This window comes from Callorhinchus milii, unplaced genomic scaffold, assembly GCF_018977255.1.
Source record: "Callorhinchus milii isolate IMCB2004 unplaced genomic scaffold, IMCB_Cmil_1.0 Scaffold11, whole genome shotgun sequence".
Taxonomy (NCBI): Eukaryota; Metazoa; Chordata; class Chondrichthyes; order Chimaeriformes; family Callorhinchidae; genus Callorhinchus; species Callorhinchus milii.
Window position 1 is genome coordinate 13,051,154 of NW_024704752.1, and position 288,358 is coordinate 13,339,511.

Consider the following 288,358-nt stretch of genomic DNA (forward strand, 5'->3'; position numbering starts at 1 on the left):
AGAGGAGGTTGCTTGCCTGATATTTCAAATGGGCACTCGTGTGTGCGGAAATGCTGGGACTTTGCCCCAAAAATGAAGACAACGTCAAAAGAAAAAGAGAGAGAATTTTGAGAAGTTTGTACATATATTTTATGAAACCACTACGTGAGTTTTATCTCTGCATTTTGAACTGCAGCATAACTCTCCCCTGCTGTGATAATACGCAGGCCAGAAATTCCACCTAGTTAGTCCTTGCCTTTAAACTAATTTTGTCTACAATTTAGGACAACGGTTTTCCATATATAATTGTTTAAAACATCCCCAATTTACTCTTAATTTGAAAGCCCGTGCTCTTCTAAGTAGAACTCTGTACTTACAAGCTATAATTTGCTACTGCTGTTGCTTGTGGCTTCAAGTGTTTTACTGCATAGGACTCTGAGCCCAAGAGAGTTTTCCGAGATAAGACTCAGAACTCTGTAGCATCTGCAGAAGACGGGACACACAAGATAAAACAAAAAATGTCACCAAGACATGTCAGGGTGTTTTTATAACTATCCTCCAACCTCCTCCCACTATAAACGCACCCAAAACATCGAAGTTATTTATTAAATCACCAGCTACCATTGTGCTGGGTTAGTCAGAAGCATCGTCAGGTTGCTCAACAACAGAATGTACAGCTAATGGCATTCAGGCTGCTCATTCCTTCACTGTAACTGGGATTCAAACTGGGTCACAGCGGTTTGAGACAAACACTGGTCTGACTGGTCTGGAGTGCTGTTTGTATGTGATACGATCTTGAAAACTCTCTCTTCACTGCTGAAGGCTTCCATGCTTCAAAAGGCACGTAATCTGAAGTGTTACAGAAACTCAAAAACTTCAATAAAGCGATTGTCATTTAATTTTATACATTTGCAGATCGGATGTACCTTGGGAATAGACATGTTGTGGAAATATGACTTTGATAACGTGATAGGGTGTCATATATTTGCACAGAACATAGCATGGTGAGCCTGGTTAAAGATATCTTAAATTCAGCACTGGAATCTATGCTTCTTCCATCAAATTGTGCAGGTTCAGTGTCTGCTTTATTTTCTCTTCAGATACTGTGTATTTTCGAATTGGGGATCATTGCCATTATTGATCATTATCATAATTTTAATAATTAGTTTTGAACACAGTTTACATCAGAGACAATCTGATTTACAGCTAATCTCAAAGACATTGGACAATACGCACACATAGACACACAAATACTGTATTTATGTACATTGATACAAACATACAAACATGTGCATATATAGAAAATTGCCCAAACACATCCACACACTTGTGCACACATACACAGAGACACACACACATGTTCATACAGATAAGCACACACATGATAAAAAGTTGTAAATTATGGAAATCTGAAATAAAGATAGAATTGAAATTCCAATGAAAGGTTGTGCCTGAAACATTGATCCATGTTCTCTTCGGATATCAATCATTGTACGTATTGCACATTTTCCAAATATTCTGGTTTCTATTACTGTCCAGAAAGCCTGTTGCCAGACTATTTAACATTGGAGGACATCACAACTGAGCCAATATTGTTCTCAGTTTCAAATCAAGGTCAGTAGATAGCAATTAGAGAAACTGTCAGGATTTGTAGCATTCCTACTGCCACTCCTGTTGTGAGATAACAACTTGGATTTATATAGCGCCTTCCACAGCGGACGGTGTCTCAGAGCGCTTCACAGTAACGGATCCCGGGGCCGAGCCAGGGGGAGAGGGAGGAAGGTAACCAAAGGCGCGGTCGAAAAGAAAGGTCTTCAGCCGAGACCTGAAAATAGGAAGAGAGGGCAGAGGCGAAGGGAGTGAGGAAGGGAGCTCCAGAACCTCGGGGCGTAGTGGCTGAAGGCACGGCCGCCAATGGTGGAGCGGAAGATTCGGGAGACGAGGAGGAGACCAGCTAACTCAGCACAAACTCAAGTTTGAACCGGGTACTTTCCTGGCTGGTGGGGCTGAGTATTATTTTACAGCTAATCTCAAAGACAATAGGCAATTTCGTCCATCAAGGCTGGTAGATTTGGCGAGAGATTCCATCTCTCACGTTCAGTCATTGAAATTGACGTGAGAGCCGCCTACTGGACATGGAGAAGATTTTAACCTTACAGACTTGATCGAAATCTACAACTTGCCTCTCTCTCTGTTTGCCAAAATACAAGTAACAAGGTTCAGAAATGGAGGTCACACACTTTCAAGCAGTTTCATATAAAACCAATCGTCATCATTTTGACCAGGCGAAAAAAAAAAACACATTAATGCACAAGCTCACGAAAGCCAATGTCTTGGCGGAAAAGTCACAACAAAACCAATTCCCGGCACAACCCACAGTTTTCAGCAAGATAGTTTTGAAATCATGCAAAAGGCAATTCCTGGCATTAACTAATCTCGAAGCAGATGTCTGGCACCTTGCTCACTTAGAAACTGACATCTAGTCTCATACATCAAAGGCTCAAAGCCATGATTCATATAGAAACACCAGTTTACATCTGACACAGGCCATTCCCTTGCAAATCAAGGTGACTCGCTGTCACCCTGACCATTTCCCCCCCAATGCTCGGGTCCTGACCCGACTGTACAGCGCCTCGGGACGTCCCCCCGACGCGAAAGGCGCTCTCTAAATGGAATCTTGTCGTCGTCGTCGTCACATAACCCAACTCAAAAGTCAACCTTGGAATACAAATCACATCAACAGTAAGAACAACATCACATTTGCAAAGCCCCTTTCAGGTGGGGAGGACTTCCCAAGGTCAAGAGCAATTCTTGAGCCAATTTCCAATCATGAAAAAAAAACAGAAGTGAAAATAAAATGACTGACTGCTTGATGAGTTAATTCTACCTCTGGCTATTATTTCACAGAGTTTCGACTAACATCTTGATTTCAGACGGCTGAGCACTATTCATAAATCAGCCATAGGGGGGACTTTGCGGTCTCACCGTTTGTGAGCTGACATTTCAAAAAAAAACACACATTGGCTCAGAAGGGGCTGTAAAACGATTGCAAAACAGTTTCAGGAAGAGTGAGAGTTAATCAGATGTGTGGGCGTCTTCCCTCAAAAACAAAGCACAGAATGCTAAATAAGGACAATAATAAATAGATTTTATTCTTGCATTGCTGATTGCATTCTGGCTATTATATATCACATCGTATGTGTGTTTGTGTGCATGCGTGTGTGTGTGTGTGTGTGTGTGTGTGTGTATATGTGTGTGTGTGTGTGTGTTTGTGCATAAACCACAGCAGATCTGACAGTGTCTGAAGGAAGTTTAACATTGCAGAATGGGATCGTTCATCATCGGAGTGCAGGAGTCACAGCTCCAAAGGTTAAACTCTTTCAGATGCTGATTAATCAATTTCCATAATAATAATAATATTATTATTAATAATCAATTGCCAGCATTTCCTGTATATATTTCAGCAATTCACGTTTTTATTTGTCACATTTCTGTGTGTGTCTGTGTGTGTGACGTACAGTAGGTGTGTCTGTGTGTGTGTGTACAGTACGTGTGTCTCTGTGTGTGTGTGTACAGTACGTGTGTCTGTGTGTGCACAGTGTGTGTGTGTGTACAGTACGTGTGTCTCTGTCTGTCTGTGTGTGTGTGTGTGCACAGTGTGTGTGTATGTGTATTTATTTACTGGGCAGCAAACGGTTGCGTTCAGTCGTGTAACTGTACCAGATATTTGCAGAGGAACTAAAGCAGAAGCTGAGGATAAGACGGTTAAAATGCTTCAAATGTTAACTGCAAATGCAAATTCTCTCACCTGAACAGCAAACCCAACACTCATTTGGGAGCATCGAGAACCACCAGAGAGGGGGCAGTGTGTGTGTGTGTGTGTGTGTGTGTGTTTAAAGAGAGTTGGTGTGTGTTGTGTGTGTGTTTGGACCAGTGGAGGTGTCAGAGAGGGCGCAGTGCGACTTTACGCAGCGCTGTGTGTTGAGAAACAAGACTTTTGGAGTCAATTTCAGTGTCTGGGAAGTGAGTGAGTGAGTGAGTGAGTGAGTGTTTTCTCTGCCTCCAGACAGGGGTTGTCCTGCCCCCTTCCTTCCCTTACATGGATTGCTGGTGAATGCTATTGGCGAGGCTCAGGCATTTTAATAAGAAACACATGGGAGACCCCCAAAAAAAAATCACCATAAAAGGGACCAAAGAGAAGAGGAAGAACGAGAGAGTGAGTGAGTGTGAGAGAGAGAGAGAGAGAGAGAGTACTGAGAGCACTGAGAGCACAACACTAATTTAATTTGGGAGCGATCGCCAACACGAAAAAACTGCCCTAAAGAAGAAGAAGAAGAAAAAAAAGAAGGAGAAGAAGGAGAAGAGAAGAAGAAGAAGAAGAAGAAGAAGAAGGAGAAGAAGAAGAAGAAAAAGAAGAAGAAGAAGAAGAAGAGAAGAAGAAGAAGAAGAGAGAAGAAGAAGAAGGAGAAGGAGAAGAAGAAGAAGAAGGAGAAGAAGAAGAAGAAGAAGAAGAAGAAGAAGAAGAAGAAGAAGAAGAAGAAGAAGAAGAAGAAGAAGAAAAAACACAGTAAGACTTCTTCAGAGCAACGCAGGGAATTGCATTGCAAAAGGGGATCTCAGAGGGACAGAGATCCCACGATCTGTGGCTTTGGGGTTTGGTTGGAGTTGGGGCTGTGATCCGCTCCGGAGGGTTTCCTGCAAAATCCACTCTGACACATCCCAAAGCATCGCCGATCCTCTGACTCGGAGCCACTCATCACCACTCTCCGCAGATGTGAGATTATTTCTGGGTGTCATTTTCTTCGGCTGCGTTTCTTTTGTGAGAGTGAGTGTGTGTGTGTGAGTGTGAGTGTGAGAGTGTGTGTGTGAGTGTGAGAGTCTGTGTGTGAGTGTGTGTGTGAGAGTGTGTGTGTGAGAGTGTGAATGAGTGTGTGAGTGTGTGTGTGTGAATGAGTGAGTGTGTGAATGAGTGTGTGTGTGAGAGAGTGTGTGTGAGTGTATGTGTGTGAGTGTGAGTGTGTGAGTGTGAGAGTGTGTGTGTGTGAATGAGTGTGTGTGTGAGTGTATGTGTGTGAGTGTGAGTGAGTGAGTATGTGAGTGTGAGTGAGTGAGTGAGTGTGTGAGTGTGAGTGAGTGTGTGAGTGAGTGAGTGTGTGAGTGTGTGTGTGAGTGTGAGTGAGTGTGTGAGTGCTGGAAAACATTTGAGCACCGAGTCTCAGTCACTGACTTGCACACAGTGACTGTGGGATAATAATTGCCAATGAACCTGGAGGTTTTTTTCTTGTGCTTCACTATAGTTGGGCGGGGGTGGGTGTTTATCTTAAATTAAAGTGTTTATTTCCTCTCATTGTGTGTGTGTGTGTGTGTGAGAAAGAAAATATGTGTGTGTGAGAGAGAGTGTGTGTGTCTATGTGTGTGTATATATATATATATAAGGCAATGCATTCCTTGCTCCTTTGACTGGAAAACTTCCAGATTGTATGTTTAGCAACTGTTATCTCACAGACAATTTTTTAAAAAAAAATTAAAAACAACCTAAGTGATAGATAGGCCAAGGTTCATAGTCTACGATACAGTCAAGGCTGAAAAAGGTTAGCAGAGAAATCAGACGTGTCTATAAAAATGCAGAGACATTTGTTAGTTCATCATAGAGAGAAAGACGGGAAATAATAATAATAATAATAATCCTTGCATTTGATATAGCGCTTTTCACGTCTTCTAGACGTCCCAAAGCGCTTCACAGAACACACTGTAAAGTGAATTGACTATATATTTGTGGGCGAACGCGGCAGCCAATTGCGCACAACAACGTCCCACAAACAGTCATATGGATTGAAAATGACCAATTTATTATTGTTTTGTTTTTGGAGGGATTATTATTAAATGGGCGAGAGTTTCACGAACGTAAGGCTCTGGCAAAGAACAAGTGAGTTGAGAGGATCAAGTGAATGGGGGAGTTTAAATTCCAACAGTTAGGATGCAAGGAAAAAAGAGAGAGAGAGGGAGAGAAGAGTGAGCATTTAATGATGCATTTGGGAGGAACAAAGGAACTTAGTTTGGAGGAACAACGATTATTGTGGTACTGTATTAAAAAAAGACCTTGAAGATATTGTGTGGGCAAATGAGAGAGCGAGAGAGGGTACAGTAGAGACGCAAAAGGGAAAGATGTATCAGAGGACAATATTCTTCTACTTCTGTCCCACATTGTAAGAGAGGGGCTGGAAGACTTACCCCCAGTATTTGAGAGGAATGTTCACTTGTACTTAGAGAGAGCTAAAAGTCACCGAAGGAGAAAATAAATGCTGGTCATGAAAGAGGATTACTTTTTGGAGGTCATTTTTTCCAGGAGATTGGAGAATTTCATTTGTTACGAGGGGAGATAATGACGTCTAGAATGTGAATAGATTGCAGTTAAAGAATGGAGTTATCAAGGACAAGAAGCGATAGCTCTGGCTTGAACATAACTGTTTAAATACTGTAATGTGTCAATTTATTCAGAATTGCGTGGTATCAGACATCTGGTCAATGACTTTGGAGATATCCAATCAATGACACATGAGTTATAAGTGCCCAGGGGTAGAGGTTGCAGAGGTAGGTAACAGCTGGCAAGAAAATTACTAGTGGAGTTTACTGATGATCATAGATTAGAGCATATTTTTAAGATGATTGATGATTTGAGTGTTGGCAGCAGTTGCTATCATGTTAGAAATATAGATCTGAAGGTAAAAAGAGCCAGAGTCTGCGGGGTAAGAGGTAACAGGGATTCCCATTTTCGGGGAAAGATGAAAGCTGATGTTACAAGGAGAAGCAGGGATATGCTGGCAACATAAAAGGTGGAGTGCTGTAGCTCAGTGGTTAGAGCACTCGCATTGCAAGTGAGAGACCTGAGTTCAATTCCAGGCAGAGGGCGAAACCTTGGGCAAGTTTCCTTACTCCACACACCTAATAATAATCCCTCCAAAACCAAAACCAATAATAAATTGATCATTTTCAATCCACGACTGTTTGTGGGACATTGCTGTGCGCAATTGGCTGCCGCGTTCGCCCACAAATATATACAGTCAATTCACTTTACATTATATTCTGTGAAGCGCTTTGGGACAACGAGAAGACGTGAAAAAGCGCAATATCAAATGCAAGGATTATTATTATTATATATTATAAGGTGGTGACAGATTCACCCAGGTTTTTTAACATAAACTCTTTACGCAATTATTGCACCAAACAAGCTGTGACTTGTTTGCTGTGGGTGGTTTGTTGGAATATAACATGCAAGATGCAGATATGAGACAGTGAGCCATAGAATCCAGAAGTGAGGAAGGAAACAGATACAGTTTAGGAGGCACAATCATATCTCAATGCTGTATCTGATTTATTTCACTTTCCACATGAAGAAGGGGTTTCATTACAATTATAATGTTGACATCGTGTAAAAAAAAGAAACAGCTGTTATTCCAGTTTTGTTTGTAATGTGTTTGTTGGGATGACGATTTATTTTTACACTTGCTGAATTTTTCTCCCAGTTTCCTGATTTTGTTTTGCTACTTTGCTTTTCCGATTAACTCCCCCCTCCCCTATTCTCCCCCGCCTCCTCTTCCCTGGAGAAACTGACTCATTCTGGCTGCTTGCATATTCCTGGTTGCCCTCAAGCATCTGATCTAAATCGTCATTCTTCATGCGTGAGTCACTACAGTCATTAAGGACAGAACAAAGACACCTCAACAATATCTCATCAATATGCCATCAATATTCCCATCAAATCCACTCCTGCTTCATCCCATATCCACAAACATAAGTTTTCCATCAGCAATCACTGGAGAGGGACAGGGAGTCTAAATCCTGGCTGAATTCTGAAATTAACATAGAACAGGATTCAAACCTAGGAACATGAGGAGATGTTGCTGGTGCGAAACTGGTTATTTTCACATTTTACAAGTTCATTGTTTTTCCTCCAGTACATTTACTGCAGCATTTTTTTTTTTAGTAAATTGCTGACATATTCCGTCTGTTTGTTCTAGTTTTCATGCTAATTTGGTGCATTTTAACAGTTGCTGGCCTACCATTGATGTTTTTAGGTTGTTACATTTTGTTTTCCCCCAAAGTATATTTGTTGCATGTCTGATCTTGCAGGTTTAATGCTGAGTATCTTTGGTGTACCTGTCACAGGTTTGATCATTTTGATCTCTCATTTACTATCTTCTCAGATGGACATGTTACGGCGCTCCTCGGTCTTTGCTGCTGAGGTGATGGAGGTGTTTGAACGTTCTCCCCCTGACAAGGAGCTTGTTTCTCAGGCTAAAGCCCTCTGTCGGGATTACATCCACTCCCGGCTGATCCGAGCAGGCATAGTCTGGAGCAAACCTGAGTGTGCAGCAGCCAGCCCAGCCAGCAAACTCACTGAGGTGTCAGCTGCACTCCTCCGCCTGGGTGAGTCAAACAGCTGCAAGGATACAGAATCATGGAATCCTACAGAACAGAAGGATACAGAGAAGTTAAAAGCGGGGGCGTTAGGAAGAGGGGGAGAGCGAGCAGAGGGTTAGAGAAAAGAAAGTGGGGGGATGGACAGAAACAGAGCGAGTGCAAACAGCGGTGAGAAAGGGGAGAGGAAAAGAGATTGAAAATAATTCAGAGAGAGATAGAGATGCAAATGAACAGAAGAAAAAGCAAATGTGTTTGCTTCGTTCTATTCTTATTGGGCAAGGCAGTGTCCCACAAACCGTCGTGGACTGAGTGACCAAATTCTTCTTCTTATATTGTTATCTGTTTGTTTTTCTCCTGTACTTTTCACGGTATGTCTCTTTTAGATCATCGCTGCTTAATGATGATCACAAATGATTACTTTAAACATATATGATCCAATAATTCCTCCATAATCTTTCCCCCGTCTGAACCTCAGACTGTGAACCCACTCATTTTTGGATTTCCAAAGAATATTCTCTAATAACTGACCTAAATATAACAGTTTCCACACCACAAAGCCCAGAGGCATTGATTGAGGTTTTAGGCTGAATCCAGTTTGTACTTAAATATTGGCAGATTATACAATACAGTTGTATTGTTCATGATTTTGATATGTATAATATGTATTAATTCTACAAAGTTAAGTATAGATGCTGGTTATTTAATATCACCTGGCTTTTGATTTCATGTCTTCATATTGTGAGGACTGCAGAACATTACAGCTGGATTATAAATCAGGGAATCTGTCCAAATGCAGTCTTTTGGGCCAAATCTGGAAATTCTCAGGAATGTGAATGTTTATTTTGCAATACCCAGCCAGCTGCCTTCGTAAGTTGAAATCTCAAGAGAGACAAGAGGAAGAGAGAGAGACAGAGGAAAAGAGAGCAAGTAATTCTACAAGTAGAGTTCACTGCTCTTAAGAGAAAGCCTGTGGAAGTTCTTAAATTATTCATCTTTTATTTGCATATCAATAGATCATAGAATCATAGAATTATACAGCACAGAAAGAGTCCATTCGACCCATCGTGTCTGTGCACGCTCTTTTAAATGAGCGAGAAACTCATTGTTCTTGTTGACTGTTTGAAGTTTCATTGAGATGCCTTGATGACGTGAAAAGGCGCTATATCAAATGCAAGGATTACTATTATTCATAAAGAACAATATAGAAAAGCTGTAGCTCTGATTTCCTTTCTCCCTCCTAAGGTGATGAATTAGAGTACATCAGGCCGAACATGTACAGGAATGTCGCCAAACAGTTGAATATCACCGTCAGTTCCGAAAGCATCGTATCGGATGCATTTCTCGCTGTGGCCACTGAGATCTTCTCTGCAGGTAAAACTCAGGTGAAAGTGTGAGTCACTTGGGAGGGCTCCTGTTTCTTCCCAGTGTTCAGGTAAATTCACTGCATGGATTGAGCCCATAAAACCTTGTGGTTTTATATTGTGTCAAAGAATGCTTGTAATAATAAAACAGGCATTAGTGTTAAATGATGCTATCCACACTCACGCAGGTTTATCATCACTAATACAGGTTTATGCCAAACCTTTAACATTGCTGTTGAGGTGGAGGTAATGTATAGGAAATATTGCATTTGATTTCTTGATAAATGAAACTTGATAGATTGCATACACTCAACTCTGAAGTGTGTACCTGGATTGGTTTATAAACAGTAGAGAACATAATCCACAGTGAGAGGTGCGTACTGTGCGGGTAGAGCTTTGAAAGGTCAATGTGTCGCAAGACTTGCCAGACCTGCAAATGTCTTACTCTCTTTTAAGGATTTATAGTTTAGGAAGGAGACAGGCGTTAGCTGTCAAGATAGCTTCGGCTATGGAGATTCTGTTAAATGGCTATAAACACAAAATGAATTGCAGTGTGAAATATGAACTTTTTCAGAGACTTGTTGTGATGATCAATATTTTACTCAAAAATTGTCACCTTATCAGTCTCAAACCTGGGGTGAAACGCATGCGTAAGCACTCAAACCACATGTTTCTATTCCTGGAAAGGTTTATCTCAGCAAAAAATAAAATACTGGAAAGTGTGTTATAAAACGGGCTTTTTCAGGGAAAAAAAGAAAAAGAACTTACATTTTACAGCAACGTTTCACATTTAAATGTCTAAAAATGCTTCACAGGTAATTACTGTTAGTGACTGTTATTTGCACTAGCAGGGTCCCAGAGATAAGCAGGAGGTGAATGAACAATTAATCCGGAATAAGCATGGATGAGGTGGTTCAACATGTTACCTATTCATGCAGTATCTTGTAGATGAATGAAAACATGTTTTGACTGCGAAATAGCTTCCTGTTGCTTCAGATGATGCTACTGTAAAGAACAAGTTCAGTTTGGCTACATTTCTAGCACCTCACATAAACGGAGGCTAAGGCACTGAATATCTTTGAGTTCAATTTCAGTGTTGTGTTCAGATGCCTTACTCTGTTCTAAAGTTTGATTGTTCGCTGTTCAGATACCTTTCCAGCTCCATAGGATAAAGATTCCTAACAAGTGCAGTTGTCTATAGATGCTGGGCTAACTCTACAGAGACTGATGAAAAAACAAGTTAGTCATCTTCAGCCATTTTTGGATATATTTGTCTCCGTACTGCCGTAGAGAGAATGCTGGGAAAAGCGTGTGCGCCTGTCCTTCAGAAGTGAAACATCATGTGCACAGGGTTAGCATCTTTACGGCGTCTATTTCAGAAACTATACTAACCTCAGTGATGTGAATGAATTGGATCTGAAAATCAGATTAAATTCTAGACTGTTACTGAAATAGCTGTCACTCAAATAATGCCTGTTCATTACCCTCTCATCCGAAAAAATAAGTTAGAAGTGTAGATGAGGTATCTCACAGGAACTGAAGCAAAATGTTTTGAGTGAAAATCCTCCTTATTTGGTGCTTTCAAACCACATCCTGATGTGGTTATTTAATCGAACAGGATAGGAAACTCTTCATCATAACCCCAGCAGCTTCACAAAAGGCCATCAGTGAAAGACAGTTCCTTTGCTGTTCCTCAGATATTTTACCTAAATAGTAATGTAACTTGTTATAATGATTCTCATTAGGGTTTTATAACATAATCCAGCTTTGCTGCAGTGGTGACATTTAAGTCACCAAATAATAATAGTCATCTCTTCCAGTTCTGTTTATTGAAAAGGGAAGTAGAATATATTTTACAGAATGAATCCACAATCGTAAATTAAAAAGTGATATGTCTATATACCGACTAGGTGTATCTCGGTTACTTACTGTTTTTCTATTTTATTCTTTAGGACGACTGGTTAGAGATAGTCTGAAAATATGTTTTAAATACAGCTCCTGCTCCTGTCCCATGATAGCATTCCTCATTTACAATACTATTGAAACACAATTTGATGACATTATGGTTAGCACAAAACAGGCAACAACTGTGACCTGAACGATGCTGATAGGTGCACAGAGATAGCACCGTGACATTCAGTATTAGAGGACAATTCAGTAAAGGAAAAAAACACTTTTTTTTATGACAGCTTAGCATGCTGAAAAACTTTACGTCCCCTTAAAATCTTACTGCTACAGGAAAAATAAACCCAGACTAAACCTTCAACAAACAAAGTTCCCCTGATTCTGTGTTGAGTGCGGTTCTGTGTTTGCTACACAGGTATAACTTGGGGGAAGGTGGTAGCCTTGTATGCTGTTGCCGGTGGACTTGCCATTGACTGTGTGAAACAAGGGCAACCTGCCATGGTGCACACAATAGTTGACTGCCTGGGAGAATTTGTGCGGAAGACACTGGTGACTTGGCTCCGGAGACGGGGAGGATGGGTATGTGGAAGCCTATTTAACTACTTTCAGTATTTAGAAGGGAATTATAAAGTAATAACAATAATCCTTGCATTTGATATGGCATCTTTTACATTGGGAGGACGTCTCAAAGCACTCGACTGCAAAGCGTAATGACTGTATTTTTGAAGGTCCAACAGTCTTTAGAGTTATTATTTTAATTCGACACCTGTAAAAGATATTTAGGAGCCCTCAAATATCTGATTCCCATTGTGCAACATTAACATGTTGCAATTTTCTAACTGGTTTTCACAATAAGGAATTCATTGGGTAAGGATGTCACACTGACCCACGGGCACTTTGCTCCAAAAATAGATTGTGTCAGAGCATAAATTGCTTTATTACAGAATCCATATATTATACCCAATTGGGGTGATGTTAAGAAATCTTTGGTTTATGGCGATGATATTAAATACACCGCATATCCAGACTTTTAGCTGTCCCAAGTTCCATTATATTTTAATAGACCGGGTTGGTCTTCATCTTCCTCAGTCCTATCTCTTGTGAGATTTTTTTTATGACTATAACAACAGCAATTGATAACTTTACATGATATGTGATTACTGCTTTTTGGCAACTTGATATTAGGGAATGGTAAGGCAACAAAAGAACAAAATATGAGAAATTTGCCAACTTCCTTAATAAAATCACACACAAAGACAAGATCTCCCACATATGCGTGGGATATAATTTGCCTTCCCAGAAGAATTGCTTTATGCTCCTCCTGTTCCTCCGGTTCTTCAGCAAACAATCTGCTCTTTTTTTCATCAACACTCACTGAGAGCAGCAAAACAATCTGGAGTTCAGAGGGTTTTTATTTTTTATACAAGTGTGAAGATACTTTAATAAAGGAACATTTTTTTCCATTTTACAACTTAAACTGTCCCCAAAAGAATATGTATCTATGAAATAATTACTGCACTTCGTATTGCAAACATTTGTACAGCTTCAATGCTTACCATAGTTTGTAAGTTTACTTATATTTGTTGCCATTTGTATTTCTTTGTTTGCTTACAAAATACACAATGATTACACTTTACATTATATCTTTCCTGTGAAGAGATTTGGGATGTCCTCCCAACATGAAAGGTGCTCTATGAAATGTAAGGATTTTTTTGATGTGTCACACTTATGCAAATCTATACAATACCAGCTTGTACCTTCTAACTCAGTGGTCAGAGTATAATGAATTGAGCCAACCTCACACAAGTATAAATTTATTGATATGTTCTATGAATCGTGAACCACTGGCCATCTCAATTATGAGTGATTCACTTTTCAGAACACTTTTTTAGTCTAATATTACATTCAGGTGTTGATTAGTTTGTTGAAATTCTGTAGCAATCAGCTATTGGTTCATCCACATTGAAATTTCTATGATTTTAGTTATGTGCGTTCCAGTCCTTCTCAGTTTATTGTGCTTTAGTGTATCATTAATATCAGCTAATTTACATTTCTGATGCAGTTTGTATTTATCATGTGTTGTAGTTCCTCTTGGTCTATTTACCATTTTAAGTTGTGTTAGTTCATTGAAGTGTGTGACAAGTCAGTTATAGTTTGCTGATACTTCAAAGTTTAGAGTCTTTCATTGCTATTTTTGTTATGATTTACATTCAATATTGACTGAGTTTACAATTCATATCAGTGTTTTACCATTTCTGTTACAGTTTGTATTAGTTCATTGATGTGTGAGTTACAGTTTGTACAGTATGTTTTGATCTGCGTCATAGTTTTCTTTAGCTTAGTAATGTGTGCACTGCAGTTTATAAATTTACTGATATATCTTTACATCTGTACTAGCTTGTTGGTGTACATTGTTTAGCTTACAGAAGTGCATTCTATATTTGTTGATGTGCTTTACTGTTTGTATCAGTATATTGACATACAGGTTACAGAGTGTTTCCGATTTAAATGATACACATTTAAAAAAGACAACTCTACAAGAAAGCAGAAACTTGCAGGGTAGAGAATTAACGTTACTTCACAGCTAACGGTATAGAGGGATCAGCTGCTTTAGAAAGCAGAATAAAGAATCAATAAATGTAAAGGAGTTCAGCTGTTTGCTGAGAAACTTGACCTGGAGGCCGACTGTGTAGAAAAATGTGAATGTTTTTAACAATTTTCAACTCTAACCCTAGGCTGACATTACAAAATCCGTGGTGAACAACGATCCTAGCATTCGTGATCACTGGCTCGTCTCTGCCGTCTGCACGTTTGGACACTTTGTGAAAGCGGTCTTCTTCTTTCTGCTGCGAGAACGGTGAATTCAGCTGGAAGCCGTGGCTACCAATCACTGTCCTTTTCTGACTAAAACAGAGGACCCTCAGCACGGTTCAAATATACAGTTCTGAGTCGAAGCACATTTTAAACTCCACAGATTGCAATGAACGGTATCAGTGCTATCAGCTGGAAAAGCAAAACGAACCTGAAAATCCAGTGGACAATGGCAAGCCATTGAAATTGTTCCTGCCTTTTTACTCCAGTAGGTCAAGAATTCTCATTAGAGATGCAAGAGTATGATTGTTGGGACAATACAACAATTATTTTAAGGAGCCTTGTTAACAGTTTCCAGCTTTCAAGCAACAAAATTCTAGGGTGTGCAGAGCAGCCGGTTTGAAAAATCGTGGACGATTGCGCAAAGGGATTTCTGTAATAAAAAATGTTTTTAAAAAAAACTTCTAATTTCTGTCTCCAGATTTAATTGTTTGAACTACCTGCAAGCAAGAGAGTTATCACCCAGGGAATCGCTGGCTGGCAAGAAATCCAGGAAAACACAAAGTATAAAAAATAATAGCCAACAGAACAACAATCTGGAGGCTAAAATAAATTTGGTGAAACCTGCTGTTTTTCAGGAAGGTGACATCATTCTGCTGAAACTTGGATTCAATCATTACTCCCTTCTATTGTTCAGTTGTTGCATTAGCTCAGGTTTTCCAATTCATTCTGTCGCGTTCAGTGAAGAAAATTGTTTTTTTGGTGGGAGTTTGATTATGAGCAATAATTTCATATTTATATAGAGCCATTCACGTTCGGAGGACACCTCAAACCCGTTCACAGAGCCAACTGGTTGTTCAAGCCGGGGCGTTGGGAGTCAAAGCTGGAGAGAGCACTGATCAGAGTGCTGTGAAGTAATTGTTTGGTTCATTAACCCACTTCATTTAAATTGCCTTATATACTATTTTAGTCCCTTTGCGGCCTCCATGGCCACTCACCCTAAACTCTGGCTGAAAGGACCAATATATTTCGTATCAGATAAAATAACCTCCCCTCCTCCCCAATCTGTTCATTACATTGAATATCAGAATCTCACCATACGCAAGAGGCTATTAACAGCACAAAATGGAAATGGCATTTATGAAATGCAGTGAAACAAACCAAGGAATGTACATTAACTGTGTCTGCCTTACCTAAATCCTAGATTTTTGTGTGTATGTTTTTTTTGGGGGGTGGGGAAAGAAAGAGAATTCTTTAGTCTGTTAATGTGCCCTTGCCACAGCATAGCGTCTTTTCGTAGACATGTGTCAATGGTGAAAACGTGGCCCATGGAATACCTAAAAACGTCTTGAGAATTTTATTCATACGTACTTCACAAGTTCCGAATATACCTGCCTCCAGATTTAGTCTATTGTTGTAAAATCTGACTAATGTCACAAATTCTTTCCTCGTATTTTCCTGCCTCAATCTAAATCAGACATTGAGATCAGCAACAGGAAAGAGTCACACATTTAAAAGCAATGTTGTGCTTATTGATGCAAAGTTTTACAAAAGGAATCTAGTTTACTTTTACGTGAAAACCCATTATCTTTTACTTTCATCACTCACAATCCAGGAGATCAGATCGGCGTTAAGTGTCTAATAGTTTGTACAAAGAGTGATGAGTTCACTGATGTTTAAATCAACAAGAAACATATTGCTCCGTCGAAAAACACACCGTCAAGTAACTTCCAGTCCATTATTTGGAGCAACCTGTTTAACCGGCCCATAGGCAATTAAGCTCTTAAAGGTAGTCAACATATCAGATTCCACCCTCACTCCACCCAAGAGCCCATGACAGTCACCAGAAGATCCATCGTACACTAAAGGAGTTTGTGTGCATTTTATGTAAATTCTTCTGCACGCCAATGAAACATGGAAAATACTGGCATTAATATTAAGCACCTTTGTCAATTCTATTGTTAATAATTAGTAATAATTCTCATATTTCCAGCTATATAATTTTTTTATTATAAAATAATAAAATACAACGTGCAATGTGGAAATCCTGCTGAGAGTTCAGACCACAAACATTGAAAATGTCAACTAAAATATGCTGAGCAAACCTACAGTGTGAGGATAAAGACTCCCCAAATGCTAGTATATTCAGTCAATTGAAGCTTGCCTCACGTAAATTTCACCCACGAAATAACAATCAATCCATTTTAGAATATATTCTGTGAAGTGCTTTGAGAGATCTCAATGACATGATAAAGTACTGTATAAAATGCAAGGATTATTATGTTTAAGCAAAAAATGAAATGCCAAAGATATTACCTCTGAATCATTTGCAATTTCTGACCCTGTGCAATGGTAACTCCTACAGATGTAAGACATCTTGAGGAAACTTGAAATTAATATTGTTCAAAGAATCGCCATCGACATTTTCACAACAGCCAGTAACATGGAAACAGCAGCAGCTATGCAAAACATCTGCTGCATAAACAGACTTTGCAGCCATCTTCAACGGCAGGAGCCAAATGGGTCGTCATAGTCTAAACTGACTTGATAGCATATGGGAAAGTCTCGTAAGGAGGTTATCCAATTATCAGTTTGATTGATACCAGTGCGGAGACCAAAGAAAAAGGAAAAAGGGGAAGCTAAGAAAATATCTTTTTAAAAAGGGAGCTTTCCTTGGAGGGTTGGGGGGGAGGGGGGGGGAGAGAAAGAGCGAAAGGCAGAAAAAAATGATCTGAAATTAAAAGGATAACTGGCAGGCACTGACACGAGATGAGCTCATCTTTCTTTTGAAGTGTCTTTTTTTCCACTGAGTTCTTAACTGCTGAAAAACATACAACACGTACTTTGAATTTTCTGGCAGACTTAATGGAAACTTTTAAGTTCTTTAAAAGGGCTCAAGTCCTGTAACAGTTTCATTGGTATCCAGACACCATACAGTCAGTGTAATTTCACTGCCGAAGCAGTTCAATGGAAACTCACCAGGTGCCTAGTTTTAATAAGCAAAGCCACAACATTGTGATATGTTACAACAAAATCTTACAGCAGATTATAAACTTGAAAATTAAGATCTTGGACTGCAAGAAACTGTCTTCATCTGTCTTGAACTGTCAAATGACCAGCTGGCCTCTGCTCAGGGTGGTGTTGTAATAATAATGATAATCCTGCAATTTAATATAGCGCCTTATTATGTCATCAAGATGTCTCAAAGCACTTCACAGGATATACTGCAAAGTGGACTGTGTATTTTGGGGGCGAAAAGTAATCTGCAATAATGAGATGGAGCTAAATCTCTGCAGAACTCACATCCTCAGTTTCAGCTCACGGGGACAGCTTGATAGGAACAACATTTATACGAGGTGTTGCATTACGGCTTAAAATCCACATCTTAAAGAAATGCTGCTGTAGGGTTTGCCAGTGTATGTTAAATTAACATACTGCTTTAGGGACTGCGTGTGTATGTTATGTGAAGGTGCTGTGTCAATGGCTGTTGATCAGTTGCCATAAAAACAGTTTGCTCCAACTTCCCTTCTGCTGTGAGCCTGAATGTCCGTGTAATCTGCAAAGAAAGAAACATATCATATAGAAATAGTCAAGGATGCTGATACATTTTGAAAACATGGGCTAAACTCATAACACTATCCTTGGAATCTATGTGTGTGGACAGAAGTGAATGTCCCACTATGGAATATTACAAAAAAAACATGTCTGGGCAAAAAAAAACCCCAGCAACATTGAAGGAGTGAAGTCATCTCCACATACTACTGAACCGTTTAAGTTGTCGATTGGGAGAAAATTATTGCAAGTTATCTTTCAAGATATTTTATACTCCGTACATCCTAGTATTTCCTTTTCCACACTGTCCTTCCTTGGGATACTCGTGCAACTGGAAAACCTGCAAAGTCTCAAATGGAAGATTTGAGATTTAGGTAGTAAAAGAATAATAATTTCAGCCCTGACATGGCAGGTATTAGACAAGACCTGCCTGGCCTGAGAAAACTTGGCTTCAAAACACAAACCATTTCCAAAACTTCAGAATTACATCAAAAGTAATCTCTGTCAGAATAAAGATAATCTTTTCTAGAGCTAAAGTGCTGCAAAGTAATTTGAGCCATGATCTCAGGAATGGAGCTTCTGTTTGAAGAGTGACACATTTCTTATCTACATGCAGCAATTCAGCATCTCTTACGCATTCAGCCAAGGAACATCTTTACACTGGGCAACCAGCCAACAGTCCACCCAAGTTCATATGGAATGGAGAACTGCATCATATGCTGGCAGCATTCAATATTTATCGCCAGAAAGGCTGGAGCTGTTTATACTCCTCGAAGGTAAGGCATGTTAATAACTCCTTATAAAAGTAGGGTAGATGATGGAAGACCATTTCATACTGAGCGATTTATCCCAACTTCCACACGTCAGAGTAATAGTAACCAACAAACAATTACTTGAATAAATAATTTGAAAACATAACCATTCAAAACAGATAACTACGCCTTGACAGGATATTCAGGTCAATACTTGAATCAGTCAAAATTAAGATACATTCTAAGTAATTACGTACAGCACTAAATAGAACTTTTATCAACATAGCAGTTTGCCATTCAAAACCAATATCACATCTCATGTAAAACTGAAATTACTACTCGCTGAGCATATGTATATTTGCAATCGCTGCAATTGTGCAATATAAGCAGTGTAATGGAGTTTTCCGCCTTTTATCTGTGATAAGATCTCAATCTCAAACACAGTGGGAGGGCCAACACTGTGACTCATTTCAGATGATACACAATTTCTGCAGAAAAGCAGTTACACACAAGACCAGAACAGAACCTTCTCTTTATTCAACCCACCCACCCACAGAAAAACCCTGAACATTTTCCACTTATTGCTCGAAATAAATTTTTTCCATGATTGCATGGATAGACTGAATAACAACTTTAATTTAGTAGCGTGACTTTTACGTAGAATAACATCACGGAGATCTCATCTGACAGTTCAGACAAGGAAGTTGATCTTATTGCAGGAGGGAGGTTCAAAGCACCACTGAAGAGTGATACTGCCACAAGAGTCAAACATAATGTGTTCCACCTGACAGGAAGCTGTATGCTTCATGCAGCCACTTTGGATTCCCTTTCTTATCAATTATGACATCTCGCTAACTTGTCTTCAGCTCATGGTTGAAAATACTATAAACATATGCAAAAAATGATGTTTACCTTTAGGAATGCACTTTCCCCAATTTGGAGAAAATTGGAAAAACTCGAATATGATTGAAAATGAATGGCAAACAATCAACAGATCTTTAAAAATGATAAGCCTTCAGGGAAATGATGTTACAATCCCAGCCTAGTGCACTGCAGACCTTTCAGAGGATAAAAAACGGACTGCATTCCTATCATGCTTCTGTTGAAACCCTTCGAGAAGCCAGAGTACAAAGCTTCAATATCCATCTGTTTAGATCAGACAACACAGAAAAACTGGATGATGCAATTTCTAGAAGTGAAAGGGCAATGTCTGTTCACTCAAAAATAGAGACTTTCCTCCCATCATTCTATGGCTAGAGATTAGTTTAGAGATCAAAAGGATGGTGTGTTATCCCAGGTCTTCTCCCGCTAACCTCACTCCTAAAACAAATCTGTGTAAACGTACTGAGGGAATCAATGTTGCATCCAAACCATTACAGCATCTGTGCAGGCTGTTTGTTTCCAAATGTGTTTGATCAACCAGATTACCTGATTCTGTGGAAAGTAATGAAATATAGACTTCAACCACTGAAAACCATTATATTGGCATCACCAGCCTTCAGCACACCTAAACTGTCCATGTTAAATGAATTATTGATGTCCTGGTGCACTGCCAAAGATCATCTAAAGGCCATTCTGGCAAATTACTTGTACTTTCCCACCTTTAGCGATCATTTTCTCTGCAAAATTACTTGTACTTTCCCACCTTTAGCGATCATTTTCTCTGCAAAATTAAAATCTGCTAACCTATGGGAGAAATGTTTTATACAACTCCAGTTACGCTCTGGGAAGGTATCATGTTCCGTTGGTTGGAGGTGCTAACTGTCGCTCAACTGATGTCTGAAAAGGTGAGTCAGGAAGTAGTAGTTGTATTTGGATATAAAATAGAGAAAAGGTAAGTCATTATTGGCCAATTTTACAATCAGATAACTCTTCTCAAGGGCAGAACTAATGGGGGAAAGAAGTTTAGTACTTCACTAGTACTTACTGCTGACACCATTAATCTCCTTTTTCCCCAAATCTCAGAAGAACATTACATTTTCTTTGAAGGTTACAGTTACCATGAAATGCTTCTCAGCCTGAAGGGCAGACAAGGACTTTCATTAAAAAATAGGTGACCATTGCCCTCTCTCTTCCCTACCCCTCACTCCACCGCTCCCTGCATATCCAAACACAAGCAGAAAGACTAACTTTCTGTCCAAACTGGATTGAAACCAGAATGCCAGAGCTGGAAGAATGGTCAATAACCTAGCAAGTCTCCCATGATACAGATTGTTGATATTACTTGTTTGTATTATTCCATCACTTGGAGTTACCTGCCTTGAAGCTAAGAAAAGTGGGATTAATGTGGTTATAAACAGTGAAGTCACAAATCAAGGGTCAACATCCATTCTTACCTGCTGGACGTGTGGCTCCTTTGCAAAAGACATTCTATTCACAGACTGAGAGGCTAGAGTCAGCTCCCGATCTTTCACCTCTCCCTCTTCAATCTCTACAACACCTGGATACGAAACAGAAGGAAATACCGTACTGTACAGGTAGCAAAATGCATCTAAATATGTTGCATTTGTAAATACATTTCCAAATAATTTTTGTGATGATAGGGGTTACGGACCAGAAGTGAACATGGCTGTATTTCTACAGCGTTAAATCCTAGCCAAGCCACATGTGAAACTTTGTTGAGTCAAGTGAAAGATGGGCTCACAAGATGTTCTCCAGTATGTGATGGGCATCAAACAATCACAATTAAAGACCGTTTCAACTTCTGTTCTGAACCTTGAAAACTACAAATGCTGCAAAATGTAATGTAAACAGCAGCAAGAACGCTTAATAGAATACATTAGGTTTACTGTGGGAATAGTCTTATGCTCCGATGGCAGTGAGTTCAAATGTGAACTTCTAATTTAAGAGGGAAGTAGATAAATACTTAGGTATTAAGGATATCACAGGGTAATGGAGAAGTGGTCTTTAGTTACAAATCAGCCATGATCTAAGAAAATAGCAGTGCAGACTCGACAGGCCGAATGGCTTACTCTTGTTCTTATTTTTCCTAGATTAGTGTACTGATGAAATGCAGACCAGGAAGGTCACAGGTTGAATCAATGGCTTGTGCTGAGGTGGCTGATCTCAATCAAGATATTGATATAGGGACTGAAATTGACCTGTGTTACGGTTGGGAAAGGGGAAAACCTCTTTGAAAGTGGTCGATGGTTATTCAACCAACTCTAATGTAAAGCAGAAACATAGATCACAGTTTGAGTGGCTTGCACATATTCACTGAGACTCACAATGAAGATTGACCTCTTACATAAGGTATCAAAGAACTCATGTTATCTGCAAGCATGAATTACTGACTTCGGTGATAGAGGAGAGAAAAGAATAGTATTTCTCTCCACTTTCTTCGAATGTAATAATAATCCTTGAATTTGATACTGTGTTCTATCATATCAAAACATCGCAAAGTGCTTCACAAGAATTACTGTTACTATTAATTACTGTGTTTGTTTGTCAGCCACCATAATTCATCACCCATCTCCCTTTAAATAGGTAGTCAATGAAGTTTAAAAAACAATGGAACAGTATCCTTTTAATGATTTAGCACCATGCAGACGGTATTTGATTATAGATATGGTTCTCATACTGTCTGACGTGTGTTTTGGGAGAATGTGATGCTGCTTTGAAAGATAACTGCACAAAACTAGAGTGGCTTGAGGCAATGAGGAAGTTGTAGGTGCACAAAATACAATTAGCAAGCTGACTCAGATTGGACAGATAAGGAAGTGGTTGAAAGGAGGATTTTTTGCATGTAGAGGTTAAACTATATAAACAATGAGGGAAACCTGTAAAGTAGGGAAACAAATGTTCTTCCTTATTTTTTTTCACATCATTTTTTTCACAACCCAGTCCAGTTTTCACTAATATCAACACTCAAGCTGTTCCCTGTCAGTGAGTGAAGTGATAGATAAGAAGGAACCCTGAGTGATTTTCCCTTTTTCCTAATCCTGGGATGTTGAAGTTAATTGTAATCTCCCTCACTGTCACCCCAGCTAAGGGCAAATGCCTCACCACAGATCAGGGATGCAAATGGCGATCTGTGGAGCTTGTTTATTATCCTGGCACCATTTTCACATACACTAATAAATAATCCTTGCATTTGATATAGTGTCTTTAAATTTAGGGATGAACATCTCAAAGCGCTTCACTTGATTGCTGTAAAGTGTAGTGATTGTAGGATAACAAACTGTGACAATTGTAAGATTTCAATAAAGAAATTGTACGAAATAAGTTTGGATCAAATGACATTCGTTTCGACATGTCCGAAACAAAGGCATCCCTAGATAGTAAAGCTGGATCTTGTGAATGATCTTAGATAAGGATAAAGAACAGTTGAAAGGCATGTAAGAGCATATCTGTCTGGTTTTCTGTCCTATGTCTAGTCCAAAAATCAAATGGGAGCAGAGAAGGTTTGGATTATAGTCGTTTGATTATAACTTCCAATCTAAGACTTACTTTACTGGGGGCAATGTTAATTGAAAACTTTAATAACTATTGTTCCACATCAAAAAACAAAAGTGTGGGGGAAAAAAAAACAAAGGACCAAAAAAAAACACCGGTGTCTAATTTGGATTTTACAGAGAATATTGCAGATATAAAGTAAATAGAAAGTATGCAACCATTCTGAAAGCTTCCATAGCTTGCTATCACAGTGCAAAGGGAATTCAGCATTCTCGTTGTTGCATGTTGTATAAATATAGACGTAGAGTGGGTACTTTTAACACAAATCCTTATATAAACTGGGGGACTCCACTGCCAGCTGGCTGGCTCACCTAACATGTTGTTACCAACACAATCAATGTACAGTCTGTTACTCTCACAGCCAGCTTGTCATGCCTCAGCATTCAAAAGGTCAAACAAACCACAAGTTAACAATAGTAAATTATATTTTTGGCACTCTCAAAAAAGTGTCTCTGTGGCTATTGTACTTCTTATGACACAGAGTGACAGATTCCAGTGGAGGTGTGATTTCCAGAGAACGTTAGGGGCAACACTTTTGATGGGAACGATATGTAAAGTTGGGCAAAGTATTGGGGGGGGGGGGCTATCAGAACATGAAACTACACAGAGAGAATATTGAAGCTTAGTTACATTTTCAACTCCAGATAAGTGCATCTTTTCTCCCAAAGTGAAACTTAGCAAGTCTGTACACAGTAGATGTTACCACTTGCCGACTGCTCCTCCCTTAACAGATTTAAATTCAACAGATTGCTTCCGGCAGGGGAAACCATGCTAACACACTGACAAAGAGCTGAAAGGCTTCAAGTGCTGCACCACGTGGCTGTTCATCATGTGTTAGCCTAGACAATGAGTCTTTCCAGACTCTACAAATATAGGGATAGTACAGATTTGTGTATACACCCGACACACATACAGTTCACAGGAATCATTACAGGACAATCAGGAGCATGAACCCTGGCTATTGTGAGCGTGAATGGTGTAGAAGACAGACACTGTGTATTATCCTTGGTCACAGACAAGAATGCTGTAGTAATGGTCCGCATTCTGTTGAATCCAACCAGCTTCCAGTCAGCAGGATTCTTTATCCTTGAAGTGCATGGCTGAGAGAGGGAAAACAATCCAGTACAATACAATCCAGCTGGATAACTGACACACGCAGAAACCCATTGCCGTGCTTACGAGTATCCAAAAAAGGCAGTTTCATTTATGCATGTCACCTAAGCATGGGGATTTCCTTTCCTCTGGAATGCAATGCACACTCCCCAGAGAGATCCACCTGCTCACCTAATTCGAGAAAGGCCATTCACCTACAAGGCCATTCACGGCCTTGCTCCCTCCTACCTCTCCAACCTACTATCCCCCTACCTACCTGCCCGTACCCTCCGTTCCTCTGGCTCCGGTCTGCTCCACGTCCCCCGCCCCAACCGCCCTACTATCGGTGGTCGGGCCTTCAGCCTTCAGCCTCTCAGCCCCGAGGCTCTGGAACTCCATCCCCCAGTGCCTTCGCCTTGCTTCCTCCCTTTCCTCCTTCAAGGCCGGTCTCAAAACCTTTCTCTTTGACCGTGCCTTCAGCTCCCCTCTCGACTCTCTTCCTCCTCCTCGCTCCCTCCCTTCCCTCCCCTCACCCTGACCATTTTTTATTTCCCCCCTGCTCGGGTCATGACCCAACTGTGCAGCGCCTTGGGACGTCCTCCTGACGTGAAAGGCGCTCTATAAATGGAATCTTGTTGTTGTTGTTGTTAATCTCAAGTACTGAGATACTGAACATAGATGGTACAATACAATACAAAATTACAGTTGCACAGCGCCTTTCACATCGGAAGGACGTCCCAAGGCACTGGAAAGTCAGGGGGTCGGGATCGGGGGAGGCTCGAGGGTAGGAGGGTAGCCGAAGGCGCAATCAAAGAGGAGGGTTTTGAGACATGCCTTGAAGAAGGTAAGAGAAGGAGCAAAGGGAAAGGAATGTGGGACAGAGTTCCAAAGGGTGGGGGTAGAAAGGCTCAAGGCCCGACTGCTGATGGTGGGGCGGGCTGGGGGGAGACATGGAGCAGGCCAGTCTGCTGAGCGGAGGAAGAGGACTGGTTGATATGGGTTCAGCAGGTCGCAGAGGTAGGAAGGAGCAAGGCCGTGGTACCTGTATTTTGCGCACTGATGAATGCCACCTTATTAGTGCCAGGCTTGATCCTGATAAATCCAGACTCTCTATGCATTGGCTTCTTTGTGTCAGGGTCGAAGGCATTAAATCTGCAAATAAATGCAGAAAGTTAAATGAGAAGTATTAATGAATAATTTATCTAAGTGGTTTGAAAAGAAAGAGCGAAGGAAGCTGGGTTGTGTGAGAGAGCACCTCACTTTGATGCTGGAACTGATTTTAACTAATCCTGAACACACAGCCCCCACCATTCTCTGACACATCACATAATGACTCTGTACTTCTCTACCTGAAACATTAACATTCCTGAACATTAAACCTGCTGTTTGAACAGGTAATGACAAAGGACAGCTGGATAAATATGATGTGTCGTAAATGAAAATGGGTCAGTATTCTGAGATTTAAGCACACCACGAGTAGCAAATATACCCATCAGCTCGAACATATAGGCATTTAAATGTGGTTGCCACATTTTCAAAAGAAAATTAAAAAAATAATAATTTGGTCACTCAATGCGTGACTGTTTGTGGGACACTGCTGTGTGAATTTCGCCCACAAGATATACAGTCAATTCACTTTAAAATATATTCTGTGAAGCACTTTAACAAGTCTTGAAGACGTAATAAAGTGCTATACCAAATGTAGGATTATTATGCTTATTATTATAATAACGTTTTGCAATCCTCCCTTTCACATGTCGCTGCAAATTTAATTGATGTTCTTCAAAAGAGATTTGTTTCCACCCTTTTCCTTGGAAGCCCATCCCTTACTAATTTACGAAAATAGATGAGATGTGATGCGACTGATCAGACTGGACACTCCACATAATGCCCGTTCAGAAGACAGTGCTTGACAGTTAATATGTATTTCTTGGAAACGACCATTATAAATGTGTTCTATGAAAGAAAGTTAACCACTCGAACTTACGAGAAGTTCAGCATGGGCTGCCCAACATATGTGATCTGCACTTTCTCCAAGTACGTGAAAGGTCTGATGCTTGGGAAGGAGCCTTCACCTGGGGATTCAGAAATCCAGGTTCCTAACATCCACCAGAGCGGCTCAATGGCTGGATGTATATGCACACCTGTAGAACAAAAAAGCAATTTGTCAATAAGGCAACACAGTATTAGAAGGTTGACCAGCACGCAACCCAAGAAAATCACAACCACTAATGACATCCATCTCCTTGAACAAACAACTTAAACAATCATCTGTTCTCCTGGCCATGTGTCATCTCCTCAATAGTTTTGAAAGCTTGATAAACATGCCACTAAACAAATATAGCAATTGGGAGGAAAGCCTCAAATGATGATAATTCACAAACCCAGAGTATTATACTCTGTAAAATCTATATGAAATAAGCCACATATTAATATGTAAAACCATTCTTGAAAAACATTTAGCAATAATTTAAGCAAAATAATTTACCACTCACAAAGAAAACATTTGCTGCTAGAAGCCTGGATATAAAGATGACTCAATGGCTGTGGTATCTCTCTGCTGCCTTCTACTGTGAATTCCTATAATTACACTAAAAGCAGGGTCTGATATATTACTCAATTTCCTTCCTTTGCCAAGAACCCCCCCCCACCTCAAAATCAAAGGAGCAAGGGAAACTCTGAAGAAGTCAGCGCTACTAACATGTCAAGAGATGCATTTAAATGCTGAACAAAGAAGTAATGCCTGGAATTTTCCTTCTTGTGGATACAAGCCCACAGCATTGACTCACCCAAGGCAAGGTGACCCAAACTGATAAAAACATGTAGTCACTTAGGAACTTAATCCATGCAGGAACTATGCTTCACAATGATTGCAATTATACCATGGATATGAAAACCATAAGGGAGTCTCTGACCCTTTGCCTGAATTTGGATTGCAAGCTCCTGAAACTGAAATTATTTTGTGACAATCGATCAATTGAGTGCAAAATTGCAGTATACTGTGCCTGTCTAACCCATGCACTCAACCAGTTGGACAATCTCAATTGGCTGCCGCGTTTCACCCACAAAATACAGTCAATTCACTTTACAGTACATCCTGTGAAGCGCTTTGAGACTTCTCGAAGATGTGATAAGGCACTATATCAAATGCAAGGATTATTATTCACCATTGCAAAGAGGTACTCGTTGTATAGAAATCATACATGACAGAGCAAATAGCGGTACAAGGAGCACTATGATATCCTGGACAATCACATCTGATTTACGGCCCCATGCTCATGTCTGGCCCAGTCTCTGTAAAATACTCTGAGGTGCTCCTCCTCTATGTGGCTTAATGCTCCCCACTCCATATATAAATACAAATCATTGCTAATATTCCGCGACTTATAAAATACTCAGTACTAACCAGGAACTGAGTTAAAGATCATATTACAAATGGGAGAACCCCAGTAGATTGCAAATCTAGATATTCAAATGAACTTGTACGTGAATCTGTACGTTTAAAGTACTGTAAAATGTCACCTTCCTGTAACATAAGCAAAAATACTGCAGTTTTACAGTTCAGTTTGGTTAAAAAAAATCTGATTTTACCCTAAAACGCATTTTCCCACGAAACTCAAATCAGTTAAAAACCATACAGTAACACGTTTATCAACAGCAAGAAGATTATCAACAGCAACCCCAACAGCCTAGGATCACAGTCACCTACATGTCTGAGCTGGCTCACTGGCCATGACTTGAGTACTCTGTACTGTTCCTCCTCATTCACCTGACAGGAAGCACTCACCTGCAAAAGAGAGAGGCATCTTTCACCTAAGGAGCCCTGGGAGCTGTAGATCCCCCCCAAGAAAAACCCACCCGCCTCTCGTTACTGGTTATAATAATAATAAGAATCCTTGCCTTTGATGTCACGCCTTATCATGTCATTGAGAATAATAAGAATGTGACTCTTATGCATAAATGGAGAAGTAGTAAGTGCCTCTGACCCAGCTTGTGTGCTCCTGGCGTAGGGTTTCCACAGCTCATGCTGGGCATTGTAGTTCCTCTGCTTTTCTGCAAGTGCCGTACAGCTTCTCAGGCACTGGAAATAATTGACCCAACGCAAACACGTTGAGGAGGATTGGAAGCATGGATCTTTTCTGAAAGCGGGGCATTTTATAAAATGCAGTCACTGGTCTGGACTTTTGTGGACAGGCAGGCACTGGACACGAATAATCTGGTGCGCCACAAATCAGCACCAAATACGTTACTGACAATTTGGAACCTTACCTCTCCCATACTGCTGACTCAATGCTATGGTAATCCTCTGTTAACTCACTCAAGTGACCATTCTTCATCCCCCCTCCCCACTTTCAAATCCCGCCTAAAGACCTTCCTTTTTGATCGTGCTTATCGTCACCTCCCTCCTACCTCGCTCACTGTCTTGGCGTCAGACTCCGCTACTGTCAAGCGCTCCGGGACGCTACCTCGCACGAAGGGCGCTGTGTAAATGCAAGTTGTTGTTGAACAGTGATTTCTCTGCATGCTGCTTGAACTTCAATTTCCCGCCTGAAGTCCAAAACTGCACTTTTCCTCACTTCCAGTGGCCTCTCTGAATGAGATTGTTAAATTATGGGCAGTTTGTGTTGTGGGATTCCAATCCTTAACATTAATTGCGTGACACCATCCTAAATTCACTTCAGACCTTACACTAAACATTATCGTGTGCTTATTCCCCCTCTCCTTATTTCTCCTTAAAGCACCCAGCTCAATTCGTATCTTAATCGTTTAAGTGCAAAACAAAACACGTCTCATAGTCCAGTGTCTTTTTGGGGTCGGGAAGAGGGATTGCACAGAAAATAAATACTGATATAATACCATATGATAGTAAATTAGACTAATTTGGAATGGAAAAGAACATTTACATTTTGCGCCTATACGTATAGGCGTATAAGCAACATGTTAATTTATCAAACAAGCAACTTTACTCTTCCACCAACGTCACCCATACAAAATGAGTACAACTTCCTGTTAATTGGAACAGTGAATTAAATTAAACTTTTACTAACCGTGCTCCTGAGAAAGAAAGCGTTTCACTAAAATGGAATTGGTTTCTTGCAGTCTACAGATCAACTCCTCCAGTCTCTTCACTCGATTTCCGGCACGACTAGTCTGTTTTCTCAGGATCTTGAGCTCTGCGTTCTTTTTCATAACCTGCTCTTTGATGAAGATGCTGTGTGGTGGAGTCAAGCAATATGAATGCAGAGTGTGGATCAGTTTGCACGCACCGGAGGCAGATGGGATAGCGTCATCAGGAAACAGTATAGCGCTGTCTATCAGCAACCTTTCGTCACCAGTCGCCTGGCTGTCTTTAGACCTTAATCTACACACTTGGTCAGCATTTGTACAGTCGACCAGTTCTCCTGCCACTGAGGAACTGCTACCAGCTACCACAGGGCTTTTCTCATGCACGTGGTTGCCATCAATGGATTCAGCATTGAAGTCAGGGAGTCCATCTGTTTCCATCAACCCTTTGCCATTGAATGGGCCGCTGGTCGTGCACCGACTTGACAATGCCCCTTCCTCGTTAATCAAAGCCAAAGGTATTTTGACTGCACCTTGACAGCTCGTGCGTATCCTGTCTACTTTCTTCTGCCGTTCCACGAAGTGGAATATGGAAGGGACGGCACAGGATTTAAGAAGTTGATGTTGGTCCTCCTGGCGCTTTTCAAAGCAATCTTTGGTGAAATGAGCACTGCACAAGAAGGAAAACTTGGTTGGAATCCAGTTCGTCCGCCCAATAGCGCTGATCCATTTTGCTAACCGATTGGCATCCTTCAAAGGAAATCTGGTGAAAGAGAGAAAAAGCCATAGATCAGAATCAACAATCATACGACGATCTGGTTATCCACATCTGACCTGCATTTCATCTGCTGTTTGTGCAAACCATGAATGTAAACAAACTAAAATTATTTAATAAGGGTAAGTGAGTAGGTGGAGCCTAATTAGAGTATAAATACAGTACTAGCATGGACTAGTTGGGCCAAATGGCCTGTTTTCGTGGTATACAGTCTATATAAATTACGCAATAAGGAATTTTCTGAAGTTGTGAATGGGCAGAAGATTTACATTTAACGTAGGGAGCATGTGTGCCAACATCAACCGCACGCACACCTTTCTCTTTTGACACAAAACTCACCAAAACAATCTGGATACACGATCGTACGGTAGAGAAATAAATAGAACAAACATATATTAATCTTCGCATTTGATGGACGCAGTGCATCATGTCGTTGTGACATCTCAAAAGCGCTCCACAGAATTTACTGTAAGGTCCAGTACTGTAAATCCTTACTATGCGCGTTGGTGGGCGATTGGGGCGGTCGTTTGAGCGCAGCAATGTCCCACAGCCACCAAGTGACCACCCAAATATGGGGGGGGAAGGGGGAGGAGAAGTGGGAGGACAGTGCAGGAGATAGAAAGGTCTCGTACAACACATAAGATAGTAACTATGGATGATTGGAGTATAATAATAATAATCCTTGCATTCGATATAGCGCTTTTCACGTCTTCTCGACGTCTCAAAGCCCTTCGCGGAACGCGCCGCAAAGTGAACCTGACCGTACACTCGCGGGCGAAAGGCGCGGCGGCCAACCGCGGGCGGCAGCGTCCCCGCAAACAGCCGTGGATCCAAAAGCGACCGATTTATTATCGTTTGGTGGGGGGGGGGGTGGGTGGGTGGGATTATTATTATTATTATTATTATTATCGGGCGCGTGCGTGGCCAAGGTTTCGCCCCCCGCCCTGGGACCGCAGCCGGGTTCTTCTCGCTTGAGGGCGGGGAGGTGGGGGAGAGGGGGGAGGGGGGAGGGGGGGGAGAGGGGGGAGGGGGGGTTGACCGAAAAAAAAAGGGGCAACAAAATAAAACAGGGGATTGGTTGGTTGGTTGATGGATTGAGTGCTCCTCCTGCCTGTGACACCCACCTGTGGAATGAGATGGACTTGGCGACTTTGCCCTGTCTGTTCGTACAAGAATGAGCCGAACACGATATCACCATCTCCGAGCGGCGCTCACAGGCGCTAACGGCGCGGTTTGTTTTCGAAATAAGAAAAAAGCGAGTCCGTACAGCAAAATGGCGGAGGCCCAGTCACCTTTCCTTCACCCTTTCGGCGCCGAGAGAGGAAGGTGAACTGCCGTACCCCCGGGGGGGGGCAAGGACAATGGCTCCCTCCTCCCCTTGGCTCGCTCGCTCGCTCGGTCAGCTACGGGAGCAGCTGTCAAGCGTAAACTCACACGACCCTCTCGGTGATACGGTTCACAACCCCCATTCGGGCGTTTCGGTTTCTCGCTGACTTTTACGTGACGGACGACAGTGTTGACGTCAACCGAAGAAGTGGTTGTTTTGCCGTACGGCAAGATGGCGCGGACGGAGCTTCCGGCCACCGACTGACCGCCGCCTCGCCAACACAAACAGACGCTACGGCGCAACCAAACCTGACTTGGGGGTCCAGGCCCCGCCCTCTCCCGCGGCGCGACCGCGGCACTGACGTCCTTCCCGATTGGCCGGCGGCTCCCGTCAATCAGCGTTGCCGGGGCGCCCACCCTGTCATCAGGTTAGGGTGCGCGCGCTCAGTGACAGTGCTTTTGCGCCATGGATGCGGGTAAGTGGTCGCGGCCCCGCGCTCCCGTGGCGGTGATTTTTCGGTTTGGTTTCTGAAGCAAAAGGTTGCAATCGGGTCGCCGCTTCCCTGTCAAACCATTCCCTGTCAAACCATTCCCTGTCAAACCATTCCCTGTCAAACCATTCCCTGTCAAACCATTCCCTGTCAAACCATTCCCTGTCAAACCATTCCCTGTCTCAAACCATTCCCTGTCTCAAACCATTCCCTGTCTCAAACCATTCCCTGTCTCAAACCATTCCCTGTCTCAAACCATTCCCTGTCTCAAACCATTCCCTGTCTCAAACCATTCCCTGGCAAACCATTCCCTGTCTCAAACCATTCCCTCTCAAACCATTCCCTGTCTCAAACCATTCCCTCTCAAACCATTCCCTGTCTCAAACCATTCCCTGGCAAACCATTCCCTGTCAAACCATTCCCTGGCAAACCATTCCCTGGCAAACCAGGCCGAGTGTCGGGGGAGGCGGGGACCCGCTGCTCTTGCGGGTCTGGTTCTCCTCTGTTGTTTTCCTGGTGGAGGATGTTCTTTCTCTTTGTGTTATTGTTATTGCCCCTCCCCTGCCCTGCCCCCTGCCCTGCCCCCTGCCCCTACCCCCTGCCCTGCCCCTCCCCTGCCCCAGCCCTGCCCCTACCCCCTGCCCCGCCCCAGCCCTGCCCCTCCCCTGCCCCTACCCCCTGCCCCTCCCCTGCCCCTACCCCCTGCCCTGCCCCAGCTCTGCCCCTACCCCCTGCCCTGCCCCAGCTCTAACCCACCCCCTGCCCCAGCCTCTGTGCCCTACCCCCTGCCCCTACGCCCTACCCTGCCCCCAGCCCCTGCCCCCAGCCCTGCCCTGCCTCTGTGCCCTGCCCCGGCTCCGTCCCAGCTCAGCCCCTGCCATTGTTGCAGGCTCAGCCCCTGCCCTGCCCCCAGCCCCTACCCCCTGCCCCTGCCCCCGCTCAGCCCCTGCCCCCGCTCAGCCCCTGCCCCCGCTCAGCCCCAGCCGTTGCTCCTCCCCCCAGCCCCTGCCCAGCCTTTCAAAAACCTGAACATCGATTCTCTTCTCTGTAACGCCAACTGGGACTAACAGCTGGGGTTTGGAGGAAGGGCTGTCTTCGCCTTCACAGTAGCATTTCTTTTGTCTCCTGGTGTTTTGAGTCCAGTCAAGGAGCACCGATGCAGTCTCACAATCTGTGCACTGCTCACTCCTGAGGCTTTGTGAATTGACATCTTGGCGATCGCATCTTGCTTGTCCTGTCAGGTGTTGTGACGCAGAAGACTGTCCTGCAGTGACACTAATATTTAGAGTGATAAGCAATGTTAACTTTATGGAAAGCTTGTCCCATTCCTGCCCCTTTCCCTGCGATGCTTTTATCTGTTTTGTACTTGGCTCACATTAGAACAGGCGTTTGAGCTGAGATCATTTCTGATTGCTAACTATCCTATAAATCCTTTCCGACTCTCCCATTCTTTCAAAATTGCCTCAGTTGTTTCTTATTGCTGATTGATTTTTTTAAAAAAAAGACATATCAATTTAATCTCTGTGATCATTGTTGTAAATGTGCTGCGTAATTTGCACCTGTTTGCAATATGTTAAATGACCCCTTCATTACAAAAGAGTGACTTCTGAAAGAGGACGATTTATAGCGGCGTTTGTACTTGAGTGATAATCATGAAATGAATTGTGTCTACATCAGGATATCAGTGGTGAAGCTTTATACTCAGCTCTGCTCCTTCTGGAACTCTCACAGGCTGTGTTATTGCCTACAATGCAGAAGATTCAACCTTAGTTATCCATCAATTGCTGGAGTGTGCATTAGTCTATGAGATATCAATGACTTTCTTGTTGGTATCTTAGGACAAATTCTCCAAGGTCTAATTTTTCTTCTGCACTATGCATCTGGTAGGTTCAATTTGCAAGATGTCTTGCCAACTAGTGACTATCCTCCTTGGGTGGGCGGGGGGAAGAAGGGAAGGTTAGTCCCCTTGTAGCTGAGCTGACTCCCAGATGATGTGCTTGGCAATGTAATGTTGGAATCACATCATCGTTGTGGCAGTCTTGGTAGTCCAGTTCCTGAACCAGATAGGTCCGTAATACTCCAGGGCACTGATGATAACAGACCAGCCAACCTGGCTCATCAACAACAACAAAATTACATTTGTAAAGCGTCTTTCTTGGGGGAAGGACGTCCCAAGGCTGAACAGCCAGGGATAAGGACCCAAGGGTGGGGGGGTTAGGATGAGGGAGGGCAGAGAAGTAGGAGGGCGGCTGAAAGCACGTCGATAAGGAGGGTCTTGAATCGTGCCTTGAAGAAGGGAGGGAGGGAAGGTGAATGGATTGTGAGTTCCAAAGGGTGGGGTCAGAGAGGCTGAAAGCCCGGCCGCCGATGGTAGGGCTGTAGAGCAGGAGATAAGGAGCAGGCCGGAGCCCACTGATCAAAGGAAGCAGACAGGTTGATAGGTCAGAGAGGTAGGAGGGGTTAAGGCCATGGAGGATCAACAGAACTTGCAGAGCCAGATTAGTCACTGGGAGCAGGAGTTCTTCCCACTCAGCTCCTTGCTAACCCCACAAGCCACAGCTCTAACAGGTAGAGTGGTCCTAACTGGACAAGTATCAGGAAGCTTGCCCTCGCACCTCCCTACCTATCCGATCTGCTTAGCACCCACTCCAACACTCGCTGCTTCCACTCGGCTGGCTCAGGTCTCATGATTGTCCTTGGTCCCCTCTGCTCCCACCATCGGTGGCCAGGCCATCAGTCACTACGCCATAAAACTCTGGAACTCTCTCCCTCAATCCCTCCACCTTCCCCCCTCCCCACTTTCAAATCCCCCTAAAGATCTTCCTTTTTATTGTTCTTTCAGTCTCCTCCCCATCCCTCCAGCTCTAGCTCGGGGTCAGACTCCGCTACTGTCAAGCACTCTACCCCACATGAACGATGCTATATTAGCTATGTTAATTGGCTGCAGCGTTTGCCCACAAAATACACAGTCACTACACTTTACAGTATATTCTGTAAAGCGCTTTGTGACATCTCGAAAATGTGGTGAGGCGCTGTATCAAGTGCAAGGATTATTATATAAATGTAAGTTTTTGTTGTTAACTGTTTTTGTAATCGGTAGAGAAAGGTTGGCTGTAATCAGTGCTCAGCTCTTAAATGGGTTACTATAATTTCTGCCTTCAATTTATAAACTGACTTAATAATAGTGAGCGCTAATTAGTATGTTTGTTAAACAATCTATCATCAAGGCTGTCTTAATAGAGAAAATAATGGCACATGCAAAACCTATAATCTAACAATGAGTTAGATGTGAAAACTAGCAAACACTGTTGACCTTTTTGGGAACTTGGAATCCTTTAAATCACTTATACTTTATCGCTTCTCTCGTCTTGGCATATTGTACACAGATGAATCAACTATACTGTATTTTGAACTGGCATTGTGCTCTCTTGGACTGATTTTACTTGCCAGCAATTTAGATGGCCTGTTATCAGTGTCACACTCCACAATTCAATCATTGAAATGTTACAGCAAATTTGCCTCCAAATTGTTTTTCCCCCTGATGTTTACATAGAATATACAGCACAGAAACAGACATTCGGCCCAACTGATCTATGCTGGCATTTATGCTCCACATGAGCCTCCTCCTGCCCTTCCTCAACTAAGCCTTCAAGCATAACCTTCTATTCCTTTCTCCCTCATGTACTTATCTAGCTTCCCCTTATGTATGAACTGAAAGTCGACTCTTTTTTAAAAAAAAACACACATCTTGGCTCCATTGTTGGCTTATTAACTGTGTATTTGGAGAGTTTTTAAGTTGCACAGATCGACAAGGACCTGAGTTTGATTCCTTGTCTGCTGATTTTAGCTTACGTCAGCTGAGGCAACCATAGGAATGCTAAAATTGACCTTGGCTTCCCGGTTAAAAATGGGGAAATCAGAAAGCATTCTTGCACCATCCAGGAATCAACGTGTAAATGTTGCTTGAGGACAAGGTGTGGTTTGGTTGCAGTGTCCCCCTATGCACCAATAGTCCCTAGACACTCACTGCCAAAGGTTCTCAATTGAAAAATGGCCACTTAGGCTAGATGTTTCTAGTCGGCAGGCATATTTATAGGTCTTTATCACAGTAAGTTTAGGAAATACTATTTCCCTGTAACATGCAGTAAAATAAAATTGAATGTCACATAGCATAATGGACAAAATGGTACTTGAGTTCCAGTCATATGATTCTCTTGTGAAAGCTTGTATTCTGCATGAAATTCATTGCTGGTAAAGAATAAGGATGCACCAAAATAGATTTATCACCCAACCCCTGTCATCAGAAGCATGAACTCGACCTGTACCTGTTATATACAGGCTGGCTTTTCTTAAGAGTGTAATGCGTTTCTGGATTGATATTCTGCTGATCACCAGGTTAAGCTTTGCTGTTGCTGTTTATAGAATAACACCAATGCCTCAATGTGCTTTTCTAGTAACTTCCTGAAGCTGTCTGTTTTGAAGATATTCCTGTGTTTGCAACTGCTACCAATTTTTATTAACACAAATGAAGATATTACACATAGCATGTGTTGAATGCATCTGATATTCATCTGTATGTTGAATAATGTTTGTTTGGAAAAAGTTACTGTGAGGATCCAGAGCTTGAATTAAACTGGTCATTGCAATATGAGGCTGAGTTGCAGAACTTTATATTTTATATCTTAATTGACTTTATCAAATTACTTATGTAATTCTCCATCTTGTGTACATTCATATTTACTGTTGATGCAGCAAACATGGAGTGGATTGGAAATGGAATTTCTGATCTGCAGCGCTTTGTCGTTTAATGACAATATTGTTATTAAACAGGAAGTAACTGCAATCAAACTAAACAAAATGCAAGCAGTAATTTATTTTGCAGATTGTTTGTATAGGATTTTTGCGAACACACTTATATATTTATATACATTTTGTGCTTCATAATATGCTTTTTTCTTTGCCTTGCCGCGGAGCACAATCTACTGTTATTTTAGTTCACTGATGCAAAAGTGAATTTTAAATGATCTACTTTGCATTTCTGACACACAATATTGTGCTTTTAAGTTGTTTCTAAACCTGCTTTTCTCTTTGCCATTCCCATGGTGCCAATATGCTGTTAATTTATTTATTGTTCAGGGCTACTTTATTAGCTGTACCAACCAATGTTTTTCCTGGTGCTGGTAATTACAGCACTTATCTATTTTCATTCAGGTAAATGAAATATATTTGTACAGTGCCTTTTACGTCGGGAGGACGTCCCAAGGTGCTGAAAACATGATGGTTATAAGGGTTCTAGCTTTGCTCTCTCTCCAACTCCTCTCTAACATGGCTTAGTGCAGTGGATAACTGACATAATACTAAACGGTGTAGGGGTGACCAAAGGAATGGCGTTAGTGTAGAAAGATCTCTTCAACACTACAGAAGGGTGAGCCGAATGGCCTCCAGTCGTTCTATGATTATATTCCGTTGTTGCCACAATGCTATTTAAAAAGTTCCAAATGTATTGGATTCTTGAAAAAAAATCTCCCTTTACACGCCATCCTTGTGTGAAACTGTCTTGAGCTTTGCATCTGCCTTGTTCGTAGCGCCAATGCAGAAGGATTATTGGGAACAGATGTGAGAGTGCATGTGTGTGACTAACAGGAAGCAGACCAGGAATAACATTTTGTTTCAAGCAGCCTATCTACTACTGTAGTGAGAGCTAGATTCCTGGATAAGCAGTGCTGCTTTCATATCATCTAAATTGTTTTTAATAGGCTATATTTTAATAGTGATATAAGGTGATCACGTATATTTCCTGATATACTGCTAACTTGAATTTTACAGCAGTGAGAACAAAGACTTGCACTTTACAGTTTGATATGTTGTAGATTGTCGCTGTGATTAAAAATGATTTAATTACCTTTCCAGCTACTCTAACTTACGACACCTTGAGGTTTGCGGATTTTGAAGACTTTCCAGAAACAGCAGAACCAGTTTGGATTTTGGGAACAGAGTACAGTGCACTCACAGGTACTGAGAGAAAGCGAGAGAGAGGCTGGGGAGCTTTCTCATAGGGACGTAGTGGGAGATGAGGTTATATTGCTAGCATACTAGTATTGGGGGGACCCAGTACATTTACACGCACAGTATTTGGGGACACAGCAGGGAATCACTTCTAAGCTCCCTACTGCCACCTGCCTACAAAATACACTGTCAATTCACTTTACAGTATATTTTGTGAAGTGCTTTGAGATGTCTCGAAGACGTGATAAAGCGCTATATCAAATGTAAGGATTATTATTACTGCAGTCAGTCTTGAGAGACAGTGGCTTTCAGAATTCAATAATCTATTCCATATCCAGCCAAGTCACTTCTTACCCATAATCATTTTTTATTGGTCTGAAACAAATCATGTCACAGCTAGACAGTAGCACCAACTGTGCCAATAATGAGTGATACCATTTTTACACCAAGGTGAATACATGCTCTTTGTTCCTCCAGATAAAGATGAGATCTTTGCAGACGTCACTTCACGACTTTGGTTTACATACAGGAGGAATTTCTCTCCTATTGGTATGTATTTATTGTTCCCTGACTTGAACCTATTTGTGACTGAATTCCACTGTAAGGTTTTTAAATGGGTCTGGATTTCTTTTCTAACTGGTATCTCCAGCTATGTTTAACTGATGTCTATGAAGGATGACGTCTAGAAAATGACTCTTTACTTCAACAAATTATTATGCAAAGTGACCAAACAACATCAAGCCAATAACCTTTCAACAAATTGAAGTTGCTTGGGAGCATAATGGTTCCCCTGGAGCAATTTACAGGCTGAAATCTAATCTAGGGGCTTGAATGTTAATTTGCTCAATATTCTCATTATTTGATGTTCACGTTAAATATTGCAACATCGTTTTTCAGGTTATTTAACACCATAATCCAGGCTGATACTTTTCAGTTTAGTAATGAAGAAGGGCAATTCTGGAGCTACACGAGTATGTAAAACAGTCAGAATGTATACAGAGGAGAGTTGTCAATCTTCGCCAGCTCGACTAATTGGAATAACCTCTTCAGGCCTGATTAAGAAAGCAAGCCCAGCCAGTAAATGAGCAGCGCCATCAGGGCAGGTCATGGCAAAAGGCAAGCAGCAGCCAACCTTGTTCTGGATGGAGAGCAGGGGTGGGTCTGGCGTGTCTCACAAAAGGGAAATAGAGAAGATTGCAAAATTTCACAATGAATGGTGGTAGATGCTTGTTAAATCTGCATGTAAACATACACGTGTAGTAATTGTGTGAGTGTATGTAAGATATTTGTTTCTAAAATTAGTGCATATGGCTAAAATAGTGTCGCCATAGCCACAGTGATGTAGAGAAAGGCAAATGGACTGTTATACTGGCACACCAGCCTGTAAACATTATCTGTATGTTTTAAGACTTGTGTTAGTGATTGCTCTGTATGTCTTGTTTGGACAGGAGGCACGGGACCTACTTCAGACAATGGCTGGGGTTGTATGTTGCGGTGTGGACAGATGATCTTCGCCCAGGCACTTATCTGCAGACATTTGGGCCGTGGTGAGTTTGGAGTGTGGATTCTTTAGATTTGTTCATCCTGTGGGCAGGGAATTAACTGGTGCTTTCTTTAAAGCAAACCATACACACAGTTGTGTGACATTAAGAGGCTGAGTTTCAGCATTTTCTGTCTTTAAGTAAATTAGTTAAACACAGTAGGGGCTCCAGGTGGGAACCTATCCTCCACTCCTGGATCAACAGCACGGAGAGTAAGATCACATTTAAATTTTTTTGTTTACTTTGTTTTGATTGCAACTTTGCTTAATAATAGTCACTATCCTTTACAGTAAATTGTTTGAAGTGCTTTGAGATTTTCGACATCACAAGGCACTTTATCGAATGCAAGCATTATTATTATGATTTCCATTATATTTATTTAGAGTGGAGATGGGTGAATCGGAAACAACAGAGGGACGAATATTACAACATTCTGAATGCATTCCTTGATAAAAAAGACAGTTACTACTCTATTCATCAAATAGGTGAGCTACTCGGCACTTTATTTTATCAAATGGAGGTGCTATCTATAACAGATCACCCTTGAACAGTAACCGGTTCATTCTCCAGTATGTGAATAATCAAGTGAGTGATAAAATATCATGCAGTCTAGAGCTGGGATTGTTTTGTGTGAAGACATGACATGTATAAAGAAACTGTAATAAGTGTGGGAACGTAAAGCAGTGCAGCAGTGGATAGGTGTGGTGGAGATTTGTTCACATAATTAAGGTGTTTATATCTTTTAATGGAAGGCTTTTAGCACAGTGAAGTAAGACCTGGGAAGAAAGATGGGTGGAAATATCATAAGGTAAAAGCACTTCAATGAATTGGGGTAATGCTGCAACTGAGAATCCTTCTCTCGCATCAAAATCGAGTACTGAGTGAATTTAAGTGCCTGTTTTTATATGATGCAATATTACTTCCAGCAGTAATGCGACTTGAAGCCACAAACCAGATTTACATTTGCTGCTTCCAGTCGTTCTCCCCAGGAATTCAGGAGAGCTCTATTTCGTGTTCTTCGGGTTGGTGCGGAAGCATAAGTTCACAGAGACTGAATTGATTTGATGTGAGAGAAGTCGCACTAGAAAGAATCTGTAATTTTAATTTTTTTTTATTTAAGGCTATCTTTATGAAAGCATTTTGTTTGTAATTCTGTTCTCCTTCACTTTATCCCAGCTCAAATGGGAGTGGGAGAAGGCAAGTCAATCGGACAGTGGTATGGGCCAAACACTGTAGCACAAGTACTGAAGTAAGTTTAAATTGAAGGCATTCCATTGAAAGTGATTTGAATTGTTAGTATCCAGAGAGATTACAAACCATGTTGCCATTACCTGGATGTATTCTTTCCATACTGTGTGTTAAGAAATCCTCAATTTTATTTGTAATGAATATACTGAATTTTATATTTTATTGTATATTTGTTTCTTGCATTACAATGTTTTCTCTCTCACACTTTAACCCTATGCTATTCGTCAGCGAGGAAGATTTTTTTTACTTCCTCAGTCAAATAAATAACCTTGATAGTAATTGTCCGTGAGCTATTACTATGTGGGAAAAACACACCTTGCAGTGTGGCACTGCACCATAATATGATGTTGAGCCCAATTGTAGTCCTTCAGCTGTGAACAGCTAACTCAGCACAAACCAGTCAGTGAATATGGAGCGGCTCATTACAGTATCACGCAGTGTATTCATGCATCTTGGGCTTTGTGCAGATCCTTATAGATGAAAAAGCAGGGAATCACTTCTAAACCCCTATTGCAACCTGCCCACAAAATACACTGTCAATTCGCTTTACAGTATATTCTCTTTGCTTTCAGAAAACTGACGTTCTTTGACAACTGGAGCATGCTCGCGGTACATGTGGCAATGGACAACACTGTAATAATTGATGACATTAGTAAGTACCATATTAGCCATAGAGAGCCTCTGTATATTTCAGGATAGCACATATCTGACATTCTGCTCCCCTTCCACCCAGGAGGTTGTCTGCTATATTCCGCTGACCTGTTTTGTAATTAAATTCAGTTGATATGATTAAAGAAATTACAGATCATGAGCCCAGGGGGACTCTGCTCTAGATCTCAGGGCAGACAGATGAAGATTGGAGAATGAAATACAAAAGAGGGAGGGAATTGTACTTTTTTTTAAACAAAAAAGATTAAATAATGTATGGCAATAGTCCTGGTAACCACAAGTTATTACTGTTCAATTCGAATGATAATGCTAATAGCTGCCACTGGTCAGCAAATGTGTGATGTAAATAATATGTTGAATATTTACCATCAATGTGGCTTCCCTGATGCCTTAATGGGTAAAGGCACACTCAGTGAAACATAGATCTTTACAGAACAGAGGTTCACAGGTTCAAATTGAGGTTTGTGCTGTATCAGTTGATTGAAGCCAAGGTAGCACTGGAATGTTTCAGTTGACCTCATTGCATCTGGGAAGGAAAAATCACTTTCTAGCCTTATGTGTGTGAAGCAGCTCGTGAGTGCACACAAGCAGTCTTGGAATGGCTGTTGAGGGAAGTGACCAAACCTGAGTCTCGATAAGCTGTATTACCAGTTTTGTGTTTTCATCTTGTTTTATGCCAGAGATGTTGTGTAAGTCCGAAGCTCCATGTGCTGGAGCAGCAGCAGCAGCGGAAGCCTTCCCCAATATGGATTTCCAGAGACCGTTCAACGGGTACCCATCGGGGGCAAATTCTTCGGATGACATGTTACCATGGAAACCACTGGTGCTACTAATACCCCTAAGGCTGGGGCTCAGCGAGATAAATGAAGCATATATCAAAACATTAAAGGTACAGGGCATTTTTTCTTCCCTTCATTTTCTCCCCTCCTCTTCTAAAGGTATTGGTCATACAGTACTGGGGTATGAGGGTAACATTCCAAGTGTGTAGTCTGCTTTGGGTACCTCGCACAGTTCTCTATTCTTAGTATGTGATGCGAAATGTGGCAGTGGGCTATTCAACTTAAGTTCTTTTTGAAATGGAAAGGTGAAAAGTCTATGTTCTTTGGCATTCAACAAGAGTCTTGCCTTTTTTTATCAGTACTACTTTTCAGCCATTATATATGCTCTGAGCTATTGAAATATCAGCATCATCCTGTGGCAGACGAGCAGTACTGCAGCATCCCAATTCTAAATACAAAAAAAAGCTCAGGTCCCATCTTTGTTATCTGAGAGTGCAACTTTTCATTAGTGACAAGAATTTGTTTCTTTACAGCACTGTTTTATGTTGCCACAATCCCTGGGAGTCATCGGTGGAAAACCCAACAGTGCCCATTACTTCATTGGATACATAGGTCAGTACTCAAGTGAAACATACTCAAGTGAAAATACCACTGGCCCTGAAATTCCCCTGATCTTAGCCAATAAGACTATTTTGCCTTAAATGTTAGGATTGTATAGAATTGTTGACAGTTCTTAAATTCAGGCTGAATTTGAAAGCGAATTATTTTTAAGAACAGCAGAAAAAAAGAGCTTCCTTCCATATGAAGACTGAATTTAAGAATTTTTGCATTTTTGTCTGATTACACGAATTTAAAGCAAAATGGTCCTACTGGCGAGGACTAGGTCAAATTTCAGGGCCCACAGTTCTAAACGTACCCCGCGTGTGCTGAATATCAGCTGTACCCTCGAGGGCACTGATGCTGTGTAAACCGAGCAGATAGGAATTTTAAGTCTTTGGCGGTAAAAAAGTGAAATGAAGATGTGCAATATTATAAGATTATAATCTTGTATTGAAATCCTCACTCATTATACAAAATTGTTAATTCTGGGGGAAGGGAGGGGGAGAAGCTTTAAATGTTGATGGCATGGAACAATTATTGAGCCTGTCTGTGAGGCAGTTGAAGTAGGTTTATCTGCATCCTCCTAATGTAGCAAAAAGATTTAACAAAATGTATTCCTTTTCAGTGAATTGGATGAGATGCTAAATTTTGCAGCAAATGTGTTTATAAAAAGTACTCGTATGAAAGTAACTCTCAGCTTTGCCAAGTGGCCTAATGAGTAAAAGCTTTGTGTTGTACCCAAACCAGAAATATTGCTGGAGAAGTACTTTAGAAGTTTGTGTAATGCTTGATTTTGTGAACCCGTAGCATTTAACAGCAGCCAGGAAAAACAGTCTCTTGCTTCCTTTCCTCCTAGGAGAAGAACTGATCTACCTCGACCCACACACCACACAGCCTGTTGTAGAGCCACTTGAGGACTTCTTGATACAAGATGAGAGTTTCCATTGCCAGCACCCTCCCTGTAGAATGAGGATATCTGATCTGGATCCCTCCATTGCAGTGGTATGTGTACCAGCTTCATGGTGTCGGTCTGATTTGGGCAGTAATTGAGGCCCATAATGACATCTTTAAAGTGCTGCAATTAGCACCAATGTTAATGCAGGAGCTAGGATTCCCTCTTCTGTCTGGACTTGAACTTATCCATAGTACTTCTATCGCTCTCATGCTATTTTTGTTTGGTTTTCTCTTGCGTTTATTGAATCATTATTAGAACTTTAAACAAGTGCCCAATGATGTATGAAAATGTTGCAGTACTGCGCTTGCCTCTGAGTACATGTCGTCTGGCTGCTTCTGTACAATAACTCTTTGGTTTGACCTCTTGCAGGGTTTTTTCTGCAGCACTGAGGAAGATTTTAATGATTGGTGTAATAGAATGCGAAAGGTACGTGTTGGGAATTTGTACCTGTGGGAAGCAACTATGACTATATTTAATGCTCTTGGGTTCTCTGATAGTTGATTATTTACCTCTTCTTTTAAAGTGGGGCTCACTTTAAAAGAAACACATACTGTAAGATTAACAAATGTGCCATTATTGGAATACATACGCAAAAACACTTGGCTCTAACTACAGTATACCTCTACAATGATAATGGTTTCAGAGTGTGAGGGAGCTGTTTATTGCTTTTTCCAGTTATTGAAATCCCAGGATGCTTGATGTATTGTCCCACATAGCACCACATACTTATAGCAACCAATTTTAATGGAAAGAAAAATAATACTATTCCTTTGGGCATGTAAAACTGGACCACCAAAACTAATTGCGCTATGGTTCTTTGGTTTCATCATAATTTTTAACAGTGGTAGAATTGAGAGGTTATTAGCTCCCAATTCTCCCAATCAAGTTTGTTTCTTTTTTTACTTCTCATTTATGTGAGTGGTTACTTTTCTAGTTTCTGCAATTGGCCATGCATTGCACCTTACTTTGGGGATGAACTTATGGATCCTCATCTCTCACTCAGATTTCACAGGATAAAGATGCCCTCCTAATGTTTGAACTGATGGAACATCAGACCTCTCGCTTCCCTGACGTTCATTGTCTCACCCCAGGTAACTACATGCTGTTCAAAAGCAATTTAGCACTCGGATGCTGCCGAGTCTCACCTCTCATGTTCGAATTGTAAAATAACTGATGTTCATTTTTCCTAGACTTTACAGATTCGGAAAGACTGGAACGATTCTTTGACTCTGAAGACGAAGACTTTGAGATCCTCTCATTCTAATAAGAGACATTTTAAGTTCAGATTTTCAAGAGCGAAGTGTTTGGTGATTCTCGTGCTGTTTAGCATTCTTAAGGGATGGCGTTTCAGCACGAAGTTCATAAATTCACATTATTGCCATCAGTCTCAGCAGGCACGACAGTACATTGAAAGCTAAAGATGTTGCTCACACTTTGTTCTGATTCCACTGAAAAAAGGACACTTCTTTCTTCGACCAAGCCTAGATGATCCTCGAAACTCGGCAGTAAACAGTCCGAACTGCTCGTTGCTTTATGAACACATTATATTTATCGTCATCTTTTTGTTTTGAACTTTAACTCTAGTGCCATGTTTTGCGTATTGAAAAGTATGCTGGAGTTTTAATGCACTAGGCCCACTGTTAGTGGGTGCAGAGCAATGGAACAGTAGGCCCATTTGAGCCAACAACAGCATCGGATATAAAAAGGGAAATAGATGAGAATATAGACAAATTCTCCCCTCTGAGCCAAAAAACCTGTTCAACCATCTCTCTCCAGAATGAATGGAATCAACATATTAATCCAGGTTTAATCCTAACTTGTGTGTGGTGTGACAGAATATTGTCAGTACAAGTAAAATTTAGAGTTTTTTCCTTAAAGAGGATATGATGAGACTGCTTTCCAAGTTATTGCAATGAATTTATGCTGTTTAAAGATACTGACACTCGAGGGATTCAGACTTTATTTGGATCCAGAATTTGGATAAGTAAGTCTAAATTCTATGGAAACCAAGGGATGCACTACATACATATCGGACTGTCAGCACTGCTGCAGATAATTCAACATATGGCTACATTGCTAACTCTGGGCGGCATGGGTTACTGAGCGTATGAACCCTGGCCTTACCACTAATAGTTTCACCATGGGTTCCCATAGCCATCAAGGAGAAATGATGCATATGATGATAGGACCAGTCTAATCTTTGTACAGATATCACTACTCTGCTTTAGGAAGGACACTGTCAATGCTTGGGTGGAGAAGGGGGTCAGTGGAGGGACAGAGAAAATCTTCATTCCAATACATTAGATCCATTTTCAAGAAGTTGTCTTCTATAGTTTTTTTCCCCCCTGCCTTAACAACTGACTTGGCAAACAAACTACTCTGCAATAGTTCATAAATCCCTTATCAAAAATGTACATTTTAGGTTAAGTTTCATGCAATTGATCACTTTATGTAAACTCAAACAATATCAGTTGTCGTTCCAACTTGATGTGAATCAGCTTATTTAAATACTTCATATTGATAAATATTTAAGAAAATAACTGTTACGTATTTGACGTTGAGTGTTGAGGGGATAGTGGTTGGTTAGCAGATTGAATTGGATTATGTCCCAATAAATGTCTGGATGGATGGAAAGGTGGTTTAGTACAAGTAATGCTTCAGAGGTCTGGTTACATTCTTGTTGAATTGAAAATGAAATAAAACTTGTATGGTTGTAGAGTCAGCTTTACCAGTTAGTTAATGGCAACCCTTTGTTTAAAATTGCGCCTTTTTATAAAGCAGTTGTTAAATGAGCTGCTGAAATTGTGTGAATAAATATTCAAGGACAAAACTACAAAACAGATTTCATTTTGCTTTTACTAGATGCACAGACTATTCCCAAATAAATCCGTAATTTTTTTTCCCAGATACTGAAGTCTCCTGTTTTTTTCCCCCAATATTTTCTATTTTTATTTAAAATTTCCAGAATTTGCTGTTTTTATATCAGAGACTACATTCATCCAACGCGTTTCCAACTCTTTTTTTCGAATCGAGGCAGATTGCAATTCAATCGATAATGAAATTGATGAGTATCAGTCTTCTAACCTATCAAAAGCAGAGATATAATAGCGTCTGGTTCCTGTGTTCTTTGACTCTTTTGAGAAAAGTTTAACATAGAAGATGGAGCACATTAAATAAGGGACAGTTGACAGGTAGGATAGCCCTAGCTGACAAGCAGCAGACAGTTTACCAAATGATGCTTTCAATAGCACGCTATCCAATGATGGTGGTAAGAGTCTTGATGTTAGCATGTGACTATTTATATCTTTAATGTTTCATGGAGAAATTTACCTAAATTAAAACCAGGATTCCACGTATGCAACCTATTCCAGGCAGAGGGCGAAACCTTGGGCAAGTTTCCTTACTCCACACAGAGCCTAATAATAATCCCTCCAAAAACAAAACAATAATAAATTGGTCATTTTCAATCTACGACTGTTTGTGGGACATTGCTGTGCGCAATTGGCTGCCACATTCGCCCACAAATATACAGTCAATTCACTTTACAGTGTATTCTGTGAAGCACTCTGGGACGTCCTCCCGACGTGAAAAGCGCTATATCAAATGCAAGGATTATTATTATTATATACATGGAAATTACCGACTGGAACAGAATCCACATTCTCTCCTTGCCTAATTCTGGAGAATATTAGGTAGGTTGGCAAAAGCCAAGGGGACCCCAGAGTGTGGGTTGGGGTACTGTTGGAGTTCGACCAGTTAAAATTGGATAGCGTGCCACTGAAAGCATCATCTGGCAAACTGTCTGCTGCTTGTCTAGCTAGGGCTATCCTACCTGTCAACTGTCCCTTATCTAATGTGTTCCATATTCTACGTTAAACTTTTCTCACATGTCACCCCAATCCTCACCAGCCTCCACTTGTTCCATTTCCCAGCAGGTTAGCTTTCTTGTTGCATTACGCTACCAGTTGAGTCCCACAGGCAATCCTGTTGTCATCATTCCTGACAGAAGCAATAAGTCTTCCTCACTGAGCATTAGTTTAAAGTGGAATGTGTTAAGATGTATTCAATTCCTGACCTTGGTAATCTTTTTCCTAGCCAGGTAACAATTACTACTCACAACTCATTTTTGACACTTTTGATTTGTAATTGTAAATACAGAATTTATTTCAGCATTTTATAAAAAATGGTAGTTACTTAACTCAAATAGTTAACACTGAAATACTAACCTACATGTTTGAGTGTTACAATCTCATACAAAATGTAACAGATCCCAGTGACATGAGTACACTGATGACCACAATCTTTGCACCCGAGCACCAAAAATAATTGAAACATGTTAGTAATTAATAGGATCTGCTTATCTGGAAAACAAGAGACATCTTTTACAAATGTTGGACCAATGTTAGAATTCTAATACATTGTTGACTTTGAGAGCTTTCATAGAGATGTTACTCAAGACATTTCATGGCTGTTATTTCTCACACCAGAAAACTTCATGTGAGTATTTAAAAAAAAGTTAAAATAAAAAAAAACAAAAGCAAATGTTCTCTCTCCTGATATTTCATCATTGATCTTATTTCAGATTTCTGACAGTGGATCAGGGCAACCTATTCTGGTTGAATTACCTTTAACATTCAGAGTTGCCAATGTGGCTGAATGTGATCCACCCCTGAAAGCTGCTTCTTAGGTTCAATTTCCAGCTTTCATGGTTTGAATTCTTGGTCGATAAAAATGATTTTTACAACATAAATAATAAATGTCTCCTGTCTTTTGAAAGTAAATTTAGGGAATGGTAAAAGAGTTGAACTAATTTTGTCATGAGATACTTTGCCCTCTGTCAAAGAGAGAACGCTTATCGCCATAGGTCTCTGATTGGATTGTCTCCAACTTGTTCCATCACTTTCTCTGTGTGAGACTTTATCTCTTGATGTAAATCATCAATACATTGGGAAGCATCCATCACCTGATTGCAAAGGGGAAAAGAAATTGTATTAGTGAAAAGGCTCATCTCTATCACTCAGAGAACGGGAAGATGAGTCGGGCTCATTTGGTGATGCCTTTTTCCATACCTTCCAGTTTAAGTTCTCATCTTGCATCAGTTCATTGAATTGTCTCAGCACCTGTTCCTGGAAGTGGCGATTCTCATACCGCTCGTTTCCAAAGTCCCCTCGCTTCATGGCATCTGAAGGGCTCAGCTGAAGGAACAGGATTAAGTCTGGCTTTGGGATACCAACGTCTGGCTGTTTGCACCATGTCAATGTAAATTCCTGTTTTGGGAAGTTCATTGAAAGAAAGGCAATTACATTAAGAACCGATGCATTTAGTTTTAAAAAAATCTCTGCTTGAACTGAGGCAGGTGATGGCCATTTATATTTCTAGGATTTTGGATCAGCCTGAAGGATTCCCTGGCCCCAAACAGGTTAAGGAACTCACCAACCAAACCAAAGGTTTGCTCTTAAAGCTTCCTGTAATGGACCTGCAAATGATGTGGCACACTACTTGCAAATGATGACCTGGTTGGTAACATCACCATTTGGTAGTGCTAAGCCATATAGGAAAGAAAGTCACAAGTTTGTTTCTCCCCTTTGTCATGTGCAGTAGATACAGGATAAGTCCTGCTAGTAGAACTACACCGAAAAAGATAAACAAATTTAAAGGAAGAAATTTGGCAAAACGGGAAATAAAAAGTTCCATACCTTTATTTGAATCAGCCATTCCAGGCATTCAATCAAATTGTGCAACCACTTTCCTTCCCCCTTCTCCACCCCTTTGCTCCAAATGTTTGTACTCACCGGTTTGGCACTTGTGAAAGCGACGCCGGAAAAGGCATACCTGTCCACGATCAGCGTTATACCTTGCTGCAGTTTCTCTTTAATCAGTGGCCTGTAACAGTGACAGGGTTCACATTAACTAAAGAGGCAATAAGGAGTACTAACTGTGCCTTAAAATCCTATTCTCTATTCTCCAATCTCTGTGGTGTTACTCAAACAATTGCCCAATTTAATTTCCTGCTTCAAAATTGATTTAACTTTTTTGCTTCAAGTTTTTGGAATACTTACCGCACAGAATCAAACGTAACAAGATTTAAGAATAAGGTGAATGAACACAGATGAGCTTTTTTCATTGGTACGGATGCCATCGTTACATTTGACAAAGGCTTTCTGTAACTCCAGTTAATCAGCTCTCTTAAGCAGACCACGAAGTAGACCTTCACACTCGCTCGATTGATACAACCTTCCTGGTGATTATAACCACCACCTTTTAAAAATTAATACGATAGTGTCAGCCTTCAATAGCACCGCCTCTTTGCATAAGTGGTATTACTTTATTAGCACAGGTGAAAACTAACTGAATCAAAACTGATTTGTTTTAATAGACAGATTTAAATAACTTAGCTAATAGCTAAGCACAGAATCAAAGTACAACAGTAGATTGATATTAATAGAGCAGCAGCCTGCGTAAGAACCTTAGGAGTGTCTGAATATGATAGAAGAATTAACAGTTCTTGAAAATTTGTGCTCAGCAGTGTTTTTTGGGGGTGGGGGAAGAGAGTGAAGACCACGATTTGGCATAGAGGAGGAATTGTGCTGCAGGCAAAATTGCACCTAATGCACAGTGATCCAAGCCCTTGGCTCTACTTAAAAGTGAAACAAAGAATTAAAATAATAAAATTGAGAATAACAAGGGTAAATCGTGTGTGTCATAGTACTTCATGTACTAGATAGCAATGTGTTCCATGTTCACATCCTATTTACTGCCAACCACAATGATGCCAATTAAAGAACCAATGTACCTGATCCAGAAACATAAACACGACTTACACTCGTTCCCATCTATTTGCTGCAAAAAGCAGATGTACAGTGTGATCCTCTAGGTTGCTCTTCTTCTCTAGGTACGAGTTGATCAGCTGCCCAATTGCAGTGCCTCGGTCTAACAGAGAATGAGAGACGATCACAAATTATAATCACTACTACCCTATTCGAACATCCTCACATGGTGTTATTTTTCAATGTTTCCACTGAATCAATCAACAATAGTGCTGAAACTTGCCTTCAGTTCCTGCTGCAAAGAAGTAAATTCAGCAAAAGTTATGGAATTTTTGATGCTGCATTCAAATTAATAATCCTTACATTTGATATAGCACATTATCGCCTCAAAACATTTCCAAACAATTCACAAAGTATTCTTTTCAGTGTAATGAAGGTATATTTGTAGGCAAACATAATGACTAATTTGCACAGCGTACTGTCCCACAAACAGCCATAAAGTAAATAACCTTCTTTAAAACAATAATCAAAGCGATTGTTGGCTCGGAAACCAGGAGAAAATCCCTTCCCACTTCACATAATGTCATGAGATCCTTAACATTCACCTGAACACGCAGACGGGACCTCAATCTTCTATAATTGCAGCAGTAACTTTTTTCAACTACAATATTATTTTTATATAGCGCCTTTCACGTCGGATGTTCCAAGGCGCTGGACAGTAGGTGTTTTGTACCCAAGCTGGGGATCAGGATTGGAGAAGGTGAAGGGCAGTGGGAGGAGGGTGATTGAAAGCACAGTCAAAGAGGAGGGTCTTGAGATGGGTCTTGAAGAAGGGAGGGGGCGAGGTGGAAGGACTGTGGAATAATAATCCTTGCATTTGATATAGCGCTTTTCACGTCTTCTAGATGTCCCATAGCACTTCACGGAATATACTATAAAGTAAATTGACTGCATATTTGTGGGCGAACGCGGCAGCCAATTGCGCACAGCAATGTCTCACAAACAGTCGTGGATTGAAAATGACCAATTTATTATTGTTTTTGGAGGGATTATTATTAGGCTCTGTGTGGAGTAAGGAAACTTGCCCAAGGTTTCGCCCTCTGCCTGGAATTGAACTTAGGTCTCTCACTTGCAAAGCGAGTGCTCTAACCACTGAGCTACAGGACTCCACAATGGAGTGGAGTTCCAGAGGGTGGGGGCAGAGTGGTTGAAGGCCCACCTACCAATGGTGGGGCGGGCAAGGCTGGGGACGTGAAGCAGGCAACATTGTTGTGGAGGTGGGGGAAGGCAGAGCGGGTCAAGGCACGGATGTGGGGTAGAAAGAATAGTTGAGGGTCAAACAAGATGCCAAGGTTCTGGTCTGGCTTAGTAAGGTGGAGTGTACATCCTTGGATGGTGATGCTGTCAGCACCATCACACAGTAACTTATGGGAGTTTGTGCCAGCAGTCAGCTCCTATAGAGTAGAATTACTCAGAGTAAATGGCTGACATCCTCCTTTGTTGATATCTACATATTTACTTTTCTATTTCGCAAAGAATATTTTTCTTCAGAACATTTGTGCTGCTTGCTGCCAAATGCAGCTGTAAACGCACTGTTTTAGTCAGGCTGTTTCCTGATTTAAAATAAACCTCTCTATATCATTTATTAAGAATTTACATGCATGATCACAAATGTGCAATTTGATGGATGATCTCATTGTGCAATCCTTGCATATCTGTGAACCCATTCATGGAATGGCAAAATAGTGCCAGATATTTTCAAATGTTGCTACCCATCCCTCCAAGCAGGAATGTGCACAGAATATGCAAGGATTGCACAATGAGATCATCCATCAGTGTTCTATTAAGTGGAGTTGATGAGCATTCAGATTAAGGTATAGTTTGTACTTCATACTTTGCAGTTGATTCCAGATTAGAAACAGACATTTTCTGCAAAGGGAATCGTTTGGTCCAGCATGTGGCTGTACTACCTGTTTTCCTAAATCGCCCTTTATTTTCTGGGAACAAGTTGTCCTTGGATGAGCACTGTAATCCATTGAACAATAAATATTGGAAAATTGGGTATGTGTTTTTTCCGTACTCTAAAATGAATGGGAAATGGCTTGGTTCATTGGAATTCAATGAGGGAATAGGATTTAGTTGGGTCCTTTGGAATTAAATTCAATGGAAATGAATGGGAAACAATTGGTACCTATACAGTGGGAGTTAACGGCAAATGTTTTTGTTCATTGGAATTCTATTCATTGGAAGTAAATGAAAAGTTAGAAAAATTAGGTTTGGATGAGGTCCAGCCACCAATGTCGCTTCTATTCTGCCAGTTATACTATAACTCGTTTAGTACTGAATCATGTCAGACGTGCCGAAGTCTTGTCAGAATAAATCCAGCTGGGGATTTTTATGACCGCTTCCTGCATTATTCACTTACTGCTGTTATTGAGCACCAAAGGGCATCGAATTTTCTGCTATCCTTCTATATGACTTGTTTTCAGAATGACGAGCTAATTGAAATACATTCTTACCCACTGTACTAAGAGTTGGTAGCCTTGCAACATAGTCCAGGCTTCCAAGTCAGAGACTAGGAGATGTAGCCGATGAGTCACCATCGTGTATGAAAATTCATGTTATCATGTCTTCCCAAGACACAGTCTGATTGAAGGAGATTTTGAAGTGACCATTCACACAAGAAAATTTTTAAAAATATCAAGTTTGAGCAATGGTTATATTTTTAAATAAATTGGTATATAGAGGAGAAAAGTTATTATTTATTTCTGCTTTTACCTCTGTAATTTTAAAATGTTAATTTTCTTTCAAAACTTCCTATTTATCTGTTTTCTTTTATAAAATGTCTTTTGACTCAATATTTTAAGAGGTCTGTTCAGCTGATAATATTTACAACTTTGCATGCTGTGCTTATTAAATCTATATCTTTTGTGGGGCTGGCTTTTTAAAAGTATTCCTGCACAATATTTGCATTTCGCCCATAAAATACAGTCAATCCACTTTACAATATATTCTGTGAAGCGCTTGAAGACAGCTCAACGATGTGTTATGGTGCTACATCAAATCAAGGATTATTATTACAATATTTGCAGGTCTACGATCACGCACAAAATATTCAGTTTGTGCCTGAAGACTTTCCTCTTCAACTGTGCCTACGGTCACCTCCCCCTGGCTCGGCGTTCTGCTCTGCCACTGTCAAGCCTCTGGGACGCTACCCTGCATAAGGGGACTGTATAAATGTGAGTTATTATAATTAAATGAGTTAGAAAAATCTGTCCAGATCCTACAATTTTCCACAATTTGTTACAAATTGTCAATGATCATCAATATCACTTGACAGGTCACTCAGGTGGCTGGTGTGACATGGATCTGCCGCAGTAGGGGAGGGGGGGGGTCCTTCACAGAGATTAAAATTATGGAGCATTATTGTGGCAGAGTAGGAGTTCTCCTTTCTGTTACTTTCTAAGTGCTGAATTACGCACAAGAAAGTAGCAGAGTTTCAAGCATCCTATATCCTTTATCAGCAAGATGCGTGGAAATCTTTCTGACACAGTAAAATGGCAAAGTATTCGGGCCTTTAGCTATTGCTAAATTATGGGATCGATAAATCGATCAACACAAAAAAACACCCAAAGATTATAAAGATATAAATTTCCACTGGACCCATAATTTGCAGTGATCTGCTTACAGTCATTGTTCTGAATTAAAAATGAACTGAAAAAGCAGTCAGTAGTTTTGATGGTGAATACTAAGCACTCAGAGTGAAGGGCACTAAATAAACACAAGTTGTTGCTGGTCCTGTCCACTTACTAATAAACTCACTGCTATTATTAATAATAATCCTTGCATTTGAAATGGCACGTTTCATATCGGGACAGCATCTCAAGAGGCTTCATTTAATTTACTGTAAAGTATCGTGATTGTGTATTTTGTAGGCAAATGTATCTCCGACAAATGAGTATTTGACTCCTCGTAATGGCACATAATGGAGGGGTGCAGCCGACAAACCAATCTGCTTGAGGAATGAGCACACAGAACTGCAGGCAAGCAATAAAGGTGGTTTGCCAACTGCTGGTGAGATGAATGCGATGGTGAGAGGAAGGAGCTAGAGACGCTCTTAAACTTTTTGGCACGAAAGAAAAATGATCTGAAATGAGAGGTCTTCTCCACAAATGGTTATCTGCGAGTTTGAATAAAGTTAAAAGTTTAGTTTGCAGATCATTATATGCCTTCAATCACAATCACCGAATACCCCGACACTGACTCCAATGCACCTTAAAATCTAATGTATTAAGTGTTTTCAACAACAACTTGGATTTATACAGCACCCTCCACCCCGAATGGCGTCCCAGAGCGCTTTACAGTTTAGGATCCCAGGACCGAGCCGAGGGGAGGGGGGGGGGAAGGTGACCAAAGCCGCGGTCGAAAAGAAAGGTCTTCAGCAGAGACCTGAAAATGGGAAGGGAGGGAGCGAGACGAAGGGAGTGAGGAAGGCAGTTCCAGAGCCTCGGGGCGCAGTGGCTGAAGGCTTATTAAACCCTCTTGTGCAGTTATGAGCTGATCGGCTGTCTTCGTCGGTCTAACGATTGGCAAAAAAACAGGCGCTGTGATGGATAAGTCGATGACTGCAAATTGCTTTGAACCGTCAACGCGCCGCCTCTCTAAACTATGCCAGTTCTTTCCCGCGCGCCAACCGACAAGAGAAAGGCGTCGTCTCCCTCCGGGCGCGCGGGCGGCCTGGCCGGCAATAATTTGCTTAGTGCCGCGGACGCTTGTGGGAGACTGGCGTGAAGGGAGTGGGGGGTGGGGGGGTGGGGAGGGGAAGGTTCTCCCGTGTGGCGAAAAAAGGGGGGTTCATACCAAATGCAAAAGATTATTATTATTATTATCATTATATCATTATTATTATTGTTTCTTCTCGCTCTCATTTGGAAGGAATTACAAGAGGAAGACACGAGAACCGAGTGAGAAAATGTGAGGGTTGAGGCTATCGGGGAAAGATGTCTCTTCCAAGGAGGAGTGGGGGGAGGGGAGTGGGGGGAGGGGGGACCTTCATCTTCCCTCCAGAACTGCGCCCCCTCCCCCACTCCCTCGGCCCCTACTCCGTACCGGGGAACCGCAGGAGCTCAGCCCTGTGGCCTTCCCTCTGCAGCGCGTCCAGCAGCTTCCTGCACTGCGTCGTCTTCCCGGCCCGGTCCACCCCCTCCAGCACGATCAGAGCCCCTCTCCTGCCCGACATGTTCACCCGCGCGGCGAGACGAGAGGCGGCAAAAAGCAGAGCAAAGCGCCACCGGAGGAGGAGAGGAGAAACATGTGTACACACCAAGTCACAGCGCCACCCACCGTCCGGCTGATGCAATCGCCATTTTTTTTTCGAAACCACCGCCTTCTTCTCTGAACTCGAGAGCTTCAGAGTTCGTGTGTGTGTGTGTGTGTGGACACCGTCTGTGGCCATCCCGTCTTTTTTTTTTGCACTCCCCTTTTATGTGCCGACTCAACCCGACTCGCCCCTGTCGGGTTATTGTATTTCTTGCCGTCTCCGGTTTCCGTCCTCGGCATTTTTTGGGGGACGAGGGCTCGGGATCGCACGTCTTTTTTTTTTTCTTTTTTTTTCAATAAAAAAGCCGCCAAAGAGCTTCACGAGAATTTTTTTTTGAGTGCGAATGGTCGGCGATTGCGCACTTTCGGCGCTGGACTCGGCAGCGAATTTGAACCCCCGTGAATAGTCCGCGAACAGCAGCGTTAGTCCAAGATGGCACTCCAATGCAGGGCGGGGGTGGGGGGGCGCGGTGGGCGCGGTGGGTTTGCATTGACGGGAGGAGCTGTCTGTCCTTCGGATGAGAGGTTAAAGCCGAGGTCCCGAGTGCCCCTTCAGATGGATATTAAAAGTCACTTAAAAAAAAAAGATTGGTCTCCACATATAGGGCCCAACATTTGAAGGAAGATTAGAACCTGGGTGGTGGGTAGCAAAACCAACCCCCTCCTAACATTTCTTCCGTCGGTCGTGACGGAACGCAAGTGCCGCTTGGCAGCCCCACTGACCCGAAGCTTGTGTCCGGCGTTACCTACCCCCTCAAGGCGAAGCGAAGCCCTCGCGGGATGGTCTCGTTGTACCGTTGCCGGTCGATGAGGCCGCCGAGGATTTGAATTTGGCGCGTCTTCCAACCGCTCCGCTCCGCGCATGCTCAGTGGCGCGGCGGGGGCTTCAGGATGACAAGATGGCGACCGCGATGTACCTGGAGCACTACCTGGACAGTGAGTGCGCTGCGCGCGCTGCCCGGTCGGCCCGGCCCGGCTCGGCGGGTCCGACAGCTCCCGCCCGCGCGGGGCATAACCAACTCGCTCTCTCCGTTCAGTTTGACTGTCTCTCTTTCTCTCTCTCTCTGGACTTGGGAGCTGCAATTTAATTCCCTCCCCCCCCGCTCGCTCGCTCCGTGAACCGCGCGTTAACTCGTCGGAAACGCGTCAATCGCCAGTTGAGTGGTGTCACGGCGCTGTGTGTGTTGTGTATGTCCGGGGTTGGGGGAGAGGGGGGGGGGTTAGCGGGTGAACGCGGAGGAGTGGGGGGGGAGATCCGGTCAGCGTGTGTCGGCTCAGACCCCCTCTGAGTTACTTCAGGAAGAAACCGAGCGCGTCCCTCCTCCCCCTCTCCCTCTCCCCTCCTCCTCGGAAGTTCACGAGTTGTTTTTTTTCTCTCTCTCTGGAAGGTTCGAGGTTTCCGGCCGCCGCGCGGGGTGGGGGGGGGGGGGGGGCGCTGGTTGCGCACGCGCATGCGCGAGCGGCCGTCGCCGCCGTGCGGCGCGTCAGAAAAAAAACGTCGGTCCCCGCGGAGAGTGCGAAGACCCGGAGCCACACACACACACACACACACACAGGTCCCCCGACGCGGATTGGGATCGGTGTTGTTTTTTTTATAATAATGATAATAATATATTAAAAAAATTAACAGTGAATCCCCAATGGGTTTCGACCCCTTGCGAAGGCACAGTGACGTAACGATGCGGTTGGCGCGGCCGCTTTCGCCGATTGGGTTCAGGCGGAGATTCGGGCAGAGCCGCGGTCCCAATTGAAATCGTCGACGACGACGACGACGACAACTTGGATTTATAACAATAATAATCCTTGCATTTGATATAGCGTTTTTCACGTCGTGGAGGACGTCCCAAAGCGCTTCACAGAACACACTGTAAAGTGAATTGACTGTATATTTGTGGGCGAACGCGGCAGCCAATGGCGCACAGCAATGTCCCACAAACAGTCGTGGATTGAAAATGACCAATTTATTATTGTTTTTGGTTTTGGAGGGATTATTATTAGGCGTGTGGAGTAAGGAAACTTGCCCAAGGTTTCGCCCTCTGCCTGGAATTGAACTCGGGTCTCTCAGTTGCAAAGCGAGTGCTCTAACCACTGAGCTGCAGGACTCCACGAATATATAGCGCCCTCCGCGCCGGACGGCGTCTCAGAGCGCTTTGAATGAAACGCATACGGACGTATAAAAAAAAAGCGTTTGAGCGCTTTGGGACGTCCAGAAGACGTGAAAAGCGCTTTATCAAATGCAAGAATTAATAAAATGACGTGGGGGAACTAACGAGGCAGAGAGCGGGGGAGGCGCGGGAGTGGAAATACAGTGATAAATTTGGCAGAGCAGGTGAACGGCGATCTGGTGGTTTACAGGCAGAGAGGCACTAAATAGGAATCTGACAGATGCGTGTTTGTGTGTGTATGTGTGGGTGTGTATGTGTGTGTGTGGTGGGGTGGGGGAGGGAGGAATGCTTTAGTCTGAAAGGGTGAATTGCAACAGGTATGTGAGTGTGCTGCAGTGCGATCCAAGGACATTTAAACAGCGAGGGAATATACCAGATTCTGTTCATGGCACTCCTTTATCATCAGCAGTAACTGTTTCATGCTAATTTCATGTTGCCTTTGATAGTGTGTCGCTCTCTCCACCCCCCTCCCCCCAAAAAAAAATCTTCTTGGTTTTCAATCCATGTTAATCTTGTTGTTTAAATGTTACTCCCAACATTTCCGCAATAATGATAAAGGCACATGTAATCAGCACACGAGAGCTGCAAAGTGGGAGATTTATTTCAAAATGTGGCCAAGTGTAACTCAAGTGAGTGAGATTCCATATGTCAAATCAGCATTTCCATTGAAAATAACAGATCTTTGAATATGAAATACCGTGTCTCACCTTTCATGTTAGGAAGATGTGAAAAGTGTAGTGAATGTATTTCGTAGGTGAACTTGGCAACCAATTTGGGCACAGCAGCATCCACCAAACAGCCGTTGTTGGTTGTTTTTTCTGGGGATTGTTGGCCAGGACAAAATAGGGAAAAAATGAAATATTAAGCCACTTCTACGCTACTTTGACAGGTATTGAAAACCTTCCTTGTGAGCTCCAACGGATTTTCCATCTGATGCGAGACTTGGACCAAAGAACTGAAGGTGTGTACAGCAGAAATAAGTCCTTAGTATTGCAGAACAGAAATATGTGGCAAACCCTTGAATTTGATAGTTATATGGCCGGTAACCTAGTGTGTTAATGAAAGCATGACGTGTCAGGTGGTTAAAAATTGAGATTAACCCTGTAATTTCCCATGCATTGAGGTTAGCAATTTGGGGAAATCTTGTTAAAAAGTATGTTCTAACTTAGTGTTCTGATTCCTTTGTAATGTATCACACGGTCCCGGCTTTCTGTGGACAAGTTTCCCCCCTTTTTTTGTGCTTATAGAGAATGCCTAATGTTGGTACAATTTGATGGTACCAACAATCTTCAGTATCTCATGCAAATAGTCATTCTTTATTTGAGCCTAGATAGTGTGTGGTAACAGATTATTTGACCGTTCGGGATAGGGTACGAGGAAGTATTCATAATGAGCCGTATCTGCTGATTGTGAGTCTTGTTTGAATACCTTATTCACTGTTTGCAGATAAAAAGGTGGAGATTGACAAATTAGCATCCGAATACGTCTCAAATGTGAAGGACCTGTCTCCAGAACAGCGGGTGGAGCATCTGAAGAAGATTCAGGGTGCTTACAATAAATGCAAAGAATACAGTGATGACAAAGTGCAGCTCGCTATGCAGACGTATGAAATGGTGGGCCATCTGTTTGCTTGTCCCTCACAAAGAGGTTTAGTCCAAATATATGTAACATTAAATATATGGACTTAATGGTTCATTTGAATTTACCTTGGAAATTATTCTCAAGAAACACTTACAATTTCTATTATTAAACATATTACTTCAGCTTGATTATTTTTATTCCTTAAGAAGGAGATAAAGGTTTCATAATAACATAGCTTGAGAACTATGTTGTTATCTTAGAAATTGCTGAAACACTATGAGTGTTGAGAGTGCAACAGTTTTCAGTGGAGTGAGACTGTTGACTTAATATTGGTGTGAAAATTGCTGTGCTTTCAGGTATCTTTTAATTAATGTTTCAATTGAACTGTACATACTCTAGATGCTTCTACATCTTCAGTTTAATTGAGACATTCCTGAAAGATATGTTTCATGCCAAATTCTTTGGACCACCTAATGTATTTCTTTGGATCTTATCACAGTGATGTAGAGCTGAAGGTTTAATAAGCACCTTTAATTTAGTGTCAAATTGTCTCATTGATGGGTTATGTGCGTGGCAGGTGGATAAGCATATCAGGCGACTGGATGCTGACTTAGCAAGGTTTGAAGCTGATCTGAAGGAAAAACTGGAATCCAGTGACTATGACAGCTCAGGAGGGAGGGGCAATAAGAGTAAGTAATTACTATTTGGTCTATTTTTCAACATTTTGCTCCTGAATATCTCCGTGTCTCCCAGTTGAGATTTAAATTTGTCTGAATCTGCTCATCCCAGCTTCATTCCAATTAATACATCAACCCCAGTGGTATTGTTGGAACTGTATTGGAAGTCAAAATCTGGTTGACTGCATCAGTGTGCTGAACACTATGAGTGTTGAGAGTGAAAGCAGTTTTCAGTGAAGTGAGACTGTTGACTTAATATTGGTGTCAAATATGCAATCCACTGAATTCTGTTTTGTAGAAAGTCTTTGAAGCAGGATTTCCTTTTTAGACCCTCATCTAAATTTGTTTGAATGTGGAATGTTTTACCATAAATGGCTTAATTCATAACGATATTTAAAAGGGATTTGTATAAAATATGAAGAAATGAATGAAAGAGGTCAAGTCATGTGTATTCTGTAACCACGCCAAAATCACTCATTTGTTTTACCTTTGAGAAGCCAGAAACCAAAAAGACAAGAGGGGGTCACGAGGTCGTGGAAGGAAAGGATCAGATGATGACACGCCAAAGAAGAAGAAGCAGAAAGCTGGGTAAGAAAGACATTTAACTTCTCAAAGTCAGTTCCAAGGATAAGAACAATACGGCAAAATGTTATGCTTTGTAAAAATGATGGGCTTAGAGCATCTGAAACAAGGGAATATCATACCACGAAAGACAGCTGTTCTAAGTAAAGTTTGCCTTGTGGAGTTCTGCTTGATTTACATTTGGGCCATTGAAAATTATGTCAGATTATACAACATCCTATGAGATGAGTTTTCTTCCATTTCACCCATTGTAAAGATTGAGAGGAAAGTATTTTATATTGAAATTACTTTCTTTTCCTACATTCTTACTTTTAAGCTTTATCCTTGTATGTGTTTTGGGAGAAGCGGAGAGTGGAGTTGACTGTGAGCTGCAAGGTAATTGTGTTTATTTTTAGTAACACTATGCAGTACTTTTCTTAAGCTTGTTGATACAAATTGTGCTTGCATATAAGGGCATATACATTTTACTTCCAGAATAATATAAATTAGCATAATATGAATTTTTTACTCGTATAGAGGCAGTGCCTAGAAAAGCAATGAAAAAGATCCCCAGTGATCCCCACTGACTTCATTGCACTTACGTCATAATCACTTCTTATTAGCAAAAGTTGGAGAATGGTACCATCACTGTGGGAATGTGAATTTCCTCAATAATGGAATAGGCTGTGGGGTTTGAGTTTCGCTTATGCAGATGGACAGTTGTATTTCTAAATTCAGGCTTACTTTCTTTAATGTGATTTTTGTATGATTTTGTTTCTTTTCTTTCTTTAGGTCTGATTATTCTGATTCTGTATTGAAAATGCATCCGTCCGATGTCTTGGACATGCCAGTTGACCCCAATGAACCCACCTACTGTCTGTGTCACCAAGTTTCATATGGGGAAATGATTGGCTGTGACAACCCTGATGTAAGTTCCTGGTAGTTTGGGCAATCTGAATTAAATGAAATGTTTCCACAGTTTGAGTTTATTTTCTTTTACCATTTTACAGAGCTTGGTAGAGTAGATTGAAGCTCTGTACATTCTAGTAGAAGTTTAAATGGAGAGGTATTCATCACTTTGCTGGCATTATTATAGTATGAGAAATCTAATACTTCTTAGTACCCTAATTAGTACCCTAAGGGGTGACCTGATAGAGGTCTTTAAAATGATGAAAGGTTTTGATGGGGTAGACATAGGGAAGATGTTTCCTCTTGTGGGGGAGATCAAAACTAGGGACCATCAATATAAAATGGTCACAAATAGATCAAATAGGGAAGTTAGAAGAAATCTCTTCACACAGAGAGTGGTGGGAATGTGGAACATGCTACCACAAGGAGTTGTTGAGGTAAATAGAATAGATATCTTTAAGGGAAAGCTAGATAGATACATGAGGGAGAAAGGAATAGAAGGTTATGCTTGAAAGCTTAGTTGAGAAAGAGCAGGAGGAGGCTCATGTGGAGCATAAACACCGGCGTAGACCAGTTGGGCCGAATGGCCTTTTTCTGTCTGTATATTCTAATGCATTCTTAGTACACCTCTTTGAGACTCACAAAAGAAGAATGAAATTGGGTGAGGTGCCGTAGGGCAAGCAGAAATCAGGAAACCCTGGTGTACCTGAGTCAAAACACTTACCAGGAGAAAGAAGGGAAGAAACTTGGAGATAAATTGACGGGAAAAGGATAATCATTGCCTTATTGTTATATTAGTTAATTAATCTGCTGCTTTCTTTTCCTTTCTGGTTGTTTACCGACAGTGCCCAATTGAATGGTTTCATTTTGCTTGTGTGGATCTTGCAACAAAACCAAAAGGAAAATGGTAAGTATTAATGGCTATGGTAGGGGCACACTGTAGACTGGTTTGTACATCCATAAATTGGAACATTCAGGGATGTAAATACTTTTTAGTTTCAAGCACAGAAATTAGGTAGGAACTTGTGGATTTATTTTTGTTTACAAGAGACCCTGCTGGTGACAGACCCTGTTGGTGTGGACCGGCTTGAAATGTTACGGTTGACTTGATTCTGATATCACCTTGCAGCCAGATCAACTCCAAAGAGCTGTTTACCTCCTCAATCACCTATCAAGGAAGATAGTCACTAGTTGGACAGTTTTCACTTATGGGACCTGTATTCAATGCAACATTATCAGAGGGAACGATGGTGGAGGAAAGAATGTAATACTATATATGGCATTGCTTGTTTATTTATTTTTCACTTTTGTTTGTACATAGGTTTTGCCCGCGGTGTATCCAGGAAAGGAAAAAGAAGTGAAGCAAACTTTTATTTTTTTCTTACACAATATATTTTATAGTATTTTGTCTCTGTCTTGTTGCAATTTTATTCAGCCTTTCACAATTTGTGTCTCTTTTTTCTCCTTTAACATCCTGTTTGAATGGTGATCATTTAAGGTCTATGACAGTTTACTTGCAGATAACAGGCCAGTGATGGACATTGATGGCTTCAGCCATTAACTAGAATGGAACGCAACGATCCACCTGAGATTTTTAAACCAGGAGTTAAAACTTATTCTGTCTCCAATTTAGCAGGAAATGGGAATGTCTTTAAATGGGGGATTGTCGTGATATGGAAAATGTACACGGTTTCTGCTGAAATTTTAGATTTGGAGGTTGTTGTGGAAAAGTTGAAGCCTTTTGGAAGTAACCATATAAAAACTACAGCAATAATCATCTGTTTTAAGAACTGGTTGATTTCAAACTCGTGGTCACTAAGCCATGGAGATAATAATAATCCTTGCATTTGATATAGAGCCTTACCACGACTTCGAGACGTCTCAATGGGCTTCACAGAATATACTGTATAGTGAATTGATTGCATATTTTGTGGGTGAAACTGACATATATACTGAGATATCAGTATAGTGGAGGTGTGCTAAAATTTAATTTTCTATTGCCAAAAGGACAATATATGGAACTCATTGGCTATTAAAGATGCTGTTTACTGTCGCAAACACTGCCGTCCAAAGTCCTAGCAGCAGATTTCTGTCCCAATTGTAGTTATATAGCGAATGAGTTGGCAGAAATTTGATGTTGTCAGAAACTAAACTGCTTTAGGGGCAAGAAATTGCAGCCTTTCTGAAGTTGCTATTAACAATAATTTTACCATATTTAAATTGAGGTACACTGTATTGTCATATGCAAATTATAGTTTTTTTTCAAAACTACTTGTATTTGATTGTGATAGTGAGGAAATGTTAAAACTTGGACAAAAAACTATGTTTTAAGAAAAAATGTCTATTTGTGTTATTGTGCAATATTTTGACTTATTGATACATTGATATACTTTTATATAGAATTTCCTATAAAATTAAATGTGCTGCAGAGCTGCAGACTCTGGAAATTATCCCACTGAAGTTAAACATTTAAACGCATGGGGCCTACATGCTATGAATGTGAGATTATTTTAAACCACTACTTGTTGGTGTGTACTCTTTATTACCATCTGTGTCTTTGAGAAAGGTCAGCCTTTTCAGTGCTGCAGCAGGATTTCAAGCCAAAATGTGTATAGATATTTTTTTCTTGAAGAATAATGTGAAGAATAAATTCTACCGTGACAAATAAAACCAAGAACTCAAAGTGACTGGAATGACAGTACAGTGACCAGAGCTTCAAGGGTCTAAAAAATGTCTATGTACTTCTCTAGTATTGTGAATTCACAGGAAATTGTTTTTGCAGATGTTACAAAATTTGAAAATGTGTCATTCAATCTATATTCCAGGATGATCCTTCATATGTTCCCTGTTCTCAAAATATGGTCAATAAGTTGCATGGTTAAGTACAGTAGGAGCTTATTTAATGATTACCATTCCCCACTTAAAGAAAGGAAGAATCATTTTTAAAAAGTTAAATCCATCACCCGAGTGAAAATGGGTTACTTGAAGCAGTTGGTTCTTTGAAAGGGTTTTAAAGGCACAAATTCCAAGGGAAAGTTGTAATAGTTTTTTTCATTCTGTGCACTATGTCTGCTCTGCCACAGTCCACCTTGAATAACAAGGAATTGATGATCAAGAACAACACAAACCAAGGTTACGTGCATACCGTACATTTTGGGGATTGGGAACCTTGAAAAATCTTTTAAACTGGAGAGATCGGTCACTGATCCTTTAGTAATAAATAGGTAACACTGCAAAACTAATTTCTGCCATGAATAGTTTATGGGGAAGTCACTTCCTTCTATATCTTTGGACAACTTGGATGTTCCCTTTGTAAATCTGAAAAAATATTGTACATTTTTTCTAAAAAAAATTATAGTAATGTATATCTGTATTTTTGGATGATGTAATAGTAATAGTTATATTGTCAAAATAAAGTATTTTTTGGACAGTATTGCCTTCTGAATAAATGTAATTGTTATTTCCCAGAACTGCAATGGCAAAATCCTCTGCTGAGGGGGATTCCTGTTGAGTGTTGTATCATTCCAACAAGGGACTACATTTTCATTTGATAACTCTCTACTCATATTCCATAGGAGATAAGATTCTCTAACTGTCCGGAGTAGCAATGATAGCCGGCTTGCTTGTCGGATGGCGTTTCTGCATGTGTCGCCCTTTCCCTATGAATAGTTTATGGAGAAGTCGCTTATCAGTGAGGCATCATCCGGTAGTCATTTGTAAAGCAACAGATCACACCGACTAAAAACAAAATGCTGCAGATGCTGGAAATCTGAAACAAAAACAAATCGCTGGGAACGCTCTGCAGGTCAGGTAGCATCTATGGAGAAAGGAAAATGGGTCAACATTTCGGGTCCATGACCCTGTTCCCAGAGATCACGCCAACGTTTGGTTGAGTGCCATTAAAAGGTAACACTACCAGTGGGTAAACGTACACGATTTTCACTTCATTACAAGAAAAGCAAAAGGAATTTTGCCATCCCGGTTAAAAAAAATATATAACCGCCTTAAGAAAGATCCAGTGTTTAAAATTCTGTTAGGAGCTCACTGTTAAGAGCACGAATCCTCCGAAGCACAGAATAGCAGTTTGCGCTATTTCCCCACGGGTTTATATATCAGCCGTATCAATCGAGGGGCCGGGGGGGTGAAGCAAATAATAATGATAATCCTTGCATTTGATACGGCGCCTTATCACGTCTTCCAGACGTCCCAAAGCCCTTCGCGGAGCACCCGGTGCGGTGAATCGACCGCGTGTCGTGAGCGAACCGCGGCGGCCGATCGCGATGGGATTTTTTTTCTTCTTCTGAAGGGAAGCGGCGGTTAATTATTTACGTTTTGTGTTTATTTTTCGGGGGAGGGGGGGGGGGGTGAAAAAATTTGGAATGCCACATTCAAAGATATAAAATGGGTGTAGCTTTTGCATTATTATTTTTTTTTGGTGGGGTGTGTGTGTGTGTGGGGGGGGGAAGCAAGAGATCGAACCGTATATTATTGTTGAGCTGATGAATAACTCCACAGTTTTGGAGGAGGACCTTAAATTGCTGATGATGTGAAGCTCCGCCTGAGCACTGCCTGAGGCTGAGTCGCTTCCCACTAAGCCACTCGGCTGCGGAAGCGTTGCCTGGATCAGGCTTGAGAGTAAGTCCAGCAGCAGCAGCACTTGTGTCCCAGGCTCAGGGAGGGAGGGAGGGAGGGAGAGGCCTCTGCCAACTGCTGAGTGTGCCCTGGGCTACAAGGACACTGCACCCACTCACTCACTGCTCCCACTCACTCACTGCACCCACTCACTCACTCACTGCAGCCACTCACTCACTCACTCACTGCACCCACTCACTGCACCCACTCACTCACTGCAGCCACTCACTCACTCACTCACTCACTCACTCACTGCAGCCACTCACTCACTCACTCACTGCAGCCACTCACTCACTCACTCACTCACTGCACTCACTCACTCACTGCACCCACTCACTCACTCACTCAGTCACTGCAGCCACTCACTCACTCACTGCACTCACTCACTGCAGCCACACACTCACTGCACCCACTCACTCACTGCACTCACTCACTCACTGCAGCCACTCACTCACTCACTCACTGCAGCCACTCACTCACTCACTCACTGCAGCCACTCACTCACTCACTCACTGCAGCCACTCACTCACTCACTCACTGCAGCCACTCACTCACTGCACTCACTCACTCACTCACTGTACTCACCCACTCACTCACTGCAGCCACTCACTCACTGCACTCACTCACTCACTCACTGCACCCACTCACTCACTGCACTCACTGCAGCCACTCACTCACTGCACTCACTCACTCACTCACTGCACTCACTCACTCACTGCACCCACTCACTCACTGCAGCCACTCACTCACTGCACTCACTGCACTCACTGTACTCACTCACTCACTGCACCCACCCACTCACTCACTGTACTCACTCACTCACTGCAGCCACTCACTCACTGCAGTCACTCACTGCACCCACTCACTCACTGCAGCCACTCACTCACTCACTCACTGCACCCACTCACTCACACAGACAGACACAGACAGACAGACAGACAGACAGACCGACAGACCTTGAAGGGATACAACAATGTAGCGGCCCTTTGCTACAGTATTCACCAGTCGGTGGTAACTCACCTTTCTTTTAGTGATTTAATCCTCTGTACGATGGTGAGATCGTAAGAAAAAGAAACAAAACAGAAACAAAGAAAAAACACCCCCTCAAAAGAAAGAGATAGGTTTGTGCACACAAGCGATTGCAAACCTTGGGGGGGAGTGGGGGGGTTATTAAGGTACATGCACGTTTGCTGACCCACCCACCGCACAGGGGGTGAATGAGGTGAGTTTCTGGGTTACTGTTGCTGCTGAGAGCTGATCAGTTGTGAGTGGTATTGTGGTGGTGGTGTTGTTGTTGTTTGCAGAGTCGTGAGAGAAAGTACAAGTAGGAAACGTGTGTGCACTTTTAATCACCAGCTCTGCTGTTTATGTAGAAGGGAATGTCATTTTTGCCTCTTTATACTACTTGCAGGTACAGTGCAGAAGGACATTTATGCCAATCAATCCATACAGAACAAGACGTGAATTGGGAGTGCTCCTGTATGGTACTGTATAGGAGGCTTCACTATACATTTGACTCAACTGCTGTCTGACCTTTAAGTGATTTCTGCTGAAAATGCAAAAAAAAAACAGAGAAAAAAATTCTCTTCCCTCAACACTGACCTTCTTCACCTTCTCGAACACCATTAATAATACTCAGTGTCTTTTATGAGCTTTATTTAAATATAAAATTAGGAACTTCAGTGCTTTTACCAATGGCATATTTGTCCCCAGTCTATGCTGAGTTAGCTGGTCAGTAGTACAGTCTCAATGCTTCTGGGCTTGCTCTTACCTGGTGTTGCTTGTGTACCTGTATGGGTGTCGTATTAAGACAAAATCAGATTTGCTGTGACGTTCCCAGCATTAAATATATGTGTGGTTAATTGTGACATAGGTTCAAGCCTGGCGAAGTACAGGGCGAAACCCTGGGCAAGTTTCCTTACTCCACACCCTAATAATAATCCTTCCAAAAAACAAAACAATAATAAATTGGTCATTTTCAATCCACGACTGTTTGTGGGACGCTGCTGTGCGCAATTGGCTGCCACGTTTCGCCCACAAATATACAGTCAATTCACTTTACAGTGTGTTCTGTGAAGCGCTTTGGGACGTCCTCCCGACGTGAAAAGCGCTATATTAAATGCAAGGATTATTATTATTATTATTCTGTGAACCGCTTTGAGATGTCTAGAAGACGTGAAAAGCGCTATATCAAATGCACAGATTCTTATTATTATAGCGAGCACCTGGGGAACCGTACTCCAGCCTAAGTCACTCACATTAGGATAAATAGGGAGAAAATTGAATGGAGGAACAAAAGAGAAAACAGGTGTGACTGATGCCCTGTAATTTTTGCATTTCAGGTGCCATGGCTTCTCTCTCTTCGTTCCTGTGCAGAGCAACACAGTGTCACAAAACCTTTGTGAAAAGGTGGCTGCTTGTCCAAGCCAGCGGACAAAATGTAGCGTCTTCAGCAAACTTCTGTCAATCAGCAGCACTCGCTGAGCATAGCCTGCAAACTCTTACCTCTCACTCCGAGTGCAGTTGTCATGTTCAGTGGCAACCCAGGACGAGGCATTTCCATTCATCCTCCCGTCACCTTAGCCGTGAAGTAGAGTTTACCGACGTGCGTTATGGAGTCCGGAGGTTAGCGTTTTCAACAGTAACGAAGGAGGACTTAAAGTTTTTGGAAAGCTTGCTCCCTGACCGTGCGGTGACAGACCCTGACCTGCTGGAAGCGAGCAACGTGGACTGGCTGCGGACTGTGCGAGGTAAAGTGGATCTCCTGTATTTGGTCAAAGTGTAAACTATCACAGAGTAGGCTTTGCTGTGCTTTGCTGTGATTTTTTTCCCCTCTCTTCCCCCTCTCCCTCTTGATGAAATTATGGGACAGAGTAAATGCACCACAGTTATCTTGTTATCATTTATCACCCATGAAAGACGGGTTAATATTTCCTTTGTGACCCGTCATCAGAATTGAAATGTTGGGTGGGGGGGAACCCTGTAGAAACAGAGATTTTCCATTCAGATGAAGGCCAATAGATCTATTATGTTGGTGCCGGTGTGCTATGAAACTTAGAATAATAATAATAATAATCCTTGCATTTGATACAGCGCTTTTCACGTCGGGAGGACGTCCCAAAGCGCTTCACAAAACACACTGTAAAGTGAATTGACTGTATATTTGTGGGCGAACGCGGCAGCCAATTGCGCACAGCAATGTCCCACAAACAGTCGTAGATTGAAAATGACCAATTTATTATTGTTTTTGGTTTTTGGAGGGATTATTATTAGGCTCTGTGTGGAGTAAGGAAACTTGCCCAAGGTTTCGCCCTCTGCCTGGAATTGAATAGAAGGATGAATCTTTTTTAAAAAAAGGCTTCAGGAATAAGTTAAGATATACTGCATTAAAAAGGCATTACTTGCTTTCGGCAGGTTGCGAAATGTGGTTTCTTATTCTGATTGTTATCGATTATCAATTGTTAGGATTGAAAATCTGTTTTAAACTGCCTTTCCATTGTATTGAAGGTCGCAGCCAGTTATTACTGAGACCTCGGAATACAGAAGAAGTCTCTCAGATACTCAGGTATTGTAGGCTCAAAGTTTCTTGGATACGATTTATTTTACATGATATCTCTTGTTACTTGCAGATGAGTGTTGGAAGTGCAGTGAATTTCAGACAGTACTGAGCTGTATGTGCTTTTCTTACTCAGTGTATGATTGATGTTGACCAACACCCTGTGATCGACTCTGATGCATGAGGTTGTCGCTAACTTTCACAGTGGGGTTGGCTTTGCCTGTGTGGAATTTTCTCTGACTCTCTACCTCTTTGATTTTTTAGGTACTGTAATGATCGGAACTTGGCGGTGAATCCTCAGGGTGGGAACACGGGGTTGGTGGGAGGCAGTGTGCCTGTGTTTGATGAGATCATCATATCAACAGCACAGATGAACAGCATCATCGATTTCAACCCAAACTCTGGTGCGGACACGTTTCTTTACTTTGGCTTCTAGATTGTAACGGCAATGATAACTTATGAGCCTCTTAGAATTACTTGCCAGTCATTTCTGAAGAGTTACAAAGCTTCTGTCCTATCATGAGAGATTGACCGTCTAGGTCACTAGCAACAATGATTCCCTCTGTCACAAATATTTACTGGCAGTGAATCTCGTACGTAAACATTTCAACATTAAATGTTACTAACTGGGTAATTGTTGATCAATAACTGCATGTGTTTCTGTATAAACACAAATAACAGTGGGGATCAGTAACCCACTTCTATTACTGAACAATGTGATTGCAGCATGGCTTCCTGAATCATTCTACTCTGTATTTTTTTTAGGAGTCCTTATCTGCCAATCAGGTTGTATTTTGGAAAATTTGAACGGTTACCTCGAGGCACAGGATTTTATTATGCCCCTCGACTTGGGGGCAAAGGGAAGTTGTCACATCGGAGGCAACTTGGCAACCAATGCTGGTGGGCTGCGACTTCTGAGATACGGTTCTCTGCGTGGGACAGTCCTAGGACTGGAAGCGGTAAGAAATTATTCGGATACATTGGAAGTAATAACCAGAGCACAAGTCATCTGTGATCCAATATCCTGCTTTCTAATCAGAAACAATATGATACTTGTGCTTTACTTTCATTGCCTCAAGGTCTGACATGATAATCCTGCACATTCCTGTACGGGAACACATTATATTAGAACTGTATTAGATTATTTTACTGTAACTTTCCATATGTCAGTCATTCACAGCCCATAATGGCTGGAGCTGTTTTGCCCGCTGCTTTGACTTGATCTGTTGCCTGTGATACTGTTAGTTATTTTAGATCCTGGTTTACACTGTTCCCTGGCATCTTGCAGGTCCTTGCAGATGGAACTGTTTTGAATTGTCTGGCACCACTGCGCAAGGACAACACAGGCTATGACCTTAAGCAGCTTTTTATCGGAGCTGAAGGAACACTTGGGATCATCACAGCTGTGTCCATTTTGTGTCCGAGGAAACCACGCTCAGTCAATTTAGCTCTTCTAGGTAAAAAAGGGGGAAATATGAAGGTATTTATCAAAAATTGTTTGAGAGGTGAGAATTTTTCCTTTCCTGAAGACATCCTGCTGGCTATTCCAAGGCTACTGGCAGTGCTAGTCTATGGTTCTGTGCTATATCGTCTGTTATTGAAGGAGCAGAGAGAGTAGGATTTTATCAGTCTCTATTCCCACACAGCGGGTGACTGTTTTTGCCTTGGCTCCATGCCCTTTCCTCTGCATCTGATTCATTTTTGTGTCATTCCTACTGTATATACCGTTTTTATACTCTTATAATTCTTATATATTTTATCTGGTGTACTACAATACACAAAATGAATACTATATCCCCACTACGATGTGTGTTACTGGGTCGCTTGTGGAACACATACATATTATAATAATAATTCTTGCATTTGATCATGTCAACGTCTCAAAGCAGTTCACAGAATTATTTTATAAATTGCATTGGGTGGTGAACATGGCAGCTGATTTATCATGGTAATGTAATATGCCTTATTGTATTTTCTGTATAATATATGCATTGTTTTATCCCTGTTTCTCCTAAGGTTGTGACAGGTTTGACCAGATCCTGAGTATATTTAATCAGTGCAAAGGAATGCTAGGAGAAATTCTCTCTGCCTTTGAGTTCCTGGATCAAAGTTGCAGAGAGGTAGTCCAGGAGCACTTGAAATTGGCAAACCCATTGCAAGGTAAAATGGACACAGATGTAAGACCAGTTTACCAAGGTACCTGCTTTGTATGTCACAAAATTTAGGTTTTAAATCTAAAGCCTGTAGTTTGCATGAGGCAAGGAGACTAAGGCAGTACCACCTTCTCGAGACTGGGAATCCAACCTGGGACTTCCAAGGTCAGTTTGGCTTAGTTTCACTGAATGGTGAACTTACCACTGAGAAATGATGGAACATTGATACTGTATTATGCGTAACAGCCACGAGGTGGAACTAGCATTCTCACTTTTAATGGCCAATATTTTTTTACCCAAACTTTGATCCCTTTCTTCTGTCTCTAAATGCAACATCTCATTCGTAAAAATGTCAATAATTCATTACCTCAGTCTGGGTGTTTCCTCCCACCCCACCAACAAAAAAACTTGAAAAAGTGTTCCTCAACACTTTTTCATAAAATCAGGGCATTTTTTGTGATAAAAGACCTACAACTCAATCAGCTGACAGTGCCTGCAATTCTCTCATGTTGTGGAATTAGTAAATTTCTCACCTCAATATCATTTGCTGGTGAATTGATCATAGATCATCACCTCACCTTTTGTGGCCTCTGACACAGTGTATGTGTATTTTGTGTGAGTGACACTAGGACGAGGCTAAATTGCCATACGATGACTTATTTTCACTTTCAAACTATTCCAGAGAAACCATTTTACATCCTAGTAGAAACGTCAGGCTCCAATGCTAATCATGATCAGGAGAAACTGAACCAATTCCTGGAAGAAGTCATGACTTCTGGATTAGTGGCTGATGGGACTGTCGCTACTGAGGAGCGCAAAATAAAGGTAAAGTGGAGATTATATATTATATTTCCTCCCAACATGTCTCAGTTCTGACAAATAGTAGTGGACCTGAACCGTTGACTCACTTTCCTTTCTCCATAGATGCTGCCTGACCTGCTGAGTGTTTCCAGTGACACCTGTTTTTGTTGGAGATTATATATTGTTTGATAATGGTCATCTCAACATTTCCTAAGGCTGAACATGTGTTTGTTTAAAGGCACTCTGGGGCTTACGAGAAGGCATCACTGAAGCACTGAGCCACGATGGCTATATATACAAGTATGATATCTCATTACCATTGGAGAAAATTTATGACATTGTTGTCGACATGAGAGAAAGACTTGGGGATAAGGCAAAGCGTGTGGTTGGCTACGGTCACATTGGTAAGATTCATCACATCGCTGCCGTGTTTCGCCTGCAAAGTATACAGTCAATCCACTTTACAGTATATTCTGTGAAGCACTTTGAGACATCTCGAAGATGTGATAAGGCGCTATATCAAATGCAAGCATTATTATTATCATCAGTGTATTGCTCCTACTTTAGGTATCAAGATGGTAACTTACCATGTAAAGCACTTGTTTTATCGCTTCTCTACCTTTAATCTTGCTCTTGATGGAATATGTTTCCATGGGCATCGGCAGCTCTTCATTACCTTGCGCAAATGCTCATTATTTATCAATGAGCCCAGCCACTGAGAGCTGACCGGTTATTCGACCATTGATGCACACAGTTCATCCTGATCCTTCCCTCATCTGACATCCCCAGTTTGCAGCCAGAGTCCAAGAAATTAGAAACAAGGATCTGAAACCCTTAAGGTTCCACCCCACAACCCCAACGCACATACACACACACACTTCTTCTCTCCGCCCCACCCCCAATTGAGACACAGTTGCCTCTGTACAGACCATGGATTGAACCTATCACTTTTCTGAACTTTCCAGGCCAGCACTGCACCACATGTTGTGCATTTGACACTGAGAATCTACTTTCAATGTATGAGGGCAGGGGACATTGCCATCACTTTTTATTTCTTCTCCTTAGGTGACGGGAACTTGCATTTGAATATTGTGTCTCCAGCACATGACCACCAGCTCCTGGCTGCCATAGAGCCATATGTGTATGAATGGACGGCTAAATATTCTGGGAGCATCAGTGCCGAACATGGCCTGGGCTTTAAGAAGAAGGATTTCATTTATTACAGTAAATCCAAGGAGGCGGTGCAGATCATGCAGCAAATGAAACTGATGCTGGATCCAAAGGGTATTTTAAACCCATATAAAACACTGCCATCACCCAGCCAGAATTCTGCTAGTTCTACACAAGAACACCACTGAGTAAAACCGGGTTGGGGATGATTTAGCAGAGAGTTTGGCCATTATGAAATTGGTTATTTAAGTTCTGATTGTTGTGCTGTTATAGATTCAGGAAGTTATATTTTTACAACAGTAACTTTGGACTAATGCTTTGTGAATGAATATCTGTTTCAGACAAATATATACCAAGTGCTTAACTTTTATTTGTTTGATATCTGCTTGTTTACTTGATATCTTTACGATAAAAGATTGAAATAAAAAATGATCTTGATTCTTAAAATCAGTATCCAGCAGGAAATTGTCAATCCTGGTGCCGTTTTTAGTTCTTCCTAATTCATCCAGTTTTGCAGATGCTAAGTTGTGATTCTTTCCTGCTTGCTGGTAACTTCTAACTACACCTCTGTTGTGTATGTGCTCACTTTCTGAAAGAGCCATTCCGTTTATTCCGACTCCTCATCCCTTGTATGAACAGAAGATATAAATCCTGATAATTCAACTTCTCATTCACTACTGGACCACTTCTCAGCAACTTTGTGGGTAGATCTGGCTTAAAAAGTGTTAAAAAGTTTACAATCCCACTGCTGAAGTCCAAACCCTCTGAAATTCCACTTTATTTTAGCCAGTAGGAGTTTTGTTTTTAAATTTTAAAATCGTGCAGACTTGTCAAAACTTCCTCCAAATTTGGAAGTACAGTACCAGATGTTTAAATCCTGTTTTGCAGTATTTTCTTTAAAATTTCTTAATTTAATATCCTTATTTCCTAAATATTGATCTATCCCCATTTCAAACATGAAACGTTCTTTACAGCCCAGGGCATTGCATTATATACAGGAGCCTGCCTTCAAACAAGATACAATGAAAGCAGCCGTCGGTTAGAAAGAAATGATTGCGACTCCCCGATTGATTATAATAATAATCCTTGCATTTGATATAGCGCCTTATCACGTCGTTGAGATGTCTCAAAGCGCTTTACAGGATACACTGTAAAGTGGTTTGACTGTATTTTATGGGCAAAACGCAACAGGTAATTGCGCACAGCAAGTGTCCCGCAGTCGGTCATGGATTGAGTGACCAAATTATTTTTTGAATGGATAACTGCCCCCAGAAAGCAGCAATAATCTCAATTTTGTGCAAATTGTGGTTTGATTGACACTTGAGCTTTGCGGCTGATGCTGCACTGGGTGCCTTGGAGCTGTCACTCGACACCCGATTAGTCGGGTTTTTGTTTTGTAAAGTACTGTGCACGGACTGTTTCATTACACAGTTTCAAGAGCCCTGAACCTAAATTGGCCGCTCATAAGATTGGGCTACTTCTTTTTTTGCGGTTTAATTTAAACCTGTAAAACCTCCTCCCTCTGCGCCCTTTGAAGCCCTTTTCTTACACGGCTTCAAAAGCCATCCACGCAAATTGGCCACTTATAATATCGTAATAATTATAATTATAATCGATAATAATATCGGCCACTTATAATTAAGCCCACGTTGGCCAATCTGCAACAACACCAAGAACGTTCATTGATATCATTCCTTCTGCAATTTAAAAATTCCTTTGTGTGTTTCTTTTTAAAAAAAAAATAATAATAATAATAATAATAATCGGGTCACTTCGATCCACGACCGTTCGTGGGACCCGGCGCGTGGGCCACCGGCTGCCGCGTTCCTCCCACGAAAGGTGACAGTCCGTTCACCTCACAGCGGAGTGCGCAGAGCTTTCCGGACGTCTCGAAGAACGTGATCATACGGCGCGACTTCAAATGCAAAAGCATCATCATCATTATTATTATTATTATTATTATTATTTATATAACGCTCCTGTCTCAGGGTAGCGTCCCGGGGAGCGCTTGGGGTGATGGGTGGGTGGGGTGTGGTGTATGTGTGTGTGTGTGTGGATGGGGGTTGGTGTATCCTACCCACCCCCCACCCCCCAAAAAAAAAAAATAATAATAATAATCATTGCATTAGGACAAACACAGGAGGGGGGGCGGGACACGTGAATCACACGTGGGGCTATTTATTGGGCTACAAACCCGCGCCGCTCGCGGGCGAGGCCCCGCCCTCTTCCCGCCCCACCCGCCCAGCGCCCAGCTCTCCAACCAAGATGGCGGCGGGCAGGCTGCCGGCCCGGGTCCTGGAGCAGCTCCTCTCCTACCTGGAGCTGCCCGACCTGCTGAGCTGCTCGCTGGTCTGCCGCCACTGGCGCCGCTGCCTGGAGGCCGACGAGAACAGCGAGGTGTGGCGGGGCCTGTGCGGCCGGCTGCTGGCCGACGAGGCCGCCGGCTCCGACGTGCTGTGCAGCCTGGGCAGCTACAAGGCCAAGCTGCGGGCCCTGCGCCACGCCTGGAGCCCCGGCGACTGCTCGCGCAACGTCTACATCAAGAAGAACGGCTTCACGCTGCACCGCAACCCCATCGCCCAGAGCACGGACGGGGCCCGGGCCCACATCGGCTTCTCCGAGGGCCGCCACGCCTGGGAGATCTGGTGGGAGGGCCCCCTGGGCACCGTGGCCGTCATCGGCGTGGCCACCAAGCGCGCCCCCATGCAGTGCCAGGGCTACGTGGCGCTGCTGGGCAGCGACGACCAGAGCTGGGGCTGGAACCTGGTGGACAACTACCTGCTGCACAACGGCGAGCTGAGCGGCAACTTCCCGCAGTGCAACAACGCGCCCAAGTACCAGGTCAGAGGCGATGCGGAGGGATGGCAGAGGGATGGGCACACACAGGAGGTAGATATATGACCGGGGGGGGGGGCCTCCCCTCCCCTCCTCACTCCCTCCACTCCCTCCACCACCACCCCTCCTCAGAGGGGGGAGGGGGTGTGGGTGGGGGGGTAGGGGTGGTGGGGAGGGGAGGGGGGCGGCAACAGGGCAGTGATGGGCACAGAGAGTGTGGGTAGGTAGACAGAGTGGGTGGGTGGGGGGGGGACAGAGAAGAGAGATGGGCACAGAGAGTGTGGGTAGGTAGACAGAGTGGGTGGGTGGGGGGGGGACAGAGAAGAGAGATGGGCACAGAGAGTGTGGGTAGATATACAGAGGGGGGGGGGGGGCAGAGCAGAGAGATGGGCACAGAGAGTGTGGGTAGATATACAGAGGGGGGGGGGATAGAGCAGAGAGATGGGCACAGAGAGTGTGGGTAGATATACAGAGGGGGGGGGGATAGAGCAGAGAGATGGGCACAGAGAGTGTGGGTAGATATACAGAGGGGGGGGACAGAGCAGAGAGATGGGCACAGAGAGTGGGTAGATATACAGAGGGGGGGGGGGATAGAGCAGAGAGATGGGCACAGAGAGTGGGTAGATATACAGAGGGGGGGGGATAGAGCAGAGAGATGGGCACAGAGAGTGGGTAGATATACAGAGGGGAGGGGGACAGAGCAGAGAGATGGGCACAGAGAGTGGGTAGATACAGGAGAGAACAGGGCAGAGATGGGCACAGAGAGTAAATAGATATACGGGGGTGGGGGGGGGACATCAGAGAGATAAGGACAGAGAGAGTGTAGGGTGAACTGCAAGGATGTGGGTAGATATACAGAAGAGAACAGGGCAGAGATGGGGCACATATATACAAGGAGAGGGAGGGGGGGAATAGAGCAGAGAAAGGTACAAGTAGAGCGAAAAGGCTTGTGGAAGAGCTGGGATGAGTGGGCATGGAGTTGGCCGAAGGGGAGGCCACACTGTTGAGTTGGGCAACAGTTGGCTTGATTTTGGGAGAATGTACCTCAGGGGGTAGAGAAAGCAGCTGGCCTGGCGCTGGGGAGACTGCTTCCTGTTGCTAGTGTTGCCTTATGTTAGCAATAAGAGGAGGGAAAGCAAACTGAAAGGAACATACAAATAAAAGACGATAGTTAACCAATTTACAAAGGAAATTTTGCGGAGTCCTTATTTGTGCTCTCAGGAGATTGAGCTGTAAATTTCAACAAGTTCAGATTGTTTGGGTCGAACACCGCGCTCCATGAGGTTAGGATCCACTAAAGTTCTCTCATAGTCTTGAAATTTTCCACATATTTCATCGATTTGTCAGATGTTGTTTCCTTTGAACGGCTCAATGACTGGCATGATCCCAGCAATGAATGTCACTGGGTTTTCGAGCTATTTCGGTCTGATCAGACTTGGGCTGAACTCAGACAGAGTATTCTAGAATATACGATTGCCATCAGCATCTCTATTTAGGCAAGGGAAAATTGACCAGGATTCCTGCTCCTGGCTGTTATTCAGAGGTGTTCATATGTATAATTTGTCTCAGTGCTCCAAGATGCTATCCCACATGATAAATGCACCCTTTCACATGAGATAGCAACAATGTTGTTGTTGGGATCAGGTTAGGCTGTAATTCCCCTGAGGTATGATCTGCTGAAAATCTCCATCAAGGCTCGCACACAGCAACAACCTTCATTTGTATAGTGCCCTTCATGTACGATGATATCTCGGAGTGCTGTGCTCTGACACGCAAACAATAGCCAGAGGCATGGTTAAATTAAAACCACAGAATCTGCTTATCCTGAGACAAATGATTAGTGCCAGGAAACTGGCAGTTTCTAAAGAGATCTAGACAAATTGAATGGTTGGGCTAAGGAATATCAGATGGAATTTAACCTGGATAAGCTAGAGCTCAGGATTATTATTGGTTTATACTGGTGGCGGTGCTAATATAAATGAGGCAGTTATATCAAAAGTAGAAAATTGTTTTTAATCAAATAGTTTTTGAAAACTGTTTTGTCCTAATTCTTTGTTTTTTTTTATTTGTTTTCTTTCAGATTGGGGAAAGAATACGTGTCATTCTTGACATGGAAGACAAGACTTTAGCATTTGAACGAGGCTATGAGTTCCTTGGCATAGCGTTTCGAGGTTTGCCAAAGGCATCCCTATATCCAGCGGTTTCGGCGGTGTATGGCAACACCGAAGTGACGATGGTATATCTGGGGAAACCGCTGGATGGCTGATGATAATGATACTGTGCATGAGCTATTTTATTGCTGGAAACTGAATAAACTGCATAGATGGCATGGACAGTCTGGCCATGTTCTGGGTAGTCACAGCAACAGTGTGCAGTGGCGTAAGGAGCGAGGGCTGATGAACAGAAGAGACGCGGCTGGATCTCCATTGTATATATGTCTGGGTAGTGTGTAGTGGTGACCTATCTGTCTTCTTTGTTCAATTGTAATATGCCTCTATACAATTTCAATATTATTGTGGGCGGGGAGTCTGAATGTGATGTGTGAACAATAATTAAGATTATCGTTATAAACCTTTAATTGTATTTTTTTAAGGAACATTCCTCCCAGAGTTGGGAGGGGTGGAGAAAATCATCTTATCTTAATTGAATGGAACAAAGGTTAGATTTTTTTTAAACGTTCTTGATTATTACTGCCGGATGAACCAGAATCGTATTAAATGTCCTTTTTGGAGGATGGCAGCATCATATCAACATCGATTCCAGAGGTGCCGAGGTTGCTCTGTGCAACTCGAGCTGGAGAGAGGTAGAATTGCTGGCTCTGCACATCAGTAAAGTGCTTCCATGAATGAAAGTAGCACAACCAGCAAGTATGCAGTTGTTAATGTTACTTTTGTCCCTTTGTACGCCGGTGTGTGGACTGGGTTTACTGCTGTCAGTTGGCATAGCTGGTTCTCGACAAACAGCGGTGTAGGTTGCCTTGTTATAGTAAAAATGACTTTCTTCCCCCCTTTTTGGTTGCTGCTGTTTCAGGTCAGTTTTACAAAGGCATGTTGTAAGTTTCTGTTCATTTGTGCCAATATCAGTAGTGTAGTCCTGTCCAATCAAGGGCAGATTAACCGCTGATTGAGTTTTTTTTAACTTGTCCAGTGTCACTCAGATTTCCCAGACCACAAGCTGGTGAAGATTGGGGAAAGATTGGGGATGATCTAAACTTTACCATTAAGTTTGCTTGCAAAAATAGCCAATACATCTGATAACTGTAAAGTGCTTTGAGATATTCCAGATAAAGGCATTATAGTTATGCAAGTTCTTTGGAGTTGCATTGCAAAGTGGACTGATGACCACACATCATTGCAATACCAGAATAGTAAAGTTACTGACAGATTTGAAATGTTTTTGATGTTAGCAATGTCAACCTTTTCCTATTTTTTAAAATGGATAATTGTAAAGAACAGAAAATGCTGCAAATCCACAACAGGTCAATCTGTATTTGAAAGAAGATATTGTAATATTTGTTATTATTTGACATTATCATTTGCTGCTATGTTTGTACAAGACTGGATATTTCTGGATAGTATATTTCTGTGTTTCTTTTGTGAAGGAAACTGAAATATTTTGCAAAATGGTTTGCAGCATTAACACCAGACAAATGTGAACCCAGTATTCTGTTGCCTTGGCTGAAATAAGAGAATATAATGATAATAGTCTGGTTAATATATTAGGTGCATACTTCATCAGAATGGAGCTCTTAATGAAACTTTAAGCAGTTGGTCTCTTTTGGATCCTGATTGACCTGCTGCATATTTCCATTGTTTTATTTTCATTTTGGATTTTCACTGTCTGTTTTTCATATACTTGGATATATTTTGTTTCATTGCTGCATGCAATTCAAACATACATTATAAGTGTAATTATCAATTTCCATTTGCAGCTGCAAGCTCGGATTTTTATTAGTGTATGCTGATTAATGATTGCACCAGCCATATCATCAGGCCCAGGGTAGCTTTATCCAGCTCTGTATGAACTCAGCGGTGTCAAATACAGTAATCGAGATCAATTGTTTAATCTGTTCAGCAAGACTGATATTAATAATAATCCTTGAATTTGATATAGCGCTTTTCACCTCTTCTTGACATCTCAAAGCGCTTTATGTAATATACTGTAAAATGAATTGTATATTTTGTGGGCGAAACGCGACAGCCGATTGCGCACAGCAGTGTCCCACAACCAGTCATGGATTGAAGTAACCAAATTATTATTATTTTTTCTTGAGGGATTATTATCAGGCGTGTGGAGTAAGGAAACTTGCCCAAGGTTTCGCCTTGCTGGGGATCGAACCCAGGTCTATCGTTTGTGATGCGAGTGCTCTAACCACTGAGCCTCGGGATTCCACCAAAATATTGTGTGCCACCAGAATCCAGCATTCAAGTGAAATACTGCCTGTCCTTTCACACAAATGGAGCTTAATGTGAAATGTGTTTCAGAAAGTCCTTATAAGAAGAAATATTCAAAATACTCTTGATTCATCTTAATAGTCTGACCCTAAAGAGGTTTTCCAGAGGCACAAGCTAATTTTGCAAGACTATCTCAGAGCTATGACACAATTAAAGTGAGAGAACAAGCTAATTTTGCAGGACGATCTGATGGTTTGCATAAGAGCTATGACACAATTAAGGCCCGGTACTGGAGTTCTTTTTAAAGCATTTGATTTGATGGTGGAGAAAGGTTTTTCCAGTAACAGCTAAGCTAATGGACACTTTTTAAACTACATTTTCAAACTGAACATGGGAAGGTTATTTATTGACATACTTATGAATGTGAAGCCACGGGTTTTTGAGACTTTCTGTCTGGTACAAAGCCTTAAACCCACGATAAAAAGTTCATTGTTGCCGTAATATTGTTTGAATACTTAGTTATTTTTTTTCTTATGTATGTGTTTGTCTGTATGTGTGTTTGTAACATATATATGTATGTTGAGTGTGTGTATATGTCCATATATACACACATCTGATATGTGGTTTGAACATGATTCTCAGCTATTTGCAGCATTTGTTTGTAAAATATCCGTCATTAATTTATTTAATTGCTGTGAATCATTTTAAACTGAATTGTAGGATTTTTGTATGAAAAAAATATTGTCTTGCAAATAAAATGCATAAAGGCTCTGATTTTAACATGCCTCTTGCTAGGGTACGGAAATCTGGAGCGAAGAGTGGCCGAATCCTGTCGAAATAGGTAGCATTTTCCACCAAAGTTATTAAGGAGGAATGAGTGCTTGTACTACGTAAATTCATAGGTATCCTACACCAAGGCAGGAAGTTCAATAGCAAACACTTAGCTTAAATCAATCTGGTTCCAATTTAAGATTAAATTCAAGGACATTACTTGGATATTGGGATTTTTTTTAAAAAGTATATTTTTTTCTTAAGTTACCCACTTATTTTGCTCTTATTGTAAACCCCTCAAGAGCTCTGAGATACTACGCTGTGTGAGGGGTGCAAAATAAATGCAAGTTGTTGGTATGTTGTATTTTTCTCCCCTTCACACCCTGCACTATATGCCACTTGCAGATAGATGGGCGTCACTGAAACCTTAGCAAAAAAAAATGTCTGAGTAGACTTCTGTCTCAGCTATCCTTTTGGTTTTGTCCCTTCTGTTCTGTGAGAGTTAGGGTCTGGCCTCTGCTCAATACATCTGACAATGCAAATTGAGTGATGATTGAAAGCGCTCGGAATACAGTGCTCACAAAATTTATTTGCAATATCACCCTCTATTGGTAGTTAAACAGTACTGTGCACATCACAAAACTCATAATTTACAGCTTAACTCAATTATAGTAGAATGCTCATTAAAGAAACAAGAAATGTAGGGGTTAATGGATTTAGCTGTGTGGAGAGGCTAAATACATTTGGATTATATAATAAATCATGTTTATCGTGCCTTTCACTTAATAACAAAAGTCTCAAAGTGCTTCACAAAACATAATTGCTTAGAAATTACGTGAATATTATAGACGCAGTCATGCAGCTACCCTGTGCCAACAAAGTTGAATTGAGAACAATGAGTTGAGAAGACAATTTGAGGGTAACGTTTGAGAGGATTAAAGTGTAATGTGATTGAGGTGTTTAAAATTATAAAAGGGATTTTGATGAAGATTAGCAAAAAGATTATTTCAAACAATCAATGTAATCTCTAGACTCATACAGCATCCAATAAACTAAACCTCAGGGTGAACCTTTGAAAAGAGGGAGAAATTTGCTAGGTAGACAGTAGCCTTGTCTGCTGCTATTAGTTTCTAAAGTGTTTAGGGATGTGTGGCATGTTTTGCTCCCCTTATGATGAGTGTTTGCTTTGAGGTAAAAGTGACTTTTAAGTTAAAGCGTAAATAGAATTTGACAACATTAAGACATCTAGATTAAATTGACTGGAAATAGGTGAAGTGGGTTTGAGCTGAAATTAGGAATCCACTAGTTGTGCAAATTGGTGTTAAGGGATGTTTACTGAGCTGCAGTCATATACAGAAATCAATTTTAGGATAAGCAAAAGCAGAAGTTTCATTAAGGCTTCAAGTATTTCCAGATTGGGTATAGTGAATGCCAGGTGCAAAGAAAAGTAAGCCACATTATGTTGTACACAGAGTTACAGGTGTATATTGATACAAAGAGTATATTTGTAGAGATGATTTGCTGTAGTTAAATAAAGAAGTATGTGTATACAGAATACATTAATAATATAGTTATATAAGGCATGACAGTACATGTAACTGATTCAAACAGTTTGGATAGCTTATACAGGGGTTATATTTGTAGCTGATAGTGAAACCTTAGCTGTACACAGATTGAAACTATCAAATAGGCTATATCTGTAATTGTATATAGACACGGTAATGTGTATATAGAAACAGTATATTTAATTGTATCTGTGAAATATATTCCCTGTGTATAGTGAGCAATGCACATAAAACCCTTGATTATGTCTACTTTCTGCACATTTCTTTGATCCTGCAACGAGATGTCAAGAGGATGCACTACTTGTGGGAGTGGTTTACCAGCTCCATCCCACAAGCCACCTAACCTGAAAAGCCACGAGTTATAGAGTCACAAAGCGGATTAGAAGTTCATGGTCAGATCCGTAGTAAACCTCGTAACCATCCCCAGACACAGAGTTTATATCAGACGTGAACAACATAGACAAACCACCTGTGCAATGGTTTCTAGAAGATTTGATATTGCTCTGATGGAACTTTGCTCATCTTTAGCCCAGCAGCCATCTGCACCGTGGTGTAAAGGAGCTGTGTGATTTGTTTAGCAGAATAACTGCTTCATATTGTTCCATGGTATGAAGTCACCTCAGCAAATCTGTGTGGGACCAGAGAAGAAGGTTACATTTAAGGGGTTATACTGTTTCTGTAATTTCTGCCCTCTCCTTCTCAATGATCCCTATATAGCTGGTGAATCACCTGATGGGGAGGTGCACTATATTCCATGTTATAGCAGTTCACTAAACTATGACACAGAAGAATGTTATTTGGCCCATTGTGTCTGTGCTGGTATTAACTCCTCTACTGGAACTAACTACTCTAACCTCATTTCCCTGCCATTTCCCATATCCTCTAATGTAAACATCTGTCCTTGTCATGCTCGCCTCTGACTGAATGCACCAAATTACTCAATGAAACCTCCATTAGAAAAACAGGAAACAGACACCAACGAACATCCGAACGATGTTCAAACTGATTTGATTGAAGAGCGTGTGGATACTTTCTTAAAGACAGCATAAAACAAAGATGATCGAAAGGTCTGGCAGGTCTCAATGACAGACTAATAGAAACAGGAGAGGGCTTTACCTCCAACAAACAATGCATGTACCTTGGGACATCCTCCTGATGTGAAAGGTGCTATGCAAATGTAATTTGTTTTTGTTGTACTTTTGATACAAAATTTTGCAAACTGCAAAAGAGGTTTCTCTTTGAAGTCAGAATCTGATTTGCAAATTAATGGCTTCCTCACAATGCACAACTCTTTGCAATTTTCAATGCTCAATTTGAAACTGTGCTGTTACCTACTGATCTGTAATGCCTCCAATCTATGGCATATTTAACTTTCTTATGAATAATAGAGATCCCTTTTCATGAACAACAACAAATCACATTTATATAATGCCTATCGTATCAGAAGGACGCCCAAGGTGCTGATGTTATTTCCCAAGATGTTGCTCGTGGAAGAAAGACCAAGTTTGAACAGTAGGAATGAGAAATGGAAGATGATGCTGCAGATTTGCTTGATTGCCTTTCAGGTTCATACACTCTACACGTGGAGAGCTTTCGTTTAGGAGACGGAGCAGGTGGAGTCCATGATAGGACATGTTCTGTGTGGTAAGGGGGGTGAGCAAGTCTGATGCTTCATGCTTGTTCCAAGTTTTCCTCTCATGATATCTCTATAAGATAGGAGATTTCATCCCAACAACAATATAACTTGCAATCATATAGTATCCTTCATAAGAGTAGCATCTTGGAGCACTTAACAGTGACGGAACTTGATGCCGAGAGGGGAAATGACTATCGGAACAGTCAAAGAGGGAAACAGGTGAAGGGAATAATGCACAAAATTCCAGAGTTTTGGGATGTGGTGGGTGAAAGCATAGCCATTAAAAGTGGATCAACAGTAGACAACATTAGGTAACAGCCAGAGGTTCCAGTGCAGCAATAGTGCATTGTTTGAGGCTCCAATAAATATTTTCCTCTCTCCTTTGTGCTGCTAATCATGGCACAATTTTCTTCTTCTATAATAAATAATAATAATCCTTGCATTTGATATAGCGCCTTATCGTGTCGTCGAGACAACTCAAAACACCTCACAGGATATACTATGAAGTGGTTTGACTCTATTTTGTGGGTGAAACGCGGCAGCCAGTTGTGCAATGTTCCACACACAGCCATGAAGTGTGTGACCGAGTTTATTTGAGTGATTTGTTGGCTGAGACACCGTGAGAAACTCCCTTCTCTTCAAACAGTGCAGTGAGATCTTTGATGCCCACTGAGCAAGAAGACGGGACCTCAGTTTAATGTTTCTTCCAAAGCCAGCACACCCCCAGCTCTGCAGTAGAGTGTCAGCTTTGACGATGTGATTCCAAGTCCTGACATGGGGCTTAAACCCACTGTGCTAACATCGAGTCAGGCTGACGCTAATTTTACTTGACAGCGATTAAATTAGATGAGCTTTGAGATATTCACCTTTAGGTGGATGCAGGGAACATTTTATAAGTGTTGGTTGAGGATAGAGTTTATAGCCAGCCCTTGCGAATGGGATTCAGTGCCTCAGTATCGCAGCTCCAAGTTATAATAATAATAATCCTTGCGCTTTTCACGTCTTCTCGACGTCTCAAATTAATTAACAAATGCAGTGTTCATGAACTGTCTATAATTTTTGTTTGACAGAATGTATTATTAATAACATATAATACTTTCTTGTACAGTGAGCAGTATTAGCACCTGGGTGCCAACTCAGGACAGTACTAGAGCAGCAGCAGGAAGTGCTCCACATACAAAGACTGAGACAAAAGGGGGCTCTCTTTTGTTGTTAATGTATGTTTATTCCCCTCCATTTTTTTATGCCCTGAGAACCATGCAGAATTCAACTGTTTGGCAGATGATGTTCGTGCAAAGTAGGTGTTAGCTTTGGAGAGGCAGATAATCTCTCCAGAACCTCTGAAAAGCAGTCATATGGGAGCTTGATTCAGAGCTCCTTTTCTCACTTCTGCATAATGTTCCCCATATAGCCCATATAGTCCAGTCAGGATCTTATCTACATAGAAACTGCTGCAAGATATAGGAACACTATAGGTAGAGTGATAGCAACATTTGAAGGCTGCTACCCTGAAGATTCTGTGTGAATAGCCATGGTCAACAAGTAAGAAATATACTTACAGAAGCTTTGTGTTGTAAATTCTAAAATGGAAAAAGACTGTCAAACAGACAAAGATCTATTGCTGGACTGGAAACTCAGATGGCAAGATCAGACTGTGATCTACAGCTCCACTGGAGTCTCAGGCCGTGACTTACTGTTGTACTGAAGCTTCAGGCTGGGATTCACTGCTGCGCTGAAGCCCTTATGCAGTGAGCTATAGTTGCACTGGGCCCTTTGGTTGTTACCCAGTGTTGCACTAGAGCCTCAGATTGTGGCCTATTTCTGTACTGGTGTATAGTCCTACAGGAACCTCTGTTTACTCTGTTTTGCTGTACTAGAGTCTCATCTTCCTGTTTATTGCTGAATGTGAGACACGGTAGTTGCCCATTTTTGCACTGGAGCCTTGTGGCTGTAAAGTACTAACAACGGCTTAACCCTGCAATGATAAACCTTTCCTTTTTTCTGGTTACAGACAGACCATGCAGCGGACAGTCAATGAGACATCAGACAGATAGAGAATTGATGAGTCACTCAACTACCCTCTCAAATAGATGTTTTTTTACTGTGATGCTGAGCCATTCAGGCAGATCTCAGGCCCGGTTTCCATTCTGCACTGAGTTGGCTCATCACAGAATTATACAGCGCAGAAAGAGGCCATTTGGCTCATCGTATCTGTGCTGGCTCTTTTAAAAGAGCTAACCAAATCAATTCCACTCCCCCGCTCTTTCCCTATAGCCCTGCAAACTTGTCCTCCCAAAATAATTATCTACTTCTCGCTTTAAAGGATGTTATTAGATCAGCTTCCATTTCCCTTCAGGCAGCATTGGTGGTGGAGCGCTATAATTGGGTAGAGAAAAAAAAATCACCCAACGCTCCCACTCCTGATGACAATCAGATGACCTCAGTTAAACAGCGGACTTGTATGAAGCCTCCTACAGTGGAAATCTACCCACCCTCGCTGTCTGGCATGAAGCGGTAAGAAGGGTTACTTGGGTAAGATGTTAAAGGGCTTCTGAGCATGTAAAACTTTCCTCCAACTTGAATCAGTGTCTTCAGGAGAACAGGGGGAAAATGATGAACAACTCTGAGGTTGCATAGAAGTGGTGCGTGGGGAGTCCTGGTGGGTTCAAAACATTATAGATTAGCGTTGAACAAAGAATATGTGGCTGGGTGCTTATGGGTGCTTATCTGTTTGATTTCAGAGTTTAAAAAAAGAAAATATTTTACCACTGCCACAAGTCACTTTACAAGATTATTTTAAACTTAGCTTCAATTTTTTTTGTCAGCATCAGTTTAAACATAATTTGCTGCTCAGTTGGTGAAACTGTAGTCTATCTCTGGTGTCCGCCCATCCTGTTCAAGATCTTCTCTATGATAGGCAGCCGCGGTTATACTCAAATGAAAATTTCTGTGAAATGTGAGAAAACACAATGCCTTTCTCAGCTCATTTTGCTTTCTTGCTGATAACTGAACACCTCAAGTGTTAATTCCTGTTGAGCCTCGCTTTGTGTACTTTGCTCCACTTGTTGTCTGTTTTTCACACAGGCCTGTTTCAATTAACTCTTTGATATGGCTGTGGTATGAGCAACTTTTAAACTTTCAACTCATTGAATTCAAACTCGCATTATTCTGAGGAGAAAGGAAGCTTTAAATTTATTTTCTTCCTCTTTTTAGACACGTCTCCTGGCATCTTACGCCCTTGTCCTTCCCCTTTCAGTGTTTTTCTTTAAAACTTCCTTTCTCCTCTCAGACGCCTATTCTGTTGTTCCCATGTCTTTATTATCTTGTTCCATCACCCTTCCTCCAAATGCTTCATTCAGTTTGCAAAAGCCTCTGGTATATTATAGCCAATGGCAGAGAGGAAACTAATCATCAGATCCCAAGAGGATTAGACTAAGAAGGCCCATTGCCTCAGTTGATCTCATTCTGCTAGAATACCTGGTCTTGCTATTACAGTAGGTAAAGAAATACTTATTGATGTCCACACTAAACTTGCTCTTCACAATCTTGGATCTATGCCTTTTGTCTAAAGGCAGATCTAAACATGTTTAATTATTCTCCCTTTATACGATCCTCTCTGAGATATCTATTTTTTAGTCTTTGTCATTCTACATAATGTTTCCAAAGTCCTGTTACCCCCAAGTTTTTTTCTTACAATGAATTTTTTTTCTCTCCATTGCAAATGAGTTGAGTGTAACAATCTCTGATACCAGTAACATCACTCCATCCATGTTACAGAAGATGTCTCACTGAACATGGCACGGATCATTATACAACGCACTGACCAACAACTGAATCATGCGGAAGAATGACGATAATTGTATTTAGAAGTACTGAATTGTATTCAGTACAAGTGTTTCGCTGTATTTAGACATCCAGAGGATCCTGTGTGTGAGTGTGAGCCCCATGATTTTCATGGCAGATAATGATCCTTGCCCATGTTAAATGCCACATCTCCCCTAACATGGATGGAATCAGTGACGAGGAAGTTACTAGTATCAGACATTGACTAGTCTGCCACCGAAAATAAAAAATTCATTGCAAGAAAAAACAAGAGGCATAACAGGACTTTGTGAACACCCTGTGCATTAAAGCGCTCCTACACTACAGTATTTTATCAGCACTCCCAGGTCAGACACAGCAAGGGTTAGACCCAGGGTTAGATTCATTTACATTGCACTTAAAACAGTCTGATGATGAGTATAACATGAGTTAGGTTTAACACTCATCTTTCCCCCTCTCTATCTCACTCTGCACCTCACCATGACCAACCGTACTCTAACTTGCCCGTCAAACACTCTCAGCTGAGAAGAGACTTTAGTACAGTACAATTGAAAAATATTCACGTTGGCTTTTACTGTAATTATTGAAGCTTGTGGTTGTGGAACCAACCAATGTCATTGGTTACACTGAGGTGGGGAGGGGAGCATGAGTGTGTGTGTGTGGGGGGGGGAAATGAACAACACCAAAAGACTCGACCCACCCCTTCCCTCAGTCAATCCTATCATCAGGTTGCAGGATCCGCTTTCAACTCAGCCGAGATCTGACCTCTCTGCCAGAGCAGTCATTTGAGGACTTTGCTGATTACCATCTGCGGTTTTGATGTAAAAGAGCCTGAATTTTGTATTTGCGTTGACTTTTTGCAAACCCATCGCCGGCTGCAGAGTAAAAAACAGAAAATGTGAGTTGTGAGTGTGAGTTCTGCCTTTGCTATGTTTGTTTAAATTGTTATCTTCTCTCTCTCTCTCTATATATATATAAGGAAAATGAATGCAACGTTAAATCTATTTAAGACAAGAGTTTTTTTTTGTTTCACTTTTCCCCCCTCCAACCCCTAATCCTGTTTGGTGCTGCAAAGTTCATCTGTAACCAATTCACATTATTATGATTATGATTATTATTATTATTATTTGTGGAGGGGGGGGAGTTAGGGGAAGTGTTCGTAATTTTGCAAAGTTATTTAATGCCTGAATTTATTTGATTTTTATTTTTTTTATTTTTATTTTTTGGTGGGGGCTGGTTTCACAGCAGAGCAGAGACCGACTCCGCTGGTGTGTGTGACTCCGTTTCCGTTACAAACTTTCTTTTTTCTTTTCTTTTTTTATTAACTGGAGCTGCGCCTTTGGAGGGAGTGATGAGCGAGCAGAGATGTTGGAGCTGAGACTCCAGGCAGAGCTCTGGTCCTGCCCCTCCCTACAAATGACTTGAGAGGCTGGTGGGGGTCCCCTCTGACCATCACCCCGACACACACACACACACGCATCACCCCCCCGCCCCTCACCACCACCCCAAACCCCCGGCTCTTCCTGAGCAACACCGACTCGGCAAGTACCCCCTAAATCATTCATTCCCTTCCCCACAAACCCCCTCCCAACTCAGCCCCTGAAATGACCAGTGTATCCAATTTCAGAGGCTGGTGCCCTGTAATCACTAAACACCCCCCACCACCCCACCCTCCGCACCCCAGCTGTCGGCTTGTGACAGCACAACTGTCTTGTGATTCGGTCTTGAGTTTTTGCCCAAGTTTCTTTGTCATCGATTTGCTTCCTTCCCATTCGAGAGGAGTTCAAAGACATTCCCTGCTGCGCCGCAGTTTCAATGTCGACCTGATGTGGTTTCATGCGAGTGCTGGGCTGTCTGTCTGTCTCTGTCTATCTGTCATATGAGCTCTGGGTTGTTGGTGTGTGGTGGCATTTGGAGATAAAGGTTCAAGGGTCCAGGCATCGCCAGGAACTGTGCTGCTGGGCGATTGATTGATTGAAATGATTGAGATTGATTGATTGGTCACTTCAAGGGTTTCCTGTGAGAAGCTGATGGCGTCCAAGCATCGAAGTCGTCCACTGAAGAGGACACAGATCCCTTGCATATTTGGGCGTCTGCTGGACATCTGACAGGAACAATGGGGTGATGTTGGGGAAGGAATAATCAGGATTTTACTTTATATAAACCTAATAATAATAATTATTATTATATAAACCTCCCCCCCGCCCCCACCCATCTAAACTGTGACCTTCCCTCCCATGTCCCAAGATCGTTACAAGTCTTGAACCATACAACAACAACTTTTATATAGCGTCCTTAATAATAATAATACTTGCATTTGATATAGCGCTTTTCACGTCTTCTCGACGTCTCAAAGTACTTCACAGAATATGCTGTAAAATGAATTGACTGTATACTTGTGGGTGAAACGCGGCAGTCAATTGCGCACAGCAGTGTCCCACAAACAGTCGTGGACTGAAGTGACCAATTTATTATTGTTTTGTTTTTGGAGGGATTATTATTAGGCGTGTGGAGTAAGGAAACTTGCCCAAGGTTTCGCCCTGCCTGGAATTGAAGCCAGGTGTCTCGCTTGCAAGGCGAGTGCCGTAACCACTGAGCTACAGTCGTTCACACGGGGTAGGGTGAAGCTCATGAAGACCACCTGATCTCAACTAGCCTGGTTTTGGAAAACAGTGCCTCTCTGAATGTGGGTGGTGGTGGGTGGGTGAGAGAGAGAGAGAGAGAGAAGCAATCAGACGTCAGTCAATGTCTACCCACCTAAATGCGCTTACCGTAGGCTGGCAATAGAACACCGCCAGCAGAAGTTTGAGAGCTGGAGGAGAATGTATGAGGCACGAAACAAGAGAAAAATAACTTGGGAAGAGGAATTCTGCCCCTGTCCCTCTTTGCTACTTTCTTAATTCTCTCTCCTGAAGGCTGATTCCTGCCGAGCTTCTAGTTGCTAAGGTCCTGCAGTACCTCATTTACACGGTTAATCCACTTTTCAGTATATTCTGTGATGCACTTTGGGACGTCTGGAAGAGGTGGTAAGGCACTATATCAAATGCACTGATTATTATTAATAATTCTTCATGTGTGAGCCTATGTAGTGATCTTGCTTAATAACTATCTAACTACAGGCCAATCAAAGGGAACCTTAATCTTATTAACCCACACATTTCCCAACAGCGCACTCCGGATAATAGTCAGAAGTGGAACCATAGTTGATTTTACTGTCTTTTCCCCCCCGATCCTTACTCCTTATCAGTGATATCTTGATATGATTATTCTCTTTGTTGCCTTGTGAATGCTAGTAATGCCATTGCACTTCTTGTTACCTGTGATGCCGTTCATAAGGGAAATGTGACCCAGGCATAAGAAGTGGATTAGGCATGAATAGTAAAAACGAATGAATGTAATGGAATTTGTATTTTGATGGTTTGCTTATGGTTTGGGAGTAACCGTGTAGAATTTTTTCTCAAGAATTAACATAGGGTGATAGAATCCATAATAGGATGGATTGAACAGAACACATTCTTACAGAAAGGGTGAGGCTCACAGGCTAAATAGCTTTCTTATGTTTTTCTGTTCTATCCTGGTAAACATGATTACAAGCTGTGAAAAACTGTCTCATGTGGGCCTGATATATTTGATTGTGTCTGATGTGCATCAATCTTTCATTTCAGGGACTACTTGTGAGAATGGATGTGATGTTGCCATGTCTCTCTTTGACCTTAACTATGTTGGCGATGTTTGCTGTGAAAAGCAAAGTGGAAGCTAGTACTTTGCGACACCAGAGGATTTGCAATCTAGTAAGTACCGAGAACATAGCAGCATAATAAATGACACATCTCACACTTGGAGAAACTGACCTCTACTACCGGCTAGGCTCTACTCTAATATATTTAGACTACTAATATTTGATAGATAGTATGTAAATGAGATTTACAAAGACTGTACAGTATGAAAACAGAGTCTGGCAAGGACTGGTTGGGCCGAGTGGCACAGTCCTTGCCATGAGTCTTAACCTATTCCTTTCTCCCTCTCCTTTCCTTCTATTCCCCTCTTCATCACAGCATATGCCTAGCTTCCTCTTGAAATGCATCTATACTATCTGAAAAGATGTACGCTGCACATTGGAATGATTCAGAGCGGTACTGAATTATTTCTAAAAGTGTACTTGTAAGACCAAACCACAAAAATATATATGATCACCCTTCACAATGAGCTGCGATAGAAACGACTGGCTGTCCAGCTGAAGGTGTTGAATGCTCCAAACTACAAGAGCTGAGCCGCCCTTTCATGATGTGCATTTGCTGCGTTGATAACTGCTAAAGTAAAAGCCACAGAGCATCCTGTTTTGACACACCCAACAATTTTAGAACCTCCTTGTGGTTTTCTTAGAAACCTTCTCACTATGGAGCCAATGCATTGAACATAGGTGTGCAAACTGACGCTTACACATTATGGTCTTGGTTTATGGGTGTAATATTGTGAAAAGTTATGATGCATCATTGCTTGTAAAGCTTCGAATGTCACAGCTCCTAAGAGATATGAAAATTGACATTTTGTTTAGCCACCATAGATTTTATCTCTATGGTTTTGCTTAGGGTAGGCCCAAACAAGCAGTACTGAATCCGCAGAAAATAATCATTTCAATATCAAAATTATAAGGTGCAATAATGCACTATATCAAAGGATGGATTATTATTATAAAAAGTTTTTATGCCTTTTCTTTATTTTGCCTTCTTTTCCTATGATTTATTTTAAACTCCCTTTTTCTATCAATTCCTCCTGCTTTATTTTCTTCTACTGTCATTTTACTTTATTGTTAAAACCTTCAATGTGACAACACACTATACTAAATCTCTTTATTTTCATATACTCTCTGTGGTTTTACAGAAAAGAAACTGCACTGAGCCCTGGGTGCTGGAACCTAGTTAGGGTTTCTGATTTTGTAGTATGTTTACCTAATGAACCATTAGTGGAACACTAAATAGTTTATGATAATGTTATGACCGCTCATCTATTTGCCTGGATAGATTTCCCTCTTTAGAGATAAAGTAAAACATTGGGATCAAAATATTTCACAATTCAGATATTATACAGTTTATGAAGTTTTCATGTTAACTTTTAATTTTATGAAATAATAATTCTGTTGCAGATTTCTACTACCGCACTCTGTCAGGGAAAGAAGCTGCATTGGGTACCAGTGGATCTGCCTACCAAGACTGAAGAGCTTTATCTTAGCGAAAATTTTGTTCAATCGATTACAAATGAATCACTTCTTTCTTACTCAAGGCTCTCCAAACTGAACCTCAGAAACAATCGGATGGAGCTAATTGAGTCTGGAGCCTTTTCTAACAACAGGAATCTACAAGAATTAAATCTAGAAAACAACCAGATGTATAAGCATTATACAGTGACCCATTTGGCACTGAAAACAATCCCAAATTTAAAGAAACTGGATTTATCAAGGAACAGTCTCAGTGAAGATATGGCATCATTCCTTGTCCACAATCTATCCTCACTGGAATATCTATCGCTGACTGGAAATGCCATTATGCGATTGGAGCCTTCCTCATTTGAAGGGCTAGTCCAGCTTCAAGAATTGAACTTAGAGAAAAATTATATCTATGAAATTGAGAGTGGAACATTTGAAGCTTTGAAGTATTTAAAAAAGTTGAACCTAGCTCAGAATCACATTCCTTGTATTGTGGATTTCAGTTTATCCCAAATTGTAGTATTAAATATCAGCCATAACATCATGGAAATGTTTTTAGCCAGAGAAACAGACGATGAGTTTCAACTGAAAATGTTGGATCTGTCCAGTAACAAATTGTTATTTTTCCCTCTTTTGCCTAAACACAACAAACTGAAGTCCCTTTTACTGGCGGACAATGAAATGAGTTTTTATCGTGATCTGATGAACAACTCTGGTTCCAACAAAGTTGAGTTTATTCAGATTGTTGGCAACGTGTCCAACATCACATCTGTGGACCTTTGGGATGAGGCAATTTCTATAAACAGCTCAGCATTAGATGTTCTAGATATGAGCCGGAATTCATTTCGATACCTCCCTTATGGATTCTTTGAAGGAATGACATCCCTATCAACTCTAAACCTCAATCAGAACTGCTTAAAGAAATTTGCTCTAACTGAGGCTGATCCTCTTAATTTTCTTCAGACAATTGATCTCAGTCAAAATCAACTTACTCACATAGATTTTGGTGAGAATGGGATGGAAAAGCTGAATCTTTTAAACCTGAGTTCGAACAGACTGGAATTAGTGCCTTCACACCTCTTTGCTCAAATGCCGCAGATCACAACAGTGGATCTCAGTCGCAACAACATCTTCATTTGTACAGACCCTGTTGAGAAGGAAACCAGGTTTTTAAACAGGAGCTGTGTTGTGTTGGCATATATAAAATCATTGAGATATCTTTATTTATCTAACTGTGGATTGACGTCTCTACCCGCCCATGTTTTTAATGGGTCACCAATAACCCATCTGGATCTATCATACAACACTGCAATACAATTCCACACAGAGACATTTCAAGATGTTGCCAGATCATTGCAATTCTTATCTTTGAGAAACACTAGTCTTACATCCTGCCAGTTAAACAGTGTCCTCTCCTATTTCAGCAACCTCCAGAACTTGGACTTGTCTGAAAATGCTATAGTAAGTCTTCCACCTATACTGAAAAACCTTGCTCTAAAAATGTTGGATTTACGTAAAAACCAGTTAACCACTCTACCACATGATGTGCTGCAGAGACTCTTGAATAGCCTTCAGATTGTTTTTCTAAGTGGCAACTCATTTGACTGTTGCAAACTGAACTGGTGGAGCTCCTTGATCAACGCAAAGTCATTGATTATTGCAGATGGATCAGCTATCACTTGTAATATTTCCTCAAAACTAGAGAGTGTTGATAGGATTTACCCGATCACTAAAATCAAATGTAAAGTGAATAATGTTGCTTTAAGATATTTCTTAATGTTGTTGGTAATAGGCCTGTGTGTCCTCACCATTTGTGTAATGGGTTTTCTTTACTTGCATTCTAAATCATTGCCCAAATATGTAAAAGCAAAATGCATTACTAGTACACAATATTGATTCTGTACAATGTGTAGAATTGACACTGGGATTTGAATCTCATCTCTGTTTGAAAGCTTGATATAAATATTGCACTCACTACCAATGAAAGTTGAATATACAGTGCTGACCTCATTCAAAAGTATTTATGGTATGAATAACTGTGAAACTATATATTCACGTGTACAACATAGAAAATATATAAAAATGAAATGTATATGGGAGAAAAAATATTTTTAAAAGAAAGTCACATCAGAAACATTAAAACTGTTGAAAAGATACTGGCTAATTTGAAGGATTTGTCTGTACTTTAACTGAACAGGGATGGCTGGTGTGAACATTTCAATATTAGAAGGGAAGGGGCACTGTATTGTGATGTGAAACAGGAACCTTGAATCCCCCGCACTAGTTGACCAATTGCTGATCCTGTTGCACACTGCTGCTAAGTCCAACTACTTCAGTACACATCAAGGATTAAATGTAAGACTTTAATAATAATCCTTGCATTTGATAAAGTGCCTTACCACATCATTGAGAGCTTTCAAAGTGCTTTGCATGATTTACTGCAGAATGTAGTGACTGTGTATTTTTCAGCAGCCAATTTGTGTACAGGAATGTCCTACAAATAGCCATTTTACTGGGCTGTACTGTTCAGTCCCCCACCAGACGGTAAATTTGCCCAGTGGGGGAAATCCACCTACACATTAAATTAATTGACAGTTCACTAAGGATATGATTAAATTAATACCCGTTGTTTTGAAGGAGGGATTAGCTGATCTAGTACTAGATCCTTGTGAGTCCTGATAATAAGATAATGATGTCAATATGTCTGGTGCTGGGCCTTAATGAAGACATTCTGAATAGGCCTTGTGGCTATGATACCAAAGCATTTAGTGGAGATTTTCTGTCCTAATGAACTCAGTGATTTACAGGATGGAACTCTGTCTAAAAGCAGCAAAGGAAGTCTTTTGTTTCCTGTTTTTACTGCACATGTGCAGCCAGCTGTATGAGCAATAGATATAAAAATGAAACGCTTTTAAAAAAAACCATAGTTTGAGTGACAGCAGTTAAAAGAATAAGGATGACGGGAAAGGGAAATTCTCAGTTGCACAACCTTTATGCCAAGAGTATATTTATCCAGTCAAGATTACACAGACTTTTGCACTTCTGTGCTCAACAAAGTGGTTGAAAATTGAACACTTTTCTCATTTTGGACACCCAATGTCAGCATCAAACATTTCCAGCAGAGATATAGTATATACAGTTGCTTGAATCATCCTCAACTCTGCATCTAATGTGCTTTAGCTTCAATGCCTAGAGAACATCTCTCACTGCACCAGTGTGAAATATGTCATGTCCCAAATTAAATAGTTAGCTTGTGCCTTGTCTAATTGGACTGCTTAGTGTCAACTGGATGTTGAATTTCAGTCAGTTTGTTCCTCCTGTGCAACATTACAAATCCTGGAATCATCTTTATTGATCTTCCCTGAAGTTACTTTAGAAATAATTGAGTTTCATGTGCACAGTAATCTAAAAACTTGTGAAACTGGACTGAAGAAAAGCAGGGACAGCAGAGGCTCATGTTGCTCATGTTGTCAGCTGCTTACAAAGCCATAAGCAAAGGGAGAAACACATCAAGTGTTTTTTAAGAGAGGATTCCTGCTGAGAAAAAAACATTTATTTATGAAACATTGGATAAAGGCAAGAATTACAGAATTGTTCACTTGCAAGGCCATTAGGCCGGACAGGAGATACCTGCTAAGAACACACATAGAAGCCTACCTCTGTTGCTGCCTATGAAGCAATGGACAGCGCGTGATCAAGTTAGCTCGTGTTGTGGAACTGAATGTGAACATGAAGGGTGTGTGGGGGCTAATAAGAGAAGTATTTTGATATTTCTAGAGAAGTTATTAGGAACTAATATTGGTTTGGAGAAGTTGTCCACCCAAAGGTTGGGCATGAATGACATCAATGAAAAAAATTATTAGGAGGAATCTTAGATAAGAACATAAGAATTGTTAGATGAAAGAAGACCAAGATCCATCTAGTTTGCCTTCCATTATCCTGGCAAGCACATGTACATGTCATGTCCCAAACTATAAACTGTACCACAAGATATTATTAAGAATATAAGAACTGCCAGACAAAAGATAAACCTTGTCTACAATAAAAGACTATGGATGACTTCAGATTTATATGGATAACTTGGAGCAGTGATTTTGGACTAGATGTAGCCACAATACAACATTGGTCATCCATTCTTCACTGCTTTCTATATTGTTTCAAAATGATCCCTTGGGGATTTGCTACTCTGCTCCAAACCATCACCATCTTCTTATGAATCTCAATCTCCTTCAACGTGCTTCAAGCAACCTCCACATTAAACTTGCCACAAAACCTCAGACACATCTATGTTGGGTCTCCAGCCCTGTTCTTGGCACTCAATGCTCAAGTACATAGTCAATTTCACTACATATTTGATGTACTGTAGTACTAAAACTTCAGAATCAAGCTTAGACTAATGGGTTATGGAATTCCTTTTCAGTGTTAGGCTGCACAATCTGGATTTACTGTATTATATTGATTTGTTGCTAAAAGGTTAACAAGAATTACCTTTGGCCTGGGTCACAATAGTAGCAGGGGGAGGGAGAATTGAAGGTAGCTAATGTTATAGATTTTACTCTGGAGTTCAGTGGACCTCATACTTTTCATAGCCAGAACCATCAGTAAAAGGCTTTAGAAACCCTCATTACCTCTTTCCTCAGAGCTGCTATAACCATGACCAAAATCAAAAGAGGAAGTTTCAAAAGAGTGACATTATCAGGAAAGAAATCGCATCCTCCTCAAAAAAGTGGTGCAGCTTCCTGAACGTTTCTTACAAACCAAAATTTGACAACTAGTTCTTGCACAAGAAAAAAATGCATGAAAATAGGTGACTAAGTGATTTGGTGGGAGTCTTAAGCCGTCTGATGCAAAGCAAGAGCGGTTGTGGTTTCAGTGGACAGGATGGGCCACCTTCAAGAGTATGTACTCCTATTGGACTTACCTCAGACCAGTGCAGTAACCAGACTTCATTTTATACATAGTTCTGGAAAACACAGAAACACATTATGGCTTGGTCTGGATGAGGCCTGAAACCGCCTGAACCAGCAGCTTTTGACTTTTGTTATGTTACTATTTTTAAAAAATCTGATTTCACCAACATTTCTCGCCCAAAACCTTGACTCATCTCCCCTCCGGATATTCGGGAAACATTGAATAGTGGACTTTATCTAACTGTTCATCTGAGTTTAGAAGTTCCTTATTTTGTGTCCTGCTTTGACAAAATTTCTTTGATACGGGATGGTTTCCTGACTAACTATCTAGAAAGTGAACATCTCGAATGCTGAGATCTCAGAGAACATAGGGGTGGTTCTCAATTGTCAGTGAATTTACTAATCTTGGCAGATTAGTACATTTTACTCAGTAGTAAATCTACTGATAATCAGAGAATTCCCCCTTATGCTTACAAACGTAAAACTGTAATTGCCTAATTTGCTATGAGGCCACTGTATCCTTAGGCTGTTGCTCTTAAGTGTGACATTGCTATTGTACTTTCATATACTTCATCTTCTGTTTCTCTTGTTCCCAAAATGTATCTGTTACTTAGTCAATCATGCCTTTTAAGTTATATTTAAAACCTCTAAATAAAAAAAAATGACAAAAAATGGCATCACATTTTCATTGCAAGATCAATGAAATTGTAGTCCAGAAAATTGTCTTCTGAAGATTTGATACTACATCAGGCAGGTAAGAAAATCAACATTTAGATGTGACTGAATTAGCTGCAGAGGTTTCATGATCATTTTGGTGTGGACATTGTTTGGAAGAATCGAGAATTGCTGGTCAGAGCAAGTTGGTGTGATTAAAGAGGTCGGGAAATGGCAGAGAGAGTATCATATCAGCCTTTGATAGTTAGCAAACCGTCAAGGAATAGTGGTGAACCATTACAGAATGAAACAAGGCAGAATTGATGCCTCTGTCTTGCTGAACCTTTTTAAGTGGTTGTATTAGTAAGAGCCTAAAATCACTTTAAATCCCATTTTCACAACGAATGATCTACAGTTTCGACATAAGAGATTAACAGTGATTGTAATTAATTACTCATTTAGATCCTTTTGTGGAGCCATCTGCCTTCACCAGAACCTATCTATCACAGCTGTCTTTTGATAGACGGGATATTGTACTCAATGCTGTATACGTTGTAACCAGAAGCAAGACATTTATGCATTGCATGTTAATCTTTCTTTGTGAAAGTGGATCAGTAAAAACATGTTAGCAGAACCTCAAGTGGACATTTAGTAGTTACTTTGTGGATGTTTCAGTCTCTTTTTGTCTCTCTTTTTTTGTAAGTTTGGTACTGGAACATACTACCTAGTTTCATGCTATAACATATGTCCCCTTGAGGCAAGGAAATGAACATCCAGGACACAAAGAAGAAGGAAAAGGACATGTGGGTTCATTTGCAGGGTAGTTCCATTTCCAGTAGTCAGTTCCTCTTTCTAGCCTCCCTAGGCCTCAGTGATGTTTTAAATGATGAACAGATTGTGATTGGGTTTCAGGGTAATCGGCATATATATATTTTCAATATATAGGTATTTGCAATAAGTATACAGGTATGTGGCCTGTATAATTATTGAGTGAAACGTTTTTCTATTAAGTTGGAGGAAGTCACTGGTAGCTCTGTGAGCAAGTGTTTTATTTTGCTGTGGCACGTCTCTTCTTCCCTTCAGCAACTCCAGTTCCTACTGTAGGGCTGCAACTTGTGTCGAAGTTAGCACCGATCAGCACATAATGGTCATAAAGTCTCCCCTCCCACCGCTTACCATTCTCAGATATGCACTCACCCTTCTTAAACACACTCTCATACATTCCTCAGAAACACACTTTTCAGCATCCAAGGCTGCACTCTCCACCTCTCAAAGCCGTCAGGAACCTCGGGGTTCTGTTCGATCCTGAGCTGTCCTTTCTCCCTCATATCCGCGCCACAACTGGCACCGCCTTCCATCACCTCCGGAATGTCGCCAGACTATGGCACTACCTCACCCCTCGCGCTGCTGAAACTCTGGTCCACGCCTTTGTCACCTCAAGGCTGGACTATGGGAACTCTCTCCTCGCCGGCCTTCCCGGCACCTCCCTCCACAAGCTGCAGGTCATTCTGAACTCTGCAGCTCGTGTACTGTCCCGCACCAGACACCGTGACCACATCACTCCCACCCTCGCTCGCCTCCACTGGCTCCCCATCCCCCAGAGGATCGAATTCAAGATCCTCACCCTCACCTACAAGGCCATTCACGGCCTTGCTCCCCCTACCTCTCCGACCTACTATCCCCTACCTACCTGCCCATACCCTCCATTCCTCTGGCTCCGGTCTGCTCCACATCCCCCGCCCCAACCGCCCTACCATCGGTGGCCTTCAGCCTCTCAGCCCCGAGGTTCTGGAACTCTATCCCCCAGTGCCTTCGCCGCCTCCTCCCTTTCCTCCTTCAAGGCCGGTCTCAAGACCTTTCTCTTTGACCGTGCCTTCAGCTCCCCTCTCGACTCTCTACCCCTTCCTCGCTCCCTCCCTTCCCTCCCCTCACCCTGACCATTTCCCCCCTGCTCGGGTACTGACCCAACTGTACAGCGCCTTGGGACGTCCTCCCGACGTGAAAGGCGCTCAATAAATGAAATCTTGTTGTTGTTGTTGCTGAAACAGGTGAACAATTATCGGGATGTTCCGTGTTACTGTTTGAACCTTAAGCGTTTGCAGTGGTTTCAACAATGTCTCTGGTGTCACAAATGGATTTTGCGATTGGACAACATTCAGTGGCTAGTTTTATAAAACATTCCTTGGAAATATAAATCTCAGCCTGTTCGTAGAATTCTGCCTTGAGACAAAAATTCCTTTTATTTCACAGATTACCAACTGTTAATTTCCTTTAAATCTCTCAAACCTCAAACAAATGAGACATAAAAGAAGATCCCCATTTGTGGAGAGAATACTTTTGAGTTACCAATTGGTCTGTGGTTGCATTCAGTGAGTGGCTTCTTAGAGTGGGTAGGTGGATGGCAGCATATCTGGCCACAATATACCCAGTGGTTAAATAGAGTTACTCCTCAGAATCTAAATTTATCCCTTACTGTCAAATTTTGCGAATACATATTTTTTCATGTGGATTTGTTTCAGATATTTTCTTTGACTTCTACCAAGACAAAGTGGAGAAGGGAGTAATATATGTGGTAAATATGCTGTCAGACATTATTGTAAAACAATAATCGATACATGGCTGGAGTGTGGTCATGCTAGAATCTGACATCCAGTCCATTATATTGACCTCAAGGTGTTGAAGATCTGCATTTTACAGGTGCTAAGTGATTTATCCTGCTTGTGTCTGAACTTATCTCTCCTTTGGTAATATGGTTAACAAAAAAGAAAATATGTCAAGTGATGCTCTTGGTTTTCAGAGAATCAGAACCACAGCCACAGCTCAATTTTACCTGTACTACAAAAGCGACACCACTAGTTACACCTGCCAAAAGGCTGTTCAATTTGATCATACTCAGCATAATTTCTCAAACAAAAATTGTATATATTACAGAAAGCATAGTAGTAAGTCAAGATGCAGCAGGCAATCAGTACTCAGAGGGTTCATGGTGAAATTAGTACTACTATGACTCAATTTAAGCCTTATCAGTGCCTCGCTGTTTTTTTTAGGTCAAAACCAAAACTAAACCAACCTCCCACCAGTGGTGACAGTGGTGGCAACGGAAGAAAAGTTTGCACGTTTCAGTACATGTGTACAAGTGTGAGTGTACAATATATTTCTACAGAACTCTAGGTACGGCTCAGGAGACAATAAATGACTAGACTCACACATGAAATCAGGTCATGGGGCTGATTCCGTGGCGAAAAGAACTATCTGCAGAATATGTTCCCCCCTTCCCCCCAGCCGCTCCTCCCAGGATTTTTTTTTAAAAACATCTTTATATAAAAAAGTAACAAATGCCTATGTTGTGTGTATGTAAATATATTGATTAGATTGAGAATGATGGTTCCATGTGGCCATCCTGTTGGAAATGGCTTACGACCACAGGAGGTAATATATTCACCCATTGATACATGAGCTGGGAGCTGGGAGATTCTGGTTAAGGGTTTGAGAGCAAATAACAAAATAAGGAATGAGAACATAGTAATCCATTTGGCCAATCGAGCCCACTCCTTTACCAAACCTTTTGGACTCTCAAGAACTTTACTGAACTTGTTTCATCTCCCGAAGTGAATCAACACAAGTAAAGAATCTGAGACACAACTTTCTGCAAGTTCTCATTTACCTCTGAAAGTAACCAATGGAAAACAACAACAAAATTACATTTGCATAGCGCCTTTCATGTCGGGAGGACGTCCCAAAGCGCTGGACAGACAGAGTTATGGACCCAAGCTGAGGGTCGGGGTGGGGAAGGATGGAGGGCAGGGGGGGGAAGCAGGGAGATCGAAAGCATGGTCGAAGAGGAGGGTCTTGAGGTGAGTCTTGAAGGTGGCGAGTGAGGGGGTGAGACGTAAGGACTGTGGGATGGAGTTCCAGAGGATGGGTGCAGAGTGGCGGAAGGCCCGCCCGCCGATAGTGGTGCAAACAAGGTGGGGGACGTGAAGCAGACCGGAGCGAGCAGGGTGATAGGGGGTTAGGAGGTCGGAGAGGTAGGGGCAAGCAAGACCGTGGAGGGCTTTGAAGGTGAGGACCAGGATCTTGAACTGTATCGTCTGTGTGATGGGAAGCCAGTGGAGTTGGGCAAGGATGGGGTGATAGGGTCGCGGAGCCTAATGTGGGAGAGCACATGGGCTGCAGAGTTCTGGATGATCTGCAGCCGGTGGAGGGAGGAGTTGGGGAGGCCAACAAGCAGTGAGTTAGCATAGTTGAGCCTCGATGTAATGAAAACTCAAGATATCGGTATAAGACAGTACTTTGAGAGTTAATGAATTCAGGAATTTAGGAGACTGTACCATGTACTGTATTAACTACTCTGTACTTAGAAAGAGAAAATTATTTTTAATTTCTGATCCTGCTGGAGGTTTATTAATTGTGGACTTATTTTCTCCTAGTTTACTCAGTTAAAATTCAAACAACCTAATTCCAAATGCCTGGATCATGTCCCCACTAAAATCAATTTTTTTCAGTGACGACAAGTTCAATTGTGAGACTTTTCGATTTCAGTTCGGTACAATGTCAGAAGTCAGGAATTTGTATCAATCAACTGTTCTGACAATATAAGAACATTTTTTAAAAGTTTAACTTTGGAGAATGAGTTGCAACACATTTGTGAACATCTGCAACATGAGAAAGAAGAAATGAATCGGCATCTCCAGCTAGCGACGGAAATGTTAGCTTCCCCATCTCGTTGTTCCACATTCAAATTAATGCTTCATTTATGGAACAGATAGGGGAGCAGGGCACGTACATTGACATGTGAGTGTGAGTAATAGCCAGCTGCTCTTGATCAACAGGAAAGTCTCAGCAGTCAGTTCAGTCGCCTGTTTACAAATTAGTTTCATGTTTTTATGCAACTTTGCTCAGTGTCAGCAATAAAAATATTTTTAATAAGTCAGCATTATACACAGAGCCATCAGGCAGAAAGACTTTTTGAACTTAGTTGAAATTATTATATGCAAGATTTCAAATTCTCTTGTAATACCGGAGTTCAGAATGTAGTAAAATCTGATAACAATTTTAACTCTTGCTTAAAAATGCAGAGCTACTGTGTTATTAGTCAAATTTGCCATTTAAATTAATGTCTCTCAACCAATTCCTCAAACAAACGAAAGGCAGGGAAACAATTGCTTATAATATATATTAATTGATCTTTTCATACCCACATTGATTTGGCAAAACAAAACTGCAACCCACAATTACAAAAATAGGTTGGTTCCAACTGAGAAGGAGGAAGTTCCCTCTAGCAGTGAAATCAAAACTCAATATACGGCCTGACTTCACTTCATTATTGTTCTCCAGACATTATCGGTGTAGAACTCCTGACCTCAATTAATCTTCCCTTTTTCCGATGTTCTACCTACTTTTAAAAATTGAGCTTAGTATTTGGTCCTGTAGTCAGGGATATTTGTCTTTGCTGTAATTTGTATGGTTCTGGTACAAAACGTTGCTTCCTTTCTTTCTGGAGCTTGAGCTTACTGAGGGCCTCCAGGGGCAAACAGTGGATACTATACAGGTTACCTTATTCACCTTTAGCCTTTGCCAAACCACATGGGACTTTTTGTTTTGAAATACTCTATCTCTATAGGTGCTACATTCAGTAAGCCATTTTGAAAAACAAATTCTACCACTTATGAATAAAGATATCGGAAATACAAGTAACAGACTAATTTCACATGGTAAACTGTGGGCAACTCAAGTCATAAATCAACAAAACAGATATTCCATTGGCTTTATTTATTGACAGACTAATTACATAATTTATGATCAAGGGCCCAACTTTTTATTTAAAGTTGGATTTTAAGAAAATATTAACACTAACCCAATGTTCGTAATGCTGTTTTCTTAGTGCTAACAAAACCAAAGACTTCAATGATCACGTAGCAATAAGTAATTCATGCTTTGAAAACAAGTAACAGCCATTCCAGGTCTAAAATTCTAAATGTCCTTAAATACAGCTGTGTATTGCTTCCAAGCTGCTTGGAAGAGACAGGAATGGTGTTAAATGTTTGTTTCTCAGTCAGTCCAGGAGTCCCATTTGCCAACAGATTATTTTTATTCTGACCTCACAAAAAAAGGACATTCAACAGTTCTGAAAAGGAAAAATCAGAAATCTTCATTTGTCTCCTCATCGTCCCAACCACATGACTCAATTGGTTCAACCTGGGCAAAGTCAACTTCCACGTCATAGACAAAGTCAGGATCATCAGATTTTTTCCGGTTCTTTTCAAAAAGTTCATCCATGATTTTTTTCTTCTGGTCCAATTCTTTATCATCAAGTTTATTAAGGTCTTCCTCTGGATCAATGGTGTTTTCTTTGTGGATTATTTCCAGGCTGCGATCCAGGCTCAATCCAGATAGACTGTTTCTCAGGAGCTGGTATAGCTTTTGCAGCTGCTGCAATGACACTCCACCAAGGAACGGCTTATGCCGAGGGTTATTTTTGAGTTCTTCTGCAGCTCGGCTACAATCTACAAATTCAAAAATATATTAAGTACATAAGGCACTGCTTGAATTCAGTTAACTATATTCTAATGCGTTTTTTTGAGTTGGCTCAAGGTCCCTGACTGAGAGAGGGAAAATTGTTTTCAGATAGGGTTCCTATCCCTCAATTGCTATTCACCGATCTCTATTGGATATATGCAAGTGGCTGTTTGGTATAATAGTTTTCATGTTTAAATAGCCTTCCAATTTAACGAAAACATTCTTTCCCCAAATAATCTGTTACTTTCATATCAATAGTAAAGACTAATAAGAATATAGCATAGCTGATTGAATCTGATTAACAGCTAAAAGGCAGAGTTTAATAATAATAATAATTCTTGCATTTGATATAGCGCTTAACCCTCACTTAGACGCTTTTAGAGATAAAAACAAGTATCCATTGAGTGGAGGAAGGAGGAAAATGGACAGGACACTACGAAGCTGACATTTCATAATAATAATTCTTACATTTGACATGGCATCACATCATTGAAACATCACAAAATGATTTACTGTAGAACATAGTGATTGTAGTTGTAGGAAAACTGAGAAGGCGAGGATGGTTTCGGTGGTGAACACACCAGCTACAGGCTTTCTCCATGGCTAATAGAATAAATACTGCTCAATGTAGAAACAAGTTTACCATTAGCACTGTACCATGATTAAAACCAAACTGCATCTTCCACTTTTTGGCTTTAATTCTCACCTGAAAATTTGGAAAAATTTCTAACTGGCATCGACCTCTGTCGAATTTTCTTAGTCTTTTCATCTTCGTAGATTAAAATGATAGCAGGTGGTTTGAACTTCACTCCACACTTCTTTGGGGTGTAAGTCATCCTGCTTCATCTACAATATTCTTCTGTCTTGCAGGTAATTCACTAGCAGGATTTAACTCAAGTGTCTTACAACACCGAAGAAGAGTAAGGCAGATATCTCGCTCCAGAAATCTTTAAAAATGTTTTCTACATTTTACAGCAAAGAGTAATCCATATGGAATATGCTGTTTGGCCAAAAAAAGAACAAGAAGTGTATTTATACAATGAATAAAATCATGTTAATTTCTCTGGTAAAGCATGTGAGATGCGAAATATTGCCACAGCTAAAACTATTCTTGTATTATTATTACTATTATTATTATTATTATTACCACACCCACTACTGCTGCTCCACAGTCTTGTTATTACTGTACCTCCTATTGCTCTACGGACAGTACCAATATTAAAACACCTACTAACGCAGTAGCCCTCGCAATCGATACAGCGCCTTAACACGTCTTCGAGACGTCTCAAAGCGCTTCACGGGACACACTGCGAAGACTAGCGACTGTGTACTTTGCGGCCGAGACGCGGCAGCCGGTTGCGCCCCCGCCCACCGCGGGGTCGTTCAGCGCGTTGGGGGGTGGGGGAGAGGAGGGAGAGGAGGGAGAGGAGGATGCCCTCCCCGGGGGTCAAAGGCGCTCTGTAAACGTCCGTTTGCTGCAGACGGACGGGTGCAACTGCTGAGCGCAGTTCCGCCCACACGAAATACACAGTCACTACACTTTGCGGTGAAGCCTGTGAAGCGCTTTGGGGCGTCTCGAAGACGTGATAAGGCGCTGTATCAAACGCCAGGCTATTATTATTATTATTATTATTATTGCTCTGGACTCGGTACTGTTCAGCTGCCGGTCTCACCCTCTCCCCGGGCACAGACCCCCTCACCCCACGGCACCCAAGGCCTCTGTCTCCATGGTAACGCCACCGGCCTGCGACCGGCGAACTGCCCGAAAAAAATAACCACCGCCGCCGCCGCCGCCACCAAAAAAAAACCCCAACGCCGCCACAAAACACACGCGTACCGTTCAAGGGAAATATTTACACGTAGCTACAGATTTCTGACCTCTTACCTCTAGATGTTAGCGATTATACGTCTATAAAATGAAACGCAGCGAACGAGTCAGCGGCGGCGGCGGCGTTCAGGCAGTGACCGAGGCAGCCCTGGGTCCTGCTGACGGACAGGGAGAGCGGGAGCGGCCGCTGAGCGCGAGTCAGGGTTTGGAGGGGGTCCGAGGCCCCGGGGCTGTGAGCGGGGGGTGTCCCGGCTCCGGGTTGTACCGGCGGCGGAGTCGGCGATGGGCGCTGCGGCTCAGGGTCTGGTGTCTCTGATTCTGACCGAGTGGCTGTGGGTCGGTGCCGCCGCCGCCGCCGCCGCTCAGGGTAAGACCTTAAAGGGGAAGTGCCCGCCCTGACTGTGCTCAGAGAGCTGCCCACCGAAAGCAGCGCCGACCGCAACTCAGCAGCACCGGACAGTTGGTGCTCTGATGACAACAATTCTCAGATGATTTATTGTTCCCGTTGGGGGAGGATTTTTTTTTTTTTTTTTTTTTTGCGCGCCTCACATCTCCTCGACGTCTCGCGCAGCGCTTCACGGAATAGACCGTAAAGTGAATTGATGACAATTATTGTTGTATGATTTTTTTTTTTCCCCCTTCCCTCCCTCCCCCCCACCCCCTGTGCCGCGGGTTACTGGCCGTACGTAACGGATGAGGTGATCGGCACCGCCCTTCGCTTCCGCTCCTCCTTCCTCAACAACTGCCACGACAACAGCTTTGCACTGACGCGGCGGCGCCCTCCGCGCCGGGCGGCGGCGTCTCGGAGCGCTTCATTAATCCTCCGTCAATCTGCTCGGGAATGGAGTCGGGCAGTGGGGGAGGATGACAGCAGAACTTGGACCTGCCCTTATCTGATGTCTCAGATAACCTCACCTGTTGCAGCCAGTACATCGGCTCCTTGGGTCGTCCTCCCGACGTGAAATAATAATAATGATAATAATCCTTGCATTTGATATAGCGCTTTTCACGTCGTGGAGGACGTCCCAAAGCGCTTCACAGAATGCACTGTAAAGTGAATTGACTGTATATTTGTGGGCGAACGCGGCAGCCAATTGCGCACAGCAGTGTCCCACAAACAGTCATAGATTGAAAATGACCAATTTTATTATTGTTTTTGGTTTTGGAGGATTATTATTAGGCTCTGTGTGGAGTAAGGAAACTTGCCCAAGGTTTCACCCTCTGCCTGGAATTGAACTCAGGTCTCTCACTTGCAAAGCGAGTGCTCTAACCACTGAGCTACAGGACTCCAAAAGGCGCTATACCAGCGTAATTTTCGTGTTGTGTTGTTTCCATGCACATAAGCTTTCACAAATTGAAAACAGATTCCTCTGAAATAACGATGAACTGCTAAAAAGACGTGCGCTATATGGCCTCTTTCCTTAAAGCTGCGACATGTCATTTATTAACCCAGGTTTTAAGGTGTGTTCCTGGACTATTCACCAATTTGTACGTTTCACGGGCCACCTACTGTTCTCTCAGTGAGGATGTCAACTCTTTGTATAATTTCAGGCTCCATGCACACTAGAACTTGCATTTATATAGATCCCTTCGCATAGGCTAATGTCTTGGGAGTGCTGTACAGTAGCAGGGTTGAACGCTGAGCAAGGGAGAATTTGGAGGTAATCATAGTTGCAGCTGAAGAGGTCAGTATTCAGGTGGATTTAAAAATAAATAAAGAGAAGGTTGAAGGCAGGGAGTTCCAGATATTAGGGCTGAATACCTGGCCACTGATGGTGGCATGGGGAATGTGCAGCAGACCTGTATTAGCTGAGCATATGGGGAGTGCATATGAGCAGGACAGAGGTAGGTAGGTGCTAGCTTAATTAATCCTCCATTATCTGCTCGGGAATGGAGTCGGGCAGTGGGGAGGATGACAGGAGAACTTGGACCTGCCCTTATCTGATGTTTCAGGGATATGTATGAGTGTGATCTTGAAGTCGATCCGTTCGGAGATGGAGCCAGTGGAGCCTGGCGAGCATTGGGGTGATGGTCGTGCAACTCTTATTTGGATAATGGTGAGCCGAAGTAAACAGTCTAACGCCAACTGGCTTGTGTTTCTCCAGAGGTTGGTGACGAATGGCCATATGATGACTGGCTGCAATCTGTGAAACTGAACAGGCATTTTGTAAAAGAAGGCTTTCACAGGTAAGAATCCCAAATCATACAGGAAAAAAAGCTTTGAAAGACAAAACAAGGCACAGATTATCTTTTGAAAAGTTGAATGAGCATGTGGTTCATATATTTATTGCTGTGAAGGCCAGGAAACTATGTACAGTATTATTGGTGACTAATTGGCGACTCTCTATTTTGGTAGAGAGATAGTGACTGATGTTGAGTTTGGCGCAAGTGTCAGTTCAGACTGCTGTGTTATGGTGAAGGAGCAGTTGCCCCAGGGACTTTATGTGGATCCATATGAACTGGCATCTCACCAAGAGCATAACAAAACGGAGGTATGAAAACTCTTAACTTTGCTTTCAATATTACTTATGCAGCACAGGAGAAAGCTGTGAGAAATCCAGGTCTGTCCTTGTCCATACATATTTAGGTGATTGTTTGGGTTTAAAGTTCACAGATGTACCCATATCTCAAGAAGACATGAATGCAAAAGACGGGTATATCATGTTGAAAATTGAAGTTAGATATTCTGAAGTCTGGGTAACATTCTGGTAACTGCCCTCACCTACCAAGAAGAAACTCATTGGACTATCTGTCACTGTTGTTGCTGGATATTGATGGTGTCTCTGGTATGGCAGGTGCTGGTCCTGGATGTGATTGATATTGAAGCTCCAGAGTACCTGTCAACTGTGCACTCGATTCTCATTTACCTGAAGCCTCACTCCAGACGCGCTGATTATTTCACTGCCACTGTACCTGTGCACATCCGGTACCATCGACCAACTAGTATGGGAGACACCGTTACCTTGGTAACCCTTGCAGATCCAGAGCTTATGGTTCACTGTGAGAGAAGTATGTAACATTAGAATGGTCATTGTGTTTCTCAACTTTGTATAGCAATCTAGTAAATTGCAGATTTCAAGTGAAAGGACATTATCTAAAAGCTAGCCTATCCTTTCACTAAAGGGATTGTAAAGCATGTGTATGTCCATTTTATTGGGAAACATTCTTGTGACTGCCTTACTCACCAAACAAGAAGAAACTTGTTGAATTATTAGGGAAATCTAAAGAGGTTTGTTTTATATTTTAGTGCAATTCTGAATCGGGAGACAGCTAGAGGTTTCACATTTTATCATGTTAAGGGGTGGTTGGATTTCACCACTTGGAAGTCCAGCTGACATTTACTATAATTCAGCTGGTAGGGCTATTGCTGTAAGATGCTGGATGACTGTGTCCCATTAGTAATACAGTTGGCAAACCCTGTTTTCAGTTCTACCCTTAACCGTAACTTATGAAAGATCCTTTTATTAATTGGCCTCCTTCCAATTGTCAGAAATTATCATATGCACTTAACCGTGGAACTGAAGACTGTGTTGGTACCAGAAGATGGACAGTAGCTACGGGTTTTAGATTGAAGGCCTTTGGGCTGGGAGCCACAGGATCATCTGCTTGAACTATATGACTGCTCTTATAAGATGTTTTCAACCACATTGAGGTTTGTGTGGTTTGATGTTGCAGAATTTTGACCTTTTTATCATTTATTGAAACTTGCGCTGTAGTGTTATACGGTTTGAGTTGTACACTTAATTCGTCTGCATTGTGAAAATTTACTCCAGCATAGATCCACACTCAACCAATGGATGATATGGTTGTATATTTTATGCAAATCATAGAGGTGAGAGATATCAAGATTAAGTATGCTATTTTATACCTTTTATATTTTAAACTCCCTTTAGGACATAGCTAAGGTAGGGAAATCTGACTTTCTTACTTTTACATGTGAAAAGAGTTGAAGTATTTTATCTTTAAATATTCCAGGTAATGTGAATATTTGCAAAGAGATACTTAGAGATTCTGCTAACTAGAAAAAGTCGACACAGAGCTAACTAGTGTTCTTCCTTAGGTTGGTAATGTGTATTTAACCTGTTTTGTCTCTTTTAGGCCTTGTGCACGAAGGAGGATTTAAACTTGCTTTGACCAAAGCTCCCTGCTCAGTAAGCAACCACAGTATCTGTAACTGGATAAATGTTAATTATCAAACTGTAAGTTTGTTACAAATGTTGTCAGTTTTTCACCACTTCCTTTGGAAGCAAATATTGTGTGTAGCACACTTCTATTAATCACGATTGGTGTATTATACTGTGGTGGAATGAGGCGCTAAGCTCCAGCATTATTTGTATTGTCTCGCTCTCCATTTATATTTCACTTGTGGTGAATGCCATGATTTTGGCAGCGATTTTCTGCCGGTCTGTACTATATGCACCATATTCTCTATTTGATATGGATGCAGAAATTCTAATACAATATAATACAAAACAAATTTACATTTGTATAGTGCCTTTGCAGAATTGCCAAATGAAAGCTATATTTTTTAGATAAACCTAAAATGCTTTGCTTAATGTTCTCATCTCCATTATTACAGATTGTAAAATTTTATCTTTTTTTCCAATTTACCAATTTTTCCAATTGATCAAATTTTAACCCCCCATTATGTGCTACACTCTTGCACATAAAAGTCATTGACACCAACATCTTTGTAGCTGGCAAGAAATGCATGTTAATCCTAGTTCAGTTTCAAAGCTTTAATATGTGATTAGTAACTGGATGTGTCATATATTGATGGTCTTGAGAGTGCTTGTGGATTGTGACTGATTTCTGTGTCTTTGCAGGTTACAAGTACACTATCACTACAGGTGCCTGTAGGTCAGACACATCATATTGTGGCAGTTTCCACTGTGACATTACTCACCACTGTGCTGTGTTGCAGTCTGCTTATCAAAACTGTGTGGACATATGGAGAGTTTGAATACTCAATTCAGAGATAATTGGAGGACCCTAAGAGATGAAGTTGCGAAACTGATGATTGCTTGAGTGGAAACCATCTCATCTATTTGCAATGAACAGTCCAGCTTTACAAGTGGCTCTGTTCTCTTTGACAAGCCTGGAGGGACTGCAGTTCATTTTGTACGTTCCTGAAGACTCCTGGTCATATGGTCAGGTCTGCTAGAAATGAGATTTGTCAGAGCAGATGGGATTCACTTCATTATGCCCTCTGATAATAATAACAATAATAATTATCCTTGCATTTGATATAGCGCTTTTCACATCTTTGAGAGATCTCAAAGCTCTTCACAGAATATACTGTAAAGTGAATTGACTGTATATTTGTGGGCAAAACGTGGCAGCTAATTGCGCAGAGCAGTGTCTTACAAACACTATATAAAATAATATATAGATAGCAATCTGTATCAAGTTAGTCCCAAAATAGTAAGAGGCTTATTTTCTGCACATCCGTAGTTGCTTTCAGAGAGTGAAATTGATCGGTTTCCTTCAGCCACTCAGAAGCCACAAGTCAATGAGCATCTCAGAGGATTGTCCACTTTCCTCTTTGGCACAGCACTTTAAAATAGATTTTTGTAAATTGTCCTGGTGTATGAGGGGTATTTATGGGTACAGTATCTCTCAGATTAACATTGCACAGTCATTTCAGTAATGGGGTGATTTGTGGATTGCCAAAGAAGACTTCAAGAACAAGTCAGATCATCCTTGCTGATGTTAAAGATTAAATGCTGATGATTATCATTGACACTGTGCTTCATTTTGCTAAATTATTTTGTTCAAATAGAGTGTTAGCATCATGCAAACTATTTGCTCAGAGTTATTTTTATTATGAACATTAAAACCAAGAACTCAACTTTAATCATTAGGCAATTTTTAACCAAACACAGACCAGATTCACAAACTTTATGGTAATAGCTTTTTCTGCGAATTATGAAATGATTCAATTCAGTTAATCCAGGAGCTATCTGCATCCAAGATGAACAAACTCACACCTCCCTCTACTGGCTGGATTTCATACGTTTTTTCCCCCCCAAAGTCACCAGTGCCCTCTTCTGTCATACTGTCCTGGTTTGGATAAAATTAAACCTTTATTACTATAGGGAATATTGCATCTTCAACATATTACTCTTAGGAGTAAATCTTCCGAATCTTTGGTGAATCACTAGGGTCATCACCTGGGCCAATAGAAAAGTGCGGAAATATTTGCCCCAAATTGCAGGGAAATTTTAATTGCTTTTTTTTTTCCTTTTTTCTCCCAATATTCAAATACACTTCCCTACACATTCTTCCTCTTCCCCCGTAATATCTTTGTTGAAAGAAGAAATAGATTTACATGGATCGTCATGTAAAACTCACATCAACTCTCCTTGGTTTATGAAAGGAGATTGAAATGTCTCTATTTTATTAGCAAGTTAAACCTGTCATCTACAAACTTTAAGCAAAATACACAATAATAATAATGCACAAACTGAGCTCTCATCTCCGATGTGAAATATGCTATGTAAATTGTTATAGAGGAATGTCGAAACAAGATTCATGATTACGAACAGATTACAAACCCATGTAACTATGAAAAGATGATTTGTTTTTCTTACTGATACACGTTTCAAAACAAAAGAGTTACATTTCAAACAAACAAAAATACCAGAAAAAAAAAACACGAGTCGGTCAGCATCCAAACCATCCACATCATTAACATTTCTGGTAGATTCTTAATTTTTATTTTGCATTTTCTGCATTTGGTTATTTTTTATTAGTTTTAACAGCACCAACAACAGTAAGAATTGACAAATGTGCACAAGGTATGGAACTTTATGCTATAAATACTTATGCCCAGCTCCAATGTGTCCCCTCTTACCTCCCCCCTTCTCTCCCTCCCCCATTGGAGGATAGTCAACTCTATGGGGAGTCCATTCCAGAGATTCTTCCCAATATTGCCCCAGAAGAATTGGAAGTTAGCCAACAGCAAAATATCAATTAAGATGGCACTACTGACATCCAGTGGCAAAATGGAAAATAGATGCTTGATATTGTGTATGAAATCCATCTGAGAGTTGGGTGTTACGAATTGCTTTTGCCACATACCCAGAGACATCCGATGGATATTCTGAGTCGAGAGGTGTAAGAATGTCAGTGTCCAAGTGAGACTTTGCTCCTGTAACATTACAGAAAACTTGTTACCAGTGGGAAAATAATGTTACTCGTGGATTACTCAACAATCCCATTTAAAAAATTTTTTTTTTAACAAAACAAAACAGTAATAGAAAAAAATCCCTTTACTGTATCGGTTCAGAAGAATGACCTGGGAACACCAGCGTGTCTATTCCTATCATGTTGTGTCCACGATGATGACACACAAGTTCTGCTCTGGGAATTACCTGCACATTAACGCCATGTGGATCTGAGCTCACAATTTTGCAGCCGATTAACACTGAGGTCCCATCCCAACCCCTTCTGGCGGATGGTGAAAGATCCCATTTGCAGGATTTGTTTTGCAATTGCAATTAAATCATAACATCCTCATCAGGAGCATCATCACCGTTATATATATATATACATATATATATAATAAAAAAACCCTTTCCCAAATGGACAGCTGCGTGTGCTCTTTTCCCCACGTCTTGGACGTAGAGCCTCTTCCCCCATTGAAACTGCCACGAAATAACCCAGTGTTGGGGGTTGGGGGTTGGGGAAAAAAAAGGGGGGGAGCAGTGAGTTTGTGCTGGGTTTAATCCTTGCAAATCTGCTCCTGGGACTGAGATCACTTCCGCCTGGTGGGAGTTTTGGTGAGTGATTCAATCGTTTTCAATCCCAAGTGTAAAAGATGTACACACAATCCAGAGATCTTGAATGGAAGATTTCCTCCTCCACTTTAACGATGACTTTTTAATTGCAAGGACTGTCTCCCTCTCTCTCTCCCTCCCTCTCCCTCTCCCTCTCTCTCTCTTTCTCATCCTGATCCCTCCTCCAGTCTTTAGGGAAAACCCAAGTTAAATCATTCTTTAAATTTCGCGGTCTGGACTCGGGATTTCACTGGAATGTCCCAGTCAGACAGAGGGAGACACAGAGAAGCTCTCAGTAATTCCATTTGCAGACCAGACTGAGGAGGACTCGCACTGTGGGCTTTCCAGGTACAGCTCCTCTTTTTTTCTCTCTGGTTTATAAACCCCCCCCCCCAGAAGGTTTGGGGGTGAGGGTGTGTGTGTGTGAGGGTATGTGTGTGTGTGTGTGTGAGTGTGTGTGAGGGTGTGTGTGTGTGTGTGTGTGTGTGAGTGTGTGTGAGGGTGTGTGTGTGTGAGGGTGTGTGTGTGTGAGGGTGTGTGTGAGGGTGTGTGTGTGGGTGTGTGAGTGTGTCTGAGGGTGTGTGTGAGTGTGTGTGTGAGTGAGTGTGAGGGTGTGTGTGAGGGTGTGTGTGTGTGTGTGTGTGTGAGGGTGTTTGTGTGAGGGTGTGTGAGTGTGTGTGTGGGTGTGTGAGGGTGTGTGTGTGTGTGTGTGTGGGTGTGAGGGTGTGTGTGAGTGTGTGGGTGTGTGTGTGTGAGGGTGTGAGGGTGTGTGTGTGTGTGAGTGTGTTTGTGTGAGGGTGTGTGTGAGGGTGTGTGTGTGTGGGTGTGTGTGAGTGTGTGTGAGGGTGTGTGTGAGTGTGTGAGGGTGTGTGAGTGAGGGTGTGAGGGTGTGTGTGTGTGAGGGTGTGTGTGAGGGTGTGTGTGAGGGTGTGTGTGAGGGTGTGTGTGTGTGAGGGTGTTTGTGAGGGTGTGTGTGTGTGAGGGTGTGAGGGTGTGGGTGTGTGTGAGTGTGTGTGAGGGTGTGTGTGAGGGTGTGTGTGAGTGTGTGTGAGGGTGTGTGTGTGTGGGTGTGTGAGTGAGTGTGAGGGTGTGTGTGAAGATGCTGGTGATGGTGAGTGCTGGAGTTAGTAAACTTTGGTGGAAGTTTTCTTTCTCTCCAGACTCAGCTTTGTGTGTGTGTGAGTGTGAGTGTGTGTGTGGCTTCTCTCGTTCTCACGTTCCCTCCCTCCCTCTCTCCTCTCCCTCCTTCCCTCTCTCCTCTCCCTCCTTCCCTCTCTCCAGCAGATCAGACGAGCCGCAGAGGCCCATCTCCTCCACCATTTACCCCCTTTAATCCCCACACACCCGCTCTTTATTGACCCCCTGTATGTGTGGGGCTGCAAAGCATTGCACAGGTCAGAGAGGAGATTGCAATGATTTTTTTTGGAAACGAAGAGGGGAAAAGGGGGTCATTTTAAAATATATATATATATATATATATATATGAGTCGATCAGAGGAAGGAATGTTAGTTTCTTCCAGAAGAGAGTCGCTGCTGCCAAAAATGGCTCAGTTTTTTTTTGGAGAGCAACAAAAAAGTTGCAACAGCCATCATTGCTAAACAGAATGCATATGAATTAATCACACGAACATCTCTCCCTCTCCCTCCCTCCCTCTCTCTCTCACACACACACACACACACACACACACACAGTTCTGCATCATGTTACACTTCAGGAATACCCAATACAGTGCTTCAATCCGCAACGCAGTGTAAGTAAAGTCACGTAACAATAATGGATCCAGTACTTATTGGAGGTTTCCTGTCTCTCTCTCTCTCTCTCTCTCTCTCGTTTGAACCCAATGGATTTTGCATTGAGGATTCTGGTGTTGCAAATCAGTGCCTGAAATCTGTCTCTCTCTCTCTGTGTGTGTGTGTGTGTGTGTGTGGGTGTGTGTGGTGTCTCTGTGGGTGGGGTGTGTTCTCTGCACCAGGTCGCTCTCTGCACCAAGTTTTAAGTGGAGCCACAATTAAGTGTTCAGTAGCTATAGTGACCACTGTCAACAACATCTGGCTTTGACAATATTTACTCCTTGTCTTGGGATCTGTTCACCTCTTTGTGGGGATTTGCAGTTAGCTGTTCTGTGGCAGGATCACACAACCAGGACACGATTTGGTATTACATATATATATATATATATATCTACAGTGAACATGATTGCAACCTCCTGTATTCCTCACCAGTGATCAGCAGCAGCATTCAGGTAGGTGGGTGTCAGTTTGCAGGAGTAATGTCACTCTGACAACCGAAAGCTGACACTGTTCTGCGCTGTCACAGCGAGCAGATGAATTGCAAACCTTTCACAGAGCCCCCCCTTTTTTTTTTCCGTGGCGGAAAATCTGATTAAAAAGAGTTTTTTTAAAAAAAAATAAAACAAAATAATAAAGATGCCATGTTTTGTGGCAAAGGCCCAATCTGGGGAAACGCAAACTTTGAATCAGGAATCTCTCCCAGTTGATTTTTTATTCTTTTGTGGATTAGCAATGCAATACAGTAAATTGATACATGCAAGTTATCATCATATTCTCCAGCACCTTGTGAACTCTGGTATGGGGCTGAATTGTAAATTGCTCTTGAAGGGACAGAAGTATACGACAATGACTTGGCTGTTTTTCTAGCATTTTTTTTTACCCAATTCTCTCCTGGGCCAGGAAATGCTGTTGTATTATTTGAGTTATTTCATGGTAGGTTAAACCTGACCTTGGCCTCACCCATGGCTCAAACATGCACAATTTCCAACAAGGACAGGAGCAGTGAGAAGCCTGGCTGTTAACTAAAGCCAAATTGCACCAGCTCTACCTGATATTAGATACTCCAGCATAGACCAGAGATTAAAAACTGAGATGTTAGGGTCTCAGTGTGGATTGTACCAGAGCTTTGCTCTGAATTGTATGTTTTTATTAAGGAGTTTTGCTGGTAGAATGGTGTTGTCATCTTGATGCACAATACTAAATATCAAAATCTTGAAAAATGGTCGTATGTTGATGCTGCCTCTAATCATTTGTTTTGTCTTCTGGTCTCCCTTGTGGTCTTGATATATTAGAGGTAGAGGCACTTCCTGTAGGGGAAAAGGCATCAACAGCTAATTATTATTTTGCACCTCCTTGAGCATGATCAAGCTTTTCCATACGGTTTCTTTTAGATGAGACACTTGAATCGGGTCTGCTTATGTATGTATGTTGCTTTTCTTTGAATGTAACACAAGGGCGGTATGTTTGCATAATTAAACAGAAATAGATACTGACACTTATTCTCATATCTGTTGCTATAGGGATTGGTGTAAGTACTCCTTTACCATGTAGCGGGTGGGTAGTGCTGGAGCTTAAAGTGGAAAAATTAAGATAAGGATCTGTAGCGTTGCTTGTATCACTAGCGGTAATGCAAATACATCCTGTCACAAGCTCCATTTGAAGTAACAAGGTATTAACCCAGAATTATGGAAAATTCAACTGATCATTAGCAAGCCTACATCTTGCTGTCATGACTCATTGATGGTATTGATTTTCTGATTTTCTTCCCCCCCCCTCCAAGTTTCTCGTCATCTCTCCCATGAGGTGGATCTATGTTGGGATGTGGTTCAGCAGGTGCTGACTGCTCTCCGTTGCTTCACTCAAAGGGCCATCATTCACAATTGCATCTTCTCAGTGTCGGGCACCTATTTGCCTTTGGGGAAGGAAACCAGAAGCTGAGCCTGATCTTACCTTGATTTCCATAGGAACAGGGGTAGACCATTCAGCCCCTTAAGCTTGTTCTGCCATTCTATAAGATCGTGACTGATGTGTATCTCAACTTCAATTACCCACCCTCGCCCCATATCCCTTGATACCTTTACCTAACAAAGTGGAGTTCTGTAGCTCAGTGGTTAGAACGCTCGCCTTGCAAACAAGAAATCTGGCTTTGATTCCCAGCAGGGGAAATGTTGGGCAAGTGTCCTTACTCCACATGCCTCTGTTTACCTAGCAGTAAGTGGGAACCTGGTTGTTAGTCGATTGGCAGATCACTTTTCTGGGAGTAATAATTCCTTCAAAAAAAATAATAAATTGGTCACTTCAATTCACGACTGGTTGTGGGACACTGCTGTGTGCAATTGGCTGCTGGGTTTCGCCCACAAAATATATAGTCAATTCACTTTACAAGTATATTCTGTGAAGCGCTTTGAGACATCTAGAAGTCTTGAAAATCTATCTCAGTTTGAAAATTTGAATGTATCCAGCATTTTACATGCACTGTTTCAGCAGAGCTCATTGTAATTAGCCTGAGCTGAATTGATTTTTACCCTCTTCTTATCAAGGACACGTAACCCAGTTATAGCGTCTCCAGGTGCATCATCCTGGTTGAAATCAACTAATAATGTACATTGGAATGTGCTAGACCATTAGAAGAGCTAAACCATTGATTTAAAAAAAAATATTTAGTGTACGTAGTGTACATCTACATAGTGTAGGTTCTGGCAGGGTAAATTGAAAAGCTGAGAGCAAAATAGAAAAGTAGATCAAAAGAAGTAGATTTCATTGTGTAGAACACGTCCAAACTTGCTTTGTAGCTTTCCAATGGGAGTGGACGCTTGTGTTCTGAGGGCGGGTTCTGATCCTGTGTTAGTTTCACAGCCCGTGCAGAGTTCCACAGTAAAACTGCATTGCTCTACTACGTGTTGGATTTTAAAGCACTGCGGAATCATTGTTCCATAAATTGCTCTTTATCTCATTTTAAATTGCAATAACATTGGTCTTAATTTTAGATATCAGTGTTTTGAGGAAAGGTTGGATTCATCTATCTTTGTGTTTTCGTTGCTTAAAATGTTGTTGAGTGTTTAGTGTGGGTTTGGCATCTTGTTTCCAAGCACTCAATAGCAACTAATACAACACAAGTGTTTTTTATGGACTATCTAATTGGTTTTATGGCATTGTTGGCTGGAGGTGACTGAACAGCCACTGTATAGCAGAAATGGTAAGCACTAAATACAGGAATGTAGCTTGTTTAGAAAATACATATTACGTATATATAGCCAAACATTCTGTTACTGTTTGTGAGACAATTTCACTTCCACAATACTGTCCTGACATTTTGTAAGGCCTTACATTTTTTTATATTAATTAATTTTACGAAAAGCTAAAGCTGTTAGTTGTCTTATGTATAGTTTATCTTTGATATTTGTTTAAGTTGAAAGTCTCAAAAAAAACTTATTTCTGAGTTTTTCCTATTATGTGAATCACTCTCCATCCATTCATTAAAGAGGGAAGATTGTGACTACTGTATTTTGTTAGTACCTGTAGTTGGCCGACAAGAGACTGAGTATGTGTATCTCTCTCCTCTGATGACCTAGCTACCACATTTACTAATAATCTTCAACAAGAACAACTGGCATTAGCTCAGTTTCATGGGTGTTAAGGTAACTGAGAGATCTGCTGGCTTCATTCCCAGCCATAGAGATCAGTTTACAGACAACCATAGTAACTGAAGGAACAGTGCTGCTAATTTAGCTATCTATGAGCGGGAGATTTTATATATTTTTTATTGCCCACTGTATTATTCTGCAATATCAAAATAAATCTTTTGGTGGTGGGTGACGTTTCTTTTGGGGGTGATTTTAGCAAAAATGTCCATTTACAATGAGTTTACCCAATATTCAGAAAATACTCATGTTACCGTCATGTGGAGCATCATCCTTGAGAGACAGAACTGTAGGCAATACTAATGGGATACAGTTGGAGAGTCTCACTATGGAATGCAGATGTCATTTTCATTTGTGTGAAACAGGGACTTGGACTATGAAAATATTATGCCGAGGAAAGCCATTACTCAAGGATGCAAAAACTAGGATTAAGGTTACTTAGAGCCTAGAATGTTTTGAAGGATAGTAAGAAGTTTGAATCTCCAAGAGATGAAACATTTTGGATGTAGTCTATGACAGAACATACGCACATGGTGTGCAGGTGGATGGGGTGGGTTTGATCATTGCATACTTTTTTTTCGTGTGAGCAAAAAAATGGATGTAACGTTCACGGATAATGACAGTCCTGTTTCTTTCCTGCAGCCTTTTTTCAACAACTATTATTGCATTCCTCAATTCCACTGGGGAAGACTGCAGCATTGCTCTGCACCAGTGACAAGGCACATGATACCCCAACAGAACCAGTACTCTGGGATCGGGATGGGACTTGGCTCCCACTCGTTCTGCACCAATGGACTGCCTGCGTTCAAGTTTCGATCGAGAAATGAAGTGATGGACTGGAGGCGGCTTAGTGCCATCGACGTAGACCGAGTGGCCAGGGAGCTGGACGTCACCGCACTGCAGGAGAACATCATGAGCGTCACCTTCTGTAATCTGGACTTGGAAAAATGCTCTTATTGCCAGAATCCCGTGGACCCAGTTCTGCTGAAGGTATTTAAATTGGCCCAGATGACCACAGAGTACCTCCTTCACTCCCAGGAGTACTTGACAGGTAACATCCAGATCCTCGAGGAGAGGCATCAGATGGCTCTGGAGCAACTTGAGCAGACAAAAGGGGAAATGGACAAGCAGGCAGAGGAACTGAAGAGTGTAAAGGAGGAGGGAAAAAGACGCAAGAAGATGATCTCAACCCTTCAACTGTTGGTACAAGCGGGAGCCAATAACTATCACAAGGTGCAATACGTCTGTTTTGACATGAATTGTAAAGTGTTAATTCCCTTTTAGTTTTGTTTCTGTGTGAGAATTTCTTTCCCCACACCAATCATCACCGCTTTCCCATAGGTAGTTTAGTTTAATTTTCTAATAAAATAAAACATCTTATCAGACCTTGCAATGATGATCTAACCTTTCCTCTGGCCATTTCCCCTCCTCTCCTGAAGGCATTGTTACAGCCTGGCATATGGTTTGATAAGCAATGGACACTCTCCAAAACTGCATCCAATTGCCAACCTTCATGTGTGAGCTGTGCAGGGAGAATTGGGAGATTATTTGATCAGAGAGGCATCATATCTGAGCCTGATTCTTCCTCACTTAACCTGATACCAATATACAAACCTCCATTCCAGTAGTGAGTCATCAGATAGTAATTGAGGAAGTCATTTTAGCTGTCTTTCTCTTTCCCTGCGGGGCACTAAGGCCAATTATAGCACTCAACTGCTGCCCTGACTGAGGTCAGCTTCCTCAGCGTGGACAAGCGATTGAACCTGGGACCCTCCAGGCATGTTTGGCTTAACTGTGCACAAAGTAGTGACTTTAGCAACTGAAATACTGGTGCTTGAGGATTGTCGCTGTTTAACCCTTGTGCTTTGATTCAGCTTTGCTTCCAATGATTTTGTTCTAATCTCTTTGTACAATCAATGTTTGTCTCCTCACAGTGCCAATTTTGTGATAAAGCCTTTATGAACTATTCCTACCTGCAAGCACATCTGGTGCGCCGTCATCCTGAGATCACTGAGACCGGTGAGAGACTTTGCCCACTTAACTTTCTCTGCTGTTCTTTTGAGAAATCGTTTTAAATTGAAGGATCCGCTGTGACTTTATTATAGAGAGAAAGAAGAAACAGCAGACTGAGCGGATTGAGAATGAGATTGAAGAGCTCAGGGAGAGGCTGAGGTTGACCCATTCACAACTGGAGGCAGAACGTGAGGCTGTTGCATTCCGAAAAACCCAGGTATGATTGTAACCGAGACCTTTGAGCTAACCTGGAGGCAGAACCTTGTACAGCAATGTGTGGCAGAGGAATATTAAATGGCGCCAAAGGGCCCATTTCTGCGCTATAAAAATCTACGAGTGTAAACGGGACTTGCTGCTTGGCTGAGAGTTCTTCCTTTGGATTGTTCAGTAAACCTGACGAAGACAAATCTGTCACTGTCGCAAAAAATTCAAGAGGACAAAGGGCAGAGTTAAAAATTAAGAAGCTAGCAGTCAGGAGGGAAGTCAGGTGGAATAATTTAAATTAAGGACTGGAGTTGCCTAATGCATCACATGGGAAAATAAGTGAGGAAAGATTGCTGCATCTGCATGGACAACAACTATATTATGTGGAATTAACAACCTTTTGAGATTGCTTTTGAGTCTCTTGTTCTCCTGAACCAGGAACTGGAGGAATTCCACAGGAGAGATGAAGCAGCTAAAAAGGAGTTTGAGGATTGGAAGGACGGAGAGAGGAAAAAGTTTTACCATGAATTGGATTGTCTGAGACAACAGCTTCTTCACGAATTTCAGGACATTGCATTAAAGAACTCTAACATCGAAGCAGTAAGTGAAACTTCCACACGGTTCTTTAGGTATTTGTTTTCAAGCGCTCCAGAACGCCACCCTGGGTGAAGGGTTCTGTGTAAATGCAAGTTGTTGTTGTTTTTGAAACCGCTGCACGATAACACTCAAACATTCTTCATGTATTTCCGCTAAAATTATTGATGGTAAGAACATGAGAAACAACTTTACAGACCAGAACAAGGAATGGTGCTGCAGTCTTATAGAGCTGGTCAGAACAAATTATTTTGATTTTCTTTTGTTTTTGTTTATTGTTCAGTTTTAGGTGACCAGGTGTAGGAAGAATAAACTCATCTTTGAGGGTGTCTGGCAGTGATTCACCAGATTAATACTTGGGATGTATGTCTGTGTGTAGTGTTAGATAATGACAGGAATTACTTTTTGTATATATCTCATACTGTGCCTGTCCAGGGAGTGGATAATGGACATTGTAAAGTTTTACACTGTATTTATTCCATGTTGGAAATGACCTGGCTTGGGGGTTACTTGATGGAGAATTGGTGTTGTAAGAAGCACTGTTGAAGGGCAGGAGCCCTGGTGAATGCCTCCTCACTGTTAGCCCGAGGCTGGTATTAGTAGAGCTATCGATCAGCTTCTCTACCTGCTCCTGGTCATGGCTTGTGCTGCAGGGAAATATTAAAAGGGAAAGAGTAAATCTTGATCATTTAAAAACGTGTATGGTGTCATCAGGCAAGTTCACATGATCTGTCGCAATGGAATAATATACTTTTCACAAATTAACTTTGCTTGTTGGCCTTTTGCTTTTGTTAGACACTGCAGGAGATTCAGTCTAGGGGTCTGGCTGTCTCTAACATGGGGACACTGCATGATGAGAGAGACAAAGAAGAGCTGAGAGACTTGCAGGAGAGAATTGACAGACAGGTGAGTAGAACTTGTGGATTTAGTCACACGGATCAGTGCTTAGCAGCTGTTCCTAATTGTAACGGCCTTAACACAGTGGAGCCTCCAAATACAGAGACAGATAGTAAATGAAGGTAATAAGCCCTGATAGTAATTTTAATGAGGAGATTATAATCGAGTTGCAAAGTAGCTTTCAATCCTACGCGTGTGTTCTCCAAATCAGGTCGATGTTGCCAAAGAGTCTTTAAGATGTGTAGTGAGGGGAGCCCAGTGTGACTAGGTGCAGGGGTTGAAGCCTCTGAACCATACTCCACTGTGTAACTTTAAAACATGTTGAATTGGGCGATGCTTTGAAACTCGCCAGGTTGCAATACGGAAACAAAAAATCGTTTCTCGATTTGACTACACAGCAAGGCAGAACATCCAGGCAATAAAATAGACACGTACAGTATACACTTGACAATGAGTCATCGAGAGAATTGTGATTAGATTGAGTTACTTGATTTTGTTGCTTTGTTGCTTTCATGTAAATAGGGTCTAATCTAACTCCTTGAGCCTGCTTCCAGAATGGCCTCCAGCTGTGAACTTTATTTGTCTTAATTTCATGTTTACCCATGAATTTAATTTTTTAAAAATTTTCTAGAAAAATGACTGGAAAAAGAAGATGAGAGAACTTCAGAATATGCATCAGACTGAAAAAGAAGAGGTATATGGTCTTTAAAATGTACACTAAACCATTGGGTCTCTGTGTTCATTGCTTTTCTCTTTGTGTGTGTGATGTGTGTGCGTGTGTGTAGTCAGAGGCTAATAGAATAATAACTTATCAGCTGATTGAGGAGAATGCAGCTTTAAACTGGCCCTCGGTGTTAAATAAATCTATTCAGAATTTCTTCTGAGCTTATTTTTAGCTTTGTTGCAGGGCAGGTCTGAATGACAGATCCACTAACGTCAAATCTGAAATGATGTTTCTGTTTTATCTGACAGATGCAGATTGAAAATGAGAGGCTAAGATCTACTCTGACCTCAGACCAGAGATCAGCATCCGATTCCTTCCAGACACATATAAGGTCACTCACTACAAAGCTCAAACAACAAGACATGTTAATTAAGACCCACGAAGAAATGGTATGTGACCCAACTACATTCTGATACCTGCTTCCCCTTAGGAATCATCTTAACATCTTCTTAGTGTGCGTTTATATGCACTGAGTGCAGTCTGTGGTTGTGCATCTGATGGTCACCTCCCCCTCCGCCTTCTTCCTTGCTTGGTGTCGAACACCACCGCTGTAGCGCTCTGAGACGCTATCCTGCGTGAAGGACGCTACATAAATCCAAGTTGTTGTAATAGTAGTTGCAGTTGGAGCCATAGTGCTTTGGGGAGCATCTAGGGTTTCCATGTTGGACAGCTTATCAAAGTTCATTTCATCTATAAAAATAATCCTCTAGTTTGATATAGTTCTTTATCACATCTTATAAAATTATAATTTTATTATCATCTCACTTAAAAAAAAACACACTTTTTTTTCTGTAACAATGCAAACCTGGGCTCACAATGAGGAAAGTAACCAACACAAGTTCTCTGGTGGTGGACTCTGCATCTTCAATTGTTTGGCTGTTTGTGGGATGTTGGCTGCGCTGTTTGTTTTGTGCAAATTGGTTGCCGGGTTTGCCCACAAATTACACAATGTCACACCACTTTACAATATATCTTGGTGAAGCGCTTTGTTACGATGACGTGATAAGATCGATGACGTCTCAATGATGTGATAAGGGGCTATAGCAAATGCAAGGATTATTATTAAACTCCGGGGTTTCTGGAAGTGTTGGTGCATCCCCCAAACTTTGCCACCTGTGGGTCAGATAATGGAGACTTACTTGAATAAAGATGTGCCCGAGGTAAGGGGGAAGTAATGCAGTGTCGATGTACACATTCCAACAAAGTCCCTGTGAGCAAGTTCCCAACTGTTAAAATGCAGATCACACTCTTTGTGCTGAGGCATTTTCTGGTTTTAATTACAGATCAGGAAGCTTTCCACCAGACCCGTTCAAGGTAAGAAAATACATTAAATCCTTTGGTTTTTAGATGAATGATTCACCATCCCAAGCAATTGATTCACCACTCCTAAATAAACAACATTGAGAACTATCACAGTGCATATACTGTCCACTTCTGATAAGTCTGTATTTCTCTACCTATTTGTTTAAACCCCTAGAGAGATCACCAACCAGGAAAAGATTTAACAAAAAATGTTACACTCATGTAGAATATCAGACAGGAGCTTCCCGTTGAGATTATAAACACGGCCCCCTCTTTATTATGGGCCATGGATATTCCCTTGGATGACTGTTGTTCTGTCAAAAACCTTTGAAGTGTTAAGATTGCATTATACACACATAACTTAAAGATCCTGATGTTGTCTAACGTACTTTTCTATTTAAACACGAATGCTTTAACATGAACCGACTGATACAGATCTTCCTTGACTCTTAAAATATTTTGAAGCAGCAAGTTCTTTGTAATAGCTTGTTTCAAGGAATGAATGTGGTGCCTAGTCTGAGAAATAGCGAGTCCTGTAGCTCAGTGGTTAGAGCACTTGCCTCGCACCGAGAGACCTGGGTTTGATTCCCGGCAGGTCAAAACCTTGGGCAAGTTTCCTTACTTCACATGCCTGATAATAATCTCTCAAGAAAAAAAATAAATAAATTGGTCACTTCAATCCACGACAGTTTGTGGGACGCTGCTGTGCGCTATTGGCTGCCATGTTTCGCCCACAAATATACAGTCAATTCACTTTACAGTATATTCTGTGAAGAGCTTTGAGACGTCGAGAAGACGTGAAAAGCGCTATATCAAATGCAAGGATTATTATATTTTTATTATAAATAGTGAATTTAGGTATGTTTCTGATTTCTTGGTCTAAATTAATTAGTAACTATTTGGTGCCATCTAGTGTTCAATGATCAAAAGAACAACTAGCAGCAATGCCAAATAAATAATGCAATAAACTTTGAACAGAGGGGCTACAGTATGCGCAAAGCACCAACTGTTAGGTTTGGGTTAGCTATGTCAATTACAAGTTAACTTGTCTTTAAACAAATCTTATAAGTGTGCTTTCTGCTCCAGTTGCTGTCGTTCAAGCTGTGGAGTCTGAGGAGGAAGATGAAGGTACAGTAAACTCCTGATAACTTGACCTTGGTTTAATTCATTGCTGTCACTTAAGTTGTCATGCTGTCGATATCCCAGGCGCCTACCATGTAAAATATTAATAAGGGGCTTCGCTCTGTTTGTCACTCTGCTTAACATGTAACTCGTCGCATTGTAGAAATTCCTGTAAGTACTTATAATGTAAAATTGATCAGATAACCAGTGCAATAAGATGGTGTCTTGCATCTCAGTGGCCTCCTGCCTATCCTAGTACATTCTTTGCATCCAATGGACCTTTTTCTACATGTAGCAAGTTTTGACAAATTTTTATATTGATCATAATTATGTTTAGATTCTCATATGACAAGGTCAACTGTACAGATTGGCCCTAATACACTATTAACTTATTCCCAGATGTGGAGAGCAGTTTGGAGGGAAATCAGCATCTTAAGGCCCTGAGACAGGATCCAAACTTCATCAAACAGTTCCGCCCCATCCTGGAAGAGACCCTGGAGGAGAAGCTGGAGGACATGGGTGTGAAAAAGGTATGAGTCAGGACACAGGCAGGCATCAGACGGGCAAGGTGGCTTTCGCAAGGCTAACTGTGGGGATACTGCTCTAAAGGTCGCCTACGTTTACAAGAAAGCCAGTTTATTTGGGTCTAACTCACCTGGCATCATTTAAGAAATTTCCATCCTTTTGCTGTTGTTTTGGTCCAGTAATCTCCAATCTCTTGTTAATGAGGTTCCATTCAGATGTGGTTCTCTTAAATGCTGAGATCGAATTGTTCATCATAGATCTGAGGATTGAAGTTAGGCCCTTTCGAATCTGGGTGGCTCAGTAACTTGGCAAATTAACTCCTTAGACAGCGTGTGTATGTGTGTGTGGGATCTCTCCTAAGCTTTTTTTTAAAAAGGGCTTTGAAATTGAATTCCTTCCAGGGTTCGAAGGGAATCTCTACTACGACGTTGAAGAGCCTGAGTCTGACAGTATCGAGGCAGCGCGAGATGAAAGCTAAACAGTTCGCGGAGTTCAATGAGCTAAGGGCAAGGTTCATGAAGGGAGTCACTCAAAAGGTGAAACAAAGACAGAAGAGTGAGGGTCACCCCTCCCCTCCTCCTCTCACACCTAAAGGTATGTGTGGGTAACATTTTCTTAAAAAAGAAACTTAATGTTACTGTGTGAGGTCAGGCATCTGCTAGGATTCATTGTGAGCATATCCATAGAGCTCACCCATGAGTGCACTTATGTGGAAGTTAGCATTGTTTTCCTATCTTCCCCCCCATTGTGGGTTTCTCTGATGGCCCATTGTGCAGAGGGAGCCATAGGTATGAACTGGGTCAGAGTCCGTATCAATGGTCATACACTAAGCGGTATTGAGAGCAGCGATGTGCTTGGGAGAAGGATGACAACAGGGAGAGAGGACAACAAACTGAGAGGGAACGAGCCTATGTTGAAACGTTTATTGGCTGATCTCGTGTGGACTGGTGACTGTGATTGGCCTCCACACCTTGCGCTGGCAAATGACAAAAGGCCCAGGTTCCTGATTCTGCTGGAGGCTAAGGTGTAAGCTAAGGATCTGACGAAGGGTCGTGGACCCGAAACGTTGACTCACTTTCCTTTTTCCATAGATGCTGCCTGACCTGCTGAGTTTTCCCAGCTCTCTCTGTTTTTGTTGCAACGAACTGATGGTCATTTGGTCGAAGAATTGTAATCAAGCAGGAACTAGCAGTTACAGAAAAAGGGAGAAAAGTAACAAGGAGATTACATTTGTTATATTCCTTAGAGCCTTTAATCCCATTCGAGCTATTTTATTCACAATTGCCTTTTTAGCAGGAAGGATCCCATCCAATGCGCCACAGAAGGCGGCCTCCAAGCTCAAGCAGCCTCAGACTGTGCACTCAAGGTCATCCGCACCCCAAGTAACTGTCTCGTCTCGTCCTCACGTGATCCACTCCAAGCCGTACCAAATGGAAGCTCCCAAACCTGCCCCTCGTCTTCGAACCACCAGCCCGTCGCGCTCCGCTGCACCGAACACCAGGTACGGGACTCAGCATGCACGGTAAGCTATGGGAGGATTCTTTCCTAGTGTGTGAGCGTGTGCCTGACCACGCTTACACGTGTGTGTCGTACGGTTACCTTTTCCAGACACGTTGTAAAATGGCGGCGTTTAAATCAGCACCAAAGTACAGGTGTTCAGCAGAGGAGGGGGAAAAATTACATGGAGCATTGAGCAAACCCGCCTTTGGCAATGTGTTGGCCACTTGTGACATTTCTCAATATAATAAAGCTTAACAGAATTTTTACCTCATAGCGTTAAACACAAATCAAAGGGGAAAACATCTTGCAGGATTGTATTGAGGGGAGGGGGCTGATGGGGGGGGGAAGAGAGGCACTGCTCCAACTCTTTAATGTCTTGATTTTTTTTGCTCTTGTGTATTTTTATGACGTTGAAATGTCAGTGCACCTGTGCTCACTGCACCATTACTGTTTGCGAGGAACTTCAGCCATGACGTTCAATGTCTGGCTGAGAATAGACGAGCTGTAGAGTTTCCTACATAATGTGTGATGCTCTGCAGCAGAAAACGGTCGTAAAAAAACACAAATACGCAGGTATTGCGGGTGATTCCTTATACCTTTAATTTACTGAGCCGGGCGCATGAGCTTTCTAATGGAAAAACTTCATTATAAACTCCCCGCCAAGTGCGGCCAATCTACCAACTGGCGAGAATAACTCTTGTGCCAAAAGTCGCACTCTTAACAATTTCTGCCTTTTCTTGCTTGTTAAAGCTCCGCGAAAGATTCATCTCCAGTGTTTGCTGTGTGGGACAGTCAGAGAGTGAAGTGCAGCTCAAGTGGCTGGTGGCTGCCTGTTCACAGTATGATAAGGAGAGCAATCAAATAATAAAATGATTTGCTGCTTCCGATAAGAGTGATTGCTTTAATGATTGGATTCATTACGAAGCAGTCAGGGATGTGTGGAGCCAGTGTTCGTTACATTTGCTGTGTGCTGCCTGGAAGTGGATTCCATTCTTGGCACAACCACTGATATTTTTCTGTCTGCATTTGACCTAGGACCTTAGTTCTGGCCAGACCAGTGATGCCCACCACTTTGAAATTGTGTGAGTGCACGTGTGAGCTAGTTTCTCCATGTTTAGGCACAGATTTCTTCCTGCAGTGTACGTGGCGAATTGAAAAGCCACGCACATCTACGTGAATCATCTCTGCTAAACCCTCCAATCAGTGTGTGTCACTTATGTGGAAGGTGTGAGGAGGAAACACGATCTTCCTCCTGGGCTCACCCCTGACCAGATGATTTTATGTGATTTGTGGTGTTTCAGCACGCCTCCATTCACTTCTGAAGATGAATCGATTGTGGACAGTGCCTACGTTACCAGCGCGGGGTACAGAGACGCAACAAAGATCCATGTTGTCCAGTCCAAACCGAAGCCGAGCCGAGCAGTTCTTAGCTCCGACGACGACTGGTCAGACACTGACATTTCCACGGGTCCTTTGAGCCCATCCACTGGGATTTCAGCCGCTCGTGCACCTCGAGGTAATCCACCACATTCCTCCCTAAATCTTAGCTGCGAGTCTCTAACTACCAGGCACACACGTACACGTATATTGCTGCAGGGAAGTGCTCCAAGTTTCAGAGGAAATCAGAAGATCTGGAAGTGATTTACAGAGTAACATGCTTGCTGTGAGTGAGCTGCGGTTACAGAACATTTCCCTGCTTCCTCTGTCCAGGTAAACAGCTGTATAGTTCTCCAGCTTGGAATAAATGGATTCCTTGCAACAGACAATCTGTGATCCACCAAAAAAAGGGAATGATTAGGAGACTGCGTTCTGCTTTAGATAAAAAGAAAAGTTGTGAACGTTGGACAACTGAAATGTAACTCAGTAATCTGGAAACGCACAACAGATTGATGAACAAGATTCCCTGCCCCCCCCCCCCCCGCAGTGTCAGTATTTTTAAGCAGGCGGTGTGTGTGTGTGTATGTGTGGGGTGGGGGAGGAGGGGGAAAATGGTGTATCCTGATTGAAATTGGCATTTGATTCTCTGTTAGTTGAGACAGTGAGATAGCTGACGTGTTGAGTGGTGTTTTGTGCCTCTCCTTTTACCAGGTAGTGTGGTGCAAACCATGATCAGGAGTCTGGAGAAGCAGCCTAGCTCACCAGTGAAGAAGCCTGTGGGGGGAGTGAAAATCCTACCAACCTTCCCAGCCGCACCTGCTGGCTCTCCAAAGGCAATCTCCATCGTCAGGAAACTGCAGGTACCGTAATGTGTGTCGGGTCAACTCCAGCCTAGAACATTTTTTGTAGGAAATTAAAAGGAAAATAACAGGAGGAAAGAGTGGTCAAATGAGAATTTTAGGGAGTGAGAGGATATTAGTGATATTTGATGGAGAGCCAGAAAGAATTCAATGTGCTAAAAAGCAAGATGATAAGGAGGTTGTATGCACAGAGTGCTATTTGGGACAATGTCAGTGCAGTCTAAGTTGATAAGGATCTTTGACTTTTACCTTGTGGTAGGAGGGAGGAATGGAGTATGTTTAAAAATTAAGATGAGCTTACATAATCATGAACTCCAATAAATGAGGCCTCAGAAAACTGGGCCTGATTTTTCAATGTCTTCCAAGTGAAACTGACTGGTTCAATTCATAGTCCATTATACTTCACAGTAAATCCTGTGAAGTGCTTTGAGACATTTCAATGATGGGATAAGATGCTACATCAATTTCGAGAGTTATTAATGGATTTTCTACAATTATAGTATCTTTGGATTACGATATGCCCTTTTTCTATTGTCAGTTGTCAGATGACGAAGAGAGTGACTTGGATATCTCATCCATTGAGGACGTGTCGGAAGAACTTGCTTTGAAAGAAAGGAATTCCAAACCAATGGCGTTGTCCAGACAAGGTGTGGAACCGACTGTGTCTCAGGGAACCAGTGTGTGGAGCTCCTCTGGCAGCCGAGGTGGGGGGATTGGTCGGTAGGGAACACTATTTGCATGTTCAGCTTTAACCCTACAAAATAAACCATTTATTTTTTGTCTGCATGACTGAATGCACGTTGTACTATTTGTACCCACTTATGAGGTGGAGGGAAGAATAATTACTCTTAAATTTTGAAAAGGTAGATTACAGAGTCACGATGATTTTATATTGGTTTTGAACCCTGTGTTAACAGTGGTTGCTTCCCCGGAATCTCCTATAACGCTCCGATCTCAGACCTAACCTGCATTCAAAACTGGGAGCTGATCCAAAGCCACCTGATCCTGGCAAAGCACAGTGCTAGCAGACATTGCCAGTACATTTGACCTGTTCCATCTAATTCTCTATGTTCTTTGAGTCAAGTCTACCTGATTGGTTCTATTATCATCCCTAGTGCCTTCAGCTAAATTAACACAGGCAGCGAATTGAACCTGGGACTCTCTTATGCTACGCTATGGACTCCAATCATGGACATTCCTTGAGTTTCATTTGTCTGAAGGAACCATAGCCCTGAAACCTTACCTGCCAGCATGTGCTTTCACTGGAAGCCAGTCCACTTGTGTTGCCATTCAAAGAGCTTTAGCATCTCTTGAGAGGGAACAAAAGATTTCTGCCAGTCTGGGCAATTTTTGTGTTTGGCAAAAAAAGATCTTATGTAAAACCATCATTACACAGAGATTAGCAAATTGGGTTGTAGAAAATATCTCCTTGTGTTACTCCCTTGCTGGTTTAGAATCGCTAGGGAATGCAAGAGCCCGTTATGCTCAGCCTTTGGTCACTCCTGAGCCAGGATTTCTCTCCAAAGCAGCTCCATTGAATTATGATGTGCTTTTATGGAGCAATATTGTCTCAATCTGATGGATCCAGACAACAATGGGAAGAAGGAGGTGAATCGGCACATCCACACCAATCTTCCACAAAGCACCTCTCTTGTAAATTAAGAAATGTCTGAAAATTTTAAGCACAATTATTAATGTTAGTGTTGACGACTGGAACTCTCATTCTATTTATACTAATGCAATTGAGCAGAGAGCTGACCAAGCTGTGTATCTAGTCTCTTGTTAGTTGTGTTAGTTGCAGGAGTTTTGGTGGCATTTCCCATAAAGGGGGGGTCAGTGGTGGCATTTGGCTGTTTGCATGTTTTTCTTCCTGCGCTCTTGATCTTTCTCTATGTTTCCGCTGCTGTCTTTACCGGGTTCAATATTATTGTTGCCGCATGCAGTGATGTGTTGTCTGTCTGTAACTGAAGATGTTATTGTGGGGGAAATTCAGTATTTATTTCTGTTGATTTGTGTGATGTAAACCGTACTCAAAACTAGAATTGAGCATCCTAACCCAGGCTTTGGTACATGTCTTGCAGGATGAGAGTGGCACGATATGTGTTTGCTGAAATGCCTGTCAAACCATTTTTGTGTCTCTATAAATAGTTTTTGCATATAAAAATGTGTTGGAAAAGGGAACACAGCAGTCTTTTAGCTCTTATTTTGACTTAATCTACTACAGTTTGCTCTTCAGTTAGTCTTAAAACATTGAAGTCGCTCAAAGGTAAATTCTGAAAACACTGTTCAGTCAAGCTTAGGCAAATATATTCCCACACCGCCAGATAAATATGATGCACATACTTTCAAGTTTCAACCTCTGATTATAGACCTCTTGCTCTTGCTGATAACAGGCCAGGGTTAGCAGCTATTGACATACGTAAGAGTTCGTCGTACCAGACTGATTGGAATAGGGAATTGACACAAGGAATAATTATCAGCCCTGATTGATAGATTTCACATTATTACAAAATTTCAAATGTAACCGTTGAAAATTAAGGTAAATGTGGTGCTAAATGATTAAGCCCTGACAGACTTATCTTTTTTTTGCAAAAGTTATCAGTGTACACGGCTGCTACAATTATTCTGGAGGCTGTGTGGAACCTGGATATACCCCGTTTCAAAGAGGAAACAGACTGAAGTCACCTGCATTTGTTTTCTCATGTAAATTAGGTTTCACTTGTCCACAGGAAACAAGTCAATTGAACTATGACTGGAGAAAATTAATTTGAGGAAGGAATAAAATCGGGGCGGGGGGAGCTATGACCGAGGCAATGGATCACAGAGTGGGCTATCATTCTGGGCTCCTGGTATCTCTGAGTCATCCTTTGTTACTGTGATTTATCCTTTTGAAGTGCTGGGTTAGAGACAGACTAGGATCAGACTCTTGTGTAACCCTGCTCAGGTCAACATCATGAATGAGGAGTTCCACGTCCACCTAACTCCTCATTCATAGTGCAATTGGGGTGAGTCTTCATTATATAATAATAATAATAATAATCATTGCATTTAATATAGCACCTTATCACGTCTTCGAGACATCTAGTGCTTCACAGAATGTACTGTAAAGTGAATTGACTGTATATTTTGTGGGTGAAATGCGGCAGCCAATTGTGCAAAGCACTGTCTCACAAACAGCCGTGGATTGAGTTACCATATTATTATTATCTTATTTTTTTCTACATAGAGAAATTCAGCATCAAATTGAAATATGTATTAGGTATTTTTGCAGTTATTTTTAAAGGCATGATTGACCTAACGAAAGAGCAGAGGAACAAGTTATATTTTCCCTCTTTTTTATTTTTACAGGGATGAAGGAGGCCGGTACCAGAAGCTCATTGAAGAGCAGCAGTTTTGCTACAGTTACAGACGTTAGTGATTCTGAATTTAATTTCCCATGAACATTAACCTATCTTAAGAGAGTCATCCCTAGTCTACTGCAATGCTGATGATGTTGCCTGTTCAGAGCCAGTAATAAGGGAATAACGTGTGGGCATTGGGGTAAAAGGCAGCATTGCACACAATGCTTCATTGTTAATCATTACCATTCACTTGAAATCTTCATGTTGTGCCCTTTTACATTTATGTATAAAATGACGTAACTTATATCTGACCATTACACTTCAATTTTAATCTGGATGAAGCTACCAAAAGCTATCCACTTCACAAACAAACTTTCCAACCTTTTGTATATCTGAACGCAGGTGTCTATATAATTCCTGAAATGCAGTTTGGGATTCTAATAATTGGTACGGAATTTGGTAAATTGATAGAGGTGCTGTGGTTGGAACGCCTTGGCTTCATATCCATATCTAGCCTGGTTAGCTAATCGTCAAGAGTAGTCATACAGATGTTACGCTACTCTAAGTGTTTTGGAGGGAGGAAAAATCATTCAGTTTCCTTTTCTGATCACTATCCATTGATGGCTGAAAAAGCACGAATGGATGTTGTATGAGGACAGGATTAGCCTCAACTTTGATCTCTTTCTTCCTCCTTTCCAAAGTTGAATAGTCCGGATACACACTGTCTATGTGGACATTGACTTGGATGAGCTCCAAGTGGAACTGTATATCAGGATGAATTGGTACCTTCAAGAGAGGAAGTGAAATTGTTTTCTAAAAAGAATGCTACAGTACTGGAAAGCTGCCCATTAATTATATCAGGCTGAGCTGATAAGAGTGTGCATCCTCTTTCTTCCTCCTGCCACTTTCTCCCGGTATAGCCCAGGTATTTTCTAATTATGAATACAAATTGATGTTTGCACGGTATGATTCATTCCTTTTTCTCCACGAGCACTGTAAATTTTCTTTCATCGATTTCTTAATGAAAGTTTGGTGGTACTCTACATTTCATTATACGCCGCAGAGAAGAGACTCATCCTTCTGCAGTTCATCCTTAAAAATAGAGAGCTACGTGCTCTGTCTTTATAATGAGATTTAAAGATGACAATTATTCCATGTTGAACCTCTTGGTTTTGTTTTAAAAATCATTCTCAAGGGGAAATTACTTGCAGTTTCTGATTGATACTGTTTCAAAGGACCTTATTTTTAATGTTTGTTATCTTTCAATGATCCAGGATGTTTGGATGCGGTTTGCCTTTTTAACTTGTGTATATATACAATGTGATATTGTATATCTAAGTGTTTACATTTGTGATATCTTACAAGTTTTTTTTACATTTGCCTGTGAAAGTCGAATTTTGACCTTCATAAATGTCAAGGTTTATAAATAAATAATAAACATGTGATTGTATATATTTATTGCTCTCCCTCACACTTTATCTTGAATAATAATCCTTGCATTTGATACAGTGCTTCATTGGGTCACTGAGACACGTCTCATTGTGCTTCACAGGATATTACTGCGCAATGCAGTGACGGTGTCTTTGTAGGTGAATTGTTTGGCAAACTGTAGCAGGTGGTAATTTTTTTGCGAAAGGACAAAAAAAATCACTCAATCGATCAATGCTAAACTTATTGCCCAGTGTAAAACTAAGCCATACATACTTTGTAAGTTTGATCCCTTGTTGGTGGTGTATTAACTATTCTGAGCAGAGTGGAAGTATAATTCAATTGAAGGCAGAGCCAATGAACACTGTATTGTCCATTGTCACTTCAGTGCTTCTAGAACATTGTGTTTTCAGGCGTGAACCAAGATGTGTCTATCTGTCAACCCGTTAAACAAATGTTTGGGCAAAAATAAACAAATGCCATATTTGCCATCTATGTGGTGAGGAAGAAAAAATCTACAGCACAAGTAGAGCAGCTGTTGATTGTTTGAAAGTTGATGTAAAGCTGTTTAGGCAGCTTTCTTTTGAACATAACAGGAGCACTGTTATTTTGAAAGCAAAGTTTAATGATACAGAAAAATATTCATATCATCGTTGAATTCCACTGTTCCCATTTTGCACTGGTGTTGGCAAAGCAAGAGAAGTGTTTCAGAGAAAGTAATTATACCAGCACGCTGGGCGCATTAAAAGGAAGACAAATTAACTAATGAGAGAAAATGACTGTAATGACAAAAGAGCAGAAATATTGGCTGATACATCTGTGAGTACTGCTTCTCCACAACTTGAGATGAATTAGGCAATTAGTCTCGCTGATAGTTTAAACAAGTTTGATCAAACACAGTTACAGATGGAAGCTGATGATTGCATTTTGATTAATGATACAGCTATTAATAGTTGAAAATCTGCTTTTCCTGATTTACTGTTAATTATGACAGCACTTGAATAATGTTTAACATACCCATTGAGGTAGTTTTCCCATTAAACTGCTAGACTTCCAGTTCCAGTATCTTTTTTTTTGTGTGGCCTTTTAATAAGCTCACATTGAAATCTACAACAAAAGGCAAGTACAAAGACTTCTGTTGGAATGACGGTAATTATTCCATCTCGATCATTTCTTAATTTTATTGCCCTGATCTATTTATTGATGTTCTCTCTCTTCTTCACAATCTTTGGTAAACAATGATTGCATTTACTCGGTTATTTTTGCATCTATGAAATTGACCTGACATTGACAAGTACTTCTGGGTCACTGGAACAAGTAAGTCTTCAAACTAGCAGTTATTTTCACACATTAGGGTTGATTGCTATGGTAGTTTGAATGTGAGGCTACATTAATTAGAGCTTGGAATGCCAGACTACAGTGAGTTTAGCCTCTGAGCTTTTCATTCTGTCCCATTCTTTTTCTGCACTCCTTTCCTGGAGGCGTTGACTTGTGCTGAAGTACAGGTTGAATATGTTCTGATACCTGGTTAACACTAAAAATAGCTATCAGCATTAGGTAGACTCTCTCCCTACTAAACATTCACACATATTTCACAATAAGATGGGAAAGGGAGGTCACTGGATAAAAGTGAAGAATGGAAACTATGATTTTGACTTTGCCTTAACTAGCTCAGTGATACTGAGTCCAATTATAATGTCATCGCTACTGCTTGGCTGAGAAATACTGAGGCCAAACATGTTGCTCCTGCTGCCAATATGTAGTATCCTCACTGCTGCCTTGTGTGAGATCAGTTAGATAAGCTCAGACCAAGGAATGAACCTGGGTTAGTATGGCTCAGCACCACATCACAAAGCACCCATAGGAGCCTTTGGAGTTTGAACACTGTCTCATTTCAATATTAGGAAAGTAATTTCTTTGGACACCTTGAGATATCTTATTTTCTCACCAATGTTCACCCCTCCCATTCTCCTCTCCTGAACACATTGGTTTCCTTTTTTCTTGTACAGGTGATAAGGTTCTACAGGCATCGATTGCCTGGTCAAAGTGGCCATTATTCATGGAAGAGCTTTAATGGTGAGCCTTAATGCTGTCTGAGCAATCAGCCTCACAATGCTCACCATTAAGGCTCTTCCATGAATAGTGGTGATTGGAGGTGCAGAACAACCCATTTAACTTAAGTCAGGCTCAGAAATATAGGGTAAAGCTGTTTCTGCCTCAGCAGTTCCTGTGGGGCCTAATTCCTGGCTGGTAAGGGAACAGAGTCCATCAGCAGAGAAACTCATGACAATACTAGTCACTAGGTGAGGGGTAAAAAGCATGATAATTGAGGAAGTTACAACACTAGGTGGCATCAGTATTCCATGAAAACATTAGGAATTACGTGTGAGCAAGTATTACTTGAACACATTAGGAATTCTATTGTGAATACCCCAAGGACACGATGAACCCTGTTTTGTTATGGATCAGGAAAGGTGGGCAAGCAGAGGCAAGAAACAAAATTGTTATCTGCGGACGATGGAAGGAGACGGTATTGAATGATGGAGATGTGGGGACGACTATACTGGAACTTTTACTATGGGATGGGGGGGGGTCAGGGAACATCTATACATAACTTACCCAGAAAATACCCAGGTAGGTGGAGCACACAATTGGAAGACTTTGTTGTGTGGAAAGAGCTGGCTTCTTGCTTCATTGAGAGAAATTGCCAATTTATTTCCCATTAATGGCGGATTATGGGAAGCTTTGTTTTATGGACTCATACACACTAAGAATTGGGTTGAGATTGTCCTCTTGAGCCCAATTCATGTCTGGTATAGGGGCAGCCAGCAGATGGAGGAGACTTTCAATCCATTTGGGAATCTCCCTTCAAACTGCTCCATATTGACCAAATTATCCCTACCCGCTTATATTATATCCTTAAGGTTTCATTGACTAAGTTACTAAAAACTGATTTATTAAAGATTTTTTTCACTAAACAAACCTCTTGTAGCTGAGCAGATCCTCTCTTGCTTTGGTAAATAGGATCAGTCTTGTTTTTCGGTTAGTTTGTTCTGTTGGGATGTAAATGATTCCATTCTGATAATACTCTGAGCTCCCCTGAAACCAGTGAATTTGATCACTTCAATCCATGGCTGTTTGTGGGACGCTGCTGTGCACAATTGGCTGCTGCGTTTTGCCAACAAAATACACAGTCAATTCTGCGAAGTGCTTTGAGACGTCTCGAAGATGTGATAAGGTACTGTATCAAATGTAAGGATTATTATTATTATTATCTATCAGTCAGGGCTGGATTTGGAAACCAGGTTTGCCAGATAGGACAGTATTCCCTGGGTCCCTCACAAGGCATTGCCCTTCACTGCATGTTTCTTAAAGATGATTGTAGCACAAGTGAAATGGGAAAACCTTCTGCAACTAATTTTGATTAAGAGCTTTATATTTTCTTTGGAATAATTTGACTTGCATCAACGAGGAACTGGCCATATTTATTTTTATTTTATTAAAAAAAGTTGTCCTGTGTTGAATATCAACATATTTATTAAAATGGAGAACATTCTTTCCGTGGTCTGAGGATTAAGTCATCTACAATCTCTGTAGGAAGCATGTACTGATTCAGTGATAAAAATACAATTTAAATTTCCTGTCTACTTGAAATGTATTCTGCATATTTACTGTACCTTAATCTCCTGCTTCCGATAGCTGAGGGCTGCCATGTTCCTACAGACTTAATGTCTGCAGTTGAGTTTCTAGCAGGCAGTCAGTACCTTTTTATTTCTTAATTTGTACAACAAACTGAAAAGGAATTTCACTGTCGTTACCCTTACTGTAAAATGGGTGATTGTGGCTGGTTACTAAAATGAGAGACACACACAAGGGCTTTTTAATTTGTTCTGTATTGAAAGTGCTGTGGGGCTCCAATGTGGCGCAAACGTGAAGAATACTTGAACCATAAAACTCTTCGCACTCTGCAAAGTGCTCTCAGCATTTTCATCGAGTTGTACAGTTTACTCAAAAGCTGGACTCAAACATTCCCAGGTAATACTCGTGTTTGCAGTTTAAAAGCGTATCTGTTTATATGTAAGAAGAACTGACAATTCCTTTGCCTCAACTCTCCTCCATCTACTGACTCATGTTGGGATCAGGTTCCATGGGTGCCTAATGAGTGCTGGCTGGTAGTTTGATGGGTGGGGAGAATGGTGGGCGGGGGGATAATAGAGGGGGAAAGAAGAGGTTATCACAGCTGAGCCCTGCGTTGTCCACACTTGCACTTAGCAAAAGGAATGACTGAATACCTGAACAGTGAGGTTGTTTTCCCCTTCTAGCTCAGGGGCAATGAAAGCAATTGCAATACCCTTACTGTCACTTGACTGAAATCAAATAAATCAGCACTGATCAAAGATTGAACCTGAGACTTTTCTGGCCTGAAATGCTCAGTACCACAGCAAGCAGTTCACTTACCCATTGAGCTAGAGGAACCCCAGATTATCTTACGTAAAGCAGGTCTTAACTTTCCTTGATATTCAGCCTTTGTTCACTGCCACTGTGAGCAGAGTCAGGTGGGACTGTTGGATTCCGGATGGATAGACTTAGATGAAAGGAAATTGCTTGTATTCTTGATTCCACAATATTAAACCTGTAATTCCATCCAGGGTATCCATTATTCTATTATTCATTTCTATTATTCTAATAAACCATCTGAACCCTCTTGATTAGATTCTATCCTGTAACTCAGTCCCGGGTGTATATTATTCTGTGTATATAAACCATCTAAAGCCTCAATTAGATCCCAGCCTGTAACTCACACTTGGGCTGTCTATTATTCTGTTTATGTAAGTAAGATGCAGATTTATATCTAGGCTGACTTAGAGAACTGAGAAACACAACAAGGCCAGACAGCAAATGGCATCCAGGAGTAATCAGGAACACCATGATGCTGTCCCAATCGGAAGGCGAGATTCTGAAAAGATGTAATCTAATGATATATGACATGCAGACTCTGGTGCCATCTTTCAGAGTGACATTACATGACACTATCAGCAGCCAGCCAGTGAAAGCAGGGAGATGGATGGAAGAAAACAAACTATTCTTTAGGGGAAATCAGACTTTGAATAGCTCGCAGCGAGGGGCCATGTATCAACCAGATAAAACAGCAGAGAGGTCAAACAGTGCTTTACCACTGAATGTCATTTAATGCAAAACGTATAACATTAACTCTTTCACCACCATGGTGATGGTTTGTCAATGGTTCAAAGATGTGTTGTTTTTTTTTCTTCCCTGATCTATCAGTCACTCCCGTTTATCCTCTTTCACTGATGTTGATAATAATAATAATCCTTGCATTCGATATAGCGCCTTATCGTGTTTTCGAGACGTCTCAAAGTGCTTCACAGAATATACCATAAAGTGAATTGACTGTATATTTTGTGGGTGAAACGCGGCAGCCAATTGCACACAGCAGCGTCCCACAAACAGTCGTGGATTGAGTGACCAATTTTTAAAACATTTTTTTTATCATGTGTATGTGCAAGCCAGCTCCCACCATCTGAACAGTCATTTACAAAGATTTTTAAAAAATTTAAACATTTCTCTGTGTACTGTCCAAAGCTAAACACAGTCTAAAACAGTTTGGCAACATTGCAGCTGTAGTGCTATTTTGCTAAATAATAAATCAACCCTGTCCACTGCATAGCTTGGTATTATTCACAGTTAATTTATATTGAATAATGCCGCTATATTCACTCCATTACTCCCAAGTTGTAGTGCTTGGATCCTCTGAGAGGCCTAACTCAAATTGGCAGCAGGAAGGAAGCTGTCCCTGTGCAGAGCAAATTGTAAGTAGTTTTTTAGCTGTGTACATAGGAATCCCTGTGGTATTTGGGAACCCTGAATGGATCTACACCTTTCATATAGCATCAACCTTTCAGATCTTATATTCCTGTAATGTTGATGCATTCATTGGCTCTATCAGGCATGGAGGATTTACACTTCTCAGCGCTGTACCACTAAAGGTTGTCTCCTTTTGCCGAGTCCCTTACTGAACAAGGGCAGGAGAGGGGAAGCTCAGGAGGTGAGATCAGGGCTTGAGTTCTGAGATTTGCGTTTCTGGATTGTTACATTTAATTGAAAACCCAGCTAACATTATTCCTTAGATTGCCAACAGGTCTATGATGGGTCCTGTCTTCTGAGATAGCTGGTTCTGTACATTTTCAGTTCACAGAGAAAAAGGAGAATTCATCATATCAACGTAAAATGGTAATTGAGACAATTATTTGTTACCTGTTTATTGACTGTTTGCAACTATTTAGCATTTTCAAAACACTAACTTACTATTATTTATTATTATAACCTAAAGATAAATACAAATGCACAACTTGAAATAAAGTAACACATGGTTTAGCTGAATTGGTCTTTACTGTCCACAATAATGAGACGGCTCAAAGATTAGTAAAGTACGACATCCAGAGATTGGATTTGAGACATTGGTGAATAACAAGATTGTAAAGCAGATAACTGGTTAATTGAAGGGCAGAATTTCATTAAGACGAGTGAGAATGGACTATTAATAAACTGCGTAACCAATAACAGACCTTAAGCTGGAAATTGCCCCTATTATCTGACAATTGACGGAAATAGATGGGCGTATGGAGAATTTAATACACAAGTAGGGTGGGGGATGGGGAGGGATCTTTAGAGTTGGAGTGATGTGTGTAAGATATTTTGAGTTAAGAAATTCATTAATAAATACAGCATAAAAGATACCAAATTCGATGTGGTAGCGAAGGTACTTTTCTTCATTTTTTTTCTTAGTTTTGCTTATCTGATAACATGTACAGCTCTCTTCGCAGAACACGCTCCAGTTGCCAGTTTAAACAGCACATGAAGTGTGTGGGAGAAAGAGGGAAATGATTGAGAGCCTGGTAATGAGGTGAGTTGTATACAGAGACAGAGACTGAGAGCCTGATAATGAGAGTTACAGTGTCTCACAGAGAGAGCAAGCATGTGTGTTCATCATGACTAAGAGCCTGGAAATGAGAGTGGGTTGCATAGAAGAAAAAGATTATATAAGACAATGTTAACAAGGAAAAGATCTTTATGTGTTACCAGCATATTAAAGTAACGTACAAGCAAATTCATCCAACAATACTTGCGACCATAGAGTTTCACAACTGATCTCACTTATGTTTAATAAATCCCTGTGTTGGGTGAATCGAAGCAGATCTGCTTACACAAGGTGCAAGGTTCAAATTTTGCTTCATTGCCATTTGATAGGATGTAGTTAGTAGACATGACACTGGCTGAGTAATTGGGATTTTGATTTAGTTATTGAAGCTTTGTCAAACAACACATTTATGCAAGGGAAATGTGGGCATTGCCAAATGGCTCTAAACTGTTTGCATTTGTCGGGTTGCTGTTGCTGCCGAAATCTAATCTTCGAATATTTTTTGGCTGTATGTTTACCCAATTTAAATTAATAATATTCAGCAGAATAAATGCACATGAAGCAGTCATGGCTAATGTGAGGGATATTGTATATGTGCACTTATTTTTAAAAGGCTGCATAGAACCATTGTATACTCAGTGGGTTTGAATTCTTTTGCCTTCTTTGAAGGTTACAAGGACATTCAAGACTAGGAACATTTAGTTCCAGGAAGGATAAAAGCAGCAATTTGTGCTGCATGAAAGCTTTGTTTTTTGATGGCCCCACCCATCGATGCACCAAGACTGTAATCTCTGTTTAATTATAATTATAACATCTTGTTTAGATTGAAGCAAATTTTGGAACTGAAGCTTAGGTTCGATGTATTATTTGTATAATAAAGTAAAAGACACTAAAACTGACCCCATTGCTCATGGTTTAGGCAGGGGAAAAGATGAATCCTATTGGAAAGACCCTGTGTAGAGTTGTGTGATGGCTTGATTTGGCTCAGCCATGAAGCTATGATGGCCAAATGTCTGGCAATGCTCACTGCTCAGATTCATATACAATTTCATAGATTTGGTCAAGTTACTAGATGGCAGAGGTGGAAGAATACTGCAGCACATCTCAGCACCTTCAGAAGAAGAGAAAACTGGAAGGATGAAGCAAGTATTTCCTTTGAATGTGTCAGATCATCCTGTTAACTTATTCTCTCTGTCTTGTTCCCCTCCCTCTCTGCTTTCAAAATCTATCTCAAGTCTGATCTCTGACTTAGCCAACGCCCGCCTTCCCCCACCCTCCTATCTCCCTTCCAGCTCGAGCTCCCACTCAGTCTCTGTGAACTGCTTTGAGATGTGAAAGTTGCTATATCAGTACCAATTGTTGTTGTTGTACCTACATTTATAACAACATGAGTCATTCAGTTGACTTGGAAAAGGAGATATTCTTGTTTAAAAGCTTGGTGGCTACTCAGCTTTCATCCTATTGAGGTTAATAAATTAGTATAATGCCAAACAAGTATCAATGAAGAATAAAGAAGTAAATAAGGTTTCTTTAGTTTTGAACTGGCTTCGAGGAGACATTTATTGTAAAGACAGGCAGGTCAGCAACAAGCATTGGAAATAGTCTGGTTCATCAATGAGACTTGGAGGCTTAGTGTTGCTCTGAAATCTGCAGGATAATCCTAGCTGGACAAGGTTCTCTGTACAGCTACCATTTTGTTTAAGTACATATCTAACAATATGCAGCATGTGTAATAAAGTCAGTGTATTAGAATCATGCAATCATTCGACATAATATTTTTTAATCAAACGCAAATATGACAAAAGAAACCGCAGCCCCTAGTCTCTCTCTCCTCTCTTCATACCTGCAGCATAAATCATATTGATTAATATTGCTGTGTGCTTATTAGACGATACCAGAATGTCTTCCAGTCTAATTGTAACTTTCATTTATTACATTTTAAATTACATCACTTTATCTTTAGCCATCATTTAGACTGTGGGCATTATTTTTTTCCGTGTGATGGATTGTATTTGGTCATAAAGACGAGAAAAGTATAAGCAGACCCCTCCCCCACTCTGAACCACCAGTAATGAATCCAGAGACCCACTATGGATATGCAGACAAGGTATTGAATTGTGACTGAATAAAACATGCACAATAGGGAGTGGTAGTTTATGAGTAGCAATCTATCGTCTGACTGTAACTTGCGAGATCCACATTTGCGCATGAGTTACACTTCCCGGTTGTTTCTACTGATCTGCCATGTGTTGCACCAATCCCCATCACACACTCTGTTTATAATGCGTCTTCCTATTTATACGGTGCTGGAGAGTGAAAAGATCTAAGAGAATTTTACAGTTACACAGTGAACGATGAAGAGATTAAATAGTTTACTAGGATTGGATTATTGAGCCATAACATATTTGGTTGGGAGAATGGTTGAGGGGTTGGACAATCAGTTTGCAGCCATCTGACTCTTGTAACAATGCCCAGCCATGCCCAGTCACAAATTGTTCATTACCTCATCTATAGGAAAGCCTGGATGGTAGATGAAACTGTAACTGTGGTGTGAATCAACACCTTCAGGAGAGGAGGAGAGAAAAATGTACTAGTTACAAAGCAATCAGCTGTACAGTAAAGTCTCTGTGGATCCTACTTGCCATCCCTAAGGACTTTACAATCAGGATAGAGTATAAACGATAACTAGCCTCAAGTTTTCCAGTGGTGTTTGAGTCGGCATCTTACCACATCACAAAAAAGGTAAAGCTCTTAACACCTCAGTAGCATTTCCATTCCAATAACTCTTGAACCATATCATTAGCTGAGAAGGGGTGATGACTAATTTGTGTAATTAAAGACTCCATAAAATATTGAATACTACAAAAAATGTAATTTCTGTGTGATTGTTTTATGCTCATTATCATCGTGATACAGTGCATGATTTATAATGTGTTCATAAAGAACAGGAGTGGTGTCGTCTCTCACATTGACATGAATTAAGGAGAATCCCAACTGTTCTTTGAAAAACATTTTTACCATGGACAATTCTTAGTGCATCTGTGTGAGTTTAGGCCATGAGTAATGACAGTTTAGTCAACATAGCTTAAGCCTGATCCTGTCTTCACTCAATATTTATACATGTACATTCCAGCAGGAGGTCACGAGTTAGTGATCAGGAGTGGGAACAGTACGAGAAGTAAGTGGGTTTATAGGCTCAGTTTCGTGGTTGACCTCAAAATACTCTAGTTTCCCAAAGATCCAATGCATAAATGACCAACCTGAGATTACAGCAGAACTTTTTTTGTAAACATTCTTTCCTCTTCTGAACTCCAGATGTACCTTCCTACAATTTAACCCCTCCTTGTATCACTGTGTTGAAATTAAGACTTATCACACAACTACCCATTCTTAATTCAATCTTTCTAAGCGACTCAAAATGGTGAGACTTGCTTGACTGAGTTTCCATTTCCTTCATGTTCTATAGTCAGTGTTAACTAACCATTACTTCTTGATTCACCTCATTTCCTCGAACACTTTACAACCTCAGTTGTGTCCTGTACTATGGACTACCGACCTTCACTGAGATTTCCAAGTGAAAAACATTAAAGTAAAATCAACTCAAAATTGTAGTATTGTACTGTTATATCTCCAATAAAACTACGTTAATAACACTTTCTTTGACTTTGAACTGGTGATTATTTTATGCTCTTCTTTATTGCACAATCCTTCATGTAGATTTGCCGAAATGCTCAATGTGAAGTGTTTTCAATTGTTGACAGCCTTTCTAAGAAGACTAATTAGCACCATAAAGGGTAATTGTGTTTGGGAATAATTTATTATGTGTATTTACCACACTTGCACTCAATCATACACAACACCACCGAGTGAAAGTTCTTGAGAGGAATATCGAGAGTGGGCAAGAGCTTACATTTACTCTGTCCAAAAGAGAGACAAAAACCCCACAGGAAAACACAAGACCTCAGCCTTTCATTTCTGCATGCCCTTAGTCTAACATTCATCATAAAGTATGTCCTTTTGTTATCGTTGATCTTGTTCTCCATTGCAATTATCATAAACTTTACAGAAACTGCCCTCTGGTGGATTAAGAAATGTGCTGAAAATCACTAAAAGTTGCTGCATTTATTTTTGAGATTAATTTTCCAGTGGGGCCCTGTCAGCGCCTCTGCGACGGAGTGAGAGAGAGGCCCTGGGTGCTGAGGCCCTCCTTGACAGCTCATTTCCATTTCTAGTATCATGGGGTCTGTCCTAGTAATTGGCATGCAGATTGCAACTGATGGTGCCATAATATCGAAGAAAAGAATTTCCTACTTAGAATAATGAGCTCGTCTGACTGATGGATGGGGCGTGAGGAGGTCATTGAAAATATTTCATAGAAGTTCTTGCTTTTCATTTTTAGCAGAGAACTATAGTCCTTTACATACATATACCGCGAGGCTTTTCATTTTATTTCAGCCCTGTAAGGGATATTTGATCGGAGGTGTTCTTGCTTTAATAAACTGTTCTTGTACGAAGAATAAAAGCAATGTCATGGTTCATTAAATGCTGATTTCCTAGAGTACTGAGTTTTTTAATTACATTATAAGAATTAATTGTAGCTGGGCAGATTCTACTCAATCATTTTTAATCCACTTTCCCAAGCACTGATAAACAGTGTTTAAACTTTCAGTTAAATTTGCTGGATTCTGTCAATCTCATTTTATATAAAAATGAACACTGTCACTTCCCTGTTTATCGTTTTTAAAATGACATTGGATACTTAACGGCAGCACATTAGGGCTCAGAGATTACGAAAAAAAAGCTGCATGGTGGTGTTAGCAATTTTCTTGCACTGAACTTCCTTAAGGCAGCTGTTCCCTTCAAAAGCGATTTTCAATGAAATGCTTCTTATTAGGAAAATACGCCTTTTTCGTATGCAGGGAGAAGGGACTGTCCTCTTACATTTAGCAGCTAAACAATTCAAAACCAGGTGCGATTAATATGACATTTTGATTTAAATATTCATTGGTGAATGTTTGAACTCCGTTGGTATATTTGCTAAACAATTCATCATCACTAACCTTCTATTAAAGAGGTCAGAAAGTGTGTAACACTGTTTCTAATAGCAACCTGTCTATTAAATTGCCACCAATTGCAATATATATCTCAACCCTTTCAGGATAGAGGAGCATTTTTATCTTGTTGCTAAAAAACAAACATGCTTTCTGCTGCAGATTATTCTGGACAAACTACTACTCCCCTCTAATATATGGAGGTTACACTGTTCACTATCATAGTATATTCAGGTTTGCTAGTCATTATGATATACTATATGCAGAAGAAACCATTCACTATTCAAGTTGGTGCTACTCCTATTTCCCTACAATTCACGGAGGGTTTGTTATTCCCCAATATTACGCTTATAATTATACAGTCACTACACTTTACAATAATTCCTGTGAAGCACTTTGAGATGCCCTCCTGATGTAAAAAGGTGCTATATAAAAAACATTAGATGGAAGATGTGCCAGTTCCTTGTATCTTTTTTACTGCTATTCCTCCCTCGTTTTCTGTGTCAGTTAAGATTTTTTTTCTTATGTGATTTGCATTTACATTCATTACAGCCAGGAGATATACATAATACTCACCACTGTTTTACACCATTTTCTCATCCTTAGTTTACTTATAATGATTCCACCTTGTGATTATACTTATCCTTTCCATTGCTTCCATAGTGTCTTTTATAAATACTGTACTCTCACCCCCATTCCACTTCTATTTCCCTGTCCCAATCTAATAGTCCTGTATCCTGGGATAAATATCCACTTCTACCTGTGCCCGCAGCACTAAAATTCTTCAATTAAATCTTGATTTGGAAGCTGGACTTGTTTTACAATCTGCGGAAAGCTTTCGTGTAGCCAGATGGAGAGCAGACTTCCTTTTCCAATCCTGCAAAAATGTGTCATAATTGCAATATCAGAGTACTGTAGTGTGAATGTTTCCACTTTCCGCACTTCCCAATTTAATGCTGAATGATTGCATCTTGTCTTGTGCAGAGACTGCTCATTTTTACACTCTCCAGGAGGAAGGAGAATTTAACCCCATCAGCCCAGAGGTAAAAAGACAGTGTGTTAACCCACTCTGCTACACACCAAGAAACAAAGATTATTTACAACTATTTCAACAGTCACTAAGAGAGAATATTATCGGATTATAGTCACAGACGTACAGCATATGAAAGGTATGTCCACTCTACAATTATTACACTTATTACAATAACAACACATTTTGCAGTTGATTAATTATGGTCAATTGCCGCGTGAAGGGAAATTTAAATCAATATTTTTATTAAGTATCCTGTTTGCCATTCTCTACGCGGCCTCCCATGTATTTGCACATTGGGTACAGTGTAATTCTGCAGCAGGGGGTAAAATTAATCAGCGATGAGATTTACGGATTCAGGAATTTCACCTGTTTTACAAGACGACATCAAGTAAATCCAATTAAAACGAGGTAAGATCAGAAACAAGGGAATGTGGACCTCAGAGTAAGCCACATTGTAACAACTGTTTGAACAATACATTAACAGGGGTAGTTAAGAAGTGCGTCCTTTCAGATAAAAATTAACAACTGGCTTATGTCTTGTTCTCTTCTGCAGTTATGCAGAACCAATATCACAGCTGTAAAGCATAATCATTGTTTAAGAGAGGTAGGTCCTGAAATATCATCTCTAGCTTACTTGTGTCGAAATGATCAGCAATATGAACACAGACCCCTGTGTTCATTGCTATTGATGGTAAAACCACCCCTTTGGAGTCATACTATGTTTACAGCACAGAAGGAAGCTGTTTAGCCCATCATGTCAATGCTAGTGCTAGTTTCAGTACCGTTCCAATCCCATTCCGCTGTTTGTTGCCGTACACTTTTAATATTGTTTTTCCTCAAGTATTTATCCAATTCACGGGCTCGGCTTTAACACCTTTTGAAATGTTGGTGCTGGTAACTCCTCACAGCCGTCGTCATGTATTAATGACTACTGATGCTAATCCTGCTCCCTCATACTGAAGTCGATCACGTGCTGATCACTAACACTTTCCATTACATGTTTATAATGTGATTTCCCATTATAAATACTGTCCGAAGCGATCGCTGGTGTTAGTGATCGTCACATGATAGATACCACTGTCAGGCTCAGTAACTACTCCCGTTCAGCACCCTCTGTTACTGATCTTATCTCTACTGGTATTAATCCAAATCATTCTCAATGTTAGGTTCTGTAACTCAACAGGGCCATTCCTCTATATCCTGCTTTAAGATTCAAGATAGTGAAAGAACCTGAATCTGTGGTTTGGGCCAATTAGACATGTTTGGCCCTGTAATAATGTTTGTATCATTTACATGGTATTTTGTAACTAAATCAAAGACATTTTACAAATGTTATTTGGGTATTTCTGTGACAAAGGAACAGCAGTTCCAACACTAGAACAATTTGTCTGGTTCTCAGATCTCAGCTCCTCTGATAACTTTGGCAACAATTTACTGTTCTTGTACTAGATTAATGAAATCAGGTGGTATTTATATGGACTGATAGTTGATCAATATTGTTCTTACGAAAGTGTATTAGTGTTATAATTTTAATTGTTTCTTCGAAATAAGTAAAGGGAAAGTCTTAAATCTATTGAGACTATTTCAAGTCTTCTTGTGTCCTTGAGATTTTACAATGAAGCTCTTTCTTTTGTCCATGTAAGATTCTTGAAGATTGAGCACAGTATTCAAAATTTTTGTTCAAACTGTGCTCAGGTCCAAAACATCTATTTGCTCTCTACCCATTTTGCCAAAAGTGTCTATTTTGTCTTTTGTATCTATGAGTGATGAACAAAAGATATTTGTGGTGTCTTTGGGATTGTAGTTAACTATAAGAAATGCTATGCCACGGGGTTACCAAAATGGATCTATCTTCCTTTCATGCCTTAGTAAAAAAGGTGCAAGGTTCAGCAAAAGAGAACATTAAGCAGAAGGGAAAGGAAGACAATGCCGATGAACTTAGCATTTGATATGATTTGAATCAGCTACAATAAGGAACATAACTGCCTCACACTGGGTAGGGATTTATTTATTGACATATGTGGGGAAGATGCTGAATAAGCTGTACTGTTATTTGGCTATTCTATGCCTCAGTGTGGGTTGCGAAAGCATCACTGGGAGACAGCATGTTTACGATCTCTTAGATCAAGTGGAACAGAGTCTGACAAATAAGTGATGCTGTGATGATTAACTCCTTACAGGTATCGACTTGAGAACAGTACTGGAAGACAAAGGGATAGGTACAGACTGAAATTAATAATGTTCCACAGAACAGAATGATTTTTAAACTGTTGGAGCTGCAGTAGAGATTCAGGAATATTAACTGTGGAACAAAGTAGGCCAGATTTGAAAAGGGGGATGTGGGGATAGACAACTATTCTGTTGTTTCATTGTCTTTCGGATTCAGGAAGTGTTTGTACAATAGTTTTCTCAAAAAAAATAGTGGTGGATCAAAGTCCATGCTAGGTTTTGGTTGAGGCTAGAAGAAGCAGACTTGATAGTTTAATTAACTATTTCTGTTCCTTGCTTTCAAGACCAAAAAAACACAAGAGAAAAAGGGACAATGCAATAGCCTTCACAAAATAAACAACCCAACTTCTATTTTAGCAAATGCACTTTCTTCATAGCATTCTAAGTAAATGTTTTTGTTTATTTTAATCTGCAACAGTTAGCCTATTTTTAAAAATGTTTCTCAAAAATAAAAGTAAAATTTGAATAAATAATTATAATAATAATCCTTGCATTTGAAACAGCCTTATCACATCGTCGAGACTTCTCAAAGTGCTTTAGAGAACACACTCTAAAGTGGAGTGACTCTGTACATTTTGGGCGAAATCCAATAAAACTATTAATAAAATCAACTGTTCAAATTACCTATTTATAGAGAATGGACAGACGGGCTTTTCTTTCAGATATTCGGAGGGTTTGTACATAGAATAATTTATAAAAAGGACTGAGCTACAGGCTGGAATGTAATTGATAGGTTTGGATATCTTACATTTGAGGGCTATCTGGAGTAAGATAAAGCCAAGATAATGTGAACTTTAAAGGTAATGAAGGGCTTTGAGTGTCTCGAGAACCAGAGACCTCCCAAATTTGGAGTTCAGTGTGACGTACATCAAATCACTGCAAGGAGTCCCCATTCACGTAACTCAGATTCTGTAATATGGAATTCCATTAAAAAATACCACAATTCAGACCTCCATCATTTCATATATTTTCCACTTTCCAAGTGAAATATGAATTGATACGACAAAGAAAATGAATTTACTTGAATAGAATAAATCCACGCTGTTTACTCTAGACATTATGGTTCTAAACCAAATATTGTTTTGTACCAATGAAATGTGCTTAATAATTTGATTCCCCTGCATTCATAACTGAGCTCTACTAAAATTACAACAGCTTGCATTTTTGTTTATTCAGCAATATACCAGTGATACCAGCCAGCCCAGAACTTAACAGTTTGACACTGAATTTTCCTGCGTAGAGAAGCCAGACCAGGTCTCCACGGATACATGCTTCCATAAGCAAATTAAAATCCGTCCACTGATGTGTCGGCCAGTAATGAAATAAGGATCTGGCACTTGCTTGTATTGAAATGCAAACCAGGTGTCCCTCTGTTACCCTGGCAATTTATCATAAAGGCCTGTGAATTTCTACTTATTATACATGAGGTACAGTGAAATATTACCAGGGCACTCATTATAAAAAAATTCTCAAAATGCACACACAATGAGGTCAAATATATCATTTTTGCTTGCATCTGTCTGATGGATTATCTAAATTGCCTCTGGGTGTTTTAAAAAAGAAAACAAGCTCTATTCCCTTTGAACTTTGGTTTGGTGTAGTGTCGTTTTGCATACCTCAATATTCTCTCTCCCTTTCCCCGCAATTTAAGATATAGCTTTGGAATAATTGCAGGAAAGCGTGTTAAAGTGAGTTGGTGTCGGCAGATCACAAAGGCATGCTATTTATGGGTTTCTAATTCATCTCTGACAGTGAATTTACCAGGATTTCACTGTTCCTGTCTTATTCACCTTGGTCTTAAAAAAAATTGCCCAACATTGTGTCTTTTATGCTCCTTTTTATTATGAATTTGCATCATGGTTTGCAAAGGAGAAACAATTCATCTAAAACTAGCTGATGTGAAACAATAATAATTCTACCATTTCATACAATGCCTTATCACGTCTTCGACACATCTCAAAGCTCTTCACAGAATATACTGTAAAGTGAATTGACTGTATATTTTGTGGGCGAAACATAATGAAGTAAGGTTGGTGTAGTGTTGTTTTGCATACCTCAGTATTCTCTTTCCCTTTCCCCAATTCAGTCTCCTAGATGGAACATGGATTATAAGACTGTTGCTGCTTTCTTGAAACTGATTTAGACCCGGGACACAGTGTAACCATCAGTTTGTTCAGATGACTGCTGATATAATAGAAGACTTGTATATAAATTTTACAATCTACAATACTTGGAAATTTGTTTAATCATTTATCTAACACTTTTATATTGTGTGTTACGTGAGATTATAAGTGAAAGAATTCAAATCTTTATTAGCAGCCAATTTGTGCCCAGCAATATCCCACAAACAGTCATGGAGTGAATGACCAATTTTACTTGAAGGATTATTGGTCAGTGACACTGGAAGAAGCTCACTTCTCTTTTCAAAAAGGGTTTATTTAATGTCCACCTGGATAGGCACGTGGGACCTCAGATTAACGTCTCGTCTGAAAGATGGCACCTCTGACAATGTATGCTCAGTTTAGGACCAAGTTTAGCAGTCAATGTTATTTATTCAGTACATCTGAGGACTTGTGAGAAGCATTTCCATTGTATCTTTTCATAGAATACTCAATATTAATGAGTCACTCAAAAATCAATGCGTTGCTCAGTCACGTGAAGAAAGTATATTTTTAGGAACAATTCATAACATTTAATAATTTCTTAAGAGCTGTGAAAAATTAAGCGCAGCAGAAAGTGAATGGAGTGAATTAAATGAATCAAGCGTTCAGATTAGGATCAGGGGAACCTATTGGAAATTTCTCTTCCCCCCAAAACAATATTAGATTTGTTTTCAAAATAAAATCCTTTAATCAGAGCTAGCAAACCCCACTTACTTTCAGTAATTTTCGCTGACTTTGGATTTTTATTTGACCTCTTTCTGCATCTCATTCTATTCATTTCAATGGATTTGCAATCCTACTCTATAAACCAGCTCAACTCATTTTAATGGACTTGTAATTGGTCTCACTCTGTGAAGCAACTGTTCATTTCAATGGGGTTTGCAATCAGTTTCAGTGTATAAACAGACTCTTCACTTCAGTAAGCTTGTGGTCAGTCTCGCTGTATAACTATCTGTTCATATCAATGACCTTGTAACTACTTTCACCTTTTAAACAAACTGTTCACTTCAATAAGCTTGAGATCAGTCTCAATGTACAAACCAAATCTGTTCACTTGAATGGGTTTGTAATTGGTCTTACACTTCTTATAAAACCTGTGTGATTGAAATGATATTTATTCCTGTATGTGAGCTGGGCCCACTTACAATTCTTACACTTATAATTCTCGTTTGCAAACCTGAAATTGGATTAGTTTATTAAAAATGTGAGAAAGCATAACTCTTCTAATGTGCAAACAAAGCCAATGTGCAAACAAATACTTCAAATCCCAATTTTCAGCTTTGGCTAATGTTTCGAATCCAGAAATTTAAAATGTTGAAATAAACAAGGAAATTGCTATATGGTGACTAGGCCTGAGAAACCTGGATAACCTTCCCTCTTCTTAGCTCAGGGTTGCTGGAGACAATTATAGAACCTCCTCGTATCACCTCAGCTAATTCAATGATGTTCCTAGACTATATGCCCTCACCAATACAATGGATAGTGACTTACCCAATGTTTATAATCAGATTATCTGAACTGATCAACTGATTACTGTCTTTGAACTCAATTCCCAAATTGTATTTTTCAATATAATGCTTTGAAGATTTCTAAAAAGAGATCTTTAATTCCTATTACTCATGAAGTAACTATTGGAAGCAAACAATCACTTCAGATTGAATTGGTAAGTGTATGGTCTAAATCAATGATTTGAGTGTTGAATCTTTATAATTCTACCCGCCAGTCACACACATAACCTTTCCCTATGAACACATCTAGTACAGAGACTTGTCTTATACATTTTAATTTGAATTCAGGACAAATATTTTAATCAGGATTGACTCGTAAATTAAATTCAACCCCATCTTGGTGTGAGGTGACTATCAAATGAAGGAAAGTCAATTGATTGTTCAAATCCATTAGGTAATCCCAGGCAAGAATGAAAAATATATGGTTTATAAGGCTGGCTCTTTAAAGGAACAGAAAGGCTATGTATTGTTTTTACAAGATTTACTAGTTATTTTGTAAACCTCAGCCAAGCTTTGGCTGTTAATATAATGCTTAGAAGTCTATAATAAGTTGACCCACCCACCTCAGAAAAGACCAACCATTTCTGCAGCCTTTAAATGGCTGACTAACCCAATGACAGGCTTTAGTTTTGTGTATCCATTTAAAATGAACTTTGACTTAGTCCAAACTAAGTACATAGTGAGGGGAGAGCTGTGGTCATGGTTTGACTTTGCACAAAAAAGGTCAAACTTACACTGATGCTTAGAAAGAGACAACACATTCACAATGGAAATTCCCATTTTTTTTAGTGATCAGCTCAAGGGAAGCTCCAATCAGGAAACTTATATGTATTTTACAACCCGTGTCTTCCTACCTTACCAGTGATGCAGCAGTTTTCATTTGGAAAAATTACCCAAAATGAATTGAAGTAGGAGTACATATCTTGATTTCATTTTCGAGAGGATACAAAGATGGAACATAAAATGGACCTTTAATGGTGCAGTACCTAACCTGAATGGGGTGTATCGGTAATGGAGTGGATTCAAACAAGAACAACATATATAAGGTGATGTCTCTGATCAAAGAGCGAGCAATCAGACTGAATTGAATGAAGGATACAAGCTTTTGAAAATCATACACTAAATCTGTGGATTGGATGTGGAGACATTTTTAACCAGGAGTTCAGGTCAAATGGCATTGAGCCAAAACAACCACAATCTGAATGTAATTACCTAGATTACCAGTGAGTGCTTTGGTTGCGGATTCTGTTGAAGTATTTCAAAAATACATGGACATTCCTGATTCAACAGGTAGGAAAGAAAATATTTTCATAGGTCTGAGTTGGATCCATACATAGACCTATACAGTAAAGAGAATTTGATGGTTTAATTGTACACCTCCCCTATCATACCTTCTCATGTTCTGCACGATATATTGCCAGAAGCTGTAACCTTAACAGTCGATAGCAGTTGTCTATAAGAAGCTGGTAGAGCTTTGAAATTACTAACGTCTTTATATATTTTTTCAACATTAAAAATCAAATATGCAACCATACTAATCCCACTGAAAAACATCAGCAGGTACTGATAAATACTGATAAAAGCAACATAAGGAGGCAAAACATGCACTTAATAGGTTGCAATAACTACTTTTAGCATAACTGAACCTTGATGAAACAGTCACCCTTTCATGTCTTGTAAGTTAGACCAGTCTTGAGTAACAACAGAACTTGGCATCAGTTTTACTGTACACTGCAGTCTTATAATGGCAAGTCGTAAAGGTTAATTTTTTAAATTCTTGTTATGATGGCAGGGGTTATACTTTTATTTTTATTTATAAATTAATCCAGTCCACTCTGAACCCAAGCTGCTTTAAATTCTCCCTGCAATACTGCTTAAACACCAATCCAGGATTAGCTGAGTGTTCTCCTAAATCCCACTGAATCTCTTACTCAAAACTTCACATCCTTTGTAGGGTGATCATGTCACCCATAATCCTCTGTTTCCTCTTCATTCTTTATGCCTTAGCTTTGAAGTATCAGTTGCCTTTTTCCCCCAAGGTCAAAAATCAGCGCTAATCCTTCTGATCTCCCCCAACATGTTCAGTTTCTGTTCAGGAATAAGCAAAAAACCAACCCACAAAGAATGCAAATAGCAAAACCATTAGAAAGCTAAGAAACAGGAAGAAACTATTGGGGTAGAATGAAAGAGCTTTAGAGAAGATTTGCAAAGGATTCATTTCTAGTCAGCAGTACAGACCCACCAAATAACATTGTTTTTCTCTAACTCTCCTGTATTAAGTGCGTTTTTTTCCTCCCATTTTTCTCACTTTATGGCAATTGGCTCTAACTGATCTTCTGCCCTCTTAGAGTTTGCGATGGTCCCAGCATTAGACATCCTATTATTCTCGTCCATTTTCTAACTGACTGAGGAAGAACAGGAATGAGAAGACAAAATCAATAATTCCCTCAAGAACGATCGACCGTGATTTGTTTTCTTTAAAAAAAATTGAGAACCTAGGTTAATAGTAAAGGCCCATAAATTCACCAAGATTGAAAAGAGTAGCAGGAAAAATATGACAAACTGAGGTGTCGTTGGGCAATGCTAAGCCATTTGGGAGCGCTTAGATTGCAAATGTTGTGCTTGTTTATTTTTAATCAGCTGAATGGTCTTAATTGATGCCGTGTTTCTTTACATTCTTATATAACTTCAACAAGAACAACAACAATTTACACTTGTACAGCGCCCTTCACATTGGAAAGACGTCCCAGGCACTGATCAAATCAGAGCGAGCTTCCATAGTTTCATCGTTAAAACCAGCAGGGATTAGATAGTGTCATCTCAACCACTTAAATGAATATGAATAAGGGAGAGTAGAATCATGCTACTACTTGTCCTTCGGGGATGGGACCCAGATCTCCTTTTTACTGGCCACCTAATCTGAGAAAACTACAAGAGAATCAGGACACATTCTTAACAATAACTCAAATAGCAATTGCCGTCCACCTCATAATAAAATCCAAAGCCGATGCCATCACCTCAGACTAGATGACCAAATTAAAATAATATAGAGAAAACTAATATTTTTGAATAGTTGGTAAATAAATCAAAATAGGACTAATTTAGTGCTGACCTCTGCTTTTCTGCTGACTCAGAACTGGGTTTGATAGCTCGCATCCGACCCATATTCTGATCACCCGAGATTCGAACAGTAATTGCAATTTAGAGGGTTGGGGCGATGATAAAGCAACCTTAGCCGAGACATCAACAGCAGGTCGAGGAGACGCTGCACAAACAGCCTGTGCAGAAGGACGCTGACAGCCTCATCATCATCACTCCTAGGCGATGCTCTGTCTGCAGGTGTTGTTTTAATGGGCTTGCTCCCAAATGGCTATTCCATCGCCTGCCTTGCTAATACCTCTGTTGCTGTGGGAACAGAGTAATTCAGTTCATCATAGTAAAATAATCCCATACAACAGACTAGTAGTTTTGAATGCAGGCAAGAGATCTACATTTTACCAGGGAGTCAGGCCATGATAAGTGGTACTGTTGGGTATGATGGATGGGGCTGCACTGGATGTCCTATCAGAAGCACAGGTAGGTGATCTCACCCTTTTGTACTGGAGATGTTGAGGGGGCAGAAACTGATGCATTATTCAGAAATGGGTCTGAAATACTTTGCTGTCAGATCACAACTTGGTGGTTCTTCTGACTTTGGTGGTAGTTGCTAGAGGAGAATACCTGGACTAATCCCATTTCTCTGCTCATTTCCCCATCTGTAAATTACAAATTGGAGACGTCAGATTATTTTGTGCCCATCAAGACAAGAGATTTCAGCGCTGTAGAACTGACACTTCTTCCCTTTAAGTCACCTAAGGCAAGATACTTCACCTGCGTTAAAAGGGGCTTTGGATATTTTTGCGTAAATATTTCTGTGCCACTCGCTGTGCGTATTCCATATGGATAATACATATAAGTAACTCTGTTAATTTTAGTGCTTTAAAGGCAGCCAATGTGAATGAACAGCAAGGCTGCAGAGGAGGCAGGTCCTGGAGTGGGTGATGGTGCAACCTGTCAACCCTGTAGAGTACCTGAAAATACTCCTGGGAGTTATTGATGCAGATCTTCGGAGGTTAGAAAAGTCTAACTCCCAGATCAATGTGGCCACGGATTTCCGAAAGGCCATAGACTCACAATTCACTGTGTATCGTATTACTTTGTCAAAGCTCATGCAGGAAATAGTAGCCTGTAATAAGGATGTTTGTTCTGCTGAAATGGAAGATGTTGGTGACTGTTTAGAGTGGGGCTGGTTTTGATTTTTTTTCTCTTCCAAACTTCAGACACATATAACAGAGGGCTTTGTGACAGTGGGACACGGAATGTCATGTGAACCCACATTGAGGAATAGCACCAGTCACGACTTATCCTCTATCAGTGGCACTCAGGTAGCAGTAAGGATTCGACAAATGGAAGTCGTTCTAGCTATGTACTAGTTGTTGCTGCTCTACAGCTCTGGGATTAAGCAGAACTCAGATGAAGTGGTGGGGAAAGGGATCCAGCCTGATGCTGGCCCTGTTATTGTTGTGACTCCCAAAACTCCGCAAGGGGTCACAGCAGGGCTCTCCCAGTGTTTACCCCTTGAGCAGTATGGCAACAACAACAGCAACAACAACTTGTATTTATACAGTGCCCTTCACATGGGGCAGCATCTTGGTAGCGTAACATGGTATCAACAGTAGGCATTCACTTGGATTTGAGGAAGCACTGACACACACCATAGCACAATTAAATTGTACAATCACTGTTCAAAATAAAGCACTTTTGTATCACAATGTCCTTGTCTCATGACAGTTGTATTACTTTAGCACGACTATGCAAACCGAAATTTAATAATGTTTTTTTTTAAATCATTTCTCATTCACAGATACAGAAACAGAAATCGGGTATGAAATTGCAGGTCCATAGTCAATTTGTAGCATCTTGTGGGAAAAGAAATAAAGCAAGTCTTAGACAAAGAAATGGTTGATGAGGTTTTGCCTCCAGGGATGTTGTGGATAATTCTCCACTGTAGCCTCATGGTCAAAACTTCTCCTTAATTCACCACAGGTTGTCATTGTTCCTCATTTATGGATATGTTAATGCCTCTGCTCTTGGCAATGTGCAATATCCAGCTTATTACGATAAATTTGCGGACTTTAATAGGAAGGGCATGGTGCTTGTCCGATTACTTATATGCACTTGTTTCAGCAAATCAAATCCACGACTGTATGTGAGCAATTGGCTGTTGCCTTTCGCTCACAAGATACACAGTCAATTCATTTTACAGTGTATTCTGTGAAATGCTTTGAGTCGTCTCGAGGACATGATAAGGTGCTATATCAAATGCAAGGATTATATTCTATTATTATTATCCTCAATAAAGCCCTGTTGCGAAGTAGAACCTTGTCAAAAGCTATTTAAGCCTTGGTTTGTGGACTTACCAAAGGTAATCATGTGCACCATAGTAACAAAGCATAGTCAGTGTCACCTAAAATGCCACCTTAGCAGCTTGTTCTTCAAAAGAGTTTTGGTGTGAAGGAGTCACTTTGCAAGATTTGCTGTTCAAAGGCAAAATGTTTCCTTCAATATTGTTTTGTATGCTCATTGAACTTCTGTTAAGTTAAGTTGAATGTTTGTACACACAACACATTGACCCACCCCCACTGTGTCCCAGTCACTCAGTGGTAACAACAACTTGCATTTATATAGCGCCCCTCACACAGGGTAGCGTCTGTGATGGCTTATTTGGGACACAACAAATGCTTCAATGTCTATTTAATTAGACTTTTAAGGAACCGCACATTTTCTTGGATAATTCCTAGTTCCAGATATCAACTTTCTGTGTAACCTTCTGTTCTTCGCTCTTTAGGTTTCTTTCTTCTCTTACCATCCAATTCCTACCATTGTTATACCACTTACTCTGACTGCTGTATTACTCCTCGCTTGCAATCAATCTTGCTGCAGAGCACTATTGCAAGGAGAGAATGTAAAGTACACCACTGGAATTTCCTTTTAATAAAAATAATCAGAAATAACTATTTTAAGAAATTCAAGAGCACTTTTGAACACTTAATAGCCCCAAGCAACTGTTTTGTCACTTTTATCCTGGAGACCAGTCAATACACGGTTTATTATGTCCTTCTGCTCAATTCAGTACGAATGCAGAAAAACCCTGCTGGTACTCTGAGCATGCACCCAGCCAGGTTATACCCTGGGCCCTGCCCCATTGCTGACAGATGATTATTATCTGCTGAGGTAAACAGTAGCCAATAGTAAGAACAGTTTTCTGCCTCTTGATTCATTTAGTGTTTTAGCCCGAGGCTACTTTAAATGCCAGCATTAAATGCCACTTTCCGATTTCTGATGCACGCTTTCTGAGTCTCTGAGACTCATTGGTACTTGAAACATTGGTAATTGAGGTTTGTGTCTTAAAGGTGCATCTTTACCACACCATGAATCATCTGGCAGCACTTGACGTGTTACAAATCATCCGATAAGGCACATTTTATTAGCAATGTGAAGGGGCTGCTCGCAATGAATATATTTTTAATTCTACATTAGAAATCATGATTAAAAAGACGTTTGAATATTCCTGTTTTAACTGGGAAGGTTTATTGTAATCTGTGAAAGGTTATATTTGCTCCAAGGCAGATTTAAGTCTTCCTTTAAACTGTTTTTGATATTTCCGAGTGGTTCAATTATTGTGCCTGTCGAGAATGATGAAATGTATTGCTTTTGAACAACACCGATGGAAAATTTTGGAAGGAATTATACTTTTTTTTAGATATTTTATGTGTAGGAATCTGTACCTTAACAAGTTGCTGAAAACATGAGACAGGAAGGTTCCCACATTGGATTTCTTACATTTCTAACAGATCTTATGGGAGCAATGCAGAACTGTATCTATGACCACAAGGGGGAACTATATGCACATCTACAGTGCTATCGAGGGGATGGGGACTTGTATGTTGGCTGGTGAATGCCTTGGGATACAGTTGTTTCCGGCTGCTTACAATTACTCTGCAGCAGTTTATTGTGAATATTAACTCGTATTACACAATAGCCCAGAATAATATTAATGCTTTGTGTAACCCGGGGCGGGCACTAAACAATATTACAACCTATAGCTAAAATAACTGAACTTTCTTGGTGAAGCAGTTGGTAAATTCACCGCCAGTTCGACTCTGTGCCATACAGACCTGGAGAGTCACAGGTTGGATTCCTGATGTGTGCTGAGTTTGGCTAATCCGTGTGGGCACCTGGGAGGGGAAAGTCAGGTGGAGTTTGTGCTTCTGGTCGATATCTAGTCACCTCTCAGGTGGGAAATGGAGAGGCTGATTATCAGTGAAGACCAGATTGGAATCTGCTAAAATGCCAACACTCGCTTTCTGGGCTTAAAATAAAGAATGATTACTTGTTGGTGTGTATTGGAACCTTTGGTAAGAGTTGGTATGTTCAAAGGGAATTAGTGTAGTCAGCAGAGGAGGCCTAAAAACTGGAGGGAATCGATACATTTTAAAATAAGATAGATTACCTGTTCCGATTCAGAAAGTGCTTTCAACTATTTGCTTCTGATTAGCATCAGTGGGCAACAGATTTCTGTGAGTGACTTTGACAGATGAAGGAACCGAGATTGCTGCCCACAGACAATGAAACAAATACTGACTCCAGCTTTTGGGCTAAAGGGTAAAGCAATGTCTTTAATTTGAGTCAATATTTGTACTGACGTTGAGGTTCATGTAAGGCTAAAGGTTGGGCAATTGTGACACCACCTGCAGTCTTCTATTGACCTCTAACAATAGACATGGCTTAAGTGACCAACTACTGGCTATCCTCCTAGATGGGGTGAGGGAGGAAAGTAAGTGGAGTTTCGGAGCTGAGTTGGCTCTGAGGTGGACCTGGGTAACTGGTCCCTGAGGCATTGCTGATGACAGACCAGACAGCCTGGCTCATTGGCTGTATCTTGGGTCATTTTCATGTCCCTTTTTGGTTGTGCATGAGCAGCATTTTCCAAAGCAGTGAATTTCTAAAGCAATGGGACCAAATCCAAGCTTTTTTTACAGTCAGTAATATTTGTTTAAAAAATGATTACCGAGAGCCAAACTGTTAGCCACCTTGGCCACACAATTAACTGATTTAGTGGGACTTTGGAGTTTACATTCTGCTGTAAATCTTCTTAATGTCATGGCTGTATTCTGTTAACTTGCCAATGTAATTTATATGTCACAAACTTTAAAGTAAAAGGAGCCTAAAGTAGATAATCTGACAGTGATCGGCATTAGTGAATCACACAAATTCAAAATAAAAAACAAGCCACATATAGATTCCGGGCAACATTAACTGAATGCACCAACATAGGGGCCAGTTTGCTTGACATAGAAATACAGTCAGCTTGTCACTTGTTGGCCAATATTAAAAGCTGCAACGATGTGTTGATGTCTTTGCTATAATTTGTCATATCTAGGTGGTTTTGTATAAATGCACATTTCTCGTAAATGCATGCATTTCTGTAACTGAGTTCTCTTCCATTCATCATCAAGGGCAATGTGGGCACTCTAAGTGGTATGTGTTTTATTTAAATCAAACTTTACTTTCCTAAATGGTACATTTTAAAAGTCATCTGTTAGGTATAAAATAATAGTTGGTCAGAGTGTGTTACAATCTGGATAGCTTCCACAACAAGTGCACAAGGGGGCATAATTTTAAAATCAGAGCTAGGTCATTTAGGAGTGAAATCAGGAAGCACTTTTTCAAGCAAAGGGTTGCGAAAATCTGGAACTCTCTCTCCCAAAAGGCTGTGGATGCTGGATTCATTCAAATGTTCAAGCCTGGGATGGATAGATTTTTGTTAGGTAAGGGTATCAAAGGATATGGGACAAATGCGGATAATTGAAGCTGAAGTACAGATCAGCCATGGTCTTATAGAATGGCGGAACTGGCTTGAGTGTCTGATTGTCCTACTCCTTTTCCTATGTTCCTATATATACATGTATACATCCTCCTGGAGTGAAAGACGCCATATCAAATGCTAGGTGCTTTTTGTTAACAAAATAGCGAACAATTTTATGTTATTTTCGGAAATATTTTGTGCTCATTGAAGCACGGATGTTATGTTCCTGCTGAGGAATATTTTCCCATTTTGGTCACCCATTGTTAGAACCAAGGCCTCCTAGATCAGTTACAGAATGGGTTAGATGTAGAATAAAGCTCGCTTTACACAGCCCAAACAATGTGTGCTTCAGCATCCTGCTCTGAAAAGCATCTGCTAGAAACTCTATCATTCCTGACATTCATTCCAACCCAAGTCACAAAGGTGAAAGAAGAGCATTCTAATCCACTGCTCCAACCCAATTCCCTAACAATTGTTTGAATCAGAAAGATTAATTCTTGAAGGAAGCATTGCCCACTGACACATAATCTAGTGGATTACAAGTTAAAACAAGAACATTAGTCAGTAAACACATTACCATCTGTTGATTTTTTGTGGTCATCGCCAGTGTGCAACATGCTAACTCTTAAGTTTGAGTTTGTGAATCCGAAATTCAGATCTAAATTTGTATTCAAACGCTTGCTCATTTCAAGCAGCTTTCAGAGAAATTTCAGAACAGAGTAGTTATAAGCAATAAAGCTATTATTATTGTAGTTGCGCCTTTAGTGGAGTGGAGCAGGGCAGTGCATTACCCTATCATATTATAGCCATTGAATTTTCCTAAGGTCTTCTTTCATACTTTAATAAATAAAATTTTCATATGATTGCCCATGTTAAAGTTCACCTGATCAAAATAATCCGCCACACACCTGTTCTCATGCAAGTTTGCTTTCAATATTTCCTCCCTTTTTGCACCCTGCTCAACCAATGCTGAGTCTTTACATTCATCTTGAAATCCAATATTGGAGTAGAACTTAGAAGCCCCAATAAATGTACTGTTCAGCACTAACTTTCTCAAAAACCCAACCGCAGTAATCTGACAAAATAGAGAGGTTTGGTCCATAGATTATCTATCTCTTTCTTCAACCTCCAAGAGACAATAACTCTGTACAGAGAGTAGAGGCAGCTTCAAAACTCAAGAAAACTTTCTGAACTGCTATTAAAAAGCTCATCCAGCCTGCTGACATTTCAATAGAAAGGTTGCATTTGGCCCCTTAGAAGAGGCGAGATTTATTTTTTGTAACTGTGCCTCAATAGTATTTTACAGCACATTGTGCCATATACGTTGCCAAACACTATAAATTCAAATCATAAATTAAAGAATGTACTTCACTTTGGACTCAGAGTTCCTTTATCGATTGAAGAGATATTAAAAAAAAAGGAACAATTGAAGCAAATCGGGTTAAACTTTCATATTCTGTGACGCACGTTGGATTTCACAGTGGATAAGTGGAGGGCAAGGACATTCGTTTTCAAGCATAGGTGTCTCAATTATGAATATAAAATCAATGACCTTACAAGAGCTGCTGGTAATTTCCGATTTTTTTTAACAATGAAAATGGTGTTGAATAACTTGCGCCTTCAACGCCTGTCCCACGCTTCACTGTTATCAAATACGATATTTCTGTGCTCCGCTCCTGACTGACTCCCGTTGGCATCACAATTTCATGGCATGAGTGTTGCTCTCTTGACCTCAGTAGTTATTCTTTACGAGTGAACAAGACAATGAGTATCAACAAGCACCTTGTGTTATTCTTGTCCAGATCTTCTTTAATACGGTTACAGGATATGTTACAGCTGTCATATTTTACAAAATGAATTTAATGATCCTTGCATTTAATATGGCACCTTATCATGTCATTGAGACACTTCAAGGCGCTTCACAGAGTATATTGTAAAGTGGATTGATTCTATACTTGCCCCCCCGCCCCCCACTCTTAATTTGGCTTCAATGGAATCCATGCAAAACAATGAATTGTGTTTATCAAATGATAATCATCACCTGAGCACAAGAGACCAGGATGGAGTAATAGATCATACAGTCGGAGTAGTTAAGGAGGAGGATGTTGATGAATGTACATCAGTTTGATGCTGTGCTAACTTTCTTTAACTCTGTTAATATTTGTAATATTTAATAAGTTCTGTGTCCTTTTATTCTGTGTATTTCCTGCAGTCTGCCTGACCTTGATGTGTTTGGTGTTTTGCCCTGGATGCAAAATGTGCAGTTTTATACTGTACTGCCAGCATTGACATCTCACACCCTCCCAAATTTGCAAGCAAACTAAATCTATAATTTTTTTTGTTTTTCATTACTGCCAGAAAGGAAAGTGAAAAACTGTTATGAACAAACTTAATTCTAATCTGAACAACACGACTGTTATCACCATATTTTTCCTCTTTTTCTGGCCTTTGTTTCCGTGCAATATTACATTTATAAATATCATATAGGCACAGAAGTAAGTTAATCCTTGTCTAAAGGCTGCTTTTCTGTGCAAGTGAAAAGCTCATGCAAACATCTGCCCCTATTGTGCTCTGGAATGAGGTGTGAATAATGTGGTAATCATAGTAACATAATAATCAGTTTGCTGTGTGCTGGGAAGGAGTTCTGCCTCTACCCTAAAATATACCGTGGCCACAATCTACAGCTTTGAAATCCCGAAGAGGAAGCTTGAGTTTGAATCCCAAAGGATGTATTGGCTGGATGGAGTGTGTTATGAGACAGCAACGCATTGAAGGGTTTGGATAAACACAAAACAAAGCTTACTGACCTGTGAACCCTGAGATGTGTTTTGTATCTGACACACTCACTCGCCTGTGTTATATACAAAGAATGAAAGAGGCTGATCCAATAAGTGCACCAGAGTACGAATGCCATTTGAGGCAAAGACCCTGACTGAGTCTGCAGTCCACTGCATTAACACTGAGGATATCTTGGGTCATCCTTAATTACTGAGACGGTTAGTTCCAATTTTTATAATTTAGGTTTAAGGACACAGGAAATAGCTTGGAGTGAAGATACTTCACCTCTACTTCATTTAACTTTATCTTTATTTTCTTCAGTAAATTTTGTGCTCATTAAAAAAAAAGGAAGCTTGAGTTTGAATCTGCTTATACACAGTGAGGTTGGAATTACGTACTTAACATATAAATTAAGATATTTTATAATCTTATTCCAGTACCATTTGCCTATTGGAATTTCTATGCCAGTGCTGGTAAATAGAATGCGTTTCCATTTCATGCGCCTATTGTTAGCATTAAGCATGCCAAGGTCAGTCACAATGTGGATGATGAGATAGAGTTAAAACTCTTTCTGCTCTGCCCAAATCCACGCAGCAGCCCCAATTTCAGAAGAGTATCCATACTTCATCAGAAATGTTCTCCATTTCGCTCTGGCACCTGTTATCAAGCAGCCTACTGTACCTTCTTGGGATTAATTGGATTAAATGGCCAGTGGATCCTGAAAACCTTCATTTCACAAGGTGAGGGAGAATTTAAACTTAGGAACCCTTTAGGTCTCCTGATTCTCCCTGTCAGGTGTCTTGACAGAAAGATACTCCAGGTCTTTACAAAGTTTCTTTTCTACAAACAAAATTAAAACTGTAATACTTTTTGGAAGATGAAGTTAAGTATATCTTTATGTGAATAAAACAATTACAGGAAACGAATGAATTCCACTCCTTTAAGTATTAAGCAAAAGTTAAACTTGCATAAAGGAACATTTTCTAAAAGGTCTGTTAAGCTCCTGGGTTTAGTTTTCTCTGTGGAATAACAGTGATTCATTAACTACAAAGCTGAGAAAAAGAATTAGTCATTAATGGTTATAAAATAATTCACTGTAGTTGAATACTTAGCGTACAAAGTATAACTATAAATGATCAGTCTATGAATTTGAATTGTTTAATTGGAGTCTAAATGCTCCATTAAATTCTGCCGTGCAGTTATTTCAGTTAACCCTCTCCTGCACAGTACCTTTGCCCCAATCCCAGTTTCTTCTCCATTCAGATTGTTGTTTGCTCCATGGATTTCTGGAATTGATCAGTGAATTTGGTTACAGATTGAGCGAAGAGAGCAGAAATGTACACCAATTCCAGAACAATCATTGAGCCGTGGCACCTTAATTTAATTAGATGAACGTAAGACAGAACATCAAGCCTGTTCCTTCCAGGAGCAGAACCTAGCCTACTGGGGACTCCACCCCACCCACTCATCTCTCAAGGGACCAGTACTCCCTGATCTCCAAAGGCAATTAAGCACAATCATTCATACATCTTTACTATTCAATCTTACCTTACTTTTCTATGCACACTGCATTTTTTCCGCCTCAACTACTATATCCCATACAGCTCCCAAACAGATCTTTATCCTTTCGAAAGAAATTAATTGCCCCAACAACTGGAGCTTTTTTCGCATATTAACCACGTGAGAAAAATAATTCTGCTAATCTCTCATTCCACGAAAAGCTCTTGTTTTAAACCTATTTGCTTTTACCTTGCTTTCATGGTCTTCGTCGACCTAGCCTATTAATATCGACATCATCTGTGCTTCTCAACATATTGAAGACCTGCATCGTATCCCCAGTTTATTTTTAACAATAAATACAATTTTAGCTCTGCAAGCCGTACTTCATATCTAAAAGCCCTGAGTCCTGAAATTCTCCCGGTTTCTTGTAGAGTGCTGTTCCCTGTTTAGTTAATGGAATATTTTCTCTCCTTCTCTCTCAGTCGAGTAGTGAAAGCAGTCAGCACATTTGTGGCTCCAGATCCACACTGCAGTATAACTGGGGCAAGGGGCATCTACCATGTTCATTGCTTGAATAATACTTTAATACACTCAGAATACAAACAAGCAGTAGATAGCCTTCTCTGATGCTCAGTAGTCTGAACAATGCAAAATTCCCATTGCTAAAGCTGCAAACTCTTGTATTTAAGATTAAGGAAGTAACACATTCTATAGGCAATGACTCAAAGCTACAGGAGATCCTTCCTTTATGCTCCAAATAATTTAATATCCTCATTTAAATAGTTAAGGTAATTGTTGGGTAACAGTTTTTTTGTACCTACTGGGATTAACTTTTATTGGCACTTTTTCAATCAAAGTGAAATTGACAGACGTACTAATAAGGCAAATTTGTGTTTCATCGCTTGTATCTAAAGGGCTCTGCTTCTCGACCCATGCAATTCGAACAATCTCTTCTTTGGAACCCACTGTATGAAAAAGTAAATTCATTTTTTCATTATTTTCTGAAGATGAATTACAGCTCTCCAAATGCCTTCACACTAAATTGAAAGAGATGCTTTTTTTCAAACACGATTTACATTTTCCATATTATGAATTAAATAGTCGACACGGCAAAAAAAGGGATTCACTCCATGTTGCCTGAGAAACCTAATTTCTATGATGAATCGCCTGCAGTCTCTGAACTGCAAACCATTTTTTTTCTGCTTAGAAGTTTTTTTTGGTTAAATCTACTTAAAACCTGCATCTAATCTGCAGCTGAGAGAGTGAAAAGATTTCGAAACAGCAAGAACATTCACTTTCTCGGTTGTTGTGAAGGGAAATGTGAAAGTCCAGGGTTTGTAATGTTCTAAATCTTTCGCACAAAATGACTTATGGTCTGATTTCCCTTTGCTTATGCTCTGCAGCTTTCTTTCTGTGGTCAATCAAATAAATTTGTTACTGCTTCTTTGTATAAAAATCCTCACAGCACGGACAGCTGCACTTTGTCATAAATTTTCAATTGGTCGTTTTCTCACTCGGATTTTGAATACTTCATCATCTACACATAGCAGGTTCCAATTAATTCTTTCTATTGCTTCTTTTTTGCGTGAATTCTGGACTTATCTAGGTGTTAATGCTGGAAAATCCAATATTTTTTTCCTATTTCTGGCACTCGATATCAATGCCCCTCTCAGGTCGGTTACAGCATGATTTAGATACAGAGCGAGCTCCCTCCATTCTATTGCCAACAGTGTGCCTTGGCCACAACATCTGACAAACCGTCTTGTGATATTTTCCTGTTCACACTAGCCCTCTTGTAGCCTCTCTGAGTGAGGTTGCTAATTTGGTATAAACTGATGCTGATCTGAGTGCAACTTTGTGCTTTGCGTTCACAACCACAATGAACTGAGCTGGGACTCTCCCAAACTCATTTTACACCAATCTCCACTGCCATGGCTTTGAGCTACTCGAGCTACTCTCCAGAGTTCAACACTATAGCCCATGTCAGCTTTAAATACTCCTCGGTCAACAGCAACATGGTTAATAATAATAAAAACAATAAATGTAATCCTTACACTTGACATAGCACTTTTCATGTGGGAGGACATCTCAAAGCGCTTCACAGGATATATTGTGTATTTGGCGAGCACCCAATTTGCAGACAACAATGTCTCACGAACAACCAAGAAGTGAATGACCAAAGTTAAAGGCAGAGTAAAACTCTTCTTCTGCAACGCAGCAAACCAATAATAATAATCCTTGCATTTGATATAGCGCGTTATCACGTCTTTGAGACGTCTCAACGAGCATCTTCTACTGGAACTATCTAATATTTACCATTTCTCAGACGTGCCATCCAGTTATCGTTCTTGGTGAGGTTGACAATTAATGGTCGATTTAAAGCCTACATGGATTAAAGCATTTATTTTTTTCCGGCAGATGAACACCCCCTACTGTACCAAAGTGACATTGCCATTGTCCACAGCAGGGATCCTCCTGGCCCGTCTGAGCTAGATTCCCAAATTACTGTTGAGTTATGGACTTCCCTATTTCACTAGGACTTTTACGGAGAACAGGGAGCGAAGACTTCATTCATCAGTCTAGGCTGGCTTTTAAAACTTGAGTTCCAGTGATGAGAGGACACCCATCCACTCCTCTCTGCCCAGATGCCCTTGAGGTGTGACGCTCCAATTGTATGTGTTTCCCAGGAGCCCCTGACCATTTTGCCGTGTTAACAAGAAAGAGTTAACTTCCCATGTGGCGAATATCACTCTCTCAGATAAGATTTTGATAAATAACACACTATTTTTCTTAAACAGGTAATAGCTTTATAATTATAGCAGCCTGGAGGAGACACGTTCTAGGGTATTTTTTCCTAATAACAATTAAATAATAAAAAGTACTAAGGATCCCCTTTTCTGCATGGTCTCTGTTCGACTGCATTTAAGATTGATTTCGCCCGATGGAGCTGTTCCAGGAACAATGTCTGATAAATGTCGTTATGCCATGTCCTCTGCTGAAAACAGACATTTCTTGTCACAATGTCAAAGGCCACCACTTAACGCAAACGTTCTGTAGCCTGAAGCAGCTTGGTTGGTGGGGCCCAGGTGATGTGAAAAATCACTAATGCTCAACAGGACAGGAAACCATCAGCTACAGGCCTCGGGGCTGGAGCACGTTTTGTTTGGTAAAGGGACTGAAAAAAGATTGAGACTTTGAACAGAAAAGAAATTTAAAAGCTGGGGGATTGAGCGATAAAGATCTGGATTTTCACTTGCCTTTAATCTGGAATTTGTACGATTATTTGCCTACTTGGTCATTGTTTCAAAGCATGACACATGTGAAAAAAAACACGCACCAATGTCTAAAAGACAAATAATCACTTTCCGGTGCTATCAATGCCAGGAGACATTCAAATCCTTTCACTATTGTTTACTTTAGCTGACATTTAACACAAAAAAAATTCATAAATGCATGAATGAATGTGAAGGGTAATTTAAATGCTAGAACTACTAAAGTAACAAAATAACAGGATATAATAATACATTATAATAATACAGTTTAGAATTAACCCCTTTCACTTTAGTGTTTGTTACTGATTGAAAACATTGCCCTGAGTCTTGAATGTAAAAAGTGGGAAAGTGTCCCATTTCCCAGCACTGATGTCACTCCTTTTGACGAGCAGAACAAAATATGTAGGAAAATAAGAGTAGCAAATTGAAGCTTCATTGATTCGGACATGAATTGGATATTATTCCACTGATTCAAAGTGCATGCAGCCATAGACAAATAATAACCAGATACAAAGCTCTTTAAACATCTCAGTGGGTTTTGCTTTAAAGTTTCACATATTTTCAGCACATGCTTACAATCCGTTCTTAGACAGAAAGAAGAAAAACAAATTGAACTGTGGAATGTCCTGTTTATTCTTGTAGCTCAGTGGTTAGAGCACTCATCTTGCAAGCGATATCCTTGGGTTTGATTCCTGACAGGCGAAACGTTGGGCAAGTTTCCTTACTCCACATGCCTGTTTACCGAGCAGAAAGTAGGAACCCGGTCGTTAGTCGATTGGTGGATTGCTTTTTTGGGGGTATTGATTCCTTCAAAAGAAATAAAAAAATGGTCACTCAATCCAGGATTCTTTGTGGGATACTGCTGTGCACAATTGGCTGCCGCATTTCGTCCACAAAATATACTCTACAGTATATTCTGTGAAGTGCTTTGAGACGTCTTGAAGACATGATAAGTCGCAATATCAAATGCAAGGATTACTATTATTAATATTCTATCCAAGTAAGAACGATAGCAATCTAGTCGCTTTTGCATCACCACAACCATTTGTTTTTAACAAATCAACAACAACAATTTGTATTTATATAGTGCCCTTTACGTGGGATGGTGTCTCAAGAGCTCAATCTTTTCTCTCAAGTGATGTTTTTGGCATTATCCTGCTCAGTTGATCAGGATCCCACCAACACAGTAACTGAAAAAAGTTGAGCCTCTGATTTATTGAGGGTCTATGGGTAGAGATCAGGAGCAGATATCCTGGGTCTTTTTTAGTCTAGTCTACCAATAATTATTTCAGTGTATTTGAGAATGCCTCAACCAAGATATAATGTCTCAGCAAAAATAGATGATTGAGCCTTGTCTACATGGCTCACTACACATTGGATGCTGCCTTTACCAACTGTGGGAAACTCTCTTTATTCTTTTTTTTAAAAGAAGGTCATTTAGAAATGATTTTCTCTTTCCCCTTGGATGGTCTTCTCCATGACATTCACCATCCTGGGAATCAAAGAGCATCTGTAACCAGCAGTGATAAGAGCACCCAGAGAGCTAACAACAACAAATTACAGTTGTATAGTGCCTTATACATCAGGAGGATGTCTCAAGGTGCTGGAGTCAGGTTTTCCGTGGATTTCCTCTACTTCTAGCTGAGCTCTGCTCAACTCAAATCTAACTGAACACGTGGGAAATCATTGGCACAGTAACTGCACAATCCGACGCACAACACAACCACTGCCAAACGCACCACTTCCATGTGAGAGTTTAAATATAACCAAACACATTATTGGAATTGAAGCCTAAACTATATTAACAAACGCCTGACAACAGGCTGGAGATTGACTTCTTTCAGCGCCGCCTGATTTAAACTGTTTATTTTGATAATTTAATAATTGCTCAGAGAAACTCCAATGTTCTGGGGAGCCATTCAGCCAAACGCAGCTCATCAGGTAAATTGGAAATCTTAACTGGAAGCTGGAAGACCCATAACCGTGGTTGGAAAATGTACTTATTGCCCACAGCCAGTATATTCTCCTACTCTTAAGGGAATGAAATTCCCAGCTCCTTGTGCATCAGTGAAGACTAAAGGTCTTGCTGGGGGGTGGGTGAGGAGTGGGGGGATGTGCTATTTTCTGATTATATGTTATGGTCCGCCACAAAAAAAGCTAGAAGCTACAAGACCAAGACAGAGGGGGAAATTATATTATAGACACGTTCTATTGAGGGAGTGGCATGAACCTACAATGTATTACTTCCCTTCTCACCCGATTCCTCATGTTCAGCAACAATGATGCAGGCATTTTGGAATTGTCAAAATCACTTGAGAATACCTGGATGAGCGCAATACTGCAATTTGTGAAATATCTGTACACAGGACCAAGTAGTAATTTAAAATGGCCCGTGGCACCATGACTTCAAATAGTTAGTTCCAGGAGGTTGAATATAGTCGAGGTAAAACCCAGCTTGTGATATATATATATAATAATAATCTTTGCATTTGATTTAGCGCCTTATCAGGTCTTCGAGAATTCTCAAAGCGCTTCACAGAATATACTGCAATGTGAATTGACTGTATATTTATGGGTGAAATATTGAGTATAAGGCAAGACTGAAGAAAATGGCTCAGAACAGAGCTGATGTGTGTGATCAGGGATATAATAACCCAATAACAGTTATTTTACAGCATTTCCACTGACAGCAACCTCAGTTTGTATGCTATATGCAGTGTTATGCCATGGGAAAAGTGCTATTATGCATGCAGCAGTTAGACTGAGCTCCTGGCCCACATGTTCAGTCCATTAGTGCAATTTTTGACTTTCTAGTGTTCCAAGTTAATATCTATCATTGAGGTACTGGATCCCCATTAGGAAAAGGATTTGTGGCTGATGTTTACCCTCCCTAGCCTCAGAATGGTCAGGTCAATTGAATTACGGTAGTGACTGAAAATCCAACCTATGACATTCCCAGTGTATGGTACACAGTGACATTCCATCCCGAAGCCCCTCTGCTCGCCTTTATTAATGCGGCTATTGAGGAAGCTCTTTGTAGGGAAAACCTATTTTGCCCTAGCTTTTATTCTTTCACAACAAAGCGATCCAACTCAAAAACCTTCCTTACGTTTGGTGGCAGAGATGGCAAATATCAGGATTGCTTCAGTAAAGTACTTTGAGTGATGCATCACAAGCTTCTGAATATCTGAATAGTTATTCAACTCTAAAGAATTCATTCGAAGAAAAAAGGGGATTAGTTGTAACTTACAAATTGGTAAACCAGTTTCGTTTAGAAGCCTTAGGGAAACACCATTTTTTTCCCATTCTCCTCACATTTGTTTGGGAAGAAATGTGTTCACGAAGAGATGGTAGGACTTGGCAATGGAATATGTTGAGCTTCAGGGGGCAGTGAGCGATACATTGGTTGAGCATTTGAGGTCATCCAAACCCCAATGTATCACTGTTTTTGCACACTGCAGGCAAAGTGTCCTCCTCTTTAGGAGTTCAAAGCTGCAGCCTGTGGCGACTGTGTCTATTAGGGGTAAAAGCAGAACTCCTTCCCAGCACACAGCAAGCTGATTATTATGTTACTATGATTACCACATTATTCACACCTCATTCCAGAGCACAATAGGGGCAGATGTTTGCATGAGCTTTTCACTTGTACAGAAAAGCAGCCTTTAGACAAGGATTAACTTACTTTCGAGCAATTCACACACATGTCATACTTGCATATCCTGCATAATAATGTGTGCAAACACATAGGAAAGGCATTCGCCGAAAGAATACACAGCCACTACAATTTACAGTAAATCCTGTAAGTACATTGAGGCATCCTCCTAATGTGAAAGGTTCTATATCAAATGCATGGGTTATTATTATTTATTAAACATCACAAAAATTTAGAAAATTGAAGGGAATTTCTTCAACTACAAGATGTTAAATCAACTGCAAGGATTATATTTATATTATAATTTATAACATTAATAGATAGGCATGCAAGTGTCCATTAATGGAGTTTAAGATCCTTGTCCTCACTATTAAAGCCCTCCATGGTCTTGCTCCTCTTTACCTCTGCGACCAATAAAACATTACCAACCTGCTTGCTCCCTCTGCTTGGCGGGCAACTGTCTGCCCACATGGCTGGGTATGACCAGAATATTACTTTTCCAAATTACTCTCCTCTTAGTTGTTTATGAATGAAAATATCCCCTGTGAATACTGCAGAAAATATATATTTAGAAATATCTTCAAAACAAAATGAACAATAAATTGGGGGAAGTTTTGCAAAACTGCTTTTGGATTTTTCTTCCTCCAGATTATGTTCTGCAAAACAGCACTGAGATCACAATTTAGGTTGTGAAGGAACAAGACTGAACGGGTTTAAAGGCAGGACCCTGTGGACAACCTTTTGTCAATATTTAAAGAAAAGGACGTGTTATAAAGCTAACAAGATATTATGTGTGAAAAGAAAGGTACGGGCAGCATTGTTCAATACTTTTCTGTTTTCTGTTTACTCTCAATGAGACTCCCTCAAGTTCAAACAAAACACAATTCCTTGACTGGTTCCTTATGTTCCTTTCTATTCAGAAATACAATAGCAGTGAATACTCAGTCACAGCAGCTGTGTTGATCTTAAAATGATTTTTCTTTATTGTATAACTAGGTATTAACCGTTCTTTTAGCTAAGCTAAGCTGTATACAAAAACAATTACCTTCGCATTTGACATCGTTGCCTTAGTTATCACGTCATTGAGATGACTCAAAGTGCTTCACAGGATATACTGTAAAGTATATTGACTGTAGGCGAATTTGCACACAGCAGTGTCCTAACAAAGAGCCACAAAGCGAATACTCAATTTTATGGTTCTACTGGGGTTTGGCTGTACTCACTCAAGTGGCTATTTTCCTTGTGTAAGCCACAGATAGCTACTGTGTAACCACCTTGATCCCATCTTCATCAGAGGTCCGCACTCATTCACATCCCAATAGGGATTACTGGTTAGAAATCTTTTCCCTTACTTTGCTTAGGGCCCTGTTGCCACATACATTCATGGAAAAATATCACTCAAGTCCAATAGGGGGTATTCTTTGGTGCTAAGGTAGAGTAGAAGCAGTTTTATCCTAGGCAGCCTGACCTGGAAGCACGTAATGCTAAAATTTGAAAAATTTCTCTACTCAAACAGTATCCCTCCACCACACAATTCGCCAAAAGACACAAGTTATTTATGAGACAAGAAACAATTTCTTTTTACCGTCTAAATATCCATAAAATTATATTAGTAGGAAAAGAAACAAAAAATGTTCCTTTGAGTGTTCATTTAATCTAATTTTCAATTTACAGCCTGCACAGGTCAGCAAGGGGGTAACACTGTCTCATTAAGGATGTTTGTTACGGAGAGCAAAAGTCATGTCAGTACAATAAAGCTTTCCCAGTTCAATTTACAAGCAAATTAATTCTGGCATTTCAAAATGTAGACCATCAAGCACATTTTCACAATACATTACATTGGAACTACCATAATAATGCAACCCCCAAAATTAGTATTTCATAGAAGTAGTTTGCCACGTCTGTTTTATTGATTGAGAATGCTGACAAATCGGCAACTTAAACATAATTATTTTATGTCAAAGTGTAAAAACAGATATCACTTTTCATGCTGCATGCACACCGAGCTAAACTCATTATTCACAAACACAATTTGATTTGGTGCACAATGGAAATTAAACTGCAGAACTTTCAGTAGATTTTTTGATAAAATGCACATGAACATCATCTTTAAACAAAAGGAAGACATTATTAATTGTGAAATTTGCTATGCATGAGTAATGGTCATGCATTTATATTGTGTAGTTTGTTTTGCTTTTATCTTCAATGAACTTACTTTCTACTTCAGTTGCCTTTTATGATAGGAAGTCACTGCTTTTGTTCAGCCGTCTGTCAACTTTTTTGTTTTGAACTCAACCTCATCTGATTGTTTTTACAATATGGCTTCTCGTGGTTGTGTTAAGCTTTATTTGAGGCAACATCCAGCAACAACAACAACTACAAATTGCATCTATATAGCGCCTTTCATGTCGGGAGGATGTCCCAAGATGCAAAATCCCCCAAAAGTAAATGCATGAAAACATTTGACGTCTGTTTGTAGTGACCTTATTTGACCTAAATTCAACAGGTTCAAACAATTTGCATCCAAAGTTTTATTGTTCAAACACGTGAATACCTGAATGAAGTGATTAAATGCTTATAGCATTAATTATAAATTGCATGAGTCACATGAAACAACAACGATTTTCAGACAATTAAATTACCATTTTCTGGACATGGACTGAATGGGAAATAAAAACATATTTCAAGATTATAACCTGAGTTTCGGTTATAAATCATCCTTTACAGACAATGCTTTGACAGCTTAAAAATTCAGAACACAAACAATATGTTAATACCATAGAACCTAAAAAAGCAACTTATTACAGTAAACTTCACATGCGTCGTATCAGTTGGGACCATACATTTAATATGACTTGTGCAAAGTAAGAGTTATGTCAAATTTGCATAGACTATAAACTCTTGAACAAGACTTGGGTGGATGTACAACTTAAGCAATTATATGATTGATACAGATCAAACTTATCCTAGTTTTACTGTACTTTTAAAATTACATTTTTCTCAGTAAAATAAATCAGATTAAAATGGTAGTTGTGTTAATGCGTTAAGCACTCAGCCATACCAACTAACTATCTGAGAAGTTTTATTTCAATTGTAAAGAACAGCAAAGGAAATGAAAGATTATAAAATGAAAAATAATAATGTTTTTTGTTTTACAGATTTGAATTTTACTAACACTATACTTCATAGAATCAATCACATCTTGCAATATTGTTAGGGCAGGAGCTGTATTCACCTAATTGCCCAACCATAACCAGGCTGTGGCAAGTCTTTCATTTCCTGCAAAGGACTATTGCTCTATTTCACTATAAAGAACGTTCAGTTCTGATCCATTTTATCCATAATTGTGTTTGCGTGTAAGGGTTCCAGATCGCAAATTATCATGCATTCACATTTACTCTGCTTTCAAAGGGACCTTCAATTAGATTTTGTTTCAAAAATGATCTCATTCTGAACAATAATGATTTTCTACTGAAACTAATTCTGGAAAGTAAAGTGAAAGCATTTTGAAACATTGTCTTGGCTAAAGAGGCTTGCTTGCTCTTTACAATGCACAAGGCAATACTGCCAGCCAAGCCCCTTGAGGAGTGTGTCATAATGTCTCACTATGGACTTCCACAGTGAGACATTTATGGGGAGCTGGAAGAGGCTGAAAGGTAAGTGATTTGCTTTTGTTCTTCTAATCTTCTCGCAATAATAGAATAAAAGTCTCGATTCCATAATTTATATTTGGATTTGAATTTGGACAACCCAAATTTCAACCATCAGAGTCCAACAAAAAAAAATTCAAGCCTTCATCTCTATCCCACAGGCTTCACACCAGCTCCATTGCCAACCATTGTGCCATCTTACCTTGCCAGCCACCAGGCATCATCCAAAACAGGGCACTGCTTCCTGCTTGTACTTTGCCAGGCGCATCTCTCGCCATGCACCTGTAGCGTATCACCTTAAACCTGGCATTGCTCCTCTTTGCTGCCCTGATGGCTTAGAGTTCTAAACGGTTTGAATTTGTGATCTGGGAATATAAGGGACTAACTGTTTCCCCCAATAGACTGTGAAATAGAATTAATTGATCCATTTAACACATGGTGTAAAAACAAAAGAGAAATTTGCAACAAAACTGCCAACAGCGAGAATAAAAACCCTTTTTTTTGAGAAACCTAGGGGAGATCCAGGGATCATTGTAGGGCACCACCAAGGTTGAAATTAATAAAAGAAAGGATGACACAAAAGAGCAGTAGTGTTTATGTGATGCCAAGCTTGGCTTATAAAAGCCTGTAGGTTGTAAGAGGAATAGAGGACTGATGGAGGTTTGAGGTCTTTGAAAGTAATGATTTAGAATTACATTCATTTCAACACAATTAGGTTGCAGGCAAGAGGAAGATCATGTAAATTGGCACGTTTGCAACTTGGGAGGAAGAAAAGAGAAAAGTTCAGCAGATCAATAACCATAGTGTATCAAAAATAGATGAAACTAAGATAAGATTGTAATAGAGAGAGAGGTTTGAGGGTAGAGGTGAGAGAAACGATGACATGCCTTTCCTTTTATCCTGTCTGGATGTGGGAGATATCAAGAAGAATCTCTCCTAATATGAGAGCAATATTGAAATATCGGACAGGCTTGGGTTTTATAGAGCGTTATGAGATGTTGAGGGAGCAAAACTATTTAACTTGAAAGAGAAGAACAGTCTTGAGGAAAAGGGCAATGGAGATGTGAGAATTGCACTTCGGATCAAACATAATATGAGGCCAGGAATGATAATACAGTAAATAATTAAGGATTAAATGCATAAATTGAGTAACATAAAGAGCCAAGTAATTCAAGCAATTCTTGAACTTCGAGGAAGTACCCAGAAAAAGAAATAACATGGATAGAGATTAAAGTTCTTCCTCTGGATTGGTCAGAATTGGTTGCACAATGCAATTACTTAGAAATTCCACCTCAGTCTAGAATTACTCTAAATTAGCAGTTTCGGAGCTTCCAATGTTTGGCAATTTCTTCAAAACAGCCTTAATTTTGTCTTTCTGTCAGATCTTTTAATAACCAAACAAAAGCAACTTTGAAGTTAAGACTGAATTGAATAACATGCCAAATTCTGAATGCTCTAAAATGCTACATAAATATAGTAAATCTAGATACTGGTGAAATTTCTCCACAATAATGCTTTAATGTTTTAATAATATTTTAACCCAGCTGTTTTGCCATCTATAATTGGAAGACAGATATACTATTATTATACTAAAAAGTATAATAATGTCAAGAATTTGCAGTGTGATGAGGTAAGAGCGAGGGAGCTAGTTGGATAGCTCTTTCAAAGGGTCAGCACAGATGGGCCGAATGGTTTCCTTCTGTGCTGTAAGATGATAATAATAATAATAAATAATAATTCTATGATACATTGAATTGTGTTAATTTGAAATGTATTATCAATCTGCCTTTCGATTATAGATGGTAAAACAGCTGGATTAATTGATTTTTCAGTAAGCCAATTCATACTAGCATATTTTCTGAATTTTATAGTCAGAAATTCCATTCAAGCATACAATTATGGCAGATTTGTTTCTAAGGAAGTTTTGCTGAGGCCATTTGTAAATACCCTAATAGTGTCAAAGACCATCTCCAAACCTATCTGATAAAGTAAGAAGAATTTATAAGGGTAAATGAGACACATTGAGGTACTGTTGGGCTGGCTGGGATGTGCATTGAGTGGATCGCAGATGGGGAAGCGACAGGTTACTTGTTGTGCTGAACTTCCTTATTTTTCTTTTGTTCAAATCTTTTATTCAATTGTCCAGGTATGCAGAGGATTACAGCACAGAAAAGAATAAATGGATTCAACTTCATTGAAGGTCAACCACTTAACAATCCAGGCTTCTGGCATCCACAAAACCTGAACATTTATATAAAAAAAAGTTAGTCCTTCGTCTGTGTGCAGTTTGTTTGATTTCTTTCATATATTAACCTTCCCACAATTCATATGTTGTACAAAAATAAAATCATTCTTTCTGTCCTATTCAAGGAATGAATAAAGAAACAAAATAATCGAGAAGAGAATTGTGTGATATAAAAGAAAAAGAGGAAACAATAAAGAAAGGCACCGATTTTCTAGTTGAAGGAAGAAAAGTGAAATCTTTAGTGAAACAAGTGGCACTGACTTAAAACTCCCTGCCATGTTTCATGCCTTACTGAAGGGTTGCCATCAGGGTGACACTGCCATGGCTGGCATCACCTTACTGGCAATATTAACGGTTGCTGGAGGAGAGATGTACCAGCTTGAGAATGCCTGGTTGATTAACATTGCTGTACTGACGAAGGGTGACTAATACTAAACCTGATGCCAGGAGGGTTGAGCTTTCCTCCCAGCGGCTCTCCAGATCCAGAGCAACATTTATACTTCTGGTACCAATTTGGCAGTGACGTTGTTGGAGGAGGAGGGGCTGATGGCGACATTAGCTATATCTGAATGTAAAACAGTCTTGTCCTGTATATCCTACCGGGGCAATATTACTGCCAAGATTCCTTTCAGTGAGGACCAGGGACATGTTTTACATGGCAAATTTGTTTGGTACAAATCATTCCCACTAACTTTCTCCACCCACTCTCCATCATGTGTGAGCCCAGACAGTGAGTGTGAGCAAACTAATCAAAAGTAAGCAGCACCACAACGAGACTGATCCTGTACTCACCTGAAATTGTTTTCAATATAACCAATTTTCTTTGGTTAAAGGTGAATTGCCATACATGTGCCCAATATACGTGGCACAAGGTATAATGTGATATAGAGTGAGTTTGCAGAGTTGCTTGTGGATGTGTTGGCTATTGATGCTGTGACAATTTATCATGGGGTTTGGTTGGCTCTATGAGTTCCCAAATTTTGCCCTTTGGTGAAGAGTAACCCTCTTGTCTGCAGCTTGGGTTATGGAGGATGGATCACTGAAGTATTGTTGAGTCACTTGCAGTAGGCCAGGACAAGGCACCAGAAGATTTCACCTGATGCAATCTGAGTGAATATATGCTCTACGGACTTAGTTATCTCTGCTCATGTCTCAATTTACATTTTGTTAAAGACTTCATTTTTCTGGTCTTGTGTTTCAGTGGAAATACACATTTATTTTACTATTGCATTTGCAGATTCTGCTGACATTACTTCTATTGTTACTATTCTTCATTGAGTTGCACTATCAGCTGCATTTAGGAGGAAGAGTAAAAACAGGTGAAATAATAAAGAGCATTAGAAGGTGGGTACAGGTTCAGAGAGGAGAGAATATCTATGACAAATGACTTTATATTTTCTATTGGACACTGCTCAGTTGAACCAATTCTTATTGGTGTTATTATCTGCACGGAATTAGTCCCTGTAAGTAAATACTGCAAATGTTCCCTGTCATCATCTGATTTTACTCATGGAAGTTAAAATTCATTAAAGCATCAAGTTCAAGATTGAACACATTTTGATCTTTGGCAAAACAGGATTCCGAGGGAACTAAGAAGTTTGTAAGGACAATCCTCTATAATACAGTGGTGTAGGTCCACCAGTACAGATCACTATCTTAAAATTAAATGTAAAAAAAGTCTGATTTCCAGAATATCAGGTGGCCACTGACATTACTTTCTGCGTGTTGTGTAAATATGCGCTTCGAACAGGAAGCTCTGTTGTCATCACTTCTTTCGCAAAATGACATCAAGGGCGTTTCCTGAGAATAGTGTGCAAGTGCAGTGAGCAGGAAGTCACATCAACGGTGACCTGATGATCTTGAAGTTGGCCTTTTTTATGCCTGGGAAGCCAGTCAGTCAGGGTCAGAAGCTGGGTGTACTGTGCTTTCAATATGATAATAATACTAATTCTTATATTTGATATAGTGCATTATCATAAAATCATAGAATCGTACAGCACAAAAAGAGGCCATTCGGCCCATTGAGTCTGTGCCGGCTCTTTGAATAGAGCAACCAATGTCAATCCCACTTTCCAGCCCTTTCCCGATAACCCTGCAAACCCGTCCTCCTCAAATACCCATCCACCGAGTTTTTAAAAGTAGTTATCGAAACGCCCTCGACCACCCTTTCAAGCAATGCTTTCCAGATTCGAACAACCAGGCATTATTATGTTGTTGAAACTTCTCAAAGAGCTTGGAAGGTATTGTGGTGGATGCACAATACACATTTTGTTACAAGCAGACCAGGGCGTGTAACAATGGAATTCTTATGTATCTGTATCTAGTAATTGAATAAGAATCCACAAAAAAGCAAGATTTCTTCCAAGCAGTTATAAGATCCAAAATCTCCGTGACTGAGGTTTTGGTTAACAATTGTAGTGTTCAATTGAGGCCATTCTTGTGCTGTGAACCCAATGCTGTCTGGAAACTGAGTTAATGGGTGTCCACACTCACAACAAACAGCTGGAGCCTTTCATTAATTTCAATTTGGTGTGGATTCAAACACTAGGTGCAGAGGTGAAAGTCTAGTATCTGAACACACTGTGACATCTGCTATGTTTTAAGTTCACAAATTCAGATCCACTTTCTTGACTATTCTTTGGGATGCAATGAGTTAACCCTCTTGTACTGTAATGTTTAATCACTATATTCTTTGGAAGTCTGACTCGTAAGAACCTACCTTGAAATACTGTCTCTTGTCCCTTTTGAGGAACATCATTAAATTATTTCTATGCCTTGCAGAATGCAGAAGATTTCTGTGTGACACTATTATCAGAATAAATGCCATTCAAACAAATACATTTCAGATATCAATGCTTTCATTTCCATCCTACACATTTAAATTCATGCTTTTTCAAACCTTTGTTTATACTTTGTTTGAGATATTAAGGTATTTTACAGAGCTTTACCACTTTAATTTGAAAATTAATAACTGACCTTCAATTTGTCACTTCCACACTGCCTGCTATTGATAATATGTTAAAAGCACAAATAAAAGATTCACCATTCAGTTGGAAAACCTTCACTTTAAAAGTCATGTCAGCACCAAGCATTTGTTCATAATATGCTTTTCTAACACTCTATGCCACGCTATTAGGAATAGATTAAAGTTTGAGAAAGGTTTGTAAAGTCTTTAAGAATGGCCACACAAGCAACAAAGAATGCAACACCAGTTACAGATAAAGGAGGTGGAGGAAAGGAAATTTAAGAAATCAAATTAATTTGGAAAGGAGTTTGGTTCAAGCGGGATAGGTCAAGGCTGAGTTTTGCTATGTATGTTGGCATAATGGCATGTACTATATTTGTAAGAGATACAAAATTATAACTGTAGCTCCCTGATGATTTGGTTGGTAAAGGCATTGCCCAATCTGATATACAGACCAAACAGACCAAGGGTGTCTTAAATCTGATTCCAGATCTCCAATGAGTGAACTGATGTCAGCTTGCTGCATGCACTTAGGCTTAGCGAAACCAGCAATGTTTCCATATTGGGATGGGAATTGTCAATAGGAACAACTTTGATTTTATAGAACAATTTCCAAGTAGGATAATATCTCGAAGTCCTTTACAGTGATCACGCTGCATGTGGGAGACAAATATGATAGAGGCAGAGGGGGGAACGGAGAACCATCGGAAGATCCTATTCTTAACTTTAAAGTTAAGCTCTTATGTTCTTAACTTGGATTTTGTTTTTCCGGACAATCTATTTTTCTGATTTTTATTTTTAAATCCTACACTAAATACTTCTACTTCTATTGACCTTTGTTCTTCCTCTTTCTTCCTCTGGACCCATTATTCGGGAGCAGAATTGACTACAATTATAAAAGAGAGAAATGAAAGACAGTGGTCCTCATTAAAAACGTAGTCAGTAACTCAGCAAAACAACAGAAAGATATGTACAGAAAGATACACACCACAAAGGTAAGCAACTATATTGCATGAGAAAAGTTCTGTTTGCTACATATGTTAATATTGAATACCTTTCAGTTGATTTAACACCATAAGCCAATCTAAGGAATCAGGTGATGGATGTCACCTAAATTCAAAGAGTGACTAACCGTCCTGTAACTCACTGAAAGACATCTGGTAAGCTTCAGGCTGAAACTCAGGCTCAGGCTGTATAATGAGATTTATTTAACTCAAATTGTTATATCTGTATCCCATACAGGCAAGGAATATATAAGCAGTCCATTAGGTTCCATCCTGTAACTTTTGAATAGTTTTTATTTTACAAATAAATCATCTATGATAAGGTGTTATAGCAAATGCAAGGTTTATCTATCTATCTATCTATCTATCTATCTATCTATCTATCTATCTATCTATCTATCTATCTATCTATCTATCTATCTATCTATCTATCTATCTATCTATCTATCTATCTATCTATCTATCTATCTATCTATCTATCTATCTATCTATCTATCTATCTATCTATCTATCTATCTATCTATCTATCTATCTATCTATCTATCTATCTATCTATCTATCTATCTATCTATCTATCTATCTATCTATTTATTTCCTCTTAAAAATGTACTCTTCAGGCATCCAGCCTAACTTACCCTCCTAACCAGTCCTCCTAACCTACCCTCTCTCCTTTCACCCCCCCTTGTTCCTTTCACAATGTTCGTTTCTTGTTCTCAAAATAGCTGTAGACTACACTCCGACTGCACATTCCTGAGTATTCCAGTTCTATATGTCAGATTGTAAAGCACCAGATTTTCACTCTATTTTTCCCAATACCTTACGTGTGATACAATCACTTCATACCCTTCGTATCGCAACATGGGCCATGTCAACAAAGCTGGCGGGTGACCTAATCCCAAGATGGATGAGGGTTGAAGTGTGAGTTTCCCTTTCTTACACCAAAGAAACCCTTAACCATCAGTCTTCTTTTTGAGAGCTTGGGCAGCAGGGGAAATTTGTGGAGACCTGGAGATCATTTTGCAGCACTGCATCTGTGGCACCAGACTGAAATAAAGGTGAAAAACTGAGATAAATGACATAGAAACAGATATAACTGAACTGTTTTCCTTGTTCAAGCACCCATCTTAGTTGCGTACAATTAGTTCATTAGGTGTCACCTTGGCTCTGTTGGTAGCACTCCCATCTCCTTCAAGACTCTCCTCTTCGACCATGTCTTCAATCACCCTCCTTCCCTCCACCCTCCCCGATCCTGGTTCATTAACATTGCTGTTAACAGCCTCTTGGGACATCCTCCTGACATGAAAGGCGCTGTACAAATGTAATTTTGTTGCTGTTGTTGTTAATGAGAAGCTTGGTGGGGGTTCAAACTACATGTCAGGACTTTTGAACTCACATAGTCAACGCTGAAACTCCAATACATTGCAGGAGTGTGCTGTATTGTTGGAGGTGCTATCCTTCAGATGAGATGTTAAACGGAGATCCCATCTGCCTGTTGTTTTGGCCAACAATCTCCCAGAAAAAAATGGTTATTCACTTCATGGCTGTTAGTAGGTCATTGTTGGACACAAATTGGCTGTCGTGTTCACCTAAAAAAAGCACAATTACTGCACATTGCAATGAATCCTGTGAAGCGCTTTGAGACGTCTTCTTGACGTGAAAGGCATTTTGCTAAGTGCTAAGATTATTATTATTATTACAATTAGTTCATAGCTTAAGAAGGCAGGAATGTCCAGTTTTATTTTTTCTGATTGCTGAAAGCAGCCCTGACTTGAAAATGCAAATACATCACTACTTTCAGTATCAGTAAAAAAAGGTCACTTCTACACGAAGAAAATAACATGGGGATGTAGTACGACAGCAGAAAACAATAGGACACCAGAAGTAATTTGCTTCATGTTTAACCCTGCTTTCTAATTTTTACTTGGTGTTCTATTGAATTTCATGAAAAACAGTTAGCGTGGGGCCTCTGGTAGAGCACTTGAGAAATGTATTAATTATGCACATAATACTCAGCTGATAGGAAAAGGGAATTAAGTTGACATGCTTTCGCACTTAAGGGGAATTTCAACCGCAAGGAAAGGGACAGACGTTCTTTGCTTCCACACCCACCTCCTTCCCCACCCCCCTACCCCCCCAAAGAAATAAAGGGAAAAAGAAAGAATCCCTGGACCTGAACACTGTTTTAATCAGCCAACAAACATATGTGGCTTTGACACTAAGGCGGCTTGCCTCAGCTCTGATAAATGCATATCACTCATTTGCATACGGTAACAGCTACACTTTAATCAGTCTTCTAATCCCTGATGGTATTAATGAATTTTTTTTAGTATCATGTTTGCTAATTCAAAAATGATCAGGAGCTTCTGTGCGCCTTTTTTGTGCAAAATAATGGACGAGCTGAGAACTTCTGTTATCCTGCTTTTGCAAATAATTAAGACTACAAAGGGTACAAATCAGCCTGAATAGACCCACAAAGGCGAGCTTTGCATAAGGCTCTTTTTTTCTCTCAGAGTTTAAAGGGATCCTTGCCACATCTTAATGCGGTACGAAATATCAAAATTCACCATGTAATTAAAATGTCTATCATAGTGCTCCTCGTATCAGCATAGCATGCTTTCAAATCCACTTCAGGCTACACAACTCTCATTAAATTCTGCAACTAAGCACCTCGCGAAGTGCTTAAATCCTTGCAAGGGCCGCTAGATATATTTCTTTTCTTTTGCGTCTTATTTAAATCATCCCTTTTCCCAATAAAGTTACCCGGCTAGAATCTCTCTGCATTTTGGATTACAACACCGGCAATACCCTATTTTGGGGGAAAACGAGAGAGAAGGAATTAAAAAATAGAGTATAAGGAGAAAAAAAAACATGGTGTCAAACAGGCATACATGCCCAGTGATTTATACAATTCATTTAGGCCATTAGTTTTCATTAAAGATCAAATGAAATGGGTACTTACTTACTAAGAGGCCTTTGGGGAGCTGAATTGCGGAGAAGAAAGAAGATTAAACTTTACATTCAGCCCAAAATTTAATTCAGAAGTAATCAATCGCATAATGGGCCAGCAACTGTAGCTGGGTGATTGAAATGAAATTACCATATTTTTAATCTTAATTTTCCACACTGTTTATCTGACACTGTCAATATAAAATACAAACAGATAATGAAATAGCATTATATTGACACTACAATCATCTCTCGAGCAGCCCTCAGTGATTAAACTGCTGGAATGTTTGATTACATTTTGTTGGCTGACATTACAAATGACATGGATGCCTCGCAAAGACTTGCTGTGGGGAAGAAAATGAGCCCATCCATCAAGGAGAGCTGGCAGATTTCTCTTTCAGTCAATAGCTGCCAGCGTCAGGCACTTCTGTCAAAACATTTAGCAAACAGGATTCAGAAAAAGAGAGAAAAAGAAAAAAGGAAGAGAAAAGGAGGAGGCTGATATTCAAAGACTCGCAGGCTCTATCCTGAAATAAAATACATAGGGATTTAAGGTGCTAAGAAATGAAAATTGACACTTTGTTAAGAAGAGAGAGGATTTTTTTTTGCTTTGGCGAACACAGTGTTTGTGTCATACTCTGCCACAGCATTTGATAAGGGGCTTGTAATGAGGTCTGTAACATGCAAGACAGCAAATACCTCCTAACCAAAAGGGGAGTCGTGCGGTGGGGGTGGGGGGGGTGGGGGGGTGGGGGGTGGGAGAGGTTGGGGTTGGTGGTAGACAACGACATGCTGTGGGTTGAAGGGCTCCTGTGTTAGTCAGCTCCTATTGAAAGAATCATCTACTGTTCCTCGAATTGTTAGGGCGTCTGAGGTTATTTCATTAACTGGGGAACTAACTGGTATGGCACTGGCCTGCACGTGTTTGAGTTAACTACTGTTGAAAGCACATTTAGAGAATTTTTCTCTCTGATTATTTAAATGAGCAATGTACTGTACTTAAGCGCAGTTTTAAATAATCCAGAATAATTTGTTTGCGAACAATGGACTAATCTGGAGCATCAAACATAGCTGTCAATTTAGATGCCCAGAATAATTGACAAATTTAACTGGAAGTTTAAGAGTTGATATGATGAGCAAATAAGTGCTTGAAAAACACCACCACTCCAGGATTATTATTGCTCTCTTTTATGGCTCTAATGAGACACTGTCCGATATGTAATCTATTTTAATCGAGGAACCTAGGTGATAGGCCAAGGAAGATAGTGCAGGACTCCTTCATTCTTGAAAATAATTGGAGAACAAATGTGATAAGTCAAGATACAATGATAAAGTGTTCGGGTTTATAAAGGCTGTAGGTTCTAGAAGGAAGAATCGTATTTATAGAAACATATGGAGAATTGGATAGGTACTTAAAAGGAAACATTTGCAGGGCTATGGAGTGAGAGCAGAAGAGTGGAACCAGTTGGATAGCTTGAGCCATCACAGGCACAATGGGCTGAATGGCCTCCTTCTGTGCCCTAAGAAATTATAATTCTATAAAAAATTTGAAACACAAAACAAGACCATTTAGTTAATTTTGTTTGTGAAGTCGCCAATTCACTTCACAGTATATTCTGTGGAATGCTTTGAGATGTCTCGAAGATGTGATAAGGCGCTATATCAAATAATAATAATCCTTGCATTTGATGTAGCACTTTTCACGTCTTCTAGATGTCTCAAAGTGCTTCACAGAATATACTGTAAAGTGAATTGACTGTATATTTGTGGGTGAAATTGCCAATTGTAAATTGAAAATGCAAGGATTTGTATATTATTTTATTATATGAGTACATCACAAACTCCCTTCGCTATTTGAATAGTGCCATGGGTTAACATTCTCCCGAACAGGCAGATGAACCTCGAATTAACATCTCATCTGAAGGATGGCACCTCAAACAATGAAACAATTCCCACCACTGTTTTGGAATATCAACCAAGACTATGACTCTCGGTATCAAAAAGGAATGAATGATGAAGGTAAGGAGTTCCATAGTCTTGAGTTTCTCGTAAGAATGATTTAGAAGAGAAAATTATGTACAGAGGCTTGATTTGAATATATTGAGGAGGATGAAGGAAATGTGTCGGAAGATGTATCTGGAGTTTGGGAGGAACAGGGCAGGAAAGTTCAGAAGAGAGATCATAAATTATTTTGATACTTTTGAGATGTCTCAACAACTCGATAAGGCGCAATATCAAATGCAATTATTATTATTATTATTGACCGTCTTTAAAAAATAGAGACAGGCAAGAAAAGTTACTTTGGAGAGAAAGAGGATGGACGTTACCACCTATCAGGTGCTTAACCCATTTTGTATCCTATCTCAGTTATACAAGTGAGGTGCTCAAACAGTTTCCCAGATACATGCAATGTTCAAGCATTGGACTGACTTGAGCATTAAAGAGAGTTAAGTGTTGTTGAGGGGAAACAAGTGTTTGGCTTAATTAAGAAGCTCAGTGTTGTAGATTCCATCTAATGTTTCATTGGACAGATTAAAGTGCCAGTGGGATGAAATTTACGGGAGAAATAGTGCTAAATTATGTGCTATTCCTTGGGTGGTAAATTCTGGCAATTACCTTGCACTCAATGCCCAAAACACTATATAGGGAAAGGGGTATTCAAACTGCTGTGTTGGAGATTATATTGATTTCACAGTGAACTTATGGGCAATCTGCCATTAGTGTTGTGAAGGTCAGTTTGAACAGTAGTGCATATTATTGACATCTTGCACTGTTACTGTCATTTCAATTAGTGTTTGTTTGAGACCACTACAGAATGAAGTTGCGCAATTAGGGCATCTCTAAGATGGTCATAAAATATACACAGGTTGACAGAACTGAGTCATACAGAACAATAAGGTCCACCTTTGATGTTTTATCTAGGCACCCACTCTGTCTTTGTAAAGTGCATTGAGACATTATAATAATAATAATCCTTCATGTCGAGAGGCTGTTTCAAAGTGCTTCACTGAATTTACAGTAAAATGTAGTGACTATATATTTGTAGACATTCTCCCTATGTGAAATGTGCTGCATAAGTACAAATTGTTGTTGTTAGCAGAACTCAGTCAGAGAAGCTGAATGACGACAATCGGCCGAACAATCGGAGGACATAAACAGCCTCATGAACAGCATTAAGTGAGTCCTGCTGGAAAGTTGCTATTTCTTTTCCCCACATATACAAATGGAAATGTTTTTTAAATAAGTCAGAAAACAGCAAGATTATGCCCTAAAATATATACATATATAATATATATCACAATTCCAAATTTTGTCAGCTCAACTCATTATCTGAACAGTGCATTATCTAACAGAAAACGTGAACAAACAGAACCCTTAACAAAAAAAACATATTCTTAAGTTTTAGAAAGAACTTAAACATGAAAATATGTTCATTAAGAAACAGATAATTGAAAGACACGTCTTTCACCTTATCGGCATCCTTTCTGTTTGTCGCAGACACCAATTCCATCGAAACACATGTGCACATCTTGTGCACTGTGAACCATGCAAATCGCTTTTAAGAAACACAGATAAATAACAGGTGTACAGAAATTCTGTATTTCTGATATGGAGGAATCTTTTAATCCTACCATTTTAAAACTCGAAGTACTGTATTATTCACGTTTTGGTTTGTGAGTAAACCATCATCATTATTTATTTTGTGTCACATTTCTGAGGTAGCAGATGGTGATTTGAACTTGGTGTATTTTATGCTGCAGCTTGTACTTGCTATTGCCTCTCCTCCTGACCACAGACTCCTCTCTCCTCTTTCTCAGTAACTGCAGGCTCTCCTCTTGACTTCACACTCACTTTCTCTCAATCTCTCCCAATACCTCCAGCTTCTCCTCCGGACGCTTTTTATTCCTGTCTTCTAAGTGTCACAAATATTTCTGCCTCTTCTCCTCCACAATTGAAAGAACTTGGCAAACGCAGGCATTTCTTTTTTTTAATTGCTTCAACTAACAAAGACCTTAACAAAGTCAGATCATTTATCACAATATTTTCACTTAAGTGGATTTGAGTGTACATAGCATTTCCTTGTGATATTCTTAACTGCATTGAGACTTGGAAATTGGAAACCCAACCACGTCTGGAAGGATCATTGCATTGAGCTTGCTATGACAAGTCAAACCATAAATACCCGCAAAACATTTCCATTCCAATCCAACACAGAACTTTATTTCACCTATAAAATGCAAGGTTTATGGTACTTCAGAGCTGACTTGCGGGTTAGAAAGCCGCATTGAAACTTTTATGGATGGGAGAATTGAAAAATGAAACAACAACAACAACAAGATTCCATTTATTGTTTATACAAGACATTGAATGCCTCATTGAGGAGATATTGAACAGGTTATTTTCATATCTCTTACCCAAATTCCATGCAGAAGACCATTTGTAAATAATAATAATAATAATCCTTGCATTTGATATAGCGCTTTTCACGTCGGGAGGACGTCCCAAAGCGCTTCACAGAACATACTGTAAAGTGAATTGACTGTATATATTTGTGGGCGAACGCGGCAGCCAATTGCGCACAGCAATGTCCCACAAACAGTCGTAGATTGAAAATGACCAATTTATTATTGTTTTTGGTTTTGGAGGGATTATTACCTATTTATAAAGTAACCATTTACAAAAGTAACCTATGTATTTAAAATTTTATTGCGCAGTGAATTGTGATCTGCATTCACATAAAAAGTGGATTGCTGTTTTGTAGACTGTGAGCCCACAAATCTCTGAAGTTTGGATAACATGGGCTAAATCATAATAATAACCTTTACAATTAATTTAGATCCTTTCACATGGTGGGGAAGTCTCAAAGCACAGTGTTTGCTGTAAAGTGTTGTGACTGTACTTGCTAGGACTGGATTGGTTTGGATGTTAGAACACTTTACTAGTACTCTCTGATTTCCTCTCCTAAAGGCATTAATCAAGCTGAGTTACAATTTCACTAGTGTTGGCTTCCTTCAAATATCTTTGGATGATTTTAACTCTTCCTAACCTTGTCATTGAATCCACATATAGTATAACCCGTCTGAAATAGAACAGGAATTTGAGGACATACTTGTGGAAAAGGTTTAGTCACAGCTCAGATTGTTGGCATTGTGGGCAGACGAAGGTTAGAAAGGGCTCTGAGATTGGGGATTGCACATCACAGGGAGCTCATGCGCCATTTGTTCACCTGTGGTATCTGGATTTGAATCTGGCCCAGATGGATGAGATGAACGCCTCCTGTCTTTCTTTGCTTCCATGAAGTGTTCGATATGAAATAGGTTGGGGGCAATCACAACCCTGGAACCACACCATGTGGCCCACTTTTCTGAAGTTCTGGAAAGAAAGTTCAACAATTTGCCAAATTTTGGACCCTCTGAAATGCTACATAAATGGAGTAAATCTAGACCCAGGTGGAATTTCTCCCTGGTGTAATATAACACAAAAAGCTTAAAAAAGTAAAAAAAAATTGAAAGCTATCTCAACATGGAACTCTTATTCTAAAGAAGTGCATCATGGCTTTAGATACCACTTGGTTTAGTCGGTCATCCTATCCCAGTTATTGTGAAATGACTTTACATTTTAAAATATTACTAGATAAAAACTGCCATGATGCCTGATTTCAACCCACATGTCGATTGAATTGGGAGGGGGAAATAAATGAATTTGTTAAGTGCATTTGTTGTTCGTGACTGTAATTTAAAATTTCTTCCTTTGACAGAAATGTAAGCGGTACTCGCGAACATGCGAGAGAGCTCCAGGAACAATTTTGCCTCTTGAAAGTAAGTTGCTTTTCCATCTACAGCCAGTTTTGACAAGAAAACTTATTTTTTTGCTCTGTTGCGAATTTGAAAATAGATCCTAAACCATTTTCTGATGAATAAATAAAATGGAAATAAAAGGCAGACAGGGTCTAGCGATAATAGGTTTATACTCTGTGGAGCTCCCTATAATTTAAAGGGTCTTCAGTCTAGCAGGGAATATGGTTGAAAGGTCACTGTCTCAGAGATAGTTTGGCAGTCAGGCTGGGGCAGAATCCATAAATCTTACAGGGAAGCACAAAACAGAGTTAAAATTATTGGTCTCTAGGTTGAAGATAAAAAAGTGCAGAGATGTGTAAACTGGAATCCACAGAACTACTGTAACTGCACATGTTAGAGTGATGTTGCACAGTGTGTGAGGCTTTGGATTTCTGTATTAGGGACACTGGTGAAGATAAGTAAAGTTGATTTATATTACCGAACCCTCTGCTTTGAATTTTAGGGATTTTTCTCAGAACTAATCAAAGAAGAGAACCGCTTGATGTATTTATCGCAGGTTTAAGCTGAAAGAGTTATTCTCCCGAGATGGAAATTGGATCTGCCCCCTTTTTTATGGACTGAATGTCTCCAGCAGCGGAGGTTGTGAGGTATGGAAGAATGTGTTGCAGACAGGTTTACCCGTTTTTTTTGACTCATCGACAAATAATTTAACTGCTTGCCTGCTGAATGTTGTTTTCCTTTTGCAGCTTTCTTTGTCTGCATCCTTACCTGCATGAAACTTTGTATGCTCATCACCCCCATCCTTGTCAGGTTCCACGGATTCCCACTACATGAGTTTGACCATGCAAAATTGCCCACAGATTGTAATTAAGTTGTCAAACTGACCCAAGGAGTTCAAGGTATGGTTATTGTTGGAAACAAGAATGTTGCACTGGTGAGGTTTGGCCTGTTCTTCCCTGTTTGGAGTAAATTCTTATCATTCACAATAAATATTCACTGGTCAACTGTAGTCAAAAAAACCTTTACCCTGCATCCAACCCCTTGTTATGTCTGATTTTGGGGGAAACTCGGCAAAGGTGCTACAACCCTACAACTGAAAAGTTACCACATTCCTAATACTAATGTGTCTCGTCTTAATTTTAGCAATCGTAAAAAAAACTTTCAGGGTCTCCTAATATTTCAATAGTTAAATTGAAAAAAGTGTTTCGCCCACAAAATATACAGTGAATTCACTGTATGGATATTCTGTGAAGGGCTTTGAAGTGTTTCAATAACATGATAAGGCACTATATCAAATGCAAAATGCAAGTATTATTATTAAACATCTGGCATTTGATGAGGAAAGGAGCCATACTGTCCATAAAAATTCTAGGTTTGCTCTGTGCTGTGTTGTACTCTGGTCCATGTTAATTTAACTTACCTAAGATAGCAATGGAAGTTTTACAATTGTCCTTAGTATCTTGTGGTGGAGAAAGAGAAAATCAGCTACCTTTCTCACACCTGATTATTAACCAGAATGAGAGTCCCTGTCAGAAAGCATGTGTGTGCGTATTGGATTAGGGCAGGTCTCGTCTTGGCTGCAATTCCCTGGTCAAATAGATTGCCAACATTCACTCAACCAACTAAAAGGCACTGTGGCATCACATCACTATGCTGACTCAAGTCACTGCCTATAAATCAACAGGAGATGGGAGAAAATAAGAAAAAAATAGTTTAAAGCATTAATTCAAGGAGTTAACAAATATCCACGAGTTAATGATTTTTAACACTGTAATCATAATAATGCTAATCCTTGCATTTAATATAGTGACTATAACATCAAAACAACTCAAAGTGCTTCATAGGCAATTGCTGTCAAGAGTAGTGACTGTATTTGTCTGGCAAAATAATAGCAAACATTGCTGGAAAAGAGTTATGGATAAACTGTCTAATGTTATTTTCCACTATAATAATGTATTTCAAAGATGCTTGGGTTTCAATTCCTTCATTTTTATCTGGGTTATCTATTTTTCTCATCAATAAACTCAACGAGAAAGCTCTTTCAGTTTTATTTACTGCTTGGGTAACAGTCCACAGATATTCTAACCCCATCACCCACAGATAGGTTTTAAAATAAATGCCTCCAGGATGGATTTAACCTATATGTGAGGTTTGCAGAGCTGCAGCCATTCCCTGTACAATCTGTACATCTTTACATCTAGGTGACACTTTATGAATAAAGAACACACAAAATCAGACGCACTTTCCACAAAGCCTGTAGCAGAATTAATTAAAGGAAAGTAAATCAGTCAAACAAGTACAATCAAACTTCAAACGTAACCCCGTATCAGTCAGGAATTAGTATCACGCCGGGAGGTTTGCAGAGAGCACGCTGTGCCACTGGGAGGGAAAGATGCCTTACAGTCTGAGCTTTAGTATAGCTTTACGCGCTTGATTTTTCGCCTCTGCCTGCCTGGTGTATGAATGTCGGGGTCTGGCAGCACGTGAATGTGCACAGGACATTTAATTCCTATCTCTTGCTGTTTGATAATTTGATGGATTACTGCTATTTCTTCTTAACACATAGAGCAACGTGTAGATGGGGGCGTGCATATATTTTGTTTTCAAACCTGCCTCCCTTGCAGTTTCCACCCTGAGCATCCATGGCTAAGATGGCAAGCAGTAATCTGAAACTGGTCCATTCTCAATGCTGGTCACCAATAGTCAGCTGGCCGGAAGGTATCAGAATGGACTGTAGAAACAACCCCTTCCTCTTCTGCACAGTGTTACTTGGATCAATACCTAACCCGAGTGGCAACTTGATCCTGCACCACATCACTGCTAACACTGCATCAATGCACTAACATGAAGTGACACAATGTGGAACATGATCATTGCTGCAAAGTATATTGAGCAGTGTTACTATATAATCTCGTGTAGCTTGTAATAATATTTGTAGTTTGTTTATTGCCAGTATATAAATAGACCTTTCCTTTATATTATCTATATCAAATTATACAAGATATAAGCACGTCATAACATAACACGCAGAACAGAGTTATTACTATGTAACGTATAAAATTTGAGCAATCTTATACGAAGTGCAATAAAATCATCTTTCACTTAGATGTCACCGTGTAGCAAACAAATAAAACATCATGGCTTTTGATTTCAATCAAGACCACAACCCCCCTCCCATCACCAAAACTTCGAAACAAGATGTCTAATCTAGTTTCTATCGTGGATTGAGTGGCCACATTTTTTTTTGAGGGATTATTACCCCCTGGAAAGTAATCCAATCGACTAACGTCTGGGTTCCTTCTTATTGCTCAGTAAACAGAAGCGTGTGGAGTAAGGTCAAAGTCAAGTTGCTACTTTTGGTTTCATTGCCCCTTAGCTATAGCTGGGGAAGTTCAGACAGAGTTTCTGAACTTTGGTAACTTGGATAAAGTACAGGAAGCTGAATAGTGCGTGAAGAACTATACACCAGCATGAATCAGCATCTTCAGGAGGAAAAGGGACAAAATCTGAAAGGGGAGGATGTACGATGGGTGAATAAGCAGGATTACAATCAAAATAATCCGAGCAATATGATAGTTTCATACTTACTGAAGCATAGCTATTCCTCTTTATTTGATAGCAATCCATTCCCACTATCCAACAGTAGGCTATCATTCTGAAAATTGATAGTCATTGATGTCTATCCATTCTTCTCAATTTAATATGCATTCAGTATACTATTACATAATACTACTGTATTCCCAGTAAACAAATGTGGATTATCATCCAATTAATTTGATATTCATTGAGGTCTAATTTGCATCAATCATAATTCCCATTACATAAACATAGCAGGAATTATTTTTATTATTTCTCCAGTCAGTGAGAAAATACCCCCAACCCCATATCATTCCTTCAGTAAGTGTCGAGGAGTATGCTGTTCCTCAATGTTTGCCATTACAGCCTTCCATCAACAGGAATACACTTAAGAGCCAGAAACCCAAATCAACACCATGATATGTGTGAATGGGTCAGAAATGCATGAAAGCCAGGTTAACATCAGACCAAATTGATAGGGGGAGGAGGGAGTAAGGAAGGAGATGACTCTTTTTTGCACTGTGGCCACTGATACCCACCTAGTTAATTGCGTCCAAGGTTCACAAAAGATTGCGAAAGTGTTTGTTTACCCTGACACCACTTCACCCTCAATTAGAAGTGCTTCATTTGAGATTTCATTTGCTGCGTGAGGCGACATCCTCAGAGAGCCTGGCGCGCAAACACAGAGCTATTATTTGGATTGTGGAAAGCCACAGATGTCATTCTCTGGAGAGTCAGGGGAGGTTAATGATATCACAAGCTGTTCAAATAAATAAATCATGATGAGCAGGCTCTGGTATAAATCTCAGCCTAACAGTGTTTGGAAACTAAACACCACCAGTTGCAAATGACTGTCTCATTATTGCCTGAAGCAGTTAGTGAGGGGGGGGACACAGCTGATCTCTTTAGTTTTTTTTACCACTTATTTAAATTTGCTGCTTGTTTTCTCAAGGGTCATTAGCAACGCGACAGAAGTTACATGTTTCGGAGGGGGGACATGACACTGTCTCGGCGATATAGATGAGAAGTTCTGACAGACACAGCCTGTGCCCACTGTGATGCCCAATTGTTACACCCAAATGGCCAAAGTAGCTTCCTGTTGCATTCAGCTTTGCAGCCTCTTAAATTTCTGTTGGGTTACATGGAGCAGAATATCCGCCAGCCAACATGCAGGCTCCCTGGATGTATTTCTCCCTCCCACGTCGGAAATTGATAACATTGCGGAGTCGAGTAGCATATTGGACTGTTATCCTAGACCATGTAAGTTCAATGTCCTGATGTGGGTCTTGAACCCACAACCTTCTGACTTAGAGAGTTGAGAGCGCTACCAACTGAGCAAGGCCGATACACAAATATTGTTAATGTTTTGTCTACCACAAAGCCGATAGGTTTACGACAGCGTGCAACGTAGCGGGGTCGGCACACGCATTGGGAAATAATTTCAAATTGTTCAGTGCAAGCGGGCTGTATAAATTCAATCTGTCCGCTTGCAGCGATCCCAAGCTGGAAACGATATGGCATCGCTTCTTCTAGTATAAATGGGGCATAAATTATTCATTTACAGGAATCAATGTTCTCATCAGGGAGATTGAGAGCAAAATGCACCATTTTTTATACATTATCAGCCAAAGTGTTCTCGTAATCTTCAACAGGGCAAATCGGGAGAATTCTTTAAGTTCAATTTTAGATTATGAAATAACGTATTACACAATCCATTTCACTTACTTTATTATTCAACTACAGCCTTAAATTCGATTCTCGGCAGATGCCTGAAGCCCTTCCAAGAAATTCAGATTTTGAGTTCCTTGAGTTCTGTAAATAACATTTTTATTGTGAGTCAATTCATTTGAAATTTGGAAAAGAGAGTAACATTCTGCAATACTTCATTGGAACCATTCTTAAGCAATATTGTGTAAAGGAATGAAAAAGTGGTCCAATGAGGGGAAAGGATAAAGCTCAAGGCCAAGTTGGATTTTGTATACAATGTTATTGGGCAAAATTAATTGTGCAATTGCTTATCTGTCTTATCTTTTTCTGGCAGGTACAAAATGGATGATACAAGGTGATTTTCTTTCAACACCCTGTCATGTCCAATCTCCGATGTTTTATTATAAACACGAGAGATTATTTTCCTACTGATCTTAGTCAGATCAGACTTAGAATAAAGTATATTTTGCCCTGCCCTGGGTGTTGGGTGGCATTCAGACTTCAAGTCACATCTTCAAATATATTCAGTTTTTCTTCATTTTAAATCCCACCCTCTCCAGCTCATATATAAGGAATTCCTCTATATTATAGGGCCAAATTCCTTTGTGCAGATACAGAAAGAAAATTATAAGTGACTGCGATAAATGTCCAAAAATAAGGATCATAAAGTTAAGTCTTTGGCAAACAAACAAATTACAGGAACTCCCAATTTTGAGTTTCTAGAGTGAAAATTGCATTTTTATTTTCTGCTGTTCCAAATGAGATTTCTTATCTCCTCTAAATCATAATTTAAATCACATTCCCACCTCCTAGAAAGCCCCTTGATCCCTGGATTATAATTAATAAGCAATTTAGGTAATTCCCTTTGACAGTGTTTGTGTAACTGGATTCTTTTTTCTTCTTACGTCCTTTGTTTGTTTCTCTGACTCATAAAGACTGAAGTCGAATGTAAAGTACCATCAGCAGACCTTGTTTGAAACAGAGTGATTCCACTGCCACTGATATTTAAACCAATTCACAAATAAAAAAACAGGAACATTTCATTCAAACATTGCGTACAAATTCTCTGGATAAGATGTTAGACTGTTAGGTGGAAGTTAGTGTTCTTTCTGGAACGTTACTTCCTTCTAAGCTGCTAAGAACCCTACATTTCAATGGCTTTTTGAGGTTACAGTGACATTCGCTGAATAAGCAATGAAAAGCTACACGTTTTTTAGTTGCTTAAATTTTAGCACTTTGTGTCTGCTTCCTCCAACATGTGCCAGTGTTCTCCAGACCTCGGCAGAGCGGGATTCACCCCAATGGGACAAATTGTGCACTCCATAACTGGCAAACAGGTACAGTGAGACTAATTTTACATTGTTTCATAATGCATTATGATCATGAAATAACACAAATTACTACACAAAGCTTCTGAGATTTCATAGTATGTGGACCTGAGTCTTGATACAATTCTGCACAAATCTGACTTCCATATGACCAAAAAATAGCTATGAAACATATACCACATTGAATTGATTTGTTTTCACAAGTACAGAATAGTCTTTTTTTTGCATTTGAATGCTTTGTCAACCTTTACCATTATTATCACTGCTTATTGAAAAATATGTATGACAATAATGCAGAATACAAGTGCATTAAAGCCACTTAAATGTTCATGGTCTACATTCAGTTTCTTTTTCATACATGCCGAACTGACTTCTTTTATGTTGGAATATTTTGTCAATGTTTATTGTCATGCAGACCTTCAGTTCTGAATAGTCAAACATGAATTTAGCAACTCCTTGTCCTTTAATTATCTCGCTGAATGAATCATCCAGAATTTTATGTTTTGAGTAGGAACAATATCGAGCATTGTGGTCTCCTAGCTGGAGATTTCTGCTACGTGGTAGGAATCTGAGGAAGATGTGCAGAAAGGCCAAAAGAGTGGTGTACCATTGAGCAATGCCATTTTCTTTTTGTAACTTTTCTTCATTGCTCATTGAGAAGCACCAAATATGCCACCCTTATTCTCTTCCCTCTTCTACCACCCTCGCTGTGCAGAACTCAATTCTCCGCTCACTCTCTGCTTCTGTAATTCATTCTTTTTCAGGCCTTCGAGACTGCAGAGCTTCTTACTTCCCTTCCTCTAACATGCTTCCAGATTTTAAAATGCAAGTTAGGGACAAGCAAAACACTGCTTAATTTATCTCACATTTTTTCCTACTTACTGCAGACGTGAAGATGTTTAATCCTTGATCCTTCACATATATTCTCAATTAATATAAAATAGAGATGGAGTGGAAATGTAACACTGTGGGTTTTTTATATACCGAATAAACATTTATTTTACACTACATTATCCACTGCGACACTGCATCACCTTATTCCAAATTTGAAGGTTCTCAACAATGATACTGAAAATTGACACTGGACAAAAACGTTCGCTCACAAAAATACATTCACATCACTTTAAAGTAAATTCCGTGAAGCGCCTTGAGATGTCCTTCCAACATGAAAGGCGCTATATCAAATGTACGGATTATTAATAACAGTAAAGATCTGCAATTCAGTGGATCACAGGCCATTCTTCAGGACAGTGATATTACTCAGTCCATCTCTGGTTTTGGGTTGCTGGTGTCTATCACACACCAATTATTAAAAAAAATGATCTCTCCATTATTAGTTTTTAATGAGATTTTCCATTATAATAGGTAATAGAGCCCTCTATTGGACACAAGATTCATATTCAGTGTCTAATATAATATAGAAGCTGCTGTTTGCAATTACTGGTATTTTACAATACAAATTTACATTTATATAGCACTTTTCATGTTGGAGGACATCCCGAAGCACTTAGACTGATGCCCCATGCCCCTCTGCAAAGGGTACATAGGGGAGAAGGGCAGGATTGTGTTTGGCTGAATGTCCTCCCTGGTCACACATATCAAATAGCCTGAGTCAGTGCTTTCAGAAGTGGAAAGAACTGGAAGAAACAAAAAGGAAATGAAAGAAAATTCCATATTATTTGCCTCTTGAACTTTGTTTGCACTGTTTGGTTACCTTCCCTGGTAACTTATTCCAAGTATCCCACTCTTTGTGTAAAAGTATTCTTCCTGATCCCCCTCCTTATTTGGGACCTCCTAATCTTCTCTTGTGTCTCCTGGTATTTTGAATCCTTTGACACAGTAAACAACTTGCTTATTTCAACCTGGGCAAACCCTACCTAACCTTGAAAACTTGAATGCGTTATTTTAAAGTCTCTTCTAAAAATAACAAACCAACTTGCTTAACCTTGCATATCAAATGCAAGGATTATTATTATTATTATATTATGAACCTTGCTTTTTATCTTAATTCCTGATACCCAGTCATCTTCGTTGCTCCCCTCCCTACCCTCTGAAGAGCAACAATATCTTTCCAGAGATCAGGCGACTAAAATGAAGCCAATGGCAACACAAAGCCTTAAAGACGCCCTTAATGTGGCTCATGCCTCAGGCCCACAGAAAACTTGCTCTTTAACTAAAGCTTTCTGTGTATCGGTCTCAAAGAGTAATATGGTTGTTCCTTTACAACCGGTGACCTCCCTGCTCTCCCACCCACAACATACAAAACAGCCTCCACTAGATTTGTCATGAATATTTCAAAGATATTACTGATTTTATTATATTAAATCCATTACATTGTTTTCTTTATTCCTATCCCTGCATTCAGCATTTCATGTTTATCACCCATCATCGCGGGAAAATAAATCGGTCTGTGTTGTACAATGTGCTGAGGGAACTTAATGCTTGTGGGGGTTCATTCTTTACAATCCTTCACCCTAGCTATTACAAAGAGAAAATTTATCCAAAAGCTTCTTTTTATTTTCTGTTAAATACATGTATGAAAATGTCAAAAAAAAAACACTGACCTATAATGACAAAAAAAGGTAGAATTCGGCACAGCGAAAGAATAAAGCGTATTATTAAAGCTGAAAACTCAGGGCATTTTTTTTAGTCTTTCATCATGCAATAACAAAATATAAAAGGAATTCATGGGGGCTTTCTTTATTTAAAATGCTGCATTAGTCCTTACAGCAGCCAGTTTTGATATTTCAAAGCTGCCAGCTCAATAAATGGCTGGAACCACCACATCTCTGTTCTTGCGAAAAGAAATCAATGCTAATCCTATTACAGGGAGTTATCACCTAGCCCAGAAACGCTTGCTAAAAAAACTGAGATGTCAAAGTAGGAAGGGGAAAGGACTCAGCCTTCATTCACCTTCAAACGAGGGCTGATAATTTGTTTCTGTGGAGAAAAACGGACTGATGTATTCACATAATGCTCAGATCAGACCCTGCTGGTGTAAGCAAGATGTACAGAGTACAATCATTTTAGACTTTTTTTCTTACTTCACAGAAATCCTGTGGCCCATAATGCCCCTTCCATTTACCACCTAAAAATTCCCCACAATCCATTCTTGTCTATGGCTTTTATATATGTATGTGTCCACCTATATTCAGCACACACACACACACGCACACACACACACACACACACGGGAGGCGTTAAAAATAACCTGGCTTTTACACCTTCTAATTTATAAAATCCTCCTGGAATTATGGAAGGAGCTTATGTTCCCTCATCTTAGAATAAGCTCCGTCCCACTGTCTTGTCTCCGTGCCTCACCAGGAAATGGTAACTATCACAATTCCCATTTTTGGGGGTGAAAATGTGGTATGTGATGTGAAATAACCTACGTTTCACCCCTTGTTGCTCTGCCGATTAGTTTTTATTTTTCCTATATATAATAACAATAATCCTTGCGTTTGAGACAGCACCTTATCACGTCGATGTCAATACGCTTCACAGAATACATTGTAAAGCAGATTGACTGTATTTTGCCGATTGACGGAATGCAGCAGGGCAGCCGATTGCGCGCAACAGCGTCCGTTATTCATTGAGTAAATAGTTTTTTTTAATCATCTTCGAAACCTACAAAAAAAAGTCTAAAATTTCAGGAAATGAAACGGATGTTGATTTGCTCAGAAGACACTCTGTGCAATTTTTCAACAAAATACCTTAAGTATCATACAGAGCAGAAGCCAGCAGGGACATGCAGGGAGCATAGTGTTTGAACGAAACTTAATATGGACTGGGCTGATCCGGTTCCCCTTACCTTTACCCCTCTATTCCCTTCTTCCTCATCTACGTCATATACCTCAGCAGGCTATTCTGTTGTGGAGGGCAGCACAAGCTGATTTAGGTTCTTTTCTCACATAATGATAATAATGATAATCTTTGCATGTGATATAGCGCTTTTCAAAAAGCTTTGAAAGAGCTCAACTTTGCAACGTCTCAAAGAGCTTCACAGAATATACTGCAAAGTGAATTGCCTGTATATTTGTGGGCGAAACGCGGCAGCCAGTTTCGCACAGCAGTGTCCCACAGAGTGACCAAATTATTATTTTTTCTTCTTGAGGGATTATTATCAGGCGTGTGGAGTAAGGAAACTTGCCCAAGGTTTTGCCCTGCCGGGAATTGAACCCATGTCTCTCGCCTGCAAGACAAGCGCTCTGAGCTACATGACTCCATACACACTACCCAGCAGTGGTTATACCCATTGTGATCAGAATCAGGTAATCTGGCTGTTTTTTCCTTTCCTAATTCAGGACTCCTGAATTATATATCATTGGGATCTTCCTGGTAGATGTAGCTTATTTTGACACTGGGCAATGCCTTCGCGAACTGAGCCAACTGCTTTTTGTATTAACTAAACTATTTACGACTCCTATTAACAAAATATAATCCAAAGGAGATCCTGTGATGTACATTTGTGTTGAGCTTCTGAAAATTCATCTAGAGATTGACAAGAGGGTGTGATTTGGGCATGTGAGTTAGTCTAACAGGATATAATTGTGGGAGTGGTAAACACAATGAAGAAGCTATTTTGTTTTGTATTTGTATTTTGTATGCTTTATTTTGTATTTCCTGATATTTAAACTTGACTTTTACTTTGTTGTTGTAGCACTTTGACAAATTTCTCCCATGTAGGTGAGATATTATAGCCGTTATCTGTTGCAATTACAGGCACGCTGGCACCGACAGATGAACTGGGTCACTGTAGCTCTGAGTCTCTGCAGATCCCACTGAACCTCAATCATTGAGGACTCGCTGCAGACAGTTCTGACTGAGTAATTATGAGCAGCAATTGATTTTTATTTGTGAGTAACCGTGCTCTTCTTTCTCTATTTAACGCCAAGAAAACAATACGTTCTGAAAACTCTGTGTCTGTTTGTGTCTACGTGTGTGTGAATGGCGTGAGTGAACAGACATTTCCAAAGAGGACCATACAGGTTCAAATGTAAATGCTCAATTGAATAATTAATTTTTAATTGAAATTTAAATGGAGCAGCATCTCTTATCTCAACAATTATGCATTCCCCCTAATTTCTCTCGCCATGCATATAGTTTGTGGTCCTTGTATCTGTGTGCAGGTTCCTCTGCAGTTGTACTAGCCGGTTGCTCTCCATTCACAGAACAGTATCCAGAGTGACCAGAATGGGCTTAAACTACATCTGGTTCTCCCAATCCAACATGTAACTTCCTCGAAGAATCACTAAGTAGCGGGTTTAACTGATATGCTTTCGGGCAAGCACTCTCTTGTTAATATACGCAGTGAATAAGAATAGTTTTTTTTTCTACTCAGTGGGTCTTGAGTGCAACTGAACGTGAGAGATTTGGGAATGGGCCCACGTAGTATAAAATAAAATTGGTAATCAAAATTGATGCTGTTTGTGTTCACTTCATGGCTGTTTGTATTCACTTCTTTGCAGTGGCAAATTGGCTGCCGCATTCACCCACAGAAACACACAGTCACTACATTTTACAGTGTATTCCGTGAAGTGCTTTGAGATGTCTTAATGATGTGAAGGGCATTATACCAAATGTAAGGATTATAGGATTATTCAGTAGTGCTGAGTGAAAAAAAAAGAGTGAGAAAGACAAAGAGATGTAAGTTGATAAGAAAGCATGGATTAGAAATGACCATTCTGTACATCAAACCAACTCTTTCCACCATCCATATCCATTGTATCCCACAATGGAGTCTTCCTCTCAATCTCTTAAATGTACGTTCTGCAAAAAAATACTTCTTAACCTAATATTTATGAAGGATAACTCCAGAATTTGCATCCATTCTCATATTCCCACTATTCAAAGAGAAGGGGACTCGACTGAATGCCAAATGATACTAAGTGAAGGTACACAAATGTATCTTATTGCCTCACAATTTTACCCTTGCCTCTCTACCTTGTTCCCTACTACCTGTTGGTTAAAAGCGGCCAGGGAGCAGACATTTTCATACCTAATTCAGCCTGATGTGACATCCTAACGTTCCACTCCAGTGACTCTTTCCACTGATAGTGTTGCCCAAAAAGTAGTGTCCTTCTCCCAATGTGACTGCAACAGACCTTCCTGATATCAGATAAGGGGACAGCTCTGCGCTCAGGCATTTCCATTCAGCAACTCTGGAGCACAAAAGTGGGGAACCAGGGAGGATTTGCAAACATTGATCAGTATACATCCATCTTCCTTTATTTAATATTCCATATTATAAGGCAATTTGCATTTAACTGAACTATTTGAGCTGTAAATTGAGTTGTTTAGTGGAATGCTTATTTGCTTTACCAGCTGATATGAATCCATTTGTATTTTGCAAAATATTCCCCCAAATCAAAAGTCTGTATAAAATTGCTGAACAGATTTCTTTTATTATTAATATTTCCCCTCGTTTTCCTGATAAGTGGATGCAAATTACTGGCAGGCGAGTTAGTCACTGCTATGAATACTGTCAGTTCCTGCTCAATGATTTACCTAATTGCTGGGATAGTTTATTCACTTGTCAGGAAAATACAATTAAATATTTATTCAATTTCTTGTCTCTTTTGAACGATGATGGAAATTTGTCTGAAATACAAATGTATTTAACATGTAGTAATATATTAGATTACAGCAATGGTATAACGTGTGAAGTGTTATGAAAAAAAGTGACGCTCACTCACAGGATAATAATCTGGCTCGGCGGCTAAATGCACAGTTTGGTGTGTTGCAATGAGGCACTACACCAGATCTCAGGCAAGGGAATGGAGAAGCATTTACAATTAGTCTCAGTATTCCCTGCAAGAAGGGGAAATAATCAGCCAGGTTTCCCAGTACAGACTGCAGTTGGGTTTCTCTCTGCTGGAGTGTACATACACATGCAGACACTGGGAAAGACAGAATTTGTCTCAGCTCTGATTATTCCCTGTTCCTCCACCCCCCACCTCCATACACACACAGTCGCACTTGATGAATTGTTACTTCATGGAGAAACCGGAGGATTACAGGTTGACAATGAATAGAACATGTAGTTTCCCTAACTCTTCTCTGACCTCAGCAATGATGACAATTGCCCACTAACCCAGTGAATAGAATAGGTACAAATAGGAAATTAGCTTAGTTTTGCAGTGACTGTTCAGTTAATCAGTTACTATTTACTCAGTGAAATCCAATTTTTGTTATGATTTGTAATCTCCTGAGGGGATGAAATTCCCCTGTCAATGGGTTACATTGGTGTCAATAAAATCCAGTTCTCAGTGGGCGATGGCCCTTAGCAAAAAATTGTCCCCAATGTGGAAAACTTTGCACCGAAATGAGTGATCAAACACAGACCTCAAGGATGTTGGTGTGAGAAAGGGAAACGGAGCCCCCAAGGGAATGGTCAGTTGAGGATTGGGCTAAGGAACATTGCTAAATCATAATAGAAGCAGCTTCACCTTGAAGCGGGCAGTGCTGGCAGTACTTGATGGGGCAGTGTAAAGGGACCATTACAGGAAGTTCCATAGTCAGCAAGTATTAGATATCCGTTATTCTAAAGTTAGATTAACTTCTTTGTATTCAATTTCATACATCAAATCCACGTATTCAAATGTGCTTTTGTTAATTAGCAGTGAGTACTTTTCACAATTAAACAAACAATTAAATTAAACACGTATATTCTCGATTGCAAAGTTCAAGTTCAGAGGAGCAATGACCATAATAGTTATCAATAAAGAAAAAAAATGGGAAGTTACAAAGGAGCCCACTCACCCTGTGCAATACCGAACCGATAACATTGCAAAAACAGCAAGTGTGGGATCTGGTGAGGCTTGTATTCCACGGTGGATAATGCAATGTCACAGGAAAAGCTACATAGTGCACTGTACAACATTTTTGATGTCAGATTTCCAATTGTTGATTGAGGAACTGGCTCGATGGATCAATTGTCTACTGCTGAAACTGTTACTATACTGCACGTAGATCTGAAGTAGTACCCAACGATCAATTGGAATGAGCAATGGAACAAGACCAAAAATTTGCCTTTGTTGCCTCAGTTGGCCTAGACAAGATCAAAAAAAAAACTTTTACAATTAAAAAAAATTCTGTAGAACAAAATATATTCTATACATTAAGAACAAAAAGCATATCTCCATCTCTCATCTCTAGGCTCCAAAATGGGCTCCTTTGTAACTTCCCATTTTTTTTCTTTATTGATAACTATTATGGTCATTGCTCCTCTGAACTTTCCTCTCTTGTTCTTCCTATTCTCCAAATATTCCACCCTACAAACTCTTCCTCCTCATTGCATACCTACTGTATTGATATCAAAATTCCATTCCACTGACTCCAATTCTAACTCATGCTTTTTCAGGACCTCAAAACTGTGGACAGCACCAGAATGCTATCAAGCTTGAAATGAAGAGGAGAGAGAGCAAGATCCATCAAACAGAAATGGTCAGGCGATGGCAAGCTTGGGTTATAAAAGTCTATACGTTGTACAAAAAAAAAGATTGAGGGAGTTGTACTGTGATGGGTAACATGTTTACAGGTTAAATCTCTGACTGTCTGGACATTTTATGGCAAAATTCTCCCCATTCCCAATTGTACCTCAATAGCCGTGAACACTTCTGGTGTGATTTGGAGGCATTTTATCAATGAGGGATAGCATTGAAAGAAAAGCTTTGGATTCAATCATTTTGAATCAGATCAGGCTGAACATCACTGCTCACTCAGACAGCCTTCGCTCATCCCCAAGTGTGGAACAACCTCTAAATATTCTCCCCACCATCCCTTGGGGTTAAGTGTGACTTCTCCAAAGCAGTGCAGCCTCTAAACCTGGGATTTAAGGCAGTCAGTCATTTAATGTGCAACGGCACCTTTCCACATAGGCACAGTTTTCACCTTCACCACCCGCTTAAGGACAAAACCAACCACATCGGGATCTCACCCACTTGATATTCCCTCAATAAATTAAAGGGCAGCAAGGCTTTAAAAATGTAAAATAGCAATGACATACTAAATAATGAGGCTGACCAGAATTATGCTACGGGAGTGAATAGACTCAGGGGTATAGTCGAGCAGCAAAGGAGCCTGTTTCGCTTCATAGCTGTGAGCTTGGCAGCCGCTGCTGGTGGTGGTGATGATGGTGGTTGGTGGGGGGGGGGGGGTAGAGTAAATATGGAAATATCTGTCTGGGGGGCAAACATTTGTACGAAGCAGTAGAAGGTGGATTGCTGTTTCTCACCTTGGTGGCCCTAGTAAATGTGTTCAGGCAGATGAACAAAGTGAGACAGAAATTATTTATCAGAAAAATTGCCTGGTTTATTACTCACTGACAGGATTTATGGTCTTGGTGTGAAATACCATATTAGGTGGAATATTAGTTGCACTTTTTAAAGAGGCACTGGTGTCATGTTTTTAAAGGGACAGTGTCCTTTCTTGATTTGCTGACAAACTGCTGCTTTCAATTTCGATCTTTTCAATAGTGGCAGAAAGTGCATTTAACGCACTTCTTCTCGTTTGCAAATAATAATTATTGCCTTAAACAATTATTTCCGTTTCTCTTCTCTTCTCCCAACTGTGCTGATTCATGCCACTATCTAAATAAATAAGATAAATAAATCCGTAGATTAAGAATGTAAATGTGCATTTACATTCCTTTCACATCAGGAGGATGTCTCAAAGTGCTTCACACGATTTACTGTAAAGTGGAATGACTGTGTATCTGGTAGGTGAACAAGGTAACCAATTTGCGCACAGAAATATCTCACTAACAGCCGAATTGGTGCCCTCGTGTCCTGCTACTTGCCCCTCTTTGACATTTTGCTCAGACAACCATTCTTCGTGTGTAAGCCCTGACGGTGATTGTCGGTCGACTACTTTATTATTGGTGGCATCACAGCCAGGTCTGAACTGTGCCCATCCTACATCTAATGTATGCAATCCTGCCGAAAAGTGCAAATATGGAAGCGAGTGGCCTGTAATTCCTAGTTTGGACCTGTGGAAGCACTTTGTCTTAGATTTTAAAATGGCACAGAATTGTGGAAATTCTTCAATTCAATCGTACTTCGAAAGCCGATTCTTTCCTAAGAACCGTTTTGGATTTGAATAACCACATTGACACTCACACAGCAAGAACACCGCAGTAGGAAATTACGCCTTCAGGAGAGATGGGAGGAAATTGGGGATTAAACAAACTGAAAACAAATCTCAGATAACCTACACAATGGAACTTCTAATTGAACTGGATTGTACACCAGATATTTTCCTAAAGAGAAGGTTTGATTATCTTCATGTATTCATCTGTGACTTCACCCCTCTCCCCCCCACCAACCCTCACCGTCAAACACCTCCCAGTTTTAATTACATAAGAGCAAAATACTGTCGGCAAAAATGAAAAGGAAACCTATGACAGGAGAATTAGTGAGACGGGACCACAATTTCTGAATTGATGCTTCAAGGATTATTATTTTAATAAAAGGTGCTTTTTTTTTAAGGGGCCACTTCCTATTTAGGAATAAGTACTAATCACATGACAAAAAAATACAGCGTATAATTGGCTGTGTTGCACATGGTAGCCCACAGCTTGTCATACTCTCTACAAAATATGATTACTATGGTTCTGCAACACTTCAGAGAGATTGGAATGGGACCTGGCAGCCATGGGCTTTTCTCCAGCTCCGCTCTGGTGCTTGCGAGAGTAGGATGTATTATCTATGGGCCGAGACCACCATGGGGCCTCTGACGAACAAAATTACGGAGTGCAAATATTCATGATACACGAGCCCCCTCCATGTTTATCAGGTTAGGGCACTGTATTTTGATGTCAATAAGCAATTTTTCTTGCCTGGTCTCCTGCCTGACCCTTTTAATCCATCAATATATTATTAGAGATAAAGTTTGTGGAGGCCTGCTGCAGTCAGAAGATAAATGACAGCTCTGAAGTCACGCATTAAAGACTAGATTAAGGCCTCATGACGGTGTCTTCAGTACTCATCTGCCAGGCTCTGTCCAACCTATCACACTAACTGACAAGAAAGAAAAATAATGAACTGGGGCAAAAAAAAAGCAAAAAGATTTTTTTTAACACACAAACTACATCAGTTTTCAGTCAGGATTAGGCTGAATTAGGCTTTACAGGCAAAAAAAAAGAAACGGGAGAGAGAGAGAGAGAGAGAGGAGGCAGGAAATTTTGCTTCAGAACATCGTATTGATTAAAACATAAAGCCAAATTTCCTTTTGTACAACACAACAGTTTTGTTGCAAAGCTTAGTTTTATTAACTCGTTCAGCACCAAATTGTTTTGTTTGATCGAAATTTCGGTCATTAACACTGTCATAGATAAATCATTTATTGGGCACTAAAAAAAGATCAAGGTTCTTTCTCTCTCTCTCCCCCCCCCCCCCCCCCCCCCCCCCACACACACACACACACACGCAGACACACCACTGCAGTGGAAAATATTGCAGCAGAAAATTATGTTAAAAGTTATGAATCAAGAACAGAGGGGAAGGGATTAGATGACAATGGCGGAACAACAAAATAGAAACAATGGCTTCATTCTGTGCTGTAAACATTCTATGATAAAGAGAAAGCTTTTGTTTTTGGCAGCTGGCAATGAGACGCAGATAAATTGGGAATCGGGAGTTGCGTGGTCTAAAATTCAGCACAGCTGGAAATAGCTTTCATGAGATTACCAATGCCTTGGATGTAAACAGCAACTGCTATGTCAGGGATCAAACACACATCTGACCCCATTAACAAGCAGCTCATCAGATGCCTACTTTTCAGCAGATTGGCATGGACCCCACAGCAAACTGGTAGCCTGACCAAATCATCCCAAAGCTGGGCCCGATTCAAGGACTGAGATGCCAAAGAACAAGTTCCAAAAACATGGACTAATTTGAATCTCAAGACGGCTCAAGGAGACTAGAAGATAGATTCTGTTTTCTAAATCTTCAGCTGCACGAGCAAGCGTGGGAGGCCTGGATGCCAAATCACTCACATCACCCCCGGCACCAACACCTTGCAATAATGGAAATAAATTGTTGCCACAACAGGAGAAAATCGCTTGCTAATAAGAGAAGAACCAAGAACTAAAATGTTTACAGCTCAACCGTTACATAACATGAAATAATAATGTTGCTTGCGTTTAATAAGAGTGCTTTTTCACATCAGAAGACATCCTATGGCACTTCCTACAACAACAACAACTTACATTTATATAGTGCCCCTCACTCAGGGTAGTCCCAGAGCGCTAAGCTTTTGTGTAAAGTATAATACCTGTACATGTTGGGAACAGCTTAAAGACTGAAGGTTCTGTGCTGTTTATATTCTTAGACTGCATGTTAGATCCCCTATTACAGTATGTAATAAACTCACAATGTGTCCAAAGGGATTGCCCATGTAGCATTAATACAGGTTTGATGACTGATCAATACTGAACTAACTGGGCAGCAATTGGATGCTATAATTCATCTCAGTGTTCCTAGACCAGGGAGACAAGCACAAGCTTGGGTTCCAGCTACTGATCACTATCCAGTGCCCCTGCTGGGAAAGGAGAATACAAGGAAGTCAAGCTTACACCAGATGTGATGTCCTCTGAGTCTTGTGGCCTGCTGACATTCATTGTCCAGATTTACACATGAAGAATGGCCACTTGGGTGAGCTTGAGGGTGGGCGAGGTCACTGCCAGTGAAATCATATCACAGCAAGGGCCAGTTTGCCTGCAGAAGAGTAAAAGAAAGGAGATTGTCAAAAAAAGGTAAAATAGCCAGGCTAACACACATCAACAACAAAACAACGACAACAACAACAACAAAATTACATTTATAGAGCGTCTTTCATGTCGGGAGGACATCCCAAGGCATATATCTAAGGCAAATGACAATGAAAGAGTTAATGAACAAAGCTTTGCAACAAAACTGTTTTGTTGTGCGAAAGAATATTTGGCTTTCTATTTTAATGTATTTTAATCAATATAACATTCTGAAGGAACATTTTCTGCTTCCCTCAATCTTTTTTTTGTTGCCTCTAAAGCCTAGTTTGGTCTAATCCTGATTGAAAACTGATGTCATTTTGTTTGTTATGAAAATGACATGTGGGAATTAGTTGCACAGTAATTGTTTCTCTGAGGCCAGGACTACAACTGTTCGAATCAGGGCAAATGCAGGTTCCAACCAAATTTAAGGGATTCTGGTCTAATTCAGAAACATTTTGATTTGTATGTTGGATGTGGCACTCATTCCTGCCAGGCAGCATGATGTGTTAGAGTACAGTCCTTTAACTGAAAGAGCTCGGCTTCAGGGTGAGGGGAATTAAAGTCAGCACTTGCCAAGGTCAGACCAATGATAATGCTCGGATTGTACCGAGGTAAATAAAAATACAGTGAGACAGATCGTGAACGGAGGAAAGGAATGGAACAGAGGTTTTTCCTTATAGCCAGACACCTGGAAGCAAGCTACTTTTTCACAAAATATCAGAGACTCTCACTGAAAATGAATGATTCTTGACAGCTCTGATTAAGGCTTCACTCTCTGTTGGCTTTGCGCTCTGAAGTGAAATTAGTTTGGGCCAGTTTCAATATCGTTCCGTGTGAGCAATATAGGTTTTACCCTCCCTTGAAGGGAGATAGGTTTTTCTTTTTCAGGCCACATTTCTCCTAAGAACTGGACCAAGAACTGACACAAATAAAAACTCAAACTGTACGTTACTATCTGATTCAAAAGCTCTGGTACTGAACTTCACGCTTTACGAGAGTAGGAAATAGAAAATGCAATGGTTCGGGCCAGAGGCAAAGGCCAAATCGTCATGGCTCACAGTACCTTGGTGTATTCCTTGCTTTCAGGTTTCTATTCAGCATCTCTTTAGCTCCTTTAAATGGATTTCTTCCACAACTTTGGATCAGTAAACCAGAATTCCAGAGGGGTGCTCGGAAAGATGTGACTTCGCAGAGTGCACAAATGCCACATCCCTGTGGTTAAGAAAAAAGTGACGGGCCATTTATTTCAAACTAAAATATATACATAAACGAAAGAGTTATGATGGAAAGGAACAATTTTTTTTCCTATTTGCTTAAAATTATATTTTCGATAGATGACCCAACATTAGCTCATGGAAGAATGAACAGAGTCCAACATGACACATTCTTCTTTTAACATTTTCATTTGTAAAAATACAGACAGATATTTTGTGAAATCAATGTGTAGTTTTATCCCAAGGCACTTGTAGGAGATTCCGTGGGATTGCTGGAACAGTTGGAGTAAACCCTGTGGACAGAGCGCTGTTTGAGGGTTGCAATCATTTGGTGACTTTTCCTGGTACTTGACCGGGCTGGTTGAGGGAGGAAGGAGGGTCTTGTCCAAATGGAATGAGGTTCTTGCAGATTTGGGATATTGAAGGTCTTTGAGAGCGATTGGTACAGGTAAGACATTGGGTGCATCCAGTCCGGCTGGTGTTTATACTCCACACAAATGCCCATTCTATCCTATCCCTAGTCCCACGTTCCATCTTATTTCCCCATAATCCTCAGGTTTATTCTCTTTTAACCATGTGTCCAGTCTTTTTTTGCATGTGCATATTGTTGCTGCCCCCAACAACTGATGTGGCAGAGAATTCCAATTTGCTGTGAAATTATTTCCTTTTGCTTTGGGAAGAGTCTCCAGACTATTCAGCACTTTCAAACTGGAAAATGCCCTGAAATAGTTTTTTTTAAAATATATTTTTTTGTTGTTTCATTGAATGTTGTGCTTTGCCAGGCGAGGGATGCTATTGCTGGGAAACGTTCCCAATTTGGCCTTTCAGTGTGTCCATCAAGGGCTGCCAGTACAGCTATATCATCTTTAACTGCAGAGTAAAGCTCCTTGTTCTTTGCTCCAGCAACTCACAATAGGCTCAGTTTCAGAAGGAAACCTCTCACTGTGGTTCACGCTATAGAGCCCAAACCTGCTAGGACCCAATGTGAGACTGCCAAATTCAATTCAATTAGAACCCTTACAGCCAACGTATAAAACAGAGTAATACTGACCCATTTCACCTCCCCAGTATAGGTGTTTCACTCACACATTTCTTGTGTAAAGGGTTACAGATCACGGCAATGCACCTCTCAAGGCTAACAGTGAGAGTCACAGCAATCTGCTAGTGTGGGAGGCTTGTTTTGGTGAGTAAGCCCAAGAAGGCCTTGAGCTGCAAGGCCTATGCAATAAATTGTCTACTTTGCAGGAAAGTTTATTGGTACAATCATACTGACAGATTTACTGCTGCAAATATACTGTAATGATATTGTCTCTGATCTGAGGACAGGATCATATAATTCTTATAAAATGTTTACAGGAGTCTTGGAGATAATTGTTTTGAGGAGTGTGATGAAGTTTCCTTGATAGTTTGTTGTATTTAAACTCAATGTTGTGGTTTGCAGGTCTATATTCTTGTTTTATAAGTGTTGTGGTAATCATTGTTGTGCATAAATGGCTGTCGCGTTCACTTTGAGACTTCCTCCCAAGGTGAAAGGTGCTATTCCAAATGCAAGTATTATAATTATTTATGATAGAATTGTATTTGTGTTTGCACAAGGTTTAACTTAAAAAGGTTCTACTTGCTGCTTAAGAACATGATTGAGGACGGAATAAAGACAGATTTACATTTATCCATATTACGATCAGTCCTGTTTTGATGTACAGATAGTTTTTGGAAGACAGTAGTTATTGAACTGTTGAGATTGTAGAAATGTATCATGGTTTCCCTGTCTGCTATTGTGGAGTTTTGCTTAATTGACTTTGGGGGTCAGAAAGCCTTTATGGAGTGTTTTTCCCTGGACAGTAGTGATGCCCATAATAAAGTAGATTTTGCATGTCTTCCACTCTCCCCCACCCCGACCCCCAGCTCCGTAACTTTGTCTGTCCAGTGCCTTGCGACGTCCCAACGTGAAAGGCTCTATACAAATGTAATTTTATTGTTGTTGTCCTGCAGAGCAAATGGACCAAATGGTCAATGGACCAAATGACCTTACTCTCATTGTGTGCTTTCTTATATGCTTGTAGGAAATGCCTTTAAAACTGATGTTCTTGAATTTTACTTAAATTACCTTTTGGCAGGAGTAATGATGGAATAGTCAATACATGGGGAAGGTATTCTCTTCTTGTATATTTACGTTTCGCCCACAAAATATACAATCAATTCAATTTACAATATATTCTGTGAAGCGCTTTGAGACGTCTAAACAAGGTGCTAAATCAAATGCAAGGATTATTCTTATTGTTATTATATACCCACTTTAAACAATACACGTTTACGATAGAACATGAGTACATATTGCCAAGGGCTGATACATTTACTGACAAGTTGAAAATAGCTCCAGTGATCCTTTATGATATTTTTATGTCACAATCCTTACCGACACTGCTGCAAAAAAAGATTTTAAATTTTGAAAGAGCAGGTTTCTATTTTATTTTTCTAAGTATTTGATTGCGTGATATTCACTAGCCAGGAATTTGCAACTATTTAAATGTAAGTCTGGCAAATCAGGCTCAGTCAGCTGAGGACCTTTCTCATTCCATATTTTGTATATGTTTTGGACACGATTTCTAAGATAGATGGAATTCTGCAGAAATTATCCCATGCTAAATTTCCAAGCTTCTGGCAGGACTATAAGTGAGAATCATTTCCACACATAGTTAGCATGTGGAACAAACTCCTCATTATAGCAGTTAATGTTCTGGCCATTAACCCTTAGACTGCTGGCAGGTCTGCACAATACTACAGGATTCCCATTAATAAAGTAATAAAGTTATTCACACACCAGGATAGCTTTATTACTGGAATATACATGCATAATTTTCTTTAAAAATATTATCTGTGCACTTTTACATTATTAACTAATTCCTTTTCTGCTTATTCCAAATGTTTCTTTCCTTCCTTCTTCTATCTTCCGGAACCCATCTGTCAGTTTGGAAAGGTAGAAATACTTTTTTTTTAAAAAAAAGGAAAAATTATTTTTAATTTGCTCAACAGCAAATTGATTGATTTTTCAGCCAAAGCCAAGGCAAAAATAAATGGCTGATTGACAGGTGTAACAAGATTTTTGCATCTAAAAGAAATGGAGGCTGTGAATGTGGAACTAGATCGAGCACTCTAAGAGTTAGCAGTACAGCTAAGCCTGATCCTGTCCTTAATTGTAGTCCATACAACTACACTTTCAGCAGCAGCGCCACTAGATATCAATCAGGAGTGGTAACCCTGTCTGATTTTCTCCTCTGTGACCCAGGGCACTGTAGTCCCACTCCCTCATGTTAGCCTGGCTGAGATCACTCTGCACAGGTTGAACTTTGGTGTGTTTGAACTACTCACTGGATAAACTTATTGAGCCATCAGGGAGTCACTTCTGTCTTTATTGATAAGATTGTGATGGCGGACCAAATTGCATCAAGAAAACCTTCCAAAAACAGTGGCAGAGTTTTCTGTGGCAATGTCATTGCGTGCAAGCGACCGGTTTAACTGTTGTTTAATAAAGGCAATGGGGTTCAATTCTAAAGACAAAAAAAAACTGAGGCTTATTCTGCTCCTGTGCCTTAAAGTTACTAACTTTTTCGCTGCACACTGACAGATAACTGCAATGAAATATTATCTTATAATTCAATTTTGTTTTTATAATTTGCTATCAGTCCCGACTTAAAATTTTACTGCGGTCATTTATAAGCATGCCAGCCTCAAAATCGATAAACGTATTGAATGGAGCAAAATAGTCCAGCACACATAAAAACGAAATTCAGTGAGCAAAACAAAAGCTCTTATATCAGCAGAGAATACTGGAATTTAAAATTGCTGCATTAAAAAAGGTATTTTCTAAAAAAGAAAGGCCTATTCAAAAATGTTATTGTTGGAAATGTTCCTAAAACATAAGGATAAATAACAACACCTTGCATTTATATAGCTCCCTTCTCGCAAGACAACGTCCTCGAGCACTTAAATAAACTTGCCTCATTTATGATCTCCTCTGCAATATTTATCTCTAGAAATACAGTATTGCTAGAACTTTGGAAAATGATATTCCGACTGAATTATCTTTCGTCTGTCTCTTTTGTTTGTATTTTTTGAGCTTAATATGATTCTGTCTCCTGCGGGCTTCATTTTTTTTCTTTATACAAAATATAATTGAAGAATCTGTGTAATGGGTACTTGCTGTCTCTTGTAGCCCAGAGCAGCTAGGGATTTGGGTTTGTTAAGTAAGACGAAAGTTATAATTCAAATTGAGAAATAAACAAAGAAAGAGAAATTGATTGTGTTTTTTTAATTAGAAAAAAATCATTATGAAAGATTTTTCAGAGTTTGAACATACCCAGTGGTTGTCATTTTATGTGCATAAGTTAATTTGACAAGAAATATATAGACTGGTAACATAGAAATGTTGCTTGCATGGGTATAATCTGATATTGATTTGCAACAGTAGTGCTTAAAATCTATTGTTACTATGTAAAATAAATCAATGGAAGGTTATTACTTTATTTAAATGTTATAAATGTTTATCCTTAGCAAGAGGAGAGGTGTAAATGCCGGAAAAGGAAATACTATTCTATTTTTTGTTGTTAGTATCAAACCCTCTCTCAGGAAAGGTTTGTTCTTCCTCATACAGTGCCAGTATTGTATCTTTAGTTCTCAATATTGTAACTTTGCGGTTCCCCTAAAAAAGAGAATTCAGAGCTATTTTGTTTAAAATTCAGGATAGAACTGAGCCATTGGTCCAGGTCCCACTGGGAATTGGGTTGAGATTGACCAAGAACTTACTTGACATAGAATGCTGACACTGTCAGAGGACGGAAACTTTTATCCACACTGCTTTGTGGACAAGATTCAAAACCATATTGCAGAAGTGAGAAAGGTTAGCATGTTAACCACCTAAAGTTCTTTGGTAAAATGTACAGGGTCATGTAAATTGTTTCATAGCCAGACTGGTCCAACATATCTGCATGGGCTTGATGTGTTAGCTCTTTTATAAGAATCAAGTCAACCTCAACTCGATTTGTTAGATTTGTACCGTAAAGTATGTTCAGTTTGATTGAGTGCACACTTTCCTTTAAAACTCAAGCATGTTCCTCCAATATCACTTTGTATCAATGAGAAGACTAGTGAAGAGCCAGGGCCTATAGTGCAGGACATCACTAAGGATGAAAAGAGTAGGAGAGAAGATGAGATAAATCAAGAAGTTGAGGTTTACTGATACCCAGCTTGGGTTTTAAAAGCTTGTGGATTGTAGTAATTTAAGATTACATGGCGTTCACATAAACATACATTTCACATATCCGGATGAGCTATGGTACAGCGTAGAGAGGAGAGCAACAAGGCTGATCCCTGGTGCTAGAGGGATGAGCTATGAGAAACGACCAGATAAGAGCTAGGGCTCTACAGCCTCAAAAAAAATGTCTCAGAGGGGACCGTTTACATGTCTGGATAAGCTACACTACATATAGTAAAAGATACTTAACGGGATAGAAAAAGTAAACCAGGAACAATACTTTCAGATATCCTCAAGAAATCAGGCACAGGATCAAATCTGTGTGAGACGAATTTAAGACAGATACCAGGAAGTATTTCTATACACAGAAGTTAATCAGCAGCTGGAATGGATTACCAGGAAGGATGGTTGTGAGGAGACAAATGAACTCTTTTAAGAAACATATTGATGCTGCAATGGGAAGTGATCAGGATGAGGTTAATTGTTTAATGGGCGTTTTCATCCAAACCTCTTGTGATATCATTTGAAATGGAATTTGTAAAAATACGTAGAAACAGGTATACAGAAGGTTGTGTACAGTTAGATTGCACAGAGTATAAAACAATTTGTGAGGCTTACTCCACCCTGCCCTCCAATTGATCAGTCATCTCAATAGTTCTTCCATCCCAGGAAGACCAACAGTGACACAAAAACATCCTCCCATCACCAAAACACCACCTCTCTACCATTCATGTCCAGTAGCCAATAATCCCTCAATTTGCCTCTTGCTTCAACCTATCCCCACCAATCCTATTCAGCCTATAAGTACCAGAGAAGTAGTGATCTCTACTCTCATTGCATATTGTGCTTCCAACCAACACCCTATTTTGCATTGATTAATCAGGGACAGCATTGACTGTGGTTGTGGGAAATCCATAAAGCAGACTCCCTTATGCTTCCAAATAAAGAAGTGTGCCAGAGAGAGTGAAGAATTGGAGACTTAAAACGGAGAAAAAATTAATCATAAACTAATTTTCTAATTTTACCGATTCACATCACGAATTATCATAGATGGTAAACAAATTACAGATTATCGGTTGGTTCATTAGAAATGGTAATTATTGACCCAGATCATTTCTGGCCTCTGCATGGCATAGTCTGGAAGTTTTTAAATTTTATTTCCTCACGTTACCCAACTCGTACCTGAATAATATCCAACAATCTTGTCAGAGACTCTGGCAAAATGAAATTCTCACTAGCAGTCCTAGTAAAACCATTCGAAACTCTGGCACGGGAACTTCCAGTCGATTATTATATAGAATACATTGTGTTGCCAGGGCCATGATATGCCATTTCCAGAGAGGAACTGGAAAGATTCAACTCACAGAAGTTTCATTACAATGAGATATTGTTAAGTTTTTCTCATTTAATCAGAAGTGAAGGACAATATCATAGAATTTTCTTTCAAAAGATTGAATGGGTGGGTTAGTAACCATGATAGTGTGGGCTATTCATGGTCAGTAGAGGTATTGATTTTAGTTGGCTGAATAGTTCAATGTTTTCTTTATGTTTGTATCAGCTCCTACATGAATTACAGGGAAACATCACGATAACATGGTCAGTGGGACTAAATGTTTCACTGATCATCTTATTAGCAAGATACCAAAACATGACTGACTTATGGGTCAGCAGGTTGCAACTGAGATCGCTTCCTAACTGTTGCAGCCAGAAATGCTGTGTATGTCACTTTCTTTACAAAACTTTCCAGACAGTGTTAGAATCTGGCTGTAGTCCAAGTAACTAGTCCCCAGCAGACAGACCCACAGTATCAGCGAGGCAGAGCTATAGATTATTAAAGGGTCACACTGTAATACCCATTAAATTGGCTCGTGTTTGACCATATAATGTTTCTTTACCTATAACGGTCTGGCTAAATTTGTAACATTGTAATCTTGAACCATTTTTTACCTCCATCACCTGGCTGAAGTATTTGCCTGTACTCCATTTGGTCCAGATGCCTTACCAGGTAGAGAAGTGTCCAGCATCCAGCACAGCAGAGAGTCGAAGTCCATTATGATGTGGAGCCACATTCAACACTCCGTGAAAGGACTTCAGATCACTTGTGCATTGGGCCCACTCCGTCCTCCTTGCAGCAAAGCTGTCAAGACTGAGGAAAAGTGAGGAGTGAGACTCATCGTCAGTGAGAGTGACAGACTGCAAAGCCATTTAAATGTGTTCATTTAATCTGTTTATTCTTCAGAGTGACATTTCAAAATAGGCTACATTTTTAACTCTGGACAATGTGTCATTCCAAATGAGTGACAGCTAGGCAGATCTAGTTCCTTTTTTTTAATAAAAATGCAAAAAATACTTCCTCTCTTAAAGAGTTAAAACAAATGTTCATGATAAGCAAATTAAATGTCCTGACAGGAGGTTAATCATTAAATATGGATTGACTGTATTACGAGGTTAGGAATCTGCATAAATAATGACCTTGTTGCAGGGTGTTGAAGATAAAGTGATAGCACATTAATAAATGAAGATGTGCATAAGTGACAGGTTGTTGAATGGTTTGGAGGAAGATTAAGTGAGAGGATCCAGTCCATGGGTTGTATAAATGATGACTTTTTTAAACAGTATTAATACCGAGAAATTGTGAAAGGGTAAAGCAGTGTTGCTGGAATTATGCTCACAGAACCATACATCACAAGTGCACAGAATACAATCATTCATCAATCAGCAATATAACATTCAAAAACATAATCACAGTTCATTATGAAGGACTTGATATGTTGGAGCATGGCAACCTACAGCAAGAAAGCAAAGTCAGTCCACAGATCAATCTCAAAGTCAGAAACATAAAAATAGAACAAAACAAAAATAATATCTTGGTGTTCCTCTTGCAACCCAGCTGTGACTCTGGGAAGATAATTACTTCTAGTTGTTGTTGGCTCTATCCTCTGATAAGCACAACTTCTCAGAACTGCAATCCAGCTGTCGGACAACGTACTTCACACTCAAACCAGCCAGTAAAATACAGGCCAGTGCAACCCATTTATATTGGACTCAGAAATAATGAAACAGGCATTATTAGATATTTACTGTTACAATTTTTCTCCACACAGGACTTGTACTATTTTGGAATTTCTTAAAAAATGGCAAAGGCCTCACCACTTACAAAAATGTCTCTCCAACTCATTGATTTTGAAAGAGGTTCCTGGAAATTACAAGCATTTATGATTATTAGATTATTATTCTTATATGATGCCAAAGATACCTTTTGGGAAGTTGGATGTGTAAGCTTGAAGGACTAATGGTCTACTGCTGCCTAAAATAATTTCTATACTATGGGTGTGCCTGGGCATATAGCTCAATTAGGGTATGAACTGGTCAAAGCTGACAACGATACTAAATGCGTGGCAAGATTTTAGAAGATATGTTGGCAAAGTATCCTGGAATGCTGCAGGGCACAAAAGGCTACAACATCAGATCAGCCACCCTAAAGCTCTCATTTAGGGGTTAAATTCATCAGGAATTATGTTAATAGGAAATCCTAAAACAGACTGTTGTCCAAGCAATACAAAACAATGGTAGATGTTAACAGCACTGGGCAGTTTTACAAGAAGCATCTTCAGCAAAATTTGTAATAAGTCAACAATGTATTGCCACCATACTTTGTAAGAAAAGCCAATGTCTCAAACATTCCAGGTCAATACTACATCAAATTAAAAACTGAAAAAAAATCAGGCTTTTTTTCTCTTCAATTTTTAATTATTGCAGATAAAGTGTTATTTTTCCAATTTTTTCCCCTCAGTTTCCTGTTTGTGTCTTTCTTTTGTTTTATTTTTTTCTGTCTATCCTTTTTTCTTCAATTTCAGTTTCTTCATTCTCAGTATCTTTTTCTATTATTGTATCGTGCCCTTTTCTGGCTGTGACTTATTTCAAGTGTCGGTAAAATGGAACAAGCTACACTGGACACAGTGGATAAACCAACATTATATATTTGGTGAATGATGGCTTCAAAGATTCTGTATTATCCTTATCTAGAAGAGACTGCAATGAGCTGCACCTGAAATTACTGAAATCATGAGCCTCTTTCCCTCCACAGTCAGACTCAGACAAATGATAACTGACCTCTGAGCTTATACACACACAAATAGCATTAAGGTGGCGAAGTTGTCTTTAATGCTGTCACTGGCTGCAACATAAAAATGTTCTATCTCCCAGCACACTCATCCCTCACCTCGATGAGCACATATAAATACTTAGAAGAGCAAAATACACCAGGAGCTCTTCAAAATTCAATGTGGGGGCTTTTAACAATTCACTTTCCTCATTTCATTTATTTTTATAGATTCATAAATAGGCACTGGCTGATTTGTACAGTGCTGTAAAATACTCACAGGTTTACAGCCAACCACAGACCTCTGAGGAACAATTGAGAAACAAAGATGATAACAACAGTGATGATTGGGTAGTTGGCTCATTAGGTAGTAGTCACATTGAAAGGTTCATCTACCAGTTGCAATCTGATTTTAAAAAAAATAGCACAATGTGGTGGCAATCAATACTATTCTCAGGAACTCGATGGTGCAGTGGGTTGGTTCATTGGCCTTCCAATCCTCCTGTCCAGACTAATGCGATAAAAGCTCCTGTCTCAGTTGGTTGTAACAGTCCTTCGTAACCCAAGTTTTGGCAGTATCAACTCATTCCCCAGTGGGAAAAGGCTCACAGCACAAAGCTGGCCTTATTTGTAGTAAGTTAACAATCTCACTCATGGAAGCAATGGAATCGCACAAGCAAAGCGTTTTTGAGGTTACGACAGAGTAGAAGGTCTCAATTAGCAATGCTTGTCCATTCAAAGGAAGAATGGTTACTCATCTGTAAGGTTCAGAACACAAGTATTGGAAGCCTGAACCTCAAACAAGTGGCAGTGTGTATGAGCAGATCACAGAGGGTTTATTTGGGAGTGAAATCTGGTAAGGTATGGTTGTGGTGGTGCCTAAGCATATGATAGCATACATAATGACAACTCTTCAGTTGAGTTAAGTATAACAGTATTGGAGATCCCAAAGAGATTTATATGTGCATTTTTACTAATGATGAACCATCTGCTCTCTTCATTAAATGAGGAGAAACAAGGGAGTGCCTGTTGGAGCAAAGGAACGGCACACAGCAGAGCATAGCACCGTAACATCACACAGCAGTCATGAAATGGTACCAAACCTAGCTGAAAAAAACATCAGCACAAAAGACAAATGTCTCTGTAGCACCTCAATGGGCAACATGCCCATAATCTCTGCACAGTACTCCCAGGTATGGTTTCTCCTGCTGATGTCCTGGATTGAGTGAATGCAACTACCCCTTCTGCTCTCTCCAATTCCCCCGTGCACAGCCACTCAGATCTGGCTTTGTCTGACTCTGAGTCATTATCATCACAATCATCTGGAGGTGATGTGTCTGATGATAAATCTGCTGCCAGGTTTGAAACACCAACTAGGGGAGGAAAAGAAGTCACATTGCTGCCCACCCAGCCACTGGCAGCACCAATGCTCTCCTCCTGACTGATGCTTGATCTCAGCTGACGCAAAACAATAAGTTCCCCCTTTTCCCATCCCTGGAGAGAATTCGCAATGCCAAGAATGAAAACTAACAAAGAGGCATCTGCCACCTGGCAACGTCCTACAGTTCGTCCAGAAGATGAACTCAAGGCTGACTGCATCCATTGCAGGGTTATCAAAGATCAGTAGGGGCAAACAATAGGGCCACCTGGGATTGGTGCTTTTAATGACCCTTCCTAACATGCTGCATTCGAAAGACTTGTCCCTGGGCAACAGGAACCTCACTTTTTGGCTACAGCCATTGATGATTGTTCTGGTCCTGGCACTATGGTGCCAGGCAGAAGGTGCTGCTATCTTTGCAACAAGCTGCGATCATAATGTATCCTTATCCGCTTAGAACCTGAGTAATGTGTGGCTGAGCAAAAGAAAACAAATCAAAATTTGATGGTTCGTAGAGGTGAAAAATAACTTTACTGCCAATAACAAAGAGTTGCAGATTGATGATCACCCATGACCTCAACTTTGATCGCTAGTAAAGGATGTTGCTTTTAAATTGCTGGATTTGTTTTAATCAAAGCATTGCTGTTTCCTGGTTTAGATTCACCCTCTATATTGTTTCATGGATAATACTTTCAAATGTAATATAGCAGAGTGTGTCTTAATCCATTGTGTCGTTGAGCAGTAGAACAGCATGAATCACATATTTCTTCCTGACAGAAAATTGACTGGTTTTCATTTCTTTTTAAAATAGTTGGTACCTTTCATGCTTTTCAATAAAGAACAATATTTTGCTCTTCTTGTACTCATTAAGTTCTCATAGGACAGGAATCACTGGGCTACTCAACGTCGCCTCCTCTTGGCCTGCTCAAGAACAGCATCGGTAGTGACACAGAGTGATTCAACTGGGAAATGTTGCATGCCATTGCAAGAGGAACTAAAAGAAGGGTTCAAAGAAAAAAAATATTCTGCTATAGTCTAGCAGCGTTTTTTAATGTGAGTGATCTTTCTACAGCTAGCTTTGATTGTATCAATATAAAGCTTCGGGCTACATCAATAGCCTTTACCACGCACGCACACATGTCCCTCATTTCCATAGTAAGAGGTGATAACTGTCTTGCGTGATAAATGAAGAAACTGTAGGAACAAAGGGACATTGGAAGTGGGAGTAGGCCATTCAGCCCCTCGATATTCTATTAGATCATGGCTCATCTGTACCTCAAACTCCAAATACCTGCCCTTGCCTCATATCCCTTGATACCCTTACCTAACAAATATCTACCCACCTCAGCCTTGAAAATTTGAATAGATCCAGCGGAATGAATGGAACAAGATTTAAATTATCCCCAGTGTAAGGCATTGAGAAGATCACAGTGTAGGCCGACACCACAATAATTAGTGGGGACTGGGTGGGGGTGGTGGGTTTGCTACATTGTTAGAGGTACCGTTCTTCAGATGAGACATTAAATGAAGGTCCCATCTGCAGGGTCAGGTGGACATTAAAAATCCTGTGGCACTATTCAAAAAGAGAAGGAATTTTCTAACATTAACATTCATTGACCTCCATGTGATTGGCATCTGTCGAATGGCAGCAGTAGAAGAAGGTTCCTGAAAATCAGCTCAAAGCAACCAAATGACCATCTGGACTTGATTTATTATTGGAATGTCTAATCAGTATTCATCACAAAGAGCCACAGCACAACAGGTGAATTTAAAGTACATCTTTCTGCTAATCTCTGGATAGATTCCTTGCTGAGTTACTGACAGGTTTACCCAAGAAGCAGCTATTCCCTTTCACCCTCCTGTGCAAACTAAACCTGTAATTGTTCCTTGAGAATACACATCTGAGTCAATCTGAGCCAGTGGTCTATTCAATCAAACTGTCCCACTAATGAGAGGGTTGTATAATGTGGATGTAAGCAGGTCATTTAACCGCATCTATGATCGAGGAACGAGACAACATAAATACAAAATTAGCAGGCCTCAAGCGAGACTAGAGATTAAGAATCTTTTTTTCCCCCTAGACCAGTGACTGTATGGAATAGTCTTCCAGCAAAAGCAGTTAATGCTATCTTGATTAACTCCTTTAAAAGGGACTGGATAAATATCTGTATAAAAAGGATTGACGGCTACACGGATAAGAACCGACAAATGATCAAACGTTCTATGGAACATGATGGTTCCTGTGCTGCTGGGACATAAATGGTCAGAGTTGAATTGTGGCCTGTAAGGTTAGATTAATAACCAGGAGTTTCACTTATTACCTTTGGGGGTCAGGGAGAACCTTGGTAGAGCTTTATCTTCTTAGAGGTTTACTGTACTGTAGTTGGCCTTTCTCAAGAGGCTAAGTGGGCTGGGTAGAGTCCATGATGGCGGCGATTACATACAGTACGTATGCTTTTTCCCCTCCTTCAATTTTGCCCTCACCCTCTCACCTGACCCCCACTTCTCCCCACTGAAAGTGGTGACTTATGATAGCGATCCTTTGGGATGTTGCCCTGAGCAGGGAATGCCAGAGAACAATTTAACCACAAACCCAATCCTGTCCCAATCCAAGCACTCTGGGATGCTATATAAATGCAAGTTGTTGTTGTCTTCACCCATGGGGTGAAGTCTCATTGGTCGGTAAAATTATCAATCTTGCGGGTGTCAGGTACCAGTTGGGCTGAATGGTCTGTTTCCATGCCCTAACATTCTGTGTAACACGATTTCCATGCCGTACATTTTCAAGTAACTTTACTGACCAGTGGAGTTTATTCCTCCTGATATCCACACATGGTTATTGGATAGGAATTCACGTTGAAAGACCTTCACACAAAATGCTGTGAAGGGCAGCTCCTATGCCTTTTGTAGTTGAATGCAGCAGCCAATTTGCGGACAGCTATGGCCGACAAACAGCTATGGCCAATTCTATTTGGGAGATTGTTGGTCAGGCCACTGGGAGAAACCACCCCCCCCTCCCTCCCAACCCCATATCACATTGGAGAAGCCACATCTGCTTGAAAATTATTTTAGTTAATATTGGACAGATGTGGTCTAATTCTTGTTCTTTTCTGAACTAAGAGTAATGATTTCTGTGCACTGCTCCCGTTGGAGAATCACTTCACACAGGTAAACCTCAGCAAGTACCCGATGCATTGTGGGATCCTCATATCAGCACTCAATTCAGGTCGCTGATCATATAAGTGCAGCCAATCTCCAAGCGAGTCCTGCACTGTAAAGGGGTGGGGGGAGACTTATTTCATCCTAATTTACAGTCGCCTGTGGTAATCCACACTTTATTCCCCCCTCCCCCTCCCCCATCACTCCCCCTTCCCTCAATCCTTTATAGTCGGGATTAGCTGCTATTTTGTAGGGAACCTGAATAACCGACCTCTGTGCGGACAGGATTTTTGTTTCCAATAAAACACTGATCTGCATTTAGACTAGCTAACGTGAGTGTCTGGCTTAATTTCACAGCTCACACTGTTCTATTTTTTGCCTGATTACTGTTTCACTTTGCACCATCACCCTTGGGCTACCCTATCTGGAGCATCACAGACCGTCGGAATTATGGGTACCCACAGCCACTATTTTTTTTGACACAAATGAAAGGATATTATATTTTAGTATCTGTCATTTCCCTCCTATCTCCCATATGACTTCTTAATCCATCAGAGTGTATGAAAGATAATGTTTTGGGGGGAAATAACATGAGAGAGAAGATAGACTCCCTTGGACCAATATCTTCATTGCTTCAAGGATAAACGGATTATGTCAGCCATATTCTGCTGCTGACAACTTTTCTTATTAACCGATTTTTTTTTAATCTGCTGAGGAAGAAATGCGGTTTTATGTCACAATAAAACGCCGGTCACATCTAATTCTGCCCTCAAACAAACAGATTTTTGAAAGCTTCGCCAAGGAATTTGAAATAACTTTAAAGAGGTTTTTGGGGGGATAAAGTCTTTATCCACCAGCATGTTCGGCTTTGCAGGAGCAATGATTTTTTTTTCTCTTTCCCCATCACAGTTGTTTTCTGCTGATCTTAGAGGAGGGGAAAAAACAGTACTTTATAGTACTTCACATTATATTTCCAAGAATTAATTTTTTTTAAAAAAGCCTCTAAGGCAGTTTGGTTGTTTTAAAGGCACAACACCTTTTTCTCATGGTTATACATAGATATATATCTATATATAACAAAATTAATTTTAAGAAAATATAAAGCTCACTGTATGGTGCTTTAATGCAAAACCTTAAGCAAGTTTCCTTACTCCACACGGCTCTGTTTACCTACCAGTAAGTAGGAACTTGGTTTTTAGTCATTCGTCGGGTTGGTTTTCTGGGGAAATAATCACTCAAAAAAAAATGTGATCAATCAATCCACGACTGTTTGTGGGACACCACTGGGCGCAATTGGCTGCCAAGTTTCGCCCAAGAGTGTTTACACCTGATTGCTATCCAGTGTCCCCATGCTGTGATATAATAGGAATTGGACTCATTTATGACGTCCTCCCTCCCCCCTGCGACCCCCAAACCCATGCTCACTTAGGCTGCTGATAATCATTGGGGTGAAAAATGTAGTATTCCCAACAGATTCTAAAAAGGATTAGCAAATACTGAATCCTGCCGGAAACCAGACTGGCATTGCACTGGCTCCCGTGGGAATTCTGCTATCAACAACAACTTGCATTTATATAGCGCCCTTCACGCCGGACAGCGTCTCGGGAGCGCTTAACCTTGTCATATTCATACCCTGTCAGACAGGATTCGAGCGGAGTTTCTGTTGGCCAGCCTGATACACGTCCAGTTAGCAGCAGGACTTGATATTTGCAAATCTCTTCGCAAACGTCGCATTTTCTTTCTCACCTTTTAGGCTGCCACATGGAAAATTACCCCTTGGGTGAGATACAGGCTGGCGGTAGTCACCCCACCCCACACAACCGTATCTCAGCCAGAATAGGCACCTTTCGAAAAAGAGAGAATAGAGCAGGAAAAATAATTAACTCATTGCAACCAAGAAAGGAGCTCTGTGTAAAATCAGCAAGGTCTGGCAGGCAATCTCTCTCTTACCCTATAAACAGAGAACTAAAGAATGGCTAAGGGATGCAATGGGTTAAATCTCTAGCTGTGGCCCATTATTTTGTTTAGCTATCTATTCAAAACACCCCAAAAAATAATCTGGAAATGGAAGCATGAAAAGATAGTGAAATTCAATACCACAGGAAAAATATTAAAAAAAACCTTTCTTTTAAATCTATATTTATTTCCAATTTTTTTCTCTCAACAGCCACGGCCTCTTGAAGAGTAAAGTGATTTGCTTTTTTCATTTTTTTTATCCTTTTCAGTTTATGTACGAAACACAGCAACTAGATTGAAAGCATTCTGCAACCATTCAGCCTGAGAAGAAAAGAAATCCTCAGAGCTTTATTAGATATGAAGATCTACAATAAAAATCAATTTCTGACTCTTTATGCAGTTTGAATGACAAAGCGTCCACCCATTCACTGGGCATTGTGCAGCAGAAAGTAATTCAGTGGTATTGCGAAGACAAGACCTTGGTGTACTTTCTGACCTGCAAGCGGAGATCTTAATACGATACAGACCATCTGAGATAATGGTTAGTACTTAATATTGTCTGTGAAAAAAGTTATCTCATATCTCTAAGGTTAAAAGGGTTTCACGGACAGAAGCCGAAATTGTGCAGGCTTGGAATGTGGAATTTCTATTACCGATGGTGGAAAAGAAAACCCAAATTAGAGAATTCGCGAAACTGCGATGCTTTTGCTGCAAGATTCAGAAGAATGTTCTCCCCATATTTCTGTTTCCCTTCAGGTTGTTTGCTGTGAATCAGCAGGAGTGCCTGTGTCATGGGCGGGAATGGGTGACTTAGAGGGTAAATGGCAGCTGGGAGTTGTGGTGTGAAGCTCGTGCAGAGAAATGGATGATGAGTAGTGGAAGAGTGGAATCCAGGTTTAAATTTCTACCTCTGCCCCTGACAGCATTACAGTGCTGACCACTTCTCCCTTCTCAATGTGTCTTACTTTCCACTCTTATACACACTGTTTTTATTTAGCTTTCTTGCTTGTTTTGTAGGATTTTCACCGTCTGACGTAAAGAGAGCGATATTAATGCAAGGCCCCAGTCCATTTCAAGCCGATTTCTAGATGCTGATCTCATCACACAATTGGGTGCATGTGATAAACAACAACTTGCATTTATATAGCACCCCTCGGGCAGGATAGCATCCCAGAGCGCTAACAAGAACTGTGGCCCAGCAAATATCTCACTTGCGAGGTCGCAGTTCTTATTTGTGGACAAGAAACAATAAAAAGGGGAGCAAACAAGCTGTATCTGAGCACTCCATCTGCATTGTGACAATGAATCTCAGGACAAAAATGCATTCATTTCATCTCTTTTGTTTTTCACCATCACCTGAGTGAGAAAGAGGCAGAGCCACATAAATAAAATAACATCAAAATCTTTTAACTTGATCTCAAGAAAGAAGTGTTAATTAACAGTATTGTGCTGTATTACAATGTTCAGTATACTGCAATCTCCTTATTGCTGTAAGATCCCAAAAATATCACATTGTGACATCCGTAACCCTTAGATTAGCGGGAATTACTCTCATCAACAAAGAAGGCGAGCATGAAACCTTCCTCACGCAGCCCAACCTTTTGACAGCTGAAGTATTTATTTGCAGAATAATTGGATGTCACAAAACAGAGCGGATGCTTTGTGCAGAAGCCTTTACTGTACAATGAATTTGAAAAGCTTCCCCCTTCGATCTGCATTTCAGAAATGAGAGGCTTTGTTCTTCCTGGTGCGGCAGAACACAAGCTACAACATTAATGCAAATACTGTAGTCAGCTCTTTAGCAATTTCATGATAATCATCAAATTAATATAAAATGAGGTATGAAAATTAGAGTGTATGTAATGGACCACAGCCAAATCCAGACATTTTATGTTGCATATTAGATTGCATAGCATATGTTATGTGGTATGTACTTATGTGTATTATAGTTCACAGCAATAACACATTTTAAGGGCATATTCTTTATACAGAACACAGTTTACATATACAGTACGTGCCAGCCTCTCAATGCTGTAACTTCTATGATTTTATGTTGCATGTAGTACTTTATGCAGCATGTGTTATATTATATAGTGTTACCATACAATGTTTGTGCAACAAGTGGTACATGCTTGTTATTATAATAACTCTCATTTATAAGGTGCGCTTCATGGAAAATAAAGGTTTGAATCATCTGCTTTGTGCAACATTTTATGTGAAGTAAACGACTCAGATGGCATTACTTCCTAAAAGCCACCATCAGTTTGAAATGAACTGAACCGCTGTGTAAGCGCTGTAACCATGGCAATTCACTTACTACAACTGCGCGAAAAAGGATTGGAGGCCTATTAGTAATAATGATAATAATAATAAAATAACCCTTGAATTTGATATAGCACCTTATCACATCAAAACATCTCAAAGCACTTCATAGAGGTTTTTATAAAGTGTAGTGATTGAGTATTTGTACAGCAAATAAAGGTACTATTGCTGAATTTCCCCATACCAAAACACACCCCCCTATATAAATGTATTTTGCTGGCCTTCAATCCCAATTTGTTTTAGCAAATCCCACAATTTTAGTTGCAAACCAAAATCTGGTGTTAACCTAGCGACGTTCAGTTTCCTAAGGCTTCCTACGCTTTCCAACCAGGGTCACTGGACAGCAATCAGGAGTGGGTAACTTGGGAAACTTTGCCTGTTTGTAGCCCATGGACACCAAGGCCAAGTATAGCTTCCTGTGTTCTCTTTCTATTAGGTCTCTCCTCTCTTTTCTTTGCTGCCTCTAAGTCTCTTTTCTCTCCACTTCTTTCCGACACTGTCAACATGTCCTAAACGAAGAACATTCCGATGGCAAATCAGTTCCTTTGTGAACATTTGCCATTCCTAGATAAAAGCACAAGTGCGATCCTTTACCCAATGGTATAAAGCAATGCAGGAGGCAGATATACCTAAAGTGCATGGCAACTTTGGAAAGTTGAGGTTCACAGTCATAGTTAAAGCTCTCAGCCGAGCTCTAATGGAGTGTTTAGTGTGTGATCTCACGAGTAAATCAAAGAAGGAATTAGCTGGGGTTATCCAAGCACCTTGCCTAAGGCTGAAACTAATCCAAACCTGGGAGAAATTATAGTGGTTAAGCATTTAATGGCCAGAGTGCTGTGATTATTAGACCTGCCCCAGAGCTAACTGTGACGGCGATGAGCTACTCTCCCTTGAAATAGAACTGGATCAGCGGCTGAGGAATAATCCTCCTCCTCACACACACAAAGGCAACATTAATTCACTCAGTAAATACTCCTTCCAGTCACTTACAAGCTGTTTCTACACAAATCAATGAAAGTGCTAGAGGTTTGCTTGCGNTTTTTTTTGGTGACTGAACCTGTACTTCACTGATACACGCTGTTAATCTTAATCCCACCCATTACAATGGGCGCCCTATTTAACTCTCTCAAACTACCAAACACGCTGTGGTGGAACAGTCAGCTCCTGCTAACTTTTGTGGCGGTTCACTTAAACAGCACTTCCGTTTCCAAACATCAATAATGCTGGTTTAAAAAAGATATTCTCTGCTGTCCCTGAAACAGGTTCCGCACGTCTCATTGGCTTTCAGCTGTTGTCAGCGCTTAAGCCAGGACTCCATGTCTGTGCCAGGAACACAAGAGCTGCTGCAGCTGCAGCTCAGAGTTCTGTATCAATCGCAAAAGGTCAGTGTAGAATACAAAGCTTCATACACTTCTCATACCTGTGGACCTGGATAATCAGCTGTCACTTGCTAACGCCAGGTTTGGTGGAGAATACATGAGGAAATGGAAAACTGTGACCTGCTGTAAAATGTCTCCAAGTCTTTCTTTGCTCCTGGTAACTCCCAGGACCAACCTCCCTCAGCCTTATTTTACTTCCCTCAATCTTTCCTTCCTCCCTTTGTCTGCAGGCTTGTAAAATCCAAACTTAGTGCCACACAACCGATATTCATTGGCTTTGTTTTCTTTCCTAATATCTGGTGTTATCTGGCATCATGGGCCTTGACCCTTCACCTCAGTTTCTGATTGAGAAAGNAAAAATCAGATTTATCTGTCCTTGTTGCCATCAGCTCCAGCTGCCACCTTTACACAGTGGAGGAAAAACTCAAAGTGCAAAATAATAAGAATAATAATCCTTGCATTTGATATTGCGCTTTATCACATCATCGAGACGTCTCAAAGCGCTTCACAAGTTATATTGAAAAGTGGTGTGATTGTGTATTTTGTGAGCGTACATGGCAGCCAATTTATACACAGCAATATCTCACAAACAGCTATGGAGTGGGTGACCAATTTTATTTGGAGGCATCGTTGGCCAGGTCACTGGGATATTTCCGAGTAAACAAATATTTGGTGAATTTTATAATAAAGAGGGAAGTCCAATTAAGTATTTTATAACAGTTGAGAATAAAATTGATTGTTTACCTGGGTGAGATCTGGTTGGGATTTTCTGCCAATCTACTTCCAAACCTATTATTTTATCTGATGCAAAATGACTTTAACCCTTTCAGCATCTGGCAACTCCAAAGAATTTACTACATTTTTAGCATTTCACCTTACACCCTTCGCTGCTAATGAATCACGTTCTACATTGGTGTGCAGTACTGTACACATGTATACATGTTGTGCTTCTGTGTGGAATTGAATGTGTAAGTGTGTGCACTTGTGTACATGTGAGTGAATGTATATTTATCTAAAAATGTGTGCATGTGTGCGTACATGTACCGATTTGTACGTGGGTATCAGAGAGTGTAAAAATCGAGCGACGGGTAGCATTTACTTAAGTATTGCCTGGTGTGTGGATATATTTAAGGAGATGCCATTAGCAGCTGTTTGAATATATTCAGTACTACAAAAGTAGCGAACTGAGGGGCTCATTAGAAACGAGAGTTACACATTGTGTTTCTTTAGCATCCTTACTCACGCCTCAAGTACACAAGAGATTCCCCCGTTAATCTGCATCCACCGCAGGCGACGTGAAGTAAGGCAGTAAGAAGTGATATTTAGCTACAGGACAATATCCATCTGATGCAGAGTGCAGGTCGGAGCACTCTTCTGCAGTTTGTGCACCCATATTATTAGAGTCTGAACTTGTCCGTATACAGTTTTATGCTGATTTTTTGGGGGGTTGATAGCTCTTACTGACCTTCTAAACATATTCCTGCCTGCCATCAGGGCAATCGTACACTACTGAAGCCAGCACATAATCAGCTTGTAGTGGCCGACCCTTGTACCTGTATTATCTCGTTAATAAGCTGATCCGGATCTCACTGCCCAACTCATAGGAAATAAACACTTAAGCGGCTAATTTCGGCTGGGATGAACTGCTGGCAGGAAAGTAACTCATTCTCCATGGCAGTCAGAACAACCCAGAGAGGCTGAGGAGAAAGAATATCCACTCCCCCCCACCCCACCCCCGCCAAATAGTCAGCATTGTAATGTATTGTGTATGATGAGCCTTAGGTTAATAAAAAATGCACTGGGTCAATTTGCTCTCTTAAAGAAAAGCAGTATTGAAAGTAAAAATGTGAACCTGTACATTGATAAATGCAGTGTATATGGGGTGTCGCTGATATTATGAGAATACGTTTTGCTCCTTGTAACTAAATTGTACGGTTACTAATAGGAATGGATCCTCCCATAAGATTAACAGGTTTCGGTGTGTATGAGTTGGTGTTACAGATGTTGTTGGGCATGGCATGTGGATCCAGTTGGACTTGTTACATAGCAACTGCTTGGTTCAAAATCAACAGAAAACATTGTATTCTGCCATGCTTGAAATCCACTATTACAACCTGAACATTTCAGAATTGGAGAATAACATACAGTACATTGTAATCTAAAATGTATTTTGAGTACTTTACCAGACATGGTTTCCATATATTGTTAATAAATAAATATAGTATTATTTTCCTAGTCTATTAACTGCTGGTCTGTGCTATATATTCACTTTATGAGCCACTTGGTAATGGATAGAGGGCATGCTCTTTCTAAGGTGTTCAATGATGTCACGTGCAACAGTTGCCCAGATGGTAGGGAATGAAAAATATTCCTTAATAACAGCCGTGGGACTGATGGAAGAAAAACAATACTTAAAACTTTAACACCAATAGACAGACAAATCAAGCGATGATTCTGAGAGCAAACAGATAGACCTACTGACTAATATGTAGGCCAAGTGGTGGAAAGATAGACCAACTGGTAGATAGATGGATCAACTAGCAGATAAATAGATAGAGAGGCAAACGGACAGAACGAGAATTAGAAATTGAAAGATTAACAGACCGGTAGACAGATAGAAAGCAGATAAACAACAGACCAAAAGACAGACAGAAAAATAAACTAAAGCACGAGTAAACTGATGTTAGGCAGGCAACCGGCTATGCTACATGGACAATGTTGATAGGAAGCTATAGAGACAGAATGGACAGTCAGTTATACAAACAACTAGACGGACAGCTTGGAACAGACAGACTAATCTATTGTTTTCCTGGTGCTCCCTCAGGACATTAGCAAGACATAAAAATCTTTCAAAATTAAAGCTTTACACCTCACAAGTTCCAAAGAATGCAAGTAAAAAGGTTNAAAATGTATTGTGTTATATGCATTCCGAACATTCAAAGTGACTGGACAGGAACTAAGAGATCTAAAAGCAGTGCGCAGATTCACACGGAACTATAAGGCATTTTGGGTAGAAATTCCACCTGCCTAGATTCATTCTATTTATGAAGCATTTTAGAAAGTCCAAGGTTTGATAGATTCTTAAATACAGCTTTAATATTGAAGCCGATTTTCTACAAGTGCTTTTAAGAACTACTGAAAACCGACTTAATAATAATAATAATCCTTGCATTTGATATAGCGCCTTATCGCGTCTTTGCGACATCTTAAAGCGCTTCACAGAATATAGTGTAAAGTAAATTGACTGTATATTTTGTGGACTTCAGAATTAAGAATGGATTAAACAATTTGTCAAATTTTGGATGTTCTAAAATGCTGCATAAATAGAGTAAATCTAGACCCAGGTGGAATTTCCTCCCAGTTCTTGGGTAGATTGGAAACAGTTTTACCCTGTAGCTTATGTAACTGATGCGGGACTGCCCAATAATTGCCAAAAAGTGTGATAGTGTTTCATTCCCCCACGATGACATGCCTCACCTTAATTAGCAGGATAATAAGCAGTGGTAACATATATCTTTAACAAACAAGAAAATGTATTTTTGGTATAAATGGTTCATGCTTTCCTCCAAGCATGTGCTGAAACTGATGCGAAGGCCTGCTTTAGTGGTGGGATTTAACAATAAACAATATTACTTTTTCTGCAGCAGTCGAATGCCACTGGAGTTTTTCAATCCAATTGTACATTTATTGTCCCAGTAATCAAAAGCCTGGTTTGTGCACTGCAAATGTGTTCCTTGATGAGCACCCTGAACTCAGAACAAGGCCGGATTCCACAAAGAGGCTCTTGTTGCTGCCGTGAGTTAGTTTTTTGCACTCAGTTTGGGCAAAGGGTGGAAATGGCTAAATCGCCGAATGGCGCTTAGTGAGAAATTGTTGCTGTTGCAGAGTGAGATACAGCTGGTTCTGGGATGGATATGTGGGAATAGATTGCTGAATGACTGAAATGGAAGCTCGATTCCCTTCATTGCCCATCTTAGTCCCACAGCGACCGATGAAAAGTTTTATACATTATGATGAGGCTCACAGTGCCTTTAAGAAATGAGCTCCTTAACTTCAACTAGGAGTTTTGTTATTGTCCCCAGTGCCAACCGAACTAGAGAGATGAATACTGCTCATCACTACGCAGTGTCCCACAAACAGCCGTGAAGTGAATGGTCAATTTTATCTTGGGGGATCATTGGCCAGGACACCAGGTAAGAGAAACCCCCTTCTCTTTTTAAACAGTGCCATGGGATCTTTAACATCCATCTGGACAGGCAGAATGGACCTCCAGATTGGGGATGTGTCACCTCCTTTGACACATCTCCAGCACGGTGTTGAAGTATCAGCCCAAATTAAATGAGGTCAAAATCCTGATATGGGGCTTGATCCCACAACCTTCTGACTTCAAAGCAAACCAACTGAGCCAGGCTGACACAGAAGGCACATAGGGCAGTGCCCTCTATTGCCCTCTAACCCTTGTCCCACCTCTCACACTTCCTTTTTCCTTGTATTCCAACTGTTTCACAAACTAAAACTCAATTTTAAAGTGACAGATATTGTCTCTCTCTCTCATACATATATACATGCGCATGTTCATGCAACCAAACTCTGATATAAATCCTACAATTAAATTGTTGGTGTGAATTGGGCAATTGGCTTCCGTTTTTGCATCTGAATAGAGAGAGGGCTACAAATATTTTATCAAATTATTTGCTTGAGTGAAAAACAGAAAGTTTAGGATTGCAAAAATCTACTTTCATGACATCGATCTTTCATTCCATGTTTATCTCTTTGATTTTGAAACAGGAAGCAAGCAGTCCTCCTAACACCTCTCGCTTTGTTCAGTAAAGCCCCAGAATTACTAACACAGATAAAATCGCCTAAAGCATCTTTTACATTTTTCACATTGTCGTCTTTGGATTACAATTACAACCCCTCCCCCTGCCACCAACTAAAAAAAAATCTTCCTCCTCTCTTGTTGTGACAGATCCATTAGCCTGTCTGATCCCCTCTCCTGACTGTGGGTCACTTTGCAACAGCCTGCAAATAATATGGAGATTCAGGATCCAAATAAATAGTGTGATTGCACTTAATAGCGAGCTAAACAGCAGGTGATAAATAACGAAACTTTCCATTTATCTGTGAAAAGGGTTCCTATTAGGCACCTATAGCCACAGGCAAATTCTCTTCTTCCAGACCTTTTCAAGATTGCTCTAACGGTTCAAGGTAGTATCGAGTGCTAACCAGGACAATTACAAGGCCTCTATTCAGACATCTGTGGCGATGCTACTGTTGATAAGGTTGAAGGGGAATAATGGGGAGGAGGCAAGTGATAATGGGCTCTTGAATGGATGGAATGGAGTATCATTGCCTAGTGCCTGGAGACAGACGAAGCAAGTAATTCAAGGTATTTTCTCTATCTCCCCTTGCATAAAAATATTCTATGCTTGCACTTTCACGGAATGACACTTTTGCTCTTGGGTAATAATAGATTTTGCGATGTACGCTTTCATGAAGGTTTCTGGAAGAAAATAAAAAAAAGTGGAAAGGTTTGACTTTGGTACATAAGAACTTTAAGGACCTTGAATAAGTGTCAATTTGAATTTTAAAACAATTCAAATAATAATTGCACAGCTTTGAAATTATTCTACCTTTATTGTGTATTGAAATCTTACCCTGGCTGGTGCAATAAATCAGACCGGATGCAAATATTTTTGTAGGATGGGAATGAAACTGCAGCTGAACCCTGTTTTAACCCAGGGGTTTGGGGGTAGCATAAAATCAGTCTCTGCATTATAATGGGGGCATATTATGAAAATAGCCACATGCATCATTTCAGGTCAACACCGCTGTCACTACCTATGTATTGTACAAGCGTGCAGCTTTCCAGTAACTGTTACTGACATTACCACGTGGACTGAGTATGTGCATAGCATACAGGAAGTAGCCAACTGTCCTTGTGAGCATGGCCAGCGGTTACTGGGAAAACAATAGATGTGGATGAGGCCACTGGCACACTCTGCACACTGGCCTCACAATGTCGGGGATTTTCCCAGTCATCAGCCATACCTACTTCAGGAGCCGGCAGTGTTACATTGTGGCTGCGCTATAAACAGGTCCACTCTAAACTGCATTATAACAGGGTCCACCTGTAAACCAGTCTGAGCTGAAATCAGGAACGGCTCAGACTGGTTAATAGAGCAGAGTGTACTCCAGGCAGCAAATTTGTTTACGTTGATTAAGCTCTATTCTGCTCCATTCAGCAGGCTGAGTGGATTTGTTGCATCCCACTTATAAGTAAATGTAGCACAATGCTTGAAGTATAATTTAATTTTACGTTTATCATACTGCACAATTTTTTAATGTAACATATTAAGCTAATGAGCCTGAGGCTGATCTTTTCTGCGCTAGTCTGGGATAACCCCCGTAGAGAAATCCATTCAAGCCAGAAAGTTTGGCAATGCCATTAGCGGAGTTCTTCTGATGGCTCAGTGGGTAACGTGTCACTGTGCCAGACAAACCAGCAAGGTCGCAGGTTCAATACTCGCTCCGTGCCCCAGTGCAGCATTGGGGGCACTACCCTGAGCTAAGGAAAACAAATCAATTCCTGCCTCTGATTGTTGCCCAGTGACCCCTGGTGGTGCCAATGAACAATGAGTGATGAGAAGACTGGGATTGGCTGTGTGTGATGCCCGCTGCAAAATGTCAGACTGATACTGACACTATTCTCCGAGGAAAAACAGCTTCTTGAGAGACGTACTAAAGAGCTGTGGGTGCCTGTGGCAGCAGAAGGCACTGCTTTGAGGATATGGGAAAAAATCAGAGAGGAAAAACGTCATGAGGGAAAAGACAATTAAATCGTAATGACTTTATTCAAATAACTTTCTAAAGTTAGGAGGGAATGTTGAGGGCATCGTTATTTAAACAAACATTTGCATCAATTGTTTGAATTGAAGTGGGCAGCCACTTTTTCAGAAAGCATCTTTCTATCAGTAGGATTGACAAAGAATAGATGCTTAGAAAGAATTATCACGAAAGTGCATCCCAGTTGCTATTTCTTAATACTGTATTATCATTGTGTTCGTACAATGAGGATGTGGCTGTGACAACCTGAATGAGGAGCCTGAAACCGATAGTGAAAGAGAGAGAGTGGCAGGACACCAAATTTATATGAGATACAATCATTAACCTAGAGCTCTTCAGTAAGTCAGTCATTTCAATTCATTGTATGTTAGCCCATCTTCCTCGCCCTGTATGCCAGACCAGCTCACTTGTTTTGTATAGTACTCCTTGGGATGTCATCTGGTATGAAAGACATTATATAAATGCAATTTGTTGTTGTTGTTGTTCTAGTCCACTTTCTCACCCTGCTTATTAACTCGCTTCCATTGCTCTTTTTACCATCCCAGCCACCTCTCATTAGCTCTGTTGCCCTGTTTATTAGCCAGTTACCCAAGGCAGCCAATCTCAAAGCAATCTCCTGCCCAGGCTAAATATGGCCATAGAGTAAAAAAAAATGTGTAGCCCACAAAAATGAAATTCCTAAAGTTTGGACGATCTGGCTGACCATTGGCATGTGTAAGATAGGAAACTCCTTAAAGAATATTTCAGAAATAATTGAGAATCTCAAATATTTGATCCCTGATGAAATCTTGAATGCAGTGTTTCTAAGCCTCAGCTTGAACTGGATCCCTGGTTTCTACTCCAGCTATATTTGTGCATTTAAAATGGTTTAGCTGCAATTATAATGAAGTATGAATTCAAAGTGTGTAGGTTGGGGGTTGGGTAGGGGGCTCTCTAATCCCACTATCTCTCCATACGTTACAGCCTCCNTTTTTTCTCCTTTTTAAAAAGCAGAATTAATCTCATGCCATTAAACTGCTTCTCTTCTTACCGTTTGAATAAATCCTGGAACATTGTACATGAGAAGTCTGCGATTGGCTTGCGGCCAAGAGCAGCGTCAATTCCCTGCAGCTTTTCCACTTTTGTTTTTTTTTCCTTCCCCAAAAGCAAATAATGGAACGCACGACAAGAACAAGACGTGTGAAACAAGAGTCACAGACCTTACAGCGTTGCCGAGTGTCGCAGACTTACACGGGGTCAGAGGTTGCATGCACCTCTGGGTAAATCAGTCTGCTTAAGACTTATCTAGTCACTGAAGCGCAGGTACTGACATTGGGGATTGCAGTTGTTAGTCAGCTAATTAACAGCACCATTTGTTGGGGGCATTGTGCCCAGCTTTTTGAAACTGATGGATTGCTGTTGTTGAGGAAGGGACTCTCACAGGTAAAGGGCACATTTGCAGAATGTTCTCTCTCACATGTCTGCCTGGTTGATATTCCTGGGCTTATGATGAGGCAACATGACCACCAATTTATATCCCTGTTAATTCCACATTAGTTTTAATTATTTGTCTTATCGCCAAATGTTGTAGGGATTCCAAACCTGATTTGTTTATTCTGCAAATTCAGGTGTACCTCCACTATTTGAACAGTTTGACTGTTTCATGAGCAATCAAGATCATGTTCTGATCACACCTATGCTTGAGGCAGAGCATCATTTTAAACCAAGTGTACAAACTATAAGGGCAATTTGCACCATGGACTCGGAAAGCTCAAGCAATGGTTTCTGCATTGGTGTTAACTTTATTGAACCAACCAGTAAATGAGCACAAATTTACAGAATCGTTTTCTCTGGTCAGCTGGGTGTGTGACACATTTGGAAACCCATCACCATGCTTAAGAGTATCCAAACCAAGCTGAGAGTTTAGGCATCTCACCTGCCCAATGAAATCGCCTTGAATTGGAATGGAATGCGCACTCTTGCAGAATCTGGTGGTAAAAGGGAAGTGTAATTGATGAGGGAAATATAGGTTCAGTTGAAGTTGAGGGAAAAATCTGCTCAAAATAATGAAGCCAAGAGCTCCATGCAATCAGACAGCACCACAAAAGTTACGAAAAGCGACAGGATTCTATGCAGTCCAAAAGTACACCGACAGAAAGCCAATACTTCTGCATTGATAGTCTGGCAAGCAAAGATTCCCTCACTGGAGGGCCCTATCTGCTTCAACTTTATTCCATTTTGAGTATAGTTGACTGTAATTTTGAACAATTGCATCAAGATCTTGTGATTGTTAGAGTGTCATTTATGCCAGTATCAGGCTAGTCAAATAGACTGTAAAACAACTTTTGGTTTGATTTTATATCAGCAGTTTATCATGGCATTCTGTGAATCACTACGCTCTACCGTAAATTCAGTGAAGTCCTTTGAGGCGTTTTGATGATAATGATAAGCTGCTGTATCAAATGTAAGGATTATTATTATCTTTTCTGATTATTGCTATTACAGCGCTAAATAAATGTCATGACGGCCTTTCCTAAGCTGTAGAACAACCATTACTTTGTAAAGAAGTGTTGAATATTTATTCAGCAACTAAATTTTTCTGCTTTGAAATGTATTGCCTTGCACATATTAATATATAAACTGAATATGTGAAATACATTTACTGCATATGCTGTTTATATTTGTTTTCTCATTTATTTTACAAGACGATTAAATATTATTTAATATATGAATATATATCCTTATGGCTTTTTTTGAGAACTTCTCAAACTCACTTCGCAAAACCCTTTCCTGAAGTTTTGCACTAAATAACAGGAAATGACTAATGGGGAACTATATTGGTGATTCATCTTTTCTCATAATAGCTGTTGAAAATATCTTCCTCAGACACATGGCAGTGGATTTAAACACAATTTTAAACCATCTACATTGTATGTCCATTGTCCATTTGATATGTTTCTATGAAAAAATGCCTGGATATGACCAAAGACAAATTGCTGGCCTGAATCCCATCATCTTGTCTCTGATGTCCCCAGATTTGTTCCATCGTGGGCTGTGGTTGCTCAAGGCAGCTCGCTATCCAGGTGGCTGAAACTAGTCTGCACGGCATCCCTAATCTCTGACAAGCCTTCCCTGATAGCTGATTGCAATCGCTTGCTGAGATCTGCCAGTCTTTCCTTCAGAACTGACATTATGTCACTCAATCCATGGGTCACAGAGAATTGTGCAACAGCAAATATAATGTTTGAATTATTCTCCATAGTGGACCACATTACAGCTATTCTGCAGTCCAACACTTTGGGGAGCCTTGAATATTGTTCCTTCGTCACCTGAATGACCTCTCCCACTCATCATCCAATCCTATTCATATTTTTGCTGTTGATTCCACTCTCCATTCATCAATCCTCTTGAGATCATCCTCCCCAGGAACACACAGCCTTCATTTCTCTTGCAGAGAAATGGCCGAATGACTAAAACTTGATCAAAAGGGCAGCATTTCTTTCAGTCATAACTTTATTTCTTTCAATGATTCAAAGGCACAGTTTCTTCATGTCTCCCACAGTTTTAACCAACAATCCCTCTTTACTTACTTTGTTAATAATAATACTTGATTTGATATAGCATCTTATCACGTCTTCGAGACATCTCAAAACGCTTCACAGAATATACTGTAAAGTGAATTGACTGCACACTCTACAGCTAATGAACAAAAATAAAATTACATTTGTATAGCGTCTTTCAAGTCGGTAGGATGTCCCAAGGCGCTGGGGATAATGAACATTCTTGGTGTCACTATCTCCCTGATCTCATATGCACTTCCCATGTCACCGTATTGGTAAACCTAATTCCTCTTTCAAGCCAAACCCTTGTACTAGTGAGCTTAGTGATGCCAGCTCCTGAAAAAGAAATCCTGATTAGAACCGATTGGGTGGCAACCCTAGAATTGAACTAGATCTCTCCATGTCTATTTGGCTCAGTTTCACTGTTGGCAGTGGCACAATCAAATGCGCATTAGAGGAGCTCCTTGCTTATACTGTATACTTACTAACTTTATTATTACTTACCCCCTTAAATTATATGCACTTCCACCCCTTTTCCTCACCTTAATGTCTTAGATTTCCACTTCAGTCTCAATAACTGCTTTATTTTTTGTTAAAACAAGCAGAGAATTAAATCTTTACTGTTGAATCGAAGCAAACAATCACCATAGGCATAACAATCTGGCATGAGTGATGCAGTGTGTTTCCTCTGCTAAAATACATGCCAGCATATGACCATTACAAACCTTACAAGCCAGCTGAAATACACTTCATGAATTCCATTGCAAAGCCCGCATTTTAATATTTCAAGGCAGAGTCCCATTAATTGAATAGGTGCTATCGGTGCTATGGAATGTTATGTCAAACAACTAGTTTGTTTAGCATTAGCCGCCCGCATACCAAGGTGGTAATGAATTGTCAGGCTGCATTCTGCAGAATAATTCAGTATTTGCTGAGTTAATAGGATCCCAGATAAAATCATCTGTTTGAACAAACCCTGTGCATGCATCTACTTGTAGTAGCTGTATTTCATACATAAAAATGTTCACTGGATGATAGATAGGATCCTTATCTTTGGATAGTAGCAGACAAATTCAGTCGGATGTGCTACATGCAATTGTTTGTTGAGACAGATATTACGAGGCTCCCAGAGATGAATACATGATTGCATCTATCTGTCAGTGGATGTGGGTTTCTGGGTATAAAACACAAATGTCAGGGCTTGATTTATATTGCAAATACTGAAATCCTTACTGCTTCAAGAGCACTTGTAGTTTCAGCATACCATTTTTTAAAAGAAAAAAAAACGTTTTCCTTATTCTCATAAATCTGCTGCTTCGTGTTTAAACTGAAGACATCTGTCTTCATTTTTCAGAATTGTACTGAAATAGGGGTTGAAATTCCAAGCAGTCAGTAGCTTCTGGCCTACCATAATAGCAGTCAAGCTCATACCTTTTTTTCTATTTGATGTCCTGTTGATAACCTGTATTCTGCCCTATGGAGTCTTAAACCTGATGCCATGATTGACTTTTAAAAGCCTGTGATGGAACAAAAGATTGTGAGGTAAGGTATTGTGCAGCGTTGAGGCCCTGGAAAGAATGAGTTGGGAACAGGAAACAATGTGATGATCATGGATTTCATCACTACGAGGCTGCAGAGACGAGGAGAAGTGTGTTGGATAGTGTATTTGAAGCTTAGGTTGAATGAGAGGAGGAAGCTCTGAGGTACAATGGTCAAAATAACAAGGACGACAAAGTAAGGCAAGAAAAGTTTCAATGGAAAAGAAAGATTGGAAGCCAGACGTGAAGAAAGATGTCTTTTTTTTTATGCTGTTTACGAGTGTAAGCGAGGTTCTTGAGAAGCCTCCCTCAAAATAGGAGTAATTTTCAAGTCCTGGCTTTGGAGTCTATACAGTAAGGTAACTGGTGCTGTGTCAACTCCGCTTTCCAATCTGGAAAGTCGTTCTAAGCTTTTTAGGATGATATCACAGTGTGTAGAAAAAACATTCTAGCTGCTCTATCAAAACAAATCTCACTGAGACCTATTCAGGAATACGAGATATTGCTAATATCATGGATTTCTTACATTGCTGGTAACTATGTATTTGTACGTGATCTTTCAATTAGATCATGAACTTTGACCCAGGTATGAAGACACACACACACACATATACGAACACAAAAGAACATCAAACTATTACAGTAGCTGCAAATAAAAGACATCAAAACATTTTTAGTTGTGTTATTCAACCCCAGAAGCTTCACATTGCAGACCTTGTCTCTGAGCATTCTTTCTCTTGCTACTTGAACAATGCTTGGATTTCTCTCGATTGTGCAGTAAGGTATATATCTACTATTATTGAATAACACTGTTGGACTGGAAGTCAAATAATCTTTTTAAAACCTATTGGCAAGGTAACATTTTCTGGTTGCAAAATTTGTAAATGACAGAGTAAAACTCTACAAAGGGGTGAATCCAGAAATTATTTGAGGTTAATTCTTTGTTTTATCCTTTCTGCCCAGAAGATGGTGATTTACACTGGGATGTGATGGCCTGGCCAACGATCCTCCCGATAAAATTGATCTTGGCTGTTTGGTGGGCATTTCTGTGCACAAATTGGTTGCCCCATTCGCCTACAAAATAGACAGTTACTACGCCTTACCGTAAATCCTGTGAGGCACTTTGAGACGTCCTCCAGACTTGAAAGGCACAATATCAAATGGAGGGATTATTATTAACATGGAGATGATGTGGTCAATGTTGCACCTGACTGATGCCCTGCTGAGATTGGCTAACTCAATACAGACTAGCAATTGAATTTAGGACCTTTTAGGTCTCATGACTCAGTAACAAACCACATGCTATAATATTTTGAAATATACAGGATTTATTTAAATTTCATTCCACTCCACATCACAATAAAGTCATCTGGGAAAGATTGTTAGGGATCTGCCCCTTTAAAAGAATGTTGACGTAGGCCAAGTGAGTTACCCTTCTGTGCACTGTGTAAGTTGCGCTGCCAGCCTATTATTTCCGCCTTCAGTTTTCTTCCACAATTGTCTGCTCTTTCAAGAGAACCACAGCCAAATCTAATTTCTGGAAGCACAGCTTAAAGACCCCAGCGGCCTCTGGTCCTTGCCCATAGAAATCAGCTCCAGCAACACATATCGTTTAGCAGTTTAAAACCCACTTCCATTCAAGGCAGAACCTATCAGATCAAATCACACAGGACGTGCGTGTATGCTGCGTCAGAATGTCAGGATCAAGGACTATAATTGCTATTCTCCCCTCTATAATAGTCAAGCTCTCTATGGTCCATTTGGAAAGAGGGTTCAGTCAATTAAACTTCCTTTACTTGGAAAAGAAAGAACTGAATATTTCTATTGGACAAGGGTGAAGGCAACACAATGAGTGAAAATTGTATTCTAAGCATGAGCGCTTAAGTTGCAACTGACTCCTATTCCCCCTCCCTCTCCAGCTCAGTGCCCCCACCCCCATATACTATTTTACATGATATCAGCTAACTCACCACAGGCTGGGATTGAACCTGGGATCTTCTTGACACGTGAGGTTAAATACCACACGGGGCAGTCCATTTTTAAAATGAGCTATTATGGCAGCCATGAGATGAAATTCATGCTTCAGATTCATATTGCAACTCTCTACTGCATAGGTCAGCTTCTGCCCATCACAGGATGGAACAATCACCCTATGCTTTGCACACACTTCTGGCCTGAGCTCATGAAGCATCTGTGCCCACCCTCCCCCCCCCCCCCCCCCACCCCCACATCTGCACACTCTAGAGCTTGGGGCTCTGTAAAGTAAGCAAAACGTGCACAAACTGCTAAGGGTGAAATAAAGCCTATGATATGCAGATTTAAGCATGGTATTTGACTTGGACCATGAGTGCACATCCAGAGGGCAGAAGTTTAAATTTAACAAGCCTTGAGCAAGCCTAGAGATTAGCAGGATTTTTTTTCCTAGACTGGTGGATATGTGGAACAGACTTCCAGGAAAGCAGTTGATGCTTTCTGATTAACTACTTCAAAAAAGAACTGGCTAAGTATCTGGATGGGAACAATATTGTAGGTTATAAGGATAGGTGTACATTGAGATAAGCAAATATACCACAGGGCACAATAGTTCATGGTGCTTTGCCCAAGTAGCCGAGGCAGGTATGTTGGAAGCTTTTCAACCATCACAGGATGTTCACTCATGTGCACTTTACTGCAGGAGTGGATGACAATCAGAAACAGTAATCAATGGTTGGTATCTCCCCTTCATAACCCAAGGCCATTGATACTGATTTCAACTCCCAAACCCCCTAGAGATGGGCATACTTGAGTCAAAATGACCAACCCAGAACTGACAGGTTCAGAGGTGGATCCGAGCAGATCTGTGCTCATGCAAGTTGTCACTTTGGTTGGAAGGCAGTGGAGCTGAGTTAGCTGGAAAGCGAAAGTTAATCCGTTTGAACGAAACGTATGATCTGCGTTAAGTTGCACTCATCTCTACTTATTTGTTCTCAAGTTAATTGAAGAAGTCCAGCTATCATTTAAAGCACCATTTATGCGTGCATCGACCGATAGCTTCCTGACTGGAAATGATTCATTAAAGTAAATCCCCAGCCCAAATTACTGATGGAAAGCGTTTTAAATTCTGAGAGGTAATAGATCCCTTGTGCAAATTATAATGTTTGAAGGTTTAAAGTCTTGTGAATATTGGCTTCCAGAAGCGATGCAAGTTGAATCTCACTCATGCAGTTTTGTGTCATATATTTAACACATGTCATAATTCACTGGAAAGGTTCATATGAATAAAATGGGAGTGAAGAATGGAGTGATGTTTTGATAGACACAATTAACATCTGGATTGTTAAATCTTTTTTAACACTGTTTTTAAAAGAAACTCATTGAGTATCAGATTTTTGTTAAAAAATTAATATCCTGCTACCACAATAAATTTGAAACAAAAACAGAAATCGCTGAGAACGCTCAGCAGGTCTCATTTACCTCTCTCCATAGATGCTGCCTGACCTGCTGAGTGTTCCCAGTGATTCTGTTTTTGTTTCCGATTTCCAGCATCTGCAGTATTTTGCATTTTGACCACAATAAATGTATTAGGTTACAAGTTCCTCGGTGCACTTTGTCCTCTTTAAGGTGAGAGGCATCAAACCAGATGAATGAAAAACATTTTGCAGACTTTTTGTGATTATATAAATGCAATTTGTTGTTTGTGTTGTTGATTTTCTGTTGGTTCACAAATTTACTTTAGTGCTAAGGTCTTTAAATTTACAGCCAGCAGAGAATCATGCACTATAGCGGATGATATTCAGCATTGCTTCTCCTACTATCCAATAAGAGAAAACAAGGGAATGCAATTAGGAGGTGAGCCTGTTCCAGCACCAATAGAGCAAGTGAAAAGGCTTCATAAAGTAATTGGATCTACAATTTAATAGAACAATTGTTCCTGTAGAATAGTGTCTGACGTTCATTTGGCAGCTGCACAGGGCAGCTCAGACCTTCACCCATGATTCAGTTTGTTGGAGCATTGTTGAGAGCAGTTGTCAAAGCAAGATGATTTGGGATTGTGGATCCTGACAAAACCTCAGTGAGAGCAACTGCTTTATGTACACAAAAGGGGGCTTACCTAGGATCTCTTAAAAGCCTTTGCTGAAGCTGCTTCGAGTATCTTTACAGATAGGATCTGAAATTTCCAAAATTAATTTTGCTTGTCCTAACCCGAGCTTTGTAAGCAGTTGCATCCTGTTCATAACTTGTTAACATTAAAGCAACCGGTGCTGTTTGTCCAAACAATGGTCTTAAGATTCTTATCAGACCTTATGGCTACAAGCCGATAAGACAGATCTTTGAGAATTGGCGAACATGCTTGTCCTAATTGGATATTAATTAGATGTAAATCTGGGAGCATCAATTGCCGCTGAACAAGACAGCTTTCTGTCCCCTTCACCTTGATTTCAACATTGTTTAAAAAGTAACCAGGGTAACCATGTCAGCAGCCATCAATCACTGAGATCTGAAAAGTTTAGGAAATGCTCCATTTACATGTCAAACCAGATTTGTTCCAAAGCCGCAGCTGCTTTGAACTGAAGTGTACTATTCTCAGAAGAGCACAAATATTGTAGTATTTAATATGTCGTTACATTGGGTCAAGAACTAACCTACTGATACTGTTTGTGAACCTGCCTAATAGCGGATTTCTTCAAATCTACCTCCTGTAAACACCCTTGTTCAGAATACTATAGGCTAATATAGACTGGATAATGGAACAGATGAAGTACAAACATTAAGCGCATTAATGGCCCATTATAAATGCGTGATTCTGGGCAACATTCTTCAGCCTAGCAACTTGTGACCAACAAGTTGGTCTGTATGTGAGTCAGGAGTGCTAACTATTTTTGGAGAAATACTTTGAGTCTATTCACAGATGCTTTGCTAAAATTACCGACCTTTTCATTTCACTATAAACAGCATAAGGATCATTATTGTAGTGAACAGTATTAATCATAAAGACATTTGAGACAGTGCGAGTATATTCACTTTGATATTTCATTGACTTTCAATGAATGATCTTTTCATTTTCAGAGTAGTTTGAAAAGGACTATTACTAAGTTGGTTCAGTCAGGCACTCCTAATTGCTATTCAGTGACCCATGTTGAAAATTGTTTGCAGATAAAGGCACGACTGGGCAATCTCCAATTGCCAAATAGCTTACCAATACATGTAGAATAACACACAACAATTTGTTACCGGGGCAAGGCTTTGGAGAACAATGAACACCAAAGGAAATATATTACAGTAAAAAGCAATGGTTTCAGCAGTTCAGGTAATTGGAGGGGCTGTCACATAAATTCTGCACTTCCCTTCCTCTCCCCTCACCAGGAGATGTCACATACCTTTCTCAACACTCCCCCATCACCCACCCCACCACATGCTCTACCACAGTCCCCAGGTCGAAATGGCAATGAATGGCCAGTGTTCTTTTTTGATAGAATATTTGTTCAATATGGAACGTGGGTGGAGGACTGAAATAAAAGGTACCATGCTCAGAAGCTTAAAGTTCAAAAGGTTGTATTGATGGACACTTTTCTTTCCATATTGGTTTTACTTGTGATAAGTTATTGTATCAGTTAAATAAATTCTGAGGTACAGAGACTCTGCAGTGATGATTTTTACTCCCATTTGATTCTCTGTTAAATCTATTTTGCAAATTTTTAAAAAAATACGGTTCTTGCGAATAATTCATAATGAGAAAAGTGAAAAGGATTTTTAATAATACTAACTCAAAGCTACGTAAGAAGATGAATAATTGTCACAATAGCTTTCCTGCATCTTAGAAAATGTAGATTGAATAAGAAAGGAGCAGGTTAAGCAGAAAGCAAATTACTTTTAGAGGTCAACATTTTCATTTTGTTCTCTTCTGAAAAAAAATATTTTTCTCATCTAAACATTTGTTCAGCACCTCTCTGGAGGAGCATTGTGGCTGTTCTGAAAAAGGTCAATCAATTTTAACAGCTCTATGCTATCAAGGAGAACTTTGGCCCTGAGATAAAAGTCTCAGACTCTGTTTAATTACAGCCTTTTAAATTCAGAATGAGAGACCTGTATTTGTAATTATGATTCATCTCTGGAGTCAAGGTTAAACAATCTTAAAACTGCCACCGCTTTTTTTTAAAACTTTTTTTTAAACAATTCTCCCTATAATGATGGATTCTGTTTTAGGATAAAATATTCTGTTTCTCAATTTTTTTTAAAGAAGTGTGTCCTCCTGAAATGATTGTGAAATAAAACGTATCGTTTTTGAAATTATGAAAGACAGAAACCTCTCGTGTTTCACAAGGAGTGAGGAGAGGTTTTTGAGTTTAATCTATTCCTGGAGTGACATCCGAATTCCTCGGGTAGATTCCAGTTTAATAAACTCCAGCCACTTGTTTGGTATAGCACTTTTTTTCCCCCTGCTTCGCTCTTTTGTTGTCTGCTTGTTTGTCTTTTCTGTACTTTTAACCAACCAATGTTGGTCTTGGATCCCCTTCTGTAACTGTTACAGTTATGCTTTCATTATGAAAGGAACTGACACTTCTCACCTACTTTAATAATATAGATCTTCCCTCCGACCTCCTGTCTCTCACCCAAGCCAAATCCAGTTCATACTCATTACACTTTCCAGAGTAAATAAATGATAATAAATACGCTAAAACAATTCCGGTACTGGCATTGTAATTGTTTGAATTGAACACAGCAAATAAACTATCTTCTGCTCCTAGGATTCAAACTGAGTAAAGTGGGAATCACAGTCTGGTCACTGAAGGCCACCAAGCACAGTGTGATAGGAGAGTGGGGCCAGCTGGAGTCTGCATGAGTGTGGATTTGAGGACATTTCTGAAATAAATTTCGTTTCAGGCTAGGTCAGGTCCAGCTAGGTACGAATCCTAGATACCCCAAGTCCAGTTAGCTGGGGTTTACTGTACTGTAATAGATTACTTTGTTCTATTAGGATTTCAGAAATGGTCCTGTCCATAAAAAAACTCATTTAGGATCAGAAATGTGCAGTCTTAACATTTATTCTTATCAGCGGTAAAAACTAAACAGTTATTAAGTGGGGCAGGTTTTTTCCTCTAGTCCTCCTACTATCTGTTCAAAAATTACAGATCTATCTTGCATTCTTTCCTTTTCTTACTTTCTTTCTTGTAAAAACAGAGCATAGAGAACTTTCAGGTTCAAAGACGTACGGCTATTCTCCAGAGCAATTTTTTCATCTCTCTAATCCATACTTACACAGGTTAATAGGAGTGACCTGTGAATACTAGCAAGCTATTCAATGACAGCAGCAAGACTTCATCATTTTAACTAACCAGGATTAGTGACTGCAGAAATGGTACACCTTGTGAAAAAAAATGTAAAATGTTACATTTGTTGAAAAAAATAAAATAAACCCAATTTTTAGAAAAGATTAATGTTGAAAGAGATGACATCGGGAATCAAATTTCGTATGAGTTACATAGAAAACTATAGAATATAAAAAGGCCATTCAGCCTGTTCAAACCATTCCTTCCACAGATCATTAATCTTATCACATACTCTTTCCCATTTAATCTCCCGAGGGAATGTTTTGCATAAATACTCCTTGAATCCCAAAGGGAATCAAGAAAATCTCCAAAAATATTAATTCACCCTCACATCTACCCTATTCAATGTTATTCCCCCACTTACATCATTTCCACTCCCATTTCAGCGGCACATAAACCATCATGTCCTTTAGAGTATTTTGTCATCTTAGTTGATACCAAAGCCTATAACCTTTAATCACATTTTTAACCATTATTTATATGGCCCCTTCTTGATAGGATTATTTGAAACAATTAACTGCTTTTGTGGGAGTCTGTTCCACATATTTGCTGTTTGGGGAAGAAAATTGCTCTGATCTCTGAAGACACTTTGTTAATTGTTAAATTTGTGTCCTCTAGTCCTGTGCTCCCAATGTAAATGAAAAAGAAACTAACACGCTTAAAAAATCCTTGCATTTGATATAGCGCATTTCACGTCGGGAGGACGTCCCAAAGCGCTTCACAGACCACACTGTAAAGTGAATTGACTGTATATTTGTGGGCGACCGCGGCAGCCAATTGCGCACAGCAACGTCCCACAAACAGTCGTAGATTGAAAATGACCAATTTATTATTGTTTTTGGTTTTGGAGAGATTATTATTAATCCCTTAACATTAATAGCACAAAATTAAACCATAAACAAATTTGTAAGGAAATGTTTCTCCTTAAGCCATTGATATCACCAACAAGGGCATCAAAAACAGAACCATCAAGTCATGTGTCAGAACTATATTGAAGTGACAGCCTCCAATCTCAGGCTTTATCTCAGCACCAAATGTGAATGAGGTCACTTTGAGAGCTTGCATCAATATGATCACAAGGTGGGCAGAGATCTTGTGATCATAAGTTTGTTGTATAAAAAATAAATTGCTGTTCGCCTACAACAGGATATCACAGCAATGAATTCACCACATTCCATACCAAAACTTCTGAAGCGTATGTTCTTCCCAGTATAGGTTTTACATGATGATTATGCTTTTAACACTGATGAAGAACACATCATAAACAGCTAAAATCACACTCATAAAACACAGTGTTGGAGATTATCCTTTTATACTACTCCAATAAGGATTACACCGATGAAGGTCACTTTCGTAGGCACTCTAATGAAGATCACTCTTTAAAAATACTTGGATAAAGTCTAAACTCATAAAACACTAGCTGAACACTGTCTCAAAGAACATTGAGGAGCATTATATTGACAAAATATTTCAATGAGAATCACACTCATAAAGCACCTTGATGGCGAATATCCTTATAAACACCAGATAAAGATTGCAGTCATAAAATACGTTGAGGAAGATTGCATGCATAAAATGCAGCAATGAAAATTATTCATAAGCACTTGCATGAACATAGTATGGTTGAACCCATTTTACACAGTGTCCACAGTTTATCTAGCATCTATCATACGGGCTAAGTTCTTCCTGCTTTTATTATGTAAGCAGAGAAACTGTAAACTCTTGATGATATGTCCTTACGTATATTGAACCTATAGCAAATACCTTCAATACAATTACGTTGGCTGCCAACACATTCAAGGACTCAAGTTGAAATTTTCTGTTTCCACACCTTCCTCAGACAAACTGGACATAGATTTCTTTCCATAAGTTCATTTTTATTTCTTCTCCCAGGACAACAGTTGAACAAATCATTCTATTTAGATGTAAGGACAAGGCTTTTCCAGCTTAATTGACTTGTCATAAATTGAATAACTTTACGGTAATAAAACTTCATATTACCATCTTGAACACCGTTCAAAGAATACCGTTTTGAACTTAAGAAAAATCCACTGAAATTGGACTGAAAGCATTAACTCAACACCAAAAGCAATTTCTTTAAAGTAAAGTCTATTTTCCACTTAGTTATTTGTGATGTACTGCCGTGATTTCGTTTTTAATTAATGTTCGTAGGCATCACAATACATAACCATAATGCATTACCCGCTTGCATCTCAGCTTGGCAAAAAATGGTGACACTAGCAGGGCACATTAACTACAGTCAATCTATTATCAAATTTCTTCAATCAGTGTAACACAGGGTAAAAGCTGTATTACTTTTGTGCTACATTTTTATTTTTGTCAAGTGGCTAGGATTACTGTTGAAGTGGAATTGCTGAATGAACACTGAAATGGATGAAGTTCAAAAGATCTACATTTTCATGCACAGTATATAGAGATCATGATCCAATTTCTCTGGTTGCTAAGTGTACATCTGGATCACATCACACAGAGGATACAGTTCAAGATCCTGGTACTCACCTTCAAAACCCTCCATGGTCTTGCTCCCCACTATCTCTGCATCTTCCTAACCCTCTACCATCCTGCTCGCTCCCTCTGCTCAGTGGGCTCCAGCCTGCTTCACGTCCCCCGCCTCGCTCGCCCCACTATTGGCGGGTGGGCCTTCTGCCACTCTGCCACCACCCTCTGGAACTCCATCCCGCATTCACTCCACCTCGCCCTCTCCCTTGCCTCCTTCAAGACCCCTCTCAAGACTCTCCTCTTCGACCTTGCTTTCGATCTCCCTGCTTCCCCCCTTGCCTTCCACCCTCCCCAATCCCAACCCCCAGCTCACGTCTGAAATGCTGTACACTGTCCAGCGCCTTGCAACGTCCTCCAGACGTGAAAGGCGCTATACAAATGTAATCTTGTTGTTGTTGTTGTACTTCTAATGGGGAAATCTCAATTTCTTCCCAAAGTCCTGGCAAACAATCCCCCAAATAAAAAATGGCTTTTCACCTCATGGTCAGTTATTTGTGGGACATCACTGTGCGCAAATCGGCATTCACCTACAAAATACACAGTCACTACACTTTACAGTAAAATCCTTTGAAGCGCTTTGAAAAGTCTTCCCAATGTGAAAGGCACTGTATCAAATTGAAGGATTACTTACTATTTTAAAACCTCAAACTTGGCATCTTCTAACACCAGTTTAATTGATTCCATTCAAGCTTACTAGCACCCAACACAACATGGCGTGATTCTTCACAACAGATTTTCAATAACAAAATAAACCTCAGTAAAGTTCCATGCAGTTAGAGAATGAAGAGGAGATCAGGCTACTCTGTGCATGGCAAACCCTGTTGGGAAATTCGTAATGTGCCAAATTGCGCCTTTTCTTTCCTAGGCCAATGATTTCATAACAAACCCCTGACATCTGATTTGGAATCATTGAATTAACCACCGTCTTTCATCTTTGAGATATTATGAAGTCTCTTAATTACAGGCCAATTACCCAAACAGAAAGGAGGTAATGCACTTAGTCCAAAGAGAGGCAATTTAAACAAAAACAAATCAGAGTAGAAACAATAAATATTATGATGAGAACACAATCTAAAGGATTCCTGACTTCTCTGTAGAGAGGACTGTTCATGGTGTAGTGTACATCAGCAAGTCATTACCCTGACCTGAATCTAATAAAGTGCTGAGACAACAAACTTACCCTCACCTGATTGTGTTTCTATCAGCAGGACTATTAATTCCAAGAAAGATAGGAGAAAATGAAAAAGGCAGCTTCCTCTATTTAATCGCCTTGCCTTCAAATACTAGCACTACTGAATGACGAGCATGTAATAGTCGTTCTATTCCTCTAAAAGGAAAGAAAAAGAATAGATATTTTACCTTCTAAGCTCACGTTAATTAATTCTGAAAATATCTGTCGTGCTAAAATGAAGAAGGGGAAGAAAGCTAGGTTGGATAATACAATTTAGAAAGGAAAAAGATGATGATTTTAATACTATCTTCTCACATTCTGGGCTGTGCTTCTCAATGTCATTCAAAACACAAATAATTTTTCTTTTCAGAAATTGTTCTCATGAATGATTTATATATGTCTTGTTATCAGAAGTGATTTCTATGGACCCCTGTGCATTCACCAAGACATTTGCTGCATAATTGTTAATTTTAATGCCATAATAGCTTTAGATGGAGGAAAAGATTAGACATTTATTGCACAATTAAATGAAACATACTTCAGAATCACAAAGGTTCCATAATTATTTCAGGCCATTAATAAAATGGGCATTAAATTATATTGGACACAAAAGAGAAGGAAATAGATTTTCATTACCGCAATAGGGATGAGGGAAGTAATAGATCCAGGCTGAATTCTCACTGAAATTAATTGTTGCCCAGCCTATTTCACAGTGGAATGAAAGAAAACGTGTATTAAGGACCTTTGAAGAAAAGCCTTTGTTTGATGGCCACAATAGCCACTGATTCAAAGGGGGTACTTGTGATTTTTTTTCAGAGTTTTGATGGACTCGTGGGGCAACCTTCTCTTTCACTGGAAGAGGTCAAAGGGAGCCAAGACCCACAGAGACCAAGAATTTCAGAAAATGAAACAAGAGAAAAACAACTCCAAAAGTGATTATTTTCATTTTAAGGAAACTTGCACCTAGATTTGAATAGTGGCAATTAACAAGCCTCACCTTTAGATTTCCACACGTTCAAGGTTTCCAGGTATAGCGTACATGTTGATAAGATCTGCCCACAGAATGACTCGCCTCCTAAATAATGTTAAAGAAAACCTCGTCTTTTTCAGCTTAGATTATGAACCAGAAACAAAGAAGGCATCATCCAATTGTAAACTGAAGTAGGTTAACTGTGTTCTATTTTGTTGTCAGTAGTTGTGCATTTAATCTCTCACACGCAATTATTTTGTAGGGTTGAAGAATGATTTCATTGCTGGCGTGTACACATGTACACTTATGAGATACAGATATAACCACTGCAACCCCACCCACCTCCCCTCCCCTCACACACATATAACCATGTTTTGCCCACAAAGTATACAGTCAATGCACTTTACAATATACTCTGTGAAGCGCTTTGAGATGTAATAAGGCGCAATGTCAAATGTAAAGATTATTATTTTATTATTTTACAGAAACAATTATCTAAGGGATCAACCCCACCAACAGTCACCCAAAAAAATCAACTGTCTCCCCCCGCCCCCATTCACTAAATGTCGAGGACTGTAAAGTAGGCCTGAATCTCGATTGGGGAAAAATGGGGCTGTGAAGAGTTTGAATAAGCCTATCTTCTGCAGACACAACTCTGAAATCAAATATTAGTTATAAGACATTCTGCAATTTAACCAAAAACCAAAGGTTACTACTTTCAAGATATAGTTATGAGAGAGCTGAATGTTGAGAAACACCATTGATTTAGGGATCAGGAGTAAATGTGGGGAAATAGAATTGAAAAGATTTTCCACACTTAATGGTGGAACAGATGTGATTGGGTCAAAGGGCTCACATTTGGTCCTATAAACCAACTGTTCGCCTTTGCATTCATAGGCTGAAAGCATTCAAGCCCTTTCAGTTGCAAGATGGCACAATAAGGATGATAACAACAACAACTTACATTTGTATAGCGCCTTTCACATTGGGAGGATGTCCCAAACAAAGCCCTGATGGTTAAAGGATTGAACAGATAAAAAAAAATTACGAAATGATGCAGAGAAAGTCCTATAAACTAAGTCTCATTGAACACAACAATTTTTGTAGCTCACTTGTTGAATCCAAAGTATCAATAATCACTCAAAATTGGTAGAAACCACACATTCAGCTGTCAATCATAACAGATAACAATAATCTAATTTAATAATGTTTCTGTTGTTTACATACAAATTGTATTCCTACTGGTTGAAAATGTGCAGTTTAAAAGTGAAAATGTAATACATATTTCCTTGGTTGTGGTTTATTAGATGAGTCTTGCTGTACTGAAAACATCTGACTGGGTTGTAACACAAACAGATTAAGAATAAACAGAAAATAACAATCTTGGACAGATTTCTACTTATTATTTAGTTGTATTCGATTTTACAAAACAATTTAAAAACAAAAGAAAATCTATCCGAAAATTATGTTTATGATTAATCTTAATTTTTCAGTGACTTGAAGGCTGAAATTTTAGACTGAAACGGGCAAACGGAACACATTTCCAGTTTCAGGAAAACCAAAGTCTAGTAAGCGCTCTAAGATCAAGTGTAGCACAGGTAAGTGCTAACTAAAGCTCCCCCTCTTCTGTCCCAACAAAGTGCTTCAGGCCCACTTTCGAACAGCACTTCCGACTGCACCAACAATTGATATCGCCAATTTCACACACAACTCATCTTGTGACCTCTACAGGCTTTGGGACAGTTTTCTATTTTTGGAGGGGGTGGATGGAGGTGGGTAGCCAGTGAGGTGTCTGTGTGTCTGTGATAAACAGTTCATTGAAAAGGTGCTTTGCTACATGATCTGAACATCAGTGATAACATTTTGTGATAGGGGACCATCATAGACTGTATAGATTCCACTGCTTTAATAGTCCTGTATATGCTGCAAACTGGCAATTTGCAGGTGAGTTATGTAGCAGGTCTTAAAACGCACATCCAGGGCAGATTTCTCCTCCACTTGCTACGAATGCAGGAAGAATTTCAGCACTGTATCTGAATAGGGTGCAATTTCCAACCAGTTGCTTCTGAGGAGCTTAGAAGTCAATTACCCTCCAGATCCAAAGGAAGTAGTGTTGTTCAGCTGAACTGTACTCCTTACACATTTCTAATTATTCCTCTCTAAATTTCACAGGCCATTATATGCTACATATTCTCCTCCAGCTAGGATTTAAGAAAGCAAGCAAGCCAGCCAGCGCAATTTAAGCAACCCATGTTGGCATCGTTATAGATTAAATAACTTCAGTGCAGATATATCAGTCAACACCCTGATCAAAACTGAATCGTCACTTATTAAGTGAGGCAGGTAGCTTGTAGTAACAACCAACTTGATGACCAAGACAACAAAACAGGTAGATTGGCTCAATGTTAGAATTGAGTATTTACGTTGTCTATTGAAACCATTCTTGAGCATTCAACCACAAGCAAAGGGAGAAAATCAGACTTACAGACTTACTTCAATTTCCTTCATATCCACATCACACAACTAAAGGAAATGTCCTGCTGCTTTACTGAAAATACCCACTATTCTGCCTGCTCAAATTAGAAGTGAAAGCAAAATTGAGAGAGATGCACACTGTAGTAAAGGATTGCTGCTTTAACCTTTTTATAACTGTACTGGAATTAATATGCTTTTTGTCTGCTGTATCACTCATATGTCCCCTAAGTCTTCCTTTAGTTTTGCGTTAGTAATGAACGGCCATTTAACATCTCATTTCAATATTTTACAATCTATTAATGACCCATTAACTGTCTCTTTGTGTATGCGATTAGGTGTTTTATATTTTGACTTGTTCCGAATGGCTTTGCCTGGTCCTTCTTACCTGACTCAGTTGACAGTACTCTCACCTCTGAATAATAATAATAATAATAATCCTTGTATTTGATATAGCGCTTTTCACGTCGGGAGGACGTCCCAAAGCGCTTCACAGAACACACTGTAAAGTGAATTGACTGTATAATTCGGCAGCCAATTGCGCACAGCAATGTCCCACAAACAGTCGTAGATTGAAAATGACCAATTTAATTATTGTTTTTGGTTTTTTGGAGGGATTATTATTAGGCTCTGTGTGGAGTAAGGAAACTTGCCCAAGGTTTCGCCCTCTGCCTGGAATTGAACTCAGGTCTCTCACTTGCAAAGCGAGTGCTCTAACCACTGAGCTACAGGAATCAGAGGATCAGTGTGGGATCAAGCCCAATATTGGGATTTTGAACTGACAGTCTAAGCTGATACTTCAATGCAATACTGAGGAAGCACTGCATTTTTGGATGCCCCATCCTTTAGTTGAGGTGTTGAACTGAGGTCCTGTTTGCCTGTTCAAGATTGACATTAACTATCCATGGCACTATTTGAAAAGAGAAGGTAGTTTCCCACAGATTAAATTAATTATCACATTATGGCTGTGAGACAACTGCTGGCTGCTAAATTATTCTACAAAATATACAGCAACTACACTTTACACTAAATGTTGTGAAGCACTTTGAGACGTCTTCCAACATGAAAGGTGTTACTGTATATTAAAAGCAAAAATTATTATTGCAATTTATGAGGGGATTCTGCAGCCCAATCATTACAGTTTTGATAAAAGCTCAATCTAAAATATCAACCTCTCTCTTTCAGCTGCTGGTTTCTTCACTGTGCATTCCTAGCAACTTCATTTTGTGTTTCTGATTTCCACAATATGTGTATTAATGTGTTAAATAATCTTCATCAGAGTAGTAGTTGGGTTGCTACAGTTGACCTCAGTGTCCCTGAGCAGCAAGGGGAGGAAATAACATCGTCAGGACGTTTGATATAGCACCTTTCATGTCAGGGGGACATCTCAAAACGCTTGACAGGATTTACTTAAACCCTACCTAGGGAACTATTTTATATTGGTCTTTATATTTTCTATATTTCAAACTCAAACAGTAAGCCCCTCACCAACACAGTATATAAAAAAACATATTAATTCCCAGTGACATACAATCCAGAACTGCGGCAGTTTCCAAGAAGAGTGTTTGACTATAGATTGCAACAAAAAGGGAAAAAAAGGCTTGATTTTTATCTGATTGTTAAACTGATAAAATATGTATTGACTGCAATTGTTGAATAATCATCTGCGGATCGTAACTTTAAATCTCGCAATGATTATTCTACAATCAATAAAACTTCAATGTGTGCACCATAACACGTCCATTACATGGATAATGCTGGCTGTTCGTGTCCTCTATGACATCGACTGTCAGCACAAAACATGACCCCAAAAGAAATCAGTCTTCCTTAAACTACACGGTATAAATTATTAAAAATATTGGATGCATGGGGATGATTGCAAAGTTGTGATCTCAGGCTGCAGGCCAGTTGATGGCTGCAGCTTCTCTTTCCCATGTTCAGCAGTGGCACCTCTGAGTCAGAAGGTTGTGTCAAGATCCACACTGGGACGCAGTGCTCACAGTTTAGGCTTTCAGTCCATTGCTCTGATGGGGAAGTCCTGCTGCATTGCCCTTCAGACGAGATGTTAGACTGAGGTCATGGCTGCTTGTTTAGGTGGACATTCAAGATCCCATGACACTATTTCGAAAAGAGAAGGAATTTCCTTCCCCTGCCCTGAGTAATCAGATAAAATTCATTTCATGGCTGTTTGTGGAACCTTGATTGCCACATTCACCTAAAAAAAAGCCACCGCACTTTACGTAAAATCCTAGGCAGCACCTCGAGGCCCTTCAATGACATGATATGTCACATGCAAGAATTATTTATTCAGTAACTCTGCTCCTTTGTGTTCCAAACCAAATCCTCCAGACTATTCATCAAGCTATATTTTTTAGGATTAGGAAATAAACGGTGGGACAGTTGATTTTTCATTAATAAAAATAATAAATCTGCTACTATAAATCTGATACTAGTGGTACCCGTTACAGCTACGCTTGCAACCAAAGGATCCAATGTGGAATGTCGATTTCAGTATTATTATACTCATATTATTATACTTTATATTAGATTATTGTACTTTACATAACGATAGGAAATTCCCCCCAAAATATGCCCATGGTTTCTCTGTCACTACTTTGTTGCAAAATATATCAGTACAGATGTATCTGTCAAGAAGAATGTGATTTCCTCTGTTGCTACTTTGCTGCAGATTACCATCTATACCTCATATTTTGGGGCTTAATTAAAACATTTTTTAAATATAGGAGATCCCAAAACAAAATATGCCCATAACACTCCTGCTTGCAAGATCTTTCCGATGAGGTATAAATCATGTCTCTACGTCAATCGGTTATTGCGATATTGGCGGATACTCAGGTACACACACAGACATTGTCGTTTTATTAGTATAAGACAGATATAGATATAGAGCATTATCACATGGTCGAGACGTCACAAAGCGCTTCACAGGATATTCTGTAAAGTAAATTGACTGTATTTTGTGGGTGAACTGAGAATACGAATATCAAGTGAGTGCAGTAAATTGCTGGCCAACATTTTAAGCTGCACATTTAAAAACCCTTAGACTATTAGCAAGTCTGTGGAAACTGTCTTTGTGGACTGATCGTTGCTATAATTTTCCCTTCACACTGCGTCACCAGTAACAAAGCTACTCAAAACCCATTTTTTTTTATTGCTACAATATTAAAATAACGCAAATCAAAATATTAACTGGAGGAGGCACTGTGCACAGTGTCGGCGTAAAGACACATGGTTTCATTTGGTTTAAGAAGAGCAATGTGGAGCCTGCAACACAACTCCTTGCTCTCTCCAGCTTATCGGCTTCAGCACTTTATAGCAAGTTACACTTTGACACCGTGTCTTCGATGTTACAAAGCTATAATACAGCAAACCGCCTCTGCTTTAAATGGTTAACTGCTTGGGGAAGTGGGGAGGCGGTAAAGTAATTTCAGAATACTTTTTGCGAACGTTATAAAATAAAGTGTTGATGTGCTGTTTCCCAGCAGTGGCGTTTAAATAATGTAGGACAGTTTATGTAAAAATTGTAACTTTAAAAATGCAATTAAGAAAAATAATGAAATCTCTGTAAGCTCCTTAGAGAAATGGTTGTCAGTGTGGAAACTGAGCTAATGCTAAACCCTGCAGAAAATTCTTCAAAGCCTCTTGTCTAAATTATGTTCATAAATACCTGTACACCAAGTGATATAACACTGATGATATTTACTCTGAAAGGCATGTGTGACCGCATTAAAATGCATGTGATACTGACTACAATATAATTTATAGAATATGCACTAACTGTGATTATTCTTTGTTTAATGTATACTGACCTTATTCTTCTTACGAAACGTACTGTAGTATTATTCTTCATCTGATACACATTGTTTTTCTTTCTGTACCTATGCATCCACTATAGGCTTATACAATATATTATATACTGACTGTAATCTTTCTATGTGATATATTTCTAATATTTCACCATCCTAAGAACATCAATGCTGCAAGGATTTCAGTTGTTTAAAGAGAAGATCCAGAATCACCTTCTCAGTACGATACGCAATAAATGTCACCAATGCACATACCCCGAGAGTGATTTGAAATACTACTGACTGATAATCTGTGTATGATAAATATTGATTTTAGTTACTTCCTAATATTGAAGAGTGGATTTTCATTTGATAAACTTACAGTGATCAAATCATTATCGTCAGTTCCTCAGTGTGGATAACATCATGCATCAACTATATGGAATATTCAGTCCATTGTGAAATTTGTTGGTAGCAAAAATCAGACCCGTAAATAGCTCAAGATAGTGTTAGACTTCAGCTCCATCACGAACTGCTTATACAAGGAAAAATAGAAAACATGAGCAATGCTGGCTGTACAAATTCTGAGTGCTGCAAAAATGATTAAGTTACATCAGCCAAAGGATGGGAGTTTGACTTTCCATACGCTAATGTTCATGTCATTTAGATTATTGCTAAACAGAGAAAAGAAAATTAGGATTTGTTTTCTGTTGGTTGTAAAATGAATTTCTGAAATCATTTGGGTCAGTCTCAATACATTTCTAACTCCTGATTACAGCCACTGATTTTTCTGGGAAATTCACCCCTGTTAAATGTTTAATGAGGAATGAGTTGGGCTGAGGTTATGTACCAACAGTCAAATTCACTATTCAATTCCACATATTGTATGAAGAATTGTCACTTGAACAAGTAACCAGAGGACAGTCAGCACCTGTGAAACTATTGTGTATACTGGCGCAAGTCAGCATCTTCACGAGTTAAAAGAGAAAATGGATGGGATTTATTTTCTAAAACAAATCTCTGAATTAGAACGGGTATTAAAATAAAGTTGTTTATCAGGGATGCTATTTGTCACAATGTAATTCGGTAAAAAGACTTAAAGGAAGCTCAGTAGAACTGGTGTATAAAGCACTAATCTACACCAAACATGTGTTACTTGACAAATAAATACAGCTCCAGGTCTAGAAAGCTGAGATCTCGGCCCTTGTGATGATCTTGACATAACTTGAACCTTTTACAAGGCCTGCAATTTACTCCCACTAGGCATTCAACATTTCCTCCCATTTCTCCCTATGCATGGATTCAATCATTGCATCCTGAATGGTCATCCAATGAGTCTATAGACAACCATAATTCAGTTTAGATCAATAATTAGGCAACCTGTAGATAACCAGTCACTACTCTTCACAGTAAAAACCCTGCGGTATACTTTGAGATGTTTTAACAATGGTGTAATATGAAATTCAAGGTTTATGTACATATTTACATATGAATAAAAATACACATACAAGCATCAGAGAGAAACATGTTAATTAACCATAGTTGCGAAAACACTGGATTACAAGTGCCATTTAAGCATCTTAATCCTCCGAATTTTCAACCTTCCAGAATTAATTTAACTGCAATCTAATACTGTGACATGGGAGTAAAGAAATAATTTCCGCTGTCTGCCCGAAGCCCTTTGTGTGTATCGCTTCTTGTCCTTCTGCCAATAAGGCTCCCTTCCTCCTCTCCTGAAGACCCTGACTCATGCTGAAGTATGGTTCCTGACACTAGTAGCTCTCTGTAACTTGCCCCAACCACAATTCTACATGAGTCAGCCCAGGCCTGTGAGTGAAGGCAGGGTATTTGATCATGCAAGTGACTGTCCAGTTCACCACCGTTTAAGATGGCAATGCTATTAGAGAAAGTCGCTCTACTTAGCATATTAATAAATTTGGAAAGTAACAGTGTTCGCTCTGGAGAAGCACATCTGCAGAGCTTTGCTGCCATTGCAGGTTGAGAGAGCTAAGGCGGTGGGTACCTGTGGTATAACTGTGATACCAGTACAGGACAGTACTGCCATGTGATAGTTCTCCTAGAAACTTCAGGAATATTCTCATCATTCACACTTTCTTTGTGTTGCCAATGCAGCACTGGAATAGAAGACAAACAGTCCTGTTGTGCTTTTTTTTTTGAAAGAGTTGAACAGTGCTTGACACAAATAAATTGAGATGGTCTGGAGAGCCATCACTGCTGCCTGAGATTTGTCAAAACACAGCAATAAACAGTGAAACGAAGTAAAAAGAAATTCTGTGCCTCGTTAACCAGTACCTAAACATTCTTGAGCATCTCTCTGTCCATAGCGGGGAAGGAAACTCGGGAGTTACAATAGTTAACCGATTACTCTGTTGGCCAAATCCAACACAGATAGGAAAGAGAGAAAGTATATTTTCTAAAGACAGCACCACCTTTGATGCCTGGCGTGACGAGGGCGAGTAAAGTGGAGGCACTGAGGAAAATCAGGTGTTTATACACTACTACCTACTGGTTAAAATATTGTATTGCATAGGATAATAACTGACTAAATCAAGCTCTTGGAAACCTTCTCTGCAATTAGAAGGATAAAGAATCTTGTGTTAATCATTACATCCCCCCCACCCCCTCCCCCCCCCCACACACACACACACAAAATAAATGCATCGTTTTATATTTCAGGTGAGTTGGATTTTTTTTTAATAAAACTGAAAAACGGATGCAAAGAAATTAATAAATACTGAATGATGGAAAGGCGGATTCCCAGTGGGAAAGGGTCGGTGGGATTGGATTGCCTTCAGGTAGATTGGACGGTTTAGCACGTAATGCATTAATATTTAGCTGCTCACTGAGATCTGGAACAGTCACAACGCACAAAACCGTCTCTCTTCGGTGCAATTGGGGCAGAAAAACACACACACACACACACACACACACACACACGACGTTGAAATGGAAATGGAATATTAAAATGTCGAGTACGAATTATTGGGAAATAAGGATTTTTTTTTAATAAGACACGAGTTGACATAAATTGATTTGGGGGCTGACGTTCCTTTCACTTCTGGTTGACGATATTTAACTGTCGCAACTGTTGGCGACTGACACGTTCGGTCCCGACTCACCAGCGAATTGCGCATTAAGGGCGCAACGTGGAAGCGGATGAAGTGTCCTGTTATCGCCCTTAAGGGGGGGAGGGGGGGTGGGGGTGGGGGGGGGGGGGAATCCACGTGCATTTTTATCTCGAACGATGCCTTCCCGTTAATGGGAGAGAGAGAGAGAGAGAGAGAGAGAGAGGGGGGAACAAAATGACACAGCGCAAGTGGTTAATTTTATTGTGCAAAAATAAGGCATTTCGCTGAGGAGCGCAGACACGAACACTCTGGACCCGTCAGTCTGAAAAGGCATCACTTCCAAACTCTTTTCAGTCGTCTCTCTCTCTCTCTCTCTCTCTCATCTCTTTTGTCCGCAACTACTTGTGGCTGTGTCTATTTTTTTATTTCCTAACAAAAAATCCTGTCATTCTCTCCCCCCTCTCCCCCCCCCACCACCCACCCACCGATGAAAGGATCTCTCCATCATCTGACAGTGTTACCCTCTCTAAAAAAAAACCACGCGGGCGCTTCGCAAAGACGGGTCAAAAATAGCTGAAGTCACCAGTAAAACTCCAGAGGGCTACACCTGGGATTGAACCCGAGCCGCTGAGCTGCCCCGACACCAACCCGAACTGAGAGCGAGGAGTAGCAGTCAATCCGACTGCGTCCTTCACTGTATCACATCCACAGTGTCCTCCCAACAAAGCATCTTTGACGCTTGTCTTCATAATATTGTTCCCACAGATAAATAACGTGTGTGTGTGTGTGTGTGTGTCTGTGTGTCTGTGTGTGTGTCTGTGTGTGGGTCTGTGTGTCTGTCTGTGTGTCTGTGTGGTGAGACCTCGGGCCATCCTGATATGCCACATTCTGGCAATAATACAATTTGATCTTGAGAATGAGTTGGGACTGAACATTGGATAGTGTTGGTGTTCATTCCCGGACCGTAATGATGAGTGTTTTCCTCTGACTGTGGCTCTCATCAAACCCAATAACACGACACAGGCAACAGAGCGACCGGGAAAAGAAAAAAAGTTTGACCCGTTTTCAGAAAGCTTTGTGTTTCCCCCCCCACACACCCCCTCCCCCCACACACCCACCACACCCACCAAAAAATAAAGGGACCGAACGAGCGCTACAGTCGTTATCAGTAACGAATGAATCGATCAATAAGTAAATGGTCACTTCTGAGGTCCGTCAATCCGTGTGGATGTATCTTCTACCAATTGTTCGGCGCTCGGGGTACAGATCCATCCCCTCCGCTCCCCAGAGAAATCGGATCTTACCCCTATCATTGGGACCTCATCAACAACTGCTCCACTCCGACGTATCACTGGGTCAGAAATTCCCCCCATTTCGCGAGAGCGAAATTCGGATACCTACGATATATAATAATAATAATACATTATACCATCAGCCGCGTATCTTTGGTTGTGTAATCTGTGTTGTGTGTTTAATTTGTGGTGTGTGTGTGTGTGTGTGTGAGTGTGTGGGGGGTGTGGGGGGGTTATAGATTATCATGTTATGCAATACAATGCCACTTTTGTTCAGAACCAATGTCAATGATCCACGTTCCTTACTCCCTGTCCCTCGGCTGTGGAAGGGTTAAGCCAGTTAAAAAGCAGCAAAAAATAAATAATGGCGAGGCTCTCCCACTCTAAAATACACACATCATCTACAAAAGAAACTTGGGCGCCCCCAGCAAACTAAAACCCTTAGTTATCTGTGCAGACAAACTGGACAGTCGGGAATGCTCCCTGGACTCATCTGCCTTGGCTTCTAACTCTGTGTGTGTGTGTACATATATATATATACATAATACTGTCACAACAACTGAGGCGTCCTATGTATTGTAAAACTGCTTCAGGTGACCCTTGTCCGTCCCTCTTGTACTTTAAAATGAGTCAAAACATCTATCAACACATTGTCTCACACACTCTTGTTTCCTTTGAACTAAAACGTTAGAGCAAACGCTGGGAATTTGAAGCGACTGAGGAATATCATTCTCCATCCAGCAACACCGGGGCCAGACTTTTGCTGTGTTGGACTGTGTTTTCTGGGCTGTTCGATGTAGTTTTCGCAAACGTTTTTTTTTTAGAAAGAGGCGTTTTATGTAGTAGGCGGGATTTTGTAAAGGAAGGGGGGAAAAAAAAAGTTACAATAAGTCTTCGTCCGGTGATCTTAGTGTTTCTTGACATCACTTTCATGGACCGAAAACAACCCCAAACTCATGTGTCACCTCCTGGACGATGGCTCGTTTACGAACAGCAAAGTGCGTGAATGGATCAGTGGAGAGAAGGTGGTTCGCAGGGAAAGAGTTACACAAAAGATTACTTGGGGGGCTGCTTCGGTTTGTCGCGTTATATCATTCAGTGAAAGAGTGAGGAGGAACACAGAGAGGAGAGAGAGAGAGACAGAGAGAGACAGAGAGAAACAGAGAGAAACAGAGAGAGAGAAAAGATCCTGTCTCTTTCATTTTGTGTGTTATTCCCTGTACAGCAATGGAAGCAGTCAGCAGACAGGTGCACAAGTCACCGAGCCCGACACACACTGGTCTCTCAGGGACTATGGACAATTGTTTCCATTTCATAAACACTCCCCTAAGGGCAGCTTCACATTTCCCAGGCAATTATTTATTAAATGGTGCATGATAGCTGATTTAATTTGTATTTGCGAGGTTTTTTTTTTGTCATACTAACAGGACGCGTGAAAGGAAGGAGAGTGTGTGTGTGTGTGTGTCTGGGGGGAGTGGGGGGAAGGGATGGGGGTGGGGGGGGGGGTCTATTTTTGGTATTTAGAGCAGCTGAGAAATATCACGATTATTTTTTTTGTTGTTGTCGGTGTTTAACACACTGACAAACAACATACTGCGCGCTGTGTTTGATCTGCATAGGCAATTTCCCAGGCGGTGAGCGAATCCAGCCATACTACCCAGAAATAATAATTTGGCTTTTGTGAATCAAAGTGCTTCGCTATCTTAATCTTTAACGGGTGACGAATGGCGCTTGTATCATGTGAAGTGTTATCCGCTAAATACAACAATTAAAATAACATCCTATAGAAGGAATTTGTGAGCTGATTAATTGAATAGCCTTTCTAAGGGAGAGCTATTGTGACTGTGCAATAGGTAGTAGGATGCAGGGGGTGGTGGTGGTGGTGGGGGGGGGGACACAAGCAACTAACACAATAATAATTTAAAAAAAGGGAAATGCATTCAAATAAAATAAAAAGCCTCACCCCCCTCCCCCCCCCCACACCCCCACCCCCCAACCCACACAAAAAAAAACCTCTGTGTACAAATCTGAATGCGAAAATAAAAGCAAAAGCGATCGCTGCTTGTGATGATTAATTTATCATATTTAAAAGTCCTCAAGTTGATGATTGCAAAAAGGTTTGGTGGATGGAGCCTTGTAGCTGGTAACATGATCGAATCTGAATTTGATTTATAGACTGAAGAATGTAGTCTATTTAACACCAACCGATTTCAGGACAACAAAAGCTCCCTTTATTTAACCCCCTTTTCCCTTCACCCAGCCTTTTCAGACTCGTTTTTCATATATATAGATATATATATCTATGTGTAAAAAAAAGTAAGCGACAGATATTTATTTTATTTGTGTATATATATATATATAGTAGAAAAAAAGCGTCTGGAAATGTCAGTTGCTGTTAGGTCCAGAGCCAGGGCTCGCTGTAAAAGCAATTGCCAGGCTGCGTTGTCATTAAAAAAAAATACTCCTAGTTTGCAAAACGATCTTTCACAAATAATGAAGGCGTGAAGTGTTTTGTCGTTAATCGTCCTCTCCTCTTTGACAATAGTCCCATCTTTCCTTTCTTTTCTTTTTTCTTTCTCTCTCTCTCTCTCTCTCTCTCTCCTGTGGGTATTATTTCCCCTCTCCCTGTCTTGATTGGATGCTCAGGGAGTTTAGTGAACGCCTAGTTATTATGTCAGTTTGCGTGCAGACCAGACGCACTTGACAAACCGGGGGGGGAGAGCTTTGAACTTCGCCGCTCTTTGGCTGCGATTCACCAGCATTTCCTCATTCCCATCCAGGTGCTTGCAGGCTAGACACCTCCAGGAAGAGAGCTGAAGCAAGCAGGAGAGAGAGAGAGAGAGAGAGAGAGAGAGAGAGAGAGAGAGAGAGAGAAAAGAAAAGAAACATTAATCATAAGCCGAAGAACAAGAAGAAGAAGAAGAAAAAGAAGAAGTGGAAGAAGAAGTGGAAGAAGAAGAAACACACCACTAAAAAGCTGACCATCAACTGGGCAACTGAAGAACCCAGAAACCTCTTGCGATCTCTTGAGTTGCACCCAAGCTTTTCCTACAAGGGTGTTCGCCTCCTGGTACAGAAGAGGTTTGGAGTGACCGGATTGCTTTTCTTCTTTTTTTGGACTGGAATGATTTGTTGAGGACGATTTTTAGCGACAGGTGAGCTGTTGAGCGGTGTGTGATTTCCAAGTCAACCGTTTTCCCTTTCCCCCCCTCCCCCCTCCCCATCCCCCCCTCCCCCCCATCCCCCCACCCACCCCTACCTCTCCCTCCCGCAAGATGTCTAAGCCTGCAGATCACATCAAGAGACCTATGAACGCTTTCATGGTCTGGTCAAGGGGGCAGAGGAGGAAGATGGCCCAAGACAACCCCAAAATGCATAATTCTGAGATTAGTAAGAGACTGGGCGCCGAATGGAAGTTACTTTCAGAGGCTGAAAAAAGACCATACATTGATGAAGCCAAAAGGCTGAGAGCACAGCACATGAAAGAGCACCCAGACTACAAGTACAGACCCAGGCGCAAGCCCAAGAATCTCCTGAAGAAGGACAGGTACGTCTTTCCTTTGCCTTACCTTGGGGACACTGATCACTTGAAGGCTGCAGGACTGTCTGTGTCTGCAACTGATTCGCTGCTGAGCGCATCGGAGAAAGCTAGGGCTTTCCTGCCCCCATCAGCACCTTACTCCTTGCTTGACCCAAGTCAGTTTGGCTCCAGTGCTTTACAGAAGATGACCGAGGTGCCGCACGCCCTGGCCACCACCACCTTGCCCTACGCATCCACCTTGGGATACCAAAATGGGGCATTTGGGAGTTTGAGTTGCCCAAGCCAGCACACACATACCCATCCATCACCAACCAATCCTGGCTACGTAGTTCCCTGTAACTGTACCGCTTGGTCCGCCTCTAGTTTACAACCACCCGTTGCTTACATACTTTTCCCTGGGATGACGAAGGGTGGGCTAGACCCCTACACTTCAGCACATGCACCTGCAATGTAAGCCAAAAAGAGAGAGCGAGAGAGAGAGAGAGAGAGAGAGAATTATCTATGAACTTGAATTCAACATTGCATGTTCAATACACACAACAAAAACTGAAATCCGAAATGATCAAAAAATGCTGAGCCTGGAAGGGATTCCAACAGAACTGTCAAAGAATGAATGAATGAATGAATGAACAGTACTGAGATAGATTCCCTCGACTCCAGCACAAAGAGCCGCAATGTAAGCCAAAATAATATAATACTAAATAAAAAAAAAGACTGCCTCGGATCTTAAATTCTACATTGCATGTGACACTAAGGACTCCAAAAAAAAAAAAACTTTTCCCGAGTCTGATGCAGACTCTTTAAGAAATATAAAAAAGGGAACTTTGACATGGATTTTAAAACAAGAAGCATCTATAAGCATGACTTTTTTGGGGGATATGTTGCTCAAGGCAGGTTACAGAACTGTAAAATTGTATATGTTCTCTTTTAATCGCTGCCACTTTAAAAAAAAAGCAGCTTTGATTTTATTTATTATTATGTATATTGAGTCTATAATACAATGTTGTCTTTTTTTTGGGACCTGAACTCTTTAAGTCCTTAAATTTACTTTGCACAACATTTAAAAAAAAACCTGTATTAAATGTTACCATCAAACAGTAATAAGTAGCCATTTTCCTAATTTCAAAAGCATTTTGAGAAATAACGTTTAACATTATGATAAGGGGGTATTGTTTATATTTTAAAAGAAAATGGACAGAGTAAGAATAGAGTGTTTGCTTATATTAAAGATAGTCCTCACTTTTTTTTTGTTCGTCCAGTGAAATCGTTTATGGTTTTATTTTAGACAGAACTTCAGCTATGAAGCAGCGTTGTATTTTTTAAAAAATGACAATTTAAATATGTTAACGTATGTCTTGAAAACAAGCTGTATCCGGAAGGATTTTACCTCGTACTCTGTTCAATGGCTGAACAAAGACAATGTTTTAAATAAAGACAAACTGTCTACAAATATTTACATATAGTATGTTGTGTGTTCAAAACTGTAAATCACCAGAAATGTACACGAATGTTGCACTATGTCTTTTGTTTAAGAGGGAGCTATAGCGAGGACATTATCGATTGGATTATAGTTTTCCTTATATACTACATTATTTTGATATAATGCTCCCGTGATACAAGGATGACTTTGTACCAGCAGCAGCGTGATAATTAGAATATAATTAACAATGCAGCCCCGTCTCTTCAATCATGTGTCAAACAGTGTACATGTAGATCATGATATCAACTTGAGTGCAACAAATTGGGTTTCTTAAAACCCCCCACTCACACCCGTGTAAAACAGTTTCAGTTGAGTTTGTCTGAAGTAAGTAAGTAAGTCCCCCCCCCCCCCCGGACCCCCTGCGTTTTCACGTTCAGTTAAGTTCCTTTGCTGGGTGAAGAATGGTCTTTTTTTTCTTTTTCTTTTGCAAATCTCAATACGAAGGTGGAAAAGCAAAGTGAACCTGTGCGCACCTCCACACACACACACACACACACACACAAAAAAGGTAATTTGATCCACGCAATAGCTTGTAGCAGTTTCGGTGCCAAAATTGACAAGCACTTAGCTTAGCTTAGCTTAGCTTTGCTTTGCTTTGCTTCCGTGTGTGTAGATTGCAGGGTTACAGCGCAGGGCTGAGCATTTCTTCAAAAATCACATTGAAATAAAGGCAACAGTTTGGATTCAACGCATCGCATCAGTGCAACAATCTGCACCAAGTGGCTATTTTTTATTTATTCATGCTGTTTACTCACCTCCACCACCCCCCCTCCCTCCCCCCCCCCCCCCCCACCCCCCAAAACATATATATTTCATGTTTTTTAGATAATATATTTCTTACTGTTAGGTTACTTTTGTTTGCTGCCGTTGCAATATTGCAATCCTCTCCGAGTCAGCTATTTGATTCAGCCTCTGCTGTCATGGAGCGTATTTGCTCCTCTTAGTTCTTTTTTGGCACCTTTAACTTTATATTTTTAAGACTCTTCGGTGTTCCTGTGATCCCCCCCCAACCCATCTGCACTACCTTTGCACTCATGCAAGATTCCTTTATTTTGTTGGGAAACATCTTCCATTGTCTCGTCCACTACCTCTTTAATGTCACTCATTTCATTATTAATTATTACACGGCTTCTCCCTAACGTGAACCGGATAGAAGAGCGAGCACAAAAGATTTGCAAAACAATAATAATAATAATAATAATAATAATGCGTTGTGAAAGTAGAATGGAGGTTTGATTAAAGAATCTGGAGCTATGTCAGATTGCAAAACCAACAAAAAAAAACTGTACTTGCAACAAAAAATGTTAGCTGAGAGGGTTCTCATCATTCGCTATTGTGAACGGGTCTTTTCAATAAAGAGTTGCAATTGTCCATCTGGCTGGAATGAATAGCAATGTGGTGTATGTTTGTATATATGCCTGTTTCTATTCTCTCCAAAGTGCTCCAAAATGATGAGCATGTCAGCATCACACATCACTGCAGTTGAAAACACAATCAAATATACGAAGATTTGAATGGGTGAAATGAAAGGCTTTTCAATAACTGAGGGATGGGGGGGGAGGACAAACAGGTAGCAGAAGCCAGAATAAACACACACACACACAAAAAACGCTGAAAGGGTATTAGGAGGGCTCAGCCACCCCCCTATTTTAACATTACAAAACCACTCCACAAAAGACAAACAATTAGACAATGTCTTGACTGGAGCTGCAATCAATGGGACAATGAGTGTTAAATAAGAGGTCTCTCAAAAAAAAAAGATTTGAAACAGTAAAGGGCGGATACTGCAGGCGTTCAACACGAGGATGAAGTTTAGTAATACGAGGCTGGGAAATAAGAATCGTTGGTGCCTCTCGCCATGTGATTTAACACCGATTGACAGTTGCTGTCAGAGAATATGATATCACACATAGCTCAGTGTCCGGACCAGATCTGCCCAGATTAGCACCACAATGCAAAAAGTGCTCTTGTGATCTGTTAACTTTAAGAAACATAATAACACGGTAGGAGTTTCTTTTTTTGGGGGGGGGTATTTGCAAGCAAACGCAAGCACGGAGGACGATCCGGGTTTCAAAGGGGTGGGGGGGGGGGGAGACAAAAAAACAAAAAATCAAAACTGCCCACCAATCCCTGACGCGACGAGCCCTTCAATTCGATTCAAGCAATTCTGGATCATTCATAAATCCTGTCTCCAAAAACTGGGTGGTAGGTTGGCGCAGAGTGGTTGGATTTAGTGTTGTTTTAAATGCAGAACATTACACACCAGAATGGCACAGTTTGCATACACGTTATACTTCAATTATCCACTCCTGCTTGTGATGGTTAAGGCGGGATTCCAGATATGGTCACAGATCACTGTTGTGTTTCCCCTTAAATGTATGTGCTGTGCAACATTTTAACATGACCAAAAATGTCGACATGGAATTGCATGAGTGTTAACACTCGCTGTTACATCCAACCAAATAAGTATTTATCTTTTTGACAGATTGGTCCTTTGTTTCTACATGTGACTCTTGGATAAATTATATCACATCGAGTCATTTGTTAACATACCCATTCGTACCTTTACAGGACCGGCCTTTTTTTCAAAAAAAAACATATAATAGTTTGTTAATCGACTTGACATCGGAATGAACTGATTTCTAACTTTGATGTCACAAAAGAGTCCAAAAAAACCCCGAAGGGAAATAATCCTGTCAAACCAGTTCATCCAGAAATGTCCTTTCTTTCTTTTAATAAAATCGTTAAGCAGACAGGTACAAATAGCACACCTTAGCTTTCATCTCACCAAACACTTACTGCAGACGCTCACATTTCAATAAGGTGTTCCTTCAAAATCCATTCACCATCTCTTTTTCCGGCTGAGTGACTTGGTTGATGTAGTAGTGTAGAGAGTGTAAGGAAGTTGGATCAATTAATCTATACGCTGGTAGTTTGGGGGAAAGTCATCTAAGTGGGTAAGAGTGCAAGTCAAAGAAGGACACAAAAGGATAAGGAAGGGGAAGCGAAATACAAATAAAAACGAGCAGAACACAAAAGAACTTCCAAAAACAGGAGATGGGAATGTAGACGCAATAAAAAAGGGGGTCATTGAAAGGAAAGAACGCAGGGAAAACAACACAGAACACAGATGTGTTGGGGTTTTTTTAAAAAAAAATTAAAACGCGCAAAATGCTTGTTTCATTCGCATTCGCTTAAATGGAATAGCAGAGGGAGCGCTCCAGAAAGCTCCAGAAAAACTACATCGAAAAACAGTCCTCACTGACCAGTCTTCAACGCACAACAGCTAAGGGTTTAACGTCAAACCAACTCAGGGCTGTGAACCCTACCTGGGCTGGACCAGGTCACACAATAAACTTTCCTATTAAAAATATCAAAGCATGAGATTAAAATTAGAACAGAAACTCCACCGTAAAATGTGAACGTCAAATGAACGCAATCGGTGAACCCAAATTCCACGAAACATATCTCTGGGGCCACTCAAAGGACACACACACGAGCAAATGTGGAAGTATCCCGGGCTAATAATGCACTATTTTATCACACTCTCTGAATTATTTTTTTTTGGGGGGGGAAAAAGTTTTCCAGAGCTGTGATTGAAGTTATCGCAGAACAAGCACGTCACTCACAGGGTATTTTGTCTAACTGACTCTACTGTTTTTTTAAGGCTCTAATCTTCACGATGAAAGTCTAAAAAAAAGTTTTTTTTTGTTTTTTTTTGGGGGGGGGGGGGGGGGGGGGGCGGGGGCTGATAACAACGGTTGATAGAAATCTGATCTGGTCCCAATCCCAATAATAGTGTTCTTTTTTGAGAGGGGAAAAAAAAAGAGATGGTTATTGATGCAGAGCGTGATGTCTGCATAGCGTGCAAGTCACCTCACTAACACAGCAATTTTTTTTTGTGTGTGTGTGTGTGTGTATGTGTGTGTTGTCTGTGTAACAAAGCGAAGCAATGGGGAGCAAACCAGGCGTTAGAGAGAGGGGGGATGAGATGTAAGGCGATGCCGTGACTGGGAGGCAGACGAGAGACTGAAGTGGTCTTCAATCGCTGTGCAGCTAATGATAGCATTGACGCCTTTCTGCGCTGCCACTGCGTTCAGCCCCAATCTGTCAAAAGTTTTCATTCCAACTTCACTTCGGCACTTGTTTACACTCAGCGACTGACATCCAATACGCATTTAGGCAGTGTTTTAAAACGCACAGCAGAGAGCACTGGAGAAAGTATTGGCCAGGAATCGAAACCCGTCTTAAAATTTCCATCTAATGCAGAAACTCGGGAGAGTTTCATTAAAACATTCTTTTATTTGTTCTCTATTGTTTTCTGTTTTTTTTTTGTTTTGCTACTCTCCTTTCTTAATGCCTTTTGTTTGGTTTCTCTTTTTTACTTGTCCCAAATGTTCTCTCCTTCCATTTTTCCTTTTACATATTTTTTTTTCTCAAATACAGTTCTATTTTAAGACTAATCTGGTTTCCTCGACTTCCAGGACTTTTGTTTAATCCCTTCCATATGCCTTTGTCGTTAGACAGGTGATCAAGTCTTTACTTTCGCGAATATTTATTTGAAGAGGCTTTTAGGTCAAAGATGACTATTAGAGTTTCAAAGCAAACGCAACACAACATTACAACAATTCTTCTCAGATATGCAAATACCTCGGTATAATTACAAGCAACCTAGTAATTTCTAAGCAAATACCACGACTGTATCAAACAGTTGACTTAAAGGGGGTAAGATAAATATATACTGAAGGGTGCACCACTTAATAAGAGAGTCACGGAATTAATAATTACAGACGCGAGAGACGAGATTAATTCCAAGTAAAATATGAAAACAATTGGGATGTGGTAAAACGTGGAATGAGGTTGGAATTTTTGCTCTGGGGTTCTGTCGTGTCACGGTGGTGGGTTTGGGATTAGCACACTGAGGTGTAATGGTATTACTGCCCTAATTAAAATTTTCATTTCACATCCAGATTGTTTACTTATCTGCCAAGAACATATGTTCAGAGAAGTTTTTTTTCTGTATTCTGCACTATCGCCCAAGGTGCAATTCAATATAGGAGACAGGCATCTGCTCTTTATTACATTCTCCAGCCTTATCTGGGGGCTGTAATTTATGGTGATACTCGATTGAGCTGAATATGGAGTTTTTTTTTGTCAATCTTAAAGCATGCAAATTCATCTCTGAAATATTAGAATGCTTTTAGAATAATATTGGTCTATTTATCGTCTCCCTTTTGGAGACTCTTGTCCTTTTTTATTTTGAAAAAAAATGCATTGAAGATGACATTTATAATTTTGCACTGTAACACAGACATCATAATATTATTTCAACGTAAATTATTTCGCATTGTGCCATTTCGCCAATGCACTTTTGTATATGTAATGTGCAACGTAAAGGGAATTCAGAAGTAGTCTTACGTAGTTTATATATCAATAACGATTTCAATAGACTCCTACATATTTCATTTGTGAATACCATATAATTATGACGTTTATATTCAGATACAGTATAAACACCAAAGCACCACAGATCCAACTCCAGGTATACAGTTGGATTCCACTCTATTGTGATTGGGAGCGAATCCAGTTACTTGGAGAGATATGTATAAAGAAGAAATTAATTATGTGTGTTTATTGTACTATATACACAAGCGAGTTATATAAAGTAACACGACATTAGAATTTTCTCTGTAGCCTTTTGAACATGTGTACATGTTGGAGAATATATGTTGGAGAATATTTGCTGAAATCTCTGTGCTTTTTTTTTGTAATAAATATACTCAGTGCAGCAGCTTCAGAGAATTGCTTTAGTTTAGGTGTAGCGCACATTGAAACCTCGTCGCTGTCGGGGTGAAAAATACAACTTTATCTTAAAGAAAATAAAAAAAAATGCTGTTGTTTTCAAAAGGTTAATCATACAAGACCTGGTGTCTTAACAGTCCATGTGCTCACATATATACAAGCATGTGTACTCAGAGAGAGAGAGAGAGAGAGAGAGAGGCAGGTGTTATACCTGAAACAGGGCTTTAAAAGCCGTGAGAAGAGAGCCGTGAGAAGGGTTGAAAAGAAATCCTTCACGTAATCTATATTGATTTAAAATTATGGAATATAGACGATGTTCATTAATAAAAACTAGCTATTGCATATTGAAAACGCTGCGTTTTATCAGGCAGTGGGTGAGTTGCACAGTGTGAATCGTGGGGACACTATAGATCTTCTTTTTAACTACTTCCCAGACGTTTTTATTTTGCTGAACAAAAAAGTCGGTGGATCATATGTTCCATTCAATCTTCCTTATCTCTCCCTGACTCCTTTCAAACGGGGCTGCAGCCTCACATCGCATAAAAGGAGCGGATAATTGCCCTTTATTTTATTTAATTTAATACGACAGTCGGGTGCTTTAATGTAATTTATATGCTTAATTTAGTGATAAAAGTCAAGAGAAGGTACAGGGATATGGACTGGAGCCCAATGAGATTTTCCAAGCTCTACAGAACGGCGCACACACACACACACACACACACACATAATAATTTTAATAAACAAATGGATAACGTTTGCCAATTCCGATGTGGCTTGCACGCCATCTATTTCTTATTTTTATTTTTAAGCGAGTCAGAAACGCTTCAAAAGATCGCACTGATTAAAAAAAAAAGTGAGTGTTCATTTGGCTGTGGGATCAAGATATTTTAATTCCACAAAGCAAATGATTTGAAACTGTAATGGCGTAAAATAAATAAGCACTGGGGAATTGTTCTGTTCCATGCCTACCTCTGCTGTAACTGGCTATATAACTGATTGAAATAAAACGAATACTGTTTATTTACAACAGAATTTATTCCACATCATACATTAGAAATATAAACTGCAGCATTTAACATCCTAATGACCAGAAAAACCACATTCCCTGGAAACTATATAACACGAGACTGACGGATTGTACAACGCAGGGTGTAGGAGATGGTTATACAAAGCGCTGAACTGGGTTAAAAACTGTTTGTTTTTTGAAATTATTTTTTTCACAATGTTATGCGTTTGTTGGTTCTATTTAACGCATATGAATAGAGAGCTTAAATATGTCTTTACAAACTTGTGGTTTTGATAACTCATTGTTTCACCCATGCTTTCTGCCTTTAATACCTTAATATCAGGCAACATCAGTCTTGCATTTGGGGCTCTATCTGTAATTGGATCTGGCTAGTATTTAAAAAGAAGAGAGAGTGGGACTGCTTTCCCCCTTCAGATCAGCCCTGAATTCTGGGGGTGCTGGGCTTTCTCATTTCAAAAATGTAAAGGGTGAATGAACTGATAAGAAAATGGGAAGCCTGCTGCTGAAGAAGAAAAAAACTCTATGGTTTTAATACAGTTCCAGTTGGGGAAATGATTTACATGGAGGTTTATTTCCTGTCTGTCCTGATATGAGAGAATTACACATAACAAAACCCAGTGATCTACGGAATAAAAGAAAAAAAAATGTTATTTTCCTGTAATCATGTCTGTTCATTTATATTCATTTGTCCACCCATCCATCAATTCATTTTCTCCTTCTTTCCATCTTCTTTCATAAGGTTTACTCTAGACTCTTTTCTGTTTGATTCCTTCTTACATTTGGAAATGGAAAAGGCAGATTAGAACATTCTTGTGTCACTTGGTAGATGTACGATTTCACTGTTGTGACTCAAAGGGAAGCTGCATCCTTATAATCCTGGAATCAAACAGGATTTTTTTGGGGGGAAAAAAGGAATGTTTAACTTTCGATTATTTACCACATGTGTGAGAGTGTTGCACCATTAAAAGCCTTTCAACTCACTCAACACCACTCACCTGAGAACAGGTGTTCCAGGGTACAATAAACATTTGAATTGTGGACTGTGAGCCTAATTTGTGGTATAGTAATGCAGATCACAGTTTTCCCTTTAAAAATTAGATTGCTATCAACGATTTGATTGTTGTCTAATTTTATTGATTTTTTTTCTCCCTTTCCCCCCCACCACTAACATTTGATTTGAGCTACAGCAGGAGGTGAAGGATGTGTGAGCTGAGTCACTAAACCCCACAGTGTGGCAGAAGCTGAGGTAAGGCATGTTAACCTGGATGTTTCAACACCAGCCCCTTCACTGAGCTTTTGGAGGCTGAACAGTAACAGTCTCCAGCCAGTTCCCCCGTTGGTGTCATCAGCACTCAAGGAAAAATAATCCAAAAAGGAAAAAGAATCAATGACAAATTTAAATAGAAGGATTGTAAAGCTAATGATAATTTATAATACCCCTTTTCGTCCTCCAATTGAGATTCCCCTCCAAGAGCTGTATTCGGGGATCATGGTTCCACTGGCACTGGCTGCTCTCCCAGACCAAGTGGCACTCTTGTGTTGTTCAGCTATGTGACCACGAGGGTAAACAATCACAGTCAAGCCTGATCCCACTCTCATTCAATGTCACAAATGCGCACCACTTGCTATCAACAAGAAGCAGAAATTCTGACTGTTTTTTCCCCCTGCTTGGTGTAGGACACTGAGGCCGAATGTTGTTCCTCTACCATCACCCAGGTTGCAACTAACCAACCCTTGTTGACCAAACCTCAGACATTCCATGTCTATGTGACTCAGTTTTGCACTGGCCACATTTTTTACTACCCGAGCCATCAAGAGTGAAAGACTGCATCAAGCAGAATTCAAAAGTTTCAGCCTGGTTTATTGCTCAGAACTGGAGAAGGACGTGTCTTTTTGACAACAAATTGTAGAGAAAGCCATCAGTTCTGTTCAGCAGGTGTTAATAAGCAGAAAGCATTAAGAACACGCAAACGATAGATCAGGGTTCAAAGATGATTGTTTTCTCCTCACCTCCAGAAATTTCTGTTCAAACATTTTCCAAGTGTAAATGTCTTACTGTCCATTACCTCACACATTCTGGTAGCAGACCATCAAATGCCAGACAGGCAATGCTGCTGTGCTTATAAGAAAGTTAATAATAGATACTGTGCTAACAGGGTAATACAGAGAGTTGAGGATTTAACAATCACTGTCTCTTAGACCTGTCTCTCACCACTAAAGTATAATAGTACATCGCTCTACAGAGTATCACTTTTTTAAAGATTTTCTTAACTGCCAATGTTATTAATAATAACCATCATTACATTTGATGTGGCATCTTTCGTGCCTGGAGGACATCTGAAATTGCTTCACAAAATGTTGCTTTAAAGTGTAGTGACTATGTATTTTGTAGGCAAACATCTGCAAACTGCCTTAGTGTTTGCTTTCCAATTCATAAATTTAATTCCAAAGGCGATTACATTTTGTTACGTTGTACATTTACAATGGTTATTATGTATACGGTAAACTGCTGATGACTTGACTCTGGCTTAACTTGTCATTACCACTTAAGTCATGATGCTGTCAATATCCCAGCCGCATTTATTTAGGTATTCATATACATGTCTAACTCACCACTCCTGATAACTCGTCACTGAGCCCTTTCACCCTTCAGAGTGACGAGTTATCAGGAGTTCACTGTATAGGTGTGTGTACATGATATGTAATAATGAACAACAAGAAAATATAAGGTGATGATCTAATTAATAGCTCCGCTGGAATATAAACTTCAGGAATGAAGCTCACGTAGTCTATACATGTCTTCTAACATCGGAGATCAAATATCAATCTTAAAATTAACTCCTTTCTATCTATTATTTGTACAGTGTATGCCATTAAAGGCTTTAATAGAGCAACCTGAGACCGATTAACACAAACCATAACAACATTGTGCATTGTACACATAGAAGAAGATTTTTTTTGCTTGGTCTTCATTTTTCTCCCTTCTTTTCCTATAGGTTCCACTTCATTCTGGAGCTTCACAGGCCCCGACCGCCCTCCAGGACATTGGTCAATATGTGAACGCTATCTGTGAGTCTCACAGGCTCTTTGATTGTGAGAGGTTTCGCCGCTGAGCCTTACAATGGGCTTTTCAGCAGTCCTATTGCATTATAATAATAATACTAATAATAATCCTTGCATTCGATATAGTGCCTCATCACATCGTCGAGATGTCTCAAAGCGCTTCACAGAAGATACTTTGATGTATTTTGTGTGCAAAACTTGGCAGCTTACTTTTTTTCTAAATTGAGAGAAGCTGAGTGAATCACTGGGTTCATAGTGCAGAGCACCCTCGAGGTCAAAGGGTGGGAGTGAAAAGATAAGTGGTTAAATGTTGTAAAATTTGGACTTTTTAAGATGCTAAATTGTAAGAAGAGAAAACTGAAAAAGGTAAGAAATCATGAGGTTACTGGAGAGAAGGAGTTAGAGTAGAACAGTGTAATAAGTCTTGATTTTAACACAATAAGAATGCAGGGAGAAGGAAGAACATGTAGGATAACCCATGTAGATCTGGGGGGGGGGGGGGGAAGAAGTAGAACGCTCTCTAGTGCATCACGTTTTTTCTTCCTAAACTATGATGTCCGAATTCATTGTGATTTTGCTTTCGAAAGCTTTTGCACTTCTTGAAGGAGCTCAATCCCGAATTACAGCAACAGAATTAGGGAAAACAGTGAGAACGTGCTTTCTTTTCTTATTTGTTAACGTATTGCTGAAGGAATTAACTCAGAAACTTTCATCTTAGGAAAGAAGACCTTCTGTTGATGGTGACATCCAGTGGCAATGTGTTGAATATGAAACAAAAACAGTTGTTTCCTTTAGGAGAATGTGTTGCCTGCCAGAAGATGTTTCACATTTCAGAGAAGCTTCTTGTGATAAGCTGGACTCTTATTCAGTTCAATGTAACATCCACAGGAATGGAGATTAAAGGCATTAATAGAGCAATTTGAGACTGATTAACACAAACCATAACAACACTATGCATTATACGCATGTTTAGAATAATCATCTTGCATTTTCTTGAAAAAATGCAATTCGAACCCCTCAATTAGCTTCCAGCCTTTAACTCACTAATGGGTATTCATTATTCTAGATATACACCATACAAGCCTTTTGATTAGATTCTAACTCATCCCGAGATCTCTATTATTCTGGATATGAACCTTTCAATAAGAGCCCAGCAGCTCGCTCCTGAGTATCCATTATTCTATATATAAACCATCTAAAGCCTTCGATTAGATTCCATCCTGTAACTCATTCCTGGGTATCCATTATTCTATATATAAACCATCGACATATTCCACCAGTCCCTCACTCCTGGGGATCCATTATTCTACATATAACCTCTTGATTAAATTCCAGCCTGTAGATCATTCCCAGGATCCATTATTCTGTGGAAGGATTGAGATAACAGACTGTGTTGTTGTGAGTTTACAGCTAACTTTGTGAAAAGGAATTCCTGCCTGAATATTGGAAGAGGCTGAGCTACAGCGCAGTGTGTGCAAACAGACCGAGTTGGAAACTGCATGGATTCTGAAGTGGATTACACTGGAGCTGCTTCTCTATTGAACTCAGATCAAAAGGTAGACACACTTATGGCATTTTTTTCAGGCTGCTTTGTTAGGAATTTCACATTTTATAATTACATATAATTAAAAGTGAAGTACTCTTCACTCTTTTAATTTGCTGCTGCATAATTCCATTACTGGTTTAAGTGATAGTGATACAACACAATGCTACTCCTATTAATCCCAATGCCTGGAATAAGCACCACTAAAAAGCAAGTTGACAGTTTGTTAAATGAAGCACTTTTCTTCCCCACTGTGATTTGAAGGAGGAAGAATACATTAGATGCAACTTTTAATTCAGTTGATCTTGAAGCGTTTTTCTAAAAAAATAATTCATTGCTTATCTAAAGTGATCACTGTCAGTTCGGTGATTTGTAATTTTTTCCCCTTAGGTCTCTTTTTGTAATGCACATTACAAATCATATTTGGTTGACAAAGTTAAACAGGCTTACAGTCAAGCTCTGCATTACTGGATGCTGTGCTACAGTCTCTGCAGCAATTATTGATATCATCTTGTTGTTTCTTCTGACTTGTGCAACACTGTCAATTGAATATTATTATACATTAATGCCTGACGACAGGTATTATTTCATGAAAATCAGCATTAATAATACTCTAGCGATTGTATCACAATATTTCTTGAAGGAACTGGGTAGAGTTCTTGTCTAGCATCAAGAACCTTGTCTGAGTGGACTATTCTTCATGTGTGAGGCTGGACAGTGAATATCAGTCAGGCTATTCCATAGGAATGGGAATCATAACCACGCACAATCGGATGCCTACACATGCACACATACCCACAAGGGTCACTGTATTGTGAAGAAGAGTAAGAAATCTGGCTAATTATCCGCTTCATAACCAGATATACTAAGAGAATTTCCAGTGGCCCATTCCTGCTCTGGCTGAGATCAGCTGACTGAGCACAGACCAAGGATCATACCTCTGGGTTTAGCCCAGCCAAAACTATTTCACATAGGACTCTAACTGTTAATAGTTAGATCAGGCTTACATTTCATCTGGATTCAAACACGGGCTCCAGAGATGAAAGTCAGTGCTCTCAACCACGACACCACTAAGTCTCAGGGAGTAACATTGACTCATATCATATCTAGACATTCATTGTCTTGGAACAAAATTGCAAAATTACAATGATCTTTACTTCTTTTGAATGGTATTATCAACCATTGAAAAGGACTACTATGAGAGCCTCTAAAAAATACATAAACGTGCACATTCACAGCGAATACCAAATGGGAAACCACTCCCAAATTCTTTTTTTTAACTTCTATATAGCCTGGAGTGAATTCAAGCCTGTAATCATTGCTAGGTTATACATGCTCCTCTGTATAGATAATATTCCTTCAAGGCTGCAGTTGCTGCAGTTGTCAACTCTGCATTTTAAAGAAACATAGCACAATTGTTGCAGAAAAATATTTGGTTCCTGAGAGAGTCAGATACCGACCCCCAAAACATATATTACAATAAGACAACAGCAACTTGCATTTATATGGTGAGCTTCATGTGGGGCAGCATCTTGGAGTGCCTAACTAGGGAGAGGGGGGATGTGACTATAGGCACGGTGGAAGAGGAAGGTGTGATCTGAAGAGGAGGAAGGAGGAGGGAAGGTGGAAGGATTGAGGCAGAGTTCCATAGTTTCGGGATGCAGTGGCTGAAAGCAAGGCCGCCGATGGTGGAGTGGAGTGGACAAGGGACAAAGAGCAGGCCAGAGCCAGCCAAGCAAAGGCGGTGGATGGTGGAGTGGTGTGTAAGCAGATTGGAGAGGTAGGGAGGTGTCAGGGCATGAAGTGGTTTATACACGAGTGCACAGATCTTGAAATCGAATGTGAATCAAATGAAATCCAAAGACCTTGTTACCGCCGAAGGTGGAGGTGTAGTTCACACGCAGTGATGGGACACACCACACACATTCTAACAAGCAGAAGATACGTCTAACCAAGCCTTCACTTGTGCACTGCCAACTTAATTATTGTGGGAAGATCATGTTGCCTGAAGCTACGCAATACATGTAGTTACATTTTGAAGGATCAAATTAATTAGATTAAAAAAAGGCAGCACCAAATATTACAGTTCAGTTTTCTGTCTGCTAACCTATGCTAATATTTTTACAATTTGTCTGAAGACATTGCTCCCTTACATAAGTTGTGGTTTCTATTAGCAAGTTACAGCTAAGATGCAATGACATTCCAATATCTTGAGGCTTTTCAATACAAAACTTCTTAATTGTCCTAAAACGCTACTATAAAATACATGAAAACTATT

At 40.2% G+C, this 288,358-nt stretch overlaps 12 protein-coding genes across 27 annotated transcripts; 9 read left to right on the forward strand and 3 right to left on the reverse strand.

The window, feature by feature from the left end:
• The first annotated feature begins 4,432 nt into the window (after positions 1-4,432).
• On the forward strand, positions 4,433-15,136 carry boka (BCL2 family apoptosis regulator BOK a). The gene is given in 5 exon segments (NM_001292607.1): positions 4,433-4,753; positions 8,184-8,406; positions 9,643-9,771; positions 12,082-12,245; positions 14,402-15,136. Coding segments are annotated over 4 exon segments (642 nt in total). The 5' UTR covers positions 4,433-4,753; the 3' UTR covers positions 14,528-15,136.
• Positions 15,137-16,044: 908 nt separating this feature from the next.
• thap4 (THAP domain containing 4) lies at positions 16,045-31,635 on the reverse strand. Of its 4 annotated transcripts, XM_042339019.1 has the most exons (6): positions 31,292-31,635; positions 29,377-30,155; positions 26,316-26,472; positions 25,371-25,480; positions 21,118-21,221; positions 16,045-18,033 (listed from the first exon to the last, which is right to left on the reverse strand). In XM_042339019.1, the coding sequence occupies exons 1-6, from the start codon at positions 31,363-31,365 to the stop codon at positions 17,917-17,919; spliced, it is 1,341 nt and encodes a 446-aa protein (XP_042194953.1). In that variant the 5' UTR covers positions 31,366-31,635; the 3' UTR covers positions 16,045-17,916. The 4 variants fall into 4 exon arrangements, with proteins under 4 accessions (XP_042194953.1, XP_007884760.1, XP_007884718.1 ...); XM_007886569.1 differs by lacking the exons at positions 29,377-30,155; positions 31,292-31,635 and adding an exon at positions 28,283-28,330; XM_007886527.1 differs by lacking the exons at positions 29,377-30,155; positions 31,292-31,635 and adding an exon at positions 28,116-28,174.
• A 278-nt stretch (positions 31,636-31,913) lies between these two features.
• Positions 31,914-45,664, forward strand: atg4b (autophagy related 4B, cysteine peptidase). Its single transcript, XM_007886629.2, has 13 exons — positions 31,914-31,969; positions 37,895-37,996; positions 38,468-38,539; positions 39,439-39,537; positions 39,915-40,016; positions 40,708-40,780; positions 41,352-41,431; positions 42,129-42,337; positions 42,761-42,839; positions 43,684-43,829; positions 44,152-44,208; positions 44,786-44,873; positions 44,973-45,664. Exons 1-13 carry the CDS (start codon positions 31,960-31,962, stop codon positions 45,044-45,046), a joined length of 1,191 nt encoding a protein of 396 aa, XP_007884820.1. The 5' UTR covers positions 31,914-31,959; the 3' UTR covers positions 45,047-45,664.
• A 2,257-nt stretch (positions 45,665-47,921) lies between these two features.
• On the reverse strand, positions 47,922-56,312 carry dtymk (deoxythymidylate kinase (thymidylate kinase)). 2 transcript variants are annotated; one of them, XM_042339013.1, is made up of 5 exons: positions 55,893-56,312; positions 50,604-50,712; positions 49,575-49,665; positions 48,852-49,049; positions 47,922-48,745 (listed from the first exon to the last, which is right to left on the reverse strand). In XM_042339013.1, the coding sequence occupies exons 1-5, from the start codon at positions 56,002-56,004 to the stop codon at positions 48,635-48,637; spliced, it is 621 nt and encodes a 206-aa protein (XP_042194947.1). In that variant the 5' UTR covers positions 56,005-56,312; the 3' UTR covers positions 47,922-48,634. The 2 variants fall into 2 exon arrangements, with proteins under 2 accessions (XP_042194947.1, XP_007884995.1); XM_007886804.2 differs by lacking the exon at positions 55,893-56,312 and adding an exon at positions 55,659-55,859.
• A 424-nt stretch (positions 56,313-56,736) lies between these two features.
• Positions 56,737-63,629, forward strand: ing5a (inhibitor of growth family, member 5a). Of its 2 annotated transcripts, none has more exons than XM_007886865.2 (8): positions 56,737-56,804; positions 58,923-58,994; positions 59,480-59,646; positions 60,192-60,303; positions 60,786-60,879; positions 61,645-61,780; positions 62,607-62,668; positions 63,083-63,629. In XM_007886865.2, exons 1-8 carry the CDS (start codon positions 56,768-56,770, stop codon positions 63,120-63,122), a joined length of 720 nt encoding a protein of 239 aa, XP_007885056.1. In that variant the 5' UTR covers positions 56,737-56,767; the 3' UTR covers positions 63,123-63,629. The 2 variants fall into 2 exon arrangements, with proteins under 2 accessions (XP_007885056.1, XP_042194946.1); XM_042339012.1 differs by having other exon boundaries at positions 60,789-60,879.
• A 2,730-nt stretch (positions 63,630-66,359) lies between these two features.
• d2hgdh (D-2-hydroxyglutarate dehydrogenase) lies at positions 66,360-74,533 on the forward strand. Of its 5 annotated transcripts, XM_007886972.2 has the most exons (12): positions 66,360-66,396; positions 67,425-67,514; positions 67,805-67,877; positions 68,736-69,143; positions 69,901-69,958; positions 70,214-70,353; positions 70,715-70,908; positions 71,238-71,454; positions 71,966-72,109; positions 72,785-72,927; positions 73,142-73,307; positions 73,969-74,533. In XM_007886972.2, exons 3-12 carry the CDS (start codon positions 67,826-67,828, stop codon positions 74,259-74,261), a joined length of 1,815 nt encoding a protein of 604 aa, XP_007885163.2. In that variant the 5' UTR covers positions 66,360-66,396; positions 67,425-67,514; positions 67,805-67,825; the 3' UTR covers positions 74,262-74,533. The 5 variants fall into 5 exon arrangements, with proteins under 5 accessions (XP_007885163.2, XP_007885115.2, XP_007885179.2 ...); XM_007886924.2 differs by lacking the exon at positions 67,425-67,514 and having other exon boundaries at positions 66,368-66,396; XM_007886988.2 differs by lacking the exon at positions 67,425-67,514 and having other exon boundaries at positions 66,368-66,396; positions 71,238-71,406.
• A 1,805-nt stretch (positions 74,534-76,338) lies between these two features.
• On the forward strand, positions 76,339-81,032 carry fbxo45 (F-box protein 45). Its single transcript, XM_007889714.2, has 2 exons — positions 76,339-76,914; positions 78,989-81,032. The coding sequence occupies exons 1-2, from the start codon at positions 76,339-76,341 to the stop codon at positions 79,172-79,174; spliced, it is 762 nt and encodes a 253-aa protein (XP_007887905.1). The 3' UTR covers positions 79,175-81,032.
• Positions 81,033-89,826: 8,794 nt separating this feature from the next.
• Positions 89,827-96,568, forward strand: nrros (negative regulator of reactive oxygen species). 3 transcript variants are annotated; one of them, XM_007887017.2, is made up of 3 exons: positions 89,827-90,001; positions 92,762-92,887; positions 94,240-96,568. In XM_007887017.2, the coding sequence occupies exons 2-3, from the start codon at positions 92,777-92,779 to the stop codon at positions 96,193-96,195; spliced, it is 2,067 nt and encodes a 688-aa protein (XP_007885208.1). In that variant the 5' UTR covers positions 89,827-90,001; positions 92,762-92,776; the 3' UTR covers positions 96,196-96,568. The 3 variants fall into 3 exon arrangements, with proteins under 3 accessions (XP_007885208.1, XP_007885202.1, XP_007885218.1); XM_007887011.2 differs by having other exon boundaries at positions 89,827-89,994; XM_007887027.2 differs by lacking the exon at positions 89,827-90,001 and adding an exon at positions 91,177-91,217.
• A 9,052-nt stretch (positions 96,569-105,620) lies between these two features.
• Positions 105,621-108,342, reverse strand: cep19 (centrosomal protein 19). Of its 4 annotated transcripts, none has more exons than XM_042339302.1 (3): positions 108,268-108,342; positions 107,089-107,382; positions 105,621-106,369 (listed from the first exon to the last, which is right to left on the reverse strand). In XM_042339302.1, exons 2-3 carry the CDS (start codon positions 107,216-107,218, stop codon positions 106,005-106,007), a joined length of 495 nt encoding a protein of 164 aa, XP_042195236.1. In that variant the 5' UTR covers positions 107,219-107,382; positions 108,268-108,342; the 3' UTR covers positions 105,621-106,004. The 4 variants fall into 4 exon arrangements, with proteins under 4 accessions (XP_042195236.1, XP_007885230.1, XP_042195234.1 ...); XM_007887039.2 differs by lacking the exon at positions 108,268-108,342 and adding an exon at positions 108,056-108,130; XM_042339300.1 differs by lacking the exon at positions 108,268-108,342 and adding an exon at positions 107,572-107,676.
• Positions 108,343-108,378: 36 nt separating this feature from the next.
• Positions 108,379-113,953, forward strand: pigx (phosphatidylinositol glycan anchor biosynthesis, class X). Of its 2 annotated transcripts, none has more exons than XM_042339298.1 (6): positions 108,379-108,577; positions 110,316-110,397; positions 110,567-110,702; positions 111,006-111,219; positions 112,309-112,409; positions 113,037-113,953. In XM_042339298.1, exons 1-6 carry the CDS (start codon positions 108,493-108,495, stop codon positions 113,190-113,192), a joined length of 774 nt encoding a protein of 257 aa, XP_042195232.1. In that variant the 5' UTR covers positions 108,379-108,492; the 3' UTR covers positions 113,193-113,953. The 2 variants fall into 2 exon arrangements, with proteins under 2 accessions (XP_042195232.1, XP_042195233.1); XM_042339299.1 differs by having other exon boundaries at positions 108,393-108,577; positions 111,006-111,153.
• A 2,342-nt stretch (positions 113,954-116,295) lies between these two features.
• dzip1l (DAZ interacting zinc finger protein 1-like) lies at positions 116,296-137,289 on the forward strand. Its single transcript, XM_007887085.2, has 17 exons — positions 116,296-116,339; positions 122,066-122,656; positions 123,358-123,442; positions 123,529-123,653; positions 124,079-124,240; positions 125,030-125,140; positions 125,763-125,825; positions 126,104-126,244; positions 127,139-127,169; positions 128,244-128,285; positions 128,679-128,809; positions 129,206-129,398; positions 130,098-130,326; positions 131,606-131,820; positions 132,393-132,541; positions 133,080-133,261; positions 135,890-137,289. The coding sequence occupies exons 2-17, from the start codon at positions 122,147-122,149 to the stop codon at positions 135,954-135,956; spliced, it is 2,436 nt and encodes an 811-aa protein (XP_007885276.1). The 5' UTR covers positions 116,296-116,339; positions 122,066-122,146; the 3' UTR covers positions 135,957-137,289.
• Positions 137,290-272,882: 135,593 nt separating this feature from the next.
• Positions 272,883-274,621, forward strand: sox14 (SRY-box transcription factor 14). The gene has a single exon (XM_007887116.2). It carries the CDS (start codon positions 272,900-272,902, stop codon positions 273,617-273,619), a length of 720 nt encoding a protein of 239 aa, XP_007885307.2. The 5' UTR covers positions 272,883-272,899; the 3' UTR covers positions 273,620-274,621.
• Positions 274,622-288,358: the final 13,737 nt, after the last annotated feature.

What these genes read in the sequence shown, in the direction of transcription:
- pigx (XM_042339298.1), top strand. Translation starts at nt 108,493, where the DNA reads ATGGGCGCTGCGGCTCAGGGTCTGGTGTCTCTGATTCTGACCGAGTGG. An exon ending in AAGAGCATAACAAAACGGAG is followed by an intron (nt 110,703 to 111,005) that starts GTATGAAAACTC and finishes CTGGTATGGCAG; the next exon opens with GTGCTGGTCCTGGATGTGAT. An exon ending in TAAATGTTAATTATCAAACT is followed by an intron (nt 112,410 to 113,036) that starts GTAAGTTTGTTA and finishes GTGTCTTTGCAG; the next exon opens with GTTACAAGTACACTATCACT.
- fbxo45 (XM_007889714.2), top strand. Translation starts at nt 76,339, where the DNA reads ATGGCGGCGGGCAGGCTGCCGGCCCGGGTCCTGGAGCAGCTCCTCTCC. An exon ending in ACAACGCGCCCAAGTACCAG is followed by an intron (nt 76,915 to 78,988) that starts GTCAGAGGCGAT and finishes GTTTTCTTTCAG; the next exon opens with ATTGGGGAAAGAATACGTGT.
- sox14 (XM_007887116.2), top strand. Translation starts at nt 272,900, where the DNA reads ATGTCTAAGCCTGCAGATCACATCAAGAGACCTATGAACGCTTTCATG.
- d2hgdh (XM_007886972.2), top strand. Translation starts at nt 67,826, where the DNA reads ATGCCAATCAATCCATACAGAACAAGACGTGAATTGGGAGTGCTCCTG. An exon ending in GAAGTCTCTCAGATACTCAG is followed by an intron (nt 69,959 to 70,213) that starts GTATTGTAGGCT and finishes TTGATTTTTTAG; the next exon opens with GTACTGTAATGATCGGAACT. An exon ending in TATCAAAAATTGTTTGAGAG is followed by an intron (nt 71,455 to 71,965) that starts GTGAGAATTTTT and finishes GTTTCTCCTAAG; the next exon opens with GTTGTGACAGGTTTGACCAG.
- ing5a (XM_007886865.2), top strand. Translation starts at nt 56,768, where the DNA reads ATGGCGACCGCGATGTACCTGGAGCACTACCTGGACA. An exon ending in CTATGCAGACGTATGAAATG is followed by an intron (nt 59,647 to 60,191) that starts GTGGGCCATCTG and finishes TGTGCGTGGCAG; the next exon opens with GTGGATAAGCATATCAGGCG. An exon ending in AGGAGGGAGGGGCAATAAGA is followed by an intron (nt 60,304 to 60,785) that starts GTAAGTAATTAC and finishes TTTACCTTTGAG; the next exon opens with AAGCCAGAAACCAAAAAGAC.
- thap4 (XM_042339019.1), bottom strand. Translation starts at nt 31,365, where the DNA reads ATGGTGATATCGTGTTCGGCTCATTCTTGTACGAACAGACAGGGCAAA. An exon ending in CAGCCCATGCTGAACTTCTC is followed by an intron (nt 25,481 to 26,315) that starts GTAAGTTCGAGT and finishes ATTTATTTGCAG; the next exon opens with ATTTAATGCCTTCGACCCTG. An exon ending in CATCAGTGCGCAAAATACAG is followed by an intron (nt 21,222 to 25,370) that starts GTACCACGGCCT and finishes TTTCGTATCCAG; the next exon opens with GTGTTGTAGAGATTGAAGAG.
- cep19 (XM_042339302.1), bottom strand. Translation starts at nt 107,218, where the DNA reads ATGACTTACACCCCAAAGAAGTGTGGAGTGAAGTTCAAACCACCTGCT. An exon ending in AAATTTTTCCAAATTTTCAG is followed by an intron (nt 106,370 to 107,088) that starts GTGAGAATTAAA and finishes TTGAATTTGTAG; the next exon opens with ATTGTAGCCGAGCTGCAGAA.
- dzip1l (XM_007887085.2), top strand. Translation starts at nt 122,147, where the DNA reads ATGATACCCCAACAGAACCAGTACTCTGGGATCGGGATGGGACTTGGC. An exon ending in AGAACTCTAACATCGAAGCA is followed by an intron (nt 124,241 to 125,029) that starts GTAAGTGAAACT and finishes TGCTTTTGTTAG; the next exon opens with ACACTGCAGGAGATTCAGTC. An exon ending in TTCCACCAGACCCGTTCAAG is followed by an intron (nt 127,170 to 128,243) that starts GTAAGAAAATAC and finishes TTTCTGCTCCAG; the next exon opens with TTGCTGTCGTTCAAGCTGTG.
- dtymk (XM_007886804.2), bottom strand. Translation starts at nt 55,788, where the DNA reads ATGTCGGGCAGGAGAGGGGCTCTGATCGTGCTGGAGGGGGTGGACCGG. An exon ending in TGAGCTCCTGCGGTTCCCCG is followed by an intron (nt 50,713 to 55,658) that starts GTACGGAGTAGG and finishes ATTCTCTGTTAG; the next exon opens with ACCGAGGCACTGCAATTGGG. An exon ending in ATGAGAACTTAAACTGGAAG is followed by an intron (nt 48,746 to 48,851) that starts GTATGGAAAAAG and finishes CTTTGCAATCAG; the next exon opens with GTGATGGATGCTTCCCAATG.
- nrros (XM_007887017.2), top strand. Translation starts at nt 92,777, where the DNA reads ATGGATGTGATGTTGCCATGTCTCTCTTTGACCTTAACTATGTTGGCG. An exon ending in ACCAGAGGATTTGCAATCTA is followed by an intron (nt 92,888 to 94,239) that starts GTAAGTACCGAG and finishes ATTCTGTTGCAG; the next exon opens with ATTTCTACTACCGCACTCTG.
- atg4b (XM_007886629.2), top strand. An exon ending in CTACTCTATTCATCAAATAG is followed by an intron (nt 40,017 to 40,707) that starts GTGAGCTACTCG and finishes ACTTTATCCCAG; the next exon opens with CTCAAATGGGAGTGGGAGAA. An exon ending in TTACTTCATTGGATACATAG is followed by an intron (nt 42,840 to 43,683) that starts GTCAGTACTCAA and finishes CTTTCCTCCTAG; the next exon opens with GAGAAGAACTGATCTACCTC.